This window comes from Diabrotica virgifera, chromosome 2 (assembly GCF_917563875.1).
Source record: "Diabrotica virgifera virgifera chromosome 2, PGI_DIABVI_V3a".
NCBI classification, from domain to species: Eukaryota; Metazoa; Arthropoda; class Insecta; order Coleoptera; family Chrysomelidae; genus Diabrotica; species Diabrotica virgifera.
The window spans coordinates 3680754-3937338 of record NC_065444.1 but is presented as its reverse complement, the minus strand read 5'-3'; the positions used below and the strand labels follow the sequence as shown (position 1 = coordinate 3937338).

General features: G+C 33.2%; 3 protein-coding genes across 6 annotated transcripts; 2 read left to right on the top strand and 1 right to left on the bottom strand.

The window, feature by feature from the left end:
- Positions 1-620: 620 nt before the first annotated feature.
- Positions 621-17112, top strand: LOC114330137 (zinc finger protein 431-like). The gene is made up of 6 exons (XM_050643327.1): positions 621-1290; positions 3571-3835; positions 6807-7061; positions 9397-9662; positions 9823-10068; positions 16336-17112. Exons 1-6 carry the CDS (start codon positions 878-880, stop codon positions 16697-16699), a joined length of 1809 nt encoding a protein of 602 aa, XP_050499284.1. The 5' UTR covers positions 621-877; the 3' UTR covers positions 16700-17112.
- Positions 17113-21250: 4138 nt separating this feature from the next.
- On the bottom strand, positions 21251-185953 carry LOC114330138 (uncharacterized). 4 transcript variants are annotated; one of them, XR_007696348.1, is made up of 8 exons: positions 185598-185953; positions 90090-90219; positions 70710-70820; positions 64280-64417; positions 46001-46098; positions 37334-37499; positions 23539-25274; positions 21251-23419 (listed from the first exon to the last, which is right to left on the bottom strand). XR_007696348.1 is itself a non-coding variant. In XM_050643325.1 (7 exons), the coding sequence occupies exons 1-7, from the start codon at positions 185721-185723 to the stop codon at positions 25168-25170; spliced, it is 876 nt and encodes a 291-aa protein (XP_050499282.1). In that variant the 5' UTR covers positions 185724-185953; the 3' UTR covers positions 21251-25167. The 4 variants fall into 4 exon arrangements, 2 of the variants coding, with proteins under 2 accessions (XP_050499282.1, XP_050499283.1); XR_007696349.1 differs by having other exon boundaries at positions 21251-23300; XM_050643325.1 differs by having other exon boundaries at positions 21251-25274.
- A 6262-nt stretch (positions 185954-192215) lies between these two features.
- Positions 192216-250270, top strand: LOC114330141 (telomere attrition and p53 response 1 protein). Its single transcript, XM_028279457.2, has 5 exons — positions 192216-192512; positions 206087-206164; positions 211281-211473; positions 224341-224605; positions 230543-250270. The coding sequence occupies exons 1-4, from the start codon at positions 192335-192337 to the stop codon at positions 224552-224554; spliced, it is 663 nt and encodes a 220-aa protein (XP_028135258.1). The 5' UTR covers positions 192216-192334; the 3' UTR covers positions 224555-224605; positions 230543-250270.
- The last annotated feature ends 6315 nt before the right edge of the window (positions 250271-256585 follow it).

Sequence of the window (256585 nt, the reverse complement as noted above, 5' to 3'; positions counted from 1 at the left end):
CCTTTAAGATAAACGTTGTGTGCAAAAACGACACCAGTCCAGTAAAAACATTAGCAACAAAACTACAATATAACTCTGAATTTTGATGTCATCCATTTCATCCATCTTTCGACTATTAATAGTTAGTTTTCTTTGCTCTTCTGTAAAATTAGGAATATGTGACTCATGTTGGTTTTGAAATGACCGATTCAATTAATAAATCGATGGTACATTATGTTGATATTAATTATTGGTAATTTTTTACGAATATTTTTAACAATTAGGTACTTTATACTATTCTACAATTAACTTATTAAAAAAATAACATTGGCTTTTATATTTTTAAAAATCTATAGGTACCTATACAGTTTTTCTTATTTGTTATATATTTCTTTGGATAGATTTACTTTAGAGATGTAATAATATCTAATAAACGCAATATTGATTAAATAAAAAATAAAAAAAGTAAAGATTGGTACGGGATTCGAACCAGGATTATCCACGTCCGAAGACAAACGACCAGTTCTCGTCGCCATCCGCTCGAACTGTCAAACCATCTAAAATACTCGACGACAGAGTAGGATAGTAACGTCGTCGATACTCCCCTTGAATTAGAAAGAGACTACCGACCAAATAGGCTCATTTATCTCTGTCGCAACCGTCACCCATTTTAAGATCGTAAGGCGCAATCTAGAGTATTATATATCTATGGTTCAAAATGTCAATTTTGTTTGAAGTTTGAGGTTTGAGTTGAACAAATAAATAAAAGTGACATTAGGAAAAATAGGAAATGCAAATTATCACAAAATCATAAATATGTTTGAAGATGTTTAACAAAACTATAAATTTGATTAAATACCTAATAACTTAACTAAAACAAAGTTTAGTTTAATTCAACATGCAGGTAGAAATCAAACCCGAAGTGAATAGGGAATCAATAACCATAAAAGATGAACCCCAAGAAACTCCACCAAACTCCTGCATTAAACAGGAAAGTGATGTTAATATGGACATAGATGCTACACCAGTAATAAAACAAGAACAAAATGAAACAGTCAAAAGCGAATGCAAGGTAGAAACGGAAATAAAATCAGAACCCCTAGATGTTAGCATAAAAGAAGATGACTCTTCCTTTGAAGATGATGATTTGAATGTTTCGGTCGATGAACTTAAAGCCATCAGTGAAGATAAAGATGTGACTGTTATTGTAAATGAAACGACTACCTACAAATGTCAGCTCTGTGATACAATTTTCATAAAATACGAAGAATTTAAAGTCCACAGAAAGAATCATTATATTGAGAAAAGAAGGTAAGGTTTCAATTTTTATAGTTTATTTAGGGTATGGGTTACATTTATATAATACATTACAAACAAATGTCCAGTTTTATTATAGATTCTATTGACTCTTCAGTTAACGAACTATTGAAGATAATGAATGGGCTAACGCCCTGGCAAGACAGGGCTCATCCTCTCTGCCTGTGGAACCTGAACCTGTGATTGGGGTGCCCTTCAGTACTGGTTGGGGTAGTCTCAGGGAGGTTCCAGGACTCCTGGAACTGGACTCCAGGACTCCTGGGCCAGTTATGGAGGTATGAGACAGGCCAAGCTCCACATAGTGGGGCCATCCAAAAGTCTTACAGCCCAACTGCTTCTTCTAGCCCAACTGCTTCTTCAACCACCAAGCTCCCTGGTGGTTAGTGTGATCACTGGCACAGCCAGGTACGGATCCAAGGGGGGGTCAATGGCGTCAATTGCCCCCTCCTTGAGACTTCGCCTGGTGTTGCCTTTTTTTAAGAAAGAGATAATTACGATTGAGTTTTGTGTCCTGTTGATAACTGAATGAACAGAATTCCTTCTCCAAAGTACGTGTTCTCGGTCTTACTGTATGGTGTCGAGTCTTGGACTGAGAATAAAATCGATCTACTTACCTAAATCGCATTGAGGCTTTCGAAATGTGGTTATATAGAAGAATTTTAAAAGTATCTTGGGTGAAGAAGATTCGAAACACAATACTAGAACGTCTCAGCAAGACTACTGAGATTATAGAAGGCATCAAGAAGAGAAAAGTGGAGTATTTTGGACATTTAATGAGAAGTTTCAAATATAGGTTGCTACAAAATATTATGCAAGTGAAAATAGAAGGCAAACGCAGTAAAGGTCGAAAAAGCACTTCGTGGTTGATTTAGGGTGGCAGTGAATAAAATTAAGATAGCTATGATAGTAACCAACGTTCTGAAAGGAGATGGTACCTACATGAAAAAAAAATAAAGTAACAGCCCATACCGAAAAAGAATCCTGCGTACACAAGTGCCGAGAAAATTTTTATTTCATTGCCCCCTCCTTGCAAGGTTGCTGGATCCGCCGTTGGGCACAGCCATTGTAGACTCCAAATGCACCTTCATCTGCTTGGACTGGTGGATGGCTCACAGTACTGTCTATGTAATGAGTAGGAGGAAACCTCCTCACATATCCTCTGGCAGTGCCTGGCATTGGCCTAATGCCGAAGACCAGGTTCTTATGGACATAGTGATGCTATGATACTGTGATGCTTTATTATACTGTTACTAATTTTTAGTTTTGGTAGGAGGAATTCTTTTAAAAGTATTAATTGAAGAAAGAAATCAAAAGATTTCTACAATCAAACTAAGAACACAATTATATTATTTGGATGAAATAATATAATTTCTTTCTTTAATTATTTCATGCATATCTTGTAGGCTTGTGTAGTTCATGAGCGAACTAGTTCAAAGATCCGGCTCCGATACATGAACTAAACGAACTAGTTCGCCAGAGCTGGCTTAAACCGCTCAGTCGCTCAGTGAGTCATTTATTTATCGTAGCCCAGAGCTTCGCGTTTCGTTCGTCTATCAGTCAGGAGCGGTTCGATCTTCGAGTCGAGTCGAGACGTGACGAACGAAGTATCTGAGCTATGGAGCTGAGCGGGTAGGAAGGAAGGGCGTGAACTAAAGAAAAGAACTATGAACTAATATTGACTGATGAAACGATGAGTTGATGTGGGTGAGCATCAAGCATTTTTTTAAATAAATACAATTTAATTTGTCCTTTTTTTCTTATTAATGAATTTTGATCACATCCTTAAAAAAAGAATAATAAATTTTGTAATAAAATAATTTTGATGTTAATATAAATTAAAATCGGCCTTATCAAAAATAAACTTATGCACAAACGATAAATCAATCTTACGTTTTGCTCATCTGTTCTCATGTAACTCTTTGTGCTAATGAACTAGTGAACTAAAAGAGCGAACTAGTTCACTTCTTACATTTGAACTAAACTGAGCGCTCTTGATGATGAACTATTATGCCCAAGCCTAATATCTTGTAATATATTATTAGGTCAAAATGCCTACATAAACTGATATTGACATCCTAATAAAATTTTGTCGTTTTGACCCATTCGTAGACACGATAATATATGTAGATAGATAGTAATTTTCCTTGTAAGTGTCTGCATATGCAGTCATGTCCGCGAACGGGTTAACATGTATTGAGCAATCTGCTGTATTGAAGAATAAAATACTTTTCACCATTCTGGTATTGCTTACACATGTGCTTACTTTTATTGTAGATGTCATCTATGCAACAAAGTATTGAAGAGTCTTTCGTTATTGGAAGAGCATGTTAACAAACATATGGGTTTTAAACCTTACAAATGTGACGAGTGCGCAAAATATTTTTTATCAAAAAATCATCTCAGTTTGCATAAAAGATGCCACAATAAGGATGAAATCTTCAAATGCAATCAATGCAACAAACATTTTAAAAGTAGTGGTTCTCTTAGAAGCCATCGGTTAGTTCATTCCGAAAAAGTTATTGATGATTTAAAATGTAAAGTAAGTATGACTTACAAATTAGAAATTAACATTGTTGCAAACTTCTTCTTTCTTGGAAACTCCTTAATGCCCAGTTTGGGCATCGACGTGATATTTTCATATTTCTAGTACCCACTTCTTCCATCCCTTCCAGTCTCTAGCGAGTTCTTTCATTTGTTAAAATGATTTTCCTTTTTCTCTGCCTATTTTTAGTGTTTGTTCCAACCATCCCATCCTTGGTTTTCCCTTTCTTTTCTTCCTGTATCTCTTGGATTCCATTATCCATACTAGTCTGCTCTGTTCCATCCCAATAATGTGTCCAAACCAGTTTAATTTTCTTCTTTTGATTTTAGATTCTATCGGTTCTTGCTTCATTCATTTCTTATGTAATAATTTCTGATATGATCCATTTTTGTGACACCAGCTCTTATCTTAGTTGTTTCATTTTCCCTGCGTTTAGCAAGCTGTACACTTTGGTGTTCTTGACCCATGTTTCGCTTGCATACAACAGTGTTGGTATTGTATTATACTACACTATACACTGTGAGCTTAACTTCTCTTTCTATTTCTTGTTTTCCAAATATCCTGTTGTTTAGTTGCTTTCTTCACTCTGATATCTCCTGATCAATTGTTCCGTCTCCTGATAACACTACTCCTAAATATTTAAAAGTTGATACTGTCTCAATTTGGTTTTCCTTACAGTAAAGTGGAAAAGAGTTCCGGTCATCAACTTTTGATTTGTTTAACTATCATACTTCTTGTTTTCTTAATGTTATTTCCATCTTTGATTTTCTAATTCTCTCAAAGTTGTCAAGTCTTTGTGGTATTAAGTTCAAATATCCCACCTTAATGTGCAGATGGTTTGTAGCCCTTTTATAATTTTTCAGAATTTTATCCATTACTAGGAAGAATAATACTGGGCTAAGGTCGTCACCTTGCTTTATTTTCTATTAGTCCATTGAAATGTTACATTTAGTGTGCATTTCTTAGAGGAGTCAATTTTATTTCTTTAATGTGTAGGGGGGTTCAGTAGAAGCTTAAGTTCAAGTTTTTGGGGTTGAGGCCCTTGTCCCCCGGCCGCCATCTTGGAAAAAGAGGTGCAAAGGGCTTTCGCGCTGTATCTTGTAAACTAGCTACCCTACAGAAAATTTAATTTTACATAAAATGAAGCAAATTAAATTTTCTACAATTTTATATCTATTACTTTTTATCGTAAAGTGACCAACAAAAAAGTTATAAACAAAAATAAGAGAAAATTTTGTAAGAAATTTCCTTTTGGAGGTTATAACTTTTGTTATGTTCATTTCACAATAAAATAACATCATAGCGATTTTGTAGAGGATTTTTCAATAAACAATTTTCACTATAAAGTTGTTTAATTTTATTTATTATCTAGGTTTTACAGCGCTCCAAACTTGATCAGATTCTCGAATTCTCATAGAAAAATAATGCTTTTCTACTATATATTAGACGAGCGGCATTAACCGTTATGCCAACCACGAAAATCAAATTTAAGGTGAATGATCAATTTTGGTCTATTTTTATGTTTTAGAGGTCGCTGAATCCGAATATGAAGTTTATTTTTATCTAGAGTTGGTGGAACATGTTAAAAAAATAAATTTTATACAAAAATGCCAAAAATCAATTTTGATGATTTTTCAAATTTACCTCGCTGTATCTTTGGTCGCTGTAAATATTTCCTTTTAAAAATTTTACTGTGTCATCTTTGAAGTACGTTGATAACAATGAAATTTGTCCAAAATGTTTAAACACATTAAAAAAGGAGTTGTTAATTTATTAACATTTTGTAATCATATTTCGTTAGTTTCATGTTTACTTAAAAAAGTTGAGTGACAAACTTTTTAGTTTATAATTTTAACCGACACAACAATAAAATATAGTTCATGAAGAAGTTTTTTGGAAAATTTTAAGTCAAAATATATAATAGGAAAAAAGTTATGTTACTTCATATACAAGCAGCACACCCCAAAAAACGCTTATACCTCGAGATCCTGACCACGATGTGGTGAATGGCTAATTTTTATCATACTTTATGATTTTGATATCAAAAATCGTTTTTTTTGCTCTGCTTAAGAATTTTGCATTTTGCGGTTGCGTCATTCTTCTTCTGAAGCGGCGAATTTGTCCTCAAACAACTTCTTGGGCCTTTTCTATATATGCTTAGAGTTATAAGTTTTATAGTGGGAAGAAAGGTCAAAAACAGATTAATAATAACATAGGAATGTTAAAATCATAATAAATTGTATGAATAAAAAATATATATACCTAGATAGAAAAGTAAGCCTAACTTTTGTTTTTATTGTATCACTATGAGAATTCGAGAATCTGGTCAAGTTTGGAGCGCTGTAAAACCTATATAAATAAAAATAATTAAACAAATTTATAGTGGAAATTGTTCGCTGAAAAGTCCTCTACAAAATTGCTATAATGTTATTTTATTTTAAAATGAACTAAAAAAAGTTATAACATCCAAAAGGAAACTTGTTAAAAAAAATTTACATATATTTGGTTATATCTTTTTTGTTGGTCACTTGACGATAAAAAGTAATAGAAACAAAATTGTGGAAAATTTAATTTGCTACATTTTATGTTTACTTAGATTTTCCGTAGGGTTGATAGTTTACGAGATATAGCGCGAAACCCCTTTGCACCCCATTTCCAAGATGGCGACCGGGGGACAAGGATGGCGACCCCAAAAACTTGAACTTAAGCTTCTACTGATCCCCCCTACACATTAAAGAAATAAAATTGACTCCTCTAAGAAATGCAAGGTACGGCCTAAAAAATGTAACATTTTAATGTTACATTTTTAATATTGATATTGATTATTCCCTTATTATTAATATTGAATTCATTTGATCTTATACCGTTTATTTGTACCATGCCAGAGACTTTGTCATAAATGCTCTTAATTACGTTTATTATTTTCCAAGTACAATTTTTTTAGTTTCTATTAATAAATATGTTTTAGGTTTGTGGTTACAAATCACAAAAAGAAGCGGAGCACAAAGAACACATGTCTGAGCATGCTACAAAAGAGGAGCTTAAATGTGGCATGTGCAATAAACCTTTTAAAACAGAGCGTGGACTTGAAAGTCATTTGAGTACTCATAAAGAGCTGAAGTTTCCTTGTGAATATTGTGGAAAGATTTATCCGTCAATGTACAGGATCAAGAGGCATATTAAAAGAGCGCATGTTCCTAATACTTGTACACAATGTAAGGAGGTATGTATGTATGTTTTTAAAAGTCACAAACTATGCTATAATGTGCTGTCTGTAGATTTGTGTTTAGAATTGGTTAATTCTGCTAAAGAAATTCCTGTAAGACAGATTCATGTCAATAACTACCCAGTGATCATTAAGAATATTCATATTCCCAGTACTACTTTACGGGGTTGAAGCATGGACCCTGACAGAATCGCTTTTAAAAAACCTAGAAGCATTTGAGATGTGGGTCTACCGCCGTATTCTGAAGATCAGTTGGGTAGAAAGAGTCACAAACGAAAGGGTTTTGCAAAATTTGAATAAAAGTTGCAAAGTAGTGAACACGGTTAAAAGGCGCAAATTGGAATACTTTGGTCATATAATGCGTCACCCGGAAAAATATGACATACTTCACATTGTCATGCAAGGTAAAATAATGGGAAAAAGAAGTGTGGGCTGCCGTACAACTTCTTGGCTTAAAAACCCACACCAATGGTTTGGGAAAACTAGCATTGAACTATTTCGTGCGGCTGTAAATAAGACAATGATTGTTAATATGCTGGGCAACATGAGAGCCAACGATTGACAAGTGGTCTCGGCACCTTAAGAAGAAGAAGATCATTAAGAAACTGACGAAAGTAGGAACCTGTATACCTCTGACGTCCATAAATCGTCAGACGACAACACCTGATAATTCTAATGAAAAGTTTGACCAAATGGTTGCACTTGCAGGCCAGTCTCTATATCAGGAGGGGAAAATGAAATTAAGTGAATTTCTTTGGCAGTATCATGAAATATTCGTACTGAAAGGAGGAAACACAGGAAGAATTATGGTTGTCCAACACTGACAATTACCAAATGCGAGCACAGAGGAACCTGAAAGTATTGTTTAAGAAATGAAGAAGGATGGGGTGATAGAACCTTCTACCATCCCATGGGTCTCTTTGGTTCTCTCCTCTTCAACAACATAGACGGAACGACGAGGTTCTGTGTGGACTACTATATGTTGAACAATCTTACCAAGCAGGATAGTTATCTTCTAAAAGTAAATTGTTTTCTACATTGGTTGGCAGGTAAAAAAAATGGAGAAGACAGATTTGAGAGGCTTATGGAAAATGTATTGGGAGGGATATCTTGGAAAACGTGCCTGGTGTATTTAAATGATATAATCGTCTTGAGGGAGACTTTTGAAGACCACCTGAAGAATTTAGAAGACGTTTTTAATTTAAAGCTGCCCAATTGATGTTAAACCCCAAGAAGTGATATTTCAAAGTTTCTATTTCAAAGTAAAGTCAGTTATGTAGGTCATACAGTCAGCAAAGAAGGAGTGGCTGTGGTTAAGGGAAAAATCGATTCCATTAAGGAATGGCCAGATCCAACTGACTCGGACTGATAAACATTAATAAAAATATTTGTCATAAATATATTAACCCTTAAAGGCCCAACCTTTTTTAGGTTCCATGTACGCCCAAGGGTGGGTAAAAAATGTCCACCTCGAAAATAGCTAATATATTTATTGAGAGTTGTTGAAAATGGATTAAACTTAAGAATCTTATGCTTAATAAACACAGCATCTTCTAAAATATTAATATAAACAATTTACAAACCTTACAACAAAATTACAATGTACATCAAAATTAACATACCAGTAATTCAGATTTGTCGATTTTCTCCATATTCTTTCTTTCAGCCTCCTCATTGGCGGATAATTATGTAGATTATGTAATTATACATCGATAATTATATGGATTATCTTCCTACCAACGAGAAATTATATAGAAACCTTTAGTAACAAGTTTTGCCAAGGGTGTACTTTTTATGCCCATCCATATTTAACTCAAGATGCTGCCTTTATTTTCAAAAATATTGGTAGAACCAAATTAACATTCGATAATGGGCTGTCTTTTTAACAATAAATAATTTTTAAAAAAAATTTAAACACGTAATAAATATGTTACAAGACAATACGCATTAGGTGGACATTTTTTACCCACCCTTGGGCGTTTAAGGGTTAAAGGACTGATAGGCATGATATGGATTTTAGGTGAATGTGATAAGAAATCTTTAAACCCTTTAAACGTTTAAAGAACTTTTTAAACTCTCAATTTTAAAAAAGTCGACATAAATCAGAACACCTGTACTTAGGCATAGGAAATCCTTATGAAAGTACACCTTATTTTTTTACGGACAATCAGAAAATGCAATAATATACAAGAAATACAATTTTGAAACGACCCAATTTATTGAAACATCCTGTATATTTCAAAATAATTTTCTATAAACTACAAACCACTTTCTAGTTGATAGTGTTTCACCCTGTATAATCTCTTTCTTCAATAAAGCAAGTTTTTTTCAGGTATTTCATGACAGATTCCTGTTTAACAAACATATTAAGCAGCATAATGAACAAAAGACGTTTGAGTGTGAATACTGTCAAAAAAGTTTTGACAAAGCCAAAAATCTGGCCGAGCATATCAGACTTCAGCACAAGCAAGATGGAGAAAAGAAGAAATGTCATATTTGCGGAAAGGAGTTTATAAATAGTTCTTTACTTAGGAATCACGTTAAAACTCACGACAAATGTTTCAAATGCACTTTTTGCGACAAAGTCTTTTCTTCTAGGTAAGTTTGCTTCAGTTGCTCATAACTTGAATGACTAACGAACACTTCTTAAAATTGTCTCAACAATTTTCTTTCTTTCTCCCTTCCTTTTACACTATCAAGGTCTCGGATTTGGGCTAGCTATTTCTTTGGGCTAACTAAAAGTTTCTTTAAATTTTAGGTATAACCTAGAAACTCACAACGTGACACATTCAGGTGCAAAGAATTTCAAATGCGACATTTGCCAAAACCATTTCGCCAGTAAAACTAGTCTCAAGAATCACCTCGCTACACATTCCGAAGAAAGAAGATACCAGTGTGAAATCTGCGCCAAAACTTTCAAGACGACTCGTAGACTGTATACACACAGTTTGAGTCATACAACTGGGGAAAACCATGAGTGTCATATATGTCTTCAAAAGTTTAAGTAAGTATTCTGGTTTTCGTTTGCTAACGTTCTTGTACTAATAAGGTTCTTGAACTCCTAATTAGAGCATAGAGCTTCAGTAAAAACGCGCCATCGAGTTCTATTTTGAGCTAAGGTCTTCACCACATTCCAAGGCTTTCCTTGACCTCTTATCTAGTCCATAATTGATTATCTCCAAGTTTGTGCTGGGCGACCTTTTTCTGTTTCCTTGGGGATTCCAGTCTTTGTAACACTGGAGCTATTTTTTACTCCTTCTGTACCTCCGTTTTCTGTTATGACACTTTCAAGATACATAAAATTTTCCACATTTTCAATCTGCATATTGTTAATAGTAAATAGTATGTTATTTCTTGCATTTATTCTGATGTATGCAGTTTTATTAATATTGTAGTTTTGAATATCGGCAATTCGGTCTTCGGGAAATGAAACTCTATTTGTTATATCTCAATATTTCGTCACTCTTTTTGTGACTTCGTCAGGAGAAACTGTAAATTTATTGTGATTATAAATTAACAAAAGAAAAATATTTCGTTACTTACAACTATAAGAGAAAGAATTTAGGTTTGGAACATATCATTACATTGACTTATAAAATTATGATGTTAGATTTTGGCATATTTGGGAGTTATGGTAACTGTAATAAATTTTATTTTAATAGAATGTTGTCTAATATTGAACATTTTTTAGTGAATTGGTTAAAGTAAACCAGAGAAAGAAGTATTTTCGAAATTTTACGTTTGAATGGTTATATTAATAGTAGAAAAATTAGAAATATCATGAGTATGATAAATTGGTGTATAAAATGTAATTAATGGTACATAGTGAGTTAGTATAAGACTAAAAGGTTTTAGAAATTGAATAAGAATTAATATAGATGAATATTGGAAGACTAATTGAGTAATTTGTTTGAATTTTTAAACTTTGGGAAATTTTTAAATGTTATTTATTATTTAGAATGTTACAGTAAATATTACTCATATGGTTGGTGTCAGTCTTATAATTTATAGATTTAGGAGTTTTGTTAATGTGTACCATTTCAAGAAAAAGTCGTTTTTTATAATTGTCAATTTGTTCTACGATTTTTATATTGTTAAAATCAAATTTATATCCTGTATTTAAGTGGTGTTCTACTAAGGCACAAGAGTTCTTTCTGGTATTACAGTCACTTTTATGTTGAGTGACACGTTGTTTAAGCCATTGTTTACTTTGACCAATATAACAGCCTTGACATCCAATGCAACTAATTTTATAAATTATGTTGCTCATTAATGCGTTTGGAGTATTAGCTTTTATAAAATGTCAAAGGTCAAAGTAAACAATGGCTTAAACAACGTGTCACTCAACATAAAAGTGACTGTAATATCAGAAAGAACTCTTGTGCCTTAGTAGAACACCACTTAAATACAGGATATAAATTTGATTTTAACAATATAAAAATCGTAGAACAAATTGACAATTATAAAAAACGACTTTTTCTTGAAATGGTACACATTAACAAAACTCCTAAATCTATAAATTATAAGACTGACACCAACCATATGAGTAATATTTACTGTAACATTCTAAATAATAAATAACATTTAAAAATTTCCCAAAGTTTAAAAATTCAAACAAATTACTCAATTAGTCTTCCAATATTCATCTATATTAATTCTTATTCAATTTCTAAAACCTTTTAGTCTTATACTAACTCACTATGTACCATTAATTACATTTTATAGATCAATTTATCATACTTCATGTCCTTTCTAATTTTTCTACAATTATTATTACCATTCAAACGTAAGATTTCGAAAATACTTCTTTCTCTGGTTTACTTTAAAGAATTCACTAAAAAATGTACAATATTAGACAACATTCTATTAAAATAAAATTTATTGCAGTTACCATAACCCCCAAATATGCCAAAATCTAACATCATAATTTTATAAGTCAATGTAATGATATGTTCCAAACCTAAATTTTTTTCTCTTATAGTTGTAAGTAACGAAATATTTATCTTTTGTTAATTTCTAATCACAATAAATTTACAGTTTCTCCTGACGAAGGCACAAAAAGGGATCTACGAAAAAAGGTCGCCAACAATTGGTCGAGCGAAAAAATGTCGCGCACATTTGAGCGCGTATCAAAAGGTCGCCGGCGAAAAAACAGCGCCGACGAAATAAGGTCGCGTGCAATTGATCGCGCGAAAAAAGATCGCGTCAGAAAATATGTTTTCATTTGCATACTTTAACTTTCCTTCACACTTAATTCAGGCTTAGGTCAGATTTAGATGATGCAATAGAACTAAAGGATTGCTGTTAAATAATGACCCAAACAGTTAAATATTTTCTTATTAGTCATTTTAACCTATTGGTAAAAAATATTTCGTCAACCCAATATTGACTTCTAAATGACTTTAGTTTTATTTTCCACTTTAAATAATAGGAAAATAATTGGAAGTAAATAATCCTATTTGAAATTGATCATGTAAAATGTTCGACCAATTTAATGGTCGAATTAAGGTAATTTTAACTGTAAATGTTGTAGGGAAAGTACCTAGAGGTATTATTTCACGACTTGGCAGTGTCGCAAAATTTACCCTTGGTTATTTAAGAGTAAGTTTTAATATAAGCTTAATATATTTTACAGGGTATATACTACATATAGATAGGGTAGGTTAAGGGCTACCATCTTTATTAAAATAAAATTTCCCAAATAAAATAATGATATTGTGGTTAAAAATTATATAACAGGCACAATTTCATTAATACATTGTCACTGGTGAGTACTTATTGAAGATATCATAGTTAAAGAATACATTTATATTAATAACAGATTTGCATACTTTAACTTTCCTTCACACTTTATCCAGGCTTAGGACTGGCAGTTAGTAACTGGCGTGTTTAAAAGTTTTTTTAATTTTAATTTTTTTATTTTTTTCTAATTTTTATTTTTTTTTTTTATTTTTATTTTTTTGTGTTTTTTTAATTTTTATTTTTTTTTTGTTTTTTAAAAATTTTTTTTTTAATTGTTTTTTAGTTTTTTATACTTGCAGTTGAAAATTTTGGGCAATTCCTCTTAAATATTCTAGATTTGGCCGGTTCCCGTATTGCAAACAAATCGTTTTTATTCGCCGCGCTGTATCTTTATAAATTTTTTTTTGAGGTTGTTGGTTTCCAGCTATGTATTGCTCCACTTTTAATCGATTTAAACTCTCTTCTTTCTTTAGCCCCGTAATAAACTTCCATAGATTTGGGTGTGCTGCATTTAATATCGAGGAGAAGCTGTTGTGCCAACCTTCGACAGCATTATTAGTACGCGGTAGATCTTCCTCTATAAATTCGAAGCAATTCCAAAGATTCCTTGGAAACATTGGCGGTCTTCTTTGTTGTCGTCGATCCAATCTGCCTATCCATACATCCTCAAAGTAGTTTATTAAAGGTGTTAGTAAATTTTCATTTTGAGTGTAAAACTCGCTGTCCAGTAGCTCTCCGAATGTTGCAACAACATCTACTTCAGGTACGAAGGCTAGGGCTGCCAATTGTCGCAGATGTAGAGCAAAATTCGCGTCTTCTGTATAAACTTGTTGCAGTCCTGTACCTTGCATGTTTCTCCACAAACATTGTGTGAAATGAAAGAAACATCCACGGATTCTGACTTCAGGAAACTCTTGTTGTAAAGCATTAATTGCTGCTTTTTCATAATCCACCATTATTGTTGTAGGACGTAAACCTGGTCGTAACGTTTTTAATTCATGGAAGAGTCGAGTGTATGTTGCCTGAGTTTTATTAGGAAGTAGAGCAAAAACAGTTGGAATAACGTTGCTATACTGTACGCCATGTATTGTATACAGCTGACCAAACAATAGAGGAGTACATGTGAATGTTCCATCGGCATACCAGTGTTCACAGCTCGCCATCAAAGTTAAATTTCTTTCAGTGGAAAATATTAAAATTCTCTGTTCGTTTGGACCACTGTCAAATAAAAGAAACGGTTCGCCGTTATTGTTTCTGGTGTATTCTTCCGGAATAATAAGCTCTGTTAAGCTTCTTGGATTTGCCGGAATAGCTTCCACTCTTTGGCGTGTGTTCTGAATAGTTCGCTTTAGGGATGAAATAGAAGGTAGCTGCCCAGTTGCACCCACAGACACTTCTTGTGAAACGGTAGCTATGATTCCTTGTGTTGTTAGTTCAACTTGATGAGCCAGTTCTTTCATTCTGTTACAAGCCTTTTTTGCTTCTAATATTGACGCATCGGCAACGTGGTTGTGACTTGTACTTTTCACTACTTCATCTCCCACTGTGTGAACTCTCCCGGTACATTTATGCTTATTGTACTGAGCGCACTTCCAAATTGTCTTTTGATCAATCGTTTTTTCCTTTCTATGGATATATCCATTATACACCAACATATTGGCACCTTTTTGACTCTTTACGTAAGTTAAGACCATCTTGACAAATCGACAAGCTAATGAATAATGAGATATACGATATTTTTCCCATCTTCTTATACATCCAAAATACATTAAAAAGTAATAAAAGTACGTTTCACGAATATGGAATAATAATTACCACATTAGTGAATAACGCACAATTAGACAAAGAACTTTTGTACAATATTTATTTTAGCATTTCCAATAATGTCTTATCGTAATGACTTCATGGAATTCCTAATAAATACCTACACAATAAGGTGCCCTTATCTAAACTACTTATTCTTCACTAATCTGCATAACGACTTTCTACTAAGAACCAATTATGCTAATTACCGGTCTCTGAAAATACCAAAAATAGGTAAACTGGTACCTGGTATTCGTTTGTATGTAATATATACTGTAAATAGAACTATTATTACTGTACATTTTTAACGATATCCGATTAGGAAGAGCAAACACTTTTAAACACGCCAGTTTTTTGCTGACAGTCCTAAGCCTGTAAAAAGTGTGAAGGAAAGTACCTTTCTGAATTTAGATCCATATATTAAAATTATTCACGTAGAACAAAAAAAATACTTTCTTCATGTTAAAAATTGTTCAATTTTCAAGTATATTCACTGGAATAACCTGAAAATACCATATGAAATAATTTCCCATTCTCCTATATTTCCCATCTTCCTACACATCCAAAATACATTAAAAAGTATTTAGATATACGTTATTTTTCCCATCTTCTTATACATCCAAAATACATTAAAAAGTAATTAGATGGAATTCCAAGACTAATCGGCTCATAATGCATAAAGTTAAAGTATGCAAATAGAATTTCTTTAGAACCTTTTTGAAAACCAATTGAATGGTTTTAATAATGTAAAACATGACGCGATCTTTTTTCGCGCGATCAATTGCACGCGACCTTATTTCGTCGGCGCTGTTTTTTCGCCGGCGACCTTTTGATACGCGCTCAAATGTGCGCGACATTTTTTCGCTCGACCAATTGTTGGCGACCTTTTTTCGCGACACCCACAAAAAGAGTGACGAAAAATTGAGATATAACAAATATAGTTTCATTTCCCGAAGACCGAATTGCCGATATTCAAAACTACAATTTAACACAGTACGGTCGAAAACATTTGTACAAATAGTTTTATTAATATTGATTTTCAAACCTATTTTGTTGGCTTCAGTTGGAGAGTGTTTCCAATTGGTCAGCCATTTTGGAACCTTTGTCCGAATACCTATGTGACAGATACCATTAGTGTATTATAGATCGCTTGGGCGTGTCGTTAACGTTTATTGTATACCTCTTGTGTCGAGAGTCTTGTTTGGAGAGAACATAGTCTACAGATATGTTAAAAAAACGGAGAAAGCATGCATCCCTGTCTGACTCCAGTAGGTATGTTAAATTCGTCACTGTTAATCTCATTGTGTGTCACTATGCATTTTGCCTTAGTGTACAGTGATCTTGTAATGGAAATAATTTTTTTGCTGTATGTTTTTTAGCTCTAAAATTTTCCTTATCACAGCATGAGATAAGGTGTCACAAGCCACGCTCGAAATCGACAAAAAACATGCATAAGAGTGTGTTTCATACAACCGATTGTTCCATTATTATTCTCACAGTATTAATGTGGTCAATGCAGGAGGATTCTGGTCTAAAGCCTGCTTGATCAGCTCGAAATTTAACTTTATTTGTTAATCTTTTCATTATGATGGTTGTGAAAATTTTATTGATGGCGGTAAGCAAGGTTTTTCCTCTCCAATTATTGCACACTGTGAGTTTGCCCTTTTTTGGATGCTTGATAATGTTACCATGTTATTGTATTTATGTAACAAGAAATTGTTTTCAGGCTCAAGCAGTATCTCAAAGCTCACATGTACAGACATTCCAACGTAAAACCATTTCAATGTGATATTTGCAAGAAACGTTTCAAACACAAGAAAACCAAAGAAAAACACATGAAAATCGGCAAACACCAAAAAGTCTCAGAAGAACACGATTGTGACTTTTGCGACGAATCCTTCAAGACGAGAGAGTTACTTCTCGATCACTTCGCCGAAATACATCACGAAGAAAACGTTATGAACGAATACGACGAAGAAGACTCGAAGAATGAAGATAATAAGATTACCAGTGAAGAGGAGAGTATGGTTGTTGATAAAAGTATTGCTAGTGATAGTGAAAATTCCTATCTAGTCGAAGCTGTAAACTAGATTTTGTGTTCGTATTGAGTAGGGTTAAGTAACGTAGTGAATTTTGTATTTTAAGATTTTTATTTGTTCTTTTCTCATTTGTTTTTTGGTGCTTGTTTTTGTAAGTTTAGGTGAATACATTTTTGTGAAGTGAGATGTCCCTTCGTCCGGTATTAAGGGGGTACTCGCTCACTACAACCTACGTAAATCATCACATGTAAAGTATGCTTCAATAATTAGTAATTAAATTACTTAAATTATAAAAATTAACTAGACACAAAAGTAATGCAACTAAAAATGCCAAATGCATTTGGATTGGATTGTATTAGTTTTATATGTACCTACATAATTTGTCGGATGTGATTTTCGTGTAATATAAATTTCCATGACTGTCGTACTGTAATTTATAAAGTTTAAATATAATCAAAAATGATCGCAATTTGTTTTTATTTCAAAACCAAAAAGTCCAGCAAACATCAATCATTACAGCTTACATTATATCTACTTATAATCATTGTTTTTATCTTCTTGATATTTATTTTCAAACCCAAAGCTTCAATTGCAAGAATTGGATTATTTTAAAGGCAAGAAGATCTTCAATGTTATCTGCCACTATCGCTGTATCATCGACATACGTAATGGTGTTAATAAATATCATCATCATCATCATCAATGGCGTTACAGCTCTTTATGAGCCAAAGCCTTCTTCAGAACAATCCTCCATTCGCCCCTGTCTCTGGCAACTCTTCTCCATGTTCTAGTTTTAATAGATTTTAAATCATTTTCTAAGTTGTCTTGGTACCTAAGTCTCGGTCTTCCTCTTGTTCGTTGTCCTATCGGCCCTCTTCAGTCAAAAACTTTTCTGACTATGGCATCTTCCTCTCGCCTGATTACATGACCTATCCATCTAAAGCGTGCTAACTTAATGAATTTTACGTCAGGTTCTCCAAAACTTCTATACAACTCAAAGTTGTAACGCCTGCGCCACAAACCTTGTTCTTTTATGCCTCCATATATTCGTCTTAGTATTTTTCGCTCAAAACGTTTGAGCAGTTCTTGGTCATTCTGTGTAAGTGACCAAGTTTCTGAGTCATATGTTAGCACTGGTCTTATTATTGTTTTGTATACAGTCAGTTTAATTTTTCTAGGCATTTTTGAGGCCATCTGTCTTCTTAAGCCTTAGTAACACTTATTGGCGAGTACTATTCTTCTTTTAATTTCTTCACCGACATTGTTATCTTTAGTTAGCAGCGACCCTAAGTATATGAAGGTGTCGATACCTTCCAGATCTAGGTTTTTGTTCCAAGTCTCTTTCACTATTTCTTACTAACACGACATCATCAGCACCATGGGATGTTACCCTGTAGTTTCGCTGTTATCTGGTCCAAAACTAATGAGAATAAATACGGACTAAGCACAGAGCCTTGGTGCAATCCTACTTTCACATGAAATTTATCAATCTCTCCCACACCTGTCCTAACACTAGTCGTTACTCCCTCATACATATCCGTCACAATCTTTACATATTCACCAGGGACTCCTTTCTTATTGAGTGCCCACCACAGAATCTCTCGAGGAACTCTATCATATGCTTTCTCAAGATCAATGAATACCATATGAGCGTTTGTTTCTTTACTCCTGTATTTTTCCATCAACTACCTTATAATGAAAATTGCATCTGTTGTTGATCTGCCCTGCATAAAGCAAAATTGATTCTCGGATATTTTGGTCTCTTCACGTATCCGTCTATCAATTACTCTTTCATATTTTCATGGTGTGGCTAAGCTTATAGCCCTGTAGTTTGTATATTGTTGTATATCTCCCTTGTTTCTGTAAACAGGTACCAGTATACTGCTTCTCCATTCGTCTGGCATTTGTCCAACTTCCATAATTCTATTAAATAGGCCTGCTAGCCACCTTGTTCCTGTCTCTCCCAATGCTCTCCATACTTCCCCAGGAATATCATCTGGTCCTACCGCTTTTCCTTTCTTTATTTTTTGAAGCGCTTGAGCCACTTCCTCGTTTGTTATTTTGGTGACCATTGACTCCGTTGACTCTACAGGCTGTCTGTCAAATTCTTCATTTAATAAGCTGTCAAAGTACTTTCTCCATCTCTTTTTGACATCCCTTTCGTGAACTAGTATTTTATTATTTTCATCTCGGATACATCTAATCTGATTAAAGATAGTACCATTCAAGATAGTAGATTTGTTAAAGATAGTTGTGTTGGGATACACGGCATCTCTTAGTAATCTTCTTATTAAAACAAATCCTTTTAATAATTAAAAATGTCTTTAGCAAAACAAACTACGTTTGTTGATAGTAAATACGATCGACCTACATTAGCACATAGCGGTGTAACAGTTTAGGTTTGACCAAGGTCGGTTTGAAATAACAATAGTATTCATATTTTTATAACCCAGTCGACTCAGCGCTTTTAATCAAAACAATCTTACTTTCATTATATACCAAAACAATAACAGGAGAATACCGATTATTAGTTCTAATTCCATCGCGAACAGTAAGTCATTAATATTTGAGATCCCAAAGGGAAAACATCACAGCTACTGAGAACTAACGTACCACCAGCTCTTTACCGTTTGTACTCTAACTTACAAAATAAATGTATCTACGGTGATACGAGTTATTTCATCAACCCTTATGGTAGGGGGTAACCAACCCTTAATTATCTAAGGTGGCTCAGAAGGTAGGAGCCACCATATAGTACCATTCGTAGTAATCTGGGACTCTCGAATTATTTTTTCTAATGCCAGGTTAAATAAGAGACACAATAGTCCATCACCCTGTCTTAGTCCATTTTTGCAATGGAAGGATCTTGAGAGATTGGATTTTTACCATGCTCTCTGCACCTGTGAGTGTAAGTTCAGTTAATTGGACAAGATGAAACGGTATTCGAAATTCTACCATAGCAAGTAGAAGTTTATTTCTATTAAGGGAGTCGTATGCGGCTTTGAAGTTCAAGAATATGTGGTGGGTGTCGACGCCGAATTCTAGGGTTTTTTCAAGGATCTGCCTCACTGTAAATATCTGGTCCGTGGTTGATTTATTAGGACGGTGTTAATAAATATGCCGTTTACTTTAATACCCTTATTGGAGTCTGCAAAGGCTTTTTCTACCTATAAGCCTTACTCTCGTTTTTTATTGAGAAATCTTCCTTTTTGTTGAAATTTTGAAGAGTTACTGTTGGTGTCTGGTTCCAATACAGATTAGTGATATTTCTTATATCCTTCGCATCCAATCCCAACTCTTGTAGATATTTTATCATTAGTTCGTGTTTTATGTTATCGAATGTTTTCTCATAATCGATAAAACGGAGAAAAACATCGTTTCTTTGCTCTAAACAATTCTGTATTATTGTTTGCATACTAAAGATCGCCTCTCTCGTGCCAAGTGCATGTTTGAAATCAAACTGACTCTTGCCACTGACCTTTCCACATTTCTTAAATAATGTTGTGTGTGTGTAGTATTCTGAAGAAAAGTTTTAAAAAATGGCTCATTAGTCCTGTTAATCGGTGGTCCTTGCAGAATTTCGCACATGATGTTTTTAGAATACGATTGCAATGGGCCGGACATGTGATAAGAGCGAGAGAGGATAGGCTACCAAAAAGAGCACTGAACGCTAGAATGCAGGGAAAGAGACCGGTTGGAAAGCCAAGAAAGCGCTGGGAAGACACAGTAAACAGCAAAGCACATGCCCTTTTATGAGTCCCTGTATGGAGAAGAGCAGCCATAGACAAGAGGCAAAAAATAAAGGAGACCAAGGCTCAATTTGGACTGTAGTGTCGTAGAAGATGGTGTTTTCGGTAGGGCGATAAAATGTAGAGCGTAGTCAATCTTTTGGAATCTGGCCCGTATCGTCGATATCGTTATAAGAGCTTCACAATAATGTCCAGATTTTCTTCATTAAGAAACTTATTTCTGAATGCATGTCATCTGATTCTGGCGATGTGTTACTTTTTAATAGTTTGATAGCGTATATAACTTGAGACTTTCAAAATAGCCACCACAAATTAATGGTCTCCCAGTTGTGGTGGCTTTGTATTAATTGAACAAATTAGCTGTGTACATTTTCCAAGTATGTATTAAGTATATCGTGAGTTCCATTATTAATTCATTTTGGTTATTATGTATACCATTGACTTGTTTTTTGTTCAAGATACCAGCAATTTCCTTAATTTTCTTGTAGAGATTGAATAGTTTATATAGGTTTTCAGCTTCGGTACAAAGGGCAGTCATCCAGATCTCCTTTGCCGCTGTTTCTTTACGAATTTGGCTGTGTATATTTTGGTACCCTACTTTGTCCTGCCTGATCTTACATTGCTTGCGTTGTTCCACCACCTGTAATATTTCTTCTGTTATCCACTTATTCTTGGTAGTTGTTTTATTTTAGAGAAAAAAAAGTGTTGTTTACATCATCGAAATGATTCTTTTAAGGTTGTCCAAGACTTTTCAACATCATCCACAGTTGCCATATTAGAGAACCTATAAAGAATATTAGAGAATTTATTGCTTATTTTATCGTTTTAGATATTCACAAAATAAAACACAGAATTATCAAAACATTATTTTATTTATTATTACCTAAATTGTTAAAAATATTTTATAAAGACATATAAAAAATATATAAATAACTATTGTTAATCATTGTATAGAATTGTTCGTTGTATATACCTACTTCACGACAGAGTACAGTCACTTTTATACAATATCTTAAGGTTGTAGATTACCTATACTTAATTCTAGTAAAATATATATACAAAATGTTTACATATTAATAATAATTATAATAATTTACGTTACCAGGTTCGTAAAAATTTACTTCAATAACGTTATCGTATATTTTGCTTGCTTAAGGCCTTAACGCACATAAAAATTTGAGTTACATAGTCACAACATATCAGTTTGGTGTTTAAAATAAAACTTATAATAAAATTATGTAATACACCATCTGTTAATCAATTTCTATGGAAAATCTCAGAGAAGCAGTATCATCTCTCTATTTAGGTAGAGAGTAGCTTAACGTTACAGATAAGCTCAGAAGTATTACCTTGAACAGGCTACTGCCAGCTGTCACTACCTTGCTGGATGTACTTGCGCTGTACATCTGCGCAGAAATATAGCGCATGTGCCTTATTCGTCACAATATTACAGTCTGTCACACTAAGAGTCCTTGAGTTTGAACTATAAGTATGCTTCACTGTTATTGGACAATATAGTCCAATAAGGTGTACAGTACAGTATGGTCCAAAAAGGTGTAAATGGCTAAGGCAAAGACAAGATATATTTAAAACATACGAAGAAGTAGAATAGTAAAAGTAACGTTGGTTTGAAAGTATATTCTGAACCTGTACTTCTGATTGTTGAAAATAAGAATTTTCTTTAAATTGCACTTAAAATAAAAACCACTTGGTTAGATCAATTAAACCATTGGTGATGTTTGTAGTAAAACAATTTTTTAGACATGTACTGGAATTATTGAAGAATTATTTTTATATTTTGTATGTTTTAGTAAGTTAAATGTATGGAATATAGGCCTGAATTCCGCGTACCAAAAAAGGTTGATTAATAGCAAGCTCAAAATTTGTTAATAACTTAACCCCGTCTAGTCGGACAAACTTTGATGTACGGAAACACTGTAACAGGGGAAGTTTTAATTGTGGAACAGATTACGAAAATTGTGGAACGAAACCGTCCCATGTATTTTGTCGGACAGAACTTCCAGTTGATTTGTTACCCTTTCATTAAAGTCTCATACAAAAATCAGACTGCTATTTACCACCAACATAATTCCTGTCATTTGACATGTTCTACGTGTCGGACTTATTAAAATGCCCAACATACTTGTCGGACAAACATTTTTTTATATACTATATAAAGTTTGCTGTTTTCTTTTTATGCTCTACCACTGAGCTATATTCCCTTTGCTTTGACAGGTTACAAGATTTCTCATACATACTGACAAATTTAATAGACCAAGTGAAGTATACAAAAATACTTTAAATATACTTATTATTATTATAAAACATCTTATTCCCGAGGAAGACAAATCCAAAGACACAAAAATTATAATAAATAATACATTTACTAAAAACACTAATATATCCTTTTAATGACTTATTTGCGCTGATACATACATAATTTGAAAGATTAGCAACGAACTACATAATGTCTGTGTGCGCATGCCCCCGGCATTATAAAATTTCACTCTCGATCGTAAAGAAGTATAACTTCAAAAATTTTCAGCTTGCTATTAATAAACTTTTTTTTGGTACGCGAAATCCAGCCCTAACAGACACTGGGATCTTATAAATGCACCAAAAACTTGAATTACTGGGTTTTAAAGGTGATATCGAATATGATGGCATCAATATAACATTAAAAATTATTTTTTCAAAATAAAAAAAAAACACATTAACTGGGATCTTATAAATGCACCAAAAACTTGAATTACTGGGTTTCAAAGGTGATATCGAAAGGAGACACTGGGATGTTATAAATGCACCAAAAACTTGAATTACTGGGTTTTAAAGGTGATATCGAATATGATGGCATCAATATAACATTAAAAATTATTTTTTCAAAATAAACAAAAACACATTAACTGGGATCTTATAAATTCACTAAAAACTTGAATTACTGGGTTTTAAAGGTGATATCGAAAATGATAGTATCAATATAACATTAAAAATTATTTTTTCAAAATAAACAAAAACACATTAACTGGGATCTTATAAATTCACTAAAAACTTGAATTACTGGGTTTTAAAGGTGATATCGAATATGATGGCATCAATTTAACATTAAAAAATATTTTTTCAAAATAAACAAAAACACATTACATATCACATTACAGCAAATCTTTACTGCTTTGTAGCAAGTTGTGAGTGATTCTGAACTAATGTATTTAGAAGAAAGACAAAATAAGTACTCATAATGATTCTAATTTTATATTGGCTGGACAACATCACTGTCATTAGCTTATTTTATTTTGAAAAAATAAAATAATCAAATATCTAGACACATTGCTAATATTCAGAATTTTTCGAGTAGATAAATGTTCATATATCATTTATCCAATGTATAAAATTAGTGGAGGAAACTGTATTTTTATAGACCAGGTAATACACTAGAAATACCTAGGTCACGAGATTCGCATAAGAAAAGATAACCAAACCGTTGAGCTTCAACCCTCATATAAAACTGACTTGGGCAGCCTTCGGCAAGTTGAACCTCATTTTGAAATCGTCCGACATACTAATATGTCGTTAAAAGAAAAACCTTTAATCAGTGTGTTTTGCCAATGTTTACTTACGAAGCGGAAACATTGACCATGAAAGGGAGAACAGTGCAAAAGATCCGTGTGGCTCAATTGGCTTGTTATGTTGTGCGTTTTACTGCGAGACAAGATCCCAAACCTCTAGCTGTGACGAAGATCGGGAGTTGCCGATGCTGTAGAGAGAATAGCAACACTGAAATGGGACTGGGCAGGTCACGTGGCTCGAATGATAGATAACAGATGGACAAAGCGGATACTGCAATGGAGACCAAAGAGATATGATGCCTACCGAAGCAAAGGCCGTCCACCAACACGTTGAACTGATGATCTAAAACTTTGCCAACTGTGCCAAGAGGCACAAGATCGAAACAGATGGAGAATTATGAGGGAGATCTATGTCCAGCCTTGGACAAGCAAATATTTGATGATGATCTATTCGGATAAAGATCGTAGTTTGACATTTCTCTCGTTTAAGTAGATATACAGTGAATTACATTAAATAAATCAATAAAAATATTGGCAGTACTGAAATCCCTCCGAATATTAGCCAGTATCTACTGTTGTATTGTCTACATAATTAACTATTAACAAAAACACTTAATAGATCGTATTAAAAGAATTACACTAGACGGTAAAATAACATTTACCCTGAGCATTTTACTGTATGGTTACCAAAAAATTATTGCAGAAAACCTTTTCTTAAGCTTATTACAAAGTCATTTGTATTTGAGTGGTATCGTTAAGTTTTGAGAGGTAAACATACTAAATAGCAGGTATAATAATTAAACGTACAATATATTATCATTTATTACTTTCTACCTGTACTAACTTAACTACACCATTCAAATACAAATGACTTTGCAATAAGCTTAAGGTAAGGTTTCCGCAATAATTTGATGGCAGCTATACCAGAAAATTTTGCAAATAAATAGTAATTTTACCTATATTGCGTTAACCTGAGACAAAAATTCAACCTGAATATAGTAATGAACGTTTAGAATTTCTTACATTGGTTGCAACAAGGACTATATTTACTATCGACCATTCGCAAAAGTTTCGTTGTAACAATATGATCGTAAATATCAAAAATATTTTGTATTTAAATTGTGTATTTAAGTACAAAACAGGTAATTCGAAGACATCAGTCTCTTCAAGTTGTTCGTTTGTTTTCTAGCGATTTTTTTCGAGTGTGTCAGTAGTTGTAGGGTCCGTACGCTGAGCCGGTGGTGTAGTACGGTCCTGCGTAGGGTTGAGGAACAGGGTAGCCTCCGTATGCGTATTGCTGTTTCTGTGGGTACACTAAAAAGCAAATTGGAGATTAGTTTATGTTTTTTGAGTATAGAGCAATTGATACACGATAAAAAAATATTTTTAAGGCAGGTTCTATTGTGTATCAAAACAATTTTGTAATTTTTTCTAACATTTACAGAAACATATTTCCTTCGGTCGCGGATGTTTCCCCAACACGACTCTACCTTATCGGCAAAGTCTACGAGAAGTGTATGGTAAATTGAAGCTGTAATTACAAAGAAAGAAATATGTATGTCTTTGTACTCACTTTATAACACTTAAAAGATTACGGGATCTGGATTTCAATGCATATTTTTTTTTATAATTCTCGTATCAAAGTTACGCGTGAAGTTAGTCGTATTGATGACAGTTGGGGAAACATCCGCGACCCCGACTGTCTCACATTGTTTTCTCTCTTCTGATCTTAGTATATTGGGACCTCTGTCTAACTGATTTTCACAGGTAGTATGTGTATGTTTACCATTTTGTGGAGGTTGCAACTGTCGTGTTTTTTGCGTGAAGCAGCAAACCAGTGAAAACTGAACAGCAATGTTTGATAAGGAAATGTTTGATAGTGAAAAAAACTACCCATCAAATGTGGAGTACGAGAGGGTTGTGTTTTGTCACCCAGTCTTTTTAATCTATACTATGAAGAAAGCTTTAGAGAGGATTGTGATGACAGACAATAGGGAGTAAAACTAGATGAAGAAGTAATTAACGATATCAGATAATCTGGCGATAAAGCCGTTCTTGCAGAAAATTTATAATATCTGCAGACATTAGTAAATGTAGTCTGTGAACCAAGTTATAGGAGAGGCCTTAAAGTACACATTTTAAACACAAAGTGGATAGCAGTTGGAAATATTACTGTACATAGACAGAGGTGTAACCAGGATGATCCTAAGGGGGGGGGGGTTACATCTACTTGAAGGTTTCTGGGGGGTATGGAATAATAATAGTGTTAAGCGCGTATAGAGCTCAAAGTACATCCAAAAGGGGGGGGGGTTATACCCCCCAAAACCACCTCCTAGTTAGGCCTATGTAGGTAGATCAAGGTCTGCTTTCTCTTAATGGAGAGGAGGTTGAAGGTGTAAACCAATTTAAATACTTTGGCAGCTGGTTGAATGTAAATTGTGATTCTGATAAAAGATAATAACCAGGATTGAAATATCAGGTGCATTAATAACATTATATGGCGAAACCGACATTTATTAACACCGAGATGAAGTCAAGAATTTATGAAGCCAGTGTAAGACCAATAATGACATATGCATAAGAAACAAGACCCGATACAGCCACAACACAAAGACTACTGGAAACGGCAGAGATGAGTGTACTGAGATGAATTACAGGAAATACACTGAGAGATCGAAAGAAGAGCGAAGATATCAGAAGACAATATAACATACAGTGTATAAGCGAATGGACACTAAATAGAAAAAAAGGAATGGAACAACCACATAACCAGAATGGAGGACACTTGTGGTCAAAATATCACGAGATAAATCACCAATCGGTAGAAGAAGTATCGGCCGACCGCGCAAAAGATGGAGTGACAACCTTCCATAGTGTTGTATTAGTTGGTAAGTTGTTCTCCTTTTTAATTATATCTCTGATTTGTTCTTTGTAATTTTAAGTTGGTACCTACTAAGCCTCCTGAATCCTTCTAAGCCTCCTGAATCCTTCAACGTGAATGAGCCACAAGGTTGGACAAAGTGGAAACAAAAATTTGAAATCTTTTTGTTGGCTTCTGGAAGAAGCCAGGCTGCAGAGAAAATAAAAGTGGCATTGTTGCTGAATATCCTTGGTGAAAGTTGTCTGGATATTTTCAACACATTTCCCGAAAACAAAAGAGACAATTTTGATGATATTATATCTTGTTTTGATAACCATTTTCTGCCCAAACAAAATATTTGTATGGAAACCTTTAAGTTTAATAATATCCAGCAAAAAAAAGGTCAGGGCATTGATTCATTTTTAACAGAACTTAAGAAGCAAGCTTCAAATTGTGGATTTATTTGTGAGAAAGACAGTCACGATGGAATAAAAAAAAAAAGAAAAAACGTGTTGTATTAGTTGGTAAGCTGTTCTCCTTTTAGTTATATCCGTTATATCTCTGATTTGTTCTTTGTAATTTTAAGTTGGTACCTACTGTTATCTTTTATAGGTTATTTTGATATTTTAATGTTGGCGACACTGAATATAAAATGACAGTCACGATGGAATAAAAATTTGTACTTTGAAGATAAAAATTAATAAAAACCATAATTAAATAAAGTAGTAAATAACAAAATAACACTACATGAAAGCAAAAAACATAGAGGTATAGTATTTTTACTACAAAAGCGATATTACGTAGGTCAAAATTTTTGAGGTAAGAGAACTGTCAAAACATTAGAATGTGACTTTTTATTATTGCCATGTTTATTACATAGAGTTATATATTAGCATAGAGAGAGTGTCATTCAGAGCGAAGTGACGACACCATCTTTTTTATTTGGATTAGTGCTGTTTCACTCTTACGCATAGTAAAGCTGCTACAGTTGTCCTCCTCTTCCGTGCCTATATTCACACTGAATGTCATCATAGAATTTCGATACAATGTGTTAGAAAGAGATGCAGCAAACCAGTCCATGAGATCTTGTCGTCAGGAAGCGCGGAAAGTAGGCTCCCTCTATGTTAATATATACCTCTATGGTTTATTATTAAAAGCGATATTACGTAGGTCAAAATTTTTGACGTAAGAGAACTGTCAAAACATTAGAATGTGACTTTTTATTATTGCCATGTTTATTATAAACATATGGCAATAACGAAAAGTCACATTCTAATGTTTTGACAGTTCTCTTACATCAAAAATTTTGACCTACGTAATATCGCTTTTGTAGTAAAAATACTATATCAATCCGCCAATGAACAAGCAGAATTGCTTATAACGAGGGAGAAGAAGAAATATTAGGTAAGGCTTCTATGATCTGGAAATCAGTTTTATGTGACAGTAACCTGTCGATGCCTTGTCGATGCATTTAGGGCTTTTCATTCACAGTCATTTGTTTCGAGCTTCTGTCATGTGTCGTCTATAATCTGTTTTTAATCCAAGAGGAGTAATTCAAATTTCCCGCGCCGTAAAGCTTGTTCGTAATTGGTCCAACCTCAGGCAAGTTTACTCCACTGTTATCAAACTTTGACACTAATGACATTTATAAAATTTTGACACTATTGGCAGTGGCGGTTGGTATATAAGTGCTGCGGAGCTGCAGAACCACCAAAATAATCCAAACAAAATTACTTTGAAAATTAAATAAAAAATATCACTACTTATAAAATCTAAATTCATTTAGATGGTTTTCGTGCATGGCCGCCTTTATTTTAATCTGTCGTCCGTCGCATCTCATGGCGATAGCAAGTCCCACTTATTTGACCGGACCGGTGCTACTCCGAGCTGTGAACTGTTAAAGATATCCCCGATAACACCCGCTCAACCCTCGCCTACACTTTTCAGGCGACGACTGAAAGCAATATTTGAGCTGCATTTGTCGCAGTTCGAACTAGTGTGTACAAACCTACGTTTATTGTAATTTTAAATAATCGGTGATCGCGACGCGACAACTGTTAAAATAAGTTGTCCTGCACGTAATTCGGTATTTATATTAAGTATATGAGAATAAAAGTGCTGTTCAGGATGGATGTTATTTATAATTTGATTAATGTTAAGAGATTCTTTAAATATTCTTATGACGAAAAACTAGAATTAAAATGCAAAGGACGTCCTTTGCCGGATATTAAAATCGAAAAAGAAGGATCAAGCCGAGGGACAAATTACAAACGACAATTTAATTGCGATATTTATACGAGAAATAGTTGGATATGTGGCTGCAACAGAAAAAACGCTCTTTTCTGTTTTCCTTGTGTACTCTTTGGAGGTGATAAGTCATGGACGCAAGTTGGTGTAACAGACTTAGTACATTTAAGTGATAAAATAAAAAAGCACGAAACTTCTAAGCATCATTTGCACAATCAAATGGAATATGCTTTATTAGGCTCCGTGAATATTAAAGAACAGTTAGATTCTGCATACTGGATAAATATTCAAAAATTCAATGAAGCTGTAACAAAAAATAGGTATGTTCTCTCAAAAATTATAGACTGCATAAAATTTTGTAGTGTTTTCGAATTGGCGCTTCGGGGACACGACGAGACACAAACATCCGACAATCCTGGAATTTTTCGCGGCCTCATAAATTTTACTGCTGAATTGGATAGAACTTTAGCACAACACTTGGAAGAATCGACGGTTTTTAAGGGCATTTCTAAAGAAATTCAAAATGATATTTTGGACTGCATGTTGGAATTATGCCAGGATAAAATTTTGGAGGAAATTCGGGAATCTCCATATCTAGCTGTCATGACCGACGAGACTACAGACATTTCAGCAATATCACAAATGGTTGTAGTATTTAGATATTGTCGAAATGGAGCACCGGTAGAACGATTTTGGACATATTTGGTACCTTCAAAATTAAATGCAGATACTTTAAGCAAAAACATTTTCAGTGTTTTGGATCCTATCCTGGAAAACTCAAATAATAAACTAATTGCTCAGAGTTATGATGGGGCAGCGGTCATGTGTGGACAGCACGCAGGAGTTCAAGCCAGAATCAAAGAAAAATATCCATTTGCTCATTTTGTACACTGTTACGCGCATCAATTAAATTTAATAATGTCTAAGGCTTGTTCCGAAAACTCTCAAGTTAGACTTTTTTTTGGAAATTTAAATGAAATCCCTACCTTTTTTAAAAATTCGCCACAACGAGTGGCAGTTTTAGATAAAATCGTCCAAAAGAAAATTCCTCATGGCGCTCCAACTCGCTGGAACTTCAATATTCGAACTGTTAATGTTGTGTTTGAACATCGATCTTCTTTTATCGAATGTATGGAAGAAATAGAAGAATCGTTTGATAAGGCAGCTGTCTGTAGTTCAGCGTCTTCCATTCGAAGAATACTAGTGGATAAAAATTTTGTTTTTTGGTTAACATTTTTCCATCGCATAATGCCACAAGTAGACGTTTTGTATAATGCCCTTCAAAAGACTAAAACGGATCCTTTGGAAATCAATAAAAAGGTGAAAGATTTCGAAAGATACATGAATTCAGTTAGAAATTCAATAGATGATACCATTGACCAAGGTTCTAGTTTATGCGTTGAACCATTACCAACTAAAAGGTTACGGAAGGATAACAGTCCAGTAGATCATCGGAGAGCATCTATCGAAGTTTGTGATATAATCATAAATTGTGCAAATGATAGATTTGCTTTTAAAAATCACCTACTTGCAACTTCATTGCTTTATCCTGAGCAATTTGATAATTATTGTGCTAATTTCCCAGATGATAATTTAAGCCTGACTTGCGCGTCATATCCAAATTTAGATAGGGAGCGCTTGAAGACTGAATTATCTGTTATTTATTTTAGAAGAGATTGTAGAGACATTAATGGGGCAATACCTTTTTTAAAGTTTTTAATTGAAAATAATTTAACAGAGCCTTTTCAAGAAACTGTAAAACTGCTTCAAATTCTAATTACAGTGCCCATGAGTACGGCAGAAGCTGAAAGGTGCTTTTCGAGTTTAAAACGGATTAAAACATTCTTGAGAAATTCCATGACTGAAGACCGACTTGTAGCATTAACCATGTTGTCAGTAGAAAAAACACTTATAAAAGAAATACCAAACTTTAATGAAAAAGTTATAGACAAGTTTGCTTTAAAAAAAAATCGACGAATCGAGCTTATTTATAAAAAAAAAATAATATATTTGGCTCTGTGTGTAGTTAGTTCGTAAGACCCTATAATGCAATTATTGTTGTGGCGATTTTGTTTGTAGTGTTTTTTCGTTTGCATTCCTTAGTTTCGCGTATTTATCGATAAAATTCTACTAAAAACATAAACTATAAAACAATTACTAGTGTGCCATAATGTACCATTGCTATTTTTGATATAATTGGATTTATCTTCAATTTGAAAAGAAGAAAATCGGTAAGTTGTTTATTATTTTTTAATAGATATATAATGAATAAATATATGGTGTAAAATATCAAACTAAAAGCCTCGTTGTAAAATACAACGATTAAAAGATATTGAATTAAAAAAAACCAAAAAATACTGCAGAACTACCAAATTTTTGAGTCACCAGCCGCCACTGATTGGCATTCCATAGGTTAATTATGTTATATCAGCGATTTTTTGTATTTTCTGAGTTATTTCTTTATTTTTAGATTTTTAGTCTCTTTTTATATAAAAAACAGTTGTATTTAGAACTTCTTAGCGATGTATTAGTATAATATTTATGGATTACCGTCGAAGGCCGATATGATCAACAAAAAAAGGAGATGTATTTGGTGATATTTCTAGTGACTTTCTTGGATGTAAATCTGTATTTGTAGTTTACTCCTCTTGGTTTAAAAACAAAGCTTAATATTAATACAGTGTGTCCACGATTGGGGTGCCCAAGAGGAAAAACTTTTTTATTTTTAATTTTAGCGAAAAATTTCATTCTTGATAAAAAGTTTTGCTTATTCTAAAACCCCATAAAACGAAATAAAATTCAAGTTTTACAAATCCTGCTTAATTTTGTAATCAATTTTATGTAAATCCCTATAAATTTTTGCACCAATTTCGAAATCGTAACAATAATCTAGTGTTGCCAAGCCACAATGTAGCTTAGTAACTGTCAATTTCAATAAATAATTTGCGAACTGTCACTTTTTTTCGGCAATGTTAGGCGTTAAAAAAAATTTATCTTGTGATCTATTTTATTGTTAAAATTATTGGATTAATAATTATTTAATTATCAAATAATTGGATGTTTCAAGGAGAACGACAAAGTTTGGTTTCACAATCCAACGAAACGAAAGGGTTGATCTCCTAAGTTATTATTGTTACAATTTCGAACTTAGTGCAAAAATTTATAGGGATTTACATAAAATTGACTACAAAATTAAGCATGATTTGAAAGACTTAAATTTTATTTCGTTTTATGGGGTTTTAGAACAAGCAAAACTTTTTATCAAGAATTACATTTTTCGCTAAAATTGAAAATATAAAAGTTTTTCCTCTCGGGCACCCCAACCGTGGACACACTGTATATCTACGTCATATGTCTTTGGTTTATACCATTGGTATTACCACAGAAGCGAAACTCAGGCCGAAAACGGTAACATAATGTTCATGCTCATGCGTCACGTGAACCGTAGTAACGTCTAAGAACCGTGGTCACGTGCAACCTCACTTTTGCGACTGTCAGTGACAGTTGTTTTTAGTTAAATTTTATATTTATATATGTTTTATTAATTTTTCTAGTTAAATTTTATATTTCATATTTACTTTATAACTATTTGTCAAAAATATTACCTAATTTGGAATGGTCTATTCCTTAGACATTACCTAACCATATCGACAATGTGTGGACAGAGTAGAAAAATAAATTAAATGAAAGAAACCTTATCTTGAGACACCCTGTAGGGAGGACAAAGTACAAGGGTGGGTGTACATATATCGAAATCATGTGATAGCCTTAAGGCCCGTTTTCACGCTACGTTTTCTTGTACGTTTTGTGGGTCATACAAAACGTACGACAAAACGTACGTTTTGTCAATAAGCGGATTTAATTTTTTCGATTCGACAAAACGTAAGTTTTGCTGTTTTCACGCTACGTCTTATTGTACGTTTTGTGTGATAGGACGAATCCTATACATTTTCAGATACGACAAAACGTACGTTTTGCTGTTTACATGCCACATTTTATTGTATAGGATTTGTCCTATCACACAAAACGTACAATAAGACGTAGCGTGAAAACGAGCCTTTTATGATTGGTGAACGTTCTGTTTCTCTAATTTCCCTGATATCTTTAAAAACAAGGAAAATAGACGGTTTGACAAAGCTATTATAAGTAATTTAAACATCAGGCATGCTAGAGTTACTTTCATTACTGTATTTTTTATTATTAAATAACCAATATTTATACAATTATAATTAAAATGGTTTATTTCTGTAGGTGTCACTTTCTACGGTTAATTATTATGTACAGTGTTAAAAGAAAATGTAGTAGATACAGTCATGCATTTTAAAGTTATTAGAAAAGAAATCAAATATTTATTTATTTCAGATAAATACACTGTTTGTTCCGTTGGAATTTGTAAGCAATTAAAAAGTTTTTATCTGATTTCTACTTTACTTTATTTGGTGTCAATTAATCAAAAATGTTTTGATTTAATACGAGGACAGGTCAAGAAGTTGCAGGGCTTTTGAATTGCGCGCTAAAATTGCAATGCATTTTTTAGCGTGACTCAGCGTATAAATCAAAGATCTAGGCGAGAGATGTTGCCCAAGGGGAAGAAAAGTGAGTTCCCACCCATACTGGGGGACAGATAACATATATAAGCCATAAGAAGAAATTACAACGAATTAAGAAGAAAAGTCAGCGAAGAGAGGAAAAAGAACCGATTAGTAGAAGAGGAGGCCGAAAGACTAAAGCCTTAAAGAAAGAACTAACTAAAGAAATGCTCAGCGAAAAGATAAGGTTCTGGAAAGAACTATGCAAAAGCCAGGAAAATAGCATCTGGGTGGACGCATAGAAGATTGCAGCAGAAGAACCAAAGGAAACCCATAATGCATGAGCATCTGTCTAGTGTTCTAGTTTATGAACGGATAGAAAATGTATTTTGGTTGAGCATACAATATATTTTACATACATACATACAGACAACATTTTATAGAAAGCAATATCAAAAAACTACCCAGGAAAGATAGTAAGGATAGCTTTTGAATTGCATAATATAAGTTCCAAGCTCCAGGAGAGGATGGAAATGGTTGGGCCATCCTCTGCGGAAACCGGACACGGACATAACAAAACAAGTATTGGAATTCCAACCTCTAGGAAAATGAAAACAGGGGAGGCCAATAAATACATGGAAGAAAACCATAATTATTAAAGAAGCAGAAAACGTCGGCCCAACCTGAAAAGAAGTCAGAGAAAAAGCACAAGATTGGCAAAAATAAAGAGTGAGAGTAGATTCCCTATGCTCCAGTGGGAACGAACAGGATAAGTAAGTTCCAAGTTGGAAAAACAAATGTCATATTTTTTCGATCTTTTCATTTAAAAATCAATTAATATTAATAATAAATGTTATTTACAGGTAGGTACATATCAGATGAAAAAAATTACTCTTTGTACAAACATGTCAAAAGCTTTAAAAAGCAGAGAAGCAAAACAGTTTTGTATGGTGTTTTGAATGAAGTTCAGTATGTAATTATGTATTACTATAATTATTACAAACAATGGGGCGAGTAGAAGCTACCGAAACAAATATAGGTTTTTATAAAACTTACTGCAAATGAAATATGTAGGTATATATTTAGTATAAGTAAAAAAGTACGGTCAAATTTGTAGGTTTTGATAGTTGTGCTTTAAGCTATAGTACGGCGGCTGGTTGTTCTGGTAATTAACTATGTAATTAAAAATATTTATTTTTTATTTAGGTATATACCGTTAAAGAAGGACATATCGCATGTGTTAAAATGAATTTTGACAATTTTTTATTTACATTTAATCTTATAGGGTCCCTCCCTCTTCCGCATGCTTTACATTATTTTTGTTAAATCAAAAATTACTTTTCAATCTACCAACAAACTTCTAAATCACATTCAAAAATTTTTTCAACGAACTTTTAAATCACATTTCGCTTTCCTCTAATTTTGCCTTTGCTTAATAAGTGGAAATAATTATTTTTTTGCCCTCTCATTATATATGTCTTAAGTTTTCCAGTTTTCGCCTTTTCATAATTAACATTATCTTTGCTTTATTTGCTATCCTTCTACTTACTTCCACATTTGACATTCTTTGAATTCATCATATTTGTAGGATTCTTCTGTAACACCAAAATTCAAAGGTAGATAACTTATTCAGATAAACTTGCTTTAGTGTCCACGCCTCTAGTTCTAACCTTATATCGCGAAAGAGAAGAAATTAAACTTAAAAAGAAACTTATTACCCTGCCGGACACTTCTCTATATTTTGATATCTCAGGTCTTCTGGTTGTCAACTCTTACCTTGACAGTTTGATTCCAATATAGATTAGATATAATTTTCATATGATTGTCAATATTTTTGCTTTTTAATATACCTACATTCTTTTTATGTTGAACCTTTTCAAAGTCTACAAAATATAAGTACATGTCCTGATTTATGTCCAAGCATCTCTGGGCCAGCACATTCAAGCCAAATAAAGCATCTCTTGCGCCCATTCCATCTCTTGTTTTGTTGAACATTAATGTTCTTCATTCTTGCAAAACTCATTGGCTTTTTTCCTTTTAAATTCGTGCTGTTTCTTTCCTTCCTATCTTTCAGATGATTAAAAATGATTGTACTGAATAATTAGCGAAAATTCGGCACATATTCTTAATTAGTGTGAAATGAAAAAGATAGAAAATGAAGTTCTAATACACTAACTAAGCATCAAAATTACCGCACCACCTTAAAAATGGGACATTTTTGATGTCTCGTTTTTCCTAAACGTGTTGTCCGATTTGAGTGATTTTTTTAGTATATTATAGCTTTATTCTTCAAGAATATCGAAATATCGATGTAATAATATTATTGCTAAAGAGGTAAGTGTCATTGTATACCGGGTGTAACAATGATAGTGTGCTTTTTCCTCAAAGTTTGCAACACCCTGTGGAATATTCTAGCGTATATAAAATATTGAAATTAAAACTTAACTGTAGCCTTAGGCTTTCTTAACATTTTGCTTTTTGATTCATTCGCTTATGTTGGATAATAAAAAAAGTTAGGTACTTTAACAACTAGCAATGTTATTCATCAATACAGGATGTTTCTAAATATGTGCGACAAACTTTAAGGGGTAATTCTGCATGAAAAAATAATAACCGTTTACTTTATAAATATATGTCCGCAAATGCTTTGTTTGCGAGATATGGGATGTTAAATTTTTTCTGACAAACTGTTAGTAGTAGTTATTGCGCATTTTTTGACATACAATTAAAAATTTTATATTCACCATTGGCGTGCATACGGGTATAAACATTTTAGATACATCCCGTATGCACGCCAATGGTGAATATAAAATTCTTAATAGTATGTCAAAAAATGAGCAATAACTACCTCTTAAAACCTACCAAATTTCATTTGCATATCTCAACCGGTTTTAGAGCAATATATAAATCGTCAGTCTGTACGATCTAAACTAAACAAAGCATTCATTTGTGGACATATGTTTATAAAGCAAACGGTCATTATTTTTCATGCAGAATTACCCCTTTAAAGTTTGTCGCACTTATTTAGAAACATTTGCTAGTTGTAAAAGTACCTAACTTTTTTATTATCCAACATAAGCGAATTAATCAAAAAGCAAAATGTTAAAAAAAGCCTAAGGCTACTTTAAGGAAAAACACACTATCATTGTTACACCCGGTATACAATGACACTTACCTCTTTAACAATAATATTATTAGATCGATATTCTTGAAGAATAAAGCCATAATATTACTAAAAAAATCACTCAAATTGGACAACAGGTTTAAGAAATACGAGATATCAAAAATGTTCAATTTTTAAGGTGGTGCGTTAATTTTGATGCTCAGTGTAGATTTTCTTGTACTGGTCCGATTTGGCCCACTAGGAATTTCACATAGTCTCAAATCTGAAGAAATGTATGGCTAAAAAACGGGCATGCATTTCGAATATTGAATTTATAATGTATGGAATGACATTTAATTTTGAAGATTTTTGTGTCGGTAGCTTCTAATAGTTGGTAAATAGAAATAGGTTTCCCCATCCACATTAAGTTACCAGGCATTAAGTACTGCATGTTGATAGCCTCCTCGCGCTCCCGCTCCCCTCGCAGGCACATGGCTGCTCCGGAAAACAAAATGGCCGCCACCAGCGACCACCCTACACCAACCCATGCTACCATGTAGCTCCACTCGTAGTTGACTCGGGTGTTGTCGCGCAATACCTAGAATTTGAAAAAAAGATATACTTTAAAACCAACCTGGCATCAGGTACTGAATATTGTTGAGGTCTTCTTTCTCTTTCTCGTTACCCATGCAGCACGACGCGAAGAAGAAGAGCAGCGACGCGCCCAAGGAGCTGAAGACTCCGAGCCAGCTCAGGATGAAACTCCATTCGTACGTCACGTCTGTGTTTTCTTGGAGTATCTGTATTTGAAAAGTAAAACAAACATTGATGGGGCAGGGATATTGTCTAGTTAAAGCAACATCTACGTATCAAATAAAGTATCGAAAGCAATTTGAAGTGCGAGATGCTTAAATAAACTATTGAGACACTATCGTTTTTACGTGTTTAGTACTGTCTCTCAAATTGTGTCACCTACTGATGGCTTTTTACCTATTTTAATAATTCGCTGAGTTCTAATATTGCAGCATAATTAAACAGCTGGGAAAAATCATTAACTGCTACGTGTGTTGGCTTATTCGTGAAGCAAAAAGCTCAATTTTTAGGAGGTCAAAAAAATTTAAGGCTAGGGCCAAGAAATCCAATAAGTACAAATTGTTGTGGTATACATATAGACCAGAGCGCATCTGTAAAAATATTAGTAATAATAATATCGTATGGTATTTTTGCCGGGAAGATCCTTTCGGATAGTTCCAGCGCCAATTACATCTTTAACCCTGTTTCAAGTAACTAGTGTCGATGTACACTAGCCCAGGGGGACCGACGGCTTAACGTACTCTCCGAGGCACGGTGAGACGGCTCGTGTCATTATTGGAAATGAAAATGGTTTGTCTTTGGCAGGGATCGAACCCACGTCTACTGGCGTATGAGGCCAGCGTTTATGCCGTTACCCACGGCCGCTCACAGATATTAGTATGTAGGTACTTACATTTGGATGTTGAGAGATGACTCATATTTTTTTGCAGAAATTGCTTGAAAATAACTCATATAATAATATTTGAGTTATCCTCCTACTCAAAAAGGTCCGGAACATTGTTTAAATAATCAAAATGTCAAAAAATGAAGGAAAAATTCGATTTTTTTCTTCGTTTTTTGATTATAACTTTAAAAGTATTCATTTCCGAGAAAAGTGGCATTGACATAAAAGTTGCGTAATTAAATTTCCTACAATATAGCATTGGTTAAAAATTTTAAAAAATGTCACCTTTGTTGCAAAATAGCAATAATTGCGAGAAAACCATAAAAAACAAGTATTTGTATTTTACGTTTTTCAACTATTTATGCTACACTTAGGCCCTTAACATTTCACGCAGAAAAACTATATGATATAATATAACAATACTATAAATTTCATTAAGATCGGCTTAATAGATTTTGCAAAATAAATTTTGCAATCCAGCTTTCGCAAAAAAAATTAATTTTTTTACAATGGTGCAGGACTGAAATTGAAGCAGACAGCAAATTGAATTTTTTTACATATAGAATAATACTTTACCTTTCATTTGCAATTTGCAAAACTAAAATCGGTTAACTACCACGACGTCAGGAATTTTTTTAAATAAACATTAATTTTTGGAGCTACGCGCAGAACAGCGGATACGTTTGCTCTGATTGGGCATTCCAATGACCTTTGATAATGATTGATACATTTTAATTTTTAGTACATTTCAATATAAATAAATAAATTTGTTTATTGCAAAATAAAAACACATACTCTGTCCTTTAAAATAACACTTTTTTTAGCAAAAACTTTCTTTGTTCGGGCAAGCAGTCGAGTGCGGGGAAGACACTTTCCGCATGAGTTAGGAACAATATTTTTTCTAGGGCCGTATGTTTGGAAAAAAAGCCACAAAAAATAGAGTTATATCAATTTTTATTTAGAAGTGAAAATACACAAAGTAATTCTTTGACAAGGTTGTCAAAACCAAACTTTCAATATAATTAGTTAGCATGACGACGATCTTGGTTTCCATGACGATGATTCAAAACGACTGTCGATTTGACTTTCGAATATTATGTCAAAATAATTTTATTTCATCGAATTATCAGTAGTAATTGCACAAGAGCTCTAAAATTCTATATTAATTTTAGAGATCGAGTGCAATTTGTTGCGATTATTTCATGAATAAAACTGTTCAAAACCAAAATTTTATAATTTTTAAAACATTAATTGTCATTAATGTCACTGAATGTATTTTTTCGTAGCAACGAAGGGCATCTGACGTAAAATACTTGACGACGGGAAATTATCAAAAATTATCGATTTAATTTAGATTTCTGTAGCTTTCTATTGGTCAGAATCTCCTATGAATGAAATAATCGCGCTAATTTCATTAAAACATAAACACAATAAGATAAATTTGAAATAAATTAGTAAATAATATCTAAATATTAGTTTATTGCATGTATTATAATGCCATATTACACGGTATTTTACTTTCCCGCACGCCGTGCGGGAAAATTTACTTTCACGCCCGCCGTGCGGGAAAGTGCAACTTTCGGAAACGAAATGCGTGCGTGAAAGTGGCTCTTTTAACACGGCCGTAGAAAAATGATTTTTTTTTTGCCAAAGCTGGATTGTAAAATTCATTTTGCAAAATCTATTGAACCGATCTTAATGAAATTTACAGTATTGTTACATTATATCATATGGTTTTTCTGGGTAAAATCTGGGTAAATTGTTGAAAAACGTAAAATGCGAATACTTGTTTTTTATGGTTTTTTCGCAATTATTGCTATTTTGCAACAAAGGTGACAATTTTTAAAACTTTTAACCAATCTTATATTGTAGACAATTTAACTATGCATCTTTTATTTCAGTGCAACTTTTCTCTAAAGTGAATATTTTTAATGTTATAATCAAAAAAACGAAGAAAAAAATCGAATTTTTCCTTCATTTTTTGACATTTTGATTATTTAAGCAGTGTTCCGGACTTTTTTGAGTGGGAGGATACCTCAATTATTATTATGAGTTAACTCCAAGCAATTTCTGCAAAAAATAAGTCACCTCTCAACGTCCATCTCAAAACAGATGCGCCCTGGACTAATAGAACTATCTTCACTTGAATTTTTATGCAATTGAGATTGTCAGGAAATAGTACTATCAACCTACAATAAATGATATAAAATGAGATTTTTGAAAAACTTGCTATTTTTAAACAGCGCAGCGGTACCTACGAATAATACTACCTAGACTAGATGGATTTTAATTTACAAATACTCCTTTGAAAGGCATTTAAAAACTCGTTAACTTGCCGGTTTCTACATGTTTTTTTTCTTGTTTAGTTAAATTTTGACAACTTGTTGAAAATAATCAAATTGTTTAAGTTTTCTTTTTGTTCATTTTTTTTTCGTTTTGACATTATAACAAGAAAAATGACACATTGTGCGCTAAAATCGATTCACTGGTCATAAAAAGGGCAATTTTTCACCCTTTCCAGAGGCTTACCTCAGGCCCAGGGTCAAAACAGCTATAGGCTCCTTTTTTAAGGTACAATAATATACACAAATTTGGTAAAGTTCGGCTCATCGGTGAATCGACTCCGTAAAAATATTGCTAATGTGTATATAATATACTAAACTTTTGATCCCAGAGGAAAAAATCAAGTGGTGTAATATCTGGAGATCTTGGGGGACAATCAAATATTTGCAGATTGGTCGATATCACGGCCAGATGGATAATGTCACTAGTATGATATGCCAATGCCAAAAAATCACAATTTAAAAATAAAAATCGATCTCTTTCGGGACTTGTCTCCAAAATCCCATTCTCGAAAAAATGAATTTATTCCGTAATTTTACCCCTCACTGGTATATAAACATATTTGCATATTATAACTAGTTACTTTTAATAATACCAATACAAAATACTTTAATATTGATGCTGCTTTACATAATTTGAAATGGCTAGGTACTAGGCTATTGATTATATTCAAAATAAGATAGCTAAAAGGAACTACAACGTTAACGGGGTTTTATTATTTCATATGGTCAATGGACATCTATATATCAAAAAACCGCGGAGTGCTACCATTTAAAGGGGTGCGTTTTGGAGAAATGGGTGAATTAGTCCCTGGGCACAGGTTACATTAGGGTGAGTTCTATGCACTTTTGGTACAAACATATCTACATAAAAATTGTTTTTGGTCAAATTTCCTATCTAAATATCACTTTTTAAAGTCAACGATACTTTTTTTATAAAAATATATTCAAAAGAAAAAGCACAAAGAAACCCAAAAGAAAGAAATATTGTTTTTTGTGCCATAACTTTTGTCCACGAGGATATAGGTATTGACATTGCTTTGCAGAAAAAAATCCTACATACTTCTTCTTTAAAATATTGTTTAGTAGAGGTAATTAGGATTTATAGTTTTCGAAATATGATTTTTCAAAATTCGCCACTCACAGCAATTTTGGGCAATTTTCCTTGTTATTTCGCAAATATTGTTCTGTAACTTTTTTCTACGTAACTTTAGGTATATGTAATGGTACACGTAATAGGAATAGAAATCAATTACCTTTAAAATGGTCTACTGCATAACGTTGTACGACTTTTTTTAAAGAGATTATGGTTTTTCAAAGTTTTATAATTTTAACGATTTTTTAAAATATAATAAAAAAAAATAAAATAATATTATTATTTAATATTATATATAGTATATATAATATAATATTATATAATACCTAATATAAAAAACATATTATTTTTTATATTTTTTGCGATTATTTTTTAAATTTCTCATTATAACTTTTTTTTCTTGTACATGAATATACTATATTGCTCTATAAAGAGGGCTTATTTTCTGTTCTTGAAAATGGTGTATCATCTATATTTAAATTATGGAAACCGAGTGATTCTTTGATATTTTTTTACCTGTATTATTTAAAATTATTTCTTTTACAAAAATTACATAAACATTAGTCTTAGAAAACATGCCTTTAGTTAAAATTATTTAAACGTTGACATTTAAAAAATTTTCAAAATCAAAGTCCATCTCTTCGTTAGTATTAGCTTCATTATCTTCCTCTGACACCTCAGTTATCTTAGAGTTCCCACAATCAGTACCCATGCACATGCACTCTTTGCAGAATATTGAACAACTAATTCCTATATTCCTACAGCCGCAGTTTTTTGTACATCCTTTGGTACATTTACATGCTATTTTTTCAAGAAAAAGCTTGTGGTGCAGGAGCTTTGACAGTAAATATTGGAATTAATCCATATTTTGAAGTTTTCTCGGCCGAGTCAAGTGGATCCAAAGTATTACCTATAAAAAATAAGATTCAATCATAACACATAATCACATAAAAAGTTATAATGAGAAATTTAAAAAATAATCCTAAAATCAAAAATCGCTGCAAGTACTTAATTATCTTATTCAAAAATAATCCTAGAATTTTTGATAATACACCATTTCAAAGCAAACAGAATAAGCTTTCTTTTTTATTATATAATATATACCTAAATGTAGAAAAAAAAAAGTTATAATGAAAAATTTAAAAAATAATCGTAAAAAATATAAAAACTCGTTAAAAGTAAAAAGTATAAAATCTTGAAAAAGATAACCTCTTTAAAAGAAGTCGTACAACATTATACAGTAGAATATTTTAAAGGTAATTGATTTTTATTTCTCTTACATGTACCATTGCATATGCCTAAAGTTGCGTAAAAAAAGTTACAGAACAATATTTGCGAAATAACAAGGAAAATTGCCCAAAATTGCTGTGAGTGGCGAACTTTGAAAAATCATATTTCGAAAACTGTAAATCCTAATGACCTCTACCAAACATCATTTTAAAGAGAAAATATGTAAGTTTTTTTTCTGTAAAGCAATGTCTATACCTATATCCCCGTGGACAAAAGTTATGGGACAAAAAACTAAATTTCTTTCTTTTGGGTTTCTTTGTGATTTTTCTTTTGAATATATTTTTGTAAAAAAAAGTATCTTCGACTTTAAAAAGTTATATTTAGATAGAAAGTTTAACGAGGAACAAATTTTACGTAGACGTGTTTGTACCAAAAGTGCATAGAACTCACTCTAATGTAACCTGTGCCCAGGGACTAATTCACCCATTTCTCAAAAACGCACCCCTTTAAATGGTAGCACTCCGCGGTTTTTTCATATATAGAGATTCATTGACCATATGAAATAATAAAACCCCGTTAACGTTGTAGTTCCTTTCCATAGTACATAATCAATAGCCTATACTATTAGCTCACCACTTCCTCTAATCTTAATAGTTCATGTAAAACAATAGATACATTATTTTAAGGTTAAAATATGCTAATTCGCAAAATAACTGAGTGTATGCAAAAATTATCAGACAATTTACACTTAAACTTTCACTTAAAAAAAGTTGTGATTAGAATTATGTGGGCAAGGTTGCGAAACAATGGAAAATTAAATCTTGTGTAGGAAAATATGGTGTTGTCTAATAACTTTTATGGCATTCTGACTGAAAAACGTAAAAACGGAGATGAGTGTTATTTAATATACTCCTACGATAGTTTTGTTGATGTATGTTTGACACAGATAGTAAAAACTTAACTATTTTTAAATGTGTTTGTCCACTAATAACCCTGCGTGGTTGATAGTCCAAGTAATGAAGCTAAAATAGGACAAAACCTCGCAATTTTTACAGAATAGATCGATTTGCTTGAAAATTTGAGAATAAGTACCTAGTAGATAGTCCAAGGATCAAAATCTATATGAGGCCGAAAGGAGCTTTTACCATGGGAGTGGTTGCCACCCCATCTCGGTGGTGTAAATTTTTTATTTTATTTTGACCGCAAAAGGTGGTAAAAACATTCATTCTAAGCAAAAAACGTTGTATACATGTTTTTGATAAAATTAATAGTTTTCGATTTATTCGCTATCGAAAGTGTTAGTTTTATATCGAAAAAATCAATCTTTTTAATCAGTTTTCTTCTAATAACTCAAAAGTTTTCGTTTTATCAAAACAACTTTCTTAACAAAAATGTACCTTTTGAAAAAATAAACAAAACAGTTTTTTTTTAATTTTCTTTAAGACCAATAGTAATCGAGCTCTACTTTATTATATTTTAACTCTTCTTCGTCAAATGCTAAATATTGTAGTTTCAAACTCAAAAGACGGGAAAACTGTGCATTTTTCGAGGATAACTTGTTCAAACTAATTTAAAGTATTTAAAAATATCTATCTACAGAAATAAAAAAAGTCTCTAGCTCAAAAATTAAGTGACTTATGAAAATAATGTCAGTCAATATTTTTTTCAGCGAAAAAGTGATCGGAAACTTCTCCCTACGTACCACCCTAATTAAAATTAGTCATTGACCTTATTTGGTGTTCTATATTATATTTATGTATTATTAATAGGTTCTAGAGGTTTGAGCGATTTAGAATGATTAGTTTTAAAAAAAATGGAGTTAAAAGCGAATAACGAATTTTTGTAAATTGGTAAAAAATGCCCTTTTCTTCAGAATAGAAAGATTAGCATCAGAGATACGAAAAAATATGTAAATCGAAAATTGTAGCTTATTTCATTCCCAAGACCGGGGTCAGCAAAAATTTTTTCTATGACAAAAACTGAGTGAGCTATTGACAATTCAAACTTGTAATAACATGCAAAAACCACCTTTACCAACCCTTTTACAGTCACCTCTTTTTGCGACTTGGGATTTTAAAAGGATTTAATATTAATATCTTTATAGATCTTGTAGAGACCTACAAAATTCTTTTTTACCAAACTTTCTAGGATAAAAAATAAAAAAGTTACGGTTAAAAAATCAATATATTTTTTTGAAAAAAAAAGGAGAAATCCAGTTGGAAGCTTAATAATGTAAGTTAGGGGTGTTTTTACTCATTGGCGTTATTCATACTTCTATATTTATGTATTAGTAATAGATTTCAGAACTTTGACTGGCTTAGAATAATTAGTTGTAAAAAAACTGGAGTTAAAAGCTAATAACGAATTTTTGTAGTTTGGTAAAAAATGCCATTTTCTTCAGAATAGAAAGATTAGCATCATAGATACGAAAAAATGTTTAAATATGAAATTGTAGGTTTTTTAAATCCCAAGAACTTGGTTTGAAAAGAATTTTTCTACGGCAAGAATTGAGTGAATCGTAAATGAGTATAATATCGAAAAACATTGATTTTTTCAATATAAAACTAACACTTTCGATAGCGAATAAATCGAAAAATATTAATTTTTTCAAAAAAATGTATAGAACATTTTTTGCTTAAAATTAATGTTTTTATCAACTTTTGCGGTCAAAATATAATAAAAAATTTCCACCCCCAAGGTGGTGTGGCAACCACCCCCATGGTAAAAGCGCCTTTCGGCATCATATAGACTTTGATCCTTGGACTGTCCACTATAATATTCTCAAATTTTCAAGCAAATCGATCCATTCTGTAAAAATTGCGAGCTGAAACGCTTCGGTTCCTGGACTATGATGTGGATTGTATGTTTCTAAATAAAAAAAGATGTTTGTGTTTTTTCATAACATTTTAGATGTTGTATTTTGTTTTTTTGCATAGGCTAAAACGAAAACGGCGCAGATAATTTAACTGTTTACAAGGCGAAACATTGTACTTCATTCTGCATCAATTATTTGTAAGTAAACAATTAAAACAATTAAAACTGTTACAACGCAAAACATACTCAGGCATCAGAAAAAGTTAAACCTTCTCTAGAATATCGATAATGTCTCAATAGTTTGGTTGTATTAAGTGCAAATACCAAGAAAAATATACTTACAGTATTCCACTGTTGGTAAAATTCTTCACCTACTTGTTTTTCTTTTTCGTAATATTCCACTCCGTGCCATAGACCCATAGCACCAGCACTCAACAAACCTGAAAAAAATTAATAACAAATTAATATAGGTAAAAACTGTATACAGGGCTTGCAAAAAAAGGAAAATCCAAATTTAATTCAAACTATCTCAGCAAATAAAGCCTTATTCGAAAAAAAAAATCGAACACGATGGAATTTATTTATTTATCCTATGCAATCAAGCCTGGGGCCTCAGCATCAAGAGATTAGGAAGGAGGAGAAATAGAGGAGTAATAACTCTGTAAAAAAGTAGGGTTCATCTGACACATTATGATAGGAACCTGTGAGATCCCCTGCCTAGGGTTTAGGCGAAGATGCTGCCTTGCAGTTTGGCGTTAGATCGTCAAGGGCTAAAGAAAGAAAACCTGTTGGCGTCCCACGTTACTATGAAATAATAAATATTTACTTTTTGATATAAATTCGGTTGGACCATTCCGACGGAGCTTGTCCCCTCGAGTATCGAGGGTAAACACCAGTGTTAGCGGTAGAAAATTTAGTAAGTTGGTTAATTCATACATTGATAAACATTCCAACACAACTTCGTTAGATCACTCCATAGTAAAATATCCACTAGGTTGAGACGAAGAGTCAGAATAGAAGTCGAAAACTAGCAATGCAAAGGTTTTTACGAATAGGAATATGGAATATTCAAGGGTTGGCAACTGGGTTGACTTTATTATTTCTTGCCAGTATATTAATGTCAAGTTTATGTTAACATTTCATTCTGATAGGTTTGGTTAACCATTTTTTGAAGATGATATTTTCGTCGAATTTGTCTACTTATTTTGCTATTGATTTATAGAATTTGTTTTTTATTATGTGTATATAGCTTCTGCAATATTTGTCCACTTTATTCTATGTGAAACTTTTGAATGAATGACACAGTAGTTTCACTTTTTCCTCAACATTACTGAATTGGTTACATAAAGAAACCGTGTATTAGCTTATTTCGCACATCGTTGACGTTGAAATACCACAATATTACACTACAGTAGGCTAGTCATTTTCACCTATCGCATCGAAGTTGATTAATAGGAAAGCCAATAGCGCTAATTATTATTCATTCACGTCTTCGTCTTCCTTCGTTGAATTCCTAATAAAGAATTGACCAACTGTATTCAACTGTAGCCACGGTCGACGAACCAAAAATTCAACTTATTACTGTAAATTCTTGTCAAGGTCGGCCGTATACACTTTTTTCGAAGGATATTTTTTATGTGGGAAGGATTGTTCCCACAATCACAAACGTTTAGAGAACAAAGGGAAGAATCGCTTAGAGGAACTAGGGGAAAGTAGAAGAAAGTACAAAAATATTTTGATCTGAGGAAATAAAGAAAGTAAATAATTGCTTTAGAAGGTTGGAGTTTGCCGTGTCCAAGCTCTATCCATAAAAAAGGCGACAAAAAGAAATGTAAAAATTACAGAGGGATATTACAGAGAATTACAGAGTTATTAGCTCGTTGGGGTTGGGAGGTTGTGTGATCGATTAATAAAAGAACGAATCGAAAATCAATATGAGGAAATAGAAGATCAGACTGGATTCGGTGTGTTCGTTGACTTGGAGAAGGACTATCATACAGGACCCTTAAAAAGTTTGCTTGAAATGTTAACGAAGGCAGGCCTAAGTAATGAATTCATCAACGCTGTAGCTAACAATGATATCAATGCAAAAAGTGCCTTTAAAATGAAGAATACAATTACATATTTCATACTATGTAATTTCCTATCGCAAAAAGCTTAAGACAAGGATATTTTTTGTCCCCAACCCTATTCAAAATCAAACAAGTACATAACAAACCTTTTCTTCGCAGACGATCAAGTTATTATGACAAACGATGATGAAAACATGGATTATATGATCCAAAAGTTAACCGAAAAATACGAACATTGGGGACTCACAATCAACATAAACAAAACGAAATATCTTAGAATAAAGGACAAAGAAAGAGACACACAACTCTCGATAAGAGATGTAAAAAAAGGCGAAGAATTTAAATACCTAGAGACAGTGATAGCGAAGGAAGGAACGTCAAGAGGGGATATCCAGCAGAAAATACAATGGTTTTTTGTTCTACAATCAACTTTTAGGGTCCTACGCCTATTAGAAGCCTATCTAGACATAAGTGATTAACGAAGCCTAGACGCTAAAAATATTGATGTTAGCCAAACAATAAAACGAGATTAAAATTGTATAAAATATAATTGTCTCCATTTTTGTATTAGGTAGGGGAGCAAAGTATACTAAATGCGCAGTCACTCGAGCGCTTTGGGGACCTATTGGGTTGTGAAGAGTAGGTCGTAAACCCAAATAAAAAAATATGAAAAAAAAAATTTAAGAAACGCTTTTCTTTAGTTACGAGTGACTAAAATTAAAAATATAAAAAAATCAACTTAAAAGCTAAAAATAAAAAAAATTGAAAAAATCTAACACATTCGTCAAAGAAAAGTACATCGAATAAACAGTTTTCGCCCCACGCTTTTCTTTAACGAATGTGTTAGATTTTTTCAATTTTTTTTATTTTTAGCTTTTAAGTTGATTTTTTTATATTTTTAATTTTAGTCACTCGTAACTAAAGAAAAGCGTTTCTTAAAATTTTTTTTTTCATATTTTTTTAATTTTTACTTTTTAGTCTTACACTTTTTAAACATTAAAATATATCGTCATGTTTATTAAAATATGTATACAGTCGGAAAAATAAAAGAATACCCATGAATGAACATACAAAACACGCTGTAATTTCCTGTCACCTTGTCACAAAAAAATTGCCCAGCGCAAGTACATGTAAAAATAATTATTACATGTACTTGCGCTGGCCAATTTTTTGTGTGACACGGTGACAGGAAAATACAGCATGTTTTACATGTTCGTTCATGGGTATTCGTTCATTTTTCCTACTGTAGGTAAAACATATTATGATGTACCTACTAACATGAAAAGTAGTTGGAATCGGCAAAAAATCTGAAACTTTATTATTTATTTATGAAGCATAACGTAAACAATTAACGAAAAAAGTGAAATTATGTATACCTAGTTCATATCATTAGCTATAATTTTGTAAAAGTTTCAAGTTTTTACATTGTAAAAAACAAGAGATTTTAAGCATTTTCCATTAAAATAGTTTTTTTTATTTAAACAATTAATAAACATAAAAAATTTATTTTTTATTGACTATTCGTGTATTGTTCCCATAAATGCATATATCTGCAAATTTTCATTCATTTGCATTGGAGAAAAGGCAGTCAAATTAACGTCTAAAGATTTGACGCAAACTATTGAACTAAATAAAAGCGTTTAAAAAAGTTAAGTAAAGTTTCCCATTTCAGTGGGGACTTGTCCATTTTAAATTTAATTTTCCATTTCCAACAATCGTTTTTTTAGATTATAGCGCCATCTATCCATAATTCGAAAAAATGTTTCGAATAAAAGTTACTTATTTTTACGCAAGGAATCCAAATCTGCAATAAAAAAAATGGGGCTCTCATTTAAGATTTTAAAGTAACTCCCCACCCCACCTCCGTGGGGGTCGTGCTTGGTGTCATTCGATAGATTTTTCAAAAATATTGAATACGTGTATTTTTCAGTTTTTCGATCTGATGTTCATTTCGCGAAATATCGCGGGATTCGTATTTAAAATATTAAATTTACCCCCCACCCCTCTCCGTGGGAAATCGTGTTTGGCATCATTCGATAGAGTTTTGAAAAATATTGAGAACGTATTTTTTAGTTTTTCGATCTGTCATTCATTTCATGAAATATTCGCTTAATTCTTGTGAAACTTTGGATCTCACCCATTTCCTTACGCCCCGCTCAAATCGTCAGATTTTTTAAATATACACTGTTTTGCATGTACTTAACTTACCTTATATTAATCTGACGATTTCGAGTATTTCTAAGGATATATTTTTTTTCGGCCCCCTTTAACGAACTCCCCTGCATTAAGAACCAATATATGGTAAAGATACGTTTTCAGGGTACAAGGTTTCTCACCACGTAATAATCTGACGTGTTCGAGTAACTGCAAAAATCCCCGCTTGGGCCCCTATTCATGTCGTAAAGTTAATAGTAAACAAGATAATTCAATAAAATCATACTTCGTCACTATTTGCTTCTCAACTCGGGAAATATCGACCCCACGAAAAACTTTGAAAAAAATTAATTGTAGGAAATCGCATTTGCAACAATTTCAATATTATACCATTTTTGTCGAAAAGTTGAAAATGGCGGAGATATTGAGCAACAACGGTTCTCCTTTAAAATCAAGATGGCGACTAACGCAAAGCCAGAATAGGGTTTTTCATCGATTGTCATTTGTTTCGAGCTTCTGTCAGATGTTGTATAATCTGTGTATAATATTAATATACACGGATTATACTACATATGACAGAAGCTCGAAACAAATGACTGTGAATGAAAATCCCTATTCAGTCGCCAAAGGATAGAAAAATTTGGCATCTAGACTGGAGTATAATATTATATGGAGCGTGATATGGAGTACAGTAGAACCTCAATTTTATCCGTCAGGGCAACGGACCAAGGGTATGACGGATAATCGAAAAGACGGTTAACAGAACATTAAAAAAAAATTAAAAATTCACAGTACAATTCTCAAATTTCATTTGTTTGGTTTGTTTGACAATATAAGAGGGATTTGTGTTCGTACAATCGAATCAATTTAAAATATTCTGAAATCTTTGTTTGTTTTACTATTGCTTCACATTTTGCGACGGCTGAATTTCTTAATCGGCACAAGATCATGCAATCTACTTTATTGGCTTCTTCTTGTTGAGAATACCACTCGATGAATTATTGCATATGCGATGCAGCTTCTCTAGATTATTTACGCAAATCTTTATCAGTTACAATAGATACATCAACATAGCTACAGTCAAATTCCAAGTCTGTGTCAGCTTCTGAATCCGTTTGGTCCGCCTTTGTTGCCATTTCAAAAAATAAAAACAATAAAAAAAATAATAAAATAAAAAAAAAAAATAATAAAAAAACAAAAATAAAAAAGAATAGAAAAAAAAAGAAGTAAAAAAAAGTGTTTCGCACAAATTAAAATATATATTAAAAAAACACAGTAAAATAATTAATAAAAAAAAACAAAATAAAAAAAAGCTACACAATGTACCAATGTATCTATAAAAATAAAATTGTAGAATGTACTTATGTTATAAGAAATTTATGACTATGAATCTGCAATCAATCAGAAACAAGTCTGGTTAATTCGCTCTGCCAAAGCTATTTTTCAAAAAAAAAAAAACGATTTCTTTATTTGTCAGCAATGAATAGCCGTTTGTATCACAAATCAAATTAACTTTTTTTTTTAAATTTTTTTACATTCAAATTTTAGCTTATGTAGTCAATATAACTTCTGTATGTACGCTGACGGTTAACAGAGGTGACGGTTAATGGAGAGACGGATAATCGAGGTTCCACTGTATATTCTATCTATTTCTACACATAATCTTTTTGGTTTCTGACACTGTCATTTGATTTATTCCAAATATATCTTGATAGTGACTGTATACTGCCGTACAACTCCGCCACTGATGTTTATTGAGTAAGTAAAAAAATGACGGAAAGGTTTCATCGCATTATAATTAGTTTTTACAGTAATTATGGGTTAGAGGACTTTGCATGTGCCGTAAAAGGAGTGGAACTGTGAAATACAGATCTCGGCTCCGGTCTAAATAATATTACTTATAAGTTAGTTACGAATATTCACTAATGCTAATATTGAGTGTAACTAACAATCGAAAAGCGATGAATCATTGATATGATGAAAGAAGTTCGTAATCTCGTTGTTATAGTTAACAGTTAACGATGTAAATTATACAGTAGCATATTTTAACCATTGAGAGAATGTTTGAATGCATGTCATAAAAAATCAATTAAAAAATACCATAGTATGAGCATATCATGCAAAAAATATTCTCCAATTAACACTATGGGTATAATTTGATATCAAATAAAAATAGACGGTTTCGTTTTGATTCAATTCGAGTCAGTTACCATCCTCTGACACGTATTTCTAGGTTTACCCGTTATCAAAGAGGCTTTGTAAGAAGATTTAACTGAACCAAAACGCATAATTTGATTTCTTAGCAGTTATGGGTTATCAATTATTGTGTTATCAACAAGTTCTCGAACGCTCCTGGCAAGCAAACAAGCAAGCTATAGTACTTAACCCAGCCTGTGATACTTACACACCTCTGAGAATGACATTTGGGTACTACAATTCATTGGGGAAGGGGGATTAGCTCGTTTAATCAGGAACCACTTTACCCTGCCCCAATGCTCCAGACCGTTCTCCACCTCCTGATAGCAAGCTGATGCGCTAAAGCGGCTTCAAATCAGCAGAATGCTTGTCATGTGCCTATCCTTTTCAGTTTTTCTGATAAGCCCTTTACATATGGTATTGTTGTCATCTTTGAGTACCTTTTTGTGAGTGTTTATTGATTGATTGTGGTGTTTTGTTGTTTCGTTTCTTCAATCTTGTGCAATTCCTTGTTTATGAATGATAATGGGTAGTCATTTTTAGTAAAAACTGTTGTTAGGTTTTTTATTATTGAAATGAATTTTCATTAGAGCAGGTGCTTCGGACTCTATTATATAGGGATTTGATAATCCTTTTTATGGTGTTTACGTTGTGGTTGGAGTGGTAATTTAAATAGCTGTTAGTAGGTTTGTTCCGACTCGATACAACACCGTTGTTGAATCGTTACGCGCATGCGCAATAACGAATAATTATGCGGAGTAGCACATTTTTCGTTACTGCGCATACTCGTAACTATTCAAGAACGGTTTTGTATCGAGTTGGAACAAACCTAGTAAGTGTGGGTTGGTTTTCTATAGATTTTTGTTGCATATCCTATTCATGCATTGTGAAAAATTGCTATGACAATCTGTGAATTAAAGGTAACTGATTTAAGAAAGGAATGCGAACATAGAGAATTGAACTCTGTTGGAAAAAAGGCTGAACTAATACAGCGACTAAAGGACGGCTTAAAAAAGGCTTTGATCCAGAAACTCATGTGTTTGAAGACAAGAATTCTGCTGTGATTTCGATGATCACATATTTGGAAAATAAAGTTACTGGTGATATCTCCAAAATTTCGACGGACATTGTGTCTCTAGATAGCAAATTTTCTAACGAGATTTGTTCTCTGGAAAGCAAAGTCTAACAGAGAGTTCACCATAAGACAGGTCTCAATATCTCACTTCGGCCCAGTATCAGTCTTCATTATGTTTGACCATGCACATTTGATAATAATTTTGCCACAATGTAAGGTGTGTCAAAGTATTTTTTACAATGGAAACAATCAAGTATCGTGCAGTGATTGAATTTTTATTTTTGTAATGTTCAAGCAAAGGAAATTTATGAACGAATGTTGAAAGTGTATAAGTACTCTTTGCGTTCAATTAGTACAGTAAAAAGATGGGTTGCTGAATTTAAACGTGGTCTTATACGCCCTGAAGATGGTCTACGTCAACGACGTCCAAAAAACAGTAACAACACCAGAAATCGTCGAAAAAAATATAGAATGTTATCGGAAAATTGTCGAGTGACTGAAAGAGATTTAGTAGAAGCCCTACGTATCTCATTGGACGGTGTAAACAATATTTTGACTGAAGTACTAGAAAGCTGTGTACACAATGGGTGCCGCATTCGCTAACAACGGAACAAAAACACATTCGAATGCAACTTTTTCAGCAACATTTAGAGCGTTTTCGAAAGGATAAAGTAGATTTTGTGCGTCGATGCATCATTATGGATGAAACTTGTGTCTATCACCATGATCCTGAATAAAAGCAAGAGGCTAAAGAGTGATCTGAACCTGGTTTTTCGGAGCCGAAATGAGTTCGCGTCCACAAATCGGCTAAGAAGATGTAGCATCAGTTTTTTTATATGTGAGATATTATTGTAACCTTTTAGACCAGCTGAAGGAAAAAATTCGTAAAAAGAAAGCCGATTTGCAAAAGAAAAAATAATTTTCCAACAGGACAGTGCACCGTGTCATATGAGAATTTGAACAATGGCTAAAATCCATGAATTAAACAATTAAAGTTCGAATTGTTGGAGCATCCACTGTATTCATCAGATTTGGCTCCTAGCGACTTCCATCTGTTTTACTTAATACCTCAAAAAATCATGCGTGTAAAGCGTTTTTCATCAAATTTTGAAGTCATAATAGCCGTGGAAACTTATTTTGCAGATGCTTACAGATTCTCATTTCAGGGATGGAATTTATAAATTGGAATCTCCTCGGAAGAAATGTATTGATATTTAGGGAGACTATACTATATACTGAATACTTAAAGTGTATTTCAAATCATAAACTTGTGTTTTTCGTATCGAACCGCTACACTTATTGAACAGCCTTAAAACGCAAAAATGACTATGGCCTGATTTTTTGTTCGGTAGGTACTGTATATATTTATCTGCTTTCATAAGAAGACAATACGAATATGTTTTTACGTTATTTATATTATTTTTAATGATCTCGCACGCTCTCGATGTAGGTGAAGCAGAAATAGAATGAGAATGATGAAAGTAAAGTACTTTTTCTCGTGCTCGTCCGTGAAAGAGTGAACACAAAAACTAGGCAAGTGACAAATTAAATAATAAATCGAGTCAGTCACTTTCTAACAATTCTTTACCTCGTTATTAACAAGTTTATTGAAGGATATAATTTGCGGCAGCGCTTTTTCCTTTTGCATAAGAATAAATGTGTGGCTTTTGTACGTGTCACTCGGAATTGTCGCCGGTGAAAAGATATATTTATGTAGAAATTTATGATTTATTACGGATGTGTCACTGTTGCAAGCTTTCCTGTCAACCTAGAATTGCTAATATGAAGAATTGCTTAGTATATTAACTACTGGTCTTAGTTTTACCAATCATAACCACATATAATAAATAATAATAATAAAAATATATTATTCTCATAAAAATGAAGTTGTAGGGTTCAAAAGCCGCAGTTAGAGCAGATGAAGAACTGACTCCCTATTTGACATCAATGTGAGAGTGAGACAGGGAGACGCACTATTAACCATGTCGCTCAACCTATTTCTTGAGGCAGTCATAAAAAAAAACCAACGTAACCGACCATATAAATACTAAAACAGTACAAATTACTGCATATGCAGACGATGCAGATATCATTAGTAGCAGCAAGCAACGACTAATGGAAGCGTTCAAAGAAATTGATCCTGGCGAGCATGAAAAAGGGGGCTTAAAATAAACGAAACAAAAACGAAGTACATGATTGCCAAAAAACACCCGACAATGAAAATAATATCGCAATAGAAAACTATACCATTGAACGTGTGGATGCCTTCACATACCTAGCCACAGAAATCAATCAGAACCAGAACAATTCCGTAAGTAGAGAAATTATTGCACTTATTTCCAGTGGGAATCGTACATTAGGGTGGAACGAAAAATTCAAAGTCATTATTTTTTATGGCGCTAGTGCGAAAAAATTGTGTTTTGATGTAGATAGATAGATAGATAGATTTATTTAACTACTTTACAAAAAAAATTGTTTGTAGCAAGTCAAAATTACAAAGTCAAAATAAGGAATATAAAAATTACAAGGTATATAAAATCACAAGGTATATAAAACAGAAATATAAAACACAACTTATAAATATGTATCACAGACAAGAATATAGATTAACAAAAAATATTTTGTGTCACGGTAAGCATTTCAGTAGATGTTCTGCAATGAGTCATATATTCTTCCGAGCAATAAAAGCAATGTTTCAACAGATACCTTTTTATTACTTTTTTGAAACTGTTACAGCTTAGCTGTTTAATATCTTTTGGTAAAATATTGTAGTAGTTATAATTAAGACAATTTTTATCTGAAAGACGCAATCTAGAGCGATTTGTTCGTAAATAGTGAGAGTATCGCGTATTGTGAACGTGAACATCAGACTGCTTTGGGACCTTTTTCTGTGAATTTCAGTCAGAACTTGATATATCAACAGAGTAGGTAGCGGCATAATTTTTAATTTGATGAAGAGAGGTCGGCAATGTTCCAGATAACTAACCCCTGCTAAAATCCGGATAGCTTTCTTTTGCATCCTGAAAATTTGAAGAGCATTTGTTGAATTGCCCCATAAGATTAATCCATAGCTTAGGTGTGAGTGAAATAAAGAAAAATATGTCACCTTCAATGTCTCAAAGTTGACAACCCTTGCTAGTTGACGAATAAGAAACAATGAACTAGACAGCTTCGCCTTTACTTGTGAAATATGAGCCGACCAGTTCAATCGATTGTCTATGGTTATTCCTAATAGTTTAGCAGTGTCTTTGTCATCTGGATCGCCATGTAAACCACTTGCAGATATAATCAAGTCCTGCGTTTTTTCAGTATTGAGTTTTAGTTTGTTCGCAGCAAACCATGTGCTAGATTTATCAGAGACTTCCTCGTAAGCCATTTTTAAATCCTCATTTTTATTACCTGATATTATGTATGTCGTATCATCCGCAAATTGTACTGATTTGTACGGAGATATGAAATGAGGCAAATCGTTGACATATATAATGAATAAAAGAGGTCCCAAGACCGAACCTTGTGGGACTCCATGTTTTACGGGTCGAAAATCGGAGAGATAACCTTTAGACACTACAGCCTGGTGTCTACCACATAGGTACGAAGAGATAAGCTTAAGAGGGATACCTCTGATTCCATAATAGTTTAATTTGTGGAGCAAAATGTCATGTGAAACGCAGTCAAAAGCCTTCGACAAATCGCAGAGAGAAATTGCTATGCGATTGCCACGTTCAAGCCCCTCAATCACCTCGCTCACAATATTATATACCGCGTTTGTAGTAGAACGAGCACTTCTGAATCCGTATTGCGAGTTGCTAAAATAACTTTTAGACTCAAAATAAGAATATAATTGTTGTTTGATCACCTTTTCAATCACTTTCCCGAATGTAGAAACAATGCTTATGGGTCTGTAATTGTCAGCTTTCGAGGAATCACCTTTTTTATAGATAGGTAGTACCTTTGAGTACTTTAGTGCTTCTGGAAATACTCCAGTTGATAAAATTAAGTTAATAAGATGAGTGAAAGGTGTTAAAACTATTTGGTAAGTTTCTTTTAAAATTTTGCTATTAATTTCGTGAACGTCCTTACAATTGGAATTATTAAGAGATTTAATTATTTGAGAGATCTCATCTTCCACAACGGGTCGGAAACAAAAGGACTTACTCGGGGAAGGATAGTTTCTGTAACTGAAGAGGATATCGTTATTAATAGTGGGAAGGGATGTAATTATATTCTCTGCGATTGTAATAAAAAATTGATTTATTTCGTCTGGAGATAGATCTGGTTGTACCGAACTGGATCTTGTATTGCCTCTTTCGAAGTTTAATATTTTCCAGCAGTCTCTAGGTTTATTATTGGAGTTAGTAATAAAACCAGAGTAAGCCGACTTTTTAGCATTTTGTAACTGCCGATTATATTCATATTTTTGTTGTTTATATAGTTTGAAAATATCGGGATCCTTAGTGACATCTGCAATGTGTTTAATGAGAGAAAGATTAGATCTGTAAGACCTTAATTCGTCATTAAACCATTGCACGGGTGTTATTTTAGCAGTTTGTCGTACTTTTTTTAATGGAAAAAACTTTAATATTAAGTTGTTATAAGTTTCAGTTAAAAAGAACATCAAGACATCGGGATCGTTATTGGTGTCATAGAAAAAGTCCATCTTTGTACTAGCTAGTGCATATTTAAGCTTCTGCAAACCAGAAGAAGTAATAGACCGTTGAAGTGATTGATTAGTGTCAACAACTTTAAGATCAGAATCAATAGATATAAATTGTGCTCGATGGTCAGAGAAACAAGGTTCAAATACGCCCACCCTGTAGATATTTTCAGAAAAGTTAGTCATAATGTTATCGATGCAACTACTGGATTGAGATGTGATTCTAGTATAATCGTTTATCGTTATTTCTAGACCAAAAGACATTAACAGATTTTGAATATCATAAGAAGAGTCAGATTTAATTTTAAAATTTATATTAAAGTCCCCAAGTATAATCAGTTTGTCTGCTTTGTTAAGTAAGAATGCTATAACATTCTCAAAATTCACCAAGAACAAGTCACAGTCACCATTACCTGATCTGTATACAGTTAAAACATTGGTTCTCATTGAAGGTATATAAATTGCACAAAACTCTGAAGTTTGCTCTACGTTAAATTCATTTAGATTAAGAGAAGAATACATAAGATTTTCTTTTACATAAATTGCAACGCCACCTTGCTTCTTTTCAACCCTACAGAAAAAGTTAGCTAGTGAAAAGCCGGAGATGTTAATTAATTTTAGATTTTCTTCAGTTTGCCAGTGCTCTGAAAAACATATGACGTCATAGAACTTTTTATCCGCAAGAAAAGCATTGATCATATCGACTTTATTTGATATACACTGTAAATTGACATGAAACATGCTTACCGTGCCTTGTTGAATTAGGTTATTTTGAAAATTTGATGGAGGGTTAACGGTCGTTTCTTCATCCTTCATTTTATTTGAGTATGTGTTGGACGCTTCATAAAAAACCTGCTTACATAAGAGCCTACGGGCCATAGTTTTGGGTCCATCGCTAAACCAAAATGTTGTTCAAAAATTGAGACTTTAAAGGATGAATATATGTTGGGATGCTTAGCCGTTAAGGACGTACATATCACTTCTGGAAAGTGTTTTTCTAACATCTTCTTAAGATTATCTGCCGTTGTATGCTGGTTTACCCTAGTAACATGAAGATGACTAAATTTTGGGACACCACTGATTTCAGAGTTTTCATTATTGCCAATAACAATAGGTCCATTCCTTCTTTTATACCTAACAGTTTTCCATTCTTGCCCATTATTATTTGGAACTGGAACCGAATTTTTACTCTCAGTATTTATCAAATTCTCATCGTTTGATTAATGATATCTGAACATTTTGCCTCCGTTTGTATTCTTAAAATATCAGCTGATAATTGTTTATTATTTTCGATTAAGGAAACAACTTGTTTATTTTTATTGGTACTATTTTTAAATAGAGTTTTTGTTGGGGAACTCCTTTCTTTATCAACAACTAGACTTTCATTTACAGCAACATTTTTTGCGGGTGTAGTGTTTTCGTTTTTTGGATATATTTTACTGCTAGACTGTTTCGGTCGTTCAAAATTTGGGTCTCTGTTTGAATGGTTGATTGAATTCGTATTTTGTTTTGTAGATGGCGACTGATCAGCTATTTGCATATATTTAAATAAATCTAGTTGTTCCTTCAATAAATTTATCGTAATTTGTTGATTTGATATTATTGTTTCATTCTGATTAATAATTTTCTTTAAGTACCTTATTTCAGTTTGTCTCGGATCCTCATCGTCAGCCTCACTATCCAAGGTTTTGTTTGGTGGATCACTTAACCTCACACTCTCCTCACAGCATATAACTGTCTCATCATCGATATATTTGATCGATTTTAGTTGCTTCAGGCAGCCACTATGGGATAACGTTCCACAATTCGCACATAATAGACCACTTTGTGCAACTTTATAACACTTTTTACAACACTTAACTTCCGAGTCGTAAACACGACCGTTCTTCTGAGGCGCCATGATATCTATCGTTGTATAATAAAACTGTAAGAAATCTTTTTTGTATTGGACCCTATCTTCAGGTTCCATATTAAATTTAAATTTTTGGAAATAACAAAAAAAATAAAATTTTAAAAATTTATTTTTTATCAGTTCCTTAAATCTAAATAATTGTTTTATGATACAATATACATTTTAAGATTGGTAGTCTGATTTTGAAAGAGAAAACTTGAATATCTGGGGCATATAATGAGAGGTAGCAGATACAGGATGCTGCAGTTAATACTCAATGGAAAGATCGACGGAAAAAGAGGAATTGGTCGAAAGAAATATTCATGGCTCCGAAACCTTCGTCAATGGACTGGCTTATCAGCAGATCAATTGTTACATGCCGCACAAGATCGAGAACGATATCGGCAAATTGTTATGGAAGCTACCCACGCCTAAAAATTTGGGCACGGTACTTAAAGAAGAAGAAGAAGTCTGATTTTGTGTTAAAAAAAAAGGCATAATATTTCTAGACTGCAACCTTGAACGAATAAAGCCATCCCTTTATTCTGGTCCACAAACAGCAGCTGATGCTTCAGTTACTAATTTAACAGTTCTTTCCACGGATTTTGTATGACAAGGGCAGTTTAAGACCTCTATGTTGTAATTCCCAGAATCAATCATATCCCTTACATCTTCACTGGAAATATGTTTTAGCAAAGGAGCCGTAACTTTGAATCCAGAAATAGAAATTAAGTAATTATAATCTGCAGCACTAAAATTTAATGTTGGTATTTTGAATCTCCGGATCTTTTTTTCTTTCTGACTTTCTCTAGCTTTCGGCACTCTGCGTAGTCCTAGCTCCCGTATATGTTTTCGTTCATCTTTCATGTTACCGAGTAATACATTTTCGGGATGGGCAAAATAAGCATTCCTTTGGATAACGGCATCGACAATTTTTCTTTGGTCGACTGGTAGAAATCGTGAATAATGGATCATTCGCCATAAATGTGTTGAACCATCAGAACAGCTAGGATACAGTTTTATATAAAACCAAACTGGTCCATACACTTTTTGGATGAAACTTACTAACATAATTAATTGGGGGCTGGGACATTCAGTTCCAACATACCATAAGCAACCGATTATCAACTGTCAGCCGTGTGATATTTTCCCAGGTTTTTTAAGGCTCAAATCATTGGGACATTTTCCCGCAGCAACTGCTTGACTGATTTGGTACAAGTACTTCTGATCGGTACTAAGGTCTCTTGTTTCTTATAATATTGCTAGGTTGTTTTCTATTGCGACAAAATCGACAACAGTCTTCTCTTCACAGCGTTCCGGAAGTTTCCCTATTGGTCCTGAAAAACCAAGTGGTCCACTGGCGCGCCCATCTAACTGTTGAATTAAGTGACGTAGAGGTAGCTCATTGCAATGGAATAAGCATACTAGCCATTGAAGTGAAGTGCCGCAGTATTTGTGATGTAGATGGTTGGACTGTAACTGTTGACAAAGGAGCAATGAATTCTTCTTGATGATCATCTGCATCAAAAGAATTGGAGTCAGACAAGCTGCTACTTATGGAAGGATTAGAGGAATCAACGGTACATGCTTTAAGAACAATTTAGTCAGTATTATATTTTTGAGAACTTGCCTTTGCCTTCATGGTTCTTTCCAGTTTCTTCCTTATTGCTGCAGATGCTGCAATATCCACTGGTCCAATTGCCCTTTTTCGACAGGATCGTTGATCTTGAAGAAAAATTCGCTCATTTTGTGGTACTTTCTTGATTTTATCACAACTACACACACGCAGTTCCAGTCATGTTGCATTTGCAAGCCGCGATATTCAATAACTTTTTACACTCCTTTAGAAACTGGCAAATCTTTTCTATTTATGAATCAGATGCTTGCTGAGTTTTTGTGTACCTATCGCTTAAGATTTGGATACTCTGTATAAATATTTTTAATCATATCTTGAATGCACTTATGCGATAATGTTGGAATAGAAGCTTTTATTCATATTTGTTCTACTTTCGTTGCAACGGCATTCAAGACGTCCGGCGATAGATGGATCTGTATTATTATTTATTAACTTAAGTTCATTACGAATAAAGAGAAAGCACTTTAGAATGTCACACTTAGTTGGTAAAACACGATCATTGAAATTTGATCAGAGCCATATTGATTTTTTCGACAAAAATAATTTTTTTCATTTTTCAAATCCAATATGGAACCTCAAGATATTCTTTTATTTCAAAATGCTCTCGCACCAATTGTTTTCATCACCTGACACAACTTTTAAACGATAGCCACAAGAATTTTTCTTTTCTTTTATTTTTTTGACCTTTTCGTTCCACCCTATCGTACATACTATGTTAATAAAAGATTGATGACATCGAAATTATTAGATAAAATAACCAAAATGACTATTTACAGAACATTGATTAGATCCGAAGATGGTTCTAAACGATGGTTCATATCCGAATATGGTTGTGAAACCTGGGTAATGGCAAAAAAGATGAAGGCCAACTCAGGAAATTCGATAGAAAGATACCAAAAAAAAAAGAATATGGCCCGATGCAAGAGGAAGACGGCACATGGAAAATTAGGAAAAACGACGAGGTTAATGAATTGAGTGGAGAGTACGATATTGTAAGATTTGTGAAAGCTCAAAGACTATCATGAAATTAATAGGAAAACGAAAAAACAGTTGGTTGTATGACGTGGAAGACGACCTGAAAGCCATGGATATAAGACAACGGAGGAAAATGGCACACAAGAGGTCTGAATGGAAGGACATAGCCAAATAGGCAAAGACCCATCCAGGGTTATGACCCCAAAAGAAGAAGAAGAACTATAATAATATTTCAAATATTTTCTTCTTCACGTGCCGTCTCTATTTTGGTATCATCATTATCATTGCTATTAGGATCTTACATTCAGCTGTTCGGAACATAGATTGGAGTAACGTAATCCGCTCTTATAAATTTCACAGTCACAGCCAAGACATCTTTGTTCTTCTTATACTTCTTACAATATATCCCTGGATTAGAAGTTGATATTTTTATCTAACCACATAACATATCCAAAATTTTGACGTTGTTTTTAAAACTTTTAATGGTAACAGTAATTTCTTTTCTATTTTTTTGTGTACCTCTGCATTTGTTATTTTATCAGCCCGCGATATTTTCAATATTCTTGCTTATTCATGGTACACGTTTTCTCACTATTTTTAAAAATTTCAGTTTTGACAATTTATGTCTAAAAGTTGGGTAAAAACGGTTCGCCTTTAAATTCATGATGGCGGCTTAACTCAGTGGCACTACTATTGATTATCCCCTAAAGTTTAGAACAATAATATTTGCTAATAAAAATGCTATCCCGACTGGACTATACGTTATATTTAAGAGAATGACGACTGTGCATTTATTCAGAGCAGCTGTTAATAAAGTTAGCAACGTGGAGCAACGTGATTGCCAACATCCATAGAGGATAGGCACCAACAGAAGAAGAACAGAACAGAATGTCTTTCGCATGTTTAATCAATAATAAACTTCGCCCCATTAGCCTTTATAATGTTATCATAATCTTTTTAAAATGCAAATACTTAACTTATTACAAATTTATATCTTGTTATTGTTCACAGTTATTATAGGCGTCTGAAACATTCAGCAAGCAAAATTCCTGCATAAATATTCAGACATTGTCATAGTGAACTCCTTTGGATTCGTTAACATTCTTCACAAGGTCAGGATTAGTTGTAGCAGATTAAAAATATCGGATGCTTCCACAAAAAATCGAAGGTTTCACTTCAATGCCTTTCGACGTTTCAGTCCTCGGCAATTTTGCGTGGGAAAACGGCTTCTATTGTCTTTGTTTGGTTGTTAAAATAAATAAGTACTTCTAGAGATAATTGGCTATAAAGGAATTAAAAAAGCGTTTATCAATTGATTGTTTCGACTAGAGAGGCTAAGCTAAAACTACAGTATCATAAAACGCCGAAGATGTCATATAATCAAACAAATCAATTAAAGAAATTTATAAATAAAATATTTTATATCTATCTGTAAAATTAAACAATTCTTCGTCATTGCCATTTTGGCGTTTTTGCCTTGATGTCGGTCTTATTATTGATACAATTTTGATCTTTCTTTATGTGAATCATCTCCAATATACATCTCTCGTTATAATTTTGTTCTTTTTCTAAAATCTGTACGTTTTCAAAGTCAAAAAAGCATGGTTATTTTCTATAGAGTATTTGGCTAAGGCTGTAGTGTTTAATTTATTGGTTTATACACTATATGTGCAACAAGCATATTATGCAGATATTGGAAGTGAAATATATACACCAATATCTACATAGAACGCTCATTGCACACAAACATAGTGTATAAACCAATAAATTAAACACTACAGCCTTGACCAAACATTCTATAGAAAATAGCCATGCTTTTGACTTTGAAAATGTACACATTTTAGAAAAAGAACAAAAACTATAAGAAGAGATATTGGAGATGATCCACATAAAGAAAGACTAAAATTGTATCAATAACAACACTAACATCAAGGATCTCTCCAATATATACAATTAATGAAGACTTACATGCTAGCAGCATAAGTATTGCAGTGGCTGTAATATTTCCTGGAGACCTCTTCCAACATCCAGTGACCCCGGTGCAGAAGGCAGCAAAGACAGCTATGAACGATATGATAAAGAGAGCTATCATGGATCGTCCCATATCTGGAAAATATAGATTTAATATTAATATAGATTCCATTAATATGTATAAAGGATTTTGATCATTTTATATACTCATAATTTGATATCCAAAAAGAAATGTAAAATATTGCAAAACCTCTAAATTTTAAAGAACCGCTTGGATTGACATGAAATTTGGCATACACATAGCTAACAAGTCAAACAAAAGGAATATTGTGCCGAATTGTGCTTTTGCCCTAGGGGTGACTTTCACCCCCTTTTGGGGGTGAAAAATATATGTTCGAAATAAGTCCGGAAATGGATAAAATGACTAATTCTAAGCAATTTTGTTCTATAAGGTTTTTTCACCAAGTTAATACTTTTCGTGTTATTTGCGAGTGAATATGTTAATTTTTCTACAAAATAACCACGTTTTCAGACGGTTTTTCGCAAATAACACAAAAAGTAAGTATTTGTTAGAAAAAAATTCTTATCAAAAATATAGCACGTAAAAAAGTGAAAAACATGGTGTATATATTAGGTCACTATGACTAGTAGAAGCAGAGTTATAGCTAATGAAAAATAGGTTCATATTCGTCAAATTCCAAATAGAATATTTTAACGTGCCATAAACAAAAAACGAAGCACTATTTTGGGGAGAACTCATTTTAACTTTTTTATAGTGTTTAAAAAATGCTTATTTTTGTTTTTTAAAAAAATTTTTAGCATCAAAAATAAACAAGTTACGCTCAAAATAAAGTTGGTTCCTTTCTTTGGTAAGAAATCGGGAAAATCACCCCCTAATTAGCATTTCAAATGAACTTAATTGTTACCACTTCACAAGTTTTTTACTCGCGTATGTATTGATCATATAATCTGTAAGTTTCATCGGTTCAAAGTCCTTATTTTTGAAAGAGCTGTAGTTAAGAGGGCTTGAACGAGTCACTTATCATGAGTGTATGCAAATTTAGAAACACCGAATCTTAACCAATTTTTGTCTTACAGAAAAACCAAAAAATACAAAATATTCAGAAAAGTAAAGCCGACTTTTTTATCGTTTAAGATTTTTGGTATCTAACAATTTTTAAGTTATTTTGAAAAGAAGCATTTTTTTTTTAAATTAAAAATTTTACTTTAAAACCATATTTTTTCAAAAATGAGCACTTTGAATCAATGAAACTTACAGATCATATAAACACAACATAAGTAAAGTAACTTGTGAAGCGGTAACGATTAATTTCATTTAAGTTGCTAATTGGGGGTGATCTTTCTGATTTTTTTTTGTCAAAAGAAAAGGGACCAAGTTTACTTTGAGCGTAACTTGCTTACATTTGATGTTAGAATTTTCTTTATAAAAACAGAAATAAAGCTTTTTTTAAACACTTTAAAAAAGTTGTAATGTGTTTTCCCCAAGAATGCTTCATTATTTGGATATTTGACAATGAATTATTTTATTTGGAATTTTTTGAATATGAAACTATTTTTCATTAGCTATAACTCTGTTTTTGCTAGGTATAGAGCCCTAATATTTACACGTTTTTTTTTTCACTTTTTTATTTGCTATAGTTTTGCTAAGAATATTTTTATCGACAAAATGCTTACGTTTATTTGCGAAAAACCGTCTAAAATTGTGATTATTTTGTTGAAAAATTAACATATTCACTTGCAAATAACTCGAAAAGTATTGATTTGGTGAAAAAACTCTATAGAACAAAAGTTGCTTAAAAATAGTCAGTTTATTCAATTCGGGACTTATCTTGGACATATATTTTTTCACCTCCGAGATGGGGCGAAACCCAACCCCCGGGCAAAAGCACACATCGGCACCATATCACTTTTTGAAGATATTCTTCTTTAGCGGCGAATCGATTGAGGGTAAAATTGTACATGAACCACGCGCCTGCGCACACTGACAGTATGTAGTTCATTGCTAATCTTTCAAGATAGGTATGTATTATTGTGTTTTCAATTTTATCAATCAAAGGCAAAATAAAAATTAAATTAAATTTTTTTTTAAATAACGCGGGCACATAAATTTGATACACCCTGTATATTGAGCTGTAAATATTTATTAGAATTTTGTGTGGATGTAAGTAGATTTCTCTTTTAATGAGCTTTCCGATGAACCATTAAAGACTTTTGTGAATAATTAAAGTGAAAAGGACGATGTATTTAGGTTTAAAATGGAAAAAGATTGTTTACTACGGAAACTATAGAATCCACAGCTAGATGTAATTATCATTTTCGAGGAAAGTGGTTTTAATAGAAAGTTTGGAATTTTAATATCTGTTTCAACACGAGTAAATGTTGTATAGGGTTCCCCGAAAGTAATTAGGATGGTCGGAATAATTTTGAAAATGACTGTTTTGTTTGTCGAATGGAAAAGTCGATGTTTCGGATTCTTGGCAATGTGGAAGGGGAAAAGTAGTTAGAATGATTGAGAGAGTTTGAAAAAGAAGTCATTATGTTTTTGGCATCGCTGAAGAGCAGTTCGACGTTTTCGTGGATAGATAGTTAGCAAGTACCAGTGGCTGTTTGATAGTGGAGAATAGTGTTGAAAAGTGGAACGAGAGACAGATCAAATTGAGACGAAATACCTCTTTGATTCTGTATTATTGTGAGAAGGAGAGCAGAGAATTTTTGGAGTTTTGTTTGTATCGAGTACGTGTCAAAAGAGGCCCGGCTTGTTGGAGAATTGGTGCTGGTATGCTGATAGTTTTGAAGCTGGAGAACGGAGAGGGCTTTGACGAGTAGCCTTTAACATAGTCAACGAGGGAGAGCTGTTTTGGGTCACGAGAAGACATCAGAGTGAGTGAAGCAAAAGGTCAGTCAACTTATGTGAAAGATATTTTTATGTTCAGAAACTAAAATTTTGAATAAAAAGCATATGAATTAAAATTCCAATATTTCTAAAAGTAAATAGGAAGTATAGCTAATCTTGCGAATACATAAATTTGTTTTGTTTAGTTTGTTTTACCAAAGTCATCGGGGACAAACCGATAAATTTTTTTTTAACTATAATAAATTTAAGTGGTAAAAATTTCATTCGGACATCTGTGTCCACAGGTTTTAGATTTGATAGAATTTAGAGTATTGATTTTGATAAATAAAAGACAATTCTGTATGTTTATTTTAATATTTTGCTTTATTTCTTTTCCCTATTTTATCCCGATTAGGATCAACTAAGAGATACTGAACCCACGAGAGAAGATAAGTATAACGTGAGATAATTTAGATTTTTTTTAATAGTATAAAAAGGCACCCTGGGATTTTTTATTCGTTTTTATGTATGATTTGCGACAATTAAATAATTAATCAAATAAATAATAATTAATAGAAAATTAATAAGAAGCAGATCATAACAGTATGTATCTGTAACCGTGCAAATAAGTCATTAAAAGAATATATTAGTGGTTTTAGGAAATGTATTATTTATTATAATTCTTGTGTTGTGTAATTATATCCGAAACTTACGTGTCAATTCAAGTGGCTCGATGGCGTAGTTGGCAGAGCGGTGGGACAGAGAACGGAAGCACACGGAAGGTCGCGGGTTCTAATCCTGGACGATTCATACTTTTTTTATTTTTCGTCATTTTAATAAAAAAATTTTGAAAGTGGTAGATAAGAAAGTTGGTTTAATTTTTAAATAAAATACAAATAACCTGTTAAGTATATTTACTTTGTTTAAATTACCTATATAATAGAAGAATATCTTCTTACGTGCGTACAAAGTACACACACATTCTTTTTTCTTTGACATGTTAGCTATGCGTATGCCAAATTTCATGTCAATCCAAGCAGTTCTTTAAAATTTACAGCAAAAACCTTGAAAGAATGTACTAGATGTAGATTAGAATGTTAGAAATCGTTATAAACAAATTAACTCGAGAATTACTAAAAAAGAAAATATCCTTGTTAAGACTGTTACATATGTGTTCCCTCTAGCACCTCTAGTTCCAATCTCTTAGATTAGATAATGATATTAGATCTAATGTAGATCTTGCATCTGACTTTGATGTTCCTCTCATATATTTCGTCTTCGTCTTCTTGTAGGACCTCCTGTTTATTCTATCATCTCAACTCTTGTGATGTTGATGTCCAGCTGCCATACCACCTCATTGGGGATCTTCCTAGAGGCCCTTCTGTATTTTATTTATGTGTTTTTGCCTATTTCTAGAATCTTACTGGATCTATACTGTCGAGGTTGAGATAATCTTTCTATTTGCTGCATTATGTTCGTATCCATCTTATCACATCCTGGACCCCAGTTTCCAGTTTCTCTTAATTTATCCTCATTCTTGACAAGTCTTAGATACTGATTAACTTTAATTTTCCAAATGTTGTTCATCATCGTGGCCGTTCGAAAGGTCGATATCTGTTTGATAGTTTTGTTGTTGACCACGGTTACAGATAATATCCACGCAAAAAGTATCATTTATGTAGTACAATCTTATCGAATAGATCGTACAATCTTTAATAAAGGTGAAGCTTCTATCACTATATAAAACTACACAATAATATTTAGTCCAGGGCGCATCTGTTTTGAGATGGACATTGAGAGGTGACTCAAATTTTTTTGCAGAAATTGCTTGAAAATAACTCAAATAATAATATTTGAGTTATCCTCCTACTCAAAATGGTCCGGAATATTGTTTAAATAATCAAAATGTCAAAATATGAAGGAAAAATTCGATTTTTTTTATTGTTTTTTTGATTATAACTTTAAAACTATTTATTTCTGAGGAAAATTGTACTAACATAAAAGTTGCGTAATTAAATTTCCTACAATATAGGATTGGTTAAAAATTTAAAAAATAGTCACCCTTGTTGCAAAATAGCAATAATTGCGAAAAAAAACCATACAAAAACAAGTATTCGCATTTTACGTATTTCAACCATTTATGCTACAATTAAGACCTTTATATTTTACCCAGAAAAACTCTATGATATAGTAAAACAACACTGTAAGTTTCATTAACATCGGTTTAATAGATTTTGCAAAATAAATTTTGCAATCCAGCTTTCGCAAAAAATTTCATTTTTTTTTTAATGTTGCAGGACTGAAAATAAAGCAGATAGCAAGTTGAATTTTTTTTTGTTTATAGAAGTGTACTGTACCTTTCATTTGCAATTTGCAAAATTAAAATCGATCAATTACCACGGCGTCAGGAAATTTTTTAAATAAACATTAATTTTTGGTGCTACGCGCAGAACAGCGGTGTTCGATTCACACAAGTTGATTTCCACCAAAATTTCTTCCAATCTTTATCTAATATATTATTTTCTTAGTCTATATTTTGTTGTATTTTAATATTTTAATTCCACAAAAATCAAACTAATTTTATTATTGTTTGTTAAATATTGTTTAAACAATTGCATATGTTTAAAAATAATAAACTTTTATTCTCTAAGTTAAAATATATGAACAAAGAAAGTTTTTGCTAAAAAAGTGTTATTTCAAAGGAGAGAGTATGTGTTTTTATTATGCAATAAACATACTTATTTATTTATATCGAAAATGTACTAAAAATTAAAATGTATCAATCGTTATCAAAGGTCATTGGAATGCCCAATCAGAGCAAACTATCCGCTGTCCTGCGCGTAGCACCAATAATTAATGTTTATTTAAAAAAATTCCTGACGCCGTAGTAGTCAATCGATTTTAATTTTGCAAACTGCAAATGAAAGGTACAGTACACTTCTATAAGTAAAAAAAAATTCCACTTGCTATCTGCTTTATTTTCAGTCCTATAACATTTTGAAAAAATGAATTTTTGTTGCGAAAGCTGGATTGCAAAATTTATTTTGCAAAATCTATTAAACCGATCTTAATGAAATTTACAGTATTGTTTTACTGTATCATAAAGTCTTTCCGGGTGAAATATGAAGGTCCTAAGTGTAGCATAAATGGTTGAAAAACGTAAAATGCGAATACTTGTTTTTGTATGGTTTTTTCGCAATTATTGCTATTTTGCAACAAGGGTGACTATTTTTTAAATTTTTAAACAATTCTATATTATAGGAAATTGAATTACGCAACTTTTATGTCCGTACAACTTTTCTCGAAAAGGAATACTTTTAAAGTTATAATCAAAAAACGAAGAAAAAAATAGAATTTTTCCTTCATTTTTTGACATTTTGATTATTTAAACAATGTTCCGGACCTTTTTGAGAGGGAGGATAACTCGAATATTATTATTTGAGTTATTTTCAAGCAATTTCTGCAAAAAAATTTGAGTCACCTCTCAACGTTCAAATGTACTAATATTTTTACAGATGCGGCCTGATCTATTACAGTTTACAAAATAAATAGATAAATATAAGAAGTACTCACGTAATCTTGTCCAAGCATCGTCAGTGAAGTCCTTGGTATCGTTATTTTCATCGGGAATGTAGTAATTTACATTGTTACAATGCGTTTCCAAAGGACTCAAGTATGTCTTTACTGTAACAGAAAATAAAAAACAATATTTAATTATGAAAAAAAAACCATTAAGTATAAGTTGATGCCCTAAGGGCGACAATTTTTCTAAATAATACTTTAAGAAAGAATAGGTTAAAAACCGTAATGACAGTTATCCTTTCTATTGTCTATGGGTACGCCTGGACCGGCCGCATATGAAATGCCTCCCGAAAAAGGGTTTCTTACCTGTCGCTAAAATGGTCACATACGAATTGCCTCCCAAGCTTTAAATAAATTACATGCTTCTAATCTTTATGTGAAGGTGAGACGTTGCCACATCTTCGTCCCTTTGTAAATTTTTGGCAAAATTGGTATTGTGTTATTTAATTTATTTTATTTTCAACCTTTATGTATTAAACATTATTGACACTAGGCGGAATTTATAAATTTCAATTAACTTATACATATATAATTAGTTTTATAACCATTATAATATATGTTAGAATAAACGTTTTGTTATCAATAATTTATCAAAAAATACAAAAACATAATAAGTATTTTATAGATTTATTAAAAATAACATCGCAAAAAACTTATTTGGAAATTATTACAATATGTGTATAGAAATATAAAATTACAAAATATTTTTCCTAAATTTATATGATACTACTTTGACAAATTCTAATCTATTTATTTTACATTCTCTTAATTCTAAAATTTTTTCATTTAGAAAATTTATTTTTGTTGTACTTTACGCAACAATTTTTTTTTGGTGTGGAAACAGAATTCATTTTAATGTAGGTATTTATTTGAAATTGTAAAATTATATCAATAAAATTATTAATGTTAGGATGAGGGCAGTAGAAAGAAGAATTATACTTGGAATGAAAACTTTCGCATAGGTTTGTGGTTCTTTGTAAGGATGAAGAGTGCTCAGCCCAAAGATGTGGAGAAAATGTCGAATTTTCAGATATGTAATTATCAACAAGATAATCACAAAACTGGGTGACTCTTTCATCGACTGGTTTAAATTCTGCTAAATCTATAGCAAAAAAACCGCTAACATCTTCAGGATGTAAGAATGAAAGACCAAAAATATAAATAGGAAAATGCGTAATTTCGGTTGTCAACACCTTTTTTCTGGTATTCTGGGGCTAATCCCAGTGCTTGAACCTTTCTATAAATATGTGGTTCTAGCATAACATAATTTTTGTCTCACCCTATTGTCTTCTTAACTTCTTTACAGATGAGCTTCGTTGGTTTTTCGCTGAGATCTTCCACGGCTGCCCTTTTTATTGAATTGCTTACGGCTTTTCTATTGTAAACTTCGGCAGACAACTTCTCGTGGTTATGATCTAATATTGCTTCAATTATTGTATTTTCACATCCCTGTGTTTTCACAAATTCTTTGCAGGTTTTTTTAGTAGGTACATGTCCACCGTTTTACTGTATCTTTGGCCAACATTTTTTGAAAACCGAATGTAAAACCATCAATTGATAGTAAAGGTTTGCCCTTTTGACTGACACTTATCGTTGATTCCATTGTTAATGATGGATGTTATGACTTAAACTTGTTTAAACACAATTTGATCTTGAAATCGACGAACTGACAAGCTTGAAATAGACAAGCTGAGTGATGCAGGAACTAATAAACTTTCAAGTATGTATTTATACAACATTTAGCCCATTAGCACAATGTACAAAAGAGAATATAAACAAACAAAAAGATTAAGGTATTTATAAAAACTCAAAATTTATGATTTATTTGCAATTTTCTAAGCAACCAATAAGGATATTATACATACATAGTCAGCGAACGCCACATTGAAGTTTTTTTATACGATTTATGAGTTTCTTACTCTCAAATTTGTTTAAAATGCTTAACTTTTTGGTAATAGACGAAAAAAGCGAAAATTTACCGTTATTTGATCTTCATTTGTTTATAACTATGTACCTATGTATATCATCAAAATTGGCTGCAGGAAACATATAAGTTATTATTATAGATGTCCATACTACTCAAAAAGTTTGGTATTGGCCTGGAGGGGGCTGTGTCACGAACAGGATATTTTTTTCCTTATTTCTTTGAACTAATTGTCGGGTAACAACTTTCTTTTCTAACAAGAAATATGTAGTACTGTGAAATATTTATATGAAACAAATTTTATGTACACTGCATTAAGAATTAGAAAAATCAAAATGGATAGATACTACCTATTTAAATTATAATTTGGCAACATTGTATCATTATACAGAGATTAAATAGACAAAATATCAGCCTAAATGATTAACGAAACGGAGGCATTTCCATTGTACCTGGGAGGCATTTCATGTATGAAAATATTTACCTGAAAAAGTGGGAGGCATTTCGATAACGCCGCCTGGGGCCCACTAGTAAAATTCAAATTTTTGTAATTTCTGTTTTTGGTTATTTTTCTGAGAAGGCTCTTTTTATTGGATTAGGTGGCTTCTTTTAATTCTCTGGAAAATGGTCCAGGAGAGGACTCACGGATGAGGAATTATGAAAAATCAGTGAAGAAGACTGAGAAAACGAAGATGAGTCAACAAATTTGGGTGATAAAGAGCTTTCAGTCGATGAAGAATTTTCTGAAGGCGAAGATTACATACAAGCATTTGATGATTATGGAGACGAAAGCTAAAATTCCGAAAATTAAATAAACGGTCTTGAACAAAAACACACCTGCTTTCACCTGTTTCACATAAGTACTTCATTTGTTCATTTGGCTAATTCTTCTTCTGATCGTTTCAAATAATTCAAATAATGATGTAAAATAACCTTTTCTTATATTTCCTGCCTACATATAGTGAAATCACCGTATATATTTTTTATTGAATCCACTTTTATCTGGTTGTAAGCGATTCGAGATATCTACCTTACGGATAACTAGCAATTGCTACTGTTAGCTATTAGAAGATAGCGAGATTTTCTACTGTAATTTAAGTCTCCACACTGCGTATCAAAATCTTAATTCCTTTCATGAATAATGATTGCCCAGGCATCATAATTGTGTTTTCTACTTGTTGATTTACAACGAACCTAGTAATTTGTTGTTGGGCATTCGAGTTTTACTACAGGCCATTGGCTAAATAGTGATGCTTAGATATTATTTTTCTGCTATTCGTAAAGGCAAATGCACATCAAAGAAACATGAAACGTAAATTACGTTTCATAAAAATAAACCACTGCTAAACAAATATACGTCCGGCCATTTATGAAACTCTCCGAAAATAAAAATGTGTCATGAGCATGAATCACACTCGTTTCATTGGTAGGCGGACTTTGAGATTTGTTAAGCAGTGTTTTCTTTTCATGAAACATGTTTTTCGTTTCACGTTTCATGTTTTTCGTTTCATGTTTCTTTGGTGTGCGGCTTGGCTAATAGGAATCGAGATTCTGTTTTAAAAAGATAAAACATATAAAATTTTGATACTACTATTTAGTCCATGTGGTGAGACCGCTCCCGTCTGAAAAAATTTCTGATTCGGTTTCTTTGTGGATTCCTATTCAAAAATATCTCCTTTAAACAAATCTGAAGGGCGCCGAGCGGAATTTTTGGGCAGAAATTGTTTAAACAATTTTTTTAAACAAATACAAATGATCACGTAGTTTTACTCCGGAACAAATATTTTTAGGTTTTTTGGGTCATTCTAGACAAGAAAGGTATCTTGTAATTTTTCTTAAAAATTGATAGTTTTCGAGTTATAGGCGATTTAAAATCTGGAAAATGCGAAAATACGCATTTTCGAGGCTTAAAAACTCATATTTAAATTAGTATTTCTGAGGTTGCCACATACTTATATTGAAGATTAAACATTCATCTTCAAGATTTTGAAGAGTGATCACGTCTAACCTTAATTTATACCGTTGTTTTTTAATTGTTAAATATGCATGTTTATCCGATTTTTTTGCCGGTGCGGCGCGTTATATTTAAAAAATCTCCTATTTCCTCCGAAAAATATTTTTTCTAGATTCTTTGGGACATTCTAAATAACACAAGTTTCTTGAAATTTTTCTCAAAAGTTAATAGTTTTAAAGTTATAAGCGATTTAAAATAAGAAAAATGCCAAAAAACGCATTTTTGGATTTTAAATCGCTTATAACTTTAAAACTGTTAACTTTTGAGAAAAATGTCACGAAACTTATTTTATTTAGAATGTCCCAAAAATCTAGAAAAAATATTTTTCGGAAGAAAATTGGAGATTTTTGAAATAGAGCGCGCCGCACCGGCAGAGAAATCGGATGGACATGCATATTTAACAATTAAAAAACGACGGTTTAAATTAAGGTTAGACGCAATCACTCTTCAGAATCTTGAAGCTGAATGTTTAATCTTCAATTTAAGTATTTGTCAACCTCAAAAATACTAATTTAAATATGAGTTTTTGGACCTCGAAAATGCGTATTTTCGCATTTTTCAGATTTTAAATCGCCTATAACTCGAAAACTATCAATTTGTAAGAAAATTTACAAGATACCTTTCTTGTTTAGAATGACCCACAAAACTTATTAAAAATATATATTCCAGAACAAAAAACGTGATCTTTTGTATTTGTTTAAAAAAATTGTTTAAACAACTTCTGCCCAAAAATTCCGCCCGGCACCTTTCAGATTTCTTTAAAAGGGACATTTTTGAATAGGAATCTACAAAGAAACCGAATCAGAAATTTTTCCAGACGGGAGCGGTCTCACCACATGGACTAATTGTATTATGTTGGTCTATGTCTCGGGCCTAACAAGCAAAACAACTTTTTTTGTAAAAATTATATCATACTTGGGGCACATTATGAGGGATGAAAAGTACGAACTTTTAAGAAATATCATGCAGGGCAAAATTAAGGGCAAAAGAAGTGTGGGAAGAAGAAAGATATCGTGGCTTCGAAATCTACATGAATGGTTCGGGTGAGGGAAAGTCGCAGTGATGATTTCCAATCTCCGCTAGGAGTGGCACGTAAAGAAGAAGACTCTCTCTTAATCTTCTTTAGCAGCTACACAATCACTCCGACGCTTTTCCAATTTTTCGATTGTAAAACGATTTATCTTTGCCTTCAAAAAAGGCTTTAGTTTCGGAGATTACTTCTTCCTCGGAGCGATATATCTTATCATGGAGCATTTTTTAAGACCTTAAAAAGGTGGTAATCGCTGGGGGCCAAGTCTGGACTAGAGAGTGGATGCAGAAGTAGTTCAAAGCCCAATAAGGGCATTTTTGCCATCGTTTTCATCGACTTGTGACACGGTGTATTGTCTTGTTGAAAAAACAATTTTTTCTTGAACAAATGACGCCTTTTCTCTGTTATTTCGTTCTTCAAACGCTCCAATAAACCAATGTAGGAGTCGCTGTTGATTTTTCTCCCTATTTCAAATAGTCAATGAAGATAATTGCTTGCGGGTCTCAAAATACAGAGGCTATAATCTTTCCCACGTTTTGTTGCGTCTTTGGTCGCTTTGGACAGCTTTCTTCAGGGTGCTGTTTCAGATGACTGCCAATTTGATTCCGGAGTGAAGTGATGACTTATTCCGATTAATCATGTCTAAATCTTCTTCATTTGCCTTGTCCGTTGCGGACGTTGGCTATCATCATAGCAACTTCAATTTTACTTGCAGCGTTTCTGAATAACTTGATCGATGTTAGTCCAAACTATTGGCGTAAGTTTTGAAGCCATGAGTGTTTTCTTCTTCCGGGTACGCGTTTGCTCTCTATTTTACCCTGTATTGTATTAACAGTTGGAGTATATGATATTTTTATCATGTCTCATAATATGACGAAGATATTCAAGTTTCCGTTTCTAAATGGTTTCATATCGAACCGAAGAATAGGACTAGGTGCATTGTTGAAGACAAGAAGAATATGGAGTTGGGTCGACCACACACTTCGTAAAAATAACTCATGCATTACAAAGATGTTAAATATATATTTAATATTCTTATCTCTTTCACTTGGAAAAGTTTACTGTTGAATAACTAAATTAAGATTAAGATTAAACATATAGTAATTTTTTCTTTGGTCTATAAAGTTTTAAAATCTTAAGCGCCCCCATTCTAACAAGCATTTTACCTTGATTAATATACTTAATGAAATTAAATTTTACTTTCATACTCTTATTCTCACGACTGGCTTTGGCCTGAGGTCGTGATTTTAATATAAATTTAAATAGAGTCTTAATAAATTATTTCAGCGAAAGTATATACAATAATTTATCTTTCATGCACGAGATTATATTATTATTTTAATTTATAATAACTTCCTAACCTAAAACCAGCAGGTATCGTTGTAGATATCTCAGTCGTAGTGGAAACTAGAAGAAAAAATTATAGGTTCTGTTACGTCCTTACTAAATTTATTAATAACTTTAACACTTCTAATTTACAATAATGACTTTAACACATAATTTATTTTAGTTATTAAGGTACCAAGGGTATTATAAGGATAATAACTCTTGAGGTCAATGGTTTATATACCGAGGGCCTTTGGCCCGAGGAATATACGTTGACCGAAAGCGTTATTATCTATAATACCCGTGGTACCTTCAACGTTCTACTAAATTATTCTTTATATGCAAAACATTTGAATGAATTTTGAATTAATTAGTTTTTAAATAAGTACATTTACTAGCAATAGTCCTAACGTAATTATTGTGGTAACCATAGTTTTACTTACGAGTTTTATTTGTCAACTTGACAGTATTTAACTCGTTATTTAAATTTGATACCCTAGGGCGTTATTTTGAAAAATAACGCCCTAGGGCATTATATCATACTTAACAGACTTCGAAATCATGTCATTATTTGTCAAATAATAATAAATATACCAGTCGTACATTAAGTATATTTATTTACAGCGTCTGTAAGTGAATTATTTGTATAATTCGGCATGTGAGACAGCTTATTTTCTTTTGGGTTCAGACTAGACCTTAGAGCCTCTCCGATGATCTCTAAAGAGGGTGAAACGAATGACGGTCACCTCTGAAACTAATTGAACTATAAGCTGTCTTTCATTTTCTATTAGTTTTACTTCTATCTTCAGAGAACTTCTGTCCTCAGAGTTCAGGGAACCAAGATTCGTTGGAATGTTTACATAGATGAATAGACAGGTAGTGAAATGAAATCTTAGATCCGCTCGTCTTCTTCTAATTCATCGTTCATTTGCATTGCAAGTTTAGAAGTACGAATTTGGGTTATTTTACCAGAACTTGGTCTCAGCAGAAGCCTTTAGTTATACAGAGTGTCCAGAAACTCTACCGACAAATGAAGACAGGAAATTCCTCAGATAATTTTAAGGCAATTTTAACCCAATTCACCTAGTCCGAAAATGCTTCCTAAAGGAGCTGCACTGGTTCCCAACCTTTTATGTCTGGCGACCCACCTTCTGATGTTTTTTCATATTTGCGACCCATCCCTCACCCATTATGATAGAAAAAAATAAGGAGCATGGTCACTGTACGCTACTCAGCTACTGTAAGAGCCACGCCGCGACCCACCTGAAAGCCGCCCGCGAACCACTAGTGGGTCGCGACCCACCGGTTGGGAAACTCTGAGCTAGAGCTATTTGAAGATGGCGTCTGGTAATTAGTTTTTCTTACATATATTCAGAACGCTTCTATTAAGAAAAACGAAAATTGATACACATATTTATCTTCCAGAGATAAATCGATTCCATCCATTGCAAATTTCTAGTACCGGTCATAGGCGTCCGTTTTATGTAGGGTAACAGTTATATTATCGCATAACTTTTTTGTTTTTAATTTTTAAGCATTTTTGAGTCTGGATTATTAAAATGTAAGGTATTCTAGTATTAAAGATATTAAGTCGATAGGATACACCGTTTTCTAGAAAAATCGATTTGAAAATTTGTCGTTTTTTGAATATCAAAAAAAATAAAAAAAAACTATTCAGAAAAACGAAAACTGGTAAGTGTATTTATATTCCAGAGATAAATCGATTTCATTAATTGAGAATTTCTAGTACGGGTCATATGCGTCCGTTTTGGGTAGGTCAACGGTTATTTTATCGCATAACTTTTGTCTTTAATTCTTAAGAATTGTTGACACTAGATTATTAAATTATGAGGTTTTCTAGTTACTAAAAGTTACTCTTGCTTTAAATTGGTAAAATACACCGTTTTTTTTTTAATTTTTTTTTAAATTCAGTAAAAAAAAATTTCAAATCGATTTTTCTAGAAAACAATGTGTCCTACCGACTTAAAGCAAGAGTAGCTTTTAGTACTAGAATACCTCATAATTTAATAATCCAGTATTAAATTAAAAGTTAAAGAAAAAAAATATGCGATAAAATAACCGTTGCCCCACCCAAAACGGACGCCTATGACTCGTACTAGAAATTCACAATGGATGGATGGAATCGATTTATCTCTGGAAGATAAATATGTGTACCAATGTTCGTTTTTTTAAATAGAAGCGTTCTGAAGGTATTTAAGAAAAACTAATTACAAGACGCCATCTTCAAAGAGCTCTAGCTCCCTAGGAAGCATTTTCGGACTAGAAAAATTGGGTTAAAATGTCTTAAAATTATCTGAGGAAGACTGAGGAGAATGTCTTCTTTTGTCGGTAGAGTTTCTGGACACCCTGTAAACTACGGTTCTGTGTTCTCATTTTGACCAGAAAGTCCAACGTGTTGGTAGACGACCTCTGCTTCCGTAAGCATCATCTCTTGGTCTCCATTCCAGTATCCGCTTTTTCCATCTCTTTTCTGTCATTCGAGCCACGTGACCTGCCCAGTTCCATTTCAGTGTTGCTATTCTTTCTACTGCATCAGCAACTCCTGATTCTTGTCGTAGCTGGTGGTTTGGGATCTTGTCTCGTAGTGAAACGCAAACGCCCAACATAGCACGTTCCATCGCACTTTGAGACACACGGATCTTTGCACAGGTCTCCTTGCTATGGTCAACGTTTCCGCTTCGTAAGTCAACAAACAATAAGTAATCCAATCCGTAAGTGATCAAGTATTCGATATAAAATACTTAGGGATTACACTTTTAACTAAGAAGACTTGGAGAGAGAAGTATAAGCAGTCTTCTTCTTTGCTCAGACACGACACTTTAATCTCCAACAGTTGGTCATAAGACTTTTGTACCATACCCAGTAGATGTTCTGGACGGATCCAGTATATCATGAGCAGTTTTAGAACTCTCAGTGAACGAGGAATCAGTGAGAAAAATAGCCTCTAAAGATGTCATTGCTGTTAAGGCTCCTGTCTTATTTAGAAGTGCTTGAATTTGTAGGATGGTGAAAGAGGCGCACAAGATTCTAAAGCCGTCTTTTATCACAAGTATTGAACCATATGTATCTGTGGGTCGTATCATTGATGTGTACAACCAATAGGGATTTTCATCGATTGTCATTTGTTTCGAGCTTCTGTCATGTGTCATATAATATTAATATATCTACGTCATACGTCTTTGGTTTGTATCATTGGTATATACCAATAACGTATGACGTAGATATATTAATATTTGATGACACATGACAGAAGCTCGAAACAAATGACTGTGAATGTAAAGCCCTATAGATTACCTTTGATTTCAACCTCCACATTTTACCTATAACTCGTCTGCAGTACCAGACGTACCTAGCCCTATAGTGGGGGACCATATACAAAAGACCAACAAGTAACACCATATATGGTAAAATTGACAGATTAACATTAAGTATTATGTATATTGAAAAGAATTACAGATAATCGAAGAGAGGGATCAAATAAGAAATAGACATCAGAAAAAAATATAATTAGGTAATAAACAAGTTGACACTGAGAGAAAACAGTCAAGTTCATTTTCATTATCAAAAACTTTTGCATTTTAAATTTTTGAACCCAGTTTTACTACTACTAGGTGATAAAAAAACCATTAACATATAGAAAAGCGAAAATCGGCGAAACCTCAATGTAAATTTCATTCATTCAATTAGAAACTTTTAATTTGATTTTGATTGTACCACAAATAAAGCAGCATTTGTAATGAAGTGAATAAAAGGGTGATTTGCATATAGTACGTTTGCTTTAATTCTCACGAATTCTTGTCGCATTCTTACAACAAGAACAGTTACGAAGCTGCATTGTGAAAAGACCAAAATTGACATTTCTCATATAGCTACGAGAAACAACAAAAAACATACGATTGTTTAGAAAACAATGCCGATTTTGGTTTCCACGTCGTAATTATAAAACGTTTCATAAATTATTAGTTTTCTTCTATTGATATGTATCGCAGTAGTGAATTTTCGGAACATGGTAATGAAAGTATTAAGCTGGGATCCAATGAAACGTGGTGTGGCACGCCTGGAGAAATAGAACATAATATGTAGGTAATAGAAAAAAATAAAAAATAAAGACGGGAATCAACACAACGTGAAATAGCGATCTTCTTCTTCAGATGCAGATCCAGATGTGAGCGATCACATTTTCCATTAACTCTCCGTTTCTTGCAATGTGTATCAGAGATTGTATGTCGTTAATCCCTGTCCATTGCCTTATGTTTCGGAGACAGGACATTTTCTTGCGTCCTATTCCTCTCTTGCTTTCAATTTTACCCTGGATTATAAGTTGAAGGAACTGGTATTTTTCGTTTCGCATGATGTGACCCAGATACCCCGTTTTCCTTTTCTTGATGGTTTTGGCGTTCTTGGTTGATTCTCTCAAGGACATCTACATTTGTGACTTTCGCCGTCCCTGGTATCTTTAGGATACGGCGATAAAGCCACATTTCGAAGGCTTCTAATCTGTTTATATCCCTCGTTTTGAGTGTCCAGCCCTCTATGCCATATAGCAGCACCGACCATACGTAGCACTTAGTAAACCTTCCTCTCAGTTGAAGATCAAACTCTGAACAGGTCGGTACCTTCCTGAATTTTACGAAAGCTTGTCGAGCTTGCTCAATGCGACATTTTACTTCCCTGTCCGATTCCCAATCTTCAAAAAGCCACGTGCCCAGGTATTTAAATTTGCTCACCCTTTAAATGGACTTGTATTCAGTGTTATGGTGGAGTTTTTAAGTGCATCCAAGTTTCTGGAGATGATCATGAATTTGGTCTTTTTGGTATTGATCTCTAATCCCATGCGCTTACTGTATTCTACGATTATAGTGACAAGTTGTTGGAGATCGACTATGTTACCAGAAATTAAGACACCAGCATCAGCATATCGTATGTTGTTGATCAATATTCCACTCACTTTAATTCCCATCTCTGCATCTTCCAAAGACCCTTGAAAAATGGCTTCAGAATACATGTTAAATAAAAGAGGGGAAAGCACACATCCCTGTCGAACACCCCTTCTTATATGTATGGGTTTGGATATAGAATTCTCTATTTTTTAAGTGTGCCGTTTGATACCAGTATAAGTATTCAATGCATGTGAAATTTAATAAAAAATTTTCTTCTTGGTAAAAGGTATATTAGTTTAAAAAGCCCTAAAGGGCTACAAACATATAACCAAAACGTTTTCGCTCTGTAACAAGAGCATCATCAGTGTTACAAGAACATGGTGAGCCAACCAAAAAAATACAAAGGTCAAAGCCCTTCAAAAAACAGACAAAAGTCTTGTATAAATGAACACATCGAAAAATCCAAAGGATGTATAAAATTCCTAAGGATACGGCCATAGGGCAACATATGACTCCCACACATGGTAAGTGGGTCAAAAGGTAACTAGGTCATTATCTTATAAGAGGTGGTAGGCAACTAAGAGATGAGACTTCAAAAGCGAATCTGTCTGTAGCCCTTTAGGGCTTTTTAAACTAATATACCTTTTACCAAGAGGAAAATTTTTTATTAAATTTCACTTGTAATTAATGGTATACAGCCAACTACAGGAAGTTCTTCCTTGTGGATATTCAATGCATCTTATGTCTTTTTGGTCTATATCAAGTTTCTTGAGGATCTGCATTAACTTGTGGTGTTAGACATGATCAAACGCTTTTTCGTAATCTAAAAAGCATAGGAACACGCCTTTCCTCTGATCGTAACAATTTTGGACCAGCACCTGTGTGGCTGGTCCAAAATTATAGCGATAAATAGCGATATTTCACTCAAAATTTGTGATTTAAAATCATGACCGAGCCCTCTATTTATGGCCGGCGTGAAGTCTCCCATCGTTCGTCGGTAAATAAACATGGTTCAAAGGAAGTCAGAAGCTGATAAGACCCTTCTAACTCGGCTAGGGACTGGTATGGTCAGTGCCATGGTAATTTCATTATGGAGTGTTCTAACGATGTTATATTGGGATTTGTATCATTGTATAATTTAACCAACCTACTAAAATTTCTACCGTCGACACTGGTGGTATATTCTCGATACTCAAGGAAACAAGCTCAGTAAAGTGGGGTGTGAAACGTGCTATGTTTTCTTTTCATTATTATATATTATTTTATATTTATATTTACCGACGTAAACCGTAAAGAGTGCCTCGCCACAGTCCATTGAATACCGGCTTTAAGTTGTGAATTATGTGATCTTAATAAAATGGAAAGTAATGCTACATTAGATTAAACTAGATTATAATTATTCTGACCTTATATGCCTGTCTGTGTTTTAAGCTGGTGAGAGTTAATAAACAATAAGAATAAAGCTCTAAACAATGCAAAATTTTAAAATGTGTTAGATTCGTTAATAATTATAATGAACTGCTCAATGATACTAATGATATATAGCCAATTTTTACTAATATACAGGGTGGGTTATTTATTTATTTAAATATATTTCAACTCCCTTCAGCTCCCTTCAACAAGAAGGATGATATGTATAAATCGGATTTCTGGCCTGTTGGAGTTGGTGTAAAAAGATTCCACATTAATCGATAAAAAGAATTTTTAGGCAATGGTGGTGGAAATTTTTGAAGAAAGATATAACAGGTCGGTTAAAAATTGCATATGTTAATATTCGTTCCTTATTTCCTAAAATAGTTGATTTAGGTAATTATGGTATTGATAAACAATTTGATATATTTTGTGTATCTGAGACATGGCTCAAGCCAACAATACCGAATAATGCTATACAAACTTATGGTTACAATTTAATTCGTCAGGACAGAACAGCAGACTGTCGAGGTTGAGGAGTTTGTATGCATATAAAGAATAATTTGCAATTTTCTGAAGTTAAATTTGACAATCACATAGAACAAGTGTGGATTAAACTCAAAATTAATGACTTGTTGTTAGGTATAGCTGTTGTCTATAAACCACCAAACTACATAATTAATACCTTTGTTGAATCTTTTGAAAAATCTCTTGCCGATATGGTTACAGATTGTGATGAAATTTACTGTTTGGGTGATTTTAATGTTGACTTACTTAATTCACATCTGAGTCCAGCTCATAAAATTAATGATTTACTTGACAGTTTTAATTTGGTACAGATTATTGATAGACCAACTCACATAACCCTTACATCGCAGACTCTGATTGATTATATAATTGTCTCAAATGAAAATAGAATTAACTCCTTTGGTGTATGTTCTGTTGATCACATAACAGATCATGAGCTTATTTATTGTGACATCAATATCTGCTCGGAAAAATCTGATCCAATCTTTAAAATTGTTAGAAATTTCAAACACTTTGATGCAAATCTTTTTTTGCTTGATTTAAACTCTACTCTATTTACCAACATCGATCACATTGAAAACATCAACGACAAAGTATAATTCTTAAGCAGCTCCATTGTGGCTCTTTTAGACAAACATGCTCCCTTTAAAAAGAATGAAGTCACTAAAAAATATAATCCTTGGTTAACAGATAATGTGAGACTTCTTATGTCACTAAGAGACAAGGCTAAAAAAAAGTGGCAGAAAACTAAGGAGCCAGCTCACCTTAACTACTACAAAATGATTAGAAATTATACAACATTAGCGTATGAGAATGAAAAAAAAAGCCTTCTTTCAACACAAACTGAATGTGGGTGGAATAAAAAATGCTTGGAAAATTTAAAACTCCTTAATATTGGGAAGAATGAACACATAATTCCAGAAATTTTAAAAGAACCCTATGAGATTAATCAGTATTATACATCATGCATCCCACAACTACCAATCAATCAAAATACAATTGACTATTACTTAAATACTGTACCTAATCGAGAACTTTTCTCCTTTACTCCAGTACCCTGTGATTTAGTGCAAAAACTGTTATATACTCTGACATCTAATGCTTTAGGCTCAGACGGTTTGAACTTAAAAATGTTACTTCAATGTTGCCCATTAATCATTCCTTATATAACACATATAATGAACTGTTGCCTCTCTAATAACTATTTTCCAGATGAATAGAAAAAAGCATTAGTTAGACCCATACCTAAATGTAACAATCCAACCTAATATAAGGATCTACGACCTATCAGTATCTTGCCAACTCTATCAAAAGTGTTAGAACGCATCATGGAAATGCAGCTTCGCGATTATATTTCTAATAATACCATCTTAACTGATTTTCAGTCCGGGTTTAGGCCATTTCACAACTGTGAAACAGCACTCACTTAAAATAACTGATGACATTTTGAGAGAAAGGGATGTGGGTAAAGTTACCATTTTAGTTTTGATCGACTTGTCTAAGGCATTTGACACTCTTAATCATTCACTACTTTGCGCAATTTTGCAGTCAATAGGCTTTTCCGTGGATGCATTGAATATGGTTGAGTCTTACCTGCGCCATAGAAAACAGAGCGTCAAAGTAGATGAAAGGTGCTCTGATTTTTTAAACATCTTGTCAGGGGTGCCTCAGGGTTCAATTTTAGGTCCAATCTTATTTACTTTATACACCACCAATATTGGGACTTCTCTGAATACCTGTAATTTTCATCTATATGCAGACGATACACAAATTTACCATTCATTTTACCCGGTTGACAGCCCAAGTGCTATTGAGACTGTTAATCAGGATATTAAATCATTAGTTGATTGGGCAAGAAATCATGCATTAAATAAAAATTCTAAAAAAAAACTAATCTGGTGGTTTGTGGTCCTAGCCGGTTATGTCTGGAGATGAGTAACACCATTGAAATAGTTGTTGATAATGAAATCATTAAACCTGTAACTAGTGCTAAAAATCTGGGTTTAACTTTAGATAATCACCTAAAATTTACAAAACATATTAACACCTGTGTGAGTAAAGCATTTCTCAGTTTAAGAACAATTTATCATAATCGCCGCTATCTATCTTACAAGATAAAAAGAATACTGTGTGAAAGTTTGGTTTTGTCTAAATTTAACTATGGTGATGTTGTGTACGGGCCTTGTATTAGTTCAGATGACAGGAGAAGAATTCAGGTGGTTCAAAATTCGTGTCTTCGTCTTATCTGTGGTGTAAGAAGACACCAGCCTATTTTCTCACAAACTAAAACACGTAAAATGGTTGAGCATGGAAAAGAGAAGATATCTACATGCTGCTTGTCTATTCCATAAAATCATCAAAAACTCATTACCAGCATATCTTTTTAAAAAAGTTATATTATATAGAACTGACATACATAATGTTAATACAAGATATAAAAATACAATTACAGCTCCACCACATCGTACAGAACAATTCAAAAACTCATGTACAGATCAAATATCAAAAATATAAAATATAACGGATTAGCAAAAGAATTAAAATTAAAGTCGATTGTATCTTTTAAGAAATCTCTTAAAACTAAATTGCTAACTGAGTAACACATGTGCCATAGTTAATAACCTGTTATGTAGTATGTATAGACCAGAGGGTCCCAAACTATTTTTTCTCGTAGACCACTTTAAAAAATATGCTGGTTTCAGTGGACCCCCTGCTGCTACATTTTTACCATACTTCCTCCAATGAAAAACATGGGGGTAAAAATAAGACAATGCAGGTCTTTTTCGTCTTCTCTTCTTTTCTCAAAATATCATTTTAAGCGATTTTACAGTGATTTGGAATCTATTTAAACAAATTTGCATTTTTTATCGTAAATTATCAATTGAAAAAATAATGTTTTAATAGAAGGGTTGACCAAAATGTGATTATTAGGTATTATAACAAGTTTTTTGTTTTAAAACAAGTTGTTGATCAAACTTTAGCGTAGAAAACGTTAAAATACTGTTTTTTCATTTTATTCCATTCTCAAAATACATATTCTTCTATTTGGCTGAAAATTTGCCCACAGATAGCCAAAACACAGGACTTAAATGGTTAAAAGAATTTGTATAGTTTTACAATACAAGAAAAGTTACATGCGATAGAGTCAAAATGATATAGTACAGTCGGTTTAGCATTTGATCTTGCATGCAGAGCTACCCAAGCAAGATTCTATTTTTCTAATCTTAAGGGGGTCAATAGTAGTGTAAATTTAAAATCGCGAATAAAGGAGAACCGTTTTTGCTTAATATCTCCGCCATATTTTACTTTTTGACAACAAGTGTAAGGACTGAAGTTGTGGACAATATGATTTCGTATTTTACAAATGCAAATTTTTTTGTGTCGTCGATATTTTCCGAGTTATGGGGGAAAGAGTGACAGTTACAGCATAATTATTGAATTATCTCGTTTATTATTAGTTTTATAACAAAAATGTACCTATACAAAAATGGAGAGAATTAAATTTTATACAATTTTGATTTCTTTCATGTTTTTGCTAAAATCAATATTTCAGGTAGTACATATGCGATAAAGGCGCGAGCATAAGCCCTGATTGATTTGATAGCAGTGGTTTTTGTTCAATATCTCCGCAATTATCAACTTTTCGACAAAAATGGTAGGAACTGAAGTTGATCCAAATAAATTGTGTTTACAATAATTATTATAATTTTCTTACCATTTTTTTTTCGTATGGTTGATATTTTCCGAATTAATTGTACTTACAGTAGACGCCTATATTTTTGGCTCTGGTATTATTCCACGTATTTTTTTTGTATTGCAAAACGATACAAATTCTTTTAACCACTTAAAAGTCCTGTGTTTTGGCTATCTGTGGGCAAATTTTCAGTCAAATCGAAAGGCATATGTTTTGGGAATGGAGGAAAATGTAAAAAACGGTATTTTACCGTTTTCTACACTAAAATTTGATCAAAAACTTGTTTATAATCAAAATAACTTGTTATGATGCATTATAATAACATTTTTGAGTCACTACTATTAAAATATTCACTAAAAGGGAAGTTCCCTAGATTGGCTGTATACCATATAGTTAAAAAGTTGGCTGTATACCATATAGTTGGCCTAAGATGGTTGATTGAGTTTTTGGTAGGGTTTCACCATGTTCCCGTTGTATCCTGTAACATCGGAGTTTAGCCTGTTTAATATTTTTTTGAAGTTATACTTCTTTACCGGCGATAGAGGGTGATTTTTTTATATGTTAAAACCTATCAGCCCGGCGCATGCGCATTATAACTTTGTTCTGATTGGATGTTCAAATGACATGTCAAAAATTATCCGATATGGCAGCTGTGGTTTGGAGGTAAAGGTAAAGGTAAACAAATATATAATATATTAGTTTTATTGTTGTGAGGACAGAAACAAAAAAGTTTATAATATTGTAGTGACTTTTAAATAGTTTTTAAAAGCAACAGGTACGTAATAATTGTTAATGTATCATGGGTATAAACCTACCTATTTGATCTGCCAAAATACAGAGTATGTAATATTTTATTTATATAATTTGATTACCATCAAAATTTCTATCAATATTCACCTAATATATTGTTTTTTTACTCTATGTTTTGTTGTATTTTTTCAATTCTAAATCATTTCAATTAAAAATTAAAATAATTTGATCAATTTTCAAAATGTCAAAATATCACAAGTTTAATCCGTTTAGTTAGTCGATCTTCGTAAATAATGACACATAGTGTCCGTGGCTACGCGGAGAAAGCAAATGAATTCAAATACCAACCGCTCTTATCACCGCTGGTTCGAGTCCCAATAGAAACTTTCTTTTTTGTTTTTTTTAATACATTTTATGATTGTAAGTATATTTATTATATAATTGTATTTTCAGAAAATACGTATTTAGTTAAAAAAATTTTCGACAATTAATGTTCAGACATCATTTGTGGCTTGTTTAATGTGTTTGTGTGTGTTTTATTCTTTTATTATTTTAATTTTTGGCACTGTTCTAATAAAAATGTTTGAGAAGTAGTAAGTATAAATTAGTTTAATATTTAAACAAAATATAAATAAAAAGTATATTAATTTCGTTTAAATCATATAATAGAAGTATAACTTCTTACGTGCGTACAAAGTACACACACATTCTTTTTTTTAAATAATGTAAATCGAATTATAAATTCAACCATTGTTTGGTTCTGGGGCTATTTAGCAAGTATGCACATTCACTGATGATGGACCGATAGGTCTGAAAACGTTCTGAATTGGACATATTTTACTCAATCCAGTGGGATTTTTTAAAATTAATAAATATACCAATTACATACATAGAAGTGGTTTTACTTCATGTTAGAGTTTATTCAAATATTATTTTTTCCATTGATATTTTACAATAAAAAAATGCAAATTTGTTTAAATAAATACCAAATCGCTATAAAATTTTAGTGGACCCCCACTTGCAACTTGTGAACCCCCATTTTTATTTCACGCCAACGTAGACCCCGTTGAGTCCCTCGTGGAACCCTGGGGGTCCACCTGGACCACTTGGGAATCACTGGTATAGACTATGTGATAGTTTTTGGACAATATTTAATTACAAAATGTTCCTATTAGTCACGGATTTTAAAATGTTACAGAACATGAAAAAAATATATATATTTTTTTTTTCTCTTGCTTAAGATGAAAAGCAGAGGTGCTGATTTCTTGAAATCAGTACCAACTGATCTTCGGCATTTTTTCTTTCTTGTTGTTATATTATGCATTTATATTTTGTATGTTTTGTGTACTGTATGTACTTGAAGGAAAAATAAAGACCTTTTATATTATTATTATATTTTTACAGGGTGATCCTTAAGTAATTGTACAAATAGAAACAGTAGATTCTACACTTTAAAATACTGTTACGCGAGAGTGACTTTACTGATTAATCTTTACTGATTTATTTTTATCCTTCCAAATGTCTCCTTAAATACTATTGCTACGGTTATCCAATAATCTCTAGAAAACTCGAAAGAGCTTAAACAATATTTACAAAACAGGTCAAAGAATTCTCCAGTAAAATCAAGAGATGTTTACAGGTAATAAAAAAAGGTTGGTTTACAACATTCGAATTACACTAAATAGGCCGGAATCTTCGGCGGTCTAGGAGCGTCACAATATAATAATATTATTCCAATCCAAGGTATAAATATGTAATATTTCGTATTCTAAACTGATTTTATGCAGTACTTACCAGTAGGCGGCCTTTCTTTTGGGTAACATATCCTGAATAATCCTTTTGTTCTCGTGTAGTAGTAATATTTTGAATTCACATTTTCTAACAACGCCTGGCTTTGTGGATCTGAATGTTTACTTAGATAATTCTGAAAAAAAAAGAGAAATTTGAAGTTTTTTAACATTCTCTTTCAAAGTTATGGTAAAAGGAATACGTTAATATTAAGGGATAAACGCCCAAAAACTATTTTTGTTAGCTGCCTCAAAAGGTGATATCTTCTTTTAACATCTGTTTTAGCTATCATTAAATTGCCTTCCATTGTTTTTTCTACATGCCAAACTTAACGTTGTTATAATTTATGGTGTTAATGTATCGAACTTTTATATTGGTCGACTGTTTTAAATGCAGTTCAGATACAATGTAGTAAACGTGTACCTATACTCCGTTTTATCTTCGCTTAATCTGTATAACAGACCGACATACTCAGGAACTATCAAAATTTGTATTTAAAAATTCACAGTCAGGAAATAAACAATTTTAATGAAAAATAATTCCGGTAGTACTGCAATAAATAGTTACTCCATCAAAATCTCTTAACTAAATCAGGTTTAAAGAGAACATACCCAGTTTTATTGATTCCGCAACAAACTGATTTCCTTATAGAATAGAAAATATGAATAATACATATTCGATTTTGTATATAAGCAAATTTCTCACAGATCTTATTTTTTATATTTCGTTCAAGTCGTGTTGTGAATTTTAACGAAACTTCACTTTCTCTGCATACTGTGGCAGTATTACAGAATTTTGTAACAAAAAACAATGAAGTCGCTTAGTTAAGGTTGTTAGCTGTTTTAATTTTTGATGAGTTTAATCGCTTTATTATGAAACGTAATTTTTGAAGCACGTCTAATTTTCCGGATACAATTTTCTGTAATTAGCTGTATAGGGCGTAGCTTATTGAATTATGAGATATTTGAGGTGATATCGTTCTCATTGCAGACAGCTTTTAAGAGGCGCAGTTAATGATCCAAGAGCTCCATACTGCCAGAGTAGGTACTAAATTAAACTTTTCAACAAACAATTTATTACCAAAATGAATCAGAGATACAGAATGGGTAACCGAACCATGATATTACTTTGCTACGCAGATGATGCTAAAGCCGAAAACAAAGATGACTTGCAACACTTACTACAAAAATTTAAAATAACCGCCGAAAAGTATAATCTGAGACTATTAACAGAGAAAACCCAATCGATGGTAATATCCAAGAACCCAATTAGATGTAAATTAGCAGTGGACGACGATATAATCGAACAGGTAATGGATTGTAGATACCTGGGTGTAGAAATCTCTAGCGACAGGCATCTGTGGCAAGAAACAAAACAGCAGGCAACGAAAGCAGCGAGAATATCTGGTTTCCTAAGGGATATAATCTGGCGGAATAAATATATGAGCACCAAAAGCAAAGTCCGCATTCATAAGACATGTGTTAGACCCGTACTGACATACGCGGCTGAGTCAAGGGCCGAGACAACAAAGACCAAAGAAAAAATGATAGCAACAGAGATGAAAACCCTAAGATCCATAAGAGGAATCACACTCAAAGATAGGACATAGGATACGAAACGAAGACACATTGAAAGAGCTAGGCGTTCAAGATGTCGTGAGATGGACAAGACCACGAAGACACATGTGGAGAGACCACGTAGATCGGATGGACTCTGAACGTTTGGTGAAATGGGCGAAGATACAGAAGCCCAACACCAAGCGATCCACAGGAAGACCCAAAAACGATGGTACGAGAGCTGGACCTCCGGATCGCATCAGAGACTGTAAGAGAAGAAACAGGACATAGTTCTATTAAAAGAAGAATTTATTACCAATTTAGTCCCTATTAAAAATATCTCAGTTAATGATAGGGACATTGAGCCAGTTGACTTCTATAAGTATTTGGACCGTGAGATCAAAATAAGTCGAAACAACAAAACAATCGAGGTTAAAAGAAGAGTAAACTTAGCTTGAATTTGGAAAAATGAAGGTGAAGGATATTTTTAGGTCAAAGATTCGAACGTGACGAAGATACTTTTGGTGAAAGGAGGCATTTTTGATCTCAAATTATATTATTAGTAATATAAAAAATACACCGAATCCACTGCAGGAAACACAGACTTTAATCGAGGTATCGAAACACAAAAAAGGTTGTTAGACTGGCCGGGTGAAAGTCCTAGCAGGGTACTTTTTTATCTCATTTCTGTTTCTTTTACTTGCAAACCAGGAAAATAATCTGTGTACTTCATTCTCGTAAGTAAAACGATCAACAAAGCAATTGAGAACAATTCTAATGATGATTGCACATTGCACTCTTGAAAATTTGAACGGCAAATTATACCAATAAATAGCAAAACAATTATTGTAATTGTGACTGTAAATTTATATTCAACAGCTCAGAGTAATTTTTAACACAAATTAACTTCTTGTATTAATGAACGGTTCTATAACACTAACCTAATTCTATTACTCTTGAAATAATTAATTTCATATTGAATCGCTGTGTAATGTTACCATTAAATTCAATCTGCTCGTGAAATTGACCTTATGGTTTGCGGTCTACTCTCAGTAGTTTATGTTCGTTACAAAAATTATACCACATACGTCCATCTACCTATATATTTTCCTAATCAAGTAACCGCTATTGATACGGTACACTGATATCGTACCAAATAGCACTATGTGTTTACTGTTTATCATACTACTAATAAGTACATTTCTCGTAATACGATATTTTACCATTACATTTGACGCTAAATAGATAATGTTTCGTTGATTTGAAATTCTGTGCTAAATTAAATGGTTGGTGTTGTTTAAATAACGATGAAAGTTAGTCTAAACAAATTACTAATGTGTATACTATTACCATGTAGAAGGGAAGTACTTTGCAAATCGGAAATAAATCATAGAAGATATTCATTTATTAACGTAATTGATTAATAGGTCTCCGACGCCCCTGAGGGGCATAAGGAATTTCGAGAAAGAAGAAGAAGATTAATAGGTACTTAACGCCAAGCATAGCAATATACGTCAGCTGCGCGCAAACCATTTGGGACTTAAATTACCTGCAGGATTGCCACGGTTCCTACAAATATTGGTTGATTTCTTACAGTATACTATTGTTTGTTTTTTAACCAAGAGGAGTGATTCAAATTTACCGCGCTGTAATGCTTGTTTCTAATTGGTCCAACCGCAGGCAAGTTTACTCTACTGTTATAAAATTTTGACACTAATGACATTTATGAAATTTTGGCAGTTCTGTCATTTTATAAGTTAATTAAGTATGTCGACGATTTTTTGTGTTTTCTACATTATTCCTTTAATTTTTAGATTTTTAGTCAACTTTTATATAAAAACAGGTGTTTTTAGAACTCTTTAGCGATGTGTTAGTATAATATAATATGTATGGATTATCATCGAAAGGTGATATGATCAACGAAAAAAGAAGATGAATTTGGTGACTTTTCTAGTAACTTTCTTGGGTGTGAATCTGTCTTTTTAGTTTACTCCTCTTGGTTAAAAAATTAACATAGGGTAGTCCGATAAGTACTTAGCCTCTCCGCCCGATGGCGACACTATCGCAATTTTTTTGGCAAAAATGGTACATGTTTGAATGGCGGCTAATAGAGAATTAACTAGGGCGTCAATTAACCCTGCAAATATCAGCAGCGTATTTATTTCCCGCTGATGTATAAAGTCCATGTTTCGCTTGCTTCCATATACAGTATGTCCCTGTAAGTTGTATCCATATGGAAAACTTTTTTATTATTAATTTTACGAAAAAAAGGTATTCTTTATAAAAAGCTCTGCATGGTCCAAAACCTGAGATTTAACCATCAAATATCAATTTTTTTAAATATTATACGAGGTATGTCAAAAAGTTTGAATTTCACTCAAGAGTAAAGTAGCTTTATTTTTTACAATATTGAAAATTGCTATTATGAAAAGTTGTTTGGAATTAAAAACTGTATTCTAGTATGCAATTACATCCTTCTAATTGAATTTTTTTTTTGAAAAATTATGGACAACTTACATTATTTTCATAATTAAGTATTTTCTATGGGAAATAAGCCACAATTTTACTAAAAAATGAATTTATTAACGTTTCGAAGCCCAAATCGGGTTTCGTTGTCAAAATACTATTAAAATAAACAATAATGTTGTTGCTAAGTAAAAAAATTCTTCTAATAATTTATTTAATCTGACTCATTTATATTGGCAATTCAGACGTATATTATACATTTTAAAGTAGAAGACTTTAAAATGATATCGCCAATATTTATGAGTTGCGTTCCTGGGACGACTTTAATAAAAGATAGGTCATTCGATTACATGAAATCAATCCCAACTCAAGAATATCCGTCGCAAAAAATCATAGCATGTGATCTGTCTTTAAAAAGACAACCAAATGCAATGATGACCAACCATAGTAATCACGAGGGAAAACCAGGAAAAAACCTCATGATACTATCCCGACATCGTAAGTATTTGGTCATACATTTAATTTATCTTTTAAAAAACTAATACCAAATTCTGACTTTAATATGTTTAAATTATAAATAATATTAATAATACATAGATATACAATAAGTAATACTAAAATATAAAATTTGTACTAACTCGATATGTTATTGACTTACTAATCGTGGTATTTTCTTTCTATTGACTTCCTCTTTCAGTATGGGTAACCACATCCTACTGCATTCTACCGAGGAATTTGCGACACAATTGGTTTCATTTAGCATAATTAGAGCCGCTTCTTTGATTTTTCTCTTTTTACTATCTGATTCTTTAAAGACCGATCACATGCTATGATTTTTTTGCGACGGATATTCTTGAGTTGGGATTGAGTTCATGTAATCGAATGAACTATCTTTTATTAAAGTCGTCCCAGGAACGCAACTCATAAATATTGGCGATATCATTTTAAAGTCTTCTACTTTAAAATGTATAATATACGTCTGAATTGCCAATATAAATGAGTCAGATTAAATAAATTATTAGAAGAATTTTTTTACTTAGCAACAACATTATTGTTTATTTTAATAGTATTTTGTATTTTGATAACGAAACCCGATTTGGGCTTCGAAACGTTAATAAATTCATTTTTTAGTAAAATTGTGGCTTATTTCCCATAGAAAATACTTAATTATAAAAATGCCACAAGGAAATAGCTTCAGAACAACATACATTATTTTCAGTTATTTTAATTCAGATAACTCTTTTATTATAAATTTTACAAAAAAAAGTGATTCTTAATAGAAAGTTCTGCATGGTCTAAAATCTAAAATACAACCATCTTTTGTCAAATTTTATCAATTTTATACGAGGTATGTCAAAAAATATGAATTTAGCTCAAGAGTAAAATACGTTTATTTTTCACAATATCGAAAATTGTTATTATGAAAAGTTATTTAGAATTAAAACATCTTTTTTGACATACCTCGTATAAAATGATAAAATAAGATGGTTGTATTTTAAGTTTTAGACCATCCAGAACTTGTTATTAGGAATTACTTTTTTTCGTAAAATTAATAATAAAAGAGTTATCAGAATTGAAATAACTGAAAAAATAATGATAGTTATCCATAATTTCTCAAAAAAAAATATTTGTCAATTAGAAGGATGTAATTGCATATTAGAATATAGTTTTTAATTCCAAACAACTTTTCATAATAGCAATTTCCAATATTACGAAAAATAAAGCTACTTTACTCTTGAGTGAAATTCAAACTTTTTGACATACCTCGTATAATATTCAAACAATTTGATATTTGATGGTTAAACCGTAGGTTTTGGATCATGCAGAGCTTTTTATAAAGAATAACTTTTTTTCGTAAAATTAATAATAGAAAAGTTTTCCATATGGATACAACTTACAGGGACATACTGTACCGGGTGTCCACTTATATTTTCCCCCATTTTAACTGCCTATAACTTCTAAACGGTTTAAGATAGAAATATGCGGTTTTCGCTGAAATGTTTTATTTTAGTAAAAGTTTTGTCTGAATGGATTGAATTTTTTATATCGCTTTCAAATACGAAATAAAAAATGGCGGAGTTTTGAAAAAAACTTTGTTGACTGTTTTTTAATCGAACACCCAGTATATTTTTTTGTAAATTGAAAGAAAGGTCATTCACCTATCCAGCGCTATAAAGTTTTTCAAAATCGGTTGTCAAATCACTGAGTAATTAATTTTTAAAATGAGGGGTGCAACGCAACGTGGATATCACATACCTAAATAACATAACTGAGCAAAATGATATTATGTTATGTGATTTCCACATTGCATCTCTCATTTAAAAAATTAATTGCTCAGTCATTTGGCAACCGATTTTAAAAAAATTTATATCACTGAATAGGTAAATGACCGTTTTTTCCAGACACAAAAAAATATACTGGTTGTTTTAATAAAAAAAAGTCAACAACGTTTTTTTTTCAAAAATCCGCCATTTTTTATTTAAAAGCGATATAAAAAATGGTCATTTACCTAAAAACTTGAAAAAACGGTCACTTATCTATCCAGCGATATAAAATTTTTTAAAATCGGTTATCAAATGATTGAGCAATTAATTTTTAAAATGAGAGATGCAATGTGGAAATCACATAACTTGCGTTATGTGATATCCACGTTGCACATCTCATTTTAAAAATTAATTACTCAGTGATTTGACAACCGATTTTGAAAAACTTTATATCGCTAGATAGGTAAATGACCTTTCTTTTAATTTACAAAAGAATATACTGGGTGTTCCATTAAAAAAAGTCAACAAAGTTCTTTTAAATATCCGCCATTTTTTATTTCGTATTTGAAAGCGATATAAAAAATTCCATCCATTCAGACAAAACTTTTACTAAAATAAAACATTTCAGTGAAAACCGCATATTTCTATCTTGAGCCGTTTAGAAGTTATAGGCAGTTAAAATGGGGGAAAATATAAGTGGACACCCGGTATAACAATTGAGCGAATAATTTATATGTACATGTAGTCTTAATTTAGATTTTCTCTTCAGCAACTTAGATCTTAATAATGATGCTAGAGACTAATGGACTTATTTTTCTGTGGTCGATTATTAAAATTTAAAACGGACAAATAGGGAGAGATATCTATAATATCTAATATCTTATACTAGAACAAAAAAGCTCGTTTTATGAATGTTCCAAATAACAACCACAGATACTTCCTGCTCATGAAAGAGGCAACAACCATTAAAGTATATTATAGCATAGAAGCCCTATCGGAGATACCAAACAAATACACTTACATCCTATAAAACCTAACCCATCGGACGAATTTTATTTTAACAAAATGTTTTACTATCAATTTATGGCAAAATTTTGCCCGTAAATACAAAAATGTAGAACACCATCGCATTAAGTGCAATTATAACGTAAACAAAGTAATTTACATTACATACTTAGTAGCTAAATTCTAAGATTGTGTTTTAAGTTTAATCTTAAATTACATTTAAGCACTGTGAAGCAAATTAAAATATGTAGCCTGTAAATAATAATTGTATGTACGTGCTCAACAATTTATCGCCCGTATAATGCGTAGAAAAACTTTTTGTGCGGGTCACGACTACTTAGCACCTGGACTTCCTGCTTTCTAACGCAGTGTTTCCTTGATTTTCCCAGTCGATAAATATTTTTATACGTGTATTTAAATACAGCAAATTTATTTACAGGAATCAACAAGTGTTGAAATCAGGCAGAATTTATAAAACAGCCATCAGATCAATAACGACATATGCGGCAGAACCATGACCTGATACAGAAAGGACAAAAAGATTGCTCAAAACAGCGGAGATGAAAATCCTCTGAAAAATCGATGGTAAAACATTATAAAATAAAGCTAGAAGTGCAGATATACGACGGAGATGCAACGTTTATTATCTCTATTTTGATTCATGTAAATAACATTTCTGCATACGTGGGCAGTCCGATAAGTACTTAGCCTACAAAAGAAAAAGACAATTTTTGGAAAAGTGGCAATTTATTTCTCTACATAGTCTCCTTTTAGCTCGATACACTTGACTTAGCGATGCTACAACTTCTTTAACCCGTCTGAAAAATACCATTTCTCGAGGTCTGCAAAGTAGGCTGCCGTGGCGCTGATGAACTCCTTATTCGACTTAAATTTCTACCCGACGAGTGTCTTTTTCAAGTGTGGAAACAAATAGTAGTCGCACGGGGCCAAATCTAGAGAATACGGTGGATGGGGCAACAGTTCGTAGCCCAATTCGACCAATTTGGCCATGGTGACGGAGGAGGTGTGAGCCGGTGCGTTGTCATGGTGGAAGAGCCCTTTTTTCTTTGCCAAATGGGGTAGTTTTTTCTTCAATTCAGCTTCGAATCGGCCCAATAATTCGGCATAATAGGGCCCTGTGATCGTTTTTCCCTTCTCCAAGTAGTCGATGTAGATCACACCTTGTGAATCCCAGAAAATGCTGGCCATCACCTTTCCGGCCGATTGTACAGTCTTCGCCTTCTTCGGAGCACGTTTTGCCGGGTGCTGCCCACTCTTATGTTCCTTGGTTTCTGGTGTATACCAGTGAATCCATGTTTCGTCGACGGTTATGAAACGACGTAAAAACTCCTTTGAATCACACTTAAATAGCGTCAAACACTGCTCTGAAGTGGTCTCACGGTTGCGGTTATTGTCTGAAGTGAGCAAAGGCAGCACCCATCGCGCCGACAGCTTTCTCATGCCCAAAATTGCATGCAGGATATGACCTACGCCCGGTCTTTTGAGATGCCTACTGTGTCAGCTATCTCGCGCACCTTCAGTCGGCGGTCTGCCAATACAAGATCGTGGATTTTTGTCACGTTATTCTCCGTGGTAGCCATTTTCGGGGCACCTACGCGTGGCTCATCAAAAACCGACGTTTATCACGTTGAAACTCATTAAAACAATTTTTGACAATTGCCATCTAATGGGGCTAGTACACGTTGGGCCAATCAGTTGGGCCAAGGAGTTGAGCCAACGTGTACAGGACCACTTGGCATGAGTTTGCGATTGGCGGTCAGCGTTGGTCTACAAACCGAATCTTGTCGGTATTTGGTGCACAAATCAAAGAATTTTTGGGACTTGCGCGATCTGCCAAACAGCTGTTTGGTTATGAACACTGAACACGTTGTTGTCGTTGAGTTTAATGGCTCCAGTACACGTTGGGCCAACTAGTTGGCCAATGAGTTGGGCCAAGTAAGAACAGTGAATACATGGTGATTACACGTTGGTGGAGTGGAGTTATCAGTCTGCATTAACCTTTCTTAGTGGATAAACAAAAAACAAACTCTGATTATGGATATGGATGTGGAGATTGTAGCAGCTGCCGCAATTAATTTGTACAATGCGTTCAATGCTTATAGAAAAGTGTACCAAACAAGAGTGAAAAACAATGGCGCAAACGACGGTGCTTTTACACCGAAAAAAGTATTCATATTAAAACACAACCTTAAAATTAATACTTATAAACAGTATCAGTATTGTGAGAAGAGAAAACAAATATTTTAAACTCAACGACAACAACGTGTTCAGTGTTCATAACCAAACAGCTGTTTGGCAGATCGCGCAAGTCCCAAAAATCCTTTGATTTGTGCACCAAATACCGACAAGATTCGGTTTGTAGACCAACGCTGACCGCCAATCGCAAACTCATGCCAAGTGGTCCTGTACACGTTGGCCCAACTCCTTGGCCCAACTGATTGGCCCAACGTGTACTAGCCCCATAAAATATTTGTTTTCTCTTCTCACAATACTGATACTATTTATAAGTATTAATTTTAAGGTTGTGTTTTAATATGAATACTTTTTTCGGTGTAAAAGCACCGTCGTTTGCGCCATTGTTTTTTAATCACTCTTGTTTGGTACACTTTTCTATAAGCATTGAACGCATTGTACAAATTAATTGCGGCAGCTGCTACAGTCTCCACATCCATATCCATAATCAGAGTTTGTTTTTTGTTTATCCACTAAGAAAGGTTAATGCAGACTGATAACTCCACCAACGTGTAATCACCATGTATTCACTGTTCTTACTTGGCCCAACTTATTGGCCCAAATCATTGGCCAACTAGTTGGCCCAACGTGTACTGGAGCCAAAGGAGAAGAGTCACCGTACACAGCATCCAAGCGCTCTTTGATTTCGCTGCGTGATTTCCCTTCCAAAAACAAGAATCGAATCACCGACCGATATTGCTCTTTTTCCATTTTATTAAAATCCGCGGACATATTGACTTTCACAAACAATCACAACAATACTATAATTTCGATTTGGCTGAAATTTTGACATTAGCCGTCTACGAGAACGTATTAAATGACAGTATTTATATGTGATAGTGGCGCCATCTTCATTCTCGGAAGGAAAAGTAGCATTTTCCTCCCTTGTTATGCAAATGGCTATTACATTTTCTTCGTAAAGCTAATATTTTTCGAGTTATTCGCGCTTGAAAGTAACAGTTTTTCGACGAAAAAATCGACTTTTTTAGAGGGTTTTTTGAGAATACCTCGAAAAATATGCATTTAATCAAAAAACGGTAGATATCAAAATTGTATCTTTTAGTAACACAAACCAAATTCTTTTTCTGTAATATCTTTAAGAACAATACAAAACGAGATACGGCATGTTAAAAGTTAGCTTTTTTCGTCAAATGCATAATTTGAAATATTCAAAGCCAAATACCGGAAAAACTTTGGATTTTTCGAGAAAAACTTAAATAATTTTTTTCAAGTATACAGTTAGACCTTTAAAAAAATATTAATAAAAAGTTTCTTGCATGAAACTTAGCGACTTACGATCAAAAAAAGGTAGGCACCTACGTTTCTTTATGAAAAAATCAGTGAACTACCAGAACTACCCTCCTAATTAAAAAATGGTCTTCACCTTTCTGCAACTCCTTTTATATTTGTATTATCAATACACCCAAGAAGTTTGACCTATTTAAAAGGCCTAATTTTAGAAAAATTGGAGTTTAAAGAAAAATTGATCTTTTGCAATTTCCTATTTTTCATCTTTTACTTCAAAATATCTCTGAAAATACTGGAGATACGAAAAAAATGATGGATTACTAAATTGTAGCTTTCTTAATAACTAAACTTTTTTGTGCATAGATTTTCATTACAGTGAACAGTTAGCGAGATATAGCTGTTTAAAACCTCTATTTACGAGCAAACACCCCCTTATTCGAGCCCTTTAAACCCACCCCAATTAAAAACTAAGGAATCTTACGGAATTTAGTTTACACAGTCTTACAGCTCTTCAAAAATCATACAAAATCATTTTTGAAAAAACTTTTTATTGCCAAAAATGAAGGAGCTATGTTTATAAAACAATTTTTTTTTGAAAAATTCGAATAGTCCCCTTATGGATCATTTTCAATGTATGTATAATACCACAGAACCGGTTCGTATACTGGAAGATAACTAAAAAACTATTTGTATTTGTATTTGTACAGATTTGTAAATTCGTATTTTTGTGTAAATAAATGTGTTTGTAATTCTTTAATTCTACTTTTTTTCTGTATAGATCTATTAAATTATCTACTTATAAAAATTGTAATGTTATTAAGGGTGATTTATAAGGGTTGAAATATTGTGATATTATATCCTAAAGCATAAAATAATCATTATTTAACTTATCAAAACCAAATTTTACCCATATTAAAGTTGACAATGTTTTTATATAATTTTTGACAATAAGAGGTAGTTTACACCCCTAAAAATAATCAACGCCCTTAAACATGATATAGAAAATGAAGTACAAGGTAAGATGATCCCAATCCCAAATTTTTATGTAAATCGATGCAAGCCGAAATTATTCTTTTAGGATAAGTAAATTTTTTATATATAGCTCCAACAAGGGTGTTTTAAGGGTTGAAATATTATGATAGTATATCTTAAAGCATAAAACAATCATTATGTAATTAATAAGAACCAAATGTTGACAATATTGAAGTTTAAAATGTTATTTTATAATGTTTTTACAGTTAGAGGTAGTTTTCACCCTTAAAAAACCAAAAGCGTACAACGGCTCAATATAGAAAATAAACTAAAGGGTGTAATGAGTCCAATCCCAATTTTTTGTGCAAATCGATGCTGGACGAAAAAATTGCGAGGTTTTGCCATTTTTTCAGTTTCATTTCCTCGACATAAAAGAACGGAAAACACAATATTTTGGTCACATTGCGCATCGTGAGAATTCAAAAGTATGAACTGATCCAACTTATAATCGAAGTCAAAGTCAATAGCAAAAGCGGATCAGGAAGAAGACGCAATTCTTGGCTTAAAAACCTACGACAATGGACGAATATGACCTCCATAGAACTATTCAGGGCTGCTGCAAATAGGGATTAAATGGGCAAATGTAATTGCCAACGTCCTTAAGGATACGGCACCGTAAAAAGAAGATAAAGCATAAAACCTGAGAAGTCGGAAAGGTATTTTAAAGAACTTTTAGTAAAGAATAGAGTGGAAGTTCAAGAACAAGGAAACCAAAGCCAACATAGAATCGCAATAGTAGGCTCGCCAATCAGATGAACAACAGAAGAGATTAAAAATGTATGTAAACAAATGAAGAGGAACAAAGCAGCGGAATCAGGGATATACCCGGAAAATTGTTTAGGGAACAACCGGACGAAGTAGCGATTGGAAGTCGGAAAGCAGCTGAGAATCATATAGTTTAGTAGAAATTGAAACGTCAAAATAAACATATTTTATACTAAAAACCATGAGGAAAATAAAATTCCTATAGCTGGCTGTACCATAAATCACAAAAATATGAAATCTTTTGTAAAAGTTATACAAGAATAAAAAACCGCTAAACGCCGTAAAAATGAGTGGCGCATACAATATTCCAGCTACAAAAGATCTGATCTGAATATTACGTGGCTGCGAAAATATATTTTCATTTTGATGCAAAACAAAATTCTAGTTTTATTTTAAACGATTTTTCCATAATATTTGCTAAATTTGAAATAAACGCGCCACAAAAGAGTAACTTTGATACAGTTTGAATTTTGAAACTCTTTTGTGGCCCGTTTATTTCAAATTTAGCAAATATTATGGAAAAATCGTTTAAAATAAAACTAAAATTTTATTTTGCATCAAAATAAAAATACATTTTCGCGCCACGTAATATTCATATCAGATCTTTTGTAGCTGGAATATTGTATGCGCCACACATTTTTACGGCGTTTAGCGGATTTTTATTCTTGTATTAGGAGTTTTTCAAAGTTATTTATAATTTAATTTATGAAGTTGAACGCAATGTTCCTCTATTACACGCTAAGCTTTATAAATGGTCACCTTTGTTGCATTATCTCCCAAATGATCTAGTGTCCATCGAATGTACACTAGATTTTTTTCTAATCGAAATAGATTGAAAAAAAATATTGAGATGGCCGGTAAATGAAGTCGGATTACCCGTTGCCAGATCAAATTTAGCGTCGTAACCACTACAACTACATAAACCATTTCGGGAATAATCGTTAATTGGATTATACTTTTGTAGCTTAATAACTTCTAAACGGCTTAACCGATTTTGATCAGTAAACATGAGTTTGAAACGTATTGACTAGTAGTATCTGATGGATCTAAGGTCAAGTATGAAAACTGAAGCTTTTACAGAAATTATTGAGCTTGAGAAACTGTTTTTCGCATAGGAAATAGATTTGATCATACTTAGAAGCCTATAACTTAAAAATTCGAATTTTCCCGGATATGAGGTATACACCATTAGATTCGTCTAGAGTCCTTCTACAAACGCTCAGTTATTGGCGCAATTCGTAGGTTGAAATTTTGAGTAATTGTCGAAAAACCAAAATTTTCAAAGTTTAGTTTTTCAGTTTTTCGAGTATACTGAATGTCTGATACTGACGGCTTAGACACCATTTGAAAGCTTAACTCAACACTATTGATTTCATGTATTTGCGGTTCTCCTGTCTCTTCTTAATCCGAAGATATATACCCCCAAAAAATATGCCGTTTTGTACCTACCAAGTCCTATAGCTGGCTTATGGGTGGTCAAAAGTCACAAACTACACCGGTTCTGAATCGGACCTGACCCCCTCTTCAAACACAGAAAAAAAAATTCAAATCGGTTTAACTTTTCCACACACATACATACATATCCACAAACATTTTCCCTTTTTTAAATAAAAATTGAGTCATAATTCTGAGCTCGGTAACTTTCGAATAGTATAACCGATTTTCAAAATTAAACACGCGTTGGAAAGGTAATGATCAGTACTATCAGAAGCCGCAAAGGCCGGACTTAAATTATTGAAGTTTTTGGGAGTTTTGGGGACGAGAACGAAAAACAGACCCTAAATAGGAAGGGGCGTAAAATCCACACCCTGGGACCAAAATGGATGGTTGACATATGAATGGGTGAGTCTTTTCCTAACCGTTAAGATGGGAGTTGGCCCAATTTTCAATTCAGTCAGATTTAGAAAATCGAAAATTTCGTGTATATATTATTATAGTGTCGCATGTAGGGGGGTTTGGGTGTGCGCCACTGGCGAGAACTACCGTTCTCTGGTAATTTAAAATTCCCTAAATAAGAGTTACATTAAATCACAGAACGTTTTCGGATTAAGAAATCCATCATCAGTGTTACTAAAAGCCAAAAATAACATGCCGGATATATTTTATACTGAAATCGTGGTTAATTCGAATAAAAATAGGAAACGCGTATAAACAACTTTCGAATAAGAGTAAATATTCATACACGTCGTATCGCTTTTGCTTTCCTTCATCAAAACTAATTCCGTCTTCTTTGGTGTTTAAATATATCTCCAAAAGAGTAAGAATGTGACAAAATTGCTACATTTTAACACATGCTAATTTATTTACTCAACGAATTACTTTCTCATTACGCTAATGATCGTAACGTGTAACAAAAAATACAAAGCCTATAGGCACGCTCTGTCTCTGTTATACAAATAAGTTTCAGGAACTCGTTATGATCTTGAATGCGGAAATTCATGCAGACTTCAGTTGACGATGTGGTAAGAGTGACTTGAACATACATATAAATAAGAAGAAAATAAAATACCACATAGTTTAAAATAGAAATATTAATAATAATTAATAATTCTCATGCTTTATGAGTCATAGATGTTTTGATGTAATGTAATAATATTTGTAATATTTAAAACTAGATAGTTACCAACCATAAATTTGAAAGAATGGTTGTATGACAGTCCTTTGTTAGACTACAACATGTTAAACTACAATATTTGTTAGAAAAAAATATTACTAATGAAAAGTTGATCAAATTCAGCCAACCTTTCCAATGGTATTCTTCTTCTGTAAGTGCAGTATCTTTTAAGAAGGTTGGCTATCATCACGGCTATCTTCACCTATGATACTACTGCTCTATCTTCGGCCTATGTAGACGGAGAGCTAGAGCCGAAAAATCATCGTCATAAGTAATATGGAGTTTCTCCTGCGAAATGTGTCCATTGTATATTGACAATTATGACCCCTTTAAGGCTGACACCTCAGTGGATACAGAAAGTAGCAATAAGGGATGAAAGGGGAAAGTTAGTGCAGTCATTATAGTTTTTACCTGCTATTTTGTTAAACCTCCATCGATTTGCATGAAAATTGGTGACAAGTTAGAGCATACCTCAAGAAATAAAACTGATTTGGTGCCAACTTGCACTGTTACCCTAGTGGTGAATACCACCTCTTCCCGCGGGTGAAAACAATTTTATTAAAAATAACCCCACAAATCGATAGAGGGACAAATTTTAAGTAAAATTTGTTATATCATGTTATTAAAATAAATCAATACTTTTTGAGTTATTAAAGATCAAAGATTTGTCTATTTAAGAGCATATGCGTGAAGTTACGGATGATAAAAAGAACATATTAATTAATTGTATGTTAGTAAAATATTATTTTTATAATATTTCGATATTTAATTGAATTTTTTCTATCAATATAAACTGAATATGTCCAGAAACTGGGGGTGTCCAATTAGTCCAATAATGGGTACATTTGACATATTCGAATACACTTTGCTAAATTTATAATATCGAAATAATATAAATAGTACATTGTTTACCGGGTAGGAAAAGCTTAACATTCCTGGACGACTGTGAAGATTGCTAAGTCGAGGCGCAAGCCGAGACTTAGCAACACAGAGTCCAGGAATGTGGCTTTTCCTACGAGGTAAACATACTATTTTTCCGCAAATCGTTTAAAATTCGACAGATATTGATTGATTTAAAAAAAACGCGATAATTTTATTCCCAAATAAATGGTGCTTTGAAATTCCTAATAAAATTACTTGGGTTACTATGGAAACGTATTGAGGTTGAATTGTCAAACTTGACAATGTTTTCTATCATTTATGTAGAACACTAACAACTGTACGGAAATATCATTTCCTTACAGTAAGGAAATGACATTTCCTTACAGTAAGGAAGTCCTGACTTTTTCTTCAAGAAATTTTGACAGGAATGTCAAAATTTCCTGGCGATTTGCGGAAAAATAATATTTTCCGCAAATCGCCAGGAAATTTTGACATTCCTGTCAAAATTTCTTGAAGAAAAAGTCAGGACTTCCTTACTGTAAGGAAATGTCATTTCCTTACTGTAAGGAAATGATATTTCCGTACAGTTTGTCCGGATATTTCCGAATGTCAAAATTTCCTGGCGATTTGCGGAAAAATAATATTTTCCGCAAATCGCCAGGAAATTTTGACATTCCTGTCAAAATTTCTTGAAGAAAAAGTCAGGACTTCCTTACTGTAAGGAAATGTCATTTCCTTACTGTAAGGAAATGATATTTCCGTACAGTTGTTAGTGTTCTATTTATAAGCGTCAAGTTTGACAATTCAACCTCAATACGTTTCCATAGTAAACCAAGTAATTTTATTAGGAATTTCAAAGCACCATTTATTTGGGAATAAAATTATCGCGTTTTTTTTAAATCAATCAATATCTGTCGAATTTTAAACGATTTGCGGAAAAATAGTATGTTTACCTCGTAGGAAAAGCCACATTCCTGGACTCTGTGTTGCTAAGTCTCGGCTTGCGCCTCGACTTAGCAATCTTCACAGTCGTCCAGGAATGTTAAGCTTTTCCTACCCGGTAAACAATGTACTATTTAGTGACATACAATTAATTAATATGTTCTTTTTATCATCCGTAACTTCACGCATGTGCTCTTAAACAGACAAATCTTTGATCTTTAATAACTCAAAAACTATTGATGTATTTTAATAACATGATATAACAAATTTTACTTATAATTTGTCCCTCTATCGATTTGTGGGGTTATTTTTAATAAAATAGTTTTCACCCCCGAGAAGGAGTGGTATCCACCCCAGGGTAAAAGCGCAAGTTGGCACCAAATCCTTTTTATTTCTTGAGGTATGCTCTAACTAGTCACCAATTTTCATGCAAATCGATGGAGGTTTAACAAAATAGGAGGTGAAAACCTTTAAAGACTACACTAACTTTCCCCTTTCATCCCTTATTCCTACTTCCTGTATCCACTGAGGTGTCAGCCTGAAAGGGGTCATAATTATCAATATACAATAGACACATTTCACATGCAAAACTCCATATTACTTATGACGATGATTTTTCGGCTCTAGCTCTTAGACTAATGCTACGTCTACCTTTATCACTATCTGTAGCAATGCATATCTCTGACCTCTCATGACATGACCCAAACACTGCAATTTTCTTATTTTAATTGTATTTAATATCTTATTCTCTTTGTTCATTCTCTTTAAACCGTCGATGTTCGTAACCTTATCGATCCAACTTATTTTTAAAATTCTTCTATAAGCCCATAGCTCAAACGCTTCTATTCTGTTACTTATATAATCTTTTTTTATGTCCAAGCCTCCATTCGATATAATAATACAGAAAATACATAACACCTAAATATTCATACTTTGAGTTGATCTCAGTGATCATTGATGATCTCTGAGTATATTCAGATCATTGCTGCAAAGTACTTTTCTCATATAACTTAATGTTGATCGGGCTTTTTTGAATTTTCTTTTAAATTTTGTTCTTTGAACGAGTCCTTCCCTTCCCTAATCCATAACGTCTCTTGTTGTATCTTCGCAATGGTCATGATTTTCATCTTTTTGGTGTTTAAAGTCTTCTCGACACCTCACGGTAGAAGAGAACCGGATTATATATTATATATTGGTGTTTAAAGTAAGTCCGGCCTCTTTGCTACTTTCCACAATCTTATTCATCAGAACCCGCAATTCTTCAACCGACTCTGCGATTACTAACGTATCATCGGCATTTCTGATGTTATTTATAGGTTCTCCGTTGAATTTAATTCCACTTGATGTTTTCTTCAGTGCTTTCTGAACTATCTCTTCTGAATATAGGTTAAAGAGCAGCGAAGAAATTATGTATCCCTGCCTTATTCCTCGTTGTATTTCTATTTCTTCTGATAGTTCGTTGCCGTTGGTAATATTCTAATATCTTTCATATTCAGATTTTTATCTTGAAGCAACTGTAGGAAGCGATTATGTAGGACTTGGTCAAATACCTTGTTGTAATCCATAAAACAAATATGCTTACTTAAAGAGTTTGGTTGACATCCATACATCTTTGCACTAATACATTGAGGGCGCATCATGCAGAATACGTCAAAAATTTGCATCAACGCGTATCAGTGCCGTATTTTGACAGTATCCATATTGTAAGGCATCCTTGAATGTATAGAAATGTATAGAAGAATTCTGAAAATATCATGGGCAGATCATGTCACAAACAAAGAGGTTCTGAGAAAGATGAATTAAGAAATAGAAGTCTTAAACAACCATAACCAGAAAATTGGAATATCTCGGACGTATGGAGAGAGATACAACTTGCTCTAATTCATTATGCAGGGAAAGATTCAAGGAAAAATAAGCATAGGGAGACGCAGAACATCGTGGCTGCGCAACCTGAGAGAATGGTACAGATGTACATCAAATGAACTTTTGAGAGCAGCCGTCTCCAAAGTCCGAATAGCTATGATAATTGCCGACCTACGTCGCGGAGATGGAACTTGAAGAAGAAGAAGAAGATATGGTAAGGACTACCTTTTGGACATAGGGCTTTGGACATAGGCCTTTGAACATAGGCCTCCGCCAATTCAATTAAGTGTTGTCTATTTTGCGCCACCTGTTTCCAGTTGATGTGTCCTCCAAACTGCTTTATGTCATCAGCCCATCTCATTTGTGGCCTTCCTTTACTACTTCTTCCTAACCACGGTCTCCATTGTTGTATTTCGCGATTCCATCTTTTATCCTTCAGTCGGGCATTGTCCTGCGAAGCTCCATTTTAATTTGGCAGCATGTTCTCCTGCGTCTTTTACTTTGGTTTTGCTTCTAATCCATTTATCTGTTTTTTGGTCTATGAGCCTCACCCCGAGCATTGATCTTTCCATCGCTCTCTGTGCTTTTACTATTTTATCCATATTGGCCTTGGTGAGTGTCCACGTCTGTGAACCATACGTAAGTATAGGGAGGATACACTGATCGTAAACTTTGGTTCTCAAATATTGTTCTATTTACTATTGTTCTATTACTCTATTAACGACGTAAAACAACAGTCGTCAACTTCGAGTATCAAGCGTTATATTAAACAACGGAATATGTAAGTGCAACTTCTAAAGTCTAAAACACCATTAGTCTCTTATATAGCACTAAAAATATAAAGCCTTTAAAAAATAAGATGATCCATGCAATGAAGGTTCAAAATCGCAATATAATATTTCTGTTAATTGTTACGCAACATCAGATTTGCTAGGATTTGCCGCCTATCATTGGCATGATTTACAAAGAAATATTTTGTAATGAGTCGTGGGTCTCATTGTTATCTACTGTACTCTGCACGAACTGGAATTAATGAAGCAATTGTATAATTTACCTGACGAGATTATTGAAGACAGGATAATTATTATTGTGTCACAATATTTTTGATTCTTAATAGAGATAAGTAGGTATAGCACTTGTTTACTAAAGTCTAAAATTCATATATATCTTCGTTTATTTATTAATAATGACATACCAATCATTCCTACGAGACATTAAATAAAAAACTACTGTTAGATAATACTGAATAAGTAAATGGTGTATTTAAGCCGGCCACTCACGGTCACGGTACTGCGGCGTCGTTCAATTTTGTCGAATCCGACTAATTGACAAACATTTGGATCGTGTGTGACCGTGCATCCAACAAAATCGTTACAATTTGATCACAGAGAGACTGGTTTCTATGCTGCATTCAAATTACACTTTTATAAAAAAGAACTTTTTTATAATAAAACCTTTTTATTATTTATAGGAAAGAATATAAAATATTTTAACGATAAGCGATTTAACGATTAGATGCTTAAAATTCCAAAAATTACACTATGATAAAAAAGTACTTTTTATAATATCACGGTTGTGTTATTGTACATATAGGACACAACATGTTTGGAAACAATAATTAACTTATAAAATATGAATTTTTAGCAGATGTATTAACTGTTATTTATAATTATGATTCCAAAAATTACACTAGTATTAAATAGAATTTTTTAAAATACCACGGTTGTTTAAAATGGTATAATATATAACTTTAAGTATATAAACTTTTAATTATTTATTAAAACAATTAAAAAAAGATACGCAACAGCCGGGTTCCAACTGGGGACCTCTCGATCTGCAGTCTAATGCCATTGAGGCACCATCAATTTGTAGATATCGATTTATTAACGTACAGTGGAACCCCGATAAGTCGGCCCCCGATAATCCAGAAGTCCGGCTAACCCGGACCGATTTTTATTAGACAAACATTTCAACAATAAAAATGTATGTAATATAATATTTGAGAGATAATTTGTATTTGTATAATTTGAACATTGCGATAGTAAAAATGAGTCAAGGCACACAATGATTATCGAAAACAGCAGGCATCTGTAGTATCCCGTTATGTATTTCAAAATGTCTTAGCATTGTTTAAAAAAGATTAAAAGGCTATTTAAAAAATTATTTTTTAACCAATGGTCTTAGTCTGTATTGTGTGTAATATAGTCTTGTATTGCTCGATTCCGTTCTGTAATAGTGCTTCAGATAGATTTGTGTTTGCGTGTATTTTTGTCTACTTAATGGCAACAAAACGTAAAAATGTTGTAGTGACAATGGAAAAGAAAGTAGAAGCATTAGGTAGGATTGATAAAGGCGAATCTTTAAAAACAATTGCAGATTGCAGCATCATATGGTGTCGGTACATCTACAGTATTGGATTGGAAGAAAAATAGAACTAAAATCCAAGAATTTTGTTTCAAAATGATAATAAAAGACAAGTTTCATGTTATTTCAATTATAACAGAGTTTATTTATAAGTATACCGTATTTTATTAATTTTTACCATATTTTCCGGCTAACCCGGATTTTCGATAACCCGGATCGGCCGCGGTCCCCATTAATCCGAGTTATCGAGGTTCCACTGTACTTTAAAAGATCATTGCATTAGTCACATTTTTAAAGTAGTTTGAAATTAAAAAAAAAATAGATTTATCCATACAGTGTGATTGGTCAGTGAGGTAAAGCTTTGTAGATCCGTTATAAGTAATACATAGTAATAAAATTTAATAACAAAAATCGTAGCCAACTTTTATTACAGATTGATAATCAGTAATCGTAAATTGTAAGTTTTACACAATTATTCAGTCATGGCTTACTTAAAATTGGGAAAGATTTAGACCCGTAATCCATATATCATAATTTCAATTGGGGCGTTTTTGTAGCTCCGGAAGTACGAGACGGAGATATTTGTGCTTTTCGGGTTAAGCTTTTTGAATTTTTTGATGATTTTTGGTGCGGATTTCGATTCGGTCAGAGGCGTGCTTTCAGATTTTTTAAGGGGTACGAGTTTTACTTAGGGGAGGGGGGTGCGATTGTCAAAGGCGAAAAAATTTCGTTGGGTTTTAAAGCTAAGGGTTAGGAATGAATGTCACTTTTGACCCGGGGATACTACCTCGAACAGGGGCGTCACAAAAAAATCGCAAACTTGCGGGTTGAAGGAAAAAATTTAAAAAAAGGGCAAAAAAGTTGAAAAAAAATTTCAGATGGACGTAAATCGGGTGGTTTTAAAAGAAGAATGTTGTGCTTTTGAACTTAAGCTGTCTAAATTTCTTGCAATTTTCTCGTGCAAAGTTTATCCCTTCCAGGGGCGTACTTTCTTTTTTTTTAAGGGGAGCGAGTTTATCATAGCGGTACGGGGTGGGTTGGTCGAAAGCGATAAAGTTTTAGCGCGTTTTGACGCTAAGCGTTAGGAATAATTGTGATTTTCGACTGGAACGGATAGCTCGAACAGGGGCGACACAAAAATTTCGCAAAGGGGAAATTTGAAGAAATGGCCAAAAATGACAAACTCACCCCTCGAAGTACCCGGAGTTTTTAAATGTTTGCAAAATTTCCGAAATGGCCAAAATATTTCACAGTTTTTACATGCAAAGCAACCATAAACCGCGTTCCAACCCCTAGAGTAAGGGTGGGGGATGCTACCAAAAAGGGGTCAACTTTTTAATTTCGCGGCCCAGTCGCGTACTTAAGCCGTAACATAGTGAGTCGCGCGAGGCATCAAAATTTGGGCATCGACGAGACGAAAATCATAGGTTTTTCGAAATTTTCAATTTTAGATAAAAAATTTCGAAAAAAAAATTAAAAAGTAAAAAAAATGAAAAAAACAGAAAAACTGACATAGCTCAGTCCCTACGGCTTCGATTTTGACCAAACTTTTACCGTTGTAAGTGGTTTGATGTTAGCGGATTCGAAAAACTAAGTTTGAATCAGAGGCGTATCAATGGGAAGAAAAAAGGGGGCAAAAATAGGGATATTTTCAACAAAACCAAAACATAAGGTTTGTGCTTTTGGACTTAAGATTTTTGAATTTTTTGCAAATTTTTCGTGTCAATTTTAACCCTGACAGTGGCGTGATTTCGAATTTTTTAAGGGGTACAAGTTTTGCATAGGGCTGAAATATTAAAAAGAAACACAAAATGAGGTTTTTGTTTTTGGGATTGAGTTTTTTTAATTTTTTGCGATTTTTTCGTGCCAATTCCAATCCTATCAGGGGCGTACTTTCGTATTTTTTAAGGGTTGCGAGTTTTGTATAGGTGTTTAAGGGCGGCAATATGAAGTTTGTGCTCCTGGACTTAGACTTTTTGAATTTTTTGAGAATTGCTTATGCCGATTTCATTCCTGTCATGGGCGTACATTCGTATTTTTTAAGGGGTGCGAGTTTTGTATAGGTGTGAGAGTGGCCATATAAGGTTTGTACTTTTGATGTTAGCTGTTTAAATTTTTTGCTATTTTTTTTGCCGATTTCAACTCTGTCAGGGGCGTACTTTCGTATTTTTTAAGGGGTGCGAGTTTTGAATAGGCGTGGGGGCAATATGAGGATGGTGCTTTTGGATATAAGCTTTTTAAATTTTTTGAGAATTTTTTGAGACGATTTCAACCCTGTCAGGAGCGTACGTTCGTATTTTTTATGGGGAGCGAGTTCTGTATAGGTGTGGGAGGGCTATATGAGGCTAAGCTTTTGGATTTAAGTTTTTTGAATTTTTGGCGATTTGTTTTTGTTCCGATTTCAAACCTGTCATGGGCGTGGTTTTGGATTTTTTAAGGGGTGCGAGTTTTGTATAAGTGTGGGGGTGGCAATATGACATTTGTACTTTTGGAATAAGATTTTCAAATTTATTGCTATTATTTTGTGCCGATTTTAACCATGTCAGGGGCGCAAATTAGTATTTTTTAAGGGGTGCGAGTTTTTATAGGTGTGGGAGGGCAATATGAGATTTGAGCTTTTGGACCTAAGTTTTTGAATTTTTTGCGATTTGTTTCCCTATACCTAAATACAGGGTGTTTTGATTTATTTCAGTTTTTATAAAAATGTAATTTAACTCGGAGTAACGGATTTAGAAATACAACCGGAAGTACTGTTTAAAGTCGCCAAAATAGTACAGGCGACATATTATTCGACGCGCCTAAAAGGTAACTTTTAAAGTCACAGAAATAGTATAAGCGATATATTATTCGACGTTCTATAGCAAGATGAGGACAAATGTATACTGTTGGTTTTTAAATCATTTCTGGTTAAAAAGTTCTAAACGAAAGTGCAATATTTTGGTATAGTAGAGTATACTACATGCATTTAAAACTGCCTAATGTCTATCTCTATACAGGGTGAGGCAGATAAAGGGCGTATTAGAAATATCTCGAGAACTCAAGGTAAGAAAATTATGAAATTCGGAATACAGGGGTTTTGAGGTGTGAACTATTTAATGAAAATATTTTGGTCACTTTGCTACTTCCGGTTATACCGGAAGTTGGTTGTAACTTCGTTTTTTTTAATGGGACATCCTGTACATTTTTACATTTTTGGATTCTCCTTGATTTCTTCTTTCTTAAAATATAAGTTTTTGTAATATTATATAGGGTAGGTTAAAAGATAATTACGTTTTTTATGAATTTCGTAGCAAAATTCACACCCTGTAGAATTGTAGTATTTTAACATAATAAACTCGGTTTATATTCAAATGATTTTTAATATAGTCTATGTTAAGAATTATTGGTATAGTTAAATTTTTCCTTTTTTGTATACAGGGTTGGTAGAAATTCAGAATGAGTGTTTTCTGAGTGTTCTTAAATGGAACACCCTGTATTTTAGTATTGTAATGAAATGTTATTTTAGGATACTTTTTAATTTCTTAAGCAATCCCTATACCTAACTGCTTCAATTTGTGAGTTATTGGTGATTCAAGCCAAATATTAATTGCAACACAAAAACCTGAAATTTTATTAGGTTGGCCGTAAAAATATTCAATCACAAATAATTTTTCGGAAATAAATACATAATAATCGAGACTACTTAAAATTGCCAATAATGGTTGAGCTATCAAAATATCTACGTAGTTAAGATTGTTGGTGCGATTAACAACTAAGCACAAATTAAAGCAGTTGGGTATGGGGAATGCTTAAGAAATTAAAATGTACCATAAAATACCATTTTATTACAGTACTAAAATATAGTGTGTTCCATTTAAGAAAACTCAGAAAATACACATTCCGAGTTTCGACCCACCCTGTATACTAAAACTTAAAAATTTAGCTATACTAATAATTGGTAACATAAGTAGACCATATTAAAAATCATTTGAACATATAAACGGTTTTTGATGTAAAACTACTACAATTCTACAGGGTGTGAATTTTGCTACGAAATTAATAAAATAACGTAATTGTCTTTTAATCTACCCTGTATAATATTACAAAACCTTATATTTTAAGAAAGAAGAAATCGAGGAGAATCAAAAAACGTAAAAATATATAGGGTGTCCCATTTAAAAAAACGAAGTTACAACCAACTTCCGGTATAACTGGAAGTAGCAAAGAGACCAAAATATTTTCATTAAATAGTTCACACCTCAAAACCCCTATATTCCAATTTTCATAATTTTCTTTACTTTAGTTCTCGAGATATTTCTAATAGGCCCTTTATTTGCCTCACCTTATATACATAATTCCAATGGGGGCCGTTTTTGTAGCTCCCGAAGTAAGAGGCTTGGAGATTTGTGCTTTTCGGGTTAAGCTTTTTGAATTTTTTGATGATTTTTGGTGGGGATTTCGATTCGGTCAGGGGCGTGCTTTCGGATTTTTTTAAGGGGTACGAGATTTGCTTAGAGGTGGGGAGTGCGATTGTCGAAGGCGAAAAAATTTCATTGGGTTTTAAAGCTAAGGATTAGGAATAAGTGTAACTTTTGATCCGGGGATGCTAGCTCGAACAGAGGCGTCACATAAAAATCGCGAACTTGCGGGTTGAAGGAAAAAATTTACAAAAAGGTCAAAAAAGTTAAAAAAAAATTTCTGATGGACGTAAATCGGGTGCTTTTAAAAGAAGAATGTTGTGCTTTTCGACTTAACCATTTTTAATTTTTTGCAATTTCTTAGTGGAATGTTGTGTACTTTCCTTTTTTTTAAGGGGAGCGAGTTTTCATGGAGTGAGGGGTGGGGTGGTCGAACGCGGTAAAATTTTAGCGCGTTTTGACGCTAAGCATTAGGAATAAGTGTGATTTTCGACTGGAGCCGGTAGATCGAACATGGGCGGCACAAAAAATTCGCAAAGGTGAAAATTTGATGAAATGGCCAAAAATGAGGATGTCGTCCCTCGTGTACCCAGAGTTTTCGAACTTTTGTAAAATTTCCGCCATAGTCCAGATATTTCCCAGTTCCCATACTTACGAGAACGTCAATTTTTTTCGTACCTCTACGGTAAGGGTGGGGGTGGCTACCAAAATGGGGTCAACTTTTTGACTTCACGCCCCAGTAGCGCCCTTACGGCGAAACGTATCGAATCTCGCGAGACATAAAAATTTGCGCATCGACGAGACGAAAAACATACGTTTTTTGAAATTTTTAATTTTTGATGAGACGTATAAAAAAAAATTAAAAATAAAAAAAAATAAAAAAAAACAAAAAATGACAGCTCCGCCTCTATGACTGCGATTTTGGTCAAACTTTTATTGTTGTAAATGGTTTGATGTGGCGGATTCGAAGAACCAAGTTTTAATCAGTGGCGAATCCATGGGGAAAAAAGGGGGGAAATGGCGATATTTTCAACAAAACTTCAAAATGAAATGGGTGCTTTTGGACTTAAGATTTTTGAATTTTTTGCCAATTTTTAGTGTTATTTTAAATCTGTCAGTGGCGTGGTTGCGGATTTTTTTAAATTTTTTAAAGGTGCGAATTTTGCATACGCGTGAAATTAAAAACACACACACACACACACAAAATGAGACAAGCTTTTGGACAAGCTTTTTGAATTTTTTGCGAATTCTTCGTGCCGGTTTTTACCCTGTGAGTGGCGTCGTTTCGGATTTTTAAAGGGGAGCGTCTTTTGTATAGGTGTGTAACTAGCAATATGAGGTATGTGCTACTGGAATTAAGCTTTTAAAAAATTTTAAGAATTTTTTGTGCCGATTTTAACCTTGTTATGGGCGTACTTTCGTTTTTTTTAAGGGGTGCGAATTTTAAATAGATATGAGGATGGTAATATGAGGTTTGTGCTGTTGGACTTAAGCTTTTTGAAATTTTTGCGAATTTTTCGTGTCAATTTAAACTCTGTCAGTGGCGTGGTCACGGATTTTTTAAGGGGTGCGAGTTTTGCACAGGCGTGAAATTAAAAAAAAATAAAAAATGAGATTTGTGCTTTTGGAAAAGCTTTTTGAATTTATTGCGATTTTTTCCTGCCCGTTTTAACCCTGTCAGTGGCTTAATTTCGGATTTTTTAAGGGATGCGAGTTTGTATAGGTGTGTAAGTAGCGATATGAGGTTTGTGCTTCTAGACTTAAGCTTTTAAAATTTTTTGAGAATTTTTTGTGCCGATTTTAGCCATGCAATGGGCGTACTTTCGTATTTTTTAAGCGATGCGAGTTTTGAATAGGTGTGGGGATGGCAATATGAGGTTTGTACTTTTGGCCTTAAGCTTTTTGAATTTTTTGCGTCGATTTTAAACCTGACAGTGGCGTCCTTTCGGATGTTTTAAAGGGAGCGGATTTTGTATAGGTGTGTAAGTAGCAATATGACGAAAGTGCTTCTGGAATTAAGCTTTTAAAAATTTTTGAGAATTTTTTGTGCCGATTTCAACCCTGTCATGGGCGTACTTTCGTTTTTTAAGAGGTGCGAGTTTTGAATAGATATGGGGAGGGTAATATGAGGTTTGTGCTGAAAAGCCAAGATTCAATGAGTGGCGCATCCGTGGGTAGAAAAAAGAGGGGAAAATGGCGATATTTTCAACAAAACCTCAAAATGAGATTGGTGCTTTTAGACTTAAGATTTTTGAATTTTTTGTGAATTTATCGTGTCGATTTTAACTCTGTCAGTGGTGTGGTTGCTGATTTTTTTAGGGGTGCGAGTTTTGCATAGGCGTGAAATTAAAAAAAAATGAAATTTGTGCTTTCGCACAAACTTTTTAAATTTTCTTGCGAATTTTTTGTGCCCGTTTTAACCCTGTCAGTGACGTCGTTTCGGATTTTTTAAGGGGTGCGAGTTTTGTATAGGTGTGTAAGTAGCAATATGAGGTTTGTGCTTCTGGACTTAAACTTTTAAAAATTTTTGAGAATTTATTGTGCCAATTTTAGCCCTTTCATAGGCGCACATTCGTATTTTTTAAGGGGTGCGAGTTTTGAATAGATGGGGGGATGGCAATATGATGTACTTTTGGCCTTGAAATTTTTGAATTTTTTGCGATTTTTTTGTGTCGATTTTAACTCTGAAAGTGAAGTGGTTTCGGATTTTTTAAAGGGTGCGAGTTTTGGATACGCGTGGGAGGGCAATATGAGGTTTGCACTTTTGGACTTAATCTTTATGAATTTTTTGCGATTTGATTTTGCCGATTTCGACCGTGTCATTAGCGTATTTTCGTATTTTTAAGAGGTCCGAGTTTTGTATAGGCGTGGGAGGGCAATATGAGGTTTGTGCTTTTGGCCTTGAGCTTTTTGAATTTTTTACAATTTTTTTTGCCGATTTCGACTCTGTCAGTGGCGTACTTTCGTATTTGTTTAGGGGTGCGAATTTGTACGGAAAACGTGAGAATTTTGACATCAAAAATATGGTTTTTGAGTAGTAAATGGAAGTATCATCTTAAACTCACTAAAATAGTACAAGCGATATATTATTCGACGTGCCTTAGAAAATCATTTCTGGTTAAAAATTTCTAAACGAAAGTGCCGTAGTATAGTATAGTATAGTGTATGAGAGTATAGTATTTTATAAAATTATATTATTACATACATTTAGTACGGCCTAACTAGTTATTAATAATTTTGCTCTGAAAAATGAAAATATCTCGAAAACTAATAAATTTACACATAGGGTTATACAAAAATTATAGTATGGTAATGGTACTTTTCGATAATGATATAAAATACAGGGTGTTCTATTTAAAATTACTGAGAAAATAATGTACTTGCGTTTTGACTCACCCTGCGTATTCAATATGAAGAAAATTAGCAAAACAATTATTTACGAAAATTATGACAATAAATAAAAAAATATGATGTCAATAAACCATTGACCTTGTTCTTGCTTTTATTTATACAGGTAGTTAAACTTGTTACGATTTTCATATAAAGTTGGTTATAACTTTGTAAATACCCCGTATAACATTACAAACCTTTATTCGAAAAGTTACGAAGATTTCGAATATAAAATAAAATACAGGGTGTTCTATTTAAAAAAACATAAGTTTGGTCTGCCACTATGTTATCGAACACCCTGTAACACTTTTACTAATTTTGTAATGTGAAGCTCAAAGTTCGCTACACTTTTTGTTATTAAGTTTTATCGCTATACATTACTATAACGGAGCTACGGAGCTTCATCCCACTAATTATTAATCACCCTGTATAATAGTAGTAAAATATTGCATTGTTAGCTAGTTCTAAGCTATCCTGAAAATTTCAGGTGTGTAGGTAGCCTAGAACTATTTTTAAAATGGATTACAAAATTTGCGGAGTCCGTGACACCAACCAACCCAAGTAAAAAGGTTTTAATAAAAACAAAAAACTAAACCTAAAATACTACTTATTAGCTTCCATAAGGAAACATTTTCCTGTAGCTGGCTGTATACCATTAATTACAAAAATTGAAGAAAAATATCTTCTGTGTAAAGGTATATTAGTTTAAAAACCACAATAAAGGACTACATTAAAATACAGAAAGTTTTCACTCTAAAGAGAGCATCATCAGTGTTCTAAGCCTAAAATAAGTATAACCATAATTAGTGAAGACAAGAATAAAAATTTTTTTAAAGGATGACCAAGATAAAAATTAGGTTATACTTACAACCCCTTTATTGGGGTTTTCAAACTAATATACCTATTACACAGAAGATCTTTTTCTTCAATTTTTACTTATTAGCTGTTAATAGCTTTGAAATGTCTGTGTGCACTATTATCCAAGTCACTATCATGTAAGTCCTGATGAACTATGCGAAAACTTCTACACAAACTTGCTGGTTTACACAAAAATAATGTTTTTGGACACTACAAACTTATATTCTTCTTATACCAAAATCGGACAAATCTTTTGACAGACTTGGAGGGTACTATATACGTGGAGTAAATCCTTGACGGATGTTTGGGGGTTCTAAGACAAAGCTGCTGTTTTGTATCAGTCTTAAATCGGTGTGCGTTTTGGGGGCTCTGCCTGATATCCTGGGAATGCCTACAAAACTGGATATGTATTTTATGCACACTACTGCACACGGAACAAAACACTGTTCCGTTAACTTTTATAAAACTTAATCCTTGGTCTATACAGCTTCTATTTGACATAAATCCAGCTTGCTCTGGGGGTGGTATTTATGATTTTGGTCCTATTCTATTTAGAAGTAGCATCTCCAGAAGTTTATAGCAGTATCATGAGAACCACTCGTCTGTAACTTTCTGTTATTGCATGGCTTGATTGGTTTCAATATAGCGATTATTTTTGTAGTTTTAAAAGCTTTTGCTAAGATTCCTGTTGATAAAATGTTTGAATAGAATTTGTTAAGCTACTTTTTCCGCATCGTACAAGGAAAAGGAACTTAGAATGCATTCCATTAAACCCTGGTGCTTTGTCTGTTTTGATGTCAGTCATAGCAGTTGATAGTTCTTTGTTGGTCAAATTCTTGTCTGAAAGAATAACTTTTTATCGTTTTCACATGAAGATCCTTTTGGGTACGGAGTCATCCCATTCTGGGTTTCTTCTTCTTCTTTTGGTAGCACTACAACCCGAGGTGCCCGGGGTGGGTCTTGACTGACTGCACAACTGGCTTCCATCTCGAACGGTCGTCCATGATAGTTGGGTCGGTGGGTAACCCCATTGTTCTTAAATCTGACCATATTTTATCTCTCCATCGCATTCTTGGGTGTCCTAAGGGCCTTCTTCCTGTGGGGCTTCCTCCCAGATCAGTTTGGCAAGGCGGTTATCAGGGAGTCTATGGACATGGCCAGCCAATCTTAGACGCTGAGATTTAATTTCTTGGACTACGTCGCTCGCCCGATACATCTGCTTGACCTCATCATTTGTTCTCATTCGGTATTGGTTGCTATTAGGGTCGTGATAAAGTCCAAAGTTTCTTCTGAGGATTATTCTCTCAAAATATCTAAGTTTTCTTGGTTTGGTTTCTCTGGGTCATCTGGGTTTAGTTTTACAATTTCTGGTGTGACTTCGCTGTTTCCACTACTTTTCTCCATTCTATCTCTCTTTGATTGTACTTTCTATATTTCTAATTTCCATACTCCTTAAGTCTTCTTCCACTTGTCTACATCTCAGTTTAGGTCTGTCTCTAGTTATTTTACCTGGCGGTATTCACCCGGGTATTGGATTGCTTAACGGATTGCTCTTCTCTCTCTCTCTCTCTCTCTCTCTCTCTCTCTCTCTCTCTCTCTCTCTCTTCTCATAATGTGTCCATACCATCTAATTCTTTGTGCTTTTATTTCTCTATGCTCTCTTGACCTATCCATTCTTATATTTGGTGATTCATTTATTGTCTTGCATTCTCTTCGTTTTCGCTCTCTGGTCCCAGTATTTTTCTTATAATCTTCCTCTTAAAAAATTCAGCGGCTCTTCTTCTCTTGCTGTTAGTGTAAATGTCTTTGAATAGGTATACCACTGATGGTCTTATGGTCGTTCGATTGATGTAATTGATTGGTATTATTAATTAATTAAATTTTTACTGTACTAATTTGTGGATTCAGTAGACATAGCTAGCGCAAAGGAAAGTTTGCGAAATATTGTGCTAGGAATTTGTATTTGCCATTTTGTATTTTAAACAAATAATATTCTTGAATATCAGAGTAATTACTAAAAACGTTTTGCATTCAGCTGTAATAGAAAGTTTCTATTAATTCACTTTAGTAAACTCATTATCAAATAGCGAAAGAAACAGCATTTAGTTCCATATACAATTCAATTAAAATATATTTTAAAATTTTCGTCTTTTTAACATCTGCATAACCTCAATGTATAAATTAAATCGACAAATAAACCAAAACCTTTGACCGACATTTTCTCTAAACGATTATTCATGTTATGCCTTGTTTGTAGTTGCTTTTGCTTTTTCCAAACAGGCGAAGAAAGAAACTTTGACCCCCATTCATGCATTTCTGCCTCTCTGGTATGTTGATGTTGAGTTGATTATTAATGCGTCATCAAGGACGGTCGCTTGATCAAATATGGATTAGAATTTAGAAAAAGTTGTTTTAGATGTTGGAAATAGATACTTGCAGTAATATATGTATACAAAAGACAAATGACGAACAAAGGAAGCAGCGAAATACATAGAGCGTTAGAATATCTTATACTAAGGAAGAAAACTGAAAAGATATCCAGAAAAATGTTAGGCTGATTCCATTTCAAATCACTCAATTTTGGAGCAAAAATAATTTGGGATCTCCGATTTGTCTGAAAATTGGTATATAGCTTCTGCGGGACGTAAAAATAAGATATTTAATGTCAAAAAATCTTCTTCTTCTTTTTTTCTCAAAATATTATTTTATGCGATTTTACAGTGATTTGGTGTTTATTTAAACAAATTTGCATTTTCTAAAGTAAAGTATCAATGGAAACATAATATTTTAATAGAAGGGATTCAAAAATGTTATTATATGACATTATAACAAGTTACTTTGATTCAAAACAAGTTTTTGACCAAATTTTATAGTGTAGAAAACGTTAAAATACCGTTTTTTACATTTTTCTCCATTCCCAAAATACATCATAATCGATTTGGTTAAAAATTTGCCCACCTATAGCCAAAACATAGGACTTTTAAGTGGTAAGAAGGATTTGAATTATATTACAATTACAATACCAAAAAAGTTACATGCAATATCATAGTCAAAAATATAGGCGTCTACTGTAAGTAAAATTAATACGAATATATCGACCTCACGACAAAAATTGTTAATAAGAAGTTGTAATAATTGTAAATACGATTTATTTTGTCGAAAAGTTAAAAATGGCGGAGATATTGAGCAAAACAGGTTCTCCTTTAAAATCAATATTGCCGCTAACGCAACGGAGGAATTCTTTCGTGATTTTAAATTTAGGCTACTATTGACTCCCCTAAAGATTAGAAAAATAAAATTTTGGGCAGCTCGGCATGCAACGTTAAATGCTATTCCGACTTGGCAAATATACTTTTGAGTCTGATATTACTGCATGTAACTTTTTTGGTATTGTAATATAATTCAAATCCTTCTAACCACTTAAAGTCCTATGTTTTGGCTATCTGTGGTCAAATTTTCAGCCAAATAGATGATGATGTAGTTTGGGAATGGAGAAAAATGTAAAAAACGGTATTTTAACGTTTTCTACACTATAAAATTTGATAAAAACCCTGTTTTGAATCAAAATAACTTGTTATAATGCCATATGACATTTTTGAGTTCATTCTATTAAAATATTATATTTTTCATTGATACTTTGCGACAGAAATGCAAATTTGTTTAAATAAACACCAAATCACTGTAAAATCGCATAAAATAACATTTTGAGGAAAAAAGAAGATTTTTTTGGCCTTAAATATCTTATTTTTACGTCCCGCAGAAGCTGTATACCAATTTTCAGACAAATCGGAGATCAAAAATTTTTTGCCTGAGTGATTTGGACATGGAATGTACCGTAAAAATTAAATTTATAAACATATTTTTATATTTTTTTTGCAAATTTTGTAGTTTAAAACCGATGTTTTTCTTCAGTCATTTTTCGGTGCAGAACCTTTAAACTTTTATTTTTTATCAATGGCTGGAGTGATGTGTTCCGTATAATCAGTAGATATTGTAATTTTTGAGATCGTTTCGAATTGATTCTGAGATATCATTGTTGTGTTACAAAATTATCTGTGTATTTGTCTTTCAATTATCTTCTTTTGTTTATAAAATCTTTAATAGCTGGGTAAGTTTATTCTCCTTGTTTCTTCCTTTTTCCTTATATTTTCTATAAGCGTTCTCAATCGCAGTACTTATTCATATGTTTGTCATCTATATGTCTAATTAATTTTCATTTAGATCAGTGTTTCCCAACCTTTTTGTGACATGCCCCACCTTAGCCTTTCTAAAATTCTCATGCCCCCCCTATGCAACACATAATTTTGAGTAAAAAAGTTTTATAGTTGAGTAGGAAAAATCAGTAAGAAATTGTTAACGAAACACAAAAACTTTTCAAAACATATAATAGTCCTGTCGCCAGTGGGGGTACAACGGCCTCTTTAATTCAGATGGACTTACCCAAGTTTTTTTATGTATTTTGACCCGCAGAACACGAATTTTTTGGATAACAGTTGATCCGGATGTCGATAAGATTGTTATAAACAAAGAACTTGAGGAATCGCATAACAGCGATTTTTCGCAAAACAAAACGTTTTTTTGTATTTTTTGGGCCATGCTAAGAAAAAAAGGTTTTTACAAGTTTTTTTCGTAGGATGCATAGTTTTTGACATAAACGCGGTTGAACTTTCAAAAAATCGAAAAATTGCAATTTTTGAACCCGAATAACTTCTGATTAAAAAATAAAATAGCAATTCTGCTTACCGCATTTGAAAGTTCAAGTCAAATTCTATCAGTTTTGATTGTTTTCATTGCTAAAAATTAATGTTTTTATTGTTAAACAAAGCTATGTTAAACAGTTAGTGCTTGAATGATGTTTTCAATGCATTTCTCATTTGAAATCGAACGAGTAGGCGCGCATACAGACAATTTCTAGAGTAGATTACGTACATTCAAACGCATGCATTGGGCACGAGAAACACTATGTGTTTATAGCTTTGTTTAACAATAAGAAAATTAATTTTTAGCAATGCAAATAATCAAAACCGATAGAACTTGACTTAAACTTTCAAATGCAGTAAGCAGAATTGCTATTTTATTTTTTAATCAAAATGTTATTCGGGTTCAAAAATTGCAATTTTTCGATTTTTTGGAAGTTCCACCGCGTTTAACTCGAAAACTATGCATCCTACGAAAAAACTTGTAAGAACATTTTTTGCTTAGAATTACCCAAGAAATACAAAAAAATGTTTTATTTTTCTTGTTTTATTTTGTTCTTTGTTATTTTGTTAAATGTGTTATCTTATCGACATCCGGATCAAGTGTTACCCAAAAAATTCATGTTCTACGGGTCAAAATACATAAAAAAACTTGGGTAAGTCCATCTGAATTAAGGAGGCCCCCCCCCCTGGCGACAGAACTATAATGAAAAACTTAAATTTAAATTCCATATAATTTTAATAAAGATTTTTCTACATTAATTTATTATTTTAATTTAGTGAGACCCTTGCGCTTGATTCGTGCTGCACAGAGATTTTATATTAGGTTCCAATTTGGTTGGATTCAGTCTTAAGTCTCAAGTTGTGTTATATTCAGCCCATTTTTTGACCAGTAAATCATTTACAGCACTAAATCTACATTAAGCGAAATATGAAGATGGCAATCATAGCAATAGTTTTGTTGCACATTTGGTTCAATTTGGGAGTTGATTTCTATTTTATCAGAAATCCATGCCATCAGTCTTTTCATATTAAATGAAATGAAGTTATAACTTATTCGTCATTTTGCAATTATGCGAGTTCTTCTAGATACTGCATATTTAATGTATCATACAAATCCACTGCATGTAGCACTGGCTGCATCAACCATGTTGAAAAATCAATTTGTTTTTAATCACAAAATATTTCTTTTAGTTATAGCCGATAGAATATTCAGATGATTGACACTAACAAGTAATTCAGTATCATTTACTTCACATTTTTGGAGCCAACTTTAGTTTATTATAGTAGTTATCTAAGTAGCTTTCTAATAAAAAATAACAAAACAACATTTAAACAGAACAACATTTCTCAGCAAAATGCCCTCTATCAATATATCTTACATAAATTATCAATACTGCGTCTTCTTCTTCTTCTTTAGGTACCGTGTCTGTATTCAGACGTTGGCCGTCATCATGTTCACGAGTTCCTGAAACCTTTCTCTATCGGCTGCTGCGCGAAATTATTCTTCTACCGTGGAACCACACCATTGTCTAATATTACGCAACCATGAAAGTTTATTTCAACCAATCCATCTCATTTCCTCCACTTTCGTTATATTAAAAGGAGAAGCAGATCAAATTTAAGTAATAGAATTATATGGCCGAAGTATTCTGTTTTTCTCCTCTTTATGATGCTTATGAGCAATAATGCGTCACTATTCCTCAAAGTTGATTCATTGGTTTGCACTGAGTTTCTTGTTTTCAATTTTTCAACAGGTAATTTTTCAATATCTTCACTAATTTCGTCTACTCTTCTGCTGTTTTGCTATAACCGTATTTTTACTGAGTAACATAGCTTTTATATCTTTGTCATCTTTTTCAAGAACCCTTTTACGAAAATGCTGATATTGACTGTGTGATTAAATTCTCGCCTATAGTATGATTTTTTTCCAGTTTTAGCGATGAATAAAGAAATTTGATGACTAACCCCAAGAACTCCATATTCGAATCCATATTCGAATTGCCTCCCTTAACATTCATATTGCCCCCTATGGGGCGTGGGCTCCACGTTGGGAAACACTGATTTAGATGTTCTACTTCTTTCTATCACATCATAGCTACTGAAAATTGAATAGGTAAACTCGTAATGACTGAACTCACTTCCGACTGTAACATTATTTTTAGTATAATTATAAATTTATAAGGAGACTGTTAAAAAATATTTGCTAATGTACAGTTATCTACATTCTATCAAATAATCCATTCTGAAATATAAAACTGAAGAACCATAAGTGCATTCCGACCTTTCAGTTTCAACAAAAAATATACATCCGCCCACGGTTGTAGACATCTGTTTAATATTTTTTAAAGTTTTTTAGCTTTCGGTGTATGTTGATGGGACGAAAGAAAGGTTAGCAGGTAAAGGGAATGCAGATATTTTATAAAACAAAGAAGGAAGCGTCTTATCAGAATTTCTAAACAGGGTTGTGAACATGTGAACTGGATAACAGATGAGTTTGTAAGATAAATTTAAATATTAGCTTAAAAATGAAGCAGGTTTTTTAGATTAGGATTTAAACTGTTTGAGTTTCGTTAAACAGAATATGATAAAATTGACAAAAAAAATAGACGTTTATTGGATACCATGACTTGGAAAACAAAAAAGATTTTTCACAACATCGAAATTAATGAAAAAAGTCGCCTTTTCTGCTGTTAAAAAACCGTGACGGAGTAAGAATTTTGATACCTATGGGACGGTACACCTTTTCTATTGACTTCCCCCTCCCCAGATATTCCAGTTGAAAAATAGCGCCTAGTAATTTTCAACTGCTTTTTCAGCTTTGTCTCCTGGGGTAAAATATTGATGTATAAACTAAAGAAAATGGTGAAACTTTTATTGTATAGTATTGCCCAATTTTTATTATTTTCTGTACAAATGTCGTGTTTTCCATTATTTCTCTCATTTGTTTCCCCGTCATTTTTGTATTCTTTTTACACGGTTATTCATCATAGCCTCGCTCTTCCCTCGAAGCTGGTATACACCAGTATATTAGGCGTTAACGCTCGTCCAGTAGGAATCTATGGAGGAGTATCACCGAGCCGCAAGACCTTATCCCTTGCCGTACTGCTCCTCCATGCTCATTTATCGTCGTTAAAGAATTTGTGCTCTCTCGATATTGTCAGAATATGACAATAGCGCCTTATTAGAAAAACTTTTAATAGTCTTGCCTTGTTCCTTGTCTTTCTTGTATAATACAATGTAATAGAAATATTATGGTAATGTTCTATTACGAACAATATACTCGTGAAAGTTTAAATCGCTTAATAATTATTGTAACCCTGAATAATTTCCTACCTGTATTTATGTATAAATAAACACTTGACTTTATTATTTCATCAACAACTATTTCATTATACCTACGAGTACGCTTGCAATGTGTCCAGTCTACTTTTAAGGTCAATAATAATGTAATTCATATAATTAACACAGTCCAATACGAGATTTCCTACTTATGTCTGAAGAACAAAAAAATCGAAAAATTTCTTTGAAACTAATCATCACAAAGATTCTGGTTTAACCTTCTTCTTCTTCTTTTTTGTAGGCTTTAAAGGCTGTTTTTTCTTCAATATTAGCCTGCTAAATTGTTTAAATTATCGCACCATCTTTTTCTTGGTCTGTCAATACTCCTTCGTCCATTTGGTGACTTATATCCTGCTATTCGTACTATCCTATCCTCTGCCATTCTACTAATGTGTTCGTTACACTCCTGTTTCAGTTTTGTCACCTATCCATTTATGTCTTCTACATTGCATGCTCTTCTTATGTTTTCGCTTCTCTCCCTAGCCAACAGACTTTTCCCTGATATTCGTCGAAGTATTTTCATCTCTGTTGTTTCTAATAGTCGCCTCGTTTTAGATGTGTCAGGTCTTGTCTCCGCCGTGTATGTCAATATAGGTCTAATTGCTGCTTTATAGATTCTTGCTTTTGTGTCTTGTCTCAGGTGTTTGTTCTTCCAAATTGTGTCATTAAGAGATCCCGTCGCTTTACTTGCTTTTAAACGTTGCTGTCGTACTTCTTCTTCAACATCTTCGTAACTAGTTATTATATTCCCAAATATCTAAACCTTGCTTCCTACTTTATCCTCCTCAGTCCATAGGTCCAGCCAGCTGGACAATGTTTACTAATTTATTACACGGTGACTATTCGGGTTGGGCATCGCTGCGTCCTATATTGCAGCAAATTGGAGTTTCTATTTATCAGTAAAATTTACTCATTTGAAAAATTCGACAATAGCGCCTACCTCGGTAGTTTGTTGTTACATGTGGTGAAACTTTTTAAGTTATGATGGTGGCTCCACAAAAATACAGTAAGTTGTAGTGTTTTTCTGTACTTTAAAGTATTGATTGTTTTTAATGTATGTTACTTGATGATTGGACGTATTTGTGGTAAATATATATTTGAAAATAATTACAACTGGACACGTTAGCGGTCCTCTAAACTTTTTGTCCAGCATATTGGACATTGGGACTTAATTAGCCAAATATGTTAGCATACTCACGTTTTTTAAGTTTAGTTACAGATAGTAAAAGGATAGTGATGGAAAGTGCATTGGAGGCTATTTTGACCGATAACGATTTTTTCGTCAGTGAAGATAACGATAATGATCAAAGGAAATGGATTTACAGGAATTTAAGCTGTATGTTGGAAGGTCACTAGCTCTAGGTGGTAAGCCTGCAAGTGGGAGACAAGCTAGTGCGTTTATTTCAAGAAAACCGGAGACATCTGAAGATGAAGTGCCCATAATTCCTGTAAAAAGATCTACAGTTTTCCAGTTACCGCATATAGATGTAAGAAAAACCAGTAATGACCATTTGACAATATGCTCTGTCGGCAATAGAAATTCTTATCGCGTTGCCTGAATCTCTTGAATGCACTAAGAAGACGAGAGTCTTTTGTACAAAATTCAAAATATATATATCTGTATTTCTCCTGAACCAGAATGTTTTTTCAGTTTAATACTTAAATTATATGAAAGCTAAGTCCTGATGTCCATTATGCTGGACCTGTCATATTATGTCTGTCAAATAATTTTTTTATACTTTTTATAGATTTTCGTTTATTGTTTTCACAAATGAGGAGAGAAAATAGAAAAGATTGTTAAAATAATAAAAACTTTTTTCTTGGGGCTGAAGAGGTTATTATTTTCCCATCAATTTCGATTTGACATCGTAGTGAGTATTTAGATGTTGTCATCCATTTGGTTTTTTCTGCTGATATCATATTGTATTTCTTGGATGTTGTATTGAAGATGTGTGTTAATCATTGGAGATCGTCTTCTGTCTCGGCGATTAATGCGGCGTCGTTTGCATAATATAATATTTGGATTTCTTTGTTCCCCATTCTGTAACCATGACCTTTACGTACTGCTTCTATTATTTCGTCCATTCAGGGTGTCCCGAAAAGATTGGTCATAAATTATACCACAGATTCTGGGGTCAAAAATAGGTTGAATTAACCTCACTTACCTATATACCATAGTGCACACAAAAAAAGTTACAGCCCTTTGAACTTATAAAATGAAAATTGATTTTTTTTCATATATCGAAAACTCTTAGAGATTTTTTATTGAAAATGGTCATGTGGCATTCTTATGGCAGCAGCATCTTAAATAAAAATTAAAGTAAAATTTGTGTACCCCATAAAGATTTTATGGGGGTTTTGTTCCCTTAAACCCCCCCAAACTTTTGTGTACGTTCCAATTTAATTATTATTGTGTCACCATTAGTTCAACACACTGTTTTTAAAACTTTTTTGCCTCTAAGTACTTTTTCGATAAGCCAGTATTTATCGACATATTTTGAATATTTGTCGAATCCACCACATATTTGTATATGGTTAAGTACGATTATAGATACCTGTTAACAATCTGAAAATGTATTTATAATTTACATTTTTAGGTATATTTTGAAAAAGAAACCACATCTCGATAAAAGGTGACTTATCAAAAAAAGACTAAGAGACAAAAAAGTTTTAAAAACACTGTGTTTAACTAATGGTGCCACAATAATAGTTTAATTGGAACGTACACAAACATTTGGGGGGTTTAAAGGAACAAAACTCCCATAAAAATTGTATGTAAATATATTAAAAAAGAAGCCGCATCTCGATAAAAACTCGCTTATCGAAAAAATACTAAGAGGCAAAAAAGTTTTAAAAACGTTGTGTTTAACTAATGGTATCAAAATAATGAATAAATTGGAACGTGCACAAAAGTTTGGGGGTGTTTAAGGGATCAAAACCCCCATAAAATTATTATGGGGTGGAAAAATCTCACTATAATTTTGTTTTAAGATGATCCTGCCATAAGAATGATAGATGTCCATTTTCAATAAAAAATCTTTAATAGTTTTCGATATATTGAAAAAAAATCGATTTTCATTTTGTAACTTCAAAAGGCTATAACTTTTTTTATGGGCACATTTATACTAAGGTAAGTTAGGTTCAATCGAATTATTTTTGGCTCCAGAATGTGTGGTGTAATTTATGACCAATCTTTTCGGGACACCCTGTATTAAAGAGCAGTGGGCTTAACGAGTCACCTTGTCTGACTCCGCTTTGTACTGGCATAAACTGTATAAACTAAGTTTAACCAGTTTTTGAAATTCTTCTTCCATCAGAATGGAATAACTTTTACACATATTATTTCAATGTTTTAGACATTGACTCCGTATGTTCAATGTTCAAAACGTAATGTTTATGCGTTCAAGCAATATTTAATTTTTTCAAGAAAACTAAAAACTTTTGCTGAAGATTGGTTCCGTCTTTAAAGATCTATACAGTCCTTATCAGTGACTGATATTGGCGTTCATTATCAGGTAGATTGAGCCTTGAAATGTCCCATCTGTTTCCTTGTTGGCGTTGCTTTGGATATGTTGTGTTTAGCCTTGTTCTCATTTTTATTCTGACCAGGAAGTGGTCGGAGTCACTCTCTGCTCCCCTCAAACTGTGTGCGCTTATGATATTGCTAGAGTGTCTTCCGTCGATAAGCACGTGGTCTATCTGATTTCGTGTGATTCCGTCATTTGACACCCAGGTTACTTTATGTATATCTTTCCTTTGGAACTGTGTAGTTTTCACTACCGTATTGTTGGCTACAGAGAACTCTGCCAGTCTTGATCCGTTACCATTAGTGTTACATCTCAAATAACTGTAGCTTATTTGTGTTCTTGCTTCAGTGTCAAATTTTCAAGTCCATATTGTTGTATCGAAACCCCGTAACATCTCAGAGCTCTTACTCTCAATTCTAATCTAAGGTCCTTATTGCAGATAATTGTTTTCATTTTTACTAACGCATTTCTTGCTAGTGCTATTCTGGCCCCCCTCTCTGTTGTTTGATTATTATTTTCTAAAATAATAATTAAATTTAAAAATAAAGTTCCTAGGTACTGTATTTATCAACCCTTTCTAGTGGTACATCTCTCAAATTTATGTTTATTTGTATATTGGTTTTCTTTGTTATTATCGTATTAGTCCATTTTATATTAATTTTTAGTCGATAGAGTTTCATATTTAGCCCTACAGTAGACTGATATTTAATTACAGTTTTAAATGCATTTATATTTTATATATAGATGTGAAACCTGGCAACTCACTAAGAAAATTTAACGTGAATGGAGGTTACTGCACCCACTATAGCCCTACATGTTCTACGATCTGGCGCCCCCATTATTGCTCATTTTTGACCTCAATCCTAGATAAATCGGCTTCAACATCATCCTTCCATCATTTTCTGAGACAGCCTACTGATCTTCTACAGTCTGGTCTCTCAAAAACACTGTATTTAACACTCTTTCTTCCTCTGATCTTACCACCTCCACTCTCCTGTCAATTCATCTTTTGAGGGGCCAAATATCATTCTGCACCATAATGTACTCCATAGCTTACCTACACCAAAAGGCTAACATAGTTTTTTGGTAGTTGGAAAACAACTACAGAGTGGTGTTTACAAACTAACTTGTGGTGACTGTCCGAAAACTTACATCAGTCAAACTGGCAGAACCTTTGACAAACAGATAGCAGAACACAAAAGGGCTTTCAACTATAGAAAAACAGACACTTCTACATACGCACTTCACCTTCTAGATCATAATCATTCTTTTAATGAACAGTTTCAAATTCTGCATATTCAAAATAAAGGCCTTAAGCTATCTTTATTAGAATCTACGGAAATTAATAATTTGAAAAATACAGATATAATTTTGAATGACCAACTCGAGACAAACAGCTCCCCACTCCTCAACCTCTTCAGTTAAAGACTTTAAAAAGGCAAACCCATAATAATCTAAATTCTAAATCACTTGAGAAAGGCACTCTACCGAAACAGTTGTAGTCACATAGTTGTCATACATTTTGTGGAAGTATAGAAAACAAACGTTTTCAGTGTTTTATTGCTATATAAAATGAACTTCTATCAAGTAACGGTCGAATCCATCAATTATTGGTAGACAAATGTTAACAACCAGTTTTAGACCTCATTTTCAAGTTTTTGTATGTGATATCATATTTTATTAAATAAAATTATAAAAATTCGGTTATAAAGATTCGGTTTGTTTACCTATATTCGATTTTTTCACTCAAGTTATCGTTCAGTACACGTTTTACACTGATTACCGAAAATATTGTACCTTACATATTTAAATAAAAGACATGGCAATGAACAAATTGGTATAATTTGAATCTATTATACCTTTCAACAGATCATATCATTTTTTTGTTTATTTCATTCAATGAATAATTTCTCGTTTTCAGAACGCGCAGCTATTGCCTAGGCCTAGATGTTGTCTCTAATTATGCAGCAGATAACTTATTATTAGTTTCTCCATAAAAATGTGAAAAATTAAAGATCTGTCTGCATAAAATAGCCAATGACCTACATTAAAAAATATTAATGATGAAGCCGGCGAGATATCGGCGAGTTTGAGTTTTCTGCTCGACCGATTCTACAATGAAAGTTATCGAAACGTTTTCTCCCTCTACATCCACATCCTTTGGAATTTATCATTGGTTCATTGCATTGCATTGGAATCGACATATTGTTATAAGAAAGAAGAATGCAACGCTTACCGATGTCTTTAAAATTGATTATTGCAAATTGAAAGAAGAAATCTTTGCTTGGTTTTGAGAGTAACAGTAGTTTTTTATAATATTAATTACTTTCTTACTAGTTGATTCAATGAAGCGTAACAATCTAATTTGTATAAAAAGAATGGATAAATAGTGAACATTATAATTAAATTTAGATGATGTGAGACGAACCTTAAAGAAAATGAAAAACGGAAAAGCCATAGGACCTGGAAACATTATTTCCATTGAATTAATAAAACTCGGACCGTCAATAATAACAGAAATGTTGATGGAGATCTTAACCCATTAGCGCCCACAAGATCTAATTTGAAGAATTAATATATTTTTCATTCGGTATTTATTAGTAATATTATTTGCAACAAAACTTCAAATGTAACAAACTATATTTGAAAAAAAATAGAATTACTTAGATATAGATATGTACCCAAATGAGTACACTGGGCACTACAGCGCCTTAATAAAGAATGTAGCAGAAAAAGTTAATTTAAATGAAATTTTTTGAAGTTATACTTCTTTACCGGCGATAGAGGGTGAATTTTTATATGTTAAAACCTATCAGCCCGGCGCATGCGCATTATACCTTTGTTCTGATTGGATGTTCAAATGACATGTCAAAAATTATCCGATATGGCAGCTGTAGGACAGCTGTGGTTTGGAGGTAAAGGTAAAGGTAAACAAATGTATAATATATTAGTTTTATTGTTGTGAGGACAGAAACAAAAAGTTTATAATATTGTAGTGACTTTTAAATAGTTTTTAAAAGCAACAGGTACGTAATAATTGTTAATGTATCATGGGTATAAACCTACCTATTTGATCTGCCAAAATACATAGTATGTAATACTTTTATTTATATAATTTGATTACCATCAAAATTTCTATCAATATTCACCTAATATATTGTTTTCTTACTCTATGTTTTGTTGTATTTTTTCAATTCTAAATCATTTCAATTCAAAATTAAAATGATTTGATCAATTTTCAAAATATCAAAATATCACAAGTTTAATCGGTTTAGTTAGTCGATCTTCGTAAATAATGACACATCGTGTCCGTGGCTAAGCGTTGAAGGCGAATGAATTCCAATACCAACTGCGCTTATCAGCGCTGGTTCGAGTCCCAATAGAAACTTTCTTTTTTGTTTTTTTTTAATACATTTTATGATTGTAAGTATATTTATTATATAATTGTATTTTCAGAAAATACGTATTTAGTTAAAAAAATTTTCGACAATTAATGTTCAGACATCATTTGTGGCTTGTTTAATGTGTTTGTGTGTGTTTTATTCTTTTATTATTTTAATTTTTGGCACTGTTCTAATAAAAATGTTTGAGAAGTAGTAAGTATAAATTGGTTTAATATTTAAACAAAATATAAATAAAAAGTATATTAATTTCGTTTAAATCATATAATAGAAGTATAACTTCTTACGTGCGTACAAAGTACACACACATTCTTTTTTTAAAACAGTCACTATCAACAAAGAGTTATATTACACTTTTCGCCAACTCCATTTGGCTCTTTGATGACACTGAGCATACCTTAATTGTTTCATAAGTTTTTTTGGAAAGTGTCGTCCTTCATGTTTCTTAACGATAGGCAGAATATCTCTGGAAGGTCTACATTTTATAAACATTGATTTGGCATTACATCCTAAATAAACTTCATTTAAGTCTTGTAATTCATCTTTAACGATTTCAAACCGCTCATTCCATCATGATGTTCCACCAAGCTGTATAAATTTTTGTCCATTGCGGGCCTAAACACTTTTGTTTTCGTAATCTTTTTAACCGCAGTGTCAAAGGTACATATTCTAAGTCTGCATACGAAGGAACCTCAATTTCTTCTACGTCTTTAGGTAGTGTCAAACTGCCTTCATAAGGTTGTCATCCTCAATGTCTTCCTCATCAGTTAGCATATCTGGGTTTGGAAGTATAATACCAATATCTACCTCAGACCGCGAATTAGAAGTATGAATATCTTTTAATGCTGAAGGTAAACCTTCGTATTTCTTTTCACAGAAATTTTGAACACCAAGGGCCGGTTGTTCGAACGCTAATCAACAATGATCACTATCAAATATTTAGTTACTGTCACAACTGTCAATGTCAACTTTGGTTGGGTTGCTGAAAACATAATTAACTATAATTATGAGATTAGTTAATCAATTAACATACTAATGGTAGGGGAGCAAAGTATGCTAAATGTGCAGTCACTCGAGCGCTTTGGGGACCTATTGGGTTGTAAACAGTAGGTCCTAAAACCAAAAAAAGTTAAGTAAAGTTTTCCATTTTAGTGGGCGCTTGCCATTTTTTAATTTAATTTTCCATTTCCAACAATCGTTTTTTCCGATTATAGCGACATCTATCCATAATTCGAAAAAATGTTTCGAATAAAAGTTACTTATTTTTACGTAAGGAATCCAAATCTGCAATAAAAAGTAAGGGTTCCTATTTAAGATTTTAAAGTAACCCCTCACCCCACATCCATGGGGGGTCGTGTTTGGTGCCTTTCGACAGATTTTTCAAAAATATTGAATAAGTGTATTTTACAGTTTTTCGATCTGATGTTCATTTCGCGAAATATCACGGGATTCGTATTTAAAATATTAAATTTACCCCACCTCTCTCCGTGAGAAGTCGTGTTTGGTATCATTCGATAGATTTTTAAAAAATATTGAGCATATATTTTTTAGTTTTTCGATCTGTCATTCATTTCGCGAAATATTCGGTTTTTTCTTGTGAAACTTTGGGGCTCAAAAATCGTCAGATTTTTGAAATATACACTCGTTTGCATGTACTTAACCTACCTTATCTTAATCTGACAATCTCGAGTTTTTTTAAGGGTAGATTTTTTTTTCGGGCCCCCCTTAACGAACTCCCCTGTGTTAAGAGCCAATATATAGTAGAGGTACATCTGCAGGGTACCAGGTTTCTCACCATGTGCTAATCTGACGCGCTCGAGTGACTGCAAAAATCCCCGCTTGGGCTCCCCTACCATAACAATTATTAACATGATTAACTAATTTCATAATTGTAATCAATAATTATGTTTTCAGCAACCCAATCAAAGTTGACATTGGCAGTTGTGACAGTAATTAAATATTTGATAATGAACATTTTTGATTAGCGTTCGAACAACCGGCTCTAATACTCTCAAATTCGTCTACAGATGCCATATCTTTAGCAAAATTGTAAAATCGTCCCTGCCATTTCCAACTATCGAATCTGAAAAGTGGTAATTTTCAGGAGAGCAAAATAACTCTTTTTTAGAGACGCCTAAATCAGCGCATTGACAAATGGGAAAATTTTTATATTATTTGTATGTAATGTTTAATCCTTGTTAGATTGATAAAAAATTTGAACTGCTTATCATTTTTTTCTTTCCAAAAAATCACATTCGTTACTTTGCTTTTTGTATTAATCAAAGAATTGTTTCGGTCCGATGATTCAAAGTAGCGAATGTATAACAGCGAATAACTGTATAATCAAATAATGAAAATCCGTTAAAATTAAATCATAAACTGCCTCACAAGATTTTCTTGGAAGCGATACTGAAACAAAATTCGCATAAATTGTAAACACGTGCATTTTATTCTTCTCAGCAGTTTAGCATTTTCGACAGTTTGCAGATTATGATTGAATAACTGTTGAATAAATTACAACACAAACTAACGAATGTGACACATTCGACATTTAGCGTTGTATAAATATACATTTAGTTATATTTATACAAAACAAAAGTATCGAATATAACCATTTTCGTCAGTTTGCAGTCAACCAAATGAAAAAATGTTCATATTCGATGGTTTAAACAGCACATTTTCCGCGCTCCTAATCAAGCTGCAATAACGAGAATGTGCCACAAGATGTATCACGTTTAATGCGAGGGCAAGGTATCGAATCTGAAAAACCCGATTTTTCACATTCGATAGTTGGAAATGGTAGGGACGAAATATCAAAAATACTTCCATGCGCCCATTGTACTCATATGAGTACACCTAAATTTAACAACAAAAAAATCACGTTATAATTAAAATTCTGAAAAATTTATTACTTAAGCTTAAGGTTGTCGTCTTAGGGGTATTTAGTTTCCTGTAATTACGAAGAATTGCAACTATTTTATTGTATAATGGCACTTGTATGTCAAAATAGCAGCTGTACTTAAATGAGTACAGTGGACGCTAATGGGAATCTTAAATACATGTCTAATACAACAATAAAATAAGAAAAATGTCTGAAGACTGGCTAGCGGACTAAATTCAAAGAAAAAGTTATGCGTGGGAATCCACCAACAACTCGAAACGCTGAATCACCACAACCTCTTCCAAAAATTATGGATAAAGATATAAAAATCCACCGGTTTTTGGATTTTTGTCAAAACATTATTTATTTTACCGAGTTTTCATGCAATACCCTGAAAAATTATAAAATTTAGCTTTTGTATTCATATTTTAACCATTTTCTTTTTTTTTAATACCCACATCCTGTGTCAAAACTTGTGTTCGTGAGTGTATTTCTAATATAGCTACTGATTAAAAAATATTTCTGAATCAAGCAAACGGCGACATGCATGGCTACTCGAAAAAAGTGGAATGCCCAAGGCTTCCAGCGAAGAAATTCAATGCGCTCCTCTAAGAAATAAATAGTAAACTTTATAAGGACTTTCGCAACGATACCTCTTGTTATTCTGCGTTTACATCGACGGACACTTACTCTGATGAAAGCGCGCGTTTTTCTAAGATAAGAATGAAATGGAGCGAATAATTTCATCGACTTCAATGGATGCTGCGGTTTCGTAGTTGAAATTTAGATTTTTTAGATGTCTGCATTACTTTGTTGCATGTTTATCGACTCAATAGATACAAAATCGATAGCGATATCGATACAAAATAAATAAACATAGTCCCATAAAATACTGGTTAAATAGGTTTTTTTGGGGGATGACATATTCATCCAGTGGTGAATACCTAAAAGAGTGCAATAATAATTCTATTAATTTTATGTTTTAGTTTAGTTTCCATTGTTGAGGTCAAGGTATCTACTCTTTTTAGTGTTCTGTTCTAGGGGTGGCAGGAAATTGGTGACCAATATGTTTGGGTGATCCTGCAATCTCTTGTGATCCTTGGAGTATAGAGAAATAATTTCTTTTTTGACGGTTTGGACTATAGGGGTGTTGTTCTATAGGGGTGTCAGGAGATTGGTGACCAATATGTTTGTTTGATCCTGCAGTATCTTGTGGTACTTGGAGTATAGAGAAATAATTTCTACTTTGACGGTTTGGACTTGGAGATCCCTATGTATGGCGTTGTTGGAAATGTACCAAGGAGCTTTGGAAAGTTGCCTTAGAACTTTTGATTGAAAGCGCTGAATCTTGTGTAGGTTTGTTTTACTGGCAGTTCCCCAGATTTGGATGCCATACATCCAGATGGGTTTCAGTACACATTTATTTGTAGATTCAGTTTGTTGCATAGACTTAGGCGTAATTTTTTATTCATGAAATACATTTTTCTGTATATTATATGAGTTCCGGTCGTTTGTTCCAAATATGCTTATGCCATGTTAGGCGGCTGTCTAGGTAAATCCCCAAGTATATGACGTCACTTTTTATTGGCAGTTGAGTATTGTTAAAGGCTAAAGCTGGATTGATCCCCTTCCTTAGTGTAAACATGTGTGTTGACTTGGAGCTATTAACTTTAACTCTTCACAATTTCAACCATATTTCAAGTCTATTTAGTTGACTTTGTAGTATCTGAGAAGCTAGGGTCTGATTTTCGTGGCAGGTCATTTGGACAGTATCATCAGCATATGTTACAGTTGTTGTTCAATCTGAAATTGGTACGTCTGCTGTAAACAGGGCCTAGCACACTTCCTTGGGGTACGCCAAAACGGATCGGATGTAGAGTAGAGAGGGCCTCTCCTAGTTTTATCTGGAACGATATGGCGCATGGCGGTCAGATATGATTGTAGGAGCATGCAGATTGGATGAGACAGTTGTTTCTTAAGTTTTGATATACCTTTAGCTCCTCTAAGAAATGAATAGTAAACTTTAAAAGGACTTTGGCAACGAATGTTCTTGTTATTCTGCATTTATATTAATGGACACTTACTTTGATGAAAGCCCGCGTTTTTCTAAGATGAGAATGAAATGGGGTGAATAATTTGATCGAGTTCGTTGGATGCTGCGGTTCCGTAGATAAAATTTGGATTTTATAGATGTCTGCATTACATTGTTGCATATTCAACGACTTGAAATTACAAAAAAAGAATGTGTGTACTGTGTACGCACGTAAGAAGTTATACTTCTATTATATAATTTCAAAGAAATAAATATACTTAACAGGTTATTTGTATTTTATTTAAATATTAAATTAACTTTCCTACCTACCACTTTTAAAAAAATTTTTATTAAAAGGATACCAAAAATAAAAAAAAAGAATATGAATCGTCCGGGATTTGAACCCGGGACCTCTCGATCTCCGGTCACACGCTCTCCCACTGAGCTATATTCCCTTCGCTTTGACAGGTTACAAGATTTCTCATACATACTGACAAATTTAATAGACCAAGTGAAGTATACAAAAATACTTTAAACATACTTACTATTATTATAAAATATCTTCTTCCCGAGGAAGACAAATCCAAAGACACAAAAATTATAATAAATAATACATTTACTAAAAACACTAATATATCCTTTTAATGACTTATTTGCGCTGACAGCGCTGATATATACATATCTTGAAAGATTAGCGACGAACTACATACTGTCTGTGTCCGCATCAATATTTTTTTAGATCGGGCAACCCTTGTTTTTTGTAATTGCTAACTTTCTAAATTACACATCCAATAGGGGAAAGGAGGGTAAGATGGAAGGGTAGGGCAAGATGGAAATTACCTATAAAACCCGAACTGCGCAATGAAGCGCCTGGATCCACATTCACACAGATGCAGACGAACCTCTTCCATTTACAAACGACGGCTGAATCAGTTCAGGTCAGCTAATGAGTGTACACGCTTCCTTCTTATTTTCGCAGTTAAATATTACACAATTATTGAATTTTTGTGATACGATTATTTAAACAAGGTGTATAATATTATTATTATGCATTTATTCAAAGTATCTATTAGGTACAGGTTATCTGAATTGATATTTAAATAAGAGAAATATTAAAGCATTTTTAAAATATTGATATTATTATTGGAAAGGGGCATATGGGCAAGATGGAAAATTGCAACTTAAGGCAAGTTGGAAGATAATAGTTAGGCAAAAATAATACCAAGGAAATAGGAACCTGCGAGAATAAAAGAAAAGGTAAAGGAAAAGGGACAAAAATAGAAAAAGTTAAAAATATTGTACAACATTTAAAACAGTCTTCACAAAATGATGTGTTCTGTGTATGTGATGAACGTTATGTGGAACCGCCCACAGAGGACTGGGTACAATGTCCTGTATGTAATGGTTGGGCACATGAACTGTGTACCGACACAGAAGATGGCAGTTTTTTGTGTGTAAACTGTAAAATGTAGTGCTTTCCTCTACATTCCATCTTGCCCGAACAAGCTTTCCATCCTGCCCTCAGGGTAAGGGCAAGATGGAATTTTTGACATTATTTTTTAATTACTCATAAAAAAAATTCTACTTATTATTAATAATATTTAATGGCTGACTTTTGTAACTGTATAAGGCCTCTTTCAAGAATGATTAAAATGAAAGTTTTGTATTACGTTGTTTTATTTTTTTACACATTATAAAGTTAAGCCTTCCATCTTGCCCTCCCTTCCCCTAATTGAAGACCTTGGGACCAGAAGGGGGCATGCCACCAAACAATATTTTGGAGAAAACATAATTTTAAACTTATTTTCAAATCCTGAAATCCAATTTTTAAATTTTTTTTGGTAGTAAGGCCCGTAATCGTTTGGAAATATGATATTAAATACACAATAAAAGTAACACAGATGTTTATTTAACGGTTTTTGAGTGTTTGAATATTTTTTGAAAAAATATGAGGCTTATTCCCTTTTGTATAAAAAATTATATTCTAAAATATGAACATAAAACGCAACAATAAAATAATTCAGTTGCCAATATTTTCAATATCTGAAAAGTCGTCCAAATGTTCAATGTCTTCTAGTGGTTCATTATTCTCAGTATCTGGTAGAATCTGTTGGCAAGCACCAATTTCTGCCTACACTGTTTTTTGCAACCGCAAGGTACACCTAATTTTTTGGTTCTATTTTCTTTCCTTTTGTATTTATATACATATTCGTAAACTAGATTTTTTTTAGTCTTGCGCTTAATTTTTTATGTCGTTGGGTATTTGTGTCTCCATCTAGAAGGCGCCTTCTTCTCTGGAGTTGTCAAGAGAACTCGAGAAGTCTGTGGGGTATAAACCTATTCATTTTTCTACATACAATACATAAGCCACAAAAAACTTTTAGAACAATCCTAACATTTTTAGGTTCGAAATATATAACATAAGGGGACAAGCCACACAGTAAATAAACTTACTGTTCCTGAGTTTATATTTTCCCAATCGCTGCTACCTCCGGATACTGTATAGTCTTTGTCATCTTCGCTTTTATTTAAAAATGGATCTTGGTCACTGTGTTCAGAATCAAACTCAAGAAAGTCTATTTTTCGTTTACATGCACGAGATTGTTCTGCCGCCATGTTGATTACTACTGTGGCTTGTCTCCTTCTGTTGCAATATGAAGTAATGTTGACACAACGGGACTTAACTACCGCGGCGCCATCTATGAGAAAACTGCTGAAATTTTCTGTTTGGGACATTAATATGGTCTTAAAGTGTGCGATTTCTACTTTAACTCATTTTTGACGAAATTGTGGCTTGCCCCCTTCTGGTCCCAAGGTCTTCAATTTTTATCCAGATAGGTGCAAATCCACCTTATGTCGGATCCTCTACTATACTAGTTTTTTTTGTATTTTTCAATTCGTTTCTTCATCCATTTCGTCCAATATTGTATTTTATAAATGGCTGATCCATTTCTATGAACTATTTTATAGATCGTTGATGTGATTTTTTACTTGATCACGCTTTTTGTTCTTGAGTGTAGATGCATCCTACTATCTCTTTTACTATTGCTACTGTATAAAAATAATACAGCAGTCGACGTGGAAGTCATACATTATTAAAGAAAGTAATTAAATTTTCATTCCGACGGTATAACCATTCGCAATTAGTTATAAATATCGTGGAAATAAATTCACTGCATTTTCCTTTTACATATTTAGTCGCTTTAGATCAGGTAATAACTACTTACATTTCAAATAATAAGTACACACAACGCAAAAGTCTAGGGATATTTTTATAAATAGACGTATTTTGTTTATCTGTAATCAACTTAAAAAAAGTAATACAAAATTTGTAGTTTAAATTGTTGTTTAATATGTCAAAAACCATAAATTGCAAAAAAAAAAACAGAAAATTAGAGCAAAAAAAAATATATTGCAAATCACCCATATTTCACATACCACCATAAAATGTCAAAAATACGAAATATAAACTTAAAATAAAGTATGGCCACCACGTTGGTTTATCACAGCTCTACATCTACTGTTCATGCTCCGAATCACATTGTTAATGTCTGCTTGAGGTAGTTGTGTCCATTGTTCTCTCAGAAGCTCTTTTAATTGAAACTCATTGTAGATATTGCCCATATGTGCAGTAATTCTTCGTTGGAGCATGTCCCATACATGCTCAATAGGATTCAAGTCCGGTGATTGTGCTGGCCACGGCAATACATCAATACCCTCGTTATCCAACCAGTTTGTTACAATATGCGCAACATGTGATCGAGCGTTGTCATGGATAAAGTAAAAATTTTCTCCAACAGCAGCAGCAAACGGGCGCACAACAGGTTCAAGAATAGTGTCCAAATATTGCTGACTTCTGAGAAACCCACGTGGGAAAATGCGGTCAGTTCTTCCGTCAATCATGATTCCGCCCCATACCATTAATGTACCACTTCTGTATGCATACACTTCTTGAAGATGTCGTAATCGTTCTCCATTTCCGGGTCTTCTCCAAACTCTTGTTCGACGAGAATCTGGATGAAATCCATATCTAGACTCGTCACTAAACAAAACTGTGGCCCAGTCATTGTCAGTCCAATTCTGAAACTCTTGACACCAGGTTAATCTTGCAGCGCGATTGCCTCTAGATAGAGGTAGACACCTCAGTGGTCGCCGACTACGAAGATTGGCTTCAGGGAGACGATTCCTCACAGTACTGCGGCTAATTGTTACATTATGTGCCAGCTGTAATTCATTAACCAACTCGGGTGCTGTGATTGTTGGCTGCCTTCTGGCATTTAAAATTAAATATCGGTCTTGAGCGACGGTTGTATAGCGACCACGTCCTGGATGTTGCTCGGCTGGTCTCCCAGTGTCTCTAAACCGACGCCACAAACGACTTACGACGCTTTTGGAGACACCCAGCTAGTCAGCAACTTGAGTTTGTCGCATACCAGCTTGAAGGAGGCCCACGGCTCTATTCATCTCGTTCAACGTTAAATGTGGTCGTTGCATGGTAAAAAGACAATATCTTTAACTCACCTATTAAGCAAGAATGGTATAAAGTGACTAAAATTAAAAATAAACAAAACATACAAATGTCGATTTTTTTGTCCCTTATAAAAAACATTCTAAAACATGTATTGCTATCAGTTTTATCAGTTATTATTATTTATTTTTTTTTTGATAAGAAGTGAGTGTCTGTATCAACAATTATAGTACAAGCAAATTTATATGGGCATGAAATTTCTGTCATTGGTATTAGAGTGTGTATGTAGAAATAGTTTTTTGAAGTGCTTTGTATAATATTTTTTATTTCATCCGAATTAGTGGGAAGAAAATAAAAAGAATTTGTAATGTTTACTCCATTTAAAAAATGCATTGGATTAGAAGAATTAATTTTCCAGTGAGTTCTGGACCTACTGAGGAGTAATATTTATTCAGCTCACCAGGGTATAAGGCTACATTAGTAGTTCGGGGAACTTTAGCTCTAAGATTATTAACTGTACGCCAAGATTCCTTTTGTTTATTATTGGCATTTTCCATTCTACATTTTGCTAATTTAGTAACCTTCCTATATAAGGACCTATATTTATAGAAATATATCAAAAATTCATCATTGCATATTATATGTTTTTTGAAGTGAAAACTTCTTTAGGGACGTTGTGCGATTTTTGGATAGGGGAAAAAGCATTGAATTAGCGACCGTCATTGCGACCGCCATCGCGACCGTCATTGCGACCGTCATCGCTTATGCTATATATTATTTGTATGTATATATAAATTGTATAGAAGTATTTAAATTTAAAATAAATGTAAAACCTATTTTAGGATGGGGAAAACAGATTTATTTCGCGACCGTCATCTTTTCGACGAAATAAATTTTGTACGTATCTATATTATGTGTATCTATAGATAAATTGTATAGAAGTATTTAAATTTAAAATAAATGTAAAACCTATTTCTCGATAGGGAAAAAGGATTTATTTCGCGACCGTCATCGCGACCCTCATCTCTTCGGCGAAGTAAATTTTGTACTTATAAGTATTGAAGTGAAAACTTCTTTAGGGACGTTGTGCACTTTTTGGATGGGAAAAAGTATATTAAATTGGCGACCGTCATCGCTTCGAAGAAATAAATTTTTGAAGTGAAAACTTCTTGAGGGCCGTTGTGCACTTTTTGGATGGGGAAAAATTATTAAATTTGGATGGAGAGAAAGTAATAAATAACGTTGTGCTCTATTTGGATGGAAAAAGTATTAAATTATCGACCGCCATCGCTTCGATGAAATAAATTCGTGAAGTGAAAACTTCTTGAGGGACGTTGTGCACTTTTTGGATGGGGAAAAAGTATTGAATTATGGACCGTCATCGCTTCGACGAAATAGATTTTTGAAGTGAATACTTTTTTAGGGACGTTGTGCACTTTTTGGACGGGGAAAAATTATTTAATTAGCGACCGTCATCGCTTCGACGAAATACATTTTTGAAGTGAAAACTTCTTTAGGAACGTTGTGCACTTTTTGGATGGGGGTAAAGTATTGAATTAGGGACCGTCATCGCTTCGACGAAATAAATATTTGAAGTGACACTTATTTATGGACGTTGTGCACTTTTTCGATGTAAAAAAGTATTAAATCAGCGACCGTCATCGCTTCGATGAAATCAATTTTTGAAGTGGAAACTTCTTGAGGGACGTTGTGAATTTTTTGATGGGGAAAATATTATATTAGCGAACCTTCATCGCTTCGACGAAATAAATTTTTGAAATAAAAACTTCTTGAGGGACGTTGTGCACTTTTTGGATGAGGAAAAATTATTAAATTAGCGACCGTTATCGCTTCGACGAAATAAATTTTTTAAGTGAAAGCTTTTATAGGGACGTTGTGCACTTTTTGTATGGAGGAAAAGTATTGAATTAGGGCCGTAATCGATTCGAAGAAATAAATATTTGAAGTGAAACTTTTTAGGGATCTTGTGCACTTTTTCGATGTAAAAACGTATTAAATTAAAGCGACCATCATCGCTTCGACGAATTAATTATTTGAAGTGAAAATTTCTTAAGGGACGTTGTGCACTTTTTAGATGGAGAAAAAGTAGTAAATTAGCGACCGTTATCTCTTCGACGAAATAAATTTTTGAATTGAAAATTTCTTTAGGGACGTTGTGCACTTCTTGGATTGGGAAAAAGTATTGAATTTGCGACCGTCATCACTTCGCTGAAATAAATTTTGTACATATATAAATTATGTGTATGTATATTGTATACATAAATAGCATAGGACATACGCATCGCGTATATCGTATATGATATAGGTATAGCACTTCTTTGAGGATGGGTTAAAAGCATGGAGCTCGTTATCTATATACTATAAGAAGTTTTCACTTCTGTCGGCACTCCCACGAGTGCCTTTAATTTTTTTATTGTAGTTTAACGATCTTAAGTTTTTGTAGGAAATTCTAATTCCTTTAGTACCCAAATTTTCTTATTTTTCTTTTTAAGAATTCTTTTTTTGAAATGCCAAATTGAAAATCTTCATGAGAGTGTGATGAAATTGATAGAAAAAATTGATGAAATGGAGGAACATTGAAAAAATTAGTTAATAGCTTCATGATATAACGATGTTCCTGGTGCAGGTTACCGACTAAGAAAAAGAAGAGTCTAATTAGAAAAATTCTAAGATAGAAATAAACAACGATAATAGGAGTTGCGTGAAACTCAAGTTCAGTTTTGATATCCTAATAAGAAAATGTCATTAATATCCACCTACAGCTACCCGTATTAAAGGTTTAATTACAAATCAATAAATAATAACGGTACTAATAGGATCTTGTTAAGTTTAACAGTCATATAATATATCCTTTTTTATCATTTTATTTTAATTGGCAATTGTCGAACCCGTTATACTATCAAATCGAACGCTATTAGGAAGTTAATGTATTAAAATTCTACTGCAGTGCATTAGAATCCTATAAAAGTACGAGAATAACGCGAGGTATTAGCGCGATTTAAAAATTCGCACAGAAGAATGTTACTTTCAAATCCAAGAAGTCAATACTCTGCATGTTTAAAATCAACATTCCATTCGACTGAGACATGAGTGTATCGTGTATGTTTCTTTGGGTCCACTACTCTTGTGATGGATAGATGGTGCAAAATACAAGACTGATAATAAAAAGAAGTAAAATAATTTCATAAAAAAAGAATGTGTGTGTATTGTACGCACGTAAGAAGTTTTACTTCTATTATATGATTTTAACGAAATAAAATACTTTAAATAGTTTATTTTTATTTTATTTAAATATTAAACTAATTTTAATACTTATCACTTTCCAAAAATCCAAAAATTAAAAAGAGACAGCGATTGTCCGCATTTGAACACGGGACCTCTCGATCTGAAGTCGAATGCTCTACCAATGACCCCACGATTGCACTGTTTATACGGTTTCTCGGACAACATGACAAATCACGGTAACAAATAGAAGAAGTGAAGTATAAATATAAAAATGTTTTAATTTTTAATAATACGTATTATCTTACCTCCGAGAAGACACAAAAATTATAATAGAAATATTTACTGAAAACACTCATATATTGTTTCCACACCTTTTTTGGACTGATACATAAATAACTTAAATATTTAGCAACGAACTCCATACTGTCTGTGTGCGCATGCACGAAAAATAATAAAAATTCACTATCAATCACGCCTAAAGAAGTATAACTTTAAAAATCAATAAATTTTATCAATAAGTGATGGATTCGACTATTACTTGATGGATGTTCATTTCATCTTACAATAAAACACTGAAAACTTTTGACTTCAATACTGCCACAAAATTTATTATAATAATATATACTTCATTTAATTTATTATAAGTTAATGTCACTGCAGCTGTTTCGGCAGAGTGCCTTTCTCAAGTGATGGACTTTACAGTCTGTCTTCACGTCTTGAAGAGTGTAAACTGAACCTAAACCTACACCTAAACTGAATAGGTTAAGGAGTGGGAAGCTGTTTAAGTTGGTCATTCAGAATTTCCATAGATTCTAATGCGGATAGTTTAAGGCCTTTATTTTGAATATGGAGAATTTTAAATTCATCATTAAAAGAATGATTACGATCTACAAAGTGAAGTGCGTACGTAGAATCTGTTTTTCTATTATTTAAAGTCCTTAGGTGTTCTGCTAGACGTTTGGTAACGGTTCTACCAGTTTGACCTAACTAAGTTTTTGGGCAGTTATTTGTAAGTTTGTATACACCACTGTGTGTTCTCTCGTTTAGCTCTTGTTGTTCTTAATATATTTGCTTTGTTCTGAAAGCTGGTGTTATTCCTTCCTTTTTTATGTGTTTGGCTATTTTGGGTTTATACTGGGTTCCTTCTTTGTTGGTGAAAAGATTAATTTCAGGACTTTTTTATGCAGTTTTTGGTTTAAAATAGTTTTAAAACCATTGGGCCAGATTCTAATAATTTTTTGACTCATAGAGCTAAGAATAGCGTCTGTCAGGTCATTAAGTAGTAATTAATTAAAATTTGTTAAGGTTATCAAAAATTCTTACATGACTTACCAATCACCTCTAGCTATTTCTTTAACCCAAAAGAGATCTTACCTGAAATAAAAAAAATAATATATGAAATGCCAAATTTTTATGTATATAAAATAAAACTCATTACTCTCATCAGATATAATTAGAGATTTAACAAATAAAAAAAAAACGGGAAAAATTGGGAAAAAACAGACCAGATTTTTTTCCAGACCCCTGGAAAAATTGAAAAAAATGGGAAAATTTTAATATTTTTTCATTGAGACTTGAAACGTGAAAAAATACCAATTTTAAACTCGTTTAAATATATTTTGTAAAAATAATAATAATATTTAAGATATAAGTACAAACATGACGTATATACGGTCAAAAATTATAATTATTATCTAATAATTTAAAGTATCAAAACCGAAACTTCAAACGTAGAAAGTACATTATTTAACCAAAGCGCTCAGTGGTATATTTTAATCTGAGTCTGAGTCTTCAGACCAAGCATCTGATTCAGACTCGAACCCTGCCTCATCATCCTGGACGGATAAAACAACATGATTTTCGTCAGTTTCTTCTAAAAGTCTAGTATCGTAAATGAATATCTGTTTTTCGTTTATAACCACATTTAAATGAATAACAACAACTTCTGAATTTTATCCTGTGATAATATATTTCGTTTGCTTGTATGTATGAGGCTGTGTAAAGACCAGTTTCTTGTGGCTTCTTACCACCATGTAACGGGATGAGTATTATTCGCACTATCCCATAAAGAATTTAGACCAAAAGAATCCAGTTTTTGTTCTAAATTGGGCCAGATTTACCACCACCTTCGCTACATCTAGATTTAGTGAATGAGCCATTTCAGAAATGTAAGTCTATAGCTTCCATTAGTTGGTCTTCATTCAATTGTTCTCCTTTAAAGCGAGTACCAAGAAGATTGGCTGCAAACTGAATCTACTTAGAACAAAATTCGTACCGTTCTTCAACATATTTTAGCAAGCTTTCGATAAGAGAACTAGTCTGGTCAACTTGTTGGAGAATATTTAATATTGGTGTCTTTTATAATTTATATAGACAAAAGGCACTTCTGATAATATATATTTATCCTATTCTACAAATTTATCGATTTTAATACGGGATGCAGAATTTGTTTAGTATATTGTAACAAATTTTAATTTTTCCGTATTTTTCCTTTTTTTCCTGTTTTTCCGGAAAAAATAGGTTTTTTCGTGTACCCAATTTTTCCGGAAATTTTAAATCTGTAGATATAATATAGCAAATCATGCTCTAAGACAATATTTTGTGTACTTTAGAATATAAAAATATATCTGTGCTTTGTTGACTACTCCAAGCGGCAGTGATGTATAATATCACCTATGGAGTAGAATAATTCTACTCAATATATTATAGTGAACATATTCTGCATCAAGTTTTTGACGAATGGCTAGGTGGAACAAATACCTATAGGAGGAAGAAAAATCAAAAATCTTCGTTATACTGATGACATTCTAAAAACATAAAATTATACCTTGTTCGATCGTTAATATTACCTATCATCACCTACGCTTTAGAAACACGGACCATCAAAATTTGATTTTCCAAATTTCTTGGCAAAATCTCCAGCGAATTTATTTCAATTACTCAATTTTGTGAGTAAACGAAATATACGAAAGAAAGTTCAGATTTAATTTCGGGACAGAGTACCACCATCCGCTTATACGCATTTCATCCTTTTGGAATCATCATAGCGAACTGTAGTAGACTCTCTGGATCAAAATAAAATATTTCTGTCATGTTTGTACATTATTTAAAATAATATTCAAAACACGCTACAGCGACATTAAAAACAAACGAAATACGAGGATCCGAAGATTTCTTACCTTTGAAATCAATTCAGGTAACAGCCCAAATCTCTGCATTGAAATTAATATTAGAAATATCAGATAATAAAAGGTACAAATAAAAGATAAAAACTATTTTTATTTTAACCGAACCGAATTTTTACAATAATACAAACAAAGATATTAAGATGTTTCCTTTACAAAATATTCTAACAGACTGAATACCAAAAACAGAACTAACACCGTTCTCACATTCATATGTAACATGACACTTTTATGCAATTCTAGGCAAGAGTGTATCGAATTAATGGTTCGGAGAAATCGGAGGCGGGCCCTTGAAGACTGCGTATATTTATTTAAGCAAAGCTAACAAAAATAATAATTTATAGTTGAATATTACATTCCAACAATTAAATCTTAACTGTCTTTCGTATTATTCTTTTCGATTATATTTTGCATAAATTATATAAACATTGTAATTCAAACGTTATTTGCCTACGCCTCTGTCTGAAGCTGAACATTGTATTTTAAGTAGGTGAAACAGTTATGTGGTTACATATTCACAATGCATACGAAATCTTCACACTTATCCATCTACGATAGATAGAAATGAGACTGAGTTTGCTAATTAAAGTAAGGAGGCAGAGAAAATGGTATAGTTTCCATCGGTGACAAATTGGCATCCAAATAGGCACCAATTGAAACCTATAATCAAACTTTCTCCGGGCCTAAAAAAATACCACCGGAAATTACAATGGTAAATATGGTTTCTAAAAATCTTTAATTGTATAAATAAAATCAGTTCTGCATCATTACCTACGGATTTACAAATAAACGAAAAATGTATTGTAAGCTGTTTCGTAAAAAACCCAGACAATTTCTTCTTTTTTTGTGTCACTTTTAGGCTAATAATATTATAATGAAACTTTGGAACACTTTTTTAGTTTTATTCTTCTACAGCAGTGATACTCAACCTGCGGCCCGCGGGCCGCATGCGGCCCTCTTGCGTTTTTATGTGGCCCGAAGACTAACTTAAGGGCTCTGTAAACGATCAAATTATTTTGAACCTGATTAAGATAGTTGGTGGTGGCTTTTAGCATTTATTTGCGACATACCAGGAAAACTTCTTAATCGTCGTTGACAAATTAAAAGGGAGACATAAAATTATTTCGCAGTTAAAGAATAAAGTATTTGTTTTTGAGGACAAGCTAAAGATATAAGTTCATCGAGGAAATTAATCTAAAAAATCTGTATAACTTTTCGACATTGGTAAAAGGTCAACAAGATGAAATTGATGTATCTCCAGAAAACTTTGCCACTATTTCTAATTACATACTTAGTTTTATTGAGCGATGAATTTCAGGAAAGATTTAATGATTTCCGAAAAATTAGGAAATAATATATAATCTTCTATTAGTGGAAAATCCGTGGTAGTTAGAAGTAGCCGCTCCTACACAATTTGCGGCATTGGGATTTAATAGCGCAAAGTTGTCAGATGAACTAATTGTTTATTAAAGATAATACAAATCTGGAGGCAATTTTTAAAGGAACAAGAGACGCAAATCAATATTGAGAATTCTGAAAATTAACACCGAATAACTATAAAACTCTCAAAATTTGCGCTTACTTGCTCTTCACGTTGTTTGCTTGATCATGCCTGTGCGAATTCATATTCAAAAATGAAATATGCAAAAAATGTTTAAATTGCTGAATAGAGCATTGAATAACCTTTCAAATGAGCTAGCACACGAACTTTATCCTTATTTAAAAAAATCATCGATTACGTCATCACACTCAGATGAATAACGTCACTAGTATAACATATATGTCAAAAAATCATAATTTAAAAATAAAAAATCGACCTGTTTATGTCGCCAATTTACGAAATAACGAATATTCCTTTCATTTATATCATACTGTATATTACTTCACCTAGATTGTGGCCCGCAAGCTGTGGCAATAGCTACTATGTGGCCCAGGAAAAAAAAAGGTTGAGTATCGCTGTTCTACAGGTTCCTCTTCATATCAGAGGTAAGAATTCATGATAGCTATTCATCATTATTAATTTTTCAGGGTTTCTCCTGTCTGTATTTTCCCACATTCACAAAGTGCGTCGTTATCTGTTCTAAAAGCTGGTCTAGACGCTGCGACGAATGAGAGTAATTTATCGCAACGTCTAAATCAGATTTTATACCCCCTTTAGTGAGGTTCTGTTCTCCCGTCCAGGTTCTGGGTATAAGGGGAACAGTTCGGGAGGTTCGAGGTTCTCATTAACGAGGAGGAGGAGGAGGTTCTCATTAAACTTCTCCTTGATTTAAGCCGGCTGGTTCCTGACGGTTCGTCAAACTCTATAATTGGTGCCTTTAATCGAAAGTTTACCTGAACTTCTCCACATATTGCTAGATCTACGGTCTTCTAGTGATACGAATCTAGCTGCCCGGTACAGTAGGGATAGAGGGGTAGATTTAGAGATGCATCAAGTCAAACTAGTTTGATTTTATTCAACAAACTTGACTTGACTTGAAAATCAAACTTTTTTTGTAAAAAAGTTTGACTTGACTTGATTTCGTTATCTTTAGGTTTGACTTGAAATCAAACTTCTTCAAACAGTTTGAAGTTTGAATATCATATTGACAACGTATTTATTTCCAATTCTAATTGAGAGCGTACGGATTTTGTTGTGACTTATTTGGATAGGTCTGAATCTGTATTCTGCTACTGCGCAAATTAGTTTGTAGTTCATATTTAGACGTCCATATTTGGCTTGTTTATTACGTTCGTTTTGAAGTGTGTGGCTTTGGGAGATAATATCTGAATTTGGATATTTTTCGGTTCAGAATAAGTACCAGAACAAATTAAAGAAGAAGAAGAAGAAGAAGAAGAAGAAGACAAATTGAGTCTGATATTGAAGGTATTTCCACTGCAAAAATTAAGAGAAACAATCTGTAGTCGAAGCAGTACTAATTAAGAAAAATAAATATACTGATTTATTTGATGTTGTGGCAGGTGATTTCAAAACAATGAAAATTGCAAAGTGCATACATACTTCTATTATGTAAAAATAAAGAACATCGTTAAAAAATCACAAACAGTGAACTAATTCTTTAAAAGGACATTGTTATGCATAACTCGACCAAGCGCCATTTCTTTACAATCGAGATAACAGCGGATTCTGGTGACACATAGCTAAAACTATCTTGGACAAATCTCTGTTATTGCCACGTTAACGGTTACTAAGAAAAACAAAAATAAACCAAGCGACATTCTGTCTATTAAGGGTTTTTAGTTTTGCATAACAAAGACTATATTCATAACTGCGATTCTTAACTGACATTCATAACTGCCATATATCCATAACTGCCATTCATAACAGTTTCGCAATTGTAGACTAAGCGCCGACTTTGGTCTGTTTATGCTAAACTAAACGTTTGGCCAGAATAACAGTTTTGTCCCTATTAATGTACACATACACATTAATTTTGAAGTTTCCGTCAAAAAATGATGGAATTTTTTTAAAGTGAAAATGTTGTGTTTATTTATAATTAAATTGAAAAATACAAATAATCTGTATAAAATCTTTATATTATGTCTAACGTGCTATGTACTAAGAATATAGTATAAGTCATAAAATGGACCTTTCGGGATTCTTCTATATTTTGAATTTTGAATGTTTATTAATCATTTCTTTACTAAGAGTATAAATCAATAGCCTGTTTTTCATGTATAAATATTGATTTTATTCCAACAGTACAACTTTTAATTTCAAAAGTCTGCTTTGTAAGGTGCAGGTCAACTTATACTGTTAGTACTACTGCTTTCACTTACGCAGCTTGACTTTAGTACACACTTTAGTAACACATGTTACGAGATTATGGGGCATTTGTATTGAAAAAATGTAGATAATCCAAATTTGACCATAAAATTTCAAGGAATTAACATGCTTTAAAAGGGGTTGGTACGAAAACAGATTTTTGAGATTCTTTGTTTTCTTCTTTTTTAACTTTCCTAAACCTTTTTTTATGACTTTCGTTCTGTCGTTGAAGACGGTGCCGGTATTTATTGTTATCGGTTATAAAAGCAGAAAATTATAAAAATATGTAGCTAGATCCCATTTAAACCAAAAACTGTTCATTTAGTATTTTTTTATTTAATTTTGTTGTGCGTGCTTAAAATAGTTTACTGTGAAAGTGCTAGTGTTCTATTGTACATGATTTTTAAAAATGAGTAGAGGGAAACAAATACTAAAATTATTGGAACTAAAGGATGATTTATATGGCACTCAATGTATTATTAAATTTCTTATCTTAATTGGCAACTGACATGTCTACCTCAACAAAAAAGTATATAAAAAAATAAAAAAAAATAAAATACAGGATCCTTTGTAAAAGGTATATTTAAAAGACCCTAATAATGGTTACATCACAAAACAAAACGTTTTCGGATTACCAAGTAATCCATCATCAGTGTTAAGCCAATAACATGCATGCGTGAGCCACCAAAAAGTTATGGGTAAAAACCCTTTAAAAGGTAGAGTTGACACTCAATTTTCAATATGTGAGGTACATCCCTCTCATATCACATCCACGTGGGTTAGAGTCCTGTGTTGCCCTGAGTAATATTCAGGAATATTTGCAACATCCAACTATTTTATATAATATAAGATCTTATACCTATAAAGGGTTTTTACCCATAACTTTTTGGTGGCTCACGCATGCATGTTATTGGCTTAACACTGATGATGGATTACTTGTTAATCCTAAAACGTTTTGTTTTGTGATGTAACCCTTATTAGGGTCTTTTAAATATACCTTTTACGAAGGATCCTGTATTTTTTGTGATTTATGGTATACAACCAGCTACAGGAATTTTATTTTCCTCGTGGATTGTTAAAAAAGTATATCTACGAAATAAATTATTTTTCAAACTCTTTCAAACTAGTTTGACAAACAGTTTGAATTTTCAAACCTGTGCGATTGACCAGTTTGACTTGACTTGAATTATTTGTCAAAAGGATTGACTTGAGTTTGACTTGAAATTAAGTCAAACTCAAGTCAAGTTCAAACATTCAAGTCAAACTTGTGCAACTCTAGGTAGATTCCATACAACCGGAGGTTATTCTACATGTTTCATTTAATGCAGAGAATTGGGAGTGTATAGATCGGACACGCGCCAACTCGTCACTTTTAATGACAAAAATTTTCAAATCAAAATGTACACCGGCCAATTCGTAACTTTTCTATTACCTGACCTGCCAACTCGAAACTTTCTTCAGGTGAATTCGAAACCATTGATTAATCTAATACCTTAAATCTAAACCGAATGTTTCTTCATTTGCTTAAAAACATTATATTTGTATTATATGTACCTATAAAAAATAGCAAAAATTGAAATATCTTAATAAAATAATCGAAACAATATTATAGTCTTTCATTAACACGTGTTATAAATATTATTTCCATCAAGTATAGAAGTATAGCTTTACACGAGCTTGGTTTTTGTCAAGTAATTGTAAATTCAATATTTAGATGTTAGTAATGTTTAGATGTTAGCAATGATAAATTATTTAAATCCATCTGATAATTTAAAAGCAAACAGATTTTCCATATGTTTATTTCAAGTATAAAAGATTATACCTTTATTTAGTTACGAATTCACCGGTAGTCGATTGGTTACCGAAAAATTATCTGAGGGCCAGAGTTACCAATTGGCCTGTAATTAGGATGGGGGATTAAAATAGTTACGAATTCACCGGGACCCTACAGATCTACCCTACACCGGACAGGTATACTCCCCTGCTGAGACTCAGCTCTTGACTTTAATGTGAGTTTGCATTCCATTTGCTCCTTATAAGTTTCCGGAGAAGGTTGTTTCTTGTAGTAACCTTTTGTCTTGTACTCTGATAATGGAATTTATATCTTAGTAAAATGTCGAAACCCAAAAGACTCCATTTTCAAACAAATAAATGTTTAAAAATAATAAAATCTTTGGATTTCTTAATTCGAAAAAAAAATTCTCTCTTATACCTATTCCCATCCTTCCAAAAATTGCAAGGAATAAAGGGTGATGAATGTATAGACATGGGGAATCTACATACTTGCACTCCACAACATATCAATTCACCGAGGTAAAGATCAACAAATCTGCTTCCTAGTACTCGATACGTGAGTAAAAACGGTGGGTAGATAAAAGGCATTATATTTAATTTCGATTCAGAGATCATTACCATCTTTCTATGGACCATTTCGAACTCTTTTGTTCTCATCAGGAAAGCAACTGTAATGATGTTTTGAATCGAAAAATAAACACCTTTGCCATTCATTCCAATTTCAAAATATTATTAACATTAAGACGCTATAGCGACCTCTATTAACAAAATGTCTTACTTATATCTTAGTGACCAATTTAATATGACTTCAAGATATTTGGTCCTGTCAGTATGTTCCAAGTTCTATCCCTTCCAAGACACATTCAATTTTACATGCACCAAAGGGTTGTTGAGATAGAATTGACATCTCTCAGTTTGGAGGTGCCTTGGCTGTTGGTGTAGATGTTAAATAGGGAGGGAGAAGAACTCTTCCTTGAGGTAGGCCAGCTTTTTGAGTTCTTCATCTGCTCTTCTTTCCATTTACCAAAATGTAGAAGCAACAGTGATCTAATGATCTTTACCAGGTTATAGTCAAGCACCGTGTTATAGACCTTAGTTAGCAAGGTTCTGCAGTTTATTGTATGCCGCTGTGAGGTATATCAAGGGCCCCGCTATCTCTTTCTGCTAAAATTACTCCTATATGTACTCTGTTAAGTTCAGTATTTAGCTTGTGCAAGATTTATCTGGCCTAATGCCTGTTTGTTGTGGGATTAGTTTTGCATCCAATATTTCCTGGATGCGGTTTAGAATGAGGCGTTCATACAATTTATAGCAGATATATCGAACGGTAGCTACTCGGTAGTTCAGGGTCTTTCCCGGGTTTCAGAAGGGCTACGACCTTTGATTTGGCCAGTTTTGGAATCTGATAAGTAGATCGATAGGTGTTAAATAGATCCAGGACCACTGTCTCGAGAACAACCACAAAGTAGGAAAAATATTTTATTTGAGGTTTCGACTTCTTAAGAAATTTGCAGAATAAAGTTTGTCTAGCAGGATATACTTTGTAGGCTCTTGTATATCACTTATTTAGTTGAGATTGACAGAGTTGCTTGATATTATGATTTTAAGTCTGACAGCTGGCTGTGCTATATTCATTGAAATAACTCACGTAAACAATCAATGTTTATATATCCATTTATTTTCTAAATAAGTAATCACATCCACGCGGAACCAAAACCAAAAAAATTAATAAAGAACTAATTAGAAACTTCACAAATCAAAACGGTTAGCTTTTAAATTTATGCCAAGGATAGATATCGCAAGTAACAGTAGATGCTTTTGCATCGTCACACTCAGTGGGCATCACCTAACATTACTTAATTCACAAACACTCCAACCAAAGACTACCGAGGAATATACAATTAAAGCGAACATCATTCGAAAAGCCTAATTTCAATTACAACACGGACTTTTGTAAACGTCCTGTACAGTTTTTTATTTAAATTATATAACTTTTCGTTCGAGCAGTAGAAGAAGAATGCGGCAATATGAAGGCGTGGTAGCGAGAAGTCGCTCTATGAAAAATTGATTCAAGTGACCTTAACAATTTTTCATAGGAAGCTTACGCAAGAAAATGTTTATGTAATGTCTATGATTTAAAATGCAGTTTTGATAATAAAAAAAAGTGGAAAGCCATGAAAAAAGCGTTAAGCAGGGATTCCACGGAACGTGGCGCGACGCTCTTCACCAGTTTACAGTTGACGAAGAGAAATAGAAAATAAGTACAGTATGGGCAAAATAAAAAGTACTGAAATGAATATTGAAATGTTTATGATTATTTATACAGTCGGAAAAATGAAAGAATACCCATGAACGATCACAACAATGCTGTCTTTTTCTATAAATAACAAACGTTTGTTATAGAAAAAGACAGCAAATACAAAATAAGCGATTGATGTGGTCGTTCATACTTATTTTTTTATTATACAGGGTGATTGATTAGTAGGGTAAAGCTTAATAGCTCCGCTATAGTAATAGATAGCAATAAAAGTTAATAACAAAAATTTTAGCCACCTTTGAGCTTCACATTACAAAATTAGTTAGAATGTTACAGGGTGTTCGATAACACAGTAGCAGACCTAACTTATGTTTTTTTTTAAATGGAACACCCTATATTTTATTTTATATTCGAAATCCTGTTAACTTCTCCATCACAAAAATATAAAGGTTTGTAATATTATACAGGGTATTTACAAAGTTATAACCAATTTTGTATAAAAATCGTAACAAGTTCAACTCCCTGTATAAATAAAAATAAGCACAACAGCAATGGTTTATTAATGCCATATTTTTTTATTTATTGTCAAAATTTTTAAGAATTATTGATATTGCTAATTTTCTTTATATCAAATATAGGGTGAGTCAAAACGCAAGTACATTATTTTCTCAGTAATGTTAAATGGAACACTTTGTATTTTATATCATTATTGAAAAGTAACATTAACGTACTTTAATTTTTAGATAACATTCCCTATGTCTGAATTTATTAGTTTTCGAGATATTTTCAGTTTTCAGAGCAAATTATTTTAGGTGTTTAAATTTATCTAAATTTTAAGTAAGCCATGACTGAATTGACAATTGAAGACTACCGATTATCAATCCGGTAATCAATGTAACACTATAGCAAATAAAGAAATAAAAATAATTTATTAGTAATACATTTTACAAACAAAAACACAACCACTACATGCAACATTTTTGAAACAATTAAAAACTATCTTTTTATGTAAATGCAACAAATAAACAAAGAAAATTAGTAATAAATTTTACAAAAAAAACACACAAACACAAAATACAATATTTTGTGAAGACAATTAAAGACTACTTTTGTATGTAAATGTAACAATGTAACAAATAGGTAAAGAACGAAACATAATTTATCAGTAATACATTTTGCAAAAAAACATGTATGAAAAAATTAGAAGCTACTTTTAATAAAATATTTTTAATATTTAATTACATAAGTTGTTCAAAATTATCTCCTAACACATTTATGTACGCCTAAAAACGATCATTGAATGAGCTACTTACTCTACGGAGCATTTGTAAATTAACACATCGAAATACACTTTGTATTCTATTTTTCATCTCATCCCTTGTTGTTGGAGGTATTTTATAAACTTCATTATTAACGTAACCCCAAAAAAATCAGTCCAGTTTATTAAATTCTGGTGATTTGGGTGGCCACGCTACTGGTCCATTGAAAAATGAAAATATCTCGAAAACTAATAAATTCAGACATAGGGAATGTTATCTAAAAATTAAAGTACGGTACTGGTACTTTTCAATCGTGATATAAAATACAGGGTGTTCCATTTAAAATTACTGAGAAAATAATGTACTTGCGTTTTGACTCACCCTGTATTTGATATAAAGAAAATTAGCAATATCGACCATTCTTGAAAATTTTGACAATACGTTAAAAAATATGGCATTAATAAACCATTATTGTTTTGCTTATTTTTATTTATACAGGGAGTTGAACTTGTTACGATTTTCATATAAAATTGGTTACAACTTTGTAAATACCCTGTATAACATAACAAATCTTTATATTTTTGTGATGAAGAAGTTAACAGGATTTCGAATTTAAAATAAAATATAGGGTGTTCCATTTAAAAAACATAAGTTTGGTCTGCCACTGTGTTATCGAACACCCTGTAACATTCTAACTAATTTTGTAATGTGAAGCTCAAAGGTGGCTAACATTTTTGTTATTAACTTTTATTGCTATCTATTACTATAGCGGAGCTATTGAGTTTTACCCTACTAATCAATCACCCTTTATATACAGCATATAACCTTGCAAACATTATTCACGACTAAGTACGTTCCCGATTAAACAAATGTTAAAGATGTCCTCTGGACAGTGGCGGATCTACGGGGAGAGCAAATCAGGAAATTTCCTCAGGTCCAAATTTTAACCGGTCCAAAATTAAAGAAAAAAATTGTTTAAACATAAAAATATTTTAGTTGACATAAAATCGTAACCAGAGAAAGACAAATTCAGCCCAATAAACACGCTAGTTAGGAAAATTAAGGGAACTTAATGTCTATAAGTTATTATTGATGTCTTTTATGTAATCTGAGTTTATTTTTTTATTTATTTTGGTTGGTTTTTCATTGGAAGTTCCCTCCAAGGCAAATCTCTCTCCACAAGGCAAATTTCTAGATCCACCACTGCCTCTGGCACGAAAAAATCTTTAATTCTAGTGAGACGGTGGATCTGTCTGACTCCTTCAGCATTCCTCATATGTAGGTATCTGGTGGTATTAGTTCTGGTAAATAGCAACTCCCAAACTGATCGCGCAGTATTCGAAGAGCCTCCCTGGCAGTGTCACAGGTTGTCCTGTCCTGCTGAAACTATTGTTGATTTTAAGCTTAGACCATTTTCGTGACCTTTTCCGTATGATCGAAAATAATACTCAACCATAAAAAAATTTTTCTGCAAAACTGAGAACCATTCTGAAGCACCTAACATTATCACGACATTCATATACGTTTTAACGACGTTCGAAAACCATTCAGTACGTTTCGGCACTTGATACATACAAATTTGAGGCATACGAATTTCACTATTGCTTATTTTGCTGGCATACCGTATGTAATAGAAAAAGATAAAAACTAAAGATGAGAATCAAAGCAACGTAAAATAGCGTTCTTTCCCTCAACATTTGTGATCTACGATCCTTGGGCAAGGACAGAACCCTCTATTTATGGCCGACGTGGGCTTTCCCATCGTTTGTCGGTAAATCAACACAGTTCAAAGGAAGTCAGAAGCTGATACAGAATTGGTACGTACCCATTTCCGACTCAGCTAGGGACTGGTACGATCAGCCATGGTAATTGTTTTATGGAGTGGTCTAACGGCGTTGTGTTGGAATTTTTATCATTGTATGAATTAACCAACTTTCTCTCTTTTCTTTTAATTATTACCTTTTTTATATTTCTCTTTACCTTCGTGAACTGGTGAAGCAGTTCACGTTGCCACCTTTCATGGTATCTCGGCTTTATAGTTTACTTCATATTTACTTAGGAGGTGTTTTATTATCATCAGTGTATCAGGATGTTCATGTTTTCTACAACCACCGTTGTTGAACGGTATTGTAGTACCTTCTGGTGTCTTCTGTTTTGTAGTACATATCTTCAGATCTTAGCCCACTTTACAATTAAAATTTTTTATTCATTTGGGGGACTGATAAATCTATGGAATGTTGTCACATTATGTTTTGCTTGGTCTATTGTTTCTACCTATTGATGATTTATCTGGTGTTATATTAACCACACTGGTGTCCCCCATTCTGTTTATGTGGATATCCAATCTATTTTCTATAGTTATTCCACTGTTCTGACTTTATCAATTTTTGTTTTCCACTCCATCCATCCTGCCAGTCTTTTTGATTTTTGTCTATTATACTCTAGTGATTTCTTAGTAATTTGCTTTACGACGAACATTGCATCTATACACAACCTTTCAGTACGAAAACCTTGTTAATTTGCTAAGCTTTTCCTCTGATTTATTAGTTCTTGTAAAATTTTAGTTGCAGGTTTTAGGGTGGTACCCTTCGCATAACGTTATTCTCGAAGCAGTGTCAGAGGCTTTTTCTAAGTCAACGAATATCAAAATGTCCTTTCATACAGCTATAAACTTTTCTGCTATTTGTTGTAAAATAATCGTAAGTCTGTATTGGATAATTTTGGCGGACATCCACTTTAATCTTGCCCTATTCTCTAACCAATGCTGGATCATCTCACATCCACAATAACATTTTTAAATATTAACAGTCTTATATTTTAAAAGAATATGTCATTCTTTTTTACATCAAATATTCTAATCACATATTAGATAACCTTCCAAACGGAAGAGATACTCATACTATTTTTGACATACTTCCTGGTTCAGAATTTTGCTACACGCCTTTCTTCAAACTGGGAAATTATTAGTTGATTATATAGACGTGTAAACGAACAAGGAATTATAATCAAACTACTTAGATTTCTATTCTCACATCAAACTCAAACCAGATTAGTGTAATCAGGAAATATTAGAAATGCAACTAATTTTTGCAGTTATCGACTGTACGCTTCAAAGCGCGCGGATTTTTATGTGTTGATGTTTATCTTGGAAATAATAAATATGTTAACGATTTTACTATGTTTTTAGTTATTTACCGTAATATTTATATGGTAAAGTAAATTAATTAATGAATTGGATTACATATAACAAAGTACATGATGGTCAGTAAGCGCGAAATATTAAATACACAGCTTTTGGTTAACCGACAACCAATTGACAGGGTGGACAGCTATACATACCTTGGTACCAACATAAGCAACCAATGAGACCACTCAACTAAAATAAAATAACGCATAGGAAAAGCGAGATCAGCGTTCATAACGATGAAGTCGCTTTTCAGAAGTCACGATTTACCACTTGCTACATAGGTACCAAAATCTCTATTATCAGATGCTATCTACTTTCTACGTTATTATAGTAGAGGTCTGGATATTTTCTGACCTTGGATACTTGGAACTTGGATACTTCTTTAAGAAAACTTGAGGCATTCGATATGTGGTGTTACAGACGCATGTTAAGAATTTCATGGGTGGATCGTGTGACTAATGTTGAGGTCCTACGTAGAATAGGCAAAGAATACGAGATAATTAACATCATCAAAGAGCGCAAACTAAAATATATTGGCCATGTTATGAAGAATGAACAGAGATATGGCTTGTTGCAACTCATTCTTCTGGGCAAGTTGTTTGGAAAGAGAGAACCAGGGAGAGGAAGAATATCTTGGATTCAAAACTTGAGAAAGTGGTTTAATACACTGCGCGTCATGAAAAAGAGGCCACCTAGAATTTTATAGGAATTTTTCAATAACTTTCAAGTTTATACAATTTATTTTATTGTATCTAAACTCCCACAATGCAGAAACACTTTTAGCGTCTTTTAGGCACCGATAAACGGTGCTGACAGATCAATTAAGGGTAATAAGTTTGCAGAATTGATATCAGTTTTAGGACTTCGGATAATGCACGTGTTGTTTGTACCTTGTTTTTCTTGGAATATGGCTATTCTGTTTTTAAAAAATCTTTCACTAGTTTACAGTTGTTCAAAGAGTGAACTTGTGCAATTTTTAAATTAAAACTATGGCTCAGAGATTTGCTAGATATGTTCAAATTGTTACTTTGATTGGTAATGGGATGAGTCAAAGATAAGTTGCCAGACAGATTGGAGTCAGTCGTTGTATGGTCCAAAAAACTTACCAACGATTTGTAGAGACTGGATCTCAGATTTCACTAACGATGACCAGAATTAGGCCAGAGAAAAATCACGACGGCCAGAGAAGACCGTTCTTTACAACGCACTTCTTTGAAAAATCGGTTCTTTACGGCTAGAGCAATCCAAAACCGTTTTCAAAATGCTCACGGGTGGAAATTAAGCACTTCTACCGTCTACCGTGAGAAGAAGGTTGAGGGAATTAGGTCTACGAGCTCGCTGTCCAGCAACAGGACCTTTGTTAACAGCAGCACATCGACAACGCCGACTACAGTTTGGTAGAGACCACAAGCATTGGACGATAGAAGATTGGAAAAATGTTTTGTTTAGTGATGAGTCCAGGATGGTTCTTTATGGCTCAGGTGGTCGCATCAAAACCTGCAAAAGACGTGGGGAACGATATGCTGCTTGTGTTCGGCTTTGTGTTGCTTTTTTAGGAGGTTCGGTAATGTTTTGGGCAGTCATTTCATTCGAAGGCCGTACTGATCTCGTATTTATTGATAGAGGAGCGTTGAATGCTCCCCGATACTTTACCGAAATTCTAGACGAGTATGTAATGTTTTTTGCTGGGTTTGTGGGCGAAAACTTTATTTTCATGCAAGACAACGCGCGGCCACACGTAACCAGGATGGTAACACAATACCTGGAAATCGTCGGTGTGCCAAAAATAAATTGGCCGGCTCAAAGTCCAGATTTAAACCCGATTGAACATGTTTGGGATCAACTCAAACGAAAAGTAAGAAACAGAATACCTGCTCCACTAAATCGTGAGCAGCTTCGGTTGGCGCTCATGGAAGAATGGGAAGCTTTTCCTCAAGACAACATCCACAATTTGATTAATTCAATGCCAAATCTAATGAGAAGTGTAATTTACAATAGAGGTGGTAATACACAGTATTAATAATCACAGTTTAATTGTAATTTTTATAAAGAAACAAAAAAAATGTACAATGCTATTTTTTTTTAAATTTTCCAATAAAATCATCATTTTGGAAGAAGTTTTTTTGACATTTTTATTTAAGAAATGATTACATACTGCTTTAGAACATATTTTTGACCATTACACAAACATCTAATGACAATCAATTTCGTGTAGGATTCGTAAAAATTAAAAAGTACCTACAATTTTAGGTGGTCTCTTTTTCATGACGCGCAGTGTACATTGACAACCGGACTATTCAGAATAGCAGCAAGCAAAGTTGGATAGCCATGCTGAAAATAAGATAAAGATCGAGAAAGCAAGATCAATTTGATTCAAGATTAATTTTTATTTTAACAAACACTCGATAGAAGAGAAGACTTCATTTTTGATTGTGCTATTTTCTAGGTGAGTTACCAATAGACCTACTCGTATGTCAACCTGTTTTAGATTTTCTTTAACAAAATAAGACACAAATGTAATCAAATTTGCGTGGGTGAAAGTCCTTATCCACTTAATGTTAGAATAAGTAAACATGAGTCGCACATTACCAAGAGAGAGTTTTATATACTTGTATGCCAGAAATGTTAACATAGACCCGACAATGTAGGTATAATTCAATAAGTGAGTCCAATACAGTATAAGTAATTCGTCAATAGTTTCGAAAAAGCATGGTATTATGAAGATACGTATAATCAATAAAAAGATTAAAATAATCCATTAAATTTATTAATTATAAAATGAATACTATATTAAATTTAAAATCAAGGTGCAGTAGAAATAAACAACCAAGACACGTTAAATGCTACTGGGAGCACTCCCGAATCATAATTTACAATTTATATACATTTTAAATCCCAAATCATGATTTCCAAAGTTAATATAGTGTAAATTATGATTCTGGAGTGCTCCTAGTAGCATTTAACGTGTCTTGGTTTGTTTATTTCTACTGCATCTTGATTGTAAATTTAGTATAGTACAAGAATAAAAAACCGCTAAACGCCGTAACAATGAGTGGCGCATAAAATATTCCAGCTACAAAAGATCTGATATGAATATTACGTGGCGCGAAAATGGATTTTCATTTGATGCAAAACAAAATTCTAGTTTTATTTTAAAATATTTTTCCATAATATTTGCTAAATTTGAAGTAAACGCGCCACAAAAGAGTAACTTTGATACAGTTTGAATTTTGAAACTCTTTTGTGGCGCGTTTACTTCAAATTTAGCAAATATTATGGAAAAATCTTTTAAAATAAAACTAGAATTTTGTTTTGCATCAAATGAAAATCCATTTTCGCGCCACGTAATATTCATATCAGATCTTTTGTAGTTGGAATATTTTATGCGCCACTCATTTTTACGGCGTTTAGCGGTTTTTTATTCTTGTATCAGGAGTTTTTCAAAGTTATTTATAAATTAAATGTATGAAGTTGAATACAATGTTCCTCTATTACACGTCAAGCTTTATAAATGGTCACCTTTGTTGCATTATCTCCCAAATGATCTAGTGTCCATCGAATGTACACTAGATTTTTTTTATTCGAAATAGATTGAAAAAAAAAATATTGAGATGGCCGGTAAATGAAGTCGGACTGCCCGTTGCCAGATCAAATTTAGCGTCGTAACCACTACAACTACATAAACCATTTCGGGAATAATCGTTAATTGGATTATACTTTTGTAGCTTAATAACTTCTAAACGGCTTAACCGATTTTGATTAGTAAACATGAGTTTGAAACGTATTGACCAGTAATATCTGATGGATCTAAGGTCAAGTATGATAACTGAAGCTATTACAGGAATTATTGAGCATGAGAAACCGTTTTTCCCACAGGAAATAGATTTTATCATACTTATGAAGCCTATAACCTAAAAATTTCAAATTTTCCGGGATATGAGGTATACACCGTTAAATTCGTCTTGAGTCCTTCTACAAACGCTAAGTTATTGGCGCAATTCGTAGGTTGAAATGTTGAGTAATTGTCGAAAAACCAAAATTTTCAAAGTTTAGTTTTTCAGTTTTTCAGCTATACTGAGCCGTGTGTATGTCTGATCCTGACGGCTTAAACACCATTTGAAAGCTTAAGTCAACACTATTAATTTGATGTATTTGCGGTTCTCCTGGCTCTTCTTGATCCGAATATATATACCCCCAAAACATATGCCGTTTTGTACCTACTAAGTCCTATAGCTGGCTTATGGGTGGTCAAAAGTCACAAACTACACCGGTTCTAAATCGGCCCTGACCCCCTCTTCAAACACAGAGGAAAAATATCAAATCGGTTTAACTTTCAAACACACATACATAATATATATCCACAAACATTTTCCCTTTTTTAAATAAAAATTAAGTCACATTTCTAAGCTCTATAACTTTTGAATGGTATAACCGATTTTCAAAATTAGACATGCGTTGGAAAGGTAATGATCAGTTTTATTAGAAGCCGCAAAGGTTGGATTTAAATTTTTAAAGTTTTTGGGAGTTGTGGGGACGAGAACGAAAAACAGACCCTAAAGAGGAAGGGCCGTAAAATCTACACTCTTTGACCAAAATCGATGGTTGACATATAAATGGGTGACTTTTTTTTCTGAACTTTAAGATGGGAGTTGGCCCAATTTTCAATTCAGTCAGATTTAGAAAATCGAAAATTTCGTGTATATATAGTGTTACGTGTAGGGGGTGTGGGTGTGCGCTACTGGCGAGAACTGCCGTTCTCTGGTAATGTTCAAAATTAGACATGCGTTGGAAAGGTAATGATCAGTACTGTTAGAAGCCGCAAAGGTCGGACTTAAATTTTCGAAGTTTTTGGGAGTTTTGGAGACCAGAACGAAAAACAGACCCTAAATAGGAAGGGCCGTAAAATCGACACCCTTGGACCAAAATGGATGGTTGACATATGAATAGGTGAGTCTTTTTCTGAACTTGAAGATGGGAGTTGGCACAATTTTCAATTCAGTCAGATTTAGAAAATTGAAAATTTCGTGTATATAATAGTGTCGCGTGTAGGGGGGTGTATTTCTGCGCCACTGGCGAGAACTGCCGTTCTCTGGTAATTTTTTCGATATAAAACTAACAGCTTCGATAACCAATAAATCGAAAACTATTAATTTTATCAAAAAAGTGTATAATGAACATTTTTTGCTTATAATTAATATTTTTACCAGCATTTGCGGTCAAAATATAATAAAAAATTTCCACCCTCGAGATGAGGTGGCAACCACCCCATGGTAAAAGCGTCTTTCGGCATCATATAGATTTTGATCCTTGGACTATCCACTACTTGTTGTCAAATTTTCAAGCAAATCTATCCATTCTGTAAAAATTGCGAAGTGAAAAATTTCAGTTCCTGGACTAATTATACTTTTGGAGCTCTATAACTTCTGAACGGTTTACCTGATGTTGATCACTAAACATGAATTTGAAACGTATTGACAAGTAGTATCTGACGCATCCAAGATCGAGTATGATAACTGAACGTATTACAGGAATTATTGAGCTTGAAAAACCGTTTTTCCCATAAGAAATAGATTTGATTATACTTATGAAGCCTATAACTTAAAAATTCGAATTTTCCCAGATATGAGGTATACACCGTTAGACGCGTCCTGAGTTCTTCTATGAACGCTCAGTTATTGGCGCAATTCGTAGTTTGAAATTTTGAGTAATTGTCGAAAAGCCAAAATTTTCAAAGTTTAATTTTTCAGTTTTTTGGCTCTGGTGAGCAGTGTGTATGTCTCAGCTTGATCGATTAGGCGCCATTTGAAAGCTTAACTCAACCCTATTGATTTGGTGTATTTGCGGTTTTCCTGTCTTTCCTTGAACCTAAGATATATACGCCCAAAAAATATGCTATTTTGTATCTACCTAGTCCTCTAGCTGGCTTACGGGTAGTCAGAAGTCAAAAATTAGACCGATTCTGAATCGGCCCTCACACCTTCTTGAAACACAGAAAAAAAATTCAGATCGGTTTAACTTTTCCACACACATACATACATACATATTCTTGTTCTCATGATCATTTTTCAGTGCGTCACAGTTTTTCGATTTCTCTCTAATGCATTAAGTTAGATGAGACGGAAAAAGCGGTAGCTCCGTGATTAAATACAAAAATAATGCAGCATTACAATGGTTATATACATAATTAGATGTCTATTCCTAACCTACGTTTGATTCGTAGATATTTAGAATGCGCGTTTTTTCTAGCCAATCAAATACACGTATTACGAACATTTGACGAAAACTTCGTCCATTTTGGCCATTTTTTAGAAGTGTCAAAGAGTCAAGTGACTGTTATTATTCAGGTCAGTATTTTGTGTACCTGAAATTTCGAATTCGACTTCCCTTGTGTTTCACAACGTTTTTGTGCATTATTTTGTGTTTTGGTTTAGAATTTAGTTCGTTAAAAGTTGGTTTTGTATTTTGGTTTAGAATTTAGTTCGTTAGAATAAATATATTCTAATACTCCAGGTCATTATGCAAGAAAAAGATCCATAGTAAGGAGACGTAACTCATGGCTGAAGAACCTTAGGAACTGTTTTGGATGTAATAACAATGAATTATTTAGAGCCGCGGTTTCAGAAATAAAGATCGCTCTGATGATTGCCACCTTTTGAAGCGGAGACAGCACCTAGAGAAGAAGATAAAAACACAGTTTATGGATAGTTTTGTGTCATTTTTTAATGTTTCCATATTTATAAATTTAATTAACAATATTGTTTACTTTTTAATTTTATTCCCCTTTATAAAAAATACCTACATGTTAAATTTTTTTAATGGGGCAGAAATTTTTCATTTATTATAAATTAATAAATGAAAAATAGTTTCTGTCCTTGTGGGATCGGTACTCACCGGAGGGACCTCAGACGTTCGGAAACAATTAGCGTCTCTTTGCAAAGACAATGACGTCGACTTTGCAAAGTAACAAGACACTTACTCAACACACACACTACACATTACTTCCCTGACTTAGTGATAAGTTATACAATTACGTGGCTAAAGGTTCTAGTTCTAAACCAAAGCCAGAATCGGAGAAAAAAAAACCTGCATGTTAACATATTGTGTAAAAATCAAATCTACTAAATTACTAATTAGTTTAATTCCACAAGCTTTTCACCTATGGCGAAGTACGATTCTTGCATCTGTCAGATTCGTCAATAATTACATGAAATAAGTCTCGACACACCCAATACAGTATATGACGTCATAATTAATGACGCACTGAAAAATGATCATGAGAACAAGAATACATATGTACATACATACATATAGTTTGTTCGCTAAACTCAGACGCAACTTTCTAGATATTTTAGTCGGTAATTTTCCCAATTTTAGTAAAATTGGCAAAACATAATTACTAAATAGTTAATAATCATTAAATAGTTAGTAATTTTGCCGATTTTTGCAAAATTGGCAAAAAACAAAAAAATTATCGACTAAAATATCTAGCCAGTTGCGTCTGAGTTTAGCGAACCGACTATATCACAAACATTTTCCATTTTTTAAATAAAAATTAAGTCATATTTCTGAGCTCGATAACTTTTGAATGGATTAACCGATTTTTAAAATTAAACATGCGTTGGAAAGGAAATGATCTGTGCTATTAGAAGCCGTAAAGATCGGGCTTAAATTTTTGAAATTTTTGGGAGTTTTGGGGACGAGAACGAAAAACAGGCTTTAAATGGGAAGGGCCGTAAAATCCACACCTTTGGACCAAAATGGAGAGGTAACATATGGACATGGACGAGTCTTTTCCTAAACTTTAAGATGGGATTTGGCCCAATTTTCAATTCAGTCAGGTTTAGAAAATCGAAACTTTCGTGTATATATAGTGTCGCTTGTAGGGGTGTTGTGCGCCACTGGTGAGAACTGTCGTTCTCTGTGGATAAGAGGCGTTGGTACCTCGGTTTTATACAATTTGGATAATCCATTTAAGAGATAATTAAGCGTTTCAAGACTTTTGGTTCACTCTGTATATTTTTAATAGTTACAAATTGTTTCTCCAAATTCCATTCGATTCCCAATTTAACGGGTATTTGCAAACAGTCACGATTATGCAAAAATTATTATAAATTAACGATTTTTTTGCTATCGAATAATGTGTCATCAACTAAATAATATTTATTTTTATAACAAAAGTAACTATACCCGTCTATATTTTTAATCAATATTATATGCATTATTTCTCAAATATTACTATTGTATCCCACATTGCAGCAAAAACGAGCCGTGGTGAAAAATGATGTTTTTGATGAAAATGATGAAAAGTTAAAAAAGTATCAGCAAGAAATAAAACTTATGGTCTATGAAAGATATTTACGAAATAACATCGAATATGAAAGGACCATCACCTAATCATAATCATCATGATTGGCTCAACAATCCTTTATGGATCTTAGCCTGCTCGCAGAGAAGTCGCTACTTCCGTCGATTCCTAATAGCAACTTCACTGATCCTTAGAATCCTAACAACTTCTTTTACATCATCAATTCACCTTCTACGCTGTCGTCCTCTACCTCTTCCACCAAACATATCCAGACCAAAAGAAGACAGCTAGACTTGAAATTCCGGCAAATGTATTGGCTCCTTGGGAACAGATCAAAACTCAACATCCAAAACAAAATTCTTCTGTACAAAGCAATACTCAAACCTATTTGGTACTACGGACTACACCTCTGGAGCTGTGCAAAGTCAACATCACTGAATATAATCCTAAATAAAGATTTCAGTCTAAAGTTCTAAGATCAATAGTGAATGTACCATGGTACGTAAATAATCAAACACTTCACGAATACTTAAATATACCTTTCATCAGAGAAGAAATCCATCGAGCCACGGAGTCACAAAATGAGCGTACCATTCACCATGAAAATGAGTTAGTAAGGGTTATTCCATAATGGCCTTGCCACAAGGAGACTAGATAGAACCTGGCCTCAGGACTCAGGACCCTTTTTAAAACATAAATAGAATAAGATGAGACATCATTGGAAGTCTCTTTTTCATGCCCAAAAACATGGAACAAAACTTAATACTTTTTTAATGATGTAGATTGTAAATAAACAACGCGTTAGCATGTGCACTTCCTGAATAAAATGTACGCAGTTGTAATCACGTGTTATCAAAACGCGCATTAAGCGCTTGTCTACTGAACTTGATATAAAATGCCCTTGCTAACTAAGCCCTTGTCATGTGAACTTGCCCTAACACTTCTGCTGTGCCCCTTTTCTAAATCTTTGTTCGTTTAGTCATAATTGGTTTTTGACTTCCATTTTTCTTGTTGACCATTATTTCACATTTATTTTTCTATTTAATATGTTCCTTTTAGGTGAAGCAGTGAAAACTGTCCAATATAATACAACAGCCATTCGGTTTAGAAAGTAAATAAAGTGTTATATCAGTCTGTACCTATCTGATGTCCTGTACTGTCTATTTGCTAATAACTGTTTTAAGCACAAAATAACATATTACACCGGTTTATCAGCAAATCTTAAACGAAATTGCAACTAAACAATAGATGACGTCGCTAACAATTAGTCGTAAAACTAATTTCGTATTTTTTCTCACGGAGGCAGGGAAAGTTGCAGCTTTTTAAACGCAGTATTTTGAACAACCATAGCTCACCACTCATTACTATTAAAACGCTATTTAGATTGGCATTTTTAATGAATTTGAGTACGTGGGAGTAGAATTTGAAGTCTTATTTTAGAAAATTTGTAATACAGAAAAAAGTATACAATCAAATCGATAAAGGACAATTTCAATTCAATAGAACAAATTATAAGAAAAAACAATAAACTTTCTTGGTTAATAAAACTTTGAACTACTTATCTTTGAGGTACCATACGAGAATCTTGAACCCCTAATAGACGGAGAGCTAGAGCCGAAAAATGAGCCGGAGTTTGTCCTGTGAAATGTGTCCATTGTATATTGACAATTATGACCCTTCCAGGCTGACACCTCAGTGGATACAGGAAGTAGCAATAAGGGATGAAAGGGGAAAGTTAGTGCAGTCATTAAAGGTTTTCATCTCCTATTTTGTTAGACCTCCATCGATTTGCATTAAAATTGGTGACTAGTTAGAGCATACCTAAGAAATAAAATTGATTTGGTGTCAACTTGCACTTTTACCCTGGGGGTGGATACCACCCCTTCTCGGAGGTGAAAACTATTTTATTAAAAATAACCCCACAAATCGATAGAGGGGCAAATTTTAAGCAAAATTTGTTATATGAAATTATTAAAATCAATCAATACTTTTTGAGTTATAAAAGATAAAAAATTTGGATTTTTCGTGAAACAAATGCACAGTGTAAAACGGTATTTCATAAATAATCCAAAAACTCTCAAGTTTTAACAGTTTTTAAGTTATGATTACCAAAATTGAAGATAATAAAAAACCGAATAGATTCTTTACGTGAAAGACCTTTTAGAATTAATTAAAAGTGAGTTATAGTTGATTGAATATTTATTTTTTTCGCCTATGACTCAAATCTCTTATGCTCGGTTTCATAATCAGTTAAAGTGGACTTTAAATTTTAAGTTGGTACCTTTATCAACGCAATTCATATGAGTAAATGTCAACTTTAAAGTGAACTTTAGTTAATGCTCACTTTAAGTTGATTAAGAAACCGGGTGTTACTAAAATAAGAACCTTACTAATATGAAAATAAGAGAACCCTTTCGAATTTTTTTGGAAAAAAATGAAAATTAAAACATACGCTATCTATATATTTATTTTTAAATTAGTTAACAGAATAATTTTCAAATGAATTTCGGGAATGAAGTTAGGATTATAATTTAATAATTAAATTTTAATTTAAATTTTTAATAATATTTATTTTTTCTTTTGCAGTTTTCAATGTTTTTTTCACTAAATAATTTCACAGCAGTATCTGTATCAATTGTACAATTTATTTTAAGCTCGCAAGTGTATTCTGTTGCCATGTTGGAAACAGTTATATTTTTTGGAGTATATAATATTCAATGCAAACATTCAAGAGAATGATGATAATATTCAATGCAAACGCAGACTGCGAAATGACAGTGGCAAGTACCCGTTTATTTAAGAACACATGCGTGAAGTTACGGATGATAAAAAGAACATATTAATTAATTGTATGTTAGTAAAATATTATTTTTATATTATTTCGGTATTTAATTTAATTTGTTCTATCAATCTAAACTGAATATGTCCAGAAACTGGTGTGTCCAATAATGGGTACATTTAACATATTGGAATACATTTTTGCTAATTTTACATAAATGTCTTAAAACAATTTAAAAAACTTATATAATTAATTATTATAATATTTAAGCTCCAAATTTTTGGAGCCTAAACTTTGCAAGATGTTTGTAGCATAATGTTTAATGGTATCAACTTATATGGGAGCTCACTTGATACATAATTCTGAATACTTTGACAAGTGTTTAGTAAATATATTTTATAAAATGCATCGTTTTCCCGTTATTTAAGCTTGACCTACTTAGATTTGAGCTAGCCTACAAAAATATAGTACATTCAATCACCTATACATAACTCACTTTTAATTATTTCTCAAAGGTTTTTCGAATAAGAAATCTATTTTATTTTTTATTATCTTTAATTTTGATAATTATAACTTTTCTGGTAAAACTTATAGTTTTTGAGGTATTTATGAAAAACTGCTTTACACCATCCAATTTTTTTCACGAAAAATTCAAATCTTTGATCTTTAATAACTCAAAAAGTATTAATTTATTTTAATAACATGATATAGGGGTATAAGGGGTGGTATCCACCCCCAGGGTAAAAGTGCAAGTTGGCACAAAATCAGTTTTGTTTCTTGAGGTATTCTCTAACCAGTCACCAATTTTCATGCAAATCGATGGAGGTTTAACAAAATAGGAGGTGAAAACCTTTAATGACTACACTAACTTTCCCCTTTCATCCCTTATTGCTACTTCCTGTATCCACTGAGGTATCAGCCTGAAAGGGGTCATAATTATCAATATACAATAGACACATTTCATATGTCAAACTCTATATTACTTATGATGATGATTTTTCGGCTCTAGCTTTTAGACTATAAGTGGAGCATCGAGCTTCAGTGAAATCCCGCCATCGAGTTCTATTTTGCGCTAAGATCTTCCCTTCATTCAAAGACTTTCTTTCACCTCTTATTTCGTCCATGATTGATCTTCTCCAAGTTTGTGCTGAGCTACCTCTTTTTCTTTTGCCTTGATCTTTCACTCTAGGGCAGTCTTTGCAATACTGAAGCTATTTTTTCGGATTGTGTGACCAATCCAACTGGACTTTATTTCATTTTTTACCCTCTTTTATTCGGTTAGGTGTAGCAGATATTCGTTTCTGATTATGTCAGGCCAGAAAATATGAACAGTTCTTCGTACGCATTTGTTAACAAAGACTTGTAATTTGTTTGTAAGGGTTTTTGTCACTTTCCATGTTTCACATCCGTAGAGAGACCTCCAAATAGGGTTGATCATGCTGAATGCTTGTTAAGCTTTTCGTATCCTCATACAAATGCCGTCTTCAGTACTTCCGCTTTCTGTTATGACACTTCCAAGATACGTAAAATTTTCCACACTTTCAATCTGCATGTTGTTAATAGTAAAGGAACATGAAAGGAAGCCCTAATACAATTTGGAGAAAAATGACCAGTAGTATTAGAGAGACTACTATTGAAATAGGTACTTGGGAAAACGTCAGGAAAAAAGTTTGAGGATAAAGAGACTTGGTGGTGGTCAAACGAAGTACAAGGAAAAATAAAAGAGAAGAGAAAATTATATAAAAAGTGGCAAGAAACCAGATCCGACACACATCTTCAAAACCATATGGTGGCGAAAAATTAAGCGAAAGTAGCAGTAGCAAAAGCCAAAGCAGAAGCGTATTCAAACCTATACGATCAACTTGATACCAGGGAAAGCGAAACGAAGATATATAAAATAGCCAAACAGAGATCAAAGAAAGCAAAAGATTTTAATCAGATTAGATGTATCCGAGATGAAAATAATAAAATACTAGTTCACGAAAGGGATGTCAAAAAGAGATGGAGAAAGTACTTTGACAGCTTATTAAATGTAGAATTTGACAGACAGCCTGTAGAGTCAACAGAGACAGTAGCAGCAATGGTCACCAAAATAACCAACGAGGAAGTAGCTCAAGCGCTTTAAAAAATAAAGAAAGGAAAAGCGGTAGGACCAGATGATATTCCTGGGGAAGTATGTAGAGCATTGGGAGAGACAGGAACAAGGTGGCTAGCAGGTCTATTTAATAGAATTATGGAAGTTGGACAAATGTCAGACGAATGGAGAAGCAGTATACTGGTACCTGTTTACAAAAACAAGGGAGATATACAACAATGTACAAACTACAGAGCTATAAAACTGCTTAGCCACACCATGAAAATATGGGAAAGAGTAATTGATAGACGGATACGTGAAGAGACCGAAATATCCGAGAATCAATTTGGCTGTATGCAGGGTAGATCAACAACAGATGCAATTTTCATTATAAGGCAGTTGATGGAAAAATACAGGAGTAAAGAAACAAACGCTCATATGGTATTCATTGATCTTGAGAAAGCATATGATAGAGTTCCTCGAGAGATTCTGTGGTGGGCACTCAATAAGAAAGGAGTCCCTGGTGAATAAATTTCATGTGAAAGTAGGACTGCACCAAGGCTCTGTGCTTAGTCCGTATTTATTCTCATTAGTTTTGGACCAGATAACAGCGAAACTACAGGGTAACATTCCATGGTGCTTAATGTATGCTGATGATGTCGTGTTAGTAGGAAATAGTGAAAGAGACTTAGAACAAAAACTGGAACAGTGGAGACAAGCTCTGGACGAAAAAGGTTTAAAACTTAGCAGGACAAAAACAGAGTATTTGGAATGTTCATTTAAAGATGGAGTTACTACAAATAAAATGGTATCTTTGGATGGTGAAATGATTGTGGAAAGCAATAGTTTTAAGTACCTAGGATCGGTATTACAGAGTAATGGAGAAACAGAAGGAGATGCATGCAGTAGAATTAGGGGTGGATGGATGAAGTGGAAAGAAGCGAGTGGTGTGTTGTGTGACAGAAAAATTCCAATGAAGCTGAAGGGAAAATTCTATAGAACAGCCATAAGACCGGCTATGATGTACGGAATTAAATGTTGGGCAGTGAAAAATAAAGAGGAACAACGAATACATGTGGCGGGAATAAGAATGCTTAGATGGATGAGTGGAGTGACAAAGAAGGATACAATTAGAAATGAGTATATTAGGGGAAGTCTAGGTGTGGCACCAATTGATGCCAAAATGTGAGAGCATAGGTTAAGGTGGTTTGGTCATGTTTAACGTCGAGACGTTAATCACCCAATACGAAGAATAGCTGAAGTGCAGATTCCTGGAAGGAGTAGGAGAGGAAGACCAAAGAAGACCTGGGGGGAGACGATAAGGCAGGACATGTTGATAAAGGGGATTAACATTGATATGACCCAAGATAGAATTGTGTGGAGAAATGCAATTAGCGAAGCCGATCCCGCATAGGGATAAGGCAAAGAGAATGATGATGATGTTGTTAATAGTAAATTGTATGTCGTTTCTTGTATTGATTCTCATGGATTTATAGTATACAACAGCCTTTAAAATTCTCTCAAACATATGGAGATCAAGATTAGCCAAAACACTAAAATAAGAATATATTCAATAATAACGTCAAATCAATACTACTACATATATCGGGGTGAGACATGGACAATGGCAGAAGGAAATACAAGAAAAAAGCCAAGTTTTCGTAAATAAAAGGCTACGAAAAATTATGAGGATATATTGGCCCAACACCATAACAAATGAAGAATAGTGGAGGAAAGCCAAACAAGAACCAATCAGAACAACAATAAAGAGAAAAAGATGGAACTGATTGGGCTACACGTTGAGGACAGAAAATACAGACATAACAAAACAAGCACTCAAATGGAATGCAATAGGACAAAGAAGCAGCGGACGACCGACCAAAACATGGAGAAGCACGATTGAAGATGACTACAAAAGTATGAAGAAAACCTGGGGAAAGATAGCAGCCATTGCCAGAAATAAACAGAAACGGAGAAGCTTCGTGGATGTCCTATGCTGCTTCAAGGAGTAACAGGAATGACTACATGTGTGTATATGAAACGCGACTACGCGAGAGGTTAGACCGCTTACAGACGAACCACTTTTTGAAGTCGAAGTCGGCAGTAAAAAGTCGAACGTAGAGATCCTCTTTTCACATGAAACCACTTTGAAACTCGGGTAGCAGCGACAAAAAGTACAAGGAGCAACAAAAGCAGTGTTTCTTCGTTCGAATTCATAATTAATCTGCTTGTACAGACTATATTTTGTCGCCGCTGTTAACTACAAAAATAAGTCTATCAGAACCACACCAAACGTCGATACTAGCGACAAGCCAGCGACTTTTTGCGGTTGGCTTCGACTTCAAAAAGTGGTTCTGTCTGTGTAAGCGGCCTTATATTTGTTTCGTAAACTACAGTAGCACCAGCTACATACATTTTTGATAAATTTTAGATTTGCGTTCATTGTTAATCGCCCTGTACCTACTGTAATTAAACTTTGAATCTAAAATACATCTGTGAATATCTAAAGATTGTGTAACTGTGATTAACCTTGGAAACAGGTATAAATGCATTGTACTACACAAACACCCGGTTTATGTTCAACATTCTTTGTTTTAATTGTAAATAACGCATTTAATCACCGATTCATTACATAGGAACGTTCTGTAGATATTTTAATAAACATTTAATAGGGGATGTCGATTGTAAGATACAAGTTTAAAGTACAAGGTGAACACAATAAACAAACACTGGTAGGACGTAGACAATACCATCATTAATCAATTAAATTTTTTAAAATTAACAAAAAACTGAATTCCTCACAATGCCATGATAGACTAGGGCATTTAGAATAAAAATCACTGGAATAAATCGATTTTAAAAAAATAGAAAAATGGGTGGAAATAAAAATTGAATTTAAAGTGCATAAAATACATGTCAAAATCAGCATATTAAGCGCCAGATTTTGTTATTCGGGGGATTTTTTTGGGCACTAGGTGCTCCGACGGTCGGTTCTGATATCTATTCATGTTCAGCAACACCAAGAACACCCGAGTAATCTGTTTGTATTAAATTAATGGCGACCACCCTCAAAACTCCAAAAGATGATGTGCGTTAGTAGTAATTTTGGGCACCAGGTGCTCCGGGAGTCGGATCTGATGCCGTATTATTGTTCAGGGACTTCAAAAACCTCCGAATAACAAAATCTGGCCCTTAATATACTGATTTTGACATGTTTATGCACTTTTAGAGTGCCAAAAAAAGACAAAATAAGGAACCAAGACCTGAGGAAAAGAATAGGTGTCACTGATGTCGTCGAACGTATAGTCAAGCTGAAATGGAATTGGGCAGGTCACAGCGCGACTGAAAGATGGACCAGAAAACTAATTGACTGGCGACCAAGAGAAGACAAACGCAGCAGAGGACGACCACCAACACGCTGGATGGACGACATTAGAAGTGTGGCGTTTTCACGACGCGTGAAGAGTGGCGAAGAATTGGAGAGCCCTATGTCCAGCAGTGGACAGAAGAGGTTGGATGATGATGATGATGATGATGATGATGATGCACTTTTAGATGCATTTACGCAATGTAAATGCAATTATTATGCATTTCCACCCATTTTCCTAAGGTAGATTTTTTACCTGACGTCATCCCGAACACCGTGCAAAAATATGCAAGTCGATAGATGCTGTACTTATTTAAAAATCGATGAATTTTTTCCTAAGGCCCTGGTCTATGATTATCAAATATTATGCTTGATGTCTCATTTCCAAACCGTTCTCAGAATCACCCATTCACGAATTTACAAGATGCGTGAATTTTAGATGAGTACCTAACACTTCAATTCGAATTTCGAAACAGATTGGGAACACGAGAATTTCTTTTTGCCTTAAATGTATTAACACAACAATGCAGGCAATATGTACGTTTTATTGATTATCGGAAAGCTTTTGACTGCGTTAATCATCAAAAAATGATCAAAATTATGAGAACAACTGGAATTGACGAGACTGGTTCACCATCAACCAGTACATCTTTCTGAAATTAATTTCTAATCCTTCCTTTTTGAAGTTATACTTCTTTAGGCGCGATTGAGAGTAAAATTTCATAATACTGCGCGCATGCGCACACAGACAGTATGTCGTTTAGTTGCTAAATCTTTCTAGTTATGTATAAATATATCAGTGCAAGAAAAGGTGTGAAAAGAATAAATATATTAGTGTTTTTAGTAAATATATATATTTATTATAATTTTTGTGTCTTCGGATTTGTCTTCCTCAGGAGTAAGAGGAGTATTATTAAAACATTTTATTGTAAATTTATTCACCTTGTCTGTTTGTTGCCGTGTATTGTCATTAGGTACGTCCGAACCGATACAGACACAGTCCTCGTAGCGTATTCGGTATAGCATTCGGCCAGAGATCGAGAGGTCTTGAGTTCGAATCCAGTGCAATCCTATACTTTTTTTTATTTTTTTGAAAGCGGTAAGCACAAAATTAGTTTGGTGTTTAAAAATTAAAACAAACTGTTTAAAGTATATTTTTTATTTTTAAGAATCATATAATAGAAGTATAACTTCTTACGTGCGTATAAAGTACACACACATTCTTTTTTTTTTCTTAATATGTATGCGCTTTCCAGCATAGCTTTGAATCTAATGTCATACCCAAATATTTTACCGTATTTGCGTAAGCTACTTATTTGGTTTGTATTTATACTGATTACAATATGTTATTCTCTTTTGTTAGTAAGATTGACATGAACAGATTTTGTTTTATTCAGTTTGTTATGCCATCGCCTGGTCCAAATGTTAATTAGTGTCCAAACAGAATTTTGTAGCATGGTTGCTGCTAGATAAAGAAACATCATATTCTTCGATTTCATTTTTCCTCGTTAGGGGCCGTTTAAGTATTACGTAACGCAGGTTGGGGGAGGGGGGTCAAAAATCTTCAAAAATTGCGTTACGTAATACTTGAACGCTCCATTATGGTGCGTTACATAGCAGGGAGAGGGGTCAAAAATCTTCAAAAATCGCGTTACGTAATACTTGAACGCCCCCTTATAACCAAATATGCCTCGTTATATAGGTGTTATATTTCGATAGGAATTTCATGGCACATCTAGTGTACCTCGTTATAAGCGAAACCTCGTAATACCCGTGTTCGTTATATAGAGTCTACTGTATATCAATCGTAAAGGTGCAAAAATCTAAATCCTATATTAAAATCACCCTCAAGACCCATGACCCCCCCACCCCGAAAAAAATTTCTGGATCCGCCACTGGGTTGAACTTCATATTGAAATACGTAGATAAGTTGGCAAAAGACAGCATTTACAGTGGCGACGAAGCCTTATATTGGACTTCAAGAATGCATAACCATAACTAAAGTCAAGCTACATGATAACTGGAAACTTCACTGAAATCAATACTGTCTTAATCTTCCGACAAGGTACACTCTTGTACATCCAAAAATCCCGAAATATGATTGGCATAAAAATTTAACAATAAGTACTATAAGTGACTTGGATCATATATTTTTTGCATGTGACAATTATGTGATACAAAGAAATAAATTGAATATTCAACTATTGCAAGAAAACGTTTATCGTCCGTTTAATCTTATGAAATTACTAGCTCTGAACAAGAGCTAGTAAGTTCATAAGATTAGTTGGTTTTAAGTAAATATTAAGTAAGGAGGAAAACTATTTGGAAAAAGCGAGGTCCAGGAAGAAGAAGAACATCCTGGTTAAAGAACTTCAATACCTGGTTCAACACAACATCTGTGCAGATTTTCCGCGCTGCTGCAAATAAGATAGAGATTGCCATGATGATCGCCACCATTCGTCACGGATAGGCACGTCAAGAAGAAGATCCTTAATTGTTCCATTAGGTTCGTAATAGTCTTGGTGTATGGTAGGTTTGGTTAGGCGTTAATTTTAGGCAGTCCCGGATTAAGAATCTTGAGACTCCTAGGCAACCAAAGCTATGAGGCCCCTTAAAAAACCTAGGCTTCGAAATATTCAGAGTATTGTAGATCGCAGTTCTTCTGCTCGTAGTAAGCAAAATTATTTCTTTGGGATTTTAAGAACTCCAAAAGGGAATTTAGAAGTTGAACTGCAGTTTGAAGTTCAACCTCTTCTCTCTATAATGATTTACTGACAGCGTTGATGCGTTCTAAAATTGTTGCCCAAAATTCATCCATTATGAATGTTTCTTTTTTTGACATTGACATTTCTTTCAACAAACACTTAACCTCATGAACTGTTTTAGCTTTCTGATTAGTGTCTTCAGCAAGGGTATAAAGAGCAGATTTGAAAGCGTTGTAACCTTTAGACAAAGGTCTTGTTGCATGTCCGCTTGCAGTCCATATTGTGCTGCTTGTTCTTCTAAAGACTAGCTCGTGGCGAATAAGATCGCTAGTGGAGTTTCATTTAGGCATTTGGTCGTAACTTCCCAACGGTCGCGGTGGGCAGAGGCTGAAAAAAAGTTGTACACGGACTGAATAAACCCAAAATACGATATTCCATTTGAGGGAGAATACGTTACCCAATCTCTTTTAATTTTTGTTCCACTGATATCTATGTTTTCGAAAAACAGATTGTGTAGAAATCTTGTAATGGCTTCAAAATTTGTTTTTTATGCTGAAAAACTTCCATCAAGGGTTTTACATTCTCAAGACCTTTCCCAATCCAAAACTTCCGTACTTCTTCAGTTAGTGTATTCCGTAATCCGATGTTTTTAAATTTAGGACACGATTTATCTTTAACTTCAATTTCTAACTTATTTTCGGTTTCTGGTTATTTAACTTCTTGAACTGGAATAGAACTGTCGTTACATGTTATTTCATCTGCTTCATTTACGGAAGCTGTTTCCCTCAGTTATTTCTATTTCATCAATGCATTTTCATTGGTTGCATCTTCACTAGGATTTCCGTGTGAAACTGAGTTTAAATAAGTTTTGGTTCTATTTTGGATCTTGCTTAAGGATCTTTTTATTTCTAATGATTTTTCTTGCGTTTTTCTGCTCCACTTTCGAATTTTATTTTCTTATTTTCATCTGTAGTACTTATTGTTCCTTCTACCAAAGGGTAGCGATTTAATAACATAAGTACCATTAGCGATTTATTCTCACAGCATAGACTTCCTATGTGAACAAAAGCGTGCATTGCAATGTAGTTTTATAGGTCCACGATCACTTTTGAATATTGCGCAATATTTGAATTTTTCAACATAATATGATTTATATTAATTTTAATTATTTTTTTTTGTTTTGGACCCTGCGGCTTTGCCATTAGGCACTGATTTTAGGAAATGTTGCTGGCTAAATGGGCATAGTTCCCAAAGGCAATAAAAGAGGAAAAAATCCAATTCTTTTGTGCTCGGTTTTGATCTCTCTTTCTATTCTACACGAGATTCTGTGCTCATGAACTCATGAGAAAATATTTACTAATCATACAACAATGTCTTTTTCTTCTTAAGGTGCCTCTTCGTTTCGGATGTTGGCGATCAGCATGGCTATCCTAACTTTGCTTGTTGCTTTTCTGAATAGTCCGGTTGTCGATGTATTAAACCACTTTCTCAGGTTTTGAAGCCAAGATATTTTTCTTTTCTCTGGTCCTCTCTTTCCAAATACCTTGCCCTGTAAAGAATGAGTTGCAACAAGCCATGTCTCTGTTCATTCCTCAAACATGGCCAATATATTCTAGTTTGCGCTTTTTGATGGTGTTAATAATCTCACATTCTTTGGCTTTTCTACGTAGGATCTCAACATTAGTCACACGATCCACCTACGGTATTCTTAAAATGCGTCTGTAACACCACATCTCAAATGCCTCTAGTTTTCTTAAAGAAGCTTCAGAAAGTGTCCAAGCCTCTACTCCGTGTAATAACGTGGAAAATACATAGCACCTGATGATAGAGACTTTGGTAGCAAGTGGTAAATCGTGACTTCTGAAAAAAGATGTCATCGTTATGAATGCTGATCTCGCTTTTCCTATGCGTTGTCTTATTTCACTATCCAACAATGTGTATTTTTTACTAAATCATACCTATTAAAAATATTTGGAATCTTACGTCACCTTTGTTTTTATTGCAAAGTTATGGTGTTTATTTCTGAAAAAGATGTATTTATGGACATCATAAATAGTCCTGTCGCCAGGGGGGGTACAACGGCCTCGTTAATTCAGATGGACTTACTCAAGTTTTTTTTATGTATTTTGACCCGTAGAACACGAATTTTTTGGGTAACAGTTGATCCGGATGTCGATAAGATTGTTATAGACCAAGAACTTGAGGAATCAAATAACAGCGATTTTTGGCAAAACAAAACACTATTTTGTATTTTTTGGGCCATTTTAAGTAAAAAATATTTCTACAAGTTTTTTCGTAGGATGCACAGTTTTCGAGATAAACGCGGTTGAACTTTAAAAAAATCGAAAAATTGCAATTTTTGAACCCGAATAACTTTTGATTAAAAAATAAAATAGCAAGTCTGCTTACCGCATTTAAAAGTTTAAGTCAAATTATATCGGTTTTGATTATTTCCATTGGTAAAAATTTATTTTTTTATTGTTTAACAAAGCTATAAACACGTAGGGTTTCCCGTGCTTTTACATGTGTTTTAACGCATGTAACGTAGAAATAGTCTTGATTGCACTAGTACCTATTCTACCTACTCGTTCGATTTTAAATGAGAAATCATAGAAACATCACTCACGCACTAGTTGTTTGTAGCTTTGTTTAACAATAACACAATAAATTTTTAGCAATGCAAATAATCAAAACCGACATAATTTGACTTGAACTTTCAAAGGCGCTAAGCAGAATTGCTATTTTATTTTTTAATCAAAAGTTATTCGGGTTTAAAAATTGCAGTTTTTCGATTTTTTGAAAGTTCAACCGCGTTTATCTCGAAAACTGTGCATCCTACTAAAAAACTTGTAGAAATATTTTTTGCTTAAAATGACCCAAAAAATACAAAATATTGTTTTGTTTTGCCAAAAATCGCTGTTATTTGATTCCTCAAGTTCTTGGTCTATAACAATCTTATCGACATCCGGATCAACTGTTACCCAAAAAATTCGTGTTCTACGGGTCAAAATACATAAAAAAAACTTGGGTAAGTCCATCTGAATTAACGAGGCCGTTGTACCCCCCCTGGCGACAGGACTAAAAAATATGTCTATAAAATATTTTATTTCCAGCATAAAACAGATTTCATCAAAAATACCATTTAAGTTTATTAGTTGTAAATCTTGTATCTACATAAAGAAACTAGAAATACATATTTACCAACATCCCATTCAATCTGAACAGATGTTACAATTTTCTGTGTTCAGAAGAACCAATGATGGGTTAAGACAGTAGCACTTCATCTAACCCGTAGACAATAATTAAAGTAGATATCAAATAATTAAGAAAATGTGTCTCTTACCTGAATTGCTGTCCTCTTTACTTCGATATACAACCAATTATCCGTAGTAAACGCAATAGCAAGAAGAGCGACAGCTATGATGGAGGTAATAGTCGCCAAACTTAAAGTAACTGCCGAACAAGGCATTGTTAATAATCAAAATTTGCACAGTAAAAAGTCCACAAAATCACAGGAATTTTAACACTAGGTCACACGATGAACTTTATTCAGGCGTCTGATGGCCCGGGGGCATGGTATTCGTCGGTGAAGAGGTCCACGAAAATGATTTTTTGCGGGTTTGAGTACACGTTGCGCTGCGGACGGAGTGCTCGAAAGTAGTTCTTCGGATTGTAGATGACACTCGAACTCCGGGCGAGCCAAAGCCAAGGAAGCCGAAGGCAGGGAACAGGTTTCTCGGTGTTGTGTACCTGCGCAAGAAATGGACAGGGACGTACACAAGAAATTTTTAAAATTCGTATCATATATGTAATAATAATAATTGTGAGACACATTAATGCGAAAGTAGGAAGTGAAGACATTTATTTATATAAATATACCAGGGCCAAGAGCCTGCATAAAGAAAATAATGACAACGAAAAAAAAAACAAATAGAATTTTCAGGAACATAAACTTAAGATAGTAATTTGATCATTGATCATAAAATATGTATGTACATAATAATATGTAAATGTTATTAACCTGGATCTTTCCTGATACGAATAGAACAACAACAAACACAAAAACCGACAGAAATGGAGATAATAGCAGTATCTAATAAAAGACCTAAAAAATAATAAAAGTACCGAAGAAAGCAGAGTGCCAGCAGAGATATTAAAGGTAGGAGGAAATATACAGAAAATTAATGACAGAAAGTAAAAATTTAATAAGGTAATAGAATTTGGGTAGCTTGGAGTAACAGTTATAAATGGAGACTGAGATAGAGAAATAGAAAAACAGTTTATAAAGGTAGCAAAGCAGTAGGATCATTAAACGCAATGATGAAGGCAAAAAACGTGTCCAGGATAGCCAAGATTCGAACTCATGAAACAATAGTGAGACCAAGGGTTGTATGTATATGAAACTTGGACAATGAATCGAACAAAAGCAAAAAGCTAGAGATTTTGGAGAGGAAAATCTTAAGAAAAGAGTAAAACACACCAAGATATAGTGGATATTATGTATAAGAGACCTCAAATAACACAAAAAATCAGGTCGCAGAGAGTTATATGGTTGGGGCCTGTTTCACGAATGTCACAAGAAAGAAAGTTTCTAATGTTTTGCAAGACGGAGAAAACAATGGAAGAAAAGAAGAGAGAGACTATGAAGAAAGTGGTCTGATGCCATCCGAACTGACATAGAGGAAATGCGTACAACAAGGGACTGGAGAGAACAAGTGTAGGACCGGAAAAGTGGAAGAATCTAGTCAATACTATAAATACCTAAACGATGAACTTTATTCAGGCGTCTGATGGCCCGGGGGCATGGTATTCGACGGTGAAGAGGTCCACGAAAATGATTTTTTGCGGGTCTGAGTACACGTTGCGCTGCGGACGGAGTGCTCGAAAGTAGTTCTTCGGATTGTAGATGACACTCGAACTCCGGGCGAGCCAAGGAAGCCGAAGGCAGGGAACAGGTTTCTCGGTGTTGTGTACCTGCGCAAGAAATGGACAGGGACGTACACAAGAAATTTTTAAATTTACGATCATTAATTCTAATTTTCATTAGAACTCGAAAAGATAAGTAAAGCAACTACAAGAAAAAATCGAATACATAGAGAAATACAGTAAGAAGAAAAACCTGATAATGTCAAGATTTAAAGTGGACACAAACGATGATAGAAATGGAAAGTTTCATATTCAGAGAACTACAAGTAAAAGTGAAATTAAGGAATGCCACAAACATTAGGGAGAATCTCTGCGTTATAGAAACAGAAACAATGATTGAAAAAACAGATATTGAAAAGCAAGAGCAAGTTAAAAACCACAACGACTGCATTTACATAAAAAGTGACCTAACGATAAAAGTAAAAGAAATACAGAAACAAATAAGCAAAGTGACGAAAGAAGAAAGAGAAAAAGGAAAAATGGCAAAAATATGATAAACAATTTAACAGTAAACGGTAGAGTATGGAGATCGGATGAAAAGAAAAAACAGCTATACGAAGTAAAAAAAGAAGAATCTGCGCAAGGGAGGTCAAATAAATAGTAAACAACAAAGGAAAAATGTGAACTAATTGGAACAGTACCAAAAAAAAATGTGTGTGTACTTTGTACGCACGTAAGAAGTTATACTTCTATTATATAATTTCAAAGAAATAAATATACTTAACAGGTTATTTGTCTTTTATTTAAATATTAAACTAACTTTCTTACCTACCACTTTTAAAATTTTTTTATTAAAACGATACCAAAAATTAAAAAAAAGAGAATATGAATCGTCCGGGATTTCAACCCGGGACCGCTCGATCTCCGGTCACACGCTCTACCACTGAGCTATATTCCCTTTGCTTTGACAGGTTACAAGTTTTATCATACACACTGACAAATTTAATAGACCAAGTGAAGTATACAAAAATACTTTAAATATACTATACTTACTATTATTATAAAATATCTTATTCCCGAGCAAGACAAATCCAAAGACACAAAAATTATAATAAATAATACATTTACTAAAAACAGTAATATATCCTTTTAATGACTTATTTGCGCTGATAGCGCTGATACATACATATCTTGAAAGATTAGCAACGAACTACATACTGTCTACGTGCGCATGCGCCCGGGATTATAAAATTTCACTCTCGATCGTAAAGAAGTATAACTTCAATATGACATAAATATAATTGTGGAAGATATGAATGCGAAACTATGGAAGAGAAAATATTTATGTGAATATAACAGGGGGTAAAAGTCTACACAAAGAAAGTAATGACAATGGAAAAAAAACTAATAGAATTTTCAGTAGAACACGATTTTAAGATAGTAAGTACACAACTTAATCATAAAGATGTACATAAATAACCTAGATCTCTCCTGATGGAAAAACATGAAACCAAATAGATCATTGAAAGAAAACTCAATAGATCCCTGACTGATTGCGAAGCTACAGAGGAGCAGATGCGGATAGTGATAATATATATTGACAATAGTTAAACTTAAGCAGGAAATTCCCGATCAACCAAGATAACAAACACAAGAAACAGAACAACAACAAACACAAAAACCGACAAAAATTGAGATATTAAAGATAGGATAAGATATACCTACTGCAGGAAAAAGGCAACTCGGCTTATAAAAAAAAGAATGTGTGTGTGTACTTTGTACGCACGTAAGAAGTTATACTTCTATTATATGATCTAAACGAAATTAATATACTTTTTATTTATATTTTGTTTAAATATTAAACTAATTTATACTTACTACTTCTCAAACATTTTTATTAGAACAGTGCCAAAAATTAAAATAATAAAAGAATAAAACACACACAAACACATTAAACAAGCCACAAATGATGTCTGAACATTAATTGTCGAAAAATTTTTAAACTAAATACGTATTTTCTGAAAATACAATTATATAATAAATATACTTACAATCATAAAATGTATTAAAAAAAAAACAAAAAAGAAAGTTTCTATTGGGACTCGAACCAGCGCTGATAAGCGCGGTTGGTATTGGAATTCATTCGCCTTCAACGCTTAGCCACGGACACTATGTGTCATTATTTACGAAGATCGACTAACTAAACGGATTAAACTTGTAATATTTTGATATCTTGAAAATTGATCAAATTATTTTAATTTTGAATTGAAAAAATACAACAAAACATAGAGTAAGAAAACAATATATTAGGTGAATATTGATAGAAATTTTGATGGTAATCAAATTATATAAATAAAAGTATTACATACTATGTATTTTGGCAGATCAAATAGGTAGGGTTATACCCATGATACATTAACAATTATTACGTACCTGTTGCTTTTAAAAACTATTTAAAAGTCACTACAATATTATAAACTTTTTTGTTTCTGTCCTCACAACAATAAAACTAATATATTATACATTTGTTTACCTTTACCTTTACCTCCAAACCACAGCTGTCCTACAGCTGCCATATCGGATAATTTTTGACATGTCATTTGAACATCCAATCAGAACAAAGTTATAATGCGCATGCGCCGGGCTGATAGGTTTTAACATATAAAAAATCACCCTCTATCGCCGGTAAAGAAAATCTCAAAGAATCAAAGAAATCAAAAAGAAAATATCAAAAAAATATGAGAAAACAAAAAAGGCCCGAGCAATGGAACTGGAATACAGCACTCATCTGCCCAATTCACAGGAAAGGTAGTAAAACTATCTGTGAAAATTACAGAGGTATCGCACTGTTAGAAGTGGTATATAAAAGGTATTGGTAAAAATTATAAGAACTACAACAAAAGCCTATGAATAAGAGATAATAGAAAAATACCAGGCTGGTTTCAGACAGGGAAGAGCAATAACCGATCAAATATTTAAGCTAAAATTATTACAAAACAACAGTTAGGTATGATTAAAATCTAGGTTTGCACATGCTTTTTATTGATTTTGAACAGTCCTACGACTCTATAACGATAAGAGCAATGATACCTATTACTAGGAATGTCAGAGAAACTGATACCTACGATTAGTTAAAATGACGCTAACCAATACAATACAACAACAAATCAGAGGGGAAAATGCAGATTATATCGTTGTTTATTGCTCATTATTTGGCTTATATATTGTATATAAAATTGAAAATAACAGGAAATAAAACAACGCAATGTTTATACGAGGAGAAAGAAAAATCACTGAATTCACTATTACTCTACACTTTCGTGATAACTTCCAGTAAATCTTGCCTTTCTCTTAGGTCTGCTGTTTGTTTTGTTGGATACTGTCACTTTTTCTGGTTCGTGATGGGTACTTTCGTGAAGCTCATACGCTGGCTTCAATCTGTCTATGGAAATTGTTGTTTCTTTTCCATTTACACGGACGACAAAAGTCTTGTCACCTCGTTTGACTACAGGAAAAGGACCGTGATATGGGGTTTCTAAGCTGCTTTTGATTGTATCACGGCGGATGAAAACGTGAGAGGTGGTTTTCATGTCTTTGAAAATGAAGGTGCTTTTGGATTCATGATGCGACGGTTGCGTAGGACGGAGGTTTTCGAAATGGTTTCGAAGCGTTTTAGGTACCTATATGTGAGCACTGTCGTCGGTGTTTCTTTGTGACGAAAACAATAGTTCACCTGGCAAACACAATGGTTCTCCGTACACGAGTTCGGCGGCTGAAGTACCTAAATCTTCTCTCGAATCTTCTTTTATCGAACTAAAATCAAACAATTTGAGTCTGTGGAAATTATCAAAAATTTCTAAAATGTAATTTTATCCTAAATGAAGTAACCAGTTCAGAATTTCCATTGTTTTGTAAATTCAGTTTAGTATGTATAGGTATATTGAATACGGCCCTGTTCTTATATTATTGTTGTAGAAAGTTATAGCATACAGCATAAAGAAAATTAAAAATTAATAGGTATTCAATATTATTTACCTATCCGTGATGTTAGTTGCATAACTTAAGAAAATGGTTTCACAAAATTAATGTTAATGTTATGTTATGTTCTGTTCTGTTCACCGAAGTGAACTGGGTCTTAATAAATGGTATGAAAAAGGGAAAAGAGCATGGCGGAAAGTACCTAAATGTTACATCAAGGTGGAAAAGCTCATAAGGATACTAGAAATTTTGCAGAGGGTAAAACTGCAATTTCAAGGAATCTATTACTTGCAAGGAATGGGTTGGGGTACCATATTAGCATACCTAGCAGGATCGAAATGTTGAGAAACGTTATGAGATACTTATTCTGATCTCATAGTTTATAATGGAGAGCAGAATTAAAATTACCTACACACAGTATCCCATTGGTAATACCGGTTGCATACGTTAAGGAAATATACTTATGATCTGTATTGCTGGTTGTATACTGTTGAGGAACAGAATAATACTTTTGAACATAATTAAAAAACATAAATTTTCAGATATATTTAAACATATTTAACTTTTTATGTATTTTACCATATGTATGATTGTATACAAAACAATAATACCGAATTTGGATTACACGTATACTTAATATTTTTATATGCTTTGTGCTTACGGGGCCGACATTGGAGACAGGATCACGCAATGTTGCCAAAAATTAATTATTTTATCAAAGAATGCAATCGACAACATTCTTTAGTCCGCATATTTTTTTAAAGATGGAGTATGTTATTTATTTTACCTTTAAGGGGAAATACGTAAATAAGAAGAACAGTAAACATTTTTATCAAAATCCAGTTTTTATTGACTAATTATCGATGAATCAAATTAGATAAAATTTAATAAATCGACAAGACAAAGAATTTTCTCAAATATATAAATATGTCTATAAATGTCTTAAATGAAGAAAATCTTAAATAAAAATCGACAATAAGCACCGTTTAAAGGAAATATTAAATACTATAGACATACATTTTCTTATTCTTATTCATTTCTGTATCGACTTTTCGTCTTATTTGGATGACGTTAGTCGTATTGATTCCGCTGCATTGTAAAATCTGACATCGCTGTAAAAAGCGTCACAAAGCAAAGGAACATGTCGGACCAGACTGTTCACAGCTGAAATTTGTCGCGCAGTAAGAAGTTCGTTTGTTGTTAAACTTGTATGTAAAATCTATAAAATCGTACAAAATGAACGGTGAAAATGGTGACGATAATTGGTTAACGGGTTGGGAACAACAGTGTGCAGATTCCCTAAGAGAACAACCAAATTTTGAACAGAACTTGATAACAGAATCCAGTAATTATCAAACTAGAATATGGTCTTCCTTTCAAGATTCTGCAACAGCCGTGGCACAGCTTTATAGAGGTAAGTGGGATTTATAAAAAGTAGAATTCAAGGGGTATCCATGGGCGTTTTGAAGATATTTTTCCGACATTTTGCGTTTTGTTGACATTCTGGTGTGGGAGCATACTTGGCTTTCAACATACACCATCATCAATACCAAGTCAAGTGCATTCATCACCAGATAGCAAACGATTTCTTTGCATTATCCCTTTTGTAATCAAGGAGATATTTTAATAAATTCTGCATAATTAACATTGGACCATGGCAAAATCAGAATTCATAATATTGGTAGGAATTTGACCTTGTAAAATACACAGCAAAGGAAGTTCAACTATTTTTATGATTATATTATGAGTTTGTGGCACAAATTAAATAATTATAACTTAATAACAAGAAGCATTCATGATCTGTTCAAAAGAACTGCAGTACAATAATCCAAGATATAGGTAAAAAAATTAATTCCCTAAGCAATTCTTTGTGGCAGATTCTTTCATTACCACTGAGTGAATGTTAAATACTGGACAGATTTTGTTTAAAATGTATAAAAGATTGATAACGATATAATAATAGATAATACCCTAGCAATTCTTACAGAAAATGCAAACCTAAAGGCCCCTCATTCACGTTGAGATCAGTATCAATACATGTTGCAAGTATCAGTATCGCTATACAAATCTCATAGTGTATTTGGCTGTCTTAGTATCGCTGTATCAATATCACAACTCTATCTTCATCGTCTACAACTATATCGCTGTCTGTATCACTGTTGTGAAACAGATACAAATCTCATGATACGTGTGTCACAACTTGTCACAATACATGTATCGATACCGATCTCAAAGTGAATGATGCCCCTAATGAAAAACCCAAGTCATATAGTATCTCTAGATGAAAAAAATTTATAACAATGGATGATACAACTGATAGCAAATAATACAAAACCTCAGGACAGGTTAAAATAATAATGAACTTGTGAAACATGTGAGTTGTAGATTGGACTAATAAATCTGTAATTAGTATGAATTAATAAAGTACTAGCATTGTTTATATAGGGAGATAGTTAGTCAGTCCAATAGATAAATATGTTTGATATTGAGACAGTCACCAGATGTCCCCACAATTTCTGTCACTGTCGCAACGTCAAAATGCATAGACACCAAGTTGGATATGATCCTATTCATAACACCCCAACTCGCATACATATTAAGAAAAATAAATATATTTTAGAAGAGTATATTTAGAAATTGAATTCATGATGTCATGCTACTATATATTATACAGTAAGAGTCACCGTACTAGACACATGGGTATGTACCTAATTGCTATGCTTATGAGCTAATCCGGTCCGTTCTCAGATGTGACTTTCATCCCTGTCATGTTACTGTCAAGAAACTATTCAAAATAATTGTTTTTTGATACAAAAAATACATTAGTTTATAGTATTATTACTCTGTTCTAAAATAATTTTATTCAAACGCCAAGAATAGTACAATACTTTAAAGTTTTTACAACTTTTCTGACGTTCTAAACGTCACTTGACATAAAAATAAACATTGCAACAAGTGAAGGCTCCAGGACTGTAATAGCTCAACGTTCCTATGTGTCTACTACGGTGGCTCTTACTGTATATGTAATAGCATGATATCATTACAGTGGAACCTCAATTATCCGTCTCTCCATTAACCGTCACCTCTGTTAACCGTCAGGGTACATACAGAAGTTGTATTGACCACATAAGCAAAAATTTTAATGTAAAAAAATAAAAAAAGTTAATTTGATTTGTGATGAGGACACAAACTGCTATCCACTGCTGACAGATAAAGAAATCGTTGAAATGGCAACAAAGGTGGACCAGACAAATTCAGAAGCTGACACAGACTTGGAATTTGACTGTAGCTGTGTTGATGGACCTATTTTAACTGACAAATATTTGCGTAAATAATCTAGAGAAGCTGCATAGCATATGCAATAATTCATCGAGTGGTATTCTCGACAAGAAGAAGCCAATAAAGACGATTCCATGGTCTTATACCGATTAAGAAATTCAGCCGTCGCAAAATGTGAAGCAACAGTAAAACAAAGATTTCAGAATATTTTAACCTTTAACTACCCGCGCATCAAGTTATAACATAACTACACGCGTGGCGTACTTTGTACGCCACAAGAAAGTACACTTAAAAACAGCGGATTTGTTTAATTTTTTTTGAAAAAATACACTTAGTTGTTTGTTATAAACCTTATTCGGCATCAGTGAATACTTGGAGTTCCTTTTCAGTAAGCCAATTGGGATTTATAACTGGAATCATGGAATAACTGGATTCCATGATGAATAAAATTACTAATCAAAATTTTTTTTAAATGTGATTTTTTACAGGAGAAAAAGTATTGTTTACAAAGAAAAATATATTTTTTGCCATAATGACTAAAAAACAATTAAAATATGTACTTATATTACGACTTATAGTAATATAATCCTGGGGTATATTGTCCACCACCGGAAACAACAAATAATAAAATGTAAATTACGATCTTTCCAGAACGCCGATTATAACGAAACTAAAACTAAATTGTAAAGCACATTCCAGTGATAGGTTAGAAAAATAAGCAAGGTCAAAAATTAAATTTTTAAATATATTTCCAGTAGAATTCTTATATCTGGCGTACAAAGTATGCCAGCTCGTGTAGTTAAAGGTTAAATTGATTCGATTGTATGAACACAAATCCCTCTTATAGTGTCAAACAAACCATACAAATGAAATTTGAGAGTTGTACTATGAGTTTATAATTTTTCATAATCTTCTGTTAACTGTCTTTTTGATTATCCGTCATACCCTTGATCCCGTGCCCTGGTGTAATTCAATTTCTAAATATATTCTTCCATATATATTTATTTTTCTTAATATGTATGCGAGTTGGGGTGTTATGAATAGGATCGTATCCAACTTGGTGTCTATGCATTTTGACGTTGCGACCCTGACAGAAATTGTGGGGACATCTGGTGACTGTCTCAATTTAAATCAAACAAATTTTCATATTGGGCTGACCAACTATCCCTACATAAACAATGGTACTAGATCAGCGTTTCCCAACCGGTGGGTCGCGACCCACTAGTGGGTCGCGGGCAGATTTCAGGTGGGTCGCGGCTCTTATAGTAGCTGAGTGACGTACAAAAAAAACCAAAAAAAAAGAATGTGTGTACTTTGTACACACGTAAGAAGTTATACTTCTATTATATGATTTCAACGAAATCAATATACTTTAAACAGTTTCTCTACTACTTTCCAAAAATTTTTATTAAAACAATACCAAAAATTAAAAAAATAAAAGATTAAATCACACACAAACACATTGAAAAATGCCACAAATGATTTCTGAACAATAATTGTTGCCAAAAATTTTAATTAAATACGTATTTGCTGAAAAAAATTATATAATAATATACTCACAATCATAAAATCTCTAAAAAAAATAAAAAATGATATAACTTGCATTGGACTTGAGCCTACTTCCCGTATATCCCGCCGTACGAGAGTCGAAGCGATTTCAAACTGCACCACCTTCGCGTATATAAGTCATGTGGGAATATACACAAACTGTACAACTTTTTGACATTTTGTTTATATGAATTTTTATTAGTTTGATTTTTGTCGAATTAAAATACAACAATATATAGAGTAAGAAAACGTTACATTAGATGAAAATTTGTAGAAAGTTTGTTCGTAATCAGATTATGTAAATTAAGGCATTGCCTACTAGGGGTATAGCATAGCAAGTACTAGGTAAGTACATTATTTTTTTTACATTTTCCAAATAGGTATGAAGATAATTTTTTATTGGAATACAACTGAAACATTTAGAAATACGTACCTGTGGCTTTTCAAAACTATTTAAAAAGTCACTATAATTATAAATTTGATTTTATTTCTGTCCTTAAAACAATAAAAACTAATATATTATACAACATTTTTGTTTACCGATAACCTCCATATTGAACAATTATTGACAGATCATTTCAACACCCAATCAGAGCCCGTATAAAGACTAATACCAAACTGTCGGTGTGCTCATGCGCGCAGATCAATATAAATTCACCCTCAATCTCAATCGCGCCTAAAGAAGTATAACTTCAAAAAACCAAAAAAAAACCAAATATTTGACCTTCAGTAAGAATCCAATAAATGACACTAGTATCACAATAAACGGTACCCAACTTGAAAAAGTAAACGAATACAAATACTTGGGAACCCTTATCAATGAAACAGGTGACCAAAATTACGAGATAAAAAGACGTATTGAAATAATTGCCAGGTCTACTTTTATAAAAATGAAAAAATTATTTTTTAATCGTGATACATATTAGTATTCATCTACGAACTAGAATGTTAAAATGCTATGTATTCAGTACTTTGCTCTACGGTGTTGAGTCATGGACTCTTAAACAGAGGAATATTAAAAATCTTGAAAGCTTTGAGATGTGGTGCTACCGCCGTATACTAAGAATAAGTTGGGTGGATAAAATTACAAATGAAGAAGTAATACACAGAATAAATAACGAGCCAGAAGTTCTACTGAATATAAAAAAGAGAAAACTTGAATACTTAGGCCACCTGATGAGAGAGGACAAAAGTACACATTCCTACAAAATATAATGCAAGGAAACATCCAAGGACGAAGAAATCCAGGCCGTAGAAGAATGTCCTGGATGAGAAATTTGAGAGAGTGGTTTGGCTGTACCACTAACGAATTGTTCAAAACAGCAGTAACTAAAATTAGAATCGCCCTAATGATATCCAATCTCCGATAGGAGAGGCACTCAAAGAAGAAGAAGACGTACACAGTACAGAATAGTGTATCATCATGGGTGAGGGATGGGTCGCGAATTTTAAAAAACATCAGAAGGTGGGTCGCCAGACATAAAAGGTTGGGAACCACTGTACTAGATGATCTACAAATATAGTCAAGAAAGGAAAGCAAATATATAACGAGTTTATTACAGCTGTCACTGTTTCTTGCATCCTATCTTCCAAAGCTTGAGTTGGTTCCAGTCATCTGCTTGAAGACCCCTAGCATCCATTGCACCATTTACTTCTTGTTGCCGCAATCTTCTTGCTCTTCCCTTTTTTCTCCAGTTGGTGGGGATCCATTTTAACATTCTCTTTGGTCATCTTTGATCATTCACCTTCCAAATGGTCATACCAATGAATATAGACTCTCATAGAAGAATTCTACACTGTAACTTCTCAGCATCGCATTTGGGTTCGACATGGTGTAGAACGCAAATGCTAACAATGCCCACCCACCATTTGAAGTGACAAATAACCATGACAATTTCTCTGATTTAAACTCTTCTTTTATTAGTGTGTATATTCGTTGGTCATACAATTTCAGTTTTTTGTATTCTATAGGTTCAGAATGCCAATGTCTATGTCTGTAAGCTTTCTGATTTCAGTAATCCTTATTCTGTCTCTTCTGGTGATTTGGTAACTTCTACACCAATAAATCATTTCCATTGCTTTTATTTTGGATGTGTCTTTTTTATTTATGATCCAAAGCTCTGAACCAAATTTAGCAATACTTTCTATGAAACTTTTGTATATCTTCATTTTTGTTTTTCGAGTGATGTGGTTATTCCACAGTATACTATTCAGTTGACGGATTGCTGAATTACCTTGACCAATTCTAGTAGCTCTATTTTTTTTGCATCCTGACTGTTGAGATAATACTATCACAACATGACAATAGGATGTTCATATAGGACGTCCTAGACAAAGAGGGAGACTGTAGTTACTATAGATGCTGGTTCTAAATTAAGTGTGAGGTTATCTACCTGTACCTGTAATCAAAGGTGAGAGGGTTTCTATAACTATGGTGCAAAAGAGTTTTTACGAAGGATACTAAATAATTTATTGCACAGAAACAAAAAACTGGAAAATAACTAGGAAATGAAGGGAAAACAAAACAATACTTACAAAAAAGAATCAAAACAAAATGAGCATCCAAAGAAAACAAAACTACTATATATACTACTATATTACTTACTAGTATTAGTCTTTTGAAATGTCTGTGTGTGCACACTATACTGTCTATCAACACATCAGCTGGTACCAAATTCCTGGCTGTGGAAGTACGGCAACATTGCACCGTTGCAGTTGGTTATAATAGCAAAATAATTGCTATCACAGGTGATGCAAACTGGAACACTTGTTCGCACAAAAAACTGCTCGATTGCTGCTCAAACTAAGGCACAATCTTTTTCAGCGCAACTGCTTGCTCACACTTTGAGCGCTACGAGCAAACGGGGTATTGCTCTGAGGTCGACTAAATTTTTCACTTTTGAGTGAGACTGGCAACGGGGTTGTTGCTTGAATCTTGCTTGAGAACACACTGACTTAAAAAGGTCCACACTGGTCCATGGTGCCAAGAGGAAAGCGGGGGAGGCACTTTAGGTCTCGAAGAGAAAGTCTTTCCAGAAACATGTCTTTTGAGGCACACACATTAAAAACTAAACACTAACTTGTCCTTTGTACATATTTGCACTGTTGACAGTGTTGCATTCAAAAATAGAGTTAGATTTAAAAATATTTCTAACTATTTTTCATGTTCGAATAATTATTAGAACACTGACCATCCTTTGTAATTTTTACACTGAGAGATTTATAGATATCAGTATTTTCGCTTTGTGTCACCATTTTGTGTTTTGTTGACATTCTGGTGTGGGGCTTACTTGGCTTTCAACACACACCATCAATACGAGTGCATTCATCACCAGATATTAAATGATTTTTGTGCCTTATTCCTCTTGTAAACAACAAGAAATAAACCAGATATTTTAATAAATTATGCATAAATAACATTGGACCATGGCAAAATCAGAATTCATAATATTGGTAGGAATTTGACCTTGTAGAATACACAGCAAAGGAAGTTCAACACTATTTTGGATGTTACGATTATGAGTTTATGCCACAAATTAAATAATTTCAACTTAATAACAATGAACACTGTTGATTTGTTCAAAAGAACTGCAGTACTACTCCTAGATATCACAGAGAAAAAAAATACCTAAGCAATTCTTTGTTGCAAATTCTTTCATTACCATACATAGTCCAGGAACCGAAGCTTTTCACCTCGCAATTTTTACAGAATGGATCGATTTGCTTAAAAATTTGAGAATAAGTAGTGGATAGTCCAAGGATCAAAATCTATATGATTCTGGGTGCGATTGGGATATATGATGAAAGGCGATTTTACCATGGGGGTGCTTGCCACCCCATCTCGGGGGTGGAAATTTTTTATTATATTTTGACCTCAAAAGTTGGCAAAAACATTCATTCTAAGCAAAAAATGTTCTATACATTTTTTTGATAAAATTAATACTTTTCGATTTATTCGCTATCGAAAGTGTTAGTTTTATATCAAAAAAATCAATGTTTTTCGATATATACTCATTTACCATTCACTCAATTTTTGCCATAGAAAAAATTTTTTGAAACCAAGTTCTTTAGAATTAACCTACAGTTTCATATTAACACATTTTTTCGTATATCTGATGCTAATCTTTCTATTCTGAAGAAAATGGCATTTTTTATCAAACTACAAAAAGTCGTTATTCGCATTTAACTCCAATTTTTTTAAAAACTAATCATTCTAAGCCAGTCAGGCTTCTAAAATATATTAATAATACATAAATAAAGAAGAATGAATAAAGCCAATGACTAAAAACACCGATAACTTACATTATTATGCTTCCAATTATATTTCTCCTCTTTTTTTTTTTTCAAAAAAATATATTGATTTTTAACCGTTACCTTTTTAATTTTTATCTTAGAAAGTTTGTTGAAAAAGAATTTTGTACGTTTTGACAAGGTATATAAGACTATTAATATTAAATCCTTTTAAAATTCTCAGTCGCAAAAAGTGGTGACTTTGAAAGGATTGGTAAAGGTGGTTTTTGCATGTTATTACCAGTTTTAATTGTCAATAGCTCACTCAATTTTTACAGCAGAAAAAATATTTGCACAAGTTCTTGGAAATTTAATGAGCTACAATTTCATATTTAAACATTTTTTCGTATCCCTGATGCTAATCTTTCTTTTCTGAAGAAAAGGGATTTTTTACCAAACTCCAAAAATTCGTTATTCGCTTTTAACTTGATTGTTTTAAAAACTAATTATTTTAAGCCGGTTAAACTTCTAGAACCTATTAATAATACATAAGTAAAAAAGACCAAATAAGGTCAGTGACTAATCTTAATTAGGGAGGTAATTAGGGGTTTGCGGCCGATCACTTTTTCGCTGAAAAAAATAGCGACTGACATTCTTTTCATTATAAGTCACTTAATTTTTGAGCTAAAGACTGGTTTTTTATTTCTAGAGATAGATATTTTTAAATACTTCAAATTAGTTTAAACATTTTATCCTCGAAAAATGCATTGTTTTCCCGTCTTTTGACTTTGATACTACAATATTTAGCATTTGACGAAGAAGAGCTAACATATAATAAAGTATAGCTCGATTACTATTGGTCTTGAAGAAAATTTAAAAAAACGCTTTTGTTGATTTATTCACAAGGTACATTTTTGTTAAGCAAAGTTGTTCTGATAAATCGAAAACTTTTTGAGTTATTTGCAGAAAACTGATTAAAAAAATTGATTTTTTCGATATAAAACTAACACTTTCGATAGCGAATAAATAGTGAACTATTAATTTTATCAAAAAATGTATAGAACATTTTTTGCTTAGAATGAATGTTTTTACCAACTTTTGCGGTCAAAATAATACAAAATTTCCACCCCCGACATGGGGTGGCAACCACCCCCATGGTAAAAGCGCCTTTCGGCATCATATAGATTTTGATCTTTGGACTATCCACTACTTATTCTCAAATTTTCAAGCAAATCTATCAATTCTGTAAAAATTGCGAGGTTTTGTCCTATTTTAAGCTTCATTACTTTGACTAACATTGAGAGAATGTTAAGTACTGGACAGATTTTGTTTCAAACATATAAAAGATTGATAACGATATAATAATAGATAGTATCCTAGCAATTCTTACAGAAAATGCAAATCTAAAGGCCCCTCATTCACGTTGAGACCAGTGTCAATACATGTCGCAAGTATCAGTATCACTATACAAATCTCATAGTGTATTGACGGACACGGATTTAGACCAAAAAAGTCGACAGTCACGGCTGCATGCAGCTTGTTTGAGTGTATTTATGATGAATTAGATAGTAGAAACCATGTGGCAGGACTATTTTTTGATCTATCACGGCTTTTGACTGCTTAGACATAACATTAATTCGCAATAAATTATATAACATTGGTTTTAGAGGGATATTTCTAGAATGGGTAATAAATTTCTTAAGTGACAGGAAGAGTGTTAATGTCTTAAAGGATCAATAAAGTATGACTATGACTATGACTATTTGGCTGTCTCAGTATCACAACTCTCTATCTTTGTCGTCTACAACTATATCGCTGTCTGTATCACTGTTGTGAAACATATACAAATCTCATGATACGTGTGTCACAACTTGTCGTGATACATAAATCGATACCGATCTCAATGTGAATGATGCCGATGCCCCTAATGAAAAACCCAAGTCATATAGTATCTCCAGATGAAAAAAATATAAACAGTCAAGAAAGGAAAGCAAATGTATAACGAGTTGATTACAGCTGTCACTGTTTCTTGCATCCTATCTTCCAAAGCTTGAGTTGGTTCCAGTCATCTGCTTGAAGACCCCTAGCTTCCATTGCACCATTTACTTCTTGATGCCGCAATCTTCTTGCTCTTCCCTTTTTTCTCCAGTTGGTGGGGATCCATTTTAACATTCTCTTTGGTCATCTTTGATCATTCACCTTCCAAATGGTCATACCAATGAATATAGACTCTCATAGAAGAATTCTACACTGAAACTTCTCAGCATCGCATTTGGGTTCGACATGGTGTAGAACTTGAAGTGACATTTGAACATTTCAAGTGACAAATAACCCTGGCAATTTCTCTGATTTAAACTCTTCTTCTATTAGCGTCTATACTCATTGGTTATACAATTTCAGTCTTTTGTATTTTATAGTTTCCAGAATGTCAATGACTATGTCCATATGCTTTCTGATTTCAGAAATCATCACTCTATCTCTTCTGGTGATTTGGCAACATCTATGTCAATAATTCGTTTCCATTGCTTCTATTTTGGATATGTCTTTTTTATTTATTACCCAAAGCTCTAAACCATATGTAGCAATACTATATCGCCGCCGCCTACGAAAAGTATAACTCCGAAAAATGCTGTTAAGAGTAGAACTTTCAATGAACGCCGCGAAAAATATTACTTTTGATTATATGATTGTGAAAATTATAATCCCTAATAAAGTGTTAGCGAAGAAATTTATTTTTTGAGGAGTATCAGCAAAAAACATCATTTCTGTTTGTGGGTCCACAAAAATTATAATTACTAAAAAGTTCTCAGAAATAATTGTTTTCGGCAGCAGAAACATAAAGGAAAATAATTGTTTTCGTTGGCATCTATTATGAACTAAATCTTTTCGTTATAAATATTTTACCATAGGTATAAGCGATATAATACAATACTTTGGTATATCCTAAATTTGTGTTGCAAGTGATGTGGTTATTCCAGAGATTAAGTTGATGTACTCGTATTTCTGAATAATTTAGTTGAGTATAATTATTATCTTGACCAACAATTGTAGTAGCTATTTCTTTTGTATTCTCCTTTGTAATGCTTATCCGAGATATTTATAACTATTAGTATTTTTACTTTGTGTCGCCATTTTGCGTTTATTTGACATTCTCGTGTGGGAGCATACTTTGCATCAATACCAAGTGCATTCATCACTAGATAATAAACGATTTCTTAACCTTATCGCTTATCCCTTTTGTAATGAAGGAGATATAAATGAGATATCTTAATAAATTATGAATAAATAACATTGGACCATGGCAAAATCAGAATCAGAATAATATTGGTAGGAATTTGACCTTGTAAAATACACAGCAAAGGAAGTTCAATTATTTTAGATGTTTCTCTTCATAGAAGAGAACTGTTTCAGAACCTTGTTAAACAAATTTAGATATCTCATCCAATCAATAACTTCTTTACAACCAAGATTAGACCCAAGTCAGGACTTCAGAAGCATTCTTCACCTTATCTTCAGAAGTAGCAGAATCAGCACATGATTATTCCAATGGTGGCTCAAGCAATCCCATGGTAACTTTCACATTACACAGTGACTTCACTGAACGTTCCAACTGCCATATAATGAGAAAGGTACCATAAGATTGCGCGAGCCACTAGTGCAGCGGTTCTCAACCACCGTGTCGCGACACACTGGTGTGTCGGAAGAACCTATCAGGTGTGTCGCGAGATTTACGAATACGATATTTTATTTATATTTTTTTACTTATTATAATATACCAATCATGCATTCAACCATTTTTTTTTAACTATTAGGTATATACCACGTTATACCAATCAATAAAGTGACAATCCGTAATTGTTTCTTCTCTATAAGTGTTTTTAAAACTTGAAAAGACATTTGAAAATTCATTTGATGAAACGACATTTGGAACAAAATCATCAAAGCGTTTCCCAAAAACCGCGCGAGTATTTTCAACGTCTACGTTGTTCCATTCAATCATCCTCAGTTATAATAGAAAAACGAATAAAACTCCCAGATAAGGCACTTTTAGCATCATATAAAGTTTCTGAATTGATTGCCAAAAAAACAGAAAGCCCATACTATTGGTGAAGAGCTTATTTTACCGGCATGTAAAGAATTAGTTGCTACAATGTTAGGCCCGGAAGCTGTTGAACAAAAAATATCAAAGATACCTTTATCAAATGACACAGTCCATCGACGTATATTAGATTTATGTCAATCGATATTCAAAGAAATATTAGGGAGGTATTGGCAAATAAACAATTTGCTCCACAACTGGACGAAAGCACGGACATTTCGGGAAAGGCCCAATTGATATATTTTATAAGATTTGTGTACGGACCGGAAATTATTGAACAGTTCCTATTCTGTCGTGAATTGGAAACAATAACCACTGGAGCTGATATATTTTCTACTGTTGAAACCTTCTTTTAGGATCACGGATTTAAGTGGACGGATTTTATTGCGATATGTACAGATGGTGCTGCTGCAATGACGGGAAATGTCAAAGGATTTTTAAGTTTCGCACTAAAGAAAAACCAGTTGATAATAATTACTAATTGTTTTTTACATCGAGAAGCTCTGGTAGTAAAAACTACGGATGGAAGCCAACTGGGTGAAGTTATTCATACTGTTGTTTCTATGATCAACTATATCAAAACTCGTCCGATGAAATCAAGGGTGCTTGAGAAACTTTGTAAAGACATGGGCGCAGATCATAAAGTCTTGTTATTTCATAGTAAAATTCGTTGGCTTTCGAAAGGAAAAATACTAAACAGAGTTTTAGAACTTAAAGACGAACTACTCGAATTTTTTAAAACAGAAGATGGCCAAAGTGATAAAACCCTCTTTGGTGTGCTAAGTTGGCTTACCTTTCTGACATTTTTTATAAGCTAAATTCTTTGAATGCAACTACGCAAGGACGAAAGGAAACCATAATACTCGTATCATCAATTGATAAAATAAGTGCGTTCTCCAAAAAACTTACATTCTGGAACTCGGTTATAGAAAAAAAAAAAACGATTTGACTGCTTTTCCCGAAACCTCTATATCTTTAATTAATTTGAAATCTGAAGAACAGACTCTACTAAAGGAGAGCATGAAAGAGCACTTATGTAAGTTGCAAGAAGGGATAACTAAATACTTTCCCTCTGTCTTGAGTGCTAACTGTGAATGGTTGATTGCACTTATTGAAGTGTATTCTGACACAGTTTTAAAATCAAAATTTTGAGAAGTAGCTCCGGATTTTTTTTGGATTTCAGTTAAGAATGAATATCCAGAATTAGCAAAGAAAGCAGTATCCCTTTTACTGCCGTTTTAGACCTCGTAATTATGTGAATCTGCATTTTCTGCGATGAAAAATATAAAATCTAGCTACCGGTCTCGACTACTTGATGTGGATAGCGAGCTGAGAGTGTGTATGTCTACAATTCGTCCTCGGATAGATATATTTTGCAAAAGTCATCAGGGTCAAATTTCACACTGATTTTATGTATTCTTTCTGTTTTGTTTTTTACTTATGTTCTTACGAAATAAAAAATAATATGCTTAATATATTCATCTGTACTTACCTACCACTAGCAAAAATTTGTACATATAAGGGTGTCGCGAATCTGTAAGGAGTACGTTAGTGCGTCGCTGAGTAAAAAAGGTTGAGAACCGCTGCACTAGTGGAATGTCATCCTGCTTTCCAACCATCGCACATTCAAATTTTTAGCATGTGAAACGAGGGTCAGAAGTACCAGTAACAGGTACCAGTAACGAGGGTCAGTAACATCAATATATTGTGTTTAGGCTCCTGTTATATTTTTTACATTCTCGTAATAAAACTGAAATAATGAATATAGCCAGTTCTTGCGACAGGGGTGGAATGGTGTACCTCCTTTTTGTAACATCTATATTTTTTTACAGATAGGTACTCAGGGGAACCAACAGCTATTTGGGTACAATTTCAAACGGCAGCAGGAACTGTTACTTCCTTATACAGAGGTATGATTTATATATATTTTTTATACATATTTTGATATCTTAAGTAAATTTATACCCCAGGAAACGAAGCCGAATACTGACGTGAAAAATTGAAAAATTACTTCCTGCTACATTTTAAATAGACTATGGTTATCGACTTTTTTATTGCATCATGGTATTTTATGGACATTAATAAAAAAAGGGATTTTTTTCATTCATTTTAATATTGTGAAAAAATTATGTATTGTAGATGAAAACAATCAACAGACGGCTTTTTTGAAAATACTTGCTCTTAAATTGAGACTTTCTGAATTAAAAAATTATAGTTATTAAAAAAAAAACAAAAAAATATGTAAAACATAATGTCACAATATGAGTTTTTATGTAATAATTACTATAATATGTGCAAAAGGTGGGCCCAATCGGTCAAGTAGTTTTTAAACAATTCTATTTGTTTAAGGCCATCGGTACATAATTCGCAAATATTTTACGGCTATCCCTACTTTTTCTGTCTTTACACGGCAAATTACGTGTAGTAAAATTCACACTGGTATGGATATGTAAACATTACTAGAATGTCATTCTACTTGAAAATGTCATCATTAACTTAAAGAGATGGCTTTTGAATGTTCTTGGATAACTGTTATTTGTATAATTGCAAATTATTAATTCAGTTAATAAATGTGATAGTTTTTTCAGTATTCAAGTGTTCAGTGAAGTATTCAAGAAGTATTCAGTGTTTGTAACAATTTATATGTACAACAAAAACTAATACTCAATCGAGAAAAGAGGAAAAGTGTTAAAGTGATTTTTTAATAATATATTGTTACTATGGAACGCTTACAATTTTGAGCATCTTTAACAACAAAATACTTGGATCACAGAATATATTATCCTGATGTATTCTCTGCTTGGATCTTCCACAAATAATACACAATAAATAACTTTTTATTAAGTTCACGTCTTAAATAAATTATTCATCAAATACACTATATTTATATCAATATTATTTAATCAACAACTCAAAAATATTCCCGATGCCAGGTCAAATATTTAAAAAATTGTCACTGTCTGACTGACAATATGCTGACAATATTCTATTCGACTGAGTACGTTGTAAGACAAAGATAGATTTGGAAAATATTACCACGGACATTGTGTTCATTTTTTTCGAATCCTGCAAAAACCAATAAATATTTTTGAAAAATTTAAACGCAGAATGAAAGACTAAATTATTACCGAGGACCGAAAGTCCCTTAAAATAAATAAAAAGTTTATTTTGAATGAGATATTTGAAATTTAAAATCACACTAAATTTTCTCTTAGTTTTCCACCCCTGTAACTTATTAAAATAAACATTATAGAAGTTCTCAGGGGCTTTCGGCCCTTGCTAATAACGTAATCTTTCATTCTGCGTTTAAATTTTTCAAAAATACTTAATAGTTTTCTCAGGATTCGAAAAAAATGAATCCCCATTTGAATAGCATTGCAGCCGAAAATACGTACCCATCCCTTAAGCCATTTGAGAAAAAATGGTAATTTTCAAGGGGCTGTACAGGTGCTTTGTCAATATGTATAACGGCTTTCTTGGCTACAATCTCTTACCCATCCCTTAAGCCATTTGAGAAAAAATGGTAATTTTCAAGGGGCTGTACAGGTGCTTTGTCAATATGTATAACGGCTTTCTTGGCCACAATCTCTTCGTAAGGTGTCAAACTTTCATGTGTTTAAAAAAGTATATTCATTTTTAATAATTGTTAAAAAAACCCAAATTGTCAAAAAGTGATTTCGAGGCAAAAAAGTAATTTTTTATGATTTCTTTAAAAATTGTTATAAAATAGGTTGAATGGAAAATTTTCGGTAGACTTGTAAACATAGTTTATTCGCCTTATAATCTATCGATTAAAACAAGTTTAAGCTTGTGGGTGAAATTGTGAAATATGTTTTACATATATATTTATTGTTCATTTTAATAATTATAAATAATTGCTTAAAAATAATTTTTTAACATAAAAAAATCTTATTTTAAAGAGCAAGTATTTTCAAGAAAGTCGTCTGTTGAACATTTCCATCTGCAATATGTAGTTTTTTCACAATATTGAATTTTGTTTTGTTTAAATGTTAATAAAAAATTAGTAGTAGTATGTAAAAGTTTCGATACCCACGATGTTTTGCCTTTTATATTGACTTACCCTAAATATTCCAGTTAAAACATAGCGACCAGTTATCTTTTGATTTTTAAATGTTTCGTTTCCTGGAATAGCTGGAAAAGAACAGACTATTTTACTAGTATCTAGGTACAGTTCATATCATATGAAATAAACATTCTTTAAATGCCTTTATTCTTTTTTTAAATCTTTATATTATTTTTTTCGACATATTGTCATACATTAGAACTTTTTTCCATTTTTATCTTCAATATTTTGTTTAGAAATAATACGTTCAATCAAAATATATAGGGCGTCACAAAAGTAGCGGGATGGTCGAATATTCCTTAAAATCAACATCGAATCGAAAAACTGAAAAATACGTGTTCGGTTCAATATTTTTGATAAATCTATCGAAAGGCACCAAACACGACTCCCCATTCCACTCCCTGGAGGTGGGTGGGGAGTAACTTTAAAATCTTAAATAGGAACCCACATTTTTTTATTGCAGATTTGGATTTCTTACATAAAAATCAGCAGTTTTTATTCGAGACATTTTTTCGAATTGTGGATAGATAGCGCTATAAACAGAAAAAATGATTTATCATGATACCCTAACTCTAGGTAAATTATAGAAACGGTCTAATATCTCGAGAGTATACTTCAAATAAAAAATCAAAAAGCATGTGTTTAATAAAAATTGGAATAAATCCTTTGTAAAAGGTATAAAATTTATTAAAATCCCTAAAGGGCTACATCAGAACAAAACGTTTTCGATTTTATTACAAAATCATCATCAGTGTAAGACCTAAAAGTAAGTATAACCTATTTTATTAATGTAAATGGATACATAAATGGATCCATTTCCAGCTAATTTATTTATTTTCATTATTATTATGTACAGTTGGTTGCATACAATCTGGCTACTGCTCCATCCACATTATAAAACTCATTTAATACAACCTACAAAATTGGGGTAAACTTTATTATAGCCACATCTTTGTTGATGTTAGTTATTACTGTTGGAAAAAAATTTTTAAAAAATATATCACAATCAGTTGGCTGAGGTAATACATGGTAACCATTATGTCACTTTGTTCGGTTTGATCTTTGACACCTTTCAGAAACATCACTCAACTTTCGTTCAGTTGCCATAAAGTCATCGAAATGTAAACTCAAATTTTTTTTGCATCCCACATGTTGGGAATTTAAATACCTTACCTTAGGGCATTATTCCTGTTGCCTTTTGCCCATCACAAGGCATTTTAAGTAAATATGCATCTGTAAAGCATACATTTTATATTTGAAGGGTTATTACCCCTATATTTCTTTGGTGGCTCAGCTAGCATCCAGACTGTGAGTATAACCACTCGTTTTAAACCTTAGTCAGAATTTAAATATCAATTTTACATTAATAAAATAGGTTATACTTACTTTTAGGTCTTACACTGATGATGATTTTGTAATAAAATCGAAAACGTTTTGTTCTGATGTAGCCCTTTAGGGATTTTAATAAATTTTATACCTTTTACAAAGGATTTATTCCAATTTTTGTGATTGATGGTATACAGCCAACTACAGGAAAACTTTTCTTTCCTTGTGGATCATGTGTTTAATATTTTTCAAAAACCTATCGAATAACACCAAACACGACCCCCACTCCACTTCCTGGAGCTGTGGTGGCGATAACAATAAAATCTTAAATTAATAGAAGCCCCTTTTTTTTCGCGGTTTTGGATTCCTCATGAAAAAAATAAGTAATATTTATTCAAGACATTTTTTAGACAATTATTGTTAATAGGTGGCGCTAATAAATCGTATTTTTCCGATTATAGCGCCATCTATCAACAATTCTAAAAAATGTCTCGAATAAAAATTGCTTATTTTTACGTATGATATCCAAAGTTTCAATAAAAAATGTGGGTTTCTATTTAAAGGCTGTATGACACTATGCATTTTCTTGTATCATTTCTAATATCGTTTCTGATATGTCAAAAAAATGTATAGTGTCATACACAGATACAAGAAACGATATCAGAAACGATACAAGAATTTGTGTCAGGCACAGATTCTTGTACAATAACTGCGCCAATTTCTGCGCAAAGAGCAAAAACGTAAAACCTGCTGGTAAAACTTCTAAATGTCATAATGGCGGCTGAAAATGAGATCATATGATTTATGTCTTGATGAATTTATTTGTGTTTTGTAGGTATTATTTATAAATATTTTATTGATACTTAATATACCGTTTGGTATGGACTACTGTTCTACTAATAACCATATATTTAGAATAACTTTGGGTTTCATATTGCATAATTTTTTAATAGAGGAAAATACAATAGTTCCAATTTGGATCAAACTGAAGATAATTATAATGCAAATATTTTAGCACAAATATCAAAACAAAATAAAAAATACAAATAATCAACAGTCAACGTAAAAATTCTAGTTATTATAACAATAAAATATTTGTTTTTAAAAGTTTATAAATTTTATAAAATCCTTAAAATCAGCTGTAGACGCAGTACTACCATACCAATGTAAGGTGACAGGGTGACAAACAAAATTTCGACCAATCACGTGCCGAATTTCATACAGTTTTCGATACAAGAACTTGCATAGTGTCATACAGGGCACAAATGTACATACAAGAAATGATACAAGAAAATGTATACAAGAAACGATATCAGAAACGATATTAGAAATGATACAAGAAAATGCATAGTGTCATACAGCCTTATGATTTTAAAGTTACCCCCACCGACCTCCAGGGCATGGAGTGGGGGTCGTGTTTGGTGTTGTTCGATAGATTTTTGAAAAATATTAAACTCGTATTTTTCAGATTTTCTCGTTACTTTTGGGACATCCTGTACATACCTACAAAGAAACCGTAAATAAATATATAATTTTTCCACCGGCAGTCATTGAAACTACATATTGTTAAAACACTTTCGTTGATGTTATTGAAATAATCTGTTTGTTTTGTTTAGAATCGAGTGAAAGCTTGAGAAAAACGTCCGAAGTGGCGAAACAGAGCGGCTACCAAAAAAGAAACAATGAAATATTCAACTGGGCGAAGAGGAAAAGGCGTCTGATCCGGAGGGAAGATCTCTTGGCATATCTGGCTGGTAAACATCCCCCTCCGCCCAGTAGACAGAGTCACCATCATCATTCACATCACAGGTTAGTAATCTAATGAAAATTTATGTTATTTTGTAAACGTAAAAATTCTCATTTTTTGTTCCCCTGAATATTTTGAATTTTCTCTGGACAGTCCCATTCCTTCCTTTTTCAGCTATATAGCCCAGTAAATGACTGTTTTTTTGCCAAAGCGGGGATTTTTGCAGTGACTCGAGCGCGTCAGATTATCACATGGGGAGAAACCTTGTACCCTGTAAATGTACCTCTACCATATATTGGCTCTTAATACAGGGGAGTTTGTTAAGGGGGATCCGAAAAAAAGTCTATCCATAGAAAAAACTCAAAATCGTCAGATTAAGATAAGGGAAGTTAATTACATGCAAAACAGTGTATATTTAAAAAATGTGACGATTTGAGCGGGGCGTAAGGAAGGGCGGATCACAAAGTTTCACAAAAAAAAAGCGAACAATTCGAAAAACTAAAAAATATGGATTCAATATTTTTCAAAAATCTATCGAATATCAAACACGGCACCCACGGTGCGGGGTGGGGGATAAATTTAAGATTTTAAATACGAACTCCGCGATTTTTCGTAAAATGAACAACAGATCGAAAAACTGAAAAATACACGTATTCAATATTTTTGAAAAATCTATCAAATGACACCTAACACGATCCTCCTCGGAGGTGGGGTGGGGGGCTACTTTGAAGTCTTAAATAGGAGCCCCCATTTTTATTGCATATTTGGATTTTTTACATAAAAATTCTTCTTCTTCTTTTGCCCTTTAATTCGTCCAATTCTGAACATAGGCTTCCCCCAGTTTCCTCCATTCGCTTTCCAGTGCGTTCCTCCTATCTTTTTAATGTCGTCTCCCCATCTCATCTGGGGTCATCATCTTGCTCTCTTTCCTGTCCATGGTCTCCATTGTTGTATCGTGCTATTCCACCTATTGTCCGTTTGTCTAGCGTTATGACCTGCGAAGCTCCATTTTAGCCTGGTTATATGTTGACCTGCGTCTTTGACTTTTGTTCTATTTCTGACCCAGTTGTTTTGCTTTTTGTCTGTCAATTTTACTTCTAACATTGCTCTCTCCATGGCTCTTTGTGTCTTTATTATTTTATCCATGTTTGCCTTGGTCAAGGTCCATGTTTGGCATGCGTATGTGAGAATTGGAAGTATGCACTGGTCAAACACTCTTGTTTTTAAGTATTGTTGTATTTTTTTATTCTTTAGGACCCATTTTAATTTTCCAAATCCTGCCCAGGCTAATCTGACCCTTCTTTTTACCTCCGCTGTTTGGTTTTCCTTATTTATTTTTATAATCTGTCCCAAATACAGAGAGAGTCTGTAAAGTGGAATAAATTCAATATCTCAAATACTAATTGTTTTTTTGGAAAATGCTCAGACCCGTCGATTAGTATTTCAAATTGTCCTTTTTGACATTCAATAAAAATGTATACAGGGTGTCCCAATTTAGAGATATGACGTCATCGTCGATTTTCTTAAATGGCAACACTGTCATTTTGATAGCTAATTTGATAGGGTTTGTAAAGTTATACATAACTGCAAAATATCAAATTTTTATTCTCTACCATTTACAAGATAATAGAAAATAACAAAGTTATATCTGTAATTTGGAATATATTCAATAATTAAAATACTAACTGTTTTTTTGAAAAATGCTCAGACCCGTCGATTAGTATATCAAATTGTCATTTTTGACATATAATAATAATGTATACAGGGTGTCCCAATTTAGAGATATGACGTCATCGTTGATTTTCTTAAATGGCAACACTATCATTTTGATAGCGTGTGTAAAGTTATACACATCTGAAAAATTTCAAAATTTTATTCCCTACCATTTACAAGATAATAAAAAATAACAAAGTTATGAAGAACAAGAAGTAATCAAATAATAATTGAATTTATTTATTTCAATTAAGCAAATGCTCATAACGTTGCCCATTGACAATTTGACAATAATTGAGGGCAACATTATGAGTTTTTGCTTAATTTATTGAAATAATTAAATTCAATTATTAGTTGATTACTTCTTTTTCATAACTTTGTTATTTTTTATTATCATCTAAATGGTAGAGAATACAAATTTGAAATTTTGCAGTTGTGTATAACTTTACACACCCTATCAAAATAGCTATCAAAATGACAGTGTTGCCATTTAAGAAAATCAACGATGACGTCATATCTCTAAATTGGGACACCCTGTATACATTATTATTATATGTCAAAAAGGACAATTTGATATACTAATCGACGGGTCTGAGCATTTTTCAAAAAAACAGTTAGTATTTTAATTATTGAATATATTCTAAATTACAGATATAACTTTGTTATTTTCTATTATCTTGTAAATGGTAGAGAATAAAAATTTGATATTTTGCAGTTATGTATAACTTTACAAACCCTATCAAATTAGCTATCAAAATGACAGTGTTGCCATTTAAGAAAATCGACGATGACGTCATATCTCTAAATTGGGACACCCTGTATACATTATTATTGAATGTCAAAAAGGACAATTTGAAATACTAATCGACGGGTCTGAGCATTTTCCAAAAAAACAATTAGTATTTGAGATATTGAATTTATTCCACTTTACAGACTCTCTCTGTATATATAATCATTACCGGCTTCTATTGTGGTGTCGTTTAGTATTACGTTTCTATTGTTTTGTGTGTTTGTTATTGTTTTTGTTTTGGCAAAATTCATTTTTAGACCTATTTGTTCGGATTCATTTGCTAGTTCGGTTAGCATGGTTTGTAGTTCTTCAAAACTTGATGCTATGACTACTACATCGTCTGCATATCTTAGGTGGTTTAGTTTCTTTCCATTTATGTTTATTCCCATGTTTGTCCATTCCATTGTTTTGAAAACATCTTCCAGTGCTAATGTAAATAGTTTAGGAGAAATAACATCTCCCTGTCGCACTCCTCTGTTAATTGGTATGGGTTTTGTGGTTTCTTCCAATTGTACTGTCATTGTTGCAAAAATTAGTAACTTTTATTCGAGACATTTTGAATTATGGATAGATGGCGCTATAGTCCGAAAAAAGATTGTTGGAAATGGAAAATTAATTTAAAAAATAGAAAGTCCTCTACTTTATGGAAAAGTCAACTTACCTTTTTTTGGTTTTAAGCAGAGCCTATTTTACTTCAAATCAGGCTTGAGGCACTACACACTTTTTGGGGCAATAATTTAACAATAATAATAATAATATTACTGCACCAGAAATTTAAATTTTTATGAACAATAAATAAAATTTATACCTATTTAAACAATCAAACATTGATTAATAATTGGATGTAGATATAGAACAGGGAACCAAGCATCATCAAGTAACAACTGAGAAAATCAACAAAATTGATTGTCGTCAGTTAGGATCGATTATTTTGAACAACGGTTATTTTAAGATATTTTAGGTTACGCTCAATGTTAGTATAGGTAATTTATACTTTTGTTGTCTGAAAGTAGTTTAAAAAATATCATTCATAAAATAAATATGCTACTTGGTTCCTTTTAAAAAAATTACATTTCAATATTTTTTATACAATTTTAAAAAGAACCAGTCACTTGGTTCCATGCATAAATAGGATTATTTTTTTTTATAAAGAAACTTAAAATATATTGAAACGAATGGGTTTCAATGAACACAAGAAAATGTCAAGTCACCAAATAAAACAGATTTATTTTCCAACAAAGTAATGTGGTTCCTTGTACAATATCGTAAAAACAATATTTAATGCTACAAACAGGTATCAATAAAGGCAAAAGAAAATAAAAAAATGATAATTATTATTTTTGATAGAACTTTAACAAAATCTGCCTCATTATTCAGTTTCAGTTTCAAACTCAAAATCAACGTCACCATCATAACCATCTACATCATCTATAATAGCGTCATTAGCAAGCAATGATGTAAAAAAGTTTTGCTCGTTATACGGTAACCAGTATTTTTTTCAAACTGACTATAAAAAAACGGTATCTAAATATATTTTGATTAATTACAAAACACCAAAGTAATTATGTCTGACTACCTAATTTGTGTTTAGCGAATAAGATGATTAGAAATATTATCGTGCAAATCGTACTTCAAAAAACATTTTAGAAAATACGGAAATATTTAGGTACATACCTATATGCACATCACTTCGGATTCCATAAATATCATATTTCTGAACAAAGAACCAATAAGAAGAGAATCCATATTATTCCTACTAGACATTTTAGAACATGGAACCAAACAACAATAAAAAGTACCAAACCCCCACATTTCACTTAACTTCATTATTGAAAAAGGAACCAGGTAACATATTCGAGGTTATAAAATCCATATAAAAATGTAATAATTTGTAAACTTACCTACTGTTTATTATGTGAATTGGCTTTTAAAAGATTTACATATTTGTTTCCACGCGACATTCTTATAAACTTTCAGATTATTTCGAAATCACTAAATCGTAGTCTAAAAATTGTGGATCTTTGTTCTAAAATTACTATTTCGCGAACCTGTACAAGAACATAGACCTTTCGTCAATAGATGGCGCTACGGGTATTATTTAAGATTTATATTCTGTAGCTGGGTGCAGGGGTATTGTGTAAATCTATTTAACGACAGAAACCAATATTTCAAAATTTGGCGGTTGGTTCCCTGTTCTATATCTACATCCAATTATAATTCTTATTGTTATCATTTATCATTTCCTGTTCGTAAAATGAAATAATTTTGAAAATCTATTTTGATATTGTAATAAAAATTTTTTTGGTGATATTTCCGGGCCCCATTAAAATACGGGCCCGAGGCAGGTGCCTCACGGGCCTAGTGGTAAAATAGGCCCTGGTTTTAATACCCAATCTTCACAACCCAATAGGTCCCCATAACTCTCGAGTAACTGCAAAGTTAGCATATTTTCCTCCCATTATAAAAAAAAAAAAACAAAAAAATGGTGTATTTAGTAGTTTGCAATACATATCTTCTTTAGTAATGGAACAGTTTCAAAGTTTTTTTTATAATATATCCTAGCATATAAAAATAATAACATCTGCATGACCCTTTTTGCAGTAAATATTCATTAATTTTTTATAAACAATGTTTTTCAAATAATTTTTTTTCTTTAATATTGTGATAAATAGAAATTGGCACAAAAACTAACTTGGCAAAAAAATTGGCAAATCCTCGAAGAAAACTTATTCAGAAACCATGATTAATTGTCTAAGAATTGGACAGATTGATAACAACAAAATACTATCAGTGTATTGCGTGATTTGTTGTTGTTAATTATTGTCTTTATCAGGACGTAATACCATTTTAATTATTCCGTTTTATAATCAGTTAGTAGCCATTGAAAATGATCAAAATAAAAAAATTCCATTGGTTAATTGAAATTTATGGGTGAATGTATTACTGATAAGACAAAAATCCAAACAACAGGTAATTTAAATATAGTTTATATATTGATGTTGCATGTTGCGGGGGGGGGGGGGGTACAACGGCCTCCTTTATTTAGATGGACTTGCCCAAGTTTTTTTATGTATTTTGACCAGTAGAACACGAATTTTTTGAGTAACAGTTAATCCGGATGTCGCTAAAATTGTTATAAACAAAAGACTTGCAAAATTACACATTAATTAAAACTATTTTCTGCGACGTGTTATCAATGTATTCTCCTATTTTTAAATTTATATAAAAATGTGATTTTTATTTACTACCTTACGAATGTGGTGATTTTGCAGTGGGAAAAGAAAAAATAATAACAAGAAATGCATGATTGTCTTGATCAACACAAGGCTCGGTACTTTATGTCTCGATTAACAGCCGATTAGTTATCCGGGGTTTAATCGGGACCTCTTTAGGGTCTCTTGCGTTGTAATAAATACAATTACAAGTATCATTATAATTATAAATAAGTATAATAATAATTATAATTACATTTATTACAACGCAAGAGACATAAAGTACCGGGCCTTTCCTAAAATTTAAATTCATTCTTCTAGATTTGTTGTTGCGTGTATTTTTGTTATTTCAACATTTTATTCAAACAGTTGAAGATACATTCTTGTTTATCACAACAAACTCGAACGTTGCAAATACTCGCTAAAAGAAAAAATTTCTATAATATGTATGTACCTTTGTACTTCTTTTTTACATTTCTCATTGTAAATTTACGTTATACCCACGATGGCGATGTCCTTCCTTTGTGAACATCTGTTGCGAAGGTATTGATTTTTAAGTATGGAGCAGAGTGCACACCTGCCTTTGTACTTACATTCCTTTTATTTTCTACCTGCCCGCTATTCCTATGATCAACGGGAGGTACCAGGGAAATAGACCATTTTAAAGTGTATTTATGCGTTTACCTGTTTTAGGTCAGTAACCTTAATTTAGCTATTCTGTTTCACTGCCAATTTTGAGAATCCCCTATGTATTTCACTCAAATTTGGTGAATCACAAGTTTGTACATATTTCATAGTCGACACGCGAGTGCATAGACCAGTGGCGGATCTACGAGCGGGGGGAAAACAGGGAAATTCCCATCCAAAATTCATGAAACTTAAATCGTAGACAGACAAATTTAACCCAATAAACCATCTAGTTAGGAAAATTAAGGGAATTTAATGCGTATACGTTATTATTTATGTCTTTTATGTAGTTTGGGTTTATCTTCGTGGTTGGTGTTTCATTGTTTCTTCTTCATTGCAAATTGGCAGGTTCCTCCCAAGGCAAATGTCTATATCCGCCACTGGCATAGACATTGGCGAAGTATCGACAGTTTAGTTAACCATTAACTACTGACGTGGATGTTTCAGGACGTAGACTCTGACATGCGATATGTCATATCGTTGCCTATTCTCCTTTGCTTTCAATATGAACTTGTCTTATTGGGACCGTGCAAGTTCAGCAAAGCGACACCTATTTCTACGCCCTGCAACTTTATTCGCACTTTTAATTATATTGGCCAATTATATTAGTCCTAGGTACTGGATAATTGTCAAGGCCATAGTCCAAAAAAAGTAATAAGAAAAAATAAGATTCAGGTTATGTTATTAAAACGTAAACAATTGTATGTAGTAAATAAAATTAGTTATTAAAATGCAAACTGCAAGCAAACTACAATTAATTAAATTTACCTTTATATAATAATTTCATATCATATCAATATTGTGGAGCAATATATAATTCTTCTTCATCAATGACAGTAGATATGAAATGTACGTCAATTTGACAATTTCAATTGACAATATGAATTATTTAAGAAAGTTGCAATATTTCTCCACTATTCGCGCACGATCGTTTCTCAATTCCCTTCCAAGTACTTGCACACCGCGAATACCACTGTATTTATTTTTTGCATCAACTATGGAATTATTATTCACACTGCTGTAGAATAAAATACTGCTCCAGATAAAATAAATGTACCCCGCACAAACCTTATGGAAGTTAAGTTTGGATCAAGGAAAAGTACTAGTAGTCTAGGATTTTTTCCTGGCTATCCAATGGCGACCTTTACTTTGACCTTGACCTTCAACGGACGTCATCTTCTAGTTTCGGGGTTTTCGGCATTTAATTGATGCAAATTAATTACTGGAGGGTTTTTTGAGGTCGCTAAACACGAATATGCCACCAGAACCGACTCCCGGAGCAGCTGGTTTCTAAGGTTAATGAAAGGCGCTCCTGGAGTTTCGAGGGTCTTTGGTACTACATTAATGCAAACGGATTAGTTATAGGTTTTTGGGGTTGCTGAACACGAATATGTGATCAGCACAGACACAGGAGCACCTGGTGCCTAAGACAGGATATCTTCTGGAGTTAAAAACCTAAGAGTAATCCATTTGATTCCTCCGAAACTCCAGAAGATAACCTGTCCTTGGAAACCAGGTGCTCCGGGAGTCGGTTCTGGTGGCATATTCGTGGTGTTGGCAACCTCAAAAAACCCTCCAGTAATTCATTTGCATCAATTAAATGCCGAAAACCATCGAAACGCTAGAAGATGACGTCTCTTGCAGTGGCCCTGGTCACCACGTCGTCCGGAGGTCAATTCTGATGGCATATTCGTGTTTAGCGATCCCAAAAACCCATGAGTAATCTGTTTATATCAATGTAATGCCGAAAACCCTCGAAACTCTAGAAGATGACGTCCGTTGAAGGTCAAGGTCAAAGTAAAGGTCGCCATTGGATAGCCAGGAAAAAATCCTACACTACTAGTACTTTTCCTTGATCCAAACTTCTACGTGTTGCCAGATAACCAGTAACTCAGAGAATTGGAATACCCAGTAAATCTTATAATTTTCCGAGTTTGTACCTCTTATATCTTGAAAATCCTTCATACGATTGAGTTGTGCCCATGAGAACTTTTTATCAGGATGCTTCAAAGAGTATTTTCCCAAAGTATGAACGAAATCCACTGGGACCCAATTTCCATAAGGTTTGTGCGGGGTACTTTTATTTTTTCAATAAAATTATGAACGCGTGTATAATATTAAAAAAATGGTGGAGGTTCTTACACAATCCTTTAAAACCGGATTACAAGAAAAATTTGAGTATTGGTAATTAAAAAAGGGTAAAATAGTGTTGAAAGTAGAACAACTAAATGAACTTAACGAAGGAATACACTGGACTGCTTTTAACTATAGAAACGTAAACACTGACATGCGCAAGAAAACTTTGTGTCAACATAGCTCAAAGACTAAACCACATTAAAACTGCAGCAGTTGAGAGCAGGTACAATTACACACCACATGAAGGTAAAAATATGGTGTTCTAGGAATCTCTTATAAAACAAGTTTTACAACCAAATAAATTTTTCGGCGCGGTATGGCATACCGCATGGCACTGGTTAAGGGTTAACAACGATATTTTTTATGTCGTCCTATTTTCGATTTGTCTTGAAATATTCCTAGTATTCTGTTTTGCGTCATAACTCTATTAATATATTTATTCCATCCCATTCTCTTTCGTGCCTGTGTGTCAACTGGATCTTCTTGCACTGGCTTCTAACGTTTTCCCTAATTTTCCTATCATATACAGTTTTGCCTGTTATTCTTCCTACTAAGTTCATCTCTGTTTTTTCCATTATTCGTTTTGTTGTAGGTACAATCTTACTTTGTGTATAGTTCAGTCAACAAGTCTTAAAGGCTCAAGGCTTCATTTGTTTTCATCTATTTTCATCTTTCCTGTCATGCTTTAGTTTTTCTTTTTGTATCAGCTTCAGTATTTATTATTTCTTTAGGAATTCTTTGGTTGTCCATATATTTGCATTAATTCGTTATTGGTTTTTCAAATTATCATCATCATTCATCATCATTCTCTTTGCCTTATCCCTATGCGGGGTCGGCTTCCCTAATTGCATTTCTCCACACAATTCTATCTTGGGTCATATCAATGTTAATCTTCTTTACCAACATGCCCTGCCTTATCGTCTCCCCCCAGGTCTTCTTTGGTCTTCCTCTCCTACTCCTTCCAGGAATCTGCACTTCAGCTATTCTTCGTATTGGGTGATTAACGTCTCGACGTTGAACATGACCAAACCATCTTATCCTATGCTCTCTCATTTTGGTATCAATTGGTGCCACACCTAGACTTTCTCTAATATACTCATTTCTAATTTTATCCTTCTTTGTCACTACACTCATCCATCTAAGCATTCTCATTTCCGCCACATGCATTCGTTGTTCCTCTTTCTTTTTCACTGCCCAACATTCAGTTCCGTACATCATAGCCGGTCTTATGGCTGTTTTATAGAATTTTCCCTTCAGCTTCATTGGAATTTTTCTGTCACACAACACACCACTCGCTTCTTTCCACTTCATCCATCCAGCCCTAATTCGACTGCATGCATCTCCATCTATTTCTCCATTACTCTGTAATACCGATCCCAGGTACTTGCCTTTTAACAATCAGTTCACCATCCAATCCAAAGATACCATTTTATTTGTAGTAACTCCATCTTTAAACGTACATTCCAAATACTCTGTTTTTGTCCTACTAAGTTTTAAACCTTTTTCCTCCAGAGCTTGCCTCCACTGTTCCAGTTTTTGTTCTAAGTCTCTTTCACTATTTCCTACTAACACGACATCATCAGCATACATTAAGCACCATGGAATGTTACCCTGTAGTTTCGCTGTTATCTGGTCCAAAACTAATGAGAATAAATGCGGACTAAGCACAGAGCTTTGGTGCAACCCTACTTTCACATGAAATTTCGTCACATGCATTCGTTGTTCCTCTTTCTTTTTCACTGCCCAACATTCAGTTCCGTACATCATAGCCGGTCTTATGGCTGTTTTATAGAATTTTCCCTTCAGCTTCATTGGAATTTTTCTGTCACACAACACACCACTCGCTTCTTTCCACTTCATCCATCCAGCCCTAATTCTACTGCATGCATCTCCATCTATTTCTCCATTACTCTGTAATACCGATCCCAGGTACTTGCTTTTTACAATCAGTTCACCATCCAATCCAAAGATACCATTTTATTTGTAGTAACTCCATCTTTAAACGAACATTCCAAATACTCTGTTTTTGTCCTACTAAGTTTTAAACCTTTTTCCTCCAGAGCTTGCCTCCACTGTTCCAGTTTTTGTTCTAAGTCTCTTTCACTATTTCCTACTAACACGACATCATCAGCATACATTAAGCACCATGGAATGTTACCCTGTAGTTTCGCTGTTATCTGGTCCAAAACTAATGAGAATAAATGCGGACTAAGCACAGAGCTATGGTGCAACCCTACTTTCACATGAAATTTATCAGTCTCTCCCACACCTATCCTAACACTAGTCGTTACTCCCTCATACATGTCCCTCACAATCTTTACATATTCACCAGGGACTCCTTTCTTATTGAGTGCCCACCACAGAATCTCTCGAGGAACTCTATCATATGCTTTCACAAGATCAATGAATACCATATGAGCGTTTGTTTCTTTATCCTGTATTTTTCCATCAACTGCCTTATAATGAAAATTGCATCTGTTGTTGATCTGCCCTGCATAAAGCCAAATTGATTCTCGGATATTTCGGTCTCTTCACGTATCCGTCTATCAATTACTCTTTTCCATATTTTCATGGTGTGGCTAAGCAGTTTTATATCCCTGTAGTTTGTACATTGTTGTATATCTCCCTTGTTTTTTTAAACAGTTACCAGTGTACTGCTTCTCCATTCGTCTGGCATTTGTCCAACTTCCATAATTCTATTAAATAGGCCTGCTAGCCACCTTGTTCCTGTCTCTCCCAATGCTCTCCATACTTCCCCAGGAATATCATCTGGTCCTACCGCTTTTCCTTTCTTTATTTTTTGAATCGCTTGAGCCACTTCCTCGTTTGTTATTTTGGTGACCATTGCTGCTACTGTCTCCGTTGACTCTACAGGCTATCTGTCAAATTCTTCATTTAATAAGCTGCCAAAGTACTTTCTCCATCTCTTTTTGACATCCCTTTCGTGAACTAGTATTATATTATTTTCATCTCGGATACATCTAATCTGATTAAAATCTTTTGCTTTCTTTGCTCTCTGTTTGGCTATTTTATATAATATCTTCGTTTCGCCTTCCCTGGTATCAAGTTGATCGTATAGGTTTGAATACGCTTCGGCTTTGGCTTTTGCTACTGCTACTTTCGCTTCCTTTGTCGCCACCATATAGTTTTGAAGATCTGTGTAGGATCTGGTTTCTTGCCATGAAACCATATAGGGAATGTGCTATTCCTGACAGTGATTGAAGGAACGTACTGGTTTATACAACCATACATAACATGATACAAGTCATCCACACATTCTTCCGCATTCAAGTTCGAAAATAAGTAATCGAAATCATCGATAGATATGTATAATTTTCTCTTCTCTTTTATTTTTCCTTGTACTTCGTTTAACCACCACCAAGTCTCTTTATCCTCAAACTTTTTTCCTGACGTTCTCCCAAGTATTTCAATAGCAGTCTCTCTAATACTACTGGCCATTTTTCTCCAAATTGTATTAGGGTTTCCTTTTATGTTCCAACATATTTTTTCTACTATTCTTCTCCTTAATATACCTTCTTTCTCATCTTTTAGCATCCACCTCTTGATTTTTTGTGGTCCTCTCCGATATTTTTGTTTAGTTTCGCATTTTACTTTGATGTCCAGAACAAGCAGCTTATGTTGTTGGCTTACTGTCTCACTAACTATTACCTTGCAGTCCTTGCATTCACGTATGTCTTCTTATCATGAAGTAGTCTATTTGGTATTCAAATTATCATCATCAATCAGCCAATCGCGTCCGCTGCTCCCTCAGTTCTTTCTTTTGTTCTCTACACTGGGCCTCTTGTAGTCGGTTTGCCGTTACTCTTTTTTCGTCGTCGGTGCATCCATTCTGTGGTCATCTTCGGCTTCTTTTATAGTTTCTGGGCCTCCATCCCATGATTCGTCTTGTCCATCGTCCATCTTGTGTTCTGTGTTTTAAATCCATCTATCCCAAATCGGATAGCTGTCAAATATTATATTCCTATTGTCCTGGCCTTGAATATTTTCTTCGACTTCAACACTTAGACTAGAACTTTAGTTTTACTTTTGATTCTTATGGATATTATGACATAAAACTTTATATACTAAATCTTGTAATGTTATTCCCTTGTAGTTTTTACATTTTACAACGTCCCTCTTTTTGTCTGTTGTTCACAGATTTCCTTCCCATAAGACGTCTTTCTCTTCCTAATCTCTTTCTCCACTCTCTCACCCAAATCTCTCTCTCTCTCTCTTTGATACCGTTCCTACTACTGGAGCATTGGGTGCATTCTTGTGTTTCTTATGCAAAGGGTTTTCGTTTTGAAAGAACTGACATAATTCAAGAAATAAAATCAGATGTAGAAAAAACAAGTACGTTGTAAATTTCTAACTGATTTTCTATGTTTTAGACTGTCTCCTAGACCGCCAAATATGTCTGCACCACATGATGATGAAGCGATCGTCGTGGACCCGAATCTACGCACCTTCAGGGACGCCTTAGTCACTTCCCCCTTGTGTGCCTTTATCACTGGAGAAATGGCGCGTCACACGAAGAGAGCGGCCAGTCCGTCGGACGTCACGATGGGCAGTCCCACTCAACACAAGAAACCTCGGTATATGTGAAATTTAACAACAGAAAGTCAAAACGTCGCTGGTTGTCTGCTGCCTTAAGTTGTAAGTATTAATGTTGTTCTCAAGCTATTTCCTTGTGGCGTTTTTATAATTAAGTATTTTCTATGGGAAATAAGCCACAATTTTACTAAAAAAATGAATTTATTAACGTTTCGACGCCCAAATAGGGTGCCGTTGTCAAAATACAACTAAATTAAACAAAAATGTGGTTGCTTAGTGAAAAATTCTTTTAATAATTTATTTAATCTGACTCATTTATATCGGCAATTCAGACATATATTATACATTTTAAAGTAGACGACTTTAAAATTATATTGCCAATATTTATGAGTTGCGTTCCTGGGACGACTTTACTGAAAGATAGTTCAATCGATTACATGAAATCAACCAAATCACGAGGGAAAACCAGGAAAAAACCTCGTGATACTATCCCGACATCGTAAGTATTTAGTCTTACATTTAGTTTACTCTCAAAACTAATACCAAATTCTGACTTTACTATATGTATGTTGTTTAAATTATAAATAATATTAATAATACATAGATATATAAGTAATGCTAATATAAAATATGTACTAACTCGATATGTTATTGACTTACTAATCGTGGTATTTTCTTTCTATTGACTTCCTCTTTCAGTATGGGTAACCACATCCTACTGTATTCTACCGAGGAATTTGCGACACAATTGTTAATTGTTAATTGAAAAGTTAATAAAATTATTTTTTTCAATTTCACTGTGGCTTATTTCCCATCTAAATAGTTAATTGTAAGTATTAATCTTAAATGGCAACAAAGAGGAAGGCGCAGACCAGGAAGGCCTAGAAGAAGTTGGAGTGAAGGAGTTGATAGAGAAATCGGGGACAGAGAACTGGTGGACGATCTATGGAATGACAGAACGAGATGCAGATTGGAAATCGGAAGACGTCGAAGAACGTTGTAAACCGATATTATATATATATTAATCTTAAAATTTTTACTGTATTTAAAGATTGACACGGTAAGCGTTGTTGTAAAGTAGAAACCACAGTTAGAATACAGTGTTGGTCTTATGACGCGCAGCGATGCCACTCATGTCGGCACAGTGGTAGGTGCGTGGTACTATAATAGAGCATTATATCATCATTTTTAAGATCGAAGCTGCTAAAAAATCAATCTAGATTAAGACTGTACATGTCAATTGTTGGCTCGTTGTTACATATGAAACTGAAACTGCATCAATGGGAAATAAACAAGCTGCTGGTATTTGAAAAGAAGGTTCTCAGAATGATATTTGGCCCTCAAAGACATGACAGGAGAGAGGAGAAGGCGCCACAATGCTGAATTGGTGACTCTGTATGGTACTGACATATAAAAGCTAACCGGATAAGATGGGCAGGCCATGTGGTAAGATCAGATGAAGACAGTATTTTTTGAAAGACTAGACGGTAAACGGTTTTAATCTACTGCGACGGGTAGTTCTTTCAAGACGACAGACCCAGTAAAACACAACGTATATTCAATGTAATTATGTACAGATCAAAAAGAAATAAAAATAAAATACAATTATATTTGTCGCCGCGTTGCAGAGCGAAGTCCTCCCCCGGATAGACGTCTGTAAAAGAAAAGCAAAATTAATAACAATCCGAAATATTCTTACACCTCAGTGCGGTTTAAGTTGCAAAACAGTCACGCGATTAAAATATATGAATTTATCGGGAGCTCGCTCACTTCGCTTGCTACCGTTTAATTATGAGCCGCAAATTACTTCAACACGGTACACCTTGCTGCTCAAGTTGGCCTGCCTTAGCTTGCGAGATCACGTCAGTACGGTAACTCGCTACTCAGGTCGGCCTGTCTCGCTCACCTTGCTTGACTGGTAAAGCTGTCGATTCAAGACTGGAGAATCCAGAGTTGCCAGATGCGATTTTCTAAATCCCCCACTTTTAAACTAAAATTCCCCCAAATTGAAGCTCAAATCCCCCAAATTTAAATTTTTGCCGCATTTTAATAGCTTTGTTCGCGGAGACAGTCCATGACTAGTTTCTGACTCATACGCATGCGCAGTTCCGTTTTCAAGCCCTTAAAAACGGAACTGCGCATGCGAATCAGTCAGAAACCAGTCATGGACTGTCTCCGCAAACAAAGCTAATGAATTAATAGCAGTAGTAGTACGAGTAATACAAGGTAGTACTCAAATGTAGAGAACAGTATACCAAAATTATACTACTTATCAACAGAGGGCGCTGAAATAATTCATATGTTCTATCATCCTCGATTATATGAGAGTAGAATATACAGTTCTTTCTATGTACATGCACAAATTTAATTTACCATGAGCGTTAAAATTATCCATAATTCTTCCCCCAAAAATCCCCCAACCAATAATTCTTCCCCCAAAAAATCCCCCAACCATTTCTGCTTATAAAAATTCCCCCAGACGCTTTCAAATTACCCCAAAAATGGGGGGAAATACCCCAATCTGGCAACTCTGGGAGAATCTCGGTTCGCTGGCCTCCTTAAATATCCCTCTGCCTGTGCTGTTTCGGAGAAGCGGAAATGAGTGGGACATCTGCGCGGATTGTGGAACTCGTACGGTTCTAGTGTTGGTTGCGTGTTCGCGGCGTATTATTACACTACATGCTAAAGGAGCTTAAACAAGAATCTGAGAAAGTCGGTTTAAAGATAAATTTAAATAAAACAAAAGTGATGACAAATCAAGATATCACAATCGACTTAGATGGAAGTGAGATCGAAAGTGTCGAAGAGTATATATACCTAGGTCACACGATCAAGCTAGGCAAACAGAATTAAACGGCAGAGACAACTAGAAGAATCCGAATTACTTGGACAGCAGTAGGAAGACTCATTGATGTGTTGAAAAACAAAAGGATACCAATAAATCTAAAGAAAAGGGTATTCAACAGTTGTATTCTACCAGTTTATGTCCTATGGAATGGCGACCATGATACTTACAGAGGTATCAGCCAATATATTGAAAACGACACAGAGGCCGATCGAACGAGCCATGTTAGGAGTATCTCTGAGGGAACATATACGAAATGAGGAAGAAGGACTAAGGTGGAAGATGTAGTTGGAAGAATTGCGCAAATGAAATGGAACTGGGTAGGACACGTGGCACGACAAAACATCGAAATGTGGACGAGAAACATTGTACATTGGAGACCACGCGAAGCGCAAGATCGTAGAACAGGGGTCACCAATTAGTTTCCTTAGGGTCCGTTTCAAAAACCTATGGCACTTCCGGGGTCCGGATTTAATGCTGCCTGTGTCTGGTTGTTCTGATTCGGTTTCTTTACGGATTGATACGTTATACGTTGATACGAAGGGATCCGGGCAAAATTTTTGGGCAGAAATTGTTTACCAATTTTTTTTAGCAAATTCAAAACATCATCTTTTTTGTCCCCGAAAATATGTTTTTAGCATTTTTGGGTCATCTTATACAAAAAAGATCTTAACACACTTAAGAACGTAATTAACATGTTATCTTTTCTACATTAGTTTCAATGCAAGCTGTTTGTTGCAAACTTATTAACGACGTTCTACACCTTCGGCAAAAAATTAGGGATTTTCATGGAATTTTAGTATGTTATAGTTTACTTCAAAAAACTAAGACTTGATTTTTTAAAAAAAATTTTACCGTGCCGTTTAATTACTATTAAGGGTCAAATTTAAGTTTTAACATGAGCTCTTATGGGAATTCTTAAAAAGTTAATAACTTTTGACCCAAATTTACGATTTTTAATTATTTGTGCTTAAATTAAAGGTTTTTTTGTAAGTAATAACATATTAAAAAATGAGGATTGTTTACCGCACCATTTATTTTTAATTTACTTATTATAACTAATTCCGTAATTTCCGTAATTTATTATAATTTATTTTTATAAAGTATTCAATACTGAAACATATGATTTGAGTATTCTGCTATAAATGCATTGTTACAGTATTTCTCATGATCATCTTTCAGTGCGTCACAGTTTTTCGATTTCTTTCTAACGCATTAAATTGTATGTGACAGAAAAAAAGGCACGTCGGTGATTACATTTCGTCGGTGACATTTTTATAACATTTATTCTAGTTATTCTAGTTGTCGATAGATGGCGCCATAATAAAAAAATATTTTTTTTTAATTAGATAATAATATTACAAATATAATCTGTAGAATTTATAAGACTATACAAATCAAAGAAAATAACATTTTATAAATGCAAGAAACACATTTGATTGGTTTTTATTCCAAATTGAAAATAAAATGTGACAACTGTCAGATTTAACTAAAATGTCATGTTAGAATAAATGTCATAAATGTGTATTATCACGGACTTACCCTTTTTCCTATCATTTGTTACGCACTGAAAAAAAGATCATGAAAAGGACAATACCAACTTTCGCTTGCATATAAGTTTCCCCCCTTTCCTCTGAGAGGCATACCCCGCAACGAAGGTGTAGAACGTCGTTAAATCTGAAATTTATTTCAAATAAATGCACAGCTGAAAAGTTTTCCCACTTAACATATAGTAGAGAGGAAATGAATATAAAAACACGCACGTGACAATTTTGTATTACAGTTTACTTAAATTCAAAATTAATGATTATAGTAAGTATAACAAAGGGGAAAAACTCTACAAAATTAAATTATCAGAGAGAAAAATGACATTTTTGTTATGTACAACCTGTCAGAAGTTTGGAGTGAGTATACTGCAACTGATTCTCATTACGGAGTTGGATATTCATCTGTAAGCTGAGATCTGTAAAAATTTTTAATAAAGTTCATTCTTGATAACGCGGACTCGCACACATAAGTTGAGCCAAACATAGTATCTACACAATTTTATGGCCAAACATTTTCAAATATGCCAAACACTAGATATATTCTTAATTTAATGGCGGTCCGCACAAAACTAGCCCACAGTCCGGATGCGGACCGCGGTCCGCCAATTGGTGACCCCTGTCGTAGAAGATGGAGGGCCATAGTGGATGCGACGAAGAGTCACCCCGAGTTGTAAGACTAGTCAAGAAAAAGAAGCGGTGGCTTTGGCTATACAGTAAAACCTCTGTTAACCGAAATAATTGGGGGGAGGCCATTTCGGATAACAAGAATTTCGGTTAAAAATATCATTGTTTTTGTATTCGTCTTGTATAAAATTACATAGTATTCTTGGTCAAAGTTGGTATTAAAAAATACTAGGAGGTAATTTCATAATGTGTTGTATATTTATTTTAATTGCGTTCTTTAGTTTTATGAAGGCAGTGTTGACGATGTTGACAAATTAACATTAAATTGATTTCGTTTTGCGATAAAAATTTACGTCAACTTAATAATTGACGAAATTATTGAAACTGTCGGCCGTTTCGGTTAAACGATGTTTCGGTTAAAAAGGTTTTGGTTAACGGAGGTTTTACTGTATCTATGTACATTTTATTTTTAGTGTTGTAATCTTTTCTTGGGAATAATACTGCACACTTATAAGAAACAGGTGGTTTTGCAACAGACTGTGATGTTAAAACTAAAACCTTCATATTACATTTTTAATGCATATTACCTAATTATCGGGCCCGGATAGCTCAGGCGGTAGCATGTATCATGTATGACTTCTACGCAGGTAGGCCAGGGTTCTATGTCTATTAGGCTCTATGTCTATAGGCCCCAAGTCGACTCAGCCTGAAAAAAATGAGTATGCTAATCAGTTCGATGAGTCACGCACTTACGATATTTTACGAATTATACAAAACCGAGTATTCCTTCTGTGTGAATGGGTAAAACCAGGGGTGATAATAGGCAGCTGAAGCATAGCACTGGCCCTGTTACCTTCCTTGTATACGGCCGTAGGCCGTAGATATAGCAGACTACCCTGCTATAGCGGTATAAAACGGTAGATTATTATTGTATTACCTAATTATTTTGTTTTATTCCCAAAAAAAGATATTTGAGTTTTCACAAACAAAGATCCTTGATACATTATTTTCTTTTATTTTCAGATCAGTTGCATAAAAATTTATGGTTGTAGCATAACTACTTTAAGAGGATTATATCAGTTATCACGAATTGATATGTCATGGTTAACAGCCGAAATATTATAGAATCCATTAGCTGAATCATACTACAAACGCAGGAAAAATGCAGACTATTTTAGATCGGAGGTCATTATCAAAATATGTCTGACATAAAAATGAGTGAGGAGTACTGACAAGTGGGTTAGATGTAGATTATTTTTTTTTATAAAAATCAGGTACTCCTTCTATAGCCTATTAAGTATTTTTATAAGGAATGATATATTCAATTGTGTAATGATAATTTTCTGATCCTTCATATTTTATAAGCAGTATAATTTTCAAAAATTGATGTTTTAAACATAATGTAGGAGTTATTTTATTATAACTTAATCCATCTGTTTTATCAAGATATTGAATGCAAATGTAATTTTTTTTGTAAATTAATACAAAATGATTGTTAAAATGGATCGGATGGAATGGATGGATTAAAACCCGGATCGGCCGCGGTCCCGATTAATCCGAGTTATCAAGGTTCCACTGTAATGTATATATAACACACTGATCTCTACTATCTGATTGTTTTATCGGTTTGTTTATTTTCAACAAAAGCTTTTATTCTCTGCAACAATAACAAGTTTTTTCAAAAAAAAATAAATATTGGTTTAAATACATGGTGATTCCATATCACTTTGGTTGTTTATACTTATGTACTTATTAAACCTACTTATCATTTTACTTACGATATTCTTCAGTTTTTTTTTTAAATTCACCTTTAATCCAGCATTTCTTTTTTGACAACCTTCTTAATACCACAGTTTAATGCTAAAAACTCAGTTAATTCAAAAGTGTAATAAGTCGGGAAATAAAATTCGAAATTATTTATCCTCTGAGCTTTTTAAGTTGGAAAAATAAAGCATAACAGAGTGGCGAAATACTCGACAAGGGAAATCTAAATTGCATTTCACGTCCTGTCATTCATCGTGATAATAATTTTAGCGAACTCTTTCTAAATTAATTTTAATTTAGAAATTTAGAAATTTAATTTTTAAATTAAAATTATCACGGTGAATGACAAGACGTGAAGTGCAATTTAGATTTCCCTTGTCGAGTATTTCGCCACTCTGTTATGCTTTATTTTTCCAACTTAAAAAGCTCAGAGGATAAATAATTTCGAATTTTATTTCCTGACTTATTACACTTTTGATTCATAGATGGTGCTAGTAGCATCTTTGGTAATTATTTTGATAATTACTTGGAAAGGATGAAAGGATTTGGTTTCAATTCAGTGCCTCTACCCAGGTGCTCCGATGAGGAAACGGTTATTCCGAAATACGTATAAGCACATAGTAGAGGCTCTGTACTGTAAGCAAATCTGAACCATCTTTTCCTTTCTTTCAATTAATTCACTCTCGAATTTTGAGGTTCCAATTTTGCAATCCACTCCTGAGGCAAAATTGTGAATGCGCGACGATAATGACCAATCACAGCAAATGCCCGACGATAACGACCAATCACGGCCAATCACGACCGATAACGACCTTAACTGTCATTCACTAAAATTTTTGATGCGCCATCACCAACATGCTTCTTCTTAAAGTTCCCTCTAATATCGGAGGTTGGATATCATACTGGCTATGGTCACTTTGTTGGCTGCTGCTCTGAACAATTGTAATGAACTACAGTTAAACCATTCTCTAAGGTTCCTCAGCCAGGAGATGCGTCTTCTTCCTATGCTTCTTCTTCCTCGGATCATTCCTTGCATAATAATTCTCAGCAACTTATATTTTTCTCCTCTGGTAGTGTGACCCAGATATTCCAGTTTTCTAGTTTTTATACTGTTCATAATTTCTAACTCCTTATTTAAACGTCGGAGCACTTCAACATTGGTAATCCTTTGAACCCACTGAATTTTCAATATTCTTCTGTAACACCACATTTCGAACGCTTCTATTCTTCTTATGTGTTGTCTCTTCAATGTCCAAGCTTCCATTCCGTATAGTAATATAGAAAATATGTAGTATCTTATAGCCCTAAATCTGAGAGGCAACTGAAAGTCTTTGTTTGTAAGCAGTGTCTTCATTTTTATAAATGCTTGCCTTCCAGTTTCAACTCGGACTTTCATTTCTTTGCTTTGGTCATTTTTGTCATCAACCCAGGTTCCCAGATATTTGTATGTCTTAACTTTTTCTATTTGGGTTTGATCTATCATTAACCTTTCATTTCCATGTTGTGTTTTTGAGACAATCATAAATTTAGTTGTCTTGTTTATTTTTAGTCCGTATCGAATGCAATAATCGTTAATTCTATTTAGCAATTCTTGTAGTGATTCCAGGTTGTCGGCCATTATAACGGTGTAGAGATTCCATCACAGCTCCGCTGTTGCTTCCTGAAATATGACTTCACTGTACACGTTAAACAGTAGCGGCGACAGAACACAACCCTGTCTTACTCCTCTTTTTATATCAATATTCTCGGATTCTTATTCTTTTATCTTTATATTGGCCTTTTGATTCCAATACAGATTGATGATAATTCGTAAATCTCGTCTGTCTATATCTCTGTTCTTCAATAATTCTATTAGTTTTTCATGTCGGACCCTGCCGAACGCTTTTTCTAAGTCGATGAAACAGGAATAAATATTCAGGTTCATGTCTAAGCATCTTTGAGAGAGGACATTAAACGCAAACAATGCCTCTCTTGTTCCAAGTCCTTTGCGGAACCCAAATTGGGTATCATCCATATTCCACGTCATCTTCTAGCTTTAATATAATAATATCCATATTTCATATAATCTTCCATGAATCACCTCTAGAAATATTCTGAGGGTATGGCTTATTAGTGATATTGTCCTATAGTCCGAACAATCTTTGGCATATACCAACATGCACCATAGTGAACAAAGGATGTTCGTGGAGTGATCCTACTGATTCGTTAGCTGTATACTGTGTTATATTAGAAACATCATCAGGAACCACATATGAATATTGATTCATAAATGTACTATTCGTATTTTGATTAAAACAGATGGATATGAAAATCAAGCCGCTGAATATCCTGTTTTAAGCTGTTTGGAGGATAAAAAATACTAATTATAAGTTTTAAGACAGCATCGTGAATGAACCTTGTTAATTTATTTGTTTAAAAATAGTCTCTGGGGACTTTAAACTTTTAATAATTTGTTTTATGTTATTGTTTACGTTATTCCTACATGATATGCACTTAAAAAACGAATAGTATGTTTTTTATTAAATCTATCTAACCAGAATATATACTGGCCCTTATTTACTATAAACTCAATCGTAATTTATCCATTTCTTAGAATTCATGTGCCTTAGCAAGCTTTTTTACACGTATATAATGCATATTACTTGCGAGTTTTGGTTTTGAAATATTTTAATTTCATTGTAGTGCCTTAGAAAAGCAGAAGTGTAAGGTATTCCGTTTTTTTTATTAAGATGTAGTTACCAATACAGATTCTCTAAGTCAACGCAGGAAGTAAAATAGTTTACTCGACATAATTAGAACTGTTTGTGGATTTGTGGAGACTCCAATACAGATGCTTCAAATTATTTTATTTTTCCTACATCGAAATCAAATTTTCTTTATTTAATTCTCGCCAAATATTCTCATGACTATTAGGGAGTCTCTTAACTATAGCATCTCTAGGAAGTATGTGGAAAAATTCGGGCGTTATTGTCAAAACAGCGGTCCATTCACACTGTTACATGTTTCATTCTATTTGAAGCTCGTCATACCATGATAAAATGCTATGTGTTTTCTATTATGTTCTTCTAGATGGAATGGAGTTATGGACCTTAAATGAAGCGTCGTTAGATGTAGGGTGCATAGAAAAATAGGTGCAGGTAGAAGAAGAATATACTGACTTCATAACCTACGAAAATGGTTTAACTTGATCACCTGGAAATAGACGGAGAGCCAGCGCCGAAAAATCTCTCTGAATTTACTAAAGGTAGTTTTTTCACAGTTGATTACCGTGGTTGTGTAAAGAAACATACTGCGGTCGGTCTAGCGAAATGTAGAGCAGGTGGTACTGACAGCTTGTCAAAGTTGCTTACCTGCGGAGGTAATTAAATCCATTTACTAAGGCTGAAAATCAGTACATACATTCTAAATTGAATATAAATAAAAGTTATTATAGTCGGTCAGCTGTATGACGGGACAGAGCCGGTCGGTCGGCCCCAATGAATGTACAGGGTTATTCAGTATATTTTGACCCCCCGTGTAAACTGCTTTATTTAAAGAATTAGAAAAAAATGTAAAATACAAAACTTTTCGATTTTTAATTATGATTTTTTGACATATGTATATATCGTACTAGTGCCGTCATCCATCTAGGCGTGATGACGTACTCGACTATTCTTTTAAATGAGTACCTATAGGGGTCGTGTGGTAGCTCATTTGAAAGGTTATTCAATTCTCTATTTAATAATATAAGCATTAAGATTATTATTTATACAGGGTGTCCAAAAACATTTTTTGAATTATTAATTAAACAATTATTTTGATTAAATTTTTTTTGGACACCCTGTATAAACAATCATGTTAATGTTTATATTACTGAATAGGGAATTGAATAACCTTTCAAATGAGCTAGCACACGACCCCTATTCTCATTTAAAAAATAGTCGATTACGTCATCACGCCCAGATGGATGACGTCATTAGTACGATATACAGGGTGTTTCAAAAAAAGGTAACCCCGTCTCTAGGGTAGGTAAAAAACTGAAAAATAATTGGGGTTTGCTTAGTAAAAAATTTTTGTAACGCCATCCGTTCTCAAGATACAGGGCGTTGACGAAAAAAAAATTTTACGCATTTTTGAAAATTGAAAAATTGAAACAAGGTTTAAAAACTCTAATTATTGTTGATTTATCGTCATAACAATCAATAAATGTCAGATTTCCATGGCACACTTGGAGAAAATAGAGGTATACCTATTAGAACTTTATCATTACTACCAGCATCAATTATTACTTCATAATTTTCCAATCAAAATATTCCGAAAGCGGTACACACTATCGAGTTTTACCAAGAGTACCTTTTTCGTGTAAAATTGAATGATGTTTAGGTTTACTTGAAACTTTGATTAATAATTATACTCTTAAAAAAGTTATATTGACTAATACTTAGTACGATCCGTGTAACTAGCGCCCTCTATGAGAATCAGATATAAAAACAAATTCATGGGATGTATCAGCTTCCAAAACCTATTCGTATAAAATTTCATTACAATGTTGCCAGTAGTTTCGGCAAAATCGTAAAAAATGCGTAAAATTTTTTTTTCTTCAACGCCCTGTATCTTGAAAACGGATGGCGTTACAAAAATTTTTTACTAAGCAAACCCCAATTATTTTTCAGTTTTTTACCTACCCTAGAGACGGGGTTACCTTTTTTTGAAACACCCTGTATATGTAAAAAAAATCATAATTTAAAAAATAATTAAGTTTTGTATTTTACATTTTTTTCTAATTCTGTAAATAAAGCATATTAGAGGGGGGTCAAAATATAGTGAATAACCCTGTACATTCATTGGGGCCGACCGACCGGCTCTGTCCCGTCATACAGCTGACCGACTATAATAACTTTTATTTATATTCAATTTAGAATGTGTGTACTGATTTTCAGCCACCACTAAATGGATTTAATTACCTTCGTAGGAAAGCAACTTTGATACCCTCTCAGTAACCCCTGTTCTACGTTTCGCTTGACCGACCGCAGTATGTTTCTCTACACAATCACAGTAATCAACTGTGAAATAACTAGCCTTAGTAAATTCAGAGACATTTTTCAGCGCTGCCTCTTGGACTAAATAGAGGTGTTTGGTTTGCCTATTAAATAATGACCAGGTTGTAAGGGCTGGCAGATCCCAGTCCGATTAGGCATAACATACGAAGCTGTCCTCAATTCTCGTCCCCTCGATATTTAAAATCTGTTTTGGTGCAAACCTTTCAAAAATTGGTTCTGATTACAGGTATTAAGGAATAATTTTTCTTGTGGATGGGCTTGGACAAGTAACAACAGTGGCTAGATAGATCGAATAAAAAATATTTCACTATGCAGGTATACTTTACCAGTATATTGTTTTTTATTTTCTTTATAACTAGCTTAAAAGAAGAGAAAATAAGTATAAAGCATTCGTTAATAAATTAATTTTACAAATAAGGCAGTAAGTGTTGCCAATATCAAAACAAAATATAATTTTAAACAAATATCAAATATAAAAAAAATATCGCATGTGATTAATATGCACATCTTTGTAAATATAAGTGCCAATCTAAAATAAATCCTTAACATATTATGTAATTCAACAATTTTTCGGTGCTACTATAGTATGCGGTCTACCGTCACGTCTATAAACGCATACATAAGAATTATTATTTTAATTTTACAAATAATCCTGTTATATCTCTATTTACCATTTTAGTTTGGGAATAAGCCAAGTTTGTGGCTTATTCCCAATTAAAAGAATAAATAGATATGACAAAGTATTAGTTTCTCTAATTAAAATGGTAATTATTCTGACTTATGCGTTTTATTCACTTTGTAAAGATTTTCATTATAGTGTGCAAATCCTTCTGAGAAAAGATTATGGTACTGTTTAGCCACACAGCTAGGTAAAGTACAGTGCCAGCAAAAAAATCTTTACAAAGTGAATGAAGCACATAAATCAGAAGAATTATTATTTTAATTATGACAATTGCAAATTGATACTTTGTCATATCAATTTACTATTTTATTTGGCAATAAGTCACAAAATTGGCTTATGTTGCACACTATAATAGATAGAGCCAGATATACCGCATACTATAGTATCACCAATTTTTCTATAGCATCGGTAGCAACGATTTATCGCAGGCATATACTTCTTTCCTCGATCTAGTACGCACATTTCTTAAAAGTTTTTACACGGTTATGTACTATTATTTATTATTATTTTAATTAATAAAAAATTGTAACTTAGGCCCAGCTCTTACGATACAATACAAACTTAAACGAAGCTGTGATTTTTTAAATGTGGAGCGTTATACCAAAAGATAACAAGTAAACATGACAACAAGTAAACAAAGATAACAGGTAAACATGTTTATCAGTTGATGTGGTACTGGCCTGAACGGAATAATTCCAAATTTGCTTTGTCAATTTTTTCGGTGGAAATAAATCTTGTTTGTCAACATTTTTTATTTTCTGTTCTTCTCTTGTAAGTGCCGTTCCTTTAAGAAGGTTGCTGTTCTAAACAGCTCAACAGCCACAATAATTGCACCATTGTCTCAATTTATATCCTGATATACGTCGTCGACCTACGCTTCTTGTGTCCAGTATCTTTTCTTGTATAATGATTTGCAGCAACACATATCTCCCAATCTGATGGCATGGCCCAGATACTATACATAATTTTCTTTTTTTGAATTGTATTTAATATCTCATTTTCCATATTCATTCTTTGTAAAATGTTGTTTGTAACCTCTTTGGCCCAACTTATTTTTAAAGCTCTGGAACGAAATAGGCGATGGACTACCCTAGCTAATTGAAATAATATTCGAAAATATTACCTCAATCATCCAAGATAGCCATCGCTACACCCTTAGCTTAGCTCAGTCTCTCAAGGTGTGTGTTCGTCTTGTCCTAATCTTAGAAATGAGCTATGAAGATTCGGAATGGAAGCAAACAAAACAAATACTTTTAACTAATCATGTTTATTGTTCAAAAAAATATAATAAAAATATGACTTATTAAGTGCATTAATAAATATATTCAAATTCTTGCCCAAAAATTTACAATTCTGGATTATACTTATGGCTTTTGGTATCTGATGGTAACTTCTTGATGTCGAATGGTACTGCTGTTTCTACAACTAGCACTGGGCTTCTAGAGGCTGTATTCCAGCAGGCCTACAGATGTTGGTCGTTGCAGTCTAGGTGATGTGGTTGCAGTCTAGATGACATGTCCCTCGTTGTTCTATCGCCGGCGATTTGAGGATGTTTGTTGCTCCCGAATGGAGAAAAGTGGTTTTATTCCCAAAAACTATAAGATAAAAATACATATCAAACATCAAAAGAAAAACCAAAATGTACCTTTGCCAAATAGTATTTAAAAAGTAGTAGATGGCAAGGGTATATTAAATGGAATTAATATTGATACTAGTTAAAATTTTATTTACACGTGCATATTAATAGATGAAAAGAAATGTAGAAACCAAACACATGGTTGAGCATTGGGAGGTTAGGTATAAGAAAAAATGATTATAGAAAATTAAAAGTAGACTATAAAAACTCACCCCAAGAGAATAAGTGTTGATGGAAAATAAATGTAATAGTCAAATTACATGCCTTTTTAAGGAATAGTTCTTTCCTTCCATTTTCATTTTGTGTCAGGGAGTAGGAATGAAGTGACACTGTCATTGAAAACGACATTTGAAATGACGACAAAGTACGTATGAAGTAGCAGGCATGTTCCGCATTGAAAGACAGATACTTACAGAGTAAGAATATATGGGGTACGTTCAGTATTTTCAGTTGATGATTAAGATTTTAGATGAAAAGAGTTATAATAAATAGAAGTTAATAAAAGAGGATAATAAAAGAGGGCGCCAACGAGTTTTTAACGAAGAAAACTGGTAAAACAAGTAGAAGAAAATTATTGTTAATGAGATAATAAAGAAAATAAAGTAAAATAATTATTTAAAAATAAAATATCTAAAGATGTGACATCTGTAACGTTACAGCTCTTCTATAAGCTCACATGTTAAACACTTCTATTCTGTTACATATATCCTTTTTTAGCGTCGAAGCCTTTATTCCATATAATAACACAGAAAATACATAACACCTCAGTATTCGTCCTTGAGCTGCAGACTCATTTTTTCAGCTCTTCACTACTATCTACAATCTTATTCATCAGAACCTGCAATTGTTATTTATCTAATGAAACTTCCTTTTGCGATGCACCAAAACGATTTTGGGGACTTTCAGGCAAATCCAGGGACAAAGGAAATCCAGGTGAATTAACAAATTTGGACGAGTGTTTAGACTTTAGAATATCAACACACATTCAGATTTTCACATTGTTTTATACATTTTAAAAATATCGTCACTTCAACAGCTAAAACAGGCCACAACAGCTACAGAATATAGGCTAAAAAGTCTAAGGAGCCATGCATTAAAACTTTCTTAAAATTATACAAAACAGAATATTCAAGCTATGCGAAGAGATAATATAAGACAGACGAGAGATGCACTGTTTAGTCTACAGGTATTATTCCAAAGATGCAGAAATATGACTTTTTATCTACACCTGCTTTGTGGAGTACCAAAAAGCATTTGATACAGTTCAACACCGAAAAATGATGGATGTTACTGATAGATGCAGAAATATTACTTTTTATTTACACCTGCTTTGTGGAGTACCAAAAAGCATTTGATACAGTTCACCGAAAAATGATGGATGTTCTAACAAAAGACCAAGTGGATGATAAAGACCGGCGTATAATACAAAATTTATACTGGAACTAATCAGCCACAATAAAAACAAATCTTGGAGATGAACCAACGGAACCGATCGATATTCTGTGAGGTGTTAGACAAAGATGTATAGTTGCACCTATATTACTTAACGACGTTCTACACCTTCGTTGCGGGGTATGCCTCTCAGAGGAAAGGGGGGGAAACTTATATGCAAGCGAAAGTTGGTAACAATGCATTTATAGCAGAATACTCGAATCATATGTTTCAGTATTGAATACTTTATAAAAATAAATTATAATAAATTACGGAAATTGCGGAATAAATTACGGAATTAATTATAATAAATAAATTAAAAATAAATGGTACGGTAAACAATCCTCATTTTTTAATATGTTATTCCTTACAAAAAAACCTTTAATTTAAGCACAAATAATTAAAAATCGTAAATTTGGGTCAAAAGTTATTAACTTTTTAAGAATTCCCATAAGAGCCCATGTTAAAACTTAACTTTGACCCTTAATAGTAATTAAACGGCACGGTAAAACAATTTTTAAAAAATCAAGTCTTATTTTTTTGAAGTAAACTATAACATACTAAAATTTCATGCAAATCCTTAATTCTTTGCCGAAGGTGTAGAACGTCGTTAACCTATATTCAGAGGAATATTTAGTGAAGCATTGGAAAATTGCGAACATGGAGTACTGCTAAATGGAGAACACCTAAATAACGTTCGCAGATAGTTTAAACAGTTTACAGCAACTAATAAACAAACTAAATGAAGTAAGAGAAAGATTTCACTGCAAGTAAAATATCAAACTAAAAAGGGGTAGTTCCCTGGGTTGGCTGTATACCTTATAGTTAAACAAACTGGAACATGAAGTAAAAACCACTTCTATGTAAAAGGTATATTTACTAAAAATTTTTAGAATCCCAATGGATTCAATAAAATGAGTTCATCAGAACGTTTTCAAACCTATCGGTCCATCATCAGTGAATTTGAATACTTGCAAAATAGCCCCAGAACCAAACAATGGTTGTGATTATAAATAGATCTACATTATGTTAAAATAAATTTAAAATGGCTAAACGCCGATGTTCAGGGATTAAACCTCTGGGAACATGGTGAAACTCTACCCGAGGACCCAATCAACCATCTTCGGGTTGATTTATTTAAAATTTATTTTAACATAATGTAGATCTATTTATAATCACAACCATTGTTTGGTTCTGGGGCTATTTTGCAAGTATTCAAATTCACTGATGATGGACCGATGGGTTTGAAAACGTTCTGATGAACTCATTTTATTGAATCCATTGGGATTGTAAAAATTTTTAGTAAATATACCTTTTACATAGAAGTGGTTTTTACTTCATGTTCCAGTTTGTTTAAAATATCAAAAACTAAATTTATGGTCATCAGCAAAAATAAAATTAGAGACGTCCAACTGCTTATCAAGAATACACCAGTGGACCGAGTAAAACAGTATACCTATCTTGGAACAATAGTAAATGAACAATGGGATCACTCACAAGAAATAAAATGTAGAATAGAGAAGGCTAAGAGTGCATTCAACAACATGGCCAAACTCTTTAAAAGCCACAACCTCAATTTGGAGATAAAAGTAAGGATACTGAGTTGAATCCTGGGCGCTCACTGAAGCGATGAAAAAAAAACTTGAAGCCTTCGAGATGTGGCTGTACAAGCGAATCCTAAGGATATCACGGACGGACAAGATAACCAACGAGACCGTTCTACGAAGAATGGGCAAAGAAAGAGAGGTGATGTATACGATTAAAAGGAGAAGGTTAGAATAACTCAGACACATTATGAGAAGCGACACTAAATACAGATTACTGAAAATAATCCTTCAGAGCAAAGTATTCGGAAAGCGAGGAATTGAGAGACAAAGAAGATCATGGTTAAAGAACCTGAAGAAATGGTTCTCCACAACAACTAATCTATTTAAAGCATCAGTTAATAAAATAATTATAGCCAGAATGATCGCCAGTATTCGAAACGAAAAGGCATCAAAAGAAGAACAGCTACAACTCGTAAAGTAATGGTCCGATTATGTTCTGATTTTGACAAGTGACGTCTGAAATTTGCTAATAGATAAATCTTCTTAGTGACGCCATCTAGTTGACAGGCCAGAACTTGTGACAAAGTGGAGTTTTAAAGATTAGTATATTTATTAAGTCCGTTCTCAAATCAATCAATTTTCGAAAAAAAAACCATATACTTTTGGTATAACGCAATTCAAATATATTTTTACATAATTCATATACGATGTATCTTTATAGTGACAGACAACTGGCATGTAAATTGTACATATGTATTTGTTTGGAAAAAAATATTAATATTTCCTATAGATATTAAAAAATGTACATAATCTTTCACATATTACTCGTAAATTATACAGTTAGCGACGTTGAAACGTTCACGTTGATTCAAGTTCGAGGATATATAGCTATTAGAGAGATTTTAGACCCTCTACTTTTTGACGTACGTTAAACGTAAAACGTTATACTTGTCATGCGCAATGAGTGATAAATAAGGGATAACGTATTTGCTTAAAATAGATTTTGAAACCCTTCAGAAAATACACACACAGATTAACGATAATTGACATTTGGCAAATGTAACCTATAAAACGGCAGTTGTGTGCTATAACTTATTTTATTGAATTATTTGCCATAATGGAAGAAAATGTATTAAGACGTTCACCAAAGACAATTTACTACTTTAGGAACACAAAACATCCATCCTAAGTTTAACAAGACAATTCAATCAAGTGTCAGATTTCTCAAGAAATGGTGTAATTTAGAATTATTCTACCAGGGTTGCCAAGCAGATTATATTCAATTATATTATAATATGTTTATTACCTGATAGTTTTTTTTAAAACAAATTTTGATTACAATTTTATACATCGTTACTATATTTTTTATTCTAGTTGTCTCTGGTTCAGCTCATATGACTTTTTTTTCGTTTTTTATGATTTAGATATATGACATTTGGCAATCTTACAAATACGTAATCCCTTAATAACGTGAACCTTATTTCTACCTAAATAAGGGGACACCTTATCCGCTAATAAGGTAATACGTTACTTTTCAGTTAATGCGCATGAGCAGAATAGCGTATAACGTTTAACGTTGCTGAAATAAGGGGCTTAAAAACTCTCTATTATATAGTCTAGAAAGCTTCACTCTCACGTCTTATTTGTTGCAGCACAAACGAAAAACATGAAGAAGATAGTTAGATACAAGTTAAGCTTTACAAACGGACCTTTTTCTTTTTAGGCTGACAATTTTTCGGATATAACGGATCATTGTGATAACTTGATTGGATGAGCCCTTGAAATTACTGTCTTACGTTTTCTATTCACATACGCCTTCATTTTACTACTACTACTTGTCGGTTTATAACGTTCTCTGCCGTTTTCCGATTTCAAATCACCAGTTCATCATATCTTTCTATGTTTCTTTCTCTCAGATCTTTGTCTATTCCTTCGCTCAAACTTTGTCTCGGTCTACCTCGTTTTCTCTTTCCTTCTGGTTGCCATTTTAGTCTGTCCTTTAATGTTGCATATTTAAAAAGAGCACAAAAAAGTAAGTTTAATGGTTCGCTTCCAATTTTGGGCCAGACAATTTTATGACTTTAATTTTGAAATTATATTGAATTTTTTAAGAACTCTGACATTAAAAAGCAGATATTATTAACTTTTAGTTATAAATTATTAAAGTTAATGAATAAATACTCATAAAAAAATATAAAGTAATTGTGACCTTGAACCAACACCCTGTATATTGAAATTTTGAAGATTTGTCTGCGCATTTTAAAAGAGCATAAAAAACTGTGATTAAGGGTTCATTTTAATTATTTGCGCCGTTTATTTAATTACATCAATTTTGAAATTATATTGAAATTTTATAGAACTCGTGAGATTAAAAACCAGGTATTATTAACTTTTAATAATTTAATATTAATAAATCAATACTTATTTTAAAAATATGTACTTAATACTTATTTACTACGCTGGCTTCATGGATTCTCTGGATTTGTAGCTGTATGCACATCATTAAAAATTATAATTGCGGGAATTGGACTATTTTAATGATTTAGTAAACAATTAAAAAAACAGCTATATCTAATAAAAAAAATTCGTTTAAACAATTCAACATAAATTAAAAATATTTGAACTATAACAGTTGCTCAAAATGTCCGCCTTTTTGTTCGATGCATTTCCTTGCTCGTTTTAAAAGATTTCGAACCGATTTTCTAATTACATTGGGATTGTTCTTAATTTTTCTGGCAGCTTCTTGTCACCTTGACAGAATAATCAATCAATACGATTTCAAAATTGTCGTAATTTAATTATCTGCGCAAAAATTTGACATGCACATTTTAATGCAGTTTTTATGCTCTTTTAAAATACGCAAACAAATTTTCAAAATTTCAATATGCGGGGTGTTGTTTCAAATTCACAATTACTTTATATTTTTTTGTTAATCCGGATCTGGATTTTTCTTATGATTAGTAATTGGGTCATTCCAATGTGGTGAATAAGTGTCGATTATTTCTAAAATGAGTATTTATTCATTAACTTTAATAAGTTATAACTAAAAGTTAATAATATCTGCCTTTTAATGTCAAGAGTTCTTAAAAAATTCAATATAATTTCAAAATTTAAGTCATAAAATTGTCTGGCTGAAAAATGGAAGCGAACCATTAAACTTACTTTTTTGTGCTCTTTTTAAATATGCAAACAGATTTTCAAAATTTGAATATACAGGGTGTTGTTTTAAGGTCACAGTTACTTTATAATTTTTTGTTAATCCGGACCTGGATTTTCTTATAGTTAGTATGTCGGTCGTTTGGGTTTTGAATGAGACATATGTATACCAAATATCAAAAAATATACAGGGTCTTTCTAAAGTTATGGCTTAGGAAAGAAATGGGCAAAATCGATAAAACACCCTGTAATTTGGTTATAAAAGTTGGTAGGGCAAAAAATGTAGTATATCTAGAACCGGCTCGGTGACCTCTATTCACCATTAAAGTATTTCCGTTTCCCAATGAAACACCCTGTATAGGTTTTCATCCTCCGTGCAAAGTGAAGTTATAGAATTTCGCTATGTATATTTCGGTACCCTACTTGGTCCTACCTGATCTTACACTGCCTGCTATCATGTCTAATATTTCTTCTATCATCCACTCTTGGTAGTTGGCTTTATTTTGGAGAAGAAAATTGTTGTTCATATCATCAAATGATTCTTTTGTGGTGATCCATAACTTTTCAACATCATCCACAGTTGCCTTATTAGAGAACTAATTGTTTATTTCTTCTGTATATGCTTCTCTTTTATCGTTGTTGGACATTGTAGATAAAGTATATCTTTTGCACTCCCCTACATGTTTCGCATCAGCAAATGATTCTTTCATGGTGATCCATAACTTTCAACATCATCCACAGTTGCCTTATTAGAGAACTCATTGTTTATTTCTTCGTTTACTTCTCTTTTATCGTTGTTGGACATTGTAAATAAAGTGCATATATCTTTTGCACTCCGCTACATGTTTTTCGATTTGTTTATTTTTACGTTTGCTTTTAAAGATAACGTACTTATAGACAAGAAGAAGTGATGCTTTGAATTATATTTTGATTGAACTTGTTTCAACCGCTCTGATGATAATTCGGATTTGAGAATTTTGAGATTTTTTAACGTTTGTACAATTATTTTGTATAGCTTTCCAAAGAATCCATTTAAATAGTTCGTGGAATAAATTATGATTTTGTATCTTGTATTGTGTATATTTAGAAGATTTCTGTTAACAGTGGTTTTATACAAAAAAAAAAATTTTAGCTGATGTAAAATAATAATTGTATATAGGATTTTTCTTACTAATTCGTTTCATATCATGACTAGCTACTCAAATTTTTATTTATGTTGTGTTACTTAACTAAAACAAAATATATGGAGTGCACAAAATCGAATCAACATGAGAATCTGAAGGTAGACAACCATACCTACGAATGAATATGCCTCTACTTTTCCCTACCTAAATCATAGGCTCAATGGACATCCTAAGTCCTGACGTCACAAAATTGGGAGGAGCTTATATTTGACTCCAAACAATTTTGTTTATAAGGTTAAACACTCATAAGGAAGATAAAAAAGATCAAGGCAGGTTTTGTTTATATTTGATTCAGAGTTGGACCACCATCTCCATATAGCTATTTCAGCATCCTTATGCCTCATCGGTGAAGCTCAGAAGTCTCAACTCATAAGGAATTTTTAATTTATTATTTACGTGGTTTGTGTGACAAAATAAGACTTTTCATTTATGCATTTAGTTAAAGAAACGTGTCAATTAAGAGATTTTTATTCGTTTTTGCCCAGGTGAGTTAATTTAATGCAATGATTAGAACATAAACAGTTTTGAGGTTATGTTTATTTTCAACCACTAAGGAATAAAAACCACCTGAGCAAAATCGAATAAAACTCTCTTAATTAACACGTTTCTTTAACGAAATACCTAAATGAAGTCTTATTTTGCCACACAAAGCACATAAATGAAAAATTCCTTATGGCCATTTAACGTTACAAACAAGATTGTTTGGAGTCAATATAAGCTCCTCCCAATTTTGTGACATTTGTGACGTCAGACTTAGGCTGTCCATAATAAATGACAACAACAATACCAGTCAAGAAATACAAGCATGGATTCTTAGCGGTAATAAGTTCTTTTATGCGTACAAACACTTAATGAAAAGTAAGTTATTGAATCGTGAGTCGATTAGAATCTACAAAACAGTAATTCGACCAATGTTCAGATATGGATACGATATGTGGACTTTCTCAACCACAGATGAACATCAACTGAGAATATTTGATCGCAAAATACTAAGAAAGATATTTGGACCACCACATTGCAGCGATGGTTCGTGGATAATTTAAAATGAACTACGAGCTGGATAAACTAATACAGAGCGCAGATATTGTTAAATTTGTAAAGTCACAAAGACTAAACTGGCTTCGTCACTTAAAAAGAATGCCAGATAATCGAGCTGTAAAAGTAATCCAGAGATGGAAGCCCTAAGGAAATAGAACAGGAGGAAGGTCCTGTAAAAGATGGATATACGACGTAGATTGCGATCTTAAAACCATGAACATCAAGCAGTGGCGAAAGAAAGTATCCGACAGGGCAGAATGGAAGAACATTGTTAAGCAGGTCAAGACTGACAAAGGGTTGTAGCGCCATTAGAAGAAGAATAAGTGTTGTTTTTGTAGTCTACCGGTGACCCTAATTGTTGACATGAAATATGAAACGGAATTGTAAGAAAAAGGAATAACTGTTTACCCTCAAATATTGTTTCAGTAATTTTTCATACCCCCGAAGGAATAGTTTACAATTTGTTTTATATTTTGTACATAGGTAGAAAAAAATGTTTGTTAGGCAGTTGAGTGACGTTGATTTTATTAATAAAATACTCAAACTTGTTATGAACAGTTTTAAAAAGTTTATACAAAAGTTGATACGAAATATGTACACTAAGACCATCTGTATGCTTTAAGGTGTCATCTGCTTTTAATCCCAATTGTTTTATCTCTTTATGTGTATCCAATCGTCGAGTAATATTTGGAAAAATATATCAGACTTGGCCAAATTTGGTGAATGAAGATGTTTTTACAAAAATGCATAGAAAAGTATATCCCGAGTAGATATTAAATAAGGAGGATATAATGCATTTCTGTCTGACGCCTCTTTGATTATAATATTCGTCGGTTAATCTCACGTCGAACCGTACGGCTGCGTTCTGGTTCAAAATTTAAGTTTTCGATGATGAGTATGTGTCTACCATCAATAATTCCTTTAATTCTTAATATGTCCAAAAGCATTCCATGCTGTACCCTATCAAAAGCCTGTTCCTAATCGATGAAAGCCACATAATTAGCTTTATGTTGTCACATCATTTTTGGGGAAGTGCATTTAAAGCAAAAAGTGCCTCACACGTACCCAGCGAATTCCTAAGTCCAAACTGGGTTTTATCTAGGTCTCTTTCGCAATGACTTTTTATTGTTCCATGAATAATGTGAAGAAAAATGTTCAATGTGTGGCTCATCAAACTAACTAACCTGTATTTATCAGATCTTTTTGCCCGTTGCTGCTTCGGAATTGCTATACAAACAGAATTAAGCCATCCTCAGGCAGGGGCTAACTACCATTTATGGGGGGTAACTACCCGGCCAAGAGGGCCCTGTAGGGGCCCCCGTTTGGTTGATCGTGCATAGATTGTAACGAGGTCACATAAACTTTTTATAGTGCTTTCAGTCGAGTTCTATTTCGAGTTGCCCGATTGTAATAAGTACACGGCATATTAATTGTAACAACTTCAATGATCAATTTTGACCTGTTTCACCTGCACCATTATAAAAAATTTTGTATTAAAATCTCTTCATGAAGTCACCTCATTTTCTTTGCTTTCAAACTGCAAAGCAGCTCCGTCCTTTAGATGGCTTCTTATAATTTCTTTGCAGTTTTCAAAGTTCTGCATATGTTGGAATTTGTTTTTTAAGATTTTAATAAAAGGTACCGGATGTCGTTTTCTAATATCCCCGCCAAATTGCATTCTGCTCTCATTACAGTTGTATACAATTACTTCCCGACGGTCTCCTCCTTTTTGACATTTTCCTATCTTCTTCAAATTTTCTTCCACTTTTTCCATATCGAATTTTAACGCATTTTCGAATTTTTCTTCCACCTTGTCAATTTTCTGTATCTTCTCAGCAATCTGGTTTACCTCTTTCTGCATTTTCTCTAAATAAACCTTCATGTCTTCATATTTTTCTAACTCCCAACGAACAGTATCGTTCGTTGGGAGGCACTGAAGTCCTCGTACCAATCTCAAAAATATTCCTCAAAAGTGACTCTAAAACCTCTCAATCCAACAGCTGGGCTGGAAGATTTGATGCAGTCAATACATTGAAACACAGATCTTCCGATGTTTTGAAGTGCCTTTCAAGTCTGGTTCTGACAAGTAACAAAAGAAATGAAAGAGACGAAGCAACACAACTGAAAAAAAGAAACTAGAATCATTCAAATTTGTTTTGTTACTAGTTGTGCAAAATAAAATCCTTGAAACCCTCAACATAGTCTCAAAAACACTGCAATCAAAATCTTTGGACCTTTTAACAGTTTCCAGTTTACTTGAAGAGAGCCTCTTAAAACTAACTGAAATGAGAGGACAATTTGAAACCTTCTTTGAAGTGGCTTCAAATATGTGTCAACGTTGTTGACGTGTACTCAACGTGTACTCAATGATCGACACATGCCATCAGCTAGACACTCGCTTTCAAGGAATGAAAGCAGTATTAGATTCGTACTGAATTGTTCAACGTGATTTTATTTTGAATGCAAACGAACAAGATATTCAAGTCTCAAGAAGCACTTAACTTTGTAAAATGTTTTCCAGATTAGAGATGGTGGGGTTACCCTGTCCTCTGGTATTTCATCAGTAGTATACACGTCAGATTAACTAGAGCACTGATGTGGTCTTGTATCATTTTTAAGACTTCAGCTGGAATGTTGTCTGGTCCAATTGTTTCTTTGGTTTTGTCTGATTTTATTACATGAAGAACTTCAGATTTTACAATTTCAGGATCTTCTTGATTTATATTGCTCTGTACATTTTGCCTGTCATCTTGCAGCAATTCATTTATATAATTACTCCACGTTTCAAGTATTTTTCGTTCACCAATAATAACTTTTTCTGCATTATCTACTAGAGTATTAGCGTTTTTCTTATTATACCTATACTTCTGTTCTAATTCGTCTATTTATGAACATGGTCTTCACTTGGTAAATTCTTTAATTAAATAAATAATCCAAAATGTATCTCTAAATAATTTAAATTAATTTATTTAAGACATTTTAATAAATGTTGCAAAATAAAAAAAACATGTTTTAGTATTTTATTGATGATGTAAAATATAAGTGTAGTGTATATAAGAGAGAAATATGTTTTTAAAATTTTCTGGATATGAAACGATACTGTTCACTAATTCGAAAATGATATTATGTTCTCATAGATTACAAAAGAGTTCCAAACTTGATTACCGTCTCACCACTCTGGATTAATTTACTTTTTGGTTGTATATTTTTTGATAATTAGAACTATTTAATATTTATAAATTATTGGTCTAAAATAAATAGTTATTTACAATTACATTTATTCTTTTATTTTAATTTGGTTAGAAAAAAGGATCTAATAGAATTCTAAGGATTTGGTCTAATAGAATTCTGCCAAGAAAATGACTTCGTCATTACAAATACCTGGTTTCAACTTCCAGAAAGGCGTCTCTACACGTGGAAATCCCCTCAAGATGGACATCAAGGTAAAATAGTACGGAATCAAATAGACTACATCCTAATAAACCATCGATTTCGGAACAATATTAAAGATGTAAGAACTTACCCCGGCGCCGACATAAACTCAAATCATAATTTACTCTGCTCCAAAATACAAATTAAATTAAAGAAACTAACAAAGCCAACTAAGCCTAGTAAGATATATCTCGACCCCCTTAAAAACACCCAAACGCGCGAACACATAGCACAGCAGATAAATAGTAAAATGCACAGAATATCAAATATACCAAACGAAAACAGAACTATTAACGAATGTTGGTACGATATTCAAAACTCGATTTTAAAGGACGTAAGGGAATCTTTAAAAACACCTACACTGTTGGCAAAAAATGAATGGATGAACCAAGAAATTCTAGACTTGATGGAAGTTCGACGAAAATACAAAAATAGAAATATTATCAAATACCGTGAAATTAACAAACTCATAAAAAGAAAAATTAAACAGGCCAAAGAATCCTGGCTCGAGAATTCATGTAAAGAAATAGAAGACCTCCAAAAAAAGCATGACAGTTTCAACCTCCACAAGAAACTTAAATATACCTCCGGAATTAACTTATTTAAAACCTCAGACGGAAAAACTTGTGATCACGAACAACAGTGCAAAGAATGGGAGAGACACATCAGTGACCTTTTTGACGATGCTTCTCGAGAAAATGCTCCAAATACTACCTGTGACAACCAATTAGACAGAGGTCCCAGTATACTTAAGTCAGAAGTCATAAAAGCAATACAACAAGCCAAAAACAATAAAGCACCTGGACCAGATCAAATCCCTGTTGAGCTACTTAAACTTTTGGATGAGGAAAACATTACCTACTTGACTACTTTCTTTAACAAAATTTACAACGAAGGAAAAATACCAGATGCTTGGTTGGAGTCACTGTTTATAACATTACCAAAGAAAAGCAGGCCCACCAAATGCAGCTATTTTAGACTAATCAGTTTGATGAGTCACACACTTACGATACTTTTACATATTATACAAAACCGAGTATTCCTTCTGTGCGAAACTAGAATGGGTAATAAGCAATTTGGATTTAGAAATGGTCTAGGAACTGGAGAAGCACTATTTTGTATGCGCGTTCTATTACAAAAAAGTTGTGAATTCCGAAAGAACGTTTATGTTTGTTTCATCGACTTCGAGAAGGCATTCGACCGAGTACAACATGATACACTTTTCGATTGCCTGCAGGCAGCAGGACTTGACCATTACGATATAAGACTGCTGAAATACTTATTACAATCAAGTAGCCTCTATCCAAATTGGAGACAGTCGTACTGAAAAACTGCCGATAAAACGTGGAGTACGACAAGGTTGTGTTTTATCACCCACCCTTTTTAATCTGTACTCTGAAGAAATCTTTAGGGAGGCTTTGGATGACAGACAAGAGGGAGTAAGGCTAGGCGGAGAAGTAATCAACAATATTAGATACGCTGACGATACAGCCATTCTTGCTGAAAATTTACAAGATCTTCAGACACTACTAAATCTAGTCAGTGAAGCAAGCTATCGGAGAAGCCTTAAAATCAACATTTCAAAAACAAAGTGGACGGCAGTTGGAAAGATTAATATAGATCAAGGTCAGCTTTCTCTTGATGGAGAGGAGTTAGAACGGGTAAATCATTTCAAGTACCTTGGCAGCTGGTTAAATGTAAATTGTGACTGTGATGAAGAGATAATAACTAGGATCGAAATATCACGGAAGGCTTTTATGACCTGGAAACCAGTTTTATGTAATAGAAACCTGTCGATGAATATTCGAAAGAAGGTGCTGAAATGTTATGTGTGGTCTATCCTATTGTATGGTTGTGAGACATGGACGTTAAAAACCACAATGCTAAACAAAATAGAAGCATTCGAATTGTGGTGCTATCGACGAATCCTAAAGATATCGTGGGTTTCGCACACTTCCAATGAAGATGTTCTTCAAATGATGAATTCGGAACGTCTGCTCATAAGCATCATAAAGAGGAGAAAAACAGAATACTTCGGCCATATAATTAGAGGACCTAAAAACCATCTGCTTCGCCTTATAATACAAGGAAAAGTGGAGGGAAAGAGATGGATTGGTCGAAAGAAACTTTCATGGCTGCGTAATATTAGACAATGGTGTGGCTGCACAGTATTATTTCGCGCAGCAGCCGATAGAGAGAGATTTCAGGAAATTGTAAACATGATGACGGCCAACGTCTGAATACAGACACGGCACCTAAAGAAGAAGAAGAAGAAAAAAGGAGGAAAAGAGATGACTACAAAATCTTTTAAGAAGGAAGTATATCAGCCGTCTAAATTTAAAATCCGACATGTCCATTAAAATGAATTTTACGTAAAAGCTGAAATAACACAAGATATGAAAAGCAAGATCAGAATTCGTAAAGATGAAGTCTTTTTTTTATACCAAAATCTCTACCATCAGATGTTATGTATTTTCTACGTTATTATACGGAGTAGAGGCCTGGACACTTTCTGAAGCTTCCGTCAGGAAACTTTAAGCCTTCGAGATGTGGTGTTACAGACGCATTTTAAGAATTTCATGGGTGGATCGTGTGACTAATGTTGAGGTTCTACGTAGAATGGACAAGAGATTATTAACAACATCAAAGAGTGAAAACTAGAATATCTTGGCCATATTATGAGGAATGAACAGATATATGGCTTATTGCAACTCATTCTTCAGGGCAAGGTATTTGGAAAGAGAGGACTAGAGAGAATAATATCATGGCTTCAAAACTTGAGAAAGTAGTTCCATACGACTACAACTGGACTATTTGCAACTACAAAAATTTGCAACAGCAAATATTTATGTCAAAAGGTGCAAAAAACGATATGAAAATTGAAAAAAATAATAGAAGTGGGCAAGAACCCACAAATAAACAAGAATACCTGAATTCTCTGCAGCGAAAACTGTACGGACTCAGAAAGAAAGAGAATGGAAACCAGTTACGAGGTAATGGAGAGGAAGAGAGAAGGAAATACACTGCAAAAAAGGAATGGACACAAGTTAGAATATAAAGGAAAATTTAAGGGAGAAAGAAACGTGAAATGGTATGATGAGGGATATAAAAACGCAATAGACGAAAAAAGCAATCTGGACAAGTACCTATAGTCCAGGGCGCATCTGTTTTGAGATGGACGTTGAGAGGTGACTCAAATTTTTTTGCAGAAATTGCTTGAAAATAACTCAAATAATAATATTTGAGTTATCCTCCCACTCAAAATGGTCCGGAACATTGTTTAAATAATTAAAATGTCAAAATATGAAGGAAAAATTCGATTTTTTTTATTGGTTTTTTGATTATAACTTTAAAACTATTCATTTCTGATAAAAGTTCTACTGACATAAAAGTTGTGTAATTAAATTTCCTACAATATACAATTAGTTAAATATTTAAAAAATAGTCACACTTGTTGCAAAATAGCAATAATTGCGAAAAAAACCATACAGAAACAAGTATTCGCATTTTACGGTTTTCAACCATTTATGCTACACTTAGGACCATCATATTTTAGCCAGAAAAACTTTATGATATAGTAAAACAACACTGTAAATTTCATTAAGATCGGTTTAATAGATTTTGCAAAATAAATTTTGCAATCCAGCTTTCGCAAAAAAAATCCATTTTTTTTAATGTTGCAAGACTGAAAATAAAGCAGATAGCAAGTTGAATTTTTTTTTGCTTATAGAAGTGTACTGTACCTTTCATTTGCAATTTGCAAAATTAATATCGATTAATTACCACGGCGCCAGGAAATTTTTTAAATAAACATTAATTTTTGGTGCTACGCGCAGGACAGCGGTGTTCGATTCACACAAGTTGATTTCCACCAAAATTTCTGCCAATCTTGATCCAATATATTATTTTCTTACTCTATATTTTGTTGTATTTTAATATTTTAATTCCACAAAAATCAAACTAATTTTATTATTGATTGTGAAATATAGTTTAAAAAATTGCATATGTTTAAAAATAATAAACTTTTATTCTCAAGTTAAAATATATGAACAAAGAAAGTTTGTGCTAAAAAAACGTGTTATTTCAAAGGATAGAGTATGTGTTTTTATTTTGCAATAAACAAATTTATTTATTTATATCGAAGTGTAATAAAAATTAAAATGTATCAATCATTATGAAAGGTCATTGGAATGCCCAATCAGAGCAAACTATCCGCTGTCCTACGCGTAGCACCAATAATTAATGTTTATTTAAAAAAATCCTGACGCCGTGGTAGTTAGTCGATTTTAATTTTGCAAATTGCAAATGAAAGGTACAGTAAACTTCTATACGCAAAAAAATTCAACTTGCTATCTGCTTTATTTTCAGTCCTGTAACATTTTGAAAAAATGAATTGTTTTTGCGAAAGCTGGATTGCAAAATCTATTGAACCGATCTTAATGAAATTTACAGTATTGTTTAACTGTATCATAAAGTTTTTCTGGGTGAGATATGAAGGTCCTAAGTGTAGCATAAATTGTTGAAAAACGTAAAATGCGAATACTTGTTTTTGTATGGTTTTTTTCGCAATTATTGTTATTTTGCAACAAGGGTGACTATTCTTTAAATTATTTACCAATTCTATATTGTAGGAAATTTAATTACACAACTTTTATGTCAGTACAACTTTTCTCGAAAATTAATACTTTTAAAGTTATAATCAAAAAATGAAGAAAAAAATCGAATTTTTCCTTCATTTTTTGACGTTTTGATTATTTAAACAATGTTCCGGACCTTTTTGAGAGGGAGGATAACTCAAATATTATTATTTGAGTTATTTTCAAGCAATTTTCAAGCTGGTCTACTAGGAATTACAATGTACAAGTGTACAGCCATCGAGACGCTGAAAAAGAAGTAACAGATTAAGTACAAGCCCAATTCAGGACATTCGAGAAAAAGATACCAAGAAAAGTATATTATGACCCGATGCAAGAGGAAGATGACACATGGAGAATCGGGAGAAACGACGAGGAAGTGAATGGAGGGTATATTATAAGATTTGTGAAAAGTCAAAGACTCATGGCAAAAACAGCAAAGAAAATAATATGAAGCAGCCGATAGAAAGGCAAAAAAGGAAAACCCAGGACGAAATGATTGGATGGCGTCCTTGAGACGACCTGAAAACCATGAATATAAGACAATGGAGGAGAAGGGCCCAAGAGAGATCTGAATGGACGGACATAGCTAGGCAGGCAAAAACGCATCCAGGGTTATGTTGCCAAAAGAAGACGATTAAATACAAAGAGCAAATAGATTAACAGGATGCTTTGATAACACTAAATGCCGTAACCGACACATTAACTGCGAGAAGAAATTAAGAATCTATAAGGCATGTACAAGACCAATAATGACGCAGTTACGCATCAGCCATAAGACCACATACAACCAAAAGACAAAGAGTGCTGAAAATTACAGAAATAAGAATACTTCTATCTATCTAATCAGCCCTAAACATCCATCCTTGGATATAGGCCTCCTCTTCCTTCTTCCATGCCTCTCTATCTTGGGCAATTTGCATCCATTTTTAACCAGTGTGTTTCTTCAGGTCATCTGACCATCGCATTTGTGGCCTTCCCATTTTTCATTTGTGATTCCATGGTCTCCAATGTATAATCATCGTAGTCCATCTTTCATCGTTCTGCCGTAGGGTGTGTCCGGCGAACTTCCATTTAAGCTTTTCTAGTTGGGTAGAGATATCTTTCACTTTTGTTTTGTTACGGATCCATTCGTTTCTTTTCCTGTCTGATAGTTTAATGTTCAGCATTTGTCTTTCCATGGATCATTCTGTCTTTGCTATTTTTTCCATATTTTCTTTTGTAAACGTCCATGTCTGAGAGCCGTATATTAGAACAGGGAGTATACATTGATTAAAGACTCTTGTTTTTAGGTATTGCGGGTATTTTCTGTTCTTTAGAATATAAGACAGTTTTCAGAATGATGCCCAGGCCAATCTTATTCTTCTCTTTATTTCTTCGGTCTGATTTTCTTTATTTAATCTAGTGATTTGTCCGAGATATATACATATACTCTTTTACTTGTTCTATTCTTGTTTGTGCCACTGTAATTATTAGTTCTTCTTGTTGATTGGCCATGGTTTTTGTTTTACTATAATTCATCT

Excerpts from the sequence above, each read along its gene's own strand:
- LOC114330138 (XM_050643325.1), bottom strand. The coding sequence starts at position 185,723 with ATGCCTTGTTCGGCAGTTACTTTAAGTTTGGCGACTATTACCTCCATC. Across the intron at positions 90,220-185,597 it reads TAAAGAGGACAGCAATTCAG|AATTATCTAAGTAAACATTC; the intron begins GTAAGAGACACA and ends TTTTTTTTTCAG. Across the intron at positions 70,821-90,089 it reads AAAAGAAAGGCCGCCTACTG|TAAAGACATACTTGAGTCCT; the intron begins GTAAGTACTGCA and ends TTTCTGTTACAG.
- LOC114330137 (XM_050643327.1), top strand. The coding sequence starts at position 878 with ATGCAGGTAGAAATCAAACCCGAAGTGAATAGGGAATCAATAACCATA. Across the intron at positions 1,291-3,570 it reads CATTATATTGAGAAAAGAAG|ATGTCATCTATGCAACAAAG; the intron begins GTAAGGTTTCAA and ends CTTTTATTGTAG. Across the intron at positions 9,663-9,822 it reads GACAAAGTCTTTTCTTCTAG|GTATAACCTAGAAACTCACA; the intron begins GTAAGTTTGCTT and ends TTTAAATTTTAG.
- LOC114330141 (XM_028279457.2), top strand. The coding sequence starts at position 192,335 with ATGAACGGTGAAAATGGTGACGATAATTGGTTAACGGGTTGGGAACAA. Across the intron at positions 192,513-206,086 it reads CGTGGCACAGCTTTATAGAG|ATAGGTACTCAGGGGAACCA; the intron begins GTAAGTGGGATT and ends ATTTTTTTACAG. Across the intron at positions 211,474-224,340 it reads CATCATCATTCACATCACAG|ACTGTCTCCTAGACCGCCAA; the intron begins GTTAGTAATCTA and ends TCTATGTTTTAG.